The 286,431-nt window shown below is 45.7% G+C and overlaps 9 protein-coding genes across 15 annotated transcripts in view; 4 read left to right on the top strand and 5 right to left on the bottom strand.

The window, feature by feature from the left end:
* Positions 1-43,469, bottom strand: part of GSE1 (Gse1 coiled-coil protein) — a 391,224-nt gene extending 347,755 nt beyond the window's left edge. The window contains exon 1 of one of the 2 annotated variants that reach the window (XM_035120003.2): positions 40,735-43,469. In XM_035120003.2, coding sequence (XP_034975894.1) covers positions 40,735-43,074 — 2,340 coding nt within the window. In that variant the 5' untranslated portion in view covers positions 43,075-43,469. The remainder of the gene's footprint in view (positions 1-40,734) is intronic. The other variant, XM_035120004.2, reaches the window with a different exon arrangement.
* Positions 43,470-84,785: 41,316 nt separating this feature from the next.
* Positions 84,786-107,613, top strand: CIBAR2 (CBY1 interacting BAR domain containing 2). The gene is made up of 9 exons (XM_035119485.2): positions 84,786-84,920; positions 93,040-93,274; positions 93,696-93,764; positions 94,463-94,564; positions 98,562-98,567; positions 101,014-101,118; positions 103,838-103,951; positions 105,109-105,210; positions 105,829-107,613. The coding sequence occupies exons 1-9, from the start codon at positions 84,901-84,903 to the stop codon at positions 105,955-105,957; spliced, it is 882 nt and encodes a 293-aa protein (XP_034975376.2). The 5' UTR covers positions 84,786-84,900; the 3' UTR covers positions 105,958-107,613.
* A 1,061-nt stretch (positions 107,614-108,674) lies between these two features.
* LOC118087972 (meckelin-like) lies at positions 108,675-135,655 on the bottom strand. Of its 2 annotated transcripts, XM_060276049.1 has the most exons (24): positions 135,311-135,655; positions 135,017-135,090; positions 134,853-134,918; positions 133,345-133,445; positions 132,568-132,646; positions 131,902-131,979; positions 131,267-131,332; positions 129,782-129,923; positions 128,099-128,204; positions 126,090-126,183; positions 123,929-123,985; positions 123,440-123,538; positions 123,103-123,201; positions 122,571-122,669; positions 120,964-121,066; positions 119,332-119,462; positions 117,464-117,604; positions 116,807-116,887; positions 115,596-115,712; positions 114,642-114,758; positions 114,047-114,142; positions 112,112-112,214; positions 110,812-110,954; positions 108,675-110,186 (listed from the first exon to the last, which is right to left on the bottom strand). In XM_060276049.1, exons 1-24 carry the CDS (start codon positions 135,630-135,632, stop codon positions 110,106-110,108), a joined length of 2,595 nt encoding a protein of 864 aa, XP_060132032.1. In that variant the 5' UTR covers positions 135,633-135,655; the 3' UTR covers positions 108,675-110,105. The 2 variants fall into 2 exon arrangements, with proteins under 2 accessions (XP_060132032.1, XP_034976972.2); XM_035121081.2 differs by lacking the exons at positions 135,017-135,090; positions 135,311-135,655 and having other exon boundaries at positions 133,345-133,461.
* Positions 135,656-135,778: 123 nt separating this feature from the next.
* On the bottom strand, positions 135,779-202,063 carry KIAA0513 (KIAA0513 ortholog). 3 transcript variants are annotated; one of them, XM_035119005.2, is made up of 12 exons: positions 201,970-202,063; positions 158,732-159,246; positions 153,263-153,362; positions 152,545-152,618; positions 151,796-151,866; positions 150,702-150,909; positions 150,112-150,152; positions 149,839-149,923; positions 149,125-149,202; positions 144,142-144,222; positions 143,204-143,298; positions 135,779-142,649 (listed from the first exon to the last, which is right to left on the bottom strand). In XM_035119005.2, the coding sequence occupies exons 2-12, from the start codon at positions 159,082-159,084 to the stop codon at positions 142,600-142,602; spliced, it is 1,236 nt and encodes a 411-aa protein (XP_034974896.1). In that variant the 5' UTR covers positions 159,085-159,246; positions 201,970-202,063; the 3' UTR covers positions 135,779-142,599. The 3 variants fall into 3 exon arrangements, with proteins under 3 accessions (XP_034974896.1, XP_060132033.1, XP_060132034.1); XM_060276050.1 differs by having other exon boundaries at positions 201,981-202,063; XM_060276051.1 differs by lacking the exon at positions 201,970-202,063 and adding an exon at positions 201,819-201,962.
* Positions 202,064-206,667: 4,604 nt separating this feature from the next.
* On the top strand, positions 206,668-221,073 carry SPATA2L (spermatogenesis associated 2 like). Of its 2 annotated transcripts, XR_009557792.1 has the most exons (4): positions 206,668-206,753; positions 209,906-210,218; positions 211,184-212,589; positions 214,178-221,073. XR_009557792.1 is itself a non-coding variant. In XM_035119703.2 (3 exons), the coding sequence occupies exons 2-3, from the start codon at positions 209,907-209,909 to the stop codon at positions 212,258-212,260; spliced, it is 1,389 nt and encodes a 462-aa protein (XP_034975594.2). In that variant the 5' UTR covers positions 206,668-206,753; position 209,906; the 3' UTR covers positions 212,261-213,230. The 2 variants fall into 2 exon arrangements, 1 of the variants encoding a protein (XP_034975594.2); XM_035119703.2 differs by lacking the exon at positions 214,178-221,073 and having other exon boundaries at positions 211,184-213,230.
* Positions 216,091-223,471, bottom strand: CDK10 (cyclin dependent kinase 10). 2 transcript variants are annotated; one of them, XM_060276048.1, is made up of 13 exons: positions 223,330-223,471; positions 222,389-222,461; positions 221,826-221,897; positions 221,611-221,713; positions 220,721-220,802; positions 220,177-220,244; positions 219,947-219,999; positions 219,754-219,823; positions 218,172-218,231; positions 217,856-217,979; positions 217,053-217,192; positions 216,281-216,333; positions 216,091-216,202 (listed from the first exon to the last, which is right to left on the bottom strand). In XM_060276048.1, the coding sequence occupies exons 1-13, from the start codon at positions 223,435-223,437 to the stop codon at positions 216,108-216,110; spliced, it is 1,101 nt and encodes a 366-aa protein (XP_060132031.1). In that variant the 5' UTR covers positions 223,438-223,471; the 3' UTR covers positions 216,091-216,107. The 2 variants fall into 2 exon arrangements, with proteins under 2 accessions (XP_060132031.1, XP_060132030.1); XM_060276047.1 differs by having other exon boundaries at positions 216,108-216,333.
* Positions 223,472-234,833: 11,362 nt separating this feature from the next.
* On the top strand, positions 234,834-246,839 carry CHMP1A (charged multivesicular body protein 1A). The gene is made up of 7 exons (XM_060276046.1): positions 234,834-234,962; positions 237,148-237,167; positions 240,251-240,328; positions 241,182-241,328; positions 243,047-243,175; positions 244,526-244,713; positions 245,221-246,839. The coding sequence occupies exons 1-7, from the start codon at positions 234,956-234,958 to the stop codon at positions 245,240-245,242; spliced, it is 591 nt and encodes a 196-aa protein (XP_060132029.1). The 5' UTR covers positions 234,834-234,955; the 3' UTR covers positions 245,243-246,839.
* Positions 246,840-251,182: 4,343 nt separating this feature from the next.
* On the bottom strand, positions 251,183-264,525 carry DPEP1 (dipeptidase 1). The gene is made up of 10 exons (XM_060276045.1): positions 264,246-264,525; positions 260,020-260,152; positions 258,959-259,091; positions 257,217-257,367; positions 256,483-256,552; positions 255,023-255,199; positions 254,143-254,227; positions 253,959-254,034; positions 253,036-253,171; positions 251,183-252,331 (listed from the first exon to the last, which is right to left on the bottom strand). The coding sequence occupies exons 1-10, from the start codon at positions 264,353-264,355 to the stop codon at positions 252,161-252,163; spliced, it is 1,242 nt and encodes a 413-aa protein (XP_060132028.1). The 5' UTR covers positions 264,356-264,525; the 3' UTR covers positions 251,183-252,160.
* Positions 264,526-274,979: 10,454 nt separating this feature from the next.
* Positions 274,980-285,857, top strand: LOC118087707 (sulfotransferase 2B1). Its single transcript, XM_035120633.2, has 6 exons — positions 274,980-275,118; positions 279,098-279,306; positions 280,786-280,912; positions 283,418-283,512; positions 284,832-285,012; positions 285,374-285,857. The coding sequence occupies exons 1-6, from the start codon at positions 274,980-274,982 to the stop codon at positions 285,478-285,480; spliced, it is 858 nt and encodes a 285-aa protein (XP_034976524.2). The 3' UTR covers positions 285,481-285,857.
* Positions 285,858-286,431: the final 574 nt, after the last annotated feature.

Here is a 286,431-nt window from a genome sequence, read left to right as displayed (position 1 = left end):
CCAGGGTCTGAGGACAGGCAGAGAAAACAAATGAAGCTTTGGAGTCATACATTTGTCCAATACCTGACACCAGATCACAGCCACACCGTATATTAAAAGTACATTTAAACCGTATATTAAAAGCACATGGCTTCCTCCAAAGAACCCTGGGAAATGTAGTTCAGAGAGTTACAATTCCCAGCACCCTTAATAAACTATAGCTCCCAAGAGGCTGCAGTCAATCCAGGGTGCCTGACATGTGAAGCTGCCTGAAACATATGTTTGCAAGCACTTTATTTCGTAAATAAGGATTGGCAGACATTTGCTTTGTTAAAACCATCTCCTTAACACCTGGGGCAGCTTTGACTTCTCCATCTAACCATGAAGTCTTATATCCCTCTGCATACCCACCCTGGTTATGCTCAGCTCAGTTTATCTACAACAGCATAAGCAATGGCATTCACATCTGGGCAAGTTGACTAGGAACCCTAATTTTGCAGGGTGGGATGGAGGGGGTGTTTCACTGTACCCAGTAGCAGCCAGTGTGGTAGGTGGGGCACTGCTGCTCTCCTGGCATCCAAAACAGTGTGTCACTGGTGCTTACTGGAGGGACAGTGCTAGGTGCAGGGAGCAAAGGTTGGCTCCACTGCAACTCACCACACCAAATGCACCACACCTCGTCCCTCTCCCTCCAGTAAGCGCAAGAAAAATTTTGTGTTTGGAAACTGGGTTAAAGGGATGCCCCACCTACACCACCACACCAGCCATTACTGATTATACCATGTGGCAGAGGGCACTTATATTAAATTGTTCCTGCTTATTTTACCAGCTATCTTGGGATGGCAACTCATGAACTCCCTTCAGCTTTGCCTTTTTTTGCTCAAGATGCCAGAAACATGAGGTTCCTGGGCCTAAATCTGGCTCAATGAAAGATGTCACCTCTTTACCCTCCAGACAGAGGCAAGGAAGGCAGGAGAAAATAAGCATCTGTTGCAAAAAAAAAAACACCTCAAGATTCTGTGCATCAGCATCAATACCCTAAGTCATCCTCAAAGTCCAACTGCAGCTCCTTTGAAGAGCCAGTAACTTGAACTTGTATCACCAGGCACCAAAGATAAGAAGTGGAAGGTACAGCAGCTGGTATTCAATGGTACACTGCCTCTGTACCTAGAGGTTTAATACAGTAAACATGACCCATAGCCATTGACAGACTTCTCCTTATCCTGCATGAATTTCACCAATCTAAGGTACTTTTAAAGGCATCAAAACTACGTTTCGCCAAACTTACTGGAAAAATAAGAAATCAAGATTACAAACTTTTTATAAAAGAATGGAAATAGTTTATTGAATATTTATAAATTGTAAACAGATAAGAACATTGGCAGGATTATTGTAATAACCTCCAGTTTCATAAGAGTATATATTTAAAGTAGATGAATAAATGAACAAATTAAGTTAATTTGGATATGCAGAAGATATTAAAAATAAATTTAAGGAAATGCAGAAAGAGGGGAAAGAAAGACAAATTTTGAAATGTTAAAATGAATGTAAAATGATTGAAATGTATAAACCTGAAAATCATAAATAAAATTTAAAAAATTAAAATTAAAAGCATCAAAACTAGGGGTCAACGTTACAGCATGACCAATTCAATGGGGAGTAAAGGTCAGATAGGGTGAAGATGTGGGGAGGGAAATCCTCTATACAGAACCTGTCCCCTCCCCACACCCCAATTCTGAGGTTGGGAGTGTAAGGTCAGAATTGAGAGTTTCTGGGGGCAATTCAAAGAGTGCAGGACAACTAAACCTGCCTCAAGAATTGAAACTTGAGACCATCTGCATTGTCCCAAATATGCAAGAGAACACACACAAAGTGCAGGGGCAGACACACATGTTTAAAGGGGACTTCTCCTAGGTGTTGATTCCCATCAGGCATCGGGGATAGCAAATGAAGGGAGGCACCTGAACCAATGACACTGCCGCCCGCCCCGCCCCCCCGCCCCTGCTCAAAGCCTGCCTGACAGGGTGCTTTTCTTTGGCTGTCCTACTTTCATCTATAGAAGAGCACCTCTGTGGCAGAAGGAAGGTGGTCACCTCAGCAGCAGCTCCAATTTGTGACTGAAGATGCAGTTAACAATATCAGAAATGTCCTGACACACTTTACCTCTACCCCACTAAACAGCAGCACAGAATAATTTGGGGAAGAAGAAAGAGATCAGAGTAAGGCAGTCTCTTCATCTTATCCCAGAGAAATGTCAATGTGCAAGGGATGGGTTTCCCCCCCTGACAACTCTACAGTTATGTCACCCCAGACCTCTGTCTTTCATCTGCAAAATAGCATAGGCCTATCTTCAGAAGGCAAATAAATCTGCTACCATGGTAGAGGAAAACTGGCGACACGGGAGAGGGGAAGCGTAGCCCAAAAAGGAGAAAGAGGTGGACTAACTTTTTTTCCAGAAAGGCAATTGCTGGAATAAGAAGAGTTTCAAATACATATATTAAAGACCAGGAAATTGGGGGGGAGAGGGAGAGGGAGAGGGAGAGGGAGAGGGAGAGGGAGAGGGAGAGGGAGAGGGAGAGGGAGAGGGAGAGGGAGGGAGGGAGAGAGAGAGAGAGAGAGAGAGAGAGAGAGAGAGAGAGAGAGAGAGAGAGAGAGAGAGAGAGAACACAGTTCAGCAGGGGAGGGGAAAAGGTGGTTTGTTGATGACCCAAGTCATTGAACATTTTTTGGCACGCCTGTCCCAGGAACACTGGCCGCTGGCCCAGCACAGAGCTGAACTTAAACAAACTCCTGTTGCAGCCATCTGCTTGATTTTAAAATAAGTCAAACAATCTGTTGAGCCGTGGGTGATCAAATTTCCATCTGTGCGGACGCCTGCTCGCCTGCCTGGAGCCTCCGCTTGCCTCTACCAGCCAAACGCTCCCAGCAGCATGTGGCTGCCCTAATTCCTCCAGGAAAAGAAGAAACCGGACCTCCCCACCACCACCACCGCCATCCCCGCCCGGACTCCTAACTCAAACCAATTGCTATTTTTACAGCCACCCACCAAAAGCAGTGTTTGGATGGGAGTAGCAGGGAATACGGGATTGCCCGAAGGTGTCTCCCAGCCACATGGCCTTGCTGCATGGGAGGGAGGGTCCATTCCATTCTGCTTTTAAGCAGCAAGACAGGTGTGAGCCCTTAAGCAGTCAACAGAGAGGTTTGTAAACAGGAACACAGAGAGTAGCTAATCTACCAAGGATGAGCAGAAGCTAGTTGGGGAATTTTGAAGAGATCTCTGGGTAATTTGCAGTGGGTTGACAAAGGTTCTCAGCTAATAGTTGTTTTAACAACAGCAAGTCCTCCATAACCACACCCTGGGGCCCTCCATACATTCTTTTTATTGTACATTCCTGATTATTTCTGTTCATATTGGCATTGGCATGGTTATACATATTCACACTTTTAATACTGTTCACGCATGCTAAAGCGCTGGGTCAGATATAGTGCTTCATTTCCAATCAGTGCACATCCTGTAACTTCCTGCTGGATTTCTGTAACCTTTCATACGACAAACATTCCTGGGGGGGGGGTGTCCCCATAGTGCAAAAGTGCCCCTCCCGATGGAAATAACACAGTAACACTGAGGAAGCATTGCAGAACAACTTATAAAGCAGAATGATGGGCGAACCATCCAGTATTAATTTACCACTATTATTGCATCACTATTATTGCATGCCTGGTGTGCTATGGTCCATGGGGTCACGAAGAGTTGGACACGACTAAACGACTAAACAACAACAATTATTGCATCAATGCCATGTTGCAGAATATAACTGCAAAAATAACCAGCCCTCCTTAGTCCTTCTCCTCAGGCCACACCCCTCAATGAATGTTTTTGCCTGGTTGGAATGTGTCCTTAAGATCTCTGATCATGCCTCCTGCTTGACAGAGAGGCAGATGCGAGCATCTGTATAAACTTGCTAACTGCACAAAAGTAACATTTATAGTCACTGTTCTGCCCATTTTTTGCTTCTGGCCCCACACAAATCTCGCATGTGGCCCTCAGAAGGTTGTCCAGAAGAGAATGTGGTCCTTGGGCTGAAAAAGGCTCCCCAGCCCAATGCAAAGAAATGACAAGAACCAGCAGAATAAGCAACTGAGGAGAATTTGTATAAAGTTCATTGGAAAAACTATTGCCCCCAGATGCATACAAACCTGGCACCAAGTTCTGCCCACACCAATAAACAATTAAAAAAGAAAACAGCAGGCAGCAGCAATTGCAGACTGCTGAGTGCACAGTGGCTGACCCAACGCTTTAGAGACTGCACAAGAGAAAGCTAGCCAAAATAGCATCCGGGATTCCCATGCGGTAAAAACTGACCCAAGAATATGCCGCCTCTGTATTTTGCAGCCAGATGTAAAAGGAAAGCATGGAACAGAGAGACACGGAGCCTTGACTTTGGGTGCAGGGTGAGGAAGGGGAGGAAAAGTTGCATGCACTTTCCTAGCAGTTGACTCCTTACTGAGTCAAATGCCCAGGGACTAAACAAGTGTCAATCCAGGAAGATAAAAGAGGAGAGGAAAGAGGTTACTGGAGGCCATGGAAAGAGAAAAAACCCACTGGGACTGCAAGCTTTCATTACTCATACACTCAACCTCAATGTATCTCTCTAAGTCTTTCTCTCTGACCCTCAGGATTCTCCCCAGGTCACACCTACTCACCCCCATCCCATGCCAGATGCCCACTCCCTAGGCTTCCCTAGCCCTGCACACACACACCAAATATATTGAACTGTGGTGCCTCTAGCCTGCTGTCCTGCAAACAACTCTGATTTTGGTCTGGCTGGAATGCTGTACAAATGCAAGCGTTAATTCCATTGTTCTGCCTGTTTTTTTCCCTGGCCCCACCCACTGGCATGCAGTCTTCAGAAGGTCACCCATGAGAGAATGAATTCCTTGGGCTGAAAAGGGTTCCCCATTCCTGTTTTACTGCTGCAGCTGGTCCGAGCATTACTCACTCTAGTGCCCCACACCCTGAACTTGCCCTTGTGCTTCTGACTCGCCCTGCCAGCAGACCTGAGCTCATATGAAGACCCTGAGCACCAGTCAGCCACCTTCTGAGTGAAGCTCTCTAGTCAGCTTCGTTTGGTCTACTGCACATTTATGAATAAACAGGAGCACAGGAGTGGGCAATGTCCTGCTGGAAACTGGTGTTCGGCCCCGTAGGCCAGATTTTTATTCAAATAAAAGTGGCCAGTTGTTAACACATTCTTTTTGTTAATAGAAGAGGAGTGCATTAATGTGCAGCTTGGCCCTGTGAGTGACACAGCCCCCAATAAAGCACCTGTTCCAAGGCTAGACTGAAGGACATAAGGGAGCTTATGCAGCAGCAGGTGTGGTTCCAGCTGCCTGCCAAGCATAGAACTCCATCATGGGCAGAAACAATGAGCCAGGGCTGAGAGGCAGGACTGGACAAAGATTCGCCTGAGCATCACTCTGATTGTCAGCTTGGCAGAAGCAATGAGGATGAGATGGGGGAAGGGAGAGTCTACAAGCGACTGGCCACACTAGGCAATGGTCCCTGAGTTCAACACCTGGAAGAGGATAAAAGCTTCTCAATTTTGGGAAGGTTGTCAGCTCTAGTTGAAAGAAAGCAGGGGGGAATAACTCTATTCACACTTTAAATCAGCCTTTCCCCAGCCTGGTAGTCTCCAGATATTTTGGATTACAAGTCCCATTGGGATGAAGACAGTTGTGGTTCAAAACATCTGGAGGGCACCCAGTTAAGGAAGGCACTACCCTGGGACCTCTCACCATTTCAAATTACTCCAATGGGGATTTACCCAAAACAGGCTCTTTGAATGGTAGCACCAGAACATGGGGTGTTTCTGCTGAAGAAAGTTCATTCTACCCTTTTCCTGCTGGCATTCTGATACCAAACACGGGCTGCATTTTTCTAGATAGTTTCTGAGCTCTCTAAGTTTCAGAGGAAACTTTGTTTTGCTGCTGTGTGGCGTTTTCTTGGTGGTTTCTTGGCTTTGCTCACTGGCTGGTGAACTTAGTTGGCTCATGTAATGTACATCACATTGTACAAACCTAAGAAGAGCATGTTAGATCAGGACAATGGCCCATCTAGTCCTGCATTCTATTCTCCTGGTGGCTGACTAGATGCCTTTGGAAAGCTCACAAGCTGGATCTGAAAGCAACAGCATCCCCCCACCTATGTATTCAGAGGCATCATGGCTAATAGCAACTGGTAGCCTACTCCTCCATGAATTTAGATATCATAATGACTAAGGCTATCACCTGAACAGAAAAATCTTGTCCATTAAGCATATGAGTTGGTTAGTCAAATAATCAATTATTTCAATTTGCTTAAATGTGCAAAAGCGATACTTCAAAGCAAGAAGAATGCACAGTGTCCAACAGGCATAATATTAGATGAGAGATTCCTCCCTAAATGAGAGAAAAGGAGAAATGTATCTTTTAAAACAGTGTTTGCCACCTGTAGTTTTATAAGTGTGTGTGTGTGTGTGTGTGTCCTGATGCCTGATTACTTAAACTTGTTTCACTGTCTTGTCCTATTTTATACAATTTGTTTCAGTTTCTGAGGCTTGAAAATGTAGTACACAAAGTGCCTGCAGCATGTATGTCCTACTACTTGCCCTCTTGATCCCTGGCCATCAAGTTAGCCATATGGGGTTTACCAGGCAGATCCAGGAAGTAAGAAACACTTTGCTGCATGATGGAGTAGTGTCCATGGCTTTGAAAGAAATGGTGCTCCTGAAAAAACCCTCCCTGCATCCGGAGGTTTCTTCCAAGTATCACCCAGTTGCAAACACCCCTTCTAGAGACAAGGTGCTTGAGAGAGTGCTGGAAGTTCCAGACAGTAGCATAAAGTGCCTGTGCCTCATCCTCCTGACAGATGAACTATGAAGTGCTGCTCAGAACTATGATGGCTGCTCAGAGCAGTTATTTCAAGATTTGGAGCACAGTGCCACCAATGTGTGGGACATAGGGTATGAGTGAGTAGGCCAGCAGAGTGAGGCAAGTGGCCAAGGCAGACCTTCTCATGCCCACCCCACCCCACCCTGATTTCCAGTTCACATACAAGCGCTGTCCCCAACAGAATTTAAAAATGTGTGCTTCCTTCTGCTGACAACAATGGCACAGGGGAAGGGGAAGGAGACAAATACTTTTTCCTATTCATTCAATTCCCCATTGCTAGTGGCAGCAGCAACAGGGGGATATTGGATTGGGGCGAAGTGCAAAAGAAGTGGGGAGTTTAAAGGAGAACTGTGAGGGGCTGGCAACTGGAAATGGGGAGGGGTGGCTGACAGAGAGGCTGGGGGAAGTGAAGGAGCTGTGAGGAGAGATGTGAAGGGAGCTGTGAGGGGATCACAACTGAACAAAGCTGTGCGGAGTGGGGGGGGGGGTTGAAGAGGCTGTGAGGGGGTAGTAGGTTGGCAAGCAATGTGAGCAGGGATAACAGCCCCCAGTAAATCAATAACATGCAGGAAGAAGGAATGGAGAAGAGCCCATGCCGGTGGACAGAGTCATGGGGATCATGCACTTTTATTTATTTATTTATTTTAAAAACCCAACAACAACACAATGTGCAGGCACAGACTCTGTACCACAACAGAATGGAATGCAAAAAAGGAAAGATGATGAAAGATGTGCCTTTGGCAGGAGTGAGCATTCTTGGAAGGAAAGGGAGGGAGGGAGGCTGTGGGGGAGGGAAGGGGCCTCTGGACAAGGAAACCTCCTCTCTGGCTTTTCACTTTAATTTCCCTGGAGCAGACAAAAGGCCTGGGTCCTGCCGCCAGCCAGTCCCAGGCACCAAAAAGCCTTGGCTCCATGCAGCTAAGAGCCTAGCCCAGAAGCAGCTCTGGAGAATAAACATCTCACAGTGCGGCTGCAGAGATGGGGCAGGAGCCAGGAGCCACCCGGCTCCTGTAAACAGCCTCTCCTTGGCCAATCATTGGGCAGGCTGGGAATTAGCACTTTACTAGTAATAAAGGCAGGGGGGCTTAGTGAGGCAGTTGGATGGGGGGAGGTTAGGAAGGGAGAGCTGTGCCAGGAGCTGGAGGAGTTGTGCAAAAGTTATCAATGGAGAAGCCAGATGTGTTATGAATGGCAGGCACCAGCCAGAGGCCTGGAGCGCCTCTGCAAGTGAGCCTAGTGTGAAGCCACAAGCCAGGCTGGTGCTGAATGCAACTGAAGAGAGAGGAAATAGGGGCAGGGTTTAACCCTTCACATCCCACACTGCTCTTTATCTCTGGGCAATTACAGACTTCGGAAACCCATTTCCAGGAGCTGCAGATGAAACCAGGGCACCCAATGCACTTGGCAACATCAACTATCAAAAACTTGTTTGCACAGCCCCTTATAGTAACAGTATCAGGACCTCCATCATCTAATATATAAAAAACCAGGTTGAAATTCAAGACTGAAGTGAGTCAAGATATGGAGCAATTCTCCCTCAATCAGTCTGCCCATGACCTAAGATTAGCTGGGCAGACCCAGCCACTGTACATTCTTCTTCTTCTTCTTCTTTGGCGATCACCTGTAGCCAAGAAAGATCATCTTCCATAAACACAGTTTTAACAATGAGTACGTAAAGTGACTGTGGAGGCCAATTCTGGATCCACACGTTCTTCCACAGTAGGTACATTGGTTTCCGGGCGGGAGTTGATCACAGTGTGGATTTGCCAAGTGTGCCTGCCTTCTAGCACATTTCTCCCTATACAGAGATGTGGGGAAAGGGTCTTGTCTGCAGAGGCCCCATCTATGGAATGCCCTCCACCCTGGAAGTACATATGGCACTGACACCTTTTCCATGTTATCGCCAAGTAAATAGCCATTTGTTTGCCTGAGTTGCAGAATAATATGTGGAAATAAAGTTATTCTTTATTTCCTCTGAAGATTTATGATCTTTATGAATGTTGCGATTTTAGATTTGTAATGCTGTTTTGTTTTGTTTTATCTGCTTGTTTTGGTCTGATTTGGGGGAATTGTTTCATGTATTCTGGGAATGGTAGTTTGTTCTATATCCCGCTCTGCAATTTTAGGATGAAGGGTGGGAATTTAAAAGCTCTGTTCATTTATTTAGTAAGAAGTACAGCAAAGGGATCCTGAATAATCATGGGATTCTGCATGGTTACAGTTCATATTCATAAACAGAGGCACCATTGTAGTGCTTGTTTTCCAAAAGAAGAGGCGCTGGGGCTGAAGCCTGCTGGAAATCACAAATGATACAAACCAGGAAAAAAGCCCAGTATAATTAATGAACCCCTTGCCCTCCAAAGCTAAAGAATAAATGCTAAAACAATAGCAGCTCTTGAGTTCTGAAACATGAACTTCAAAAATTAGGCCAAGCCCAGTATAACATGACTAACCAAGGCAGTGGCGAGTGAGTGTGTTTGTGTAAGCATATGTGTGTGTTTCTGTGTGTGTATGCAGACACATACCATCCCCATCTTGCACGCCCAAGAGGAAACACCACTCCAGCACCACGCTTGCGGCATGAGGGAGAGGCTGACAAGCAGATGAAAAAGATGGAGAAAAGCCAGAGCCTCCTTGTTACTTTGCAGATGTTCTGGAACTGAAAAAACAGAAGTGCAGAGAGCCTTTCCTCTCTACCCCCCTCCCCACTGCACCACAACCTCCCTCAGCTGACACCGCAGCCAGGATGTCTGGAGTACATCTCCCAGTTGGATCAGAATGTCCTTCCTCCAAACACTTCTTCCCTCCCAAGGCAGGCAATAAAAAGGAATACCGGCACACTTGTGATTTCCCTCCAACTTGGAATGATAAAACTTACAGTGTCACAAAGTCGAAAGGGGACAAAAAGGCCAAGGAGCACATGACATGCCCTGCATGTCTTGCAGATTAACACACACAATCCAGGGCAGCAGGGCATGCCACAAAGGGAGAGCAGGTGCAACTCCAGGGTGTGGAGCTTGTGGCGCAAAGGGCTGCCGATGACTCAAGCGAGCAAGCCAAACTTGCCAGCTAGAGAGAAAGCCAAAGGTCCTTCTCAACTGCTCAGTGGATGAAATAAAAAAGCTAAGCATATGCCCTCCTGGCTCCTCACCACTTTGCAAGGTCAGCAAGGGTCCCTTAGGTTCATGGGTGAAACACTATTTGGTGGAGGGGTGAAGTGCTGAGTCTGTTCTGTAGATCGAGAGATAATTTCAGCCCTGAGAAAGAGAGAGGGACTGCAGCTAGCTGCAGAGTCTGAGAGTTAGATGTATTTACATAATGACAGTCATTGCAAGAACATCATTTTAAACCACTAGCCCAGAGAGACACGTCAATAGTTTATTGGCATGATCAGTCAAGAAACACAATCAATCTTATCACTGCAGCACCCCACCAACACACACGCTGCTGTCCAGGTAATCTGCACAAAAGTGGGAAAGGAACATTGTCACTGTTTCCTCCTAAGCAAGCTGCTTACAGTCCAAGGAGGCAGCAAAAGTCTATTGATCCAGTAACTTCACTTCCCATGCAGCATTTCAATTTTGAGGGGTCAAAGGGAGCCCCAAAGCCTAGCAAGCTACACATTGGCCTAGACTGGCAGGTCAAAAATGGAAACAAGGGCAGCCCTGATATGGTGGATCAGAACAAGCATTTGTGAGTCCGCAGCCATGCATGCATTTACCTGGCTGTAAGCCTCTCTAAGCTCAGACTTACCAGCAAGCAAATACATATAGAGGATTGGACGGAACAACTTGCATCTAATGCCAAGCACTAGATAAGACATTGATACTTTATTAATATTATTAATATTAAAAGAGCCTTCACATGTTGGCTGGAGCTGATGGGAGTTATAGTCCAAAACATCCAGAGGGCACCAGGTTGTTGTTTTTAATTAAATTTCTGAAGATCACAGGATGGTTTATAATATAAAAATACAACTTACATACTTACTTACTTACTTACTTACCTACCACCACCACAAGCAAAAACAATACCCCCCCCCCCAGTTTAAAAGGCCATAGATTGTTTAAATAACCAAAGGCCTAGGAGAAAAGGGATGTTTTTGCCTGGCACCTAAAGATATGTAACAAAGGCACAAGCCAAGCCTTCCTGAGGAAAGCATTCCACAAGTGGAGAATCACCACAGAAAAGGTCCATTCTCGTCTTGCTGCCTCTGGACTGCTCACAGAGGAGGCACATGAATAAAGGTCTCGGATGATGATAGCAGGGTCTGGGTAGGTTCATATGGAGAGTGGCGGTCCTTGAAGTATTGCGGCCCTGAGCCATTTAAAGCTTTATAGGTCAAGACCAGCACTTTGAATTGGGCCCAGAAACTAATTGGCTTTTAGTACAATTAGACCAGGATTGGTATTATATGCTCAAACCATCTTGCCCCAATAAGCAACCTGGCTGCTGAATTTTCCACATATAATGTGCTGCAGTGATCTAACCTAGAGATTACCAGACCATGGACAACAGAAGTTAGGCTATCCCTGTCCAGAAAAGGGTGCAACTACCGGTATGTCACTATGAAAGGTCCTGTGTGCTACCGGGGCCACCTGAGCCTCAAGTGGCAGCAAAAGATCCAGCAGTATTCCTAAGCTGCATACTCATTCCTTCACAGGGAATGTAACCTCGTCAAGAGCAGGCCACCTCCCATCCATCCGATCTAGGGAATTGCCTGCTAACAGTGCTTCAGTTTTTTTGCTCTCATCCAGTCCATTACTGAAGCAAGACAATGGTTCAGCACATCCACTGCCACACCTGCAGATGGAAAGGAGATACAGTAGAGCTGTGTGTCATCAGTATATTGCTGACAACGTACTCCAAAACTCTGGATGACTCCACTCAGTGGTTTCATGTAGATGTTAAACAACATAGGGGATAAAACTGAACCCTGAGGAGCCCCACATTGAAGGCTCCATGGAGCCAAAGAGCACATACCTCAAGCATCACCCTCTGGAAATCACCATCCAAGCAGGACTGCAGCCACTGCAAAGAAATGCCACCCACCCCTAACTTTGACCGCCACTCCAGAAGCATACCATGGTCAATGGTACTGAAAGTCGCTGGGATGGGTGAAGGATGCTAAAAGTGAGCTCTTTCGGATGTGCAGTGGCATATTGTGGGTGAGTGGGTAGGCTATGCACTAAAATTAATTCCAGATTCTTCATCAAAAATTGGGGGTCTGTAGTCTGAATTATGGAAATCAATGAAATCTATATGGATTTGTTTATTTCACAAAACTTAATTTGCTTCTGTAGGGCTTTAGGGAAGGATCTAGTAGATGCATGGGCGCACTGAAGCCCCTCATCCATAGAAGTTCTGCTCTGCCCTCCCTGCTTCTTAGATTTCACCAGATAATGTCACAGCTTCCGCAGTCTGAGAATCAAAGGTCTCGTGTTATTTTGCTTACACTTACACACCATCTATAGATGTAATTAAAGAGAACAATAACTCAATCAATCCCAACATCATATTGCAGAAGGGACTGATACAAATTATACAATCAACTCAACCCTGTACTGAAAAACCTGGCCTCACCTATGTTACTCAATATCATTTCACTTTTAGATTTCCTTATTCAGATTTAATTCTAAATTGGTCTGCATTAAAACAGCAAACAATAGCACCAAATGCAATAAAGATAATATGAATATAATGAAGTTCAATACAGTCAAGGATTATAAATGCAGTCATTAACCAAACGTTAAGACTGCAAAGCATAGGCTTGAAAGGGTGTGGGTGATAGAAGGTAAAAGCAGGGGCTAGTAAATAAAAGAATTACAGTATCAGCAAGGGGAGGAAAAATCTGCGATGCTCTGCCCAGCTCCTTCTCCCTCATGAAGATGAGCATAAGAATGCACGAACAAAATACACAAATTGGGGGGGGCATGCAACTGTGCTTCTATTTGCGTAATGTAGTTCCTTTGGGTGCCGATTTTTCTCTCCATACACTATGCCAGCCATCAACATTACCAAGGCTCTTAGTACCCCACACTAAAAATTACTGAAATCTTGTGAAAATAAAAACAAGTTATGTAACTTGTATATATTGTTCCAGTGAAGTAAATTTGCAAATCCTCTCTTATTTTGTATGATATTTCAATCCTTTTTACTGTTTCTTTGCTTGGAGAAGGGGTGAAAAATGAAAGCAGGGAGCAACACAGGAGGGCGGAAAACTAAGTATGTGCCTGCCATCCACTTACTCCCTGTCACCTCTCTGGTACTTGAGATTTCACTCCTCAAAAACTCACAAGCCTGAGGTCTAGAAACTTGTAAGATTCACAGGAAGCTGAATTCTGCACCCACTGCCACATGATGTGGGTATTCTGCCTGCCACCACCAGAACACACAAATAATACCCCAGAGATAATACACACACACACACACACACACACACACACACACACACACACACACACACACACACGTGACTAGCCCCTGCCAGGTCCCATCAACTGCAGACTTCAACCCAATCCAAATCCTTTCAGCTGCCCAGCAGCTTTTGGAACATCTCCCATTTCCAGCTGTTGAAGAAGGAAACCCCAGCCCACTGAATTCATAACACTGTTTTTCTTGAGCCAAAAAGTGTCAGGCCGACAAAGAGGCCCTGTCCCACACTGCAGCGGCTGCCATGCACGGCTCAACTTGACAATGACATCACTGGGGAAGGTCAATTTCTCCGTTCAGCTCCATATGAATGGGGAATCTGTCTCCTTGCTCCTGCATCAGCTGTTCATGTCCCAAGCTCTTAAGAGTCCACACAGGGGTAACCTCGTCCTGACAGCTGAGAAAGGCTGAGAGTCCTGGATTGGTGATAGATTCAGAGATGGTCAACACTGCTAAGATCCACAGGATGCTCCCGGGAAGGTGGGAGGGGGCAGCTATCCTGGGATAAGAATCCCCATTTGCACACAAATATTCCAGTCGTGTGATTTGGCCACACACTCACAAATGGATATCTTAGAGCAGGAATGCATGAATTCTATTTACAGGTATCCAAAACCTTGAGTCATATCCAATGCCAGTCCTACTCAGAGAAGATGCACTGAACTTAATAAGCATGGCTAACTCAGGTTCATTAATTTCAATTGGTCTACTATGAGTAAAATTTAGTTGGACACACTTTGCCACTGTTTGTACTTCTTTATTACTATGATACTAATAATACAGCACCATCAGCATAACACAAATAGCATAAGCCAGAAGTTTTCAACCTTTTTGAGTCCATGGCTCGAATGACCAACTACATTCTTTCTGCGGCACCCCTGTGGGGCTCAGGAGTCCATTTATGTCACCCTTTGCCTGCAGAACTGGCAGCCTCTCACTCTTTTTCACACACCCTCCCTAGTGGAGTCTTCCCTCAGCTTCCTCTCCTCTCCTCTCTCCTTGGGAGTCCTCTGGGCAGCTGCAGCTGTCTCTGAGCTGCCCCCCCCGTCCCAAAAAGAGGTGCCTCTTCACACTGCCCCACAGGGGCCTGGGAAGCACCCCCTGGCCAGCTCCAGAGGCAACATTCACCTAGGGAGCTTGGAGCCAGGGCTGCTGCACAAACAGCTATGCAAGCCTTTGGGAGGCAAAGAAGTGAGAGGGCATCCAAGGAGGGAGGGTAGAAAAGTGGGAGAGAGGCCAGTGTTGCCCGCGGCACCCCTGACCATCATTCAAGGAACCCTAGGGTGCTATGGCACACTGGTTGAAAACCACTGGTGTAAACAAAAGGTGGGTCCCTGCAACCTAATTTACACAGGCAGCAAAATGAGGTGCTCAAAGGGACTACACCACTTCAGACTACTGGTACATATGGAGTATATGTCACATTTTGACGGCTCACCTACTTTTTTTTAAAGCTACCTCTCTGCAAGTTGAAAACTAGCACAGGAGAAAGTAAACTAAGGGTTTGTCCACACTTCTGTTTACCCCACCACTTTCTCTCAAGAAAACAGACCGTTTAGGGCTGAATGGGAACAAAAAGCAGTTGGGGTTTCTGCATATTGCCATTTGTTCTGATTTAGTGCTAAAGAGCTGTTTTTCTGGGGGAAAGTGGCACAGCAAAGGCAAAACCACTCAAACCCATGCCTAGAACGCATGGGACAAGTGGAAAACTGCTCAGACCCACGCTCGCTAGGCACAGGCACAAACGGACGTGTGGAGGAAGAACCCACCTGTGCAGGGAGCTCTTTTTAAAAGGGAGAGCATTCAAAAGTGAATCTTTCACTTGCAATCTCTGGATTACATTTGCATACGTGCAGACAAGGGTGGGGTGGGGGAGTACAGAGGATGCAAGAGAAAGTGGCAAGAGAAACAGACCTTTGGAAAGAGACAGGAGATGCAATCACTACTACTCATTAGCAGTAAGCAAACTGGGTCAAAAAGTCCTGATCTTGGCAAGCCTTTTAATGCATTTAATTTCAGATTCATCCCCTGGTGTAGGATAGGAAAGGATTGTTATCATGTAAATAAGTGTGCCTCACTTTGTTTTGTTGCATGGCTCTGGGTTATTGCAGGGGCTGCTGGTTCTCAGCATAACTTGAGCAAAGAGAATTCTATTCAGTTAAGGGAAGGGTGGATAGGAGATTTGAAATCAGATATAGCCTGATTCTACCATCACAATCCCATCAAAATGCCTAAGCTTCCTATGAAGTCAGCCCATTGGTCCATCTGTGTACTGCATCCCTAACTTCCGAGGTAGGGTATTTTCCCAGCTCTGCCATTTCTTGTGCTCATTTGAGAACCTTGGACTTTTTGTACACAAAGCAGTTTGATCTTCCAATGAGCTGCAATACTCCTAATTTTGTATTTGCATACACACTATCCATTTAAAGCGCATTTATTTACTTAAGGTTGCACGAAACTGTAGTTCTGCGAGGGGTAAATTACTGCTGCCAGGATTCTTTGGTGGCGCAGAGAACTGATGAAATTATTCTTGCTGTTATTATCATATTCCAGACCCAAACCTTCATTATTTCAACATCATTTTTTAGAGTACCAACTACTGTACAGTTCTAACCTTACAGCAACCCTGTTATGTAGCTGGGGGTGCTTCATGCATCCTGGAGATTTCGCCCAAGAGCTGGAGAAGCAGAACTCTTTTTTGTCATTGGAATCCACCACAGCATGAGAGGTCAGGTAAGGGGGTTCCGCCCGGGCTGCTCAGCTTCCCCAGATCCATCTGCAAGGCTGGGTGGCCTAATGTGCTTGATGGGCATGCATGCAATGCCAGAGAACAGAGCAGATGGGCTTTACTGGGCTGTGAAATGCAGCAATTAGCTTGCCTGCCAACAAGCAGAGATCCACACAGACAGGCTTGGGTCTCCCCACACATACCTTTAGCTTTCCTTTGTATTCTCCCCTCCTTTAATTACTTTGGTTTCCCACAAAAGATCTACAAAGAGGCAGGAGCTGCACCCCAAGCTTCAACCCCTGTAGGGACTCTTTTTTGAAATCAATGCACTACTTGCTGCAAGAGAAGGGCTGCTGGCAGGGCCGTCTTAAGCATATCGGGCACCCGGGCGCTGTGGTGCGAAGATCGCTCCGGCGTCCCCCCCCCCCACGTTTCCCACCGTGGCTGTCTGGCAGGCACAGCGTGCAGCACCGCTGCAGCGGGCGCAGCCACGCGGCGCCCCCCTGGCGGCCCAGCACCCTGCGTCACCCAGCCTTGCCTTAGAGACGGCCCTGGCTGCTGCATCAAGAGTGTCTGTGACACCAGAACTTCAGCTCTAGAAATCATCTAGTTCCTATCCCCTTGACACCAATACTCTGACCATAAATCCAGGTGAGTCATCACATGCATTAACATGGATCTGAAATGGGCAACTTGAAGCTCTAGTGTCAAATGACACCTTTGACCCAACTTCATGTGGGTGGCGGCAGGAGGGATCAGGGGGGAAAGAGGTGACAAAAAGAGAAAAAAGTGGGGCTCACCCATCTTTGTTCTTTCCTCACCCACTTTTGGCCCCACCTACCATCAGCATTTTGGGACATGGGTGTCACTGTGGGTTAAACCACAGAGCCTAGGGCTTGTTGATCAGCAGGTCGGCGGTTCGAATCCCTGCTACGGGGTGAGCTCCCGTTGCTCGGTCCCTGCTCCTGCCAACCTAGCAGTTCAAAAGCACATCAAAGTACAAGTAGATAAATAGGGATCGCTACAGTGGGAAGGTAAATGGCGTTTCTGTGTGCTGCTCTGGTTCGCCAGAAGTGACTTAGTCATGCTGGCCACATGACCTAGAAGCTGTATGCCGGCTCCCTCGGCCAATAACGCGAGATGAGCGCCACAACCCCAGAGTCAGTCACGACTGGACCTAATGGTCAGGGGTCCCTTTAACTTTACCCTTTACCATGAGCTTGCAGCCCCACCCCCCACAGATTACCCCAAATGGAATATGGCCCTTGACAGGAAAAGAGGATGGTCACCCCTAATTTGGATCATATTTTTCAATCTATGCTAAAATCAAAGAACATTTGGATCCTCCTAACTTCACACTTTATCACCTTCTTGTGAAACCTATCACTTTTCTTGACAGAATGAGACAATCTCATCAATTTGATCTCAGCTTTGGGTCAGGTTGCTTTCATGCTAGGGTCCTTTAGTGCTGCTGAGGTACTGTATTGCTTTTCTACAATTAGCTACAGACAGAATTAAAATTTTGGAGCCACATGACATTTAATATAGCTCTGTATTATCTGACATGGCCTGTCCCATAGACAAGGTCCTTCTACAAGGTCTATTCAGATATTAAGTCCCATTCAGCAGAGATCCCCTGTAACTTTGATAAGTAGCTTCTCTCTTCTTATTACTTCCTATTCAGCAAGGTGCGGATTTAATGACTGAATTACTCCTTAATTAGCCAGTTGCTGTTCCCTACAGGGAGATGATGATGATTTAATTTCTATACTATCTCTAAGCAGTGTACAGAAAACTGAAGCAACAACAGACAAAACAAACAAAATATTGCAAAAATACACAGTTACATGTAAAAATAATACATTAATACAAAGTTACTAATATATATCTATAGATATGAATTCAATGTCCTTCTGACACACCCTACCTATCAGCCTCACTTATGAGTCCAAACAAACTCTCAGCACACCCACAAAAGTCTGATAATGGGAAGAATTCCTGGAAACAGCAGACATCACCCTAGTCTTTCTCTTTAGACTTGTTCTTTAGGACAGGCTTAAGGTGTTATTGTTTAGTCGTTTAGTCGTGTCCAACTCTTCGTGACCCCATGGACCATAGCATGCCAGGCACTCCTGTCTTCCACTGCCTCCCACAGTTTGGTCAGACTCATGTTCGTAGCTTCGAGAACACTGTCCAACCATCTCGTCCTCTGTCGTCCCCTTCTCCTAGTGCCCTCAATCTTTCCCAACATCAGGGTCTTTTCCAGGGAGTATTCTCTTCTCATGAGGTGGTCAAAGTATTGGAGCCTCAGCTTCAGGATCTGTCCTTCCAGTGAGCCCTCAGGGCTGATTTCCATTCTGAAGGAAATCAGCCCTGAGGCTTAAGGTAGTACTTGCTCAAAGTACTTCCTCATGCTGCTCACAGCTGTGTTCCATTCAGCTGCACTCTCCACACCCAGCTCTAAGTACAGCAGGTTTGTTGAGTTTCCCAGGGGATTCAGAGGATGGGGAAAACGCCACCCTCCACACACAGCTCTTTCTTCACCCTCTGTCCTCTCCAGCTCATACAACTCTAGAGAGAGAGAAGATGGTCTCTGCTGCTATTGCTGCCAATTCTGCCAATGATGGTTCATGGCAGACAGCAGCTGTGGAAGCTCTGGTTCAATGACTTGGGTCTTGGAAGAATATCAAGCACATAGAGAAAACTCCAGGTCCTAGGGTAAGAAACAACACCCTGTCTGCCTACTCTCGTAAAGGGTTGGAATGGAGGGCTCATCAAAATCATGTCAAAAAACAACTTGTTGACATCCTTCAGTGATACTCCCTCAATTGCCTTAGTCCACAGTGGTGTGGTAGGGAAGCTGTGAAAATAAACATCATTAGCCACTGTGTTCACATCAACAAGGAGAGATGTGCAAGTAAGTACAGTATATACCTGCAAAAGAGCGCTATTTCACAATTAAAAAATCAAAAGGAAATAACCTGAGAGGAAACAAGCAATTGGGACACACACAGGAAACAGGACCTCACTAGGGTCACTTCATCACTAAAACCAGAATCTACAAGGATGAAACTTCTAACTATAGAAACAATAGTAATGAAAACCTCAGTCTTTCTTTGCCAGTCCATACTGCCAGACTGACACTATAATTACATGTTAAGTGAAAAAAAAACACCTTAAATCAGTTCTGACAAAACAAGAGAGGACAATACAGAAACAACAAATGCAAGAGGTTGGCAATGATGTTGCCCAGATTCTCCATAAAAATTCAGGAAAGAAATGGATGGAAGGCAAGTTCAGACTAAATGGCTCTACCATTTATCAAAAAAGCAGTGAAGTGGTATAAATGCTAATATAGTGAATGGAATATTGAACCATTATTCTAAAGTGTTCATTCTAATTTATAAAACTTCTGCATGGGAAAGAAGCTAATAAGAAGCCATTTCAGAATCTTTGCTGACATTAAAACACTGATTCAAAGTGATACAAAATTTTGAGATATTCATGGAGGTCTCAATGGCTACTAGACACGATGGAGGCAATGTTCTGCCTCCACAGTTGGAGGCTGTAGTGCACAGGTGTCAAACACAAGGCCCGGGGGCCAAATCTGGCCCGCCAGACCTCGTCATGTGGCCCGCCGAGCGGGACCCAGCAGCGGGACCTTGCTGCTGAAGCGCCGCGCCGACAAAGCGCCGACAAACAGCTGGGGCCTGGGGGGGTAGAAAGGCGGCCGGAGCAGCGCGGCGTGCAGCACCCCGAGCCACAGCAGGAGGAGGAGGAGGCAGCTTGCCGGGTCAGCACCCAGCAGCGCCGCACGGAGAGTCCTGAGCCTCTGCGACGCAGCAGTGCTCTGTAGCACTTTGAATCCTCCTCCTCCTGCTGCCACTGCTCGGCGCCTGGAAACGGCTGCTGCTGCTGCTGTAGCACAGACAAAGCACCCAGCAGCGCCGCGTGGAGGAGGAGGAGGATTCAAAGTGCTACAGAGCACTGCTGCGTCCCAGAGGCTCGGGACTCTCCGTACGGCGTTGCCGGGCACCGACCCAGCAAGCCGCCTCCTCCTCCTCCTCCTCTTGCCTCACCTCCTCCTCCTCCTGCCGCGGCTCAGCCTCACGAACGTGAGCTCAGCAGTGGCTCAGCCTCACGAACGTGCAACTCTGAGGCTTTACACACGTCTCCTAAAACGGACACCCGCTGCCTCATGCTGCACGGGAAATGCTTTTTGCCCCTGGGTCCCTTCGCGCTCTTTTCTGGCGCTGAATCAAGGCGGCGACCCCCCCCTTCCCTTTCTTTCTTCCTCTCTCTCGTTCTTATTCTTTCTTTTCCTCTCCTTCCTTCCTTCTTTATCTCTGTCTTCTCTCCCTCTTTCTTTTTCTTTCCTTCTTTATTCCCTTCTTTCCTACTCTTCTTTCTCTCCCCTCTTTCTTTCCTTCCTCTCTCTCTCTTGCTCCCTCTTTTCTTTCTTTCTTTCTTTCTTTCTTCCTTTCTTCCTTCCGTCCTTCCCATCTTTCTTCCTCTCCCTCATTCCTTTTCTTTCTTTCCCTCTCCTTCCTTCCTTCTTTATCTCTGTCTTCTCTCCCTCTTTCTTTTTCTTTCCTTCTTTATTCCCTTTCTGATTTCCTACTCTTCTTTCTCTCCCCTCTTTCCTTCCTTAATCTCCCCCCCCACTCCCTCTTTTCTTCCTTCCTCCCTCCCTCCCCTCCCCTCCCCTCCCTCTCCCTCTCCTCAGAAACATAGGATGCTGCTTTATACTTCTGGCCCTTAAACCCTGGAACCAGGAGAACAGCTCCAGTGAGTCAACCTCAGCCAGTCCCTTTGGTGAAGGGTGGTGGCTCACTGGCAGAACATCTGTCCTGCATGCAGAAGGACCCCAGCATCTCCAGGTACCAGTAGCTCTGCAAAGCTCCTGTATGAAACCCTAGCGAGCCTCCACCACCCAGTGCAGTTACCAAAAATCATTTTTCAATAAATTGTACAATAATTGTACATTTGAATATCTACTTGCCATTATTCTGACTATGTTAGTTATTACTTACATTATTACAAAAAAACAGTAATAATTGAATGCAGTGACAATAATTTATGATAATAAAGAGTGGACACATAGTCCTACAGATACAACTGGCCCTTTGAGGGTGACCAAACTGCTGATGCGGCCCCCGATGAATTTGAGTTTGACACCCCTGCTGTAGTGCTTCTGAATATCAGCTGCTGAAAACAACAGGAGGGGAAGTGTTCTTGTGCTCAGATCCTGGTTGCAGGTTTCCCATAGGGATCTGGTTGGCACTGTGAGAACACAAATTGTGTGGACAAAAAAGCTCTCAAATCATCTACAATAGCCAACTGAGTGCAGAATTACTTCTCAACCCCCAAAATGTTAACAAACCAGGCACTGAGCATGAGCAAAATTTCAAGCTCATCCTCTAAACCAAACTTTGCCAACTTGGCTCCTTATATATGCTTTGGACAATGCCCATGAGCTCTTGCTGGCACGTGCTGGGTGGGACTGATGGGAGTTGTAGTCCAAAACATTTGGAAGGAACCAGGTTAGCCAAGGCTGCTGCAAACCAATTACACTGAGTGCAATTCCATACAGAATGCTTTTTTGTGTACACCGTCCGGGCAAGAACAAACTTTTAATGCTATCACATTGCTACTCAATTCTTATTACATGCTGCCCATACAATGATGTGCTGCACACATGTGTCCACCAGTCCAAGATTCCTCTGTATTTTAAAAGGCCGCTAAACCCAGCCAAGCCTGACACCCACCCCTCCAGGCACCAGCTAAAGAACAGCAAAGCCCCGGCTGCTCTGCAGGAACATAAAGAACACCCAGCTGCAGCAAACCTGCCACTGTTATCCCCAGATGCTCTCCCCACCCAATGGCTTCCTAGGCGCTTCATGACCTTCATGGCTGCCCTTCCCCAGCTGTTCCACATCGACATATTTGCTCCTGCAGCCACTCAGGCCTGCAAGCTGCCATCAATCACATCCAAGAGCAGAGATGCCTTTAAATGCCACACCAGGTCTCTGCTATGGAGGTTCACATGGACTGTCACTCACCTTGTCCCTCAGCATCAGGCCTGGAAAAGAACAGATGCACACATCTTCACTCTGCCTGCCTTTCCCCCAGGCACACCGTCAACTTTGCAACTACCTGATCTTGTGAATTAACTGCAGCGAATGCCAAGGATGACGATGACGCATTCTAGGTTCCAAATACTGATGCCTCTGACCTTATCTATGGTGGGTCACACCAGCAGCATCTTTGGAGGAGTGGGGGGGGGGGAGAGAGAGAAAGAGAAAGAAGGAAGCTGCATAGAGAAGGGAAGGTAAATAAAAACATAAAAGAAAAAAATCTTTCAAATGTAGTCTGCTGTTATAGGTTGGGATTACAGATAGTTTCTGGGTCTGGCAACTGGGACTTTCAAGCAAGGTGCTCTATAACTTAAACAGTCACATACTGCATTATGACCATTTGAAGGGATGCTCTTTTTACTATAGTGCAACAAAAGCAGGACAACATAAACTGGAATGTTTGTTACAGGACTTCAGCAGGAAGCAAAGGGACATGCACTGATTGGAAATGAAGATGTTATGTTGCAGGTGCTAACCATGTTGAAAGCAGCATTGCATATACTGGTAACCACCCCAATGCTATGAGTACAAATTGTCATGAATACCCAATAAAAAAGACTCTACCTGGAGAGGCTCCCTAAGCCTAGGAATGATAATGGAGATAGAATCTCCTTCCTTGCTAACTGTTCCACTCCGCTCCCCAAACAGAGGCTCCTGCCCCCCTAAAAATTTGACAGCACTGCCTGAGAATCTAAAATATGAATTCAGCCTTGCAAAAACATGATGCTGGCATGGATTTTCCTGAAATACGTTCCCACTACTGATGTTTTTCTCTCTTTCACTTGCCATTTCCCTTGACACAGAGGTTGCTGGGGAGCACCCTGTCTAAATGGGCACCCCATTTCTTTGCTAGGAAAATTATGGAAAAGGAACTTTTGTGCTAAGGATGGCCCATTGAACTAGGAAAGGAGATTAATCTTTACAAAAAAGCAGGCTTTGACTCGGGATTTGTTGAGGCGTACTGGCCTTTTAAAAGAAAAGAAAATTTCTATCAAGCGACCTTTACTCCCAACCCGAACCCTTGAGGTGTGCTTGGAATTTTTAAGTGTTAACAAAGCACAGACAAAAAAATTAAAAAGGGGCAAACTTACAAAAGAAGTGGGAGACTTATTGGTCTTCATGAATCAGTCAATACAGCATTATCCAGTCTTTTGCCCTCTTCCAGACAGAAAGAGGACTTGGGAGCAACCTTTTTAGAGGCACTGTCTGATTTGTGTGGAACCAAAAGGCCTTTTTACATGATTACAAGAGACAAGAACCATCAAAAGAATATCAGCCAAAAGAGGAGAATAGACTTGCCCAATTAGCCGAAAATGCACTCCAAAAGAGCCCCAGCTGTCTCCTAAATAAAAACTAGCATCTCCAACAATCCAGCTAGTAAACACAAATAAAAAATAGTTTTATAAAGAAACAGTCCTGGGGTTTCTGGATATGAGTTTGGGGCTGGAAAAACTGGCAGGGGCTTCACTGGTTTCCCAACTCTATTGTTATACAGCACGTTGCCTCTGCTTGGCCCTTCTATGATGTTTCCCACTATGACCCATGCTCTTCATCTTTCACTCACTTCCTTGCGTGAAAGGTACTTGGGAGAGTTGCAAGTTCAGAACTGTGAGTCAGCCGACAGAGCCAAAGTGGAAGTTTTTCCATGTGCCTTTCTTGAAGCAGATGCTCTTCTCATTGCCAAAACAAGCAGGAACTGCTGTTCGGCAGCACTACAGCATGCCAAAGAGAAGAGGAGGGTGGAGAAATTACAGCGCTGTGACACATGACAACCCATTTCCCACCCACCCACATTTCACATACGCACCCCAAGGGCCAAGAAATGATGCCTGCATTTGATAAGTGGAAAACGTTGAGGACAGAAGACCACCTGAAGTCCTGAACAAATACTCTGGTGGCAAAGTGCCACTGCTTTGCTTAAGTGGCATGCTGAGCTCTTCTCTCTCTCCCCACCCTCCCTTCCTCCCCACAATCCCTTCCTTCTTGATAACAAATGCTACAGGGAAACAGATGTGAGTGTCTCCTGCTGACATTCATGTGATGACAGATGTACTCTGCAATACTTCATGTGTGGGTAAAAGACTCCAGCAGCACCTGTTCCCGTTCCTGGTAGAAATATATATGTTCTGCATATAAGCCCTCCATGAACTCATGACATTAGCCAGAGCAAGAAAGGAAAGCCCAGTTTAAGAAAAACAGCAAGTGAAAAGGCAGCAGGAAAAGGAACCCAAACATCTTAGCTGCTTCAGGGGCATCAGGAGATACAGAAAATTCCTGAATGAAGAGGAGCAGGGACTGACTTTCACCACTGGGTCTATTACAGAGCACAAAAGCAGCTCACTCCATTCTACAACAGACTTGCAAGTAGACTCCCAGTCAACAAACTCTTTTTCATAACCCAAATTAGCCCAAATTAAGCTTCTTGGTTTCCTATGTTGATTAGAACTTGCTACAAGCCAGTAGGAAGGTGGCTTTTTACATGTCTGTACTATAGTACTGTTACACGTTTGAACAGGGTAAGGTTCCCCTAAAAGCTCTGGATTCAGTAAAGGAGTTAGAATTTAAGAAACTTCATAATTCCTAGCTTTAGTAAGTGTTGGAGTTTACAGGGTAATCAATGGGTTTAGCAGTACAAAAATACAGGATGGACATGTTTTCCTGACTAAGAAACTGCCTGGGGATGGGCCATTATGAAACAAACACTGAGCCATTAACCCATCAAGAAAGCCATCAACAAGGCAGAAGACTCTCTGCCGGACACAGAGTTGGGAGACTCCGCCTTGAGATCTGGGTAATTAGCAAAAGACAATCCCAGAATTGGGAGGGGAAAGTTTCCAGAATTGCTGTGAGCAATGAGGTAAGCAAAAAGGAAAAAGTGTCTATTTTGCAAGCTGGAGGTCAGACATGATATCTGGAGTTCCTTAGAATCTGAGGCTGCAGCAATAATGGGAACAGGACCATCTTGGGATGCACTCTCTCCATCTGGACACCGGTTGTAAATATGTGTAAATAAACCATATGTCATAAAGACACCACTGACTCTGCTGTCTCATTGTCCCCAAAGAAAACACAGACTCTGGTAAGTGCATCAGCAAACCCTGGAATCTCACACCACTCATGGAGACTGGGGTGGGGTGTAACAGTCTTAAATTCAAGGGCCTGATTTGAACATAACGCTAAGCTGAAGCCAACAACAAACCATTATTTAACCATGGTTGCCCCACATGACCGAACAAATCATAACCTATGCCAGAGGAATATACAAAGCAGCCTTACACAGAGTCAAAACATTCTAGCTCAGTATTGCCTACACTGCCTGGCAGCAGCTGTCTAGAATTTTTCTCAATCCTACTTGAAGATGGCCCACGGACCTTAGGCACTGATGTTTTCTATGGACTCCAACAATGTGCGGTGTTCCCCCTCAATACGATGAAGATTATTTCATATCTGTCTAATTAAATGTACAGCCCCAATTCTGGCATTTGAAGCCACCAGCATTTTAAACATTTATTCTCATCAAGCTTTAAATTTTAAAAGGATCACAAAACTTCCAAAGGCAGCACTCTAAAGAAAGTACTACTTGAAGCAGAACCTCTTAAGGTGCATTAAATTATTATTTATTTAGCTCAACACATGCATGCCCTGTTTCCCATGTGATAGAGGAATAACTTTGTAACAGAGCATATATAAAAACTTAAGTGTGCTGTTCTGCTTCTTCTTCTTCTTCTTCTTCTTCTTCTTCTTCTTCTTCTTCTTCTTCTTCTTCTTCTTCTTCTTCTTCTTCTTCTTTGGCGATCACTCATAGCTGAGTACCATAAGATTGTTCTGCTCTACACAGTCCTTGATGACGACTGAAAAGTGACTGCAGGAAAAAATAGCTGCACCTGGATGCGGGAGGATGGTTCTGTGTGCCCAACTATAGGAGCCCCAAACGGAAGAGACGGCACTGTCATCAAACTGCAGCAGAACAGGGAGGGAATAGAGAGCCGTCACCAGCGCTGCTGCAAAGCTAGGATCCTCCCTACATCAATTGTAATATGGCAGCAGCCATTTCACCAGGCTATAACAGAGGAGGGAAGAAAAGGATTGAAACACCACTCCATCAACATGGCTGAGAGATCAGTAGGTTTTGGATCCTCCTTTTCTTGACCTTCTCCACCCCAGCTGCGTATTAAAAGAATTTGTAACAAAGAACTGGTACCTGAGTTGGTCTATTTTTCCTCCCTCCCAATTCATTTTCCTTTTGTGTTGTGTTTTTTTTAGATTGTAAACTTCACATCTGGAACTGTTTTATTTTTAGTAATCTGCAAACTGCTCTGGTAGGCTTTGGGGACTGAAGAGTGGGATAAAAATTCTTTAATTAAATAAGAGGTAAACTGATAAAGCCCATAGGCCCAAGGAGAAGGAAATCAGAATGTTGCTTCCTTTTCTGACATTCCTTTAACACAATTAAAGTAAGGATGCAAATTCAGCAGCACATGTTTTCTTTCCCCAGCATGGAGATGAAATGATAAGTTTGCCTGCCGGATTCCTGACTGTCTTGACACAGAGGAAATTTGACAAAAGGCTAGAAAAATGTTGGCAATGTTAAAGAAAGAGATTTTGAAAACTTGGTTTGTTTTCCAGCTGATCTTGCAATTTGCTTTTGTGGCTTAATTAGCTATCATTAAGGAATCATGCTGGATTCACACTTAATAGGATGTCAAAGTTAAAACAAACCAAGGTTCACAATCCAACAATAAACCATGGTTTCAGAATAAAAATAAAAATAAATAAAAAATTGTCCAGTAGCACCTTAATATAGATCAACTAATTTTGTTCCAGTATAAGCTTTTGTTTGCATGCACACTTCTACAGATACACGAAAGCTTATATACCAGAACAAACTTTAAAAATCTTTAAAAATCATATTTGGACCTGGCCATTATGGCCAACTATCGCCCAGTCTCAAATCTTCCATTCTTGGGCAAGGTGATTGAGCATGTGGTCACTGAACAGCTCCAGGCGCACCTGAAGGATGTGGACCATTTGGATCCCTTCCAATCGGGATTCAGGCCTCATCATGGGACTGAAACTGCCCTGGTCATAGAATCATAGAATCATAGAATCATAGAATCATAGAGTTGGAAGAGACCACAAGGGCCATCCAGTCCAACCCCCTGCCAAGCAGGAAACACCATCAAAGCATTCCTGACAGATGGCTGTCAAGCCTCTGCTTAAAGACCTCCAAAGAAGGAGACTCCACCACACTCCTTGGCAGCAAATTCCACTGCCGAACAGCTCTTACTGTCAGGAAGTTCTTCCTAATGTTTAGGTGGAATTTTCTTTCTTGTAGTTTGAATCCGTTGCTCCGTGTCCGCTTCTCTGGAGCAGCAGAAAACAACCTTTCTCCCTCCTCTATATGACATCCTTTTATATATTTGAACATGGTTATCATATCACCCCTTAACCTTCTCTTCTCCAGGCTAAACATACCCAGCTCTCTAAGCCGTTCCTCATAAGGCATCGTTTCCAGGCCTTTGACCATTTTGGTTGCCCTCTTCTGGACACGTTCCAGCTTATCAGTATCCTTCTTGAACTGTGGTGCCCAGAACTGGACACAGTACTCCAGGTGAGGTCTGACCAGAGCAGAATACAGTGGTACTATTACTTCCCTTGATCTAGATGCTATACTCCTATTGATGCAGCCCAGAATTGCATTGGCTTTTTTAGCTGCTGCATCACACTGCTGACTCATGTCAAGTTTGTGGTCTACCAAGACTCCTAGATCCTTTTCACATGTACTGCTCTCAAGCCAGGTGTCTCCCATCCTGTATTTGTGCCTTTCATTTTTTTTGCCCAAGTGTAGTACTTTACATTTCTCCTTGTTAAAATTCATCTTGTTTGCTTTGGCCCAGTTGTCTAATCTGTTAAGGTCATTCTGAAGTGTGATCCTGTCCTCTGGGGTGTTAGCCACCCCTCCCAATTTTGTGTCATCTGCAAACTTGCTCAGGATGCCCTCAAGCCCATCATCCAAGTCATTGATAAAGATGTTGAACAAGACTGGGCCCAAGACAGAACCCTGTGGCACCCCACTAGTCACTACTCTCCAGGATGAGGAGGAGCCATTGATGAGCACCCTTTGGGTTCGGTCAGTAAGCCAGTTACAAATCCACTGAATGGTAGCATTGTCTAGCCCACATTTTACCAGCTTCTTTACAAGAATATCATGGGGCACCTTGTCAAAGGCCTTGCTGAAATCAAGATAGGCTACATCCACAGCGTTCCCTTCATCTACCAGGCTTGTAATTCTGTCAAAAAATGAGATCAGATTAGTCTGACATGACTTATTTTTCAGGAACCCATGCTGACTTTTAGTGATCACAGAGTTTCTTTCTAGGTGCTCACAGACTGTTTGCTTAATGATCTGCTCTAGAATCTTTCCTGGTATTGATGTCAGGCTGACTGGGCGGTAATTGTTTGGGTCCTCTCTTTTCCCCTTTTTGAAAATAGGGACAACATTTGCCCTCCTCCAGTCTGCTGGAACTTCGCCTGTTCTCCAGGAATTTTCAAAGATTATTGCCAGTGGTTCTGAAATCACCTCTGCCAGTTCTTTTAATACTCTTGGATGTAGTTCATCTGGCCCTGGAGACTTGAATACATCTAAACTAGCCAAGTATTCTTGTACTACCTCCTTACTTATTCTGGGCTGTGTTTCCCCTGCTGAATCATCTGCTCCATATTCTTCAGGTCGGGCGTTGTTTTCTTTCTTGGAGAAGACTGAGGCAAAGAAGGCATTGAGGAGTTCTGCCCTTTCTCTGTCCCCTGTTTGCATTTCACCATCTTCTCCTCTGAGTGACCCCACTGTTTCCTTGTTTTTCCTTTTGCTACGGACATACCCATAAAAGCCCTTTTTGTTGCTTTTAACCTCTCTAGCGAGCCTGAGTTCATTCTGTGCTTTAGCTTTTCTGACTTTGTCTCTACACGTGCTGGCTATATGTTTGAATTCCTCTCTGGAGATTTCCCCCCTTTTCCATTTTTTGTACATATCCCTTTTAAATCTTAACTCAGTCAAAAGTTCTTTAGATAGCCAGCCTGGCTTCTTTAGGCACCTTCCATGTTTCCGTCTCATTGGTATTGCCTGAAGTTGTGCTTTTAATATCTCCCTTTTAACAAACTCCCAACCATCATGAACTCCCTTCCCTTTTAGTATTACTGTCCATGGGATTTCACCCAGCGTTTCCCTAAGTTTTCTGAAGTCGGCTTTCTTAAAGTCTAGAATTTGGACCTTAGAATGCTTGGTTGCTCCTTTCCGCTGGATAATAAACTCCAGAAGAGCATGGTCACTCCCACCTAATGATCCTGCCACTTCTACCCCACTAACCAAGTCATCACTATTGGTTAGGACCAGATCTAAAATGGCTGATCCTCTTGTTGCTTCTCCCACTTTCTGGACAATGAAGTTGTCTGCAAGGCCAGTGAGGAATCTGTTCGACCTTATGCTCTTGGCTGAGTTTGACATCCAACAAATATCAGGATAGTTGAAATCCCCCATTACTACTATCTCACTTCCTTTGGAATGCTTGGCCATCTGTTCCAGGAAGGCATCATCTGTGTCCTCAGTTTGGCTTGGGGATCTATAGTAAACTCCCACAATGAGATCACTGTTGTTTTTCTCTCCCTTAATTTTGACCCAGATACTCTCAATTTGGCTTTGAAGTTTTAATTCCTGGATCTCTTCACAGGTATACATATCCCTAACATATAAAGCTACTCCTCCTCCTTTCCTGTTTGGTCTATTTCTCTTAAATAGATTGTATCCCTCTATTACTACATTCCAGTCATGAGACTCATCCCACCAGGTTTCAGTGATGCCTATTATGTCATATTTAGTTTGCTGTACCAAGAGCTCAAGTTCATCTTGTTTATTTCCCATGCTCTGTGCATTAGTATACAGACATTGAAGACCGTTGATCATTCCCCCATGTCTCTTATTTAAGGATATTTTCGTCCCACCACTAGGTCTGCATGCTGCTTGCTCCATTTGGTCCTTGACATTTGGATGATCATCTTCAGCATTTGATAGACTCCTACCTTCAGGACCACTGTCTCCCTCCCCCCCATAAGTCAGTTTAAAGCCCTCCTGATGAGGTTTTTGAGTTTTGTGGCAAAAACATTCCTCCCAACTTTTGTGAGGTGCAGTCCATCACTTGCCAGAAGTCCATCTTCAAGAAACTGCAGACCGTGATCTAGGAATCCAAACCGTTCCTGTTTGCACCATTTGCGAAGCCAGTTGTTCACTTCCCCTATTTTTCCCTCTCTCCCTGGGCCATGTCGTTCAACTGGAAGGACAGAAGAGATGACAATTTGTGCATCTAATTGCTTCAACTTCCTGCCCAGAGCCTCATAATCATTTTTGATCTTCTGTAAGCTATGGCTTGCAGTGTCATTGGTTCCCACATGCACCAAAAGGAAGGGGTATTTGTCGGTGGGTTTTATGATTCCTTGCAGCCGTTCTGTTACATCTTTGATCTTGGCCCCAGGTAGACAGCACACCTCTCGAGACACCTTGTCAGGCCCACAGATCACTGCTTCTGTACCCCTCAGTAGGGAATCCCCTATCACCACTACACGCCTCTTCATAGGCTTGGTTGGGATTCTTCCATGTGCTGTCCCTTCCAAGGTTACCTGCATATTCCCGGAGGACTGACTTTGCTGCTCGTCTTCATATTCCTCATCAACTGTGATGAGGGAGAGATCCTCAGGTGGAGTCTGTTCCTCGTCTTCCATGAGCACTTCAAAACGGTTGTGTAATTCTAAGCACTCAGAGCGATCCCTGGGCCTCCTACTTCTATGAGTCACGTTCCTCCATACATCTGGCTGCTGTGTTGGGGAACTGACCTCCTCCTCAGGGAGATCCCCTGTCTCCTCCTTGGTGCAGACAGTGTGCTCTGCTGCATCCAAGAAAAGCTCCAGCTCTTTAATTCTCTGGAGCGTAGATACACGCCCCTGAAGCTGCTGCACCTTCTCTTCCAGAAGGGCAACCTTGTTTTCTAGTAGGGCAACCAACTTGCAATTGTTGCACGTGTAGCTACCCACATCCTTTGGCAAGAAAACAAACATTGCACAGGAATTGCAGGTGACAACGGTTGTTCCCTCCACCTCCATCTTGAAAACCTTGAAGTCAAGGGGGAAAGAGGAAGAGGCCTAGGTTTCCCCTAACAAACGTGTGAGACTTGCTGCCCTAGATCAAAAAGATGGGACAAACTGCGCGCGCCGCTAGGCGCGCGTCGCTGCACTCCAAGCTCTGACTAGCTCCGCCCACAGCTAATCACCTGTCCCTCCTGACTCACACTTCTAGGTGAAAGGTCACAGCCAGAAACAAACAAGGTCACAGCCAGAAACAAACACCCACACAAGCCTGGACAGTCACCCAAATCCAAGAGGCAGCAGCCCTAGAAAACCAGCACAAGCACACAAACAAGTAAGAAAACAAAAAAGCACACAAACTTACTAACACACAGCCCCAAAAGACAAAGCCACAAAACCTACAGAGTGTCTCCCAAGCTCAGCTCACCTTCTGCTCCTTCCTCAGTCTCTGCACTCCAAGCTCTGACTAGCTCCGCCCACAGCTGGTCGTGCTGGTCGATGATCTCTGGCAGGCTAGGGACAGAGGTGAAAGTTGTTTCCTAGTTCTGCCGGATCTCTCAGCGGCTTTTGATACCATTGACTATGGTATCATTATGGACCATCTAGGGAGTTGGGAGCTGGGGGCACTGTTACGCAGTGGTTCCACTCCTTCCTCCTAGGCCATGTCCAGAAAGTGGTGCTGGGGAATGAGTGTTCGGACCCCTGGGCTCTCACTTGTGGGGTGCCTCAGGGCTCTGTCGTCTCCCCCATGCTTTTCAACATCTATATGAAGGTGCTGGGAGAGATTGTCTGAGGGTTTGAGCTGGGTGTTCACCAGTATGAGGATGATACCCAGTTCTAACTCTTGTTTAAATCAGAAACAGTAAAGGCAGTGAATGTCCTGTCTGAGTGTCTAGAGGCGGTTGGATGGCGGCTAATGGATTGAGGTTGTATCCTGACAAGACAGAAGTACTGTTTTGGGGGGACAGGGGGTGGGTGGGGGTGGGGGACTCTTTGGTCCTGAATGGGTTAAATGTACCCCTGAAGGACGAGGTGTGAAGCCTGGGAGTCATTTTGAACTCACAGCTGTCCATGGAGGTGCATGTTAATTCTGCATCCAGGGCAGCTGTCTACCAGCTCCATCTGGTATGCCAGCTGAGACCCTACCTGCCTGCAGATTGTCTCGCTGGGGTGGTACATGCTCTTAGACTACAGCAATGTGCTCTACGTGGGGCTACCTTTGAAGGTGACTTGAAAACTACAACTAATACAGAATAAGGCAGCTAGGCTGGTGACTGGGAGCAGCTGCCGGGACCATGTACGTTTCTGAGCACAATTCAAAGTGTTGGTGCTGACCTTTAATGCTCTAAACAGTCTTGGTCCAGTACACCTGGAGTGTCTCCATTGCTCAGCCCAGACACTGAGGTTCTCCTGCAAGTGTCTTCTGGCGGTACCCTCACTATGAGAAGTAAAGTTTAAGGGAACCAGGCAGAGGGCCTTCTCAGCAGTGGCACCCTCCCTGTGCAGCACCTTCCCTGTGCAGTGCCCTCCCATCCTGCCCGCGGACAGTCCGGGAACCAGCATGTTTTTACATGAGTAAAATGTGTCCTTTTATTAAAAATGCACCTCTGGGTTATTTGTGGGGCATAGGAATTCGTTCATATTTTTCCCCAAAAATATAGTCCGGCCCCCCACACATCTGAGGGACAGTGGACCGGCCCCCTGCTGAAAAAGTTTGCTGACCCCTGTTTTAGAAGATATCTGAAAGCAGCCCTGTATCAGGACGTTTGTAATGTTTGACGTTTTACTATGTTTTTATATGTGCTGTAAGCCACCCAGAGTGGCTGGGGAAACCCAGCCAGATGGGCAGGGTATGAGTAATAATAATAATAATAATAATAATAATAATAATAATAATAATAATAAACCAGGCCAGTGTTTCTCAAACTAGGCAGGCCAATCCCATTTTCAGACTGAGGCTGAGAATCAGCTACCTGCCCAAAGCCAGATGGCATGCACATGTAACTTAAATTTAAGTTTATGAAGCAACACTGACTCAAATGTAAAAACAAAAAACACATACGTTTTTATGTTAGTTTTACTCAGAGTAGACCCAGTCAAATGAATAGGAATGAATAACTTGGGTTTATACATTTCAATGGTTCTACTCTAAGTAGAACTTAGCTGATACTACCCTTAGTTCTTTGTCTTACCCAGGGTATGGATTAGGTGCCTACCCCATGTAAAGGAGCTGCAAAACTCACTTACCGGTAAGTAAAATCTTCTTACATGGCACAGGACAATGTATTGGGCATATCTACATTGTTTTAATCAGTTTGTCATAATTTCTCCCAAAGAATCTGAAATGGGAACTTTAATTAGGGGAAGACACTGAGAATTTGCCCCCCTGCACAGTAATAGAGTCTCTAAAATTCAGGAGTGGGGTTCCTAAAGTGGGGAATGCATTAAATGCAGCCCAGATTTACCCAGGACTTTCTGCAGCTTCACTTTCAGCTTCTCTACACTAATGGTAACACAGGAAGCTGCCCTATACCAAATCAGACTATTGGCCCATCTTGTTCAGTATTGCCTACACAGATTGGCAGCAGCTCTCTAGGAATTCAGAATGGTGACATTCCCAGCCCTATCTGGAGGTATCAGGGATTGAACCTGGCACCATGTACATGCAAAGCAGATGCTCTGCCACTGAGCTAAAGCCCCATCGTGCATTTTGCTGCAGTTATAAGAGGGGCTGTTTCCAGAGGATTCCTATGCAGCACACATCAATCACATTTGTTTCTCTGTTTCAGCCTTCTCAAGGCAGGCAGTGTGTGCTGATCCTGTGACTCCTTCAGCAGCTGCCCCAGCAAATTGAAAGAGAAATGCTTGCAAATGCTAGAAGCTTGCCAAGCATAAAGGAACAGCAAAGTACATTCCTAGGCCACACCAGATAGAAGAGAACTCTTAGTACCGGTATAAAGCAAGCAAGACTGCTACTGTGAGCAGAACATAGGAAGCTGCCTTTCCCCAGGTCAGATTTTCTGCCCAACTGACCCAGTGTTACCTGCTCTGACTGACAGTAACTCTCCAGGATCTTAGGCAGAGGAAGGTCATTCTAGTCACCTGCTCTTTTTACTGGCAACTGACTCTAGTAGCTTTGGCATGCAGCATATTGTGGTCCGTCCCCAATAACTTTAAAATCCTACGTCCAGAGATTGTAAGTAAGGTATTGTATATTTGTATGTACTTTTTGAACTTTCAATAAAGATTTTTTAAGATGAAAGGGAAAAAAAGTCCTACCTCTATGGTAGAGAACCAACAGGTATTTGTTGACTCCACTCCCAGCAACACTAGCTGGCATGGCCAACGGTTGGGGATTACTAGAGTTGTAGTATGACAATGTCTGGTGACACACACATTCCCTGGGACACACCTGGGACCCAGGTGGCGCTGTGGGTTAAATCACAGAGTCTAGGGCTTGCTGATCAGAAGGTCGGCGGTTCGAATCCCTGTGACGGGGTGAGCTCCCGTTGCTTGGTCCCAGCTCCTGCCCACCTAGCAGTTCAAAAGCACATCAAAGTGCAAGTAGATAAATAGGGACCGCTCCGGCGGGAAGGTAAACGGCGTTTCCGTGCACTGCTCTGGTTCGCCAGAAGCAGCTTTGTCATGCTGGCCACATGACCCGGAAGCTGTCTGCGGACAAACGCCGGCTCCCTTGGCCTATAGAGCGAGATGAGCGCCGCAACCCCAGAGTCGGACACGACTGGACCTGATGGTCAGGGGCCCCTTTACCTTTTTAGTATGACAATGTCTGGTGACACACACATTCCCTATCTAGGCTGTATACAACATGGGACTCATATATCTTCAAGCAGGCATAGGAAAACATTTTGGCCCAGTGGGTCAGAGCTTTATCTCCTCCAACCCCCACAAGCCAACTTTGACCAGTGGCCACCCCCTGTTAGTCATCTGATGTCGTGATAACTCTTTGCAGGGGTCATGATTACTCTCTACAGAGAACAAACTGGAGCTGGAGAAACAACACCAAACAAGACTGAACTCTCTGCTCATCAGCAAGGGAACTGACATTTGCAGCCAAACTGAGCAGGGTTTAATACCCCCACCACCACACACACACAGGTTCATCAGCTGGCTTTGCTTGTTTACCCAGATATGTAAGGCTAACAAGCATTTTAATAGGTAATTTTCATATATGTGCATGAGTGCACACGTGTGTGTGTGTGTGAGAGAGAGAGAGAGAGTGTGTGTGTGTTGTATGTATACTTAGATTTTTTTAGGTCAACTTGTTTTAACTTCTGACTTTTTATTGAACATTTATTGAACATAAGGTTCTGTGTAAACCGTTTTGGCAATTAAATGATATACAAATTTTACAAATAAAATTATCTACCCCTGCTCCTCCTACACTGAAAAGCGAAAACTGTCACAACCAGGATTAGGGTAATCACACCCATTGCTTCAAGGCTGCAAAGCCAACTTCCCCACAAGATATACCGTAAATGGATTCCCTCACCCTGCCCAATGTAATCTTTTAAGCATTGAGGAGGGTGTTGCAAGGCACAAGTTTTCCACTTGGCTGTTTGTTTTGCTGGCTAGTTTATCAGTTTCCCTGTTGGATAGCAGCTTTACTTTCATATTTTAATTGCACTGTATGAGGAAGTACTTTATGTCCTTTGGAGCAGAAATAGTAAGACACAGTAGTCTCTCCAAAACACCATCTCCTTTGGGGGAGCCTGACCCACAAGCAACCCCAGCTGGTTAGTCTCTGAAATAAAATCCAGCAAGGTGCTCAGTCAAAGCAACCCTAGCAATGGCAAAACAAGAAACAGATTAATAGTTTAGATAAAAAGCTCTTTTTGCCTGAACACCACTAAGCATTCAAACACTTACAAAACACACCAGCTAGATACAGAGTACAGATACATTCCCATTTCACAGATATCTGTACTGTATTGAGTTTGCGGCAGTGATGCATCTGACAGCAACTGTTTGAGCCAGAGAGCTGGCATGGAACATTCCAATTACTTGGGGAACAAAGCAACAAAAGGTTCACAGTCCAATTTCTGGGATAGAAGAGATAGCTGTCTGTTTGACTGGGATTAAAGCTCCATACGGTACTTAGGGAAGGGGGAGCTGCATGGGGGCTGGTTCAGGCCTAGATGGCTGACTGGGAGGAGGTCCTAGAAGCAGAGATGACTGGTGATCACAAAGACTGGTAAAGCAGAATGCAAGGGAGATCAAAAGTTAGCCAAACCAGAGCCCAGGACAGCCAGAGCCAACTAATTCCAGTTTTGCCCCCAACCTCCTCCCTGCTGACTTCTACAAGGGCAGCACTGGGACTAAAGAGGAGTAAGCCAATGCCACCCCCTGGACTGGATACAAGTAAGAGGCAGGCAGGTGGGGGCTGGCTGAGGACAGGCTGAGGTTGTTTGGGCAGTGCCCTATTTGGTCTAATGAAGCAGCCTCCAGTGCCTAAGGGGCAGAGAACCTAAGAGACAGAGGGCCTACTGGGGAAGATAAAAGAAAAGGGAACAAGAAACACATTGTGAACCACTGAGAGAAACAGAGGGATTTACAGAGAAGTTTTAGGAACAGTGGGATTAGGGAACCAAAGGTATGTATTGGTGCCTTATGAGTGACGGCTTAGGGAGCTGGGTATGTTTAGCCTGGAGAAGAGAAGGTTAAGGGGTGATATGATAGCCATGTTCAATTCAAATATTTAAAAGGATGTTCTTTGGGGGTCTTTAAGCAGAGGCTTGACAGGCATATGTCAAGAATGCTTTGATGGTGTTTCCTGCTTGGCAGGGGGTTGGACTAGATGGCCTTGTGGTCTCTTCCAACTCTATGATTCTATGATATTTTTGGGCTACAACTCCCATTTCCACAGCCAGTGCACAAGGTTGGGGAACACTAGTTCCTGAAAGGGTTCTTACATCTTGTACAAAAAGGGAGAATTCTGACAGTCATTACATCTACCATCACTACAGCACTTGTAAGCTATCAATTCTTAAGGAAGTAGTACCGTAAGCGTAAAGAAAAGGCAGAGCAGGGTACTGAACTTCACATATATTGATTTGAAGCAACCACAGGCTTTGCTTAAGTCTGGAGCTGCAAAGTTCCCCAGAGCTGATTTGAAGAACCATGCTAAACACCAATTCTTGTTCAAAAGAAGACTGATAGCCCCACCAGCTCAAGGCAAAATGATTTTCAGACAAACAAAAGAATTTGGATATACCGTTAAATGTCTCAAAACAGCCTATCTCCTCCCAGTACTACAGCAGCCTCTGTACAGTGGGGCTGACTCAAATGGTGAGCCCAGGGTTAGGAAGGCAGCTCAAATATTAGATCACATTTTATTACAGTCCTGCAATGTCGTTCGTTAAGGCTTGTCGTGAGTTTATTATCAGCAGCTGTCCTCTCTAGCCAAGGGGATGGAAGCTCAGATGAAAAGCAAACAGCCCTCTGGAAGTCATAGGAGCATGAAAATCTCTCTCCTCCACTTACACAGCTGACTTTCAGATTTAAAAGACACATTCCCACAGGGAGGGAAAGAAGCCAATCAGCTTGGAAACACCTCCTTCAAGGATCCTGGGGCTTTTTTCCATTTGCTGGCAGAATGGGAGTTCCTATCTTAGGGAGCATGCTTATTTGGGCTCTCTCAAAAGCTTGGCTCTGAGGCCAAGAAATATGTCACCATTGATAGTCCAATCCTTTAAGGTTCCACAAGCAAGCACTAAATAGCATTCAGGCCACTTCATCGTCTGCCTGCATGACTTGGAAATCAACACTCTACAAGTGGCTTAAGCTGAACAACTGTGATTGTTGCTAAAGCAATGCTACTGATGCCATATTTCAGAAATCTGGTTACAGAAACACTCTTGAAACCAGCTTTACTCATTATCAAGATTCCTCCTCCCCCCCTAATAAATTCTGCTTTCACTTTCTTTAGTTTGGGATTAACATGTTAGTGCAAACTATCTCACGCATAAGGAGATAATGTATTTCACTGCATTTATACAGTATCCTGCAATTCTCTTATGATGGCATTCAAGGTGACAGACATAAAGTTCCCAAGCAGGCTCCCGCTTGGACCTAGATCTGGACCTACAGTAGATCTCCTTAGCTTCATCAAGGTTGCTGAATCACATACCTTTAGACTCTGCCCTGGGAGCTAGATACGAGAGTCTGATATGTGGGGGTCACTCTCACACATCTTACCAGGTAGTCAACACAAGACTTCCTCCATGGCAAATTTTCCTAAACATACACGAATAGGAAGTGTGATTTATCCATGTGTTCTCTTCCCTGTCCCCCTTGCAACGTGCAAAACCACAGAAATGACAGTGGCTATTCCTGCAGAAAATCATTGCCACATGCTGGTCTACTTGTATGCAATGGGAAGAAGTTGCATCATAGTCAGAGATGACCACACACTCATGAGGATTTTGAATGCCAAGAGATAAGACTATGCATGAAGGGAATACTGTACCTCCAATCAGAAAAGGAAATTTCTATGGTGTGTTTATGGCAAGGAAGGAAATTTGTTATGCATAGAAATGACAGTTCTTTGCACATCAAAATTTCTTTTTCTCTCTCCCATATTCAATGAGAAGTGCATTTGCATGTCAACCCTGGTCTTCTGCATACTCCTGTATGAAGGCAAGTTTCACTTTTTGGCTTAAAAAGGACTGCAAATTGCTCACCCCACACACAAAACCCTACTGCGTAATTTGCCACATTTTCAACAACATGCAGCTGATATGGCAGACATTTAGCAAGTGAAGCTTTTCCTGGCATGCAGACAAAACAGAAAAACTTCATTTGCTGGATCTGGGCATGTTAGGCTGGTGTTAAAGAGGCACAGGGGCAGCATAGCTGCCAAGTTTTCACTTTTCTCGCGAGGAAGCCTATTCAGCATAAGGGAAAATCCCTGTAAAAAAGGGATAACTTGGCAGCTATGAGGGGCAGGCCAATAAGAATGGTCTCTTCCCACAGCCCCGGACCCAGTGATCACCACCCAAGGTCCTTAGTGTGCCTCCTCCACAAGAGGTCAGGAGGGTGGCAGCATGAGAATGGGCCTTTTCTGTGATGGCTCCCTGCTTGTGTAATGCTCTGCCTTGGGAGGGTTGCCTGACACCTTCGTTGCACATCTTTAGGCACCAAGCAAAAACATTCCTCTTTTCTCAGACCTTTAGCTAATTAAACAATCTATGACCCTTTAATTATTGTTTTTGTTACTATGTCATGTATTGTTTTTATATGGTAAACCACCCTGTGATCCTCGGATTAAGGACGGTATGGAAATATATCTGCTGGCATTCCTGGTTGCTCACAGGTTAATTCGGAAGCCTGACTCCCATTACTTTCCCACCTTCCACACTGAACTGACTGGCAGGGATTAGACCCTCCCCCTTACCCATAATGCTTTGGAACCTGCTGCTAGACGAGCATCAGGACATCTGCACACTGTGTAGCTGAACTGCACACCTGGAAGACTAAGCAACTAGAGAAATGTAAATAGCTAGTATATAAAATAAAAAGCACTAAAAGCACTATAATCAGCTTTCTAACAGCCACTCAGCCACCTGAGGACCTGCCTTCAGGCAACTAGGCAAGTATGATTTACAAATGTTTGCTTGTTAAGAATTCCTAGCATAAGTGACAGAACTGGACAATAACATTTAAATGTTGAGCAAAACAGCCATGGAGGAGAGGGGACGGCTTTTAGCCCACATTTGGTGGACTACTAACTTCTGTAGATTCACTTGCAAGGCTTTACTTTTAAGGCACCTAAACCACAAGTGGGCATGGGAGTGCCCTCCAGAAAGTCCTGTGCACTACTAATTAGTTTATTGTGACATGGAACACTGCATAGCGCTGCCACAACCTACCATGGCTCTGCTTCTGGGATTCTTTCCAGCCCTTTTACCTGTATTCTGAAGATACATGAATTAGCACTGGGGGGACGGGACCCGATATGCCCATTAACATAAAAACACCTCAGGAAAAAAGCACTCTGCATCATAGTTGGAAAACTGTGGAGTTCTCTTACGGCTCTAAAAAGCTAATGTTGAAGCTAATCCCTAATAGGATTTTGTAGCAGGAGTAGAATGGCACCAGCGTTAGAATTCTTCTTAACTTCTGGTCTTGAGTGAGTCACCTAAGAGAAAGCCTTCCAGCAGCCACTGCTTGCTTAAAAAAAGGAGAAACATGCTTACAGTTCTCCCACGCACCTTGACAGAGATCCATGGTGGGTTTTTTTAGAGTCATGAGGTCAATGACTCTGGAGCGGCTGGTTTACTAGAAAGCAACAGTTTGGCACCTGTCTCCAGCCAAAGCTTGCAGAAGAGCAACAGCAGATAATTCCAGTTCCACCCGAAGGTCAACCAGACAGCTTACCTTTTGGAGAGAAGCTGGTGCCATTGCAGGTGCAGCAAAGAGATCTCTGGACACTGTGTTTTTGCCAGCCAGCACCAGTACGGAACACTCAGCGCATGCTCCGATGGTGAGCTGCTTACCGTCATCCACCAGCAAGCTGCTAGGCACCCGTAAAGAGCACAGGAACACTGGCAGCCTGGCAACTTGCACCGCTTTTAATCCAAGGCATCGTTTCTTCTCTTGCCTGCAGAAGAAGCAGACAAAAGTCTCCACTTTGTACTGCCTGGACCAGGCGCTGCTTGGATGGGGGGAATGGCTGCTTTCATGCTGCATCCACTGCCCCAAGAGATCATGGTAACAGAGCACACATGTGGCCACTATTCCAGTTGAATCAACAGGCCTAGCCCGAGGAGCTGGTGGATAAACTGTGAGGAATGGGAAGAATGGCTCCTTCTCGCCAAAGCGGCCTGGAGGGTTGACACTGATGTGAAACTCCCTCCCTGCTCCCAGTTCAGCTCCACAGATGTAGCAAATGGACACCAAGCCCACTTTGGCCAAACTAGGATGCTGGGCAATGCTGTTGGACTCCCCAGCTGAAAAGACCTGGTGATACCTGCCCAGGAAGCTCTGCACCGAAGTGATGAACTCCTCATTGTGACAAGCCCGGTACATGGCCCATAGGTCCTGCAGCACACCATAACATTTCCGACAGCTATGGACCTCCCAGTGCTTGTTGAGACCTTTGGCATTGGGAGGGCAAGGAAGGAGGCTGAGGAAGGGAAAGTGCATGGTTGTTTTGGCATTGCCGTTGGTGATCTTGGCAGAGACTGACCGACCATCCTTGGTGCAATCCTCCCCACAGAGGTAACATGCTTCCTGGAGAAGCTGCAGGGGTGCAGGCAGTGCCTCCTCTCTTGGAAGAGTCTCCCTCTTAGCCTTGGGGGCTACAGCGTTCAGAGGTACTACATAGAGCCGCTGCAGGACAGGCACGTTGGCCAACTCAAAGCTTTGCCACTGCTGCATGAGGGAAGCGAAGCAGCAAGAACATACTAAGGTGCTACCAGCGGTGCTGATGGGTAAAGCCCCCGGAGGAGGGCTGTGCAACCACAGGAAGGGGAAGAAAGGCGCCTTAGAGGCTTTCTCCTGCTTCTGCACGTGAATCCTGTGCTGGGAAGTAGGCGTCAAGAGGGAGCCGCAAACGTAGCAGACGAATTCTCCTACCGATGGCGGCTCTGCCCCCCAGAGAGGTCTGGGCGCTAGGAGGGCGCTGCCATTCTCTTTTTGCTCCTCGTCGCTGGTTATATTGATCTCGCTCTCTTCGGAGGAGCAGTAACTGGAAAGCTCTCGGCCACTTTCCCCCGGATGTCGCTTGCCCACCAACCCGTCGCCTCTTCCCGATGTATGGAAGGCCCCCGGTGCGCTCCCGCCGCTGCCCCCTGGCGCGCCATGAGCAGCTCTCCAAATCGGCGCCTCGGCTCCCCAGAGTCTTGCCCGCCGCTGCCTCTTCCTCCGAGGCTTCTCTGCCGGTGGCAGCCCGTTCCCCGGGCGCAAGGGGGCCGCCGCCATCGCCTCCTCCTCTGGGGGTGGCGGCGGCGGCTGGTTCCACTCGCGGTAACTGGCGCGGCTCCCCATGTGCGCGCTTGGCACCGCGCGCTCTTTGACGCGCCAGTAACCCGGACTGCCTTTGGCGCCGCTGTTCCGGCTGGGGGAACGCAGGTCAGGCTCCGAGAGGTTACCGGCGTCAGAGAGAGAGGAAAGCTCAGAGTCTTCGCCCCCGGCGCCGCAACCTTCTTCCTCGTCGTCGTCGGCTGGCTGGCTCCGGCCGCTGCTGCTACTAGGACGCCGCTCGTCGTCGGCGCCCAGCACGTAGGAGAGGTTCCACTCTTGGGGGCCCCTGCGCAGCCCGCCGGGCCCCCCCGCCGGCCCGTCGCACTGGTAGGGCCGCTTCAACCAATACATGCGCTTCTCCACCGGCGTGCGCGTCCTCTCGAAGGAGTCCCACTGCTCCGCCAGAAAGCAGCGGCAGACGGCGCACACCACGGCGCAGCCCTCCGGAGTCACCTCCTGCGCCCCGGGCGCCGGCTCCTGGTGCTGCAGGAAAGGGAAAAAAGGCTGGTTGTCGCGGGGATACTTCACTTGCAGCTTCAGCTCCTTGCCCCGGCTGATCCCGCCGCCGCAGATGAAGCAGCAGAGCGCCGCGTCGGAGGAGGCGGAGGCAGCCGCCGCCAACGCCGCCGGGGACTCGGCACGACAGCAGCTGCCACTCGCCGCTGCTCCTGCACGCTCGTCCCCGGACGCGATCGCGGCCATCAAGCGCTGCTTGCGCGAGATCGGCGCCTCCTTCTCCGGATAATCGCTCATTTTGCCCTCGGGTAGTCCCCGCCCGGGCGGGAGCGGCGGCTGCGGGAGGCTCCCCAGGGCTGATCGCTCATCCTGCAGGCGCCGGGTGGCCGGACACGCTCTGGGAGACGGACTGCCGGAGTTGGCTGCGATTAGTTGGTTCCCATCTGCAGACTTGCTGCTGCTGCTGCTGCCGCCGCCGCCGTCACTTTAGGAATGGGTGGGAAGGGACTGGGATCCGGGCTGCTGCTGGCGGAGGGGGGTTGTTTTTTGGCGTGGGGCTCTCCTGCGGGCAAAGGCTGGAGACGGTTGCCAGTCGCGTCCCGCTCCAGAGCTAACTTCGGCCGGGTGGAGGAGCAGCAGCCGCCTCTTGTGCAAAGTTTGGCTGCGAACTCGGCAGCGCCATCTCCCTCCCTCCCTGGAGGTGGGTCTCCTCCGCGCCACCAGCAGCGGCGGCTTCCACAATAAACCAGCCCCCTCGCCTGTCTCTCCCCCACCCCGCGCGCCAAAATCTGCATGGGGGGGAGGAGGGAGGGCTTCTTCTCCCTCCTTGCTCAGGCTCGCGGCCAACGATCACACAAGGAAAGCCCCGCTTCGGAGGAGCTTCGCGGCAGTCGCCTGCCCAGCGTCGCAAGACCTTTCTGAAGCCGAAAGAATATAAAGAGGTTCGTGCGGCTGTAGAAAGATTCTTGTTTGCGTTTGGACCTGCAACATTCAAGTTCTCACTAAAGACTTGGACTGGTTTGTTGGACTGTACAGCTGTACGACTGGACCTAATGGTCAGGGGTCCCTTTACCTTTACAGCTGCTTCAGCCTCTGCTTTTCTCATCTGTCACTGTCAAAAGGGAGCAAAGACTAGTTATCTCTTAAGTTCTTTCTATTACACATTAATAATAATATTTGTGCTCATGATGCTATGATCCCACTTTCAATACCATTTGAGCCTGCAAAATTTTGGGGGTGGCTGCACAGCTTCATATCCAATCGGTGCACCACTTCCTGCTGAATTCCCCAAACTTTTTATACCACAAATGTTCTTGTTTATAGCCCCCCAATAATGTTGTAACATTGCTGAACATTGCTGAAGAAACAAGGTGTCCTCCAGATACATTTGGACTACAACTCCTATCAGCCCCAGCTGGCATGGCCAGTGATCAGGAATGATGGAAGCTGTAGTCCCATCTGGAGAGCTCTGTCCAACTGTTATTGCAAATTAAGGGCTCGTTTTTATTTCTACATATTCATTATTCTGCTTTAAAATGAAAAGCAATGGAGGAACATCCAGCCAACACAGACAAAAATCCTGCCACCACCCCCAATCAGATGTTTGGGAACCAAATTTAATTCCCTGCCTCCTCTGTCAGCTGATCCGCAAAACTCTGGCCTGTGGGAAAGGGTTTAATGGGCATCAACAAAAAATAGTGATGGTGCAAAGGGAAACTGTACAGGCAAGATGCAGAACAGCCAGTCTCTCTAAATGGCTCTTGAGACTCTTGACAGGTCACAACCCCTCTCCCTAAGCCACACCCATCACCAGCCCTGCTCCAATGCCCTCATTTAGTGCTCTTGCATAACTGAAATATGTCCTCAAACTGTGATCATGCCTCTTCCTTGCCTTCTTGGAGCATAGAGAGGGGTGTGTGACTGTATAAACCTCTGACTTTGGCATGGCTGGAATGCAGTCTGCTATACAAAGAGTCATATGCATTGCTCTACTTGCGTTTGCCTCTGGCCGCACCCACCCCAGCATGTGGCCCCCAGAAGCTTGCCCAGGAGGCAATTCAGCCCTTGGGTTAAAAAAATAAGGCTTCCCATCCCAGTTGTAAAGCAAGGAAAGCAGAGGTCCAGGTTTCAGCAATGCCATCACAAACTGTGTCATGGTCATTGACCTCACTTCCACGCTAGATGAGTCAACAGCACTACGTCAAAGGGTGGCATGGCAATTGCACTTAAAGTCAGTGAAATTGCTGCAAACCATGTCATACAATAGGACAAGCAACCTATTGAGTAGCTTATATCTGGAAACAATGCCATCTGGATTCTCTGTAAAAACTAAGTGAATGGCTGAGATCAGTTCCAGGAAAAAAAGGCTGATGTGGAAGCACCCCAGCAGCATTTGTCTCTGGACTAGTTCTTCCTGTGCCAAATAAAAGAATGTAGAGGGTGTCATTTTTTAAAAAAAAGCCACTAAGCACAATTCTTTCCTGCTCAGAACAGGAGTAATTTCATTCCAGAGCCTATCTGTACTATAACTTTCCAAGATGTCCAAAAGTTGCTAGTTTCCCCATCATTCTAGAGCTGTGTAGACTGAAAGGAAAAGGTTATAACAAAGCATAGTGGGGCCATGGGAAATTGCTTTAGGGTTTTAAAAGAAATAGTTTCATGAAGGACATGGTTTATCAGTGGCTACTGCCTCTATATACCAAGGTAGTATATAAGCAGCTCCTGCCAACCTAGCAGTTCGTAGATAAAAGTGCAAGTAGATAAATAGGTACTGCTCCAGCAGGAAGGTATATGGTGTTTCCGTGCGCTGCTCTGGTTTTGGTGTTCTGTTGCGCCAGAACCAGCTTAGTCATGCTTGCCACATGACCCGGAAAAACTGTCAGCGGACAAACGCCAGCTCCCTCGGCCTAAAAGCGAGATGAGCGCCGCAACCCCAAAGTCGTCTGCGACTGGACTTAACTGTCAGGGGTCCTTTGCCTTTTTTATATAACTCTAGGGGCAGGTTCTTACTCTGATACCTTCCATGTGAGCTTTAAAGGGCAACTGGCTGGTCGCTATTAGACACAGAATGCAGAACTAGATGGGCCATGGCCTGACCCAGCAAAATAGTTATTACAGTACTTTCCAGTGTTTACACTTTGGAAAACTTTAACCAACTTTTACTTTCTCATCTTTTAAAACTGAACCACATTGATCACAATTCCTTTACAACTAGCTCTCTTCTGCCTTAGCAAAGCCTCATTTTGGCACCAGTAAGGTGGCCTCTTATGCATTGTCTTGGGGCTTGTCCACATTTCTGCTTGCCCCATCACTTACTTCTCAGAAAACTCACTCTTTACCATTAAATTGGAGGAAACGTCAATTGTGTTTTATGTGGATTGCTTAGGTAAAGAAGGGGTTTTCCTAGGGAAAACAGCAGGGCAAACAGAAAACCACTTGGACCCATGCTTTCTAGGAATGGGACAAGCAAAGTGTGGACGAGCCCTAAAAGGAGGTGTTGCATCATTTAAAAAAGAGATTTGCATAAAATTTACATGTCCTAATTTATAAGTATAGCTGGAAATTTAGAAATAATGACTACCATTTAAATAGGAATACAATAAGTCTCATCATTGTAGGGAAGACTGGGGCCAGACGACCTGTGTGCCTTCTGTCCAGGGTTGGTAGGCAAATTCAGGGCCCACCTGTTCTCCCTTCATAGAGTTCTTCATTTTTAAATCAGATTTGAACCTGGCAGTCCTTCAAATAGAGGGCTGTATTCTGACAACCCTTGAGATAGGGAACTATCCTCTGTAAAATACAAAACATGGTCACCCTACACACCAGAATGCTCTCTGTACTACCAGTACCAATGCTCAAGAAAGAGATGCAGGGTGATATAATGGACATAGCTGCCAAGTATTCACTTTTCTCGCGAGGAAGCCTATTCAGCATAAGGGAAAATCCCTTAAAAAAGGGATAACTTGGCAGCTATGATAATGGATAAGAGTGTCAGAGCAAAATTCAAACAACTGCTTCACAGCTCACAGGGCAACCATATTCAGTAACTCTTGGGCTGCATACTCATGACCTTTTATTCTAGAATCAATGGCTCCTTAGCACCGTTTTTAATGCAGTTCACACACAATATAGATCTGTTGCATAATCCCACCCTGAAAAGCACTTATTGAGAAGCTGATTTCAATCCAAAAATAAAAGCTCAAGGCAGATGGATTATACAGTGTGTTCATTTGAAAACAAGTAGGTTGTCCCTGCAAAGGGTAGGACCAATGATGGTGTGGGTGGACATATACCAAGATCACAGTCACCATTTCCTTCTTCATTCACATGGAACATGCATAGGGCAAATAAGGCTTGGATAACCTAATCAAGGGGAGGGTTTTCAAATATGCACAATGCAACCACAATCACTCTCGTGGATTGCAGGATCTAGAAACAATACACAGTAGATTGAAAAGCAGCATTTTGAACTTAATAACAGCCCTGCTGGATGAGGCCAGTGGCCCATCTAGTCTAGTTTTCTCACAATGACTAACCAGATGCCCATGGGAAGTCTGCAAGCAGGAGATAAGCACAACAGTACTCTCCCCTCCTGTAGTTTCCAGAAATTGGTATTCTGACCATGGAGGGAGAACACAGCCATTGTGGTTGGTAGCCATGATAGCCTTGAGTAAAAGTATGAACAATTCCATTTTGAGAAATTCTAAAATTTTGTGCTACAAATGCATTAATGTGCATGTAGCCATAATCTTCCTCAATAGGCACTTCTGAGGCTAAAATGTGGGACGGGGGACCCTGTACACCTCCATGAAGTTTTTAAAGGAAGAACAGGATCAAAACAACCACCTAAAATGGGAGATGGTGAAAGAGAAGCTATGGCCTTCTATGTCTACTGTGCCAGACCTTCACCCAAAGAAGACTGAGGACCCGGGGTCCAGCATATCCACTAATCATATGGGAAAAAATGGCAATTAGCCATAGGTGGTACAAAACTGTCCTGGATAGTTAAGTCTACAGTTCATTGTGAAGTTAGAAAGGTTAGACTACAAGCACTTCAAGGAAAGCCTAGACCTGGAAGTCCTAAACTTTAAGAAAGCCCGTCCATCTGGTCCAGCACCCTGTTCTCACAATGACCAACCATATGCCTATGGGAAGCCTTCAGGTATGGAGACTGACCTTACAGACAAGCTACATATTCTTCTTAGAATATCATCAGTTTCAAATTTGAGCTCATTAAGAACATATTGGGTAGATACTATCTGGACGTGGTGATTTGTTCATTTTTAATTTGTCAATAAGGCCTAGAAATTTGTCGCTTGTTACTGCTGCTTGCTTCAGTTCCACAGACTCCCTTCCTGAGAAAATTAGTTCAGGTACAGGAATCTGCTCTGCAATCTGTAGTGAATACAACTGTCCACTTACAGTACATACCATATATTCCGGCGTATAAGATGACTGGGCGTATAAGACGACCCCCAGCTTTTCCAGTTAAAATATAGAGTTTGGGATATACTCGCCATATAAGAAATACGACCCGGCGTATAAGACGACCCCCGACTTTGGAGAAGATTTTCCTGGGCTAAAAAGTAGTCTTATACGCAGGAATATACAATATATGTTGAACTGTACAGCAACACATCACACACTAGGTCCTGGGCACCATTTAAGTCCAGGGTTGCCTCCCCGCTGGCCAGTTTAACAATCAACTGTTCTAGGACATACTGTAGTCATTTTAACTACTCTATCTACATACTACTCTATCATGACAGGAACATGCATTTACCCAGTCTATGTAACAGTTGCTGATGTCACCTATTACCACAACATTTATTCCTTTGGATGCCTCATTGATTTAATTCTATATCTCAACATTACCATGGAAATTTTGATCATTGGGGGGAAACAGTACATCACCAATTGTAAGTTAGACTTTGTGCCTAGTATTGCCACCCAGTCAGTGGAGGCTGGTCCTTTAGGGAAAATGGAGCACTGCCCCCGTTCATCTCAGCCTGCCCTCAAACAGCCCCCGCCTGCCCTGCCTGCCTTTTTACTTACAACCAGTCCAGGAAGCACCAACCACTACTGCTCACAGTGATTCTATGGAGAGGTCTGCCTCTTTGGCAGATGGTGGTTTCAAACTAACTTTGCCCCAGTAAATTTCCCTTAGTAAAAACAAACAAACAAACAAACAATTAGAGCTTCAGAAAATAGAACAGGGATTTTTGCTTGTGGCATTCACTTTTGAGCTCAGTTTCAGAGAAATGAATAAAAAGAAAAATGAACAACGCTCCCATAAATTGCCATGGAACCCCATGAACTCCATTACTACCAAGACATACAATGTCATCTTATACTAAGGCAGATTATTGGTCAGCAGCACCAAACATTGTCCACTGTCATAGAGTGACAGCTGCTCTCCAGGTCTCAGGTAAGTCTTTGGGTTCATCCAGGCTTCCTTTTGTGCCACGTTTCTAGACACAGGTCTGGGCTTTATAGCTCCATGTCCAAGCACGGTTTTTGTTTTTGTTTTTTGTCCTCAGGAAAACCTGTATTTTACCACTGATTTGGAGCAAACAGCAATCAAGTTTTCCATGAATTGCCATTTGCTCCAATTCAGTGGTGAAACACAGGTTTCCCCAGAGAAAGCACAGGGATAAATAAAAAGCAGCTTGGAAAGAGAGAGCTTTAAAGCATGGACCTGTGACTGGAAAGCTCAGTGCAAAAGAAAGTCTGGATGAGCCCTTTCCCAGCCTTGCTACCTGTGTTCCTTTTTTTTTGAAAAAACTGAATAGTTGAGATTGAACTTTCAGCATGCAAATTGTGTGCCTATGGCTCCTCACCAGTACTCCATGGAAGAGGTACATGGCCAAGGCAACTGAAGATGAGAAGTACAAGAGCAAAGCAAAAGATCCCCAGGAGACCCCTGGAATAGCCTGTCATTCATTAGTAGAGTGCAAGAACAACTGGGCCAGAGGAGTCCTCAGTTGCAGTAAACTCTAAATGGGTGATTGACTTACTACTTTCCCACACAGAAAGCATCCGCCCATGTCTTAACTAGTTGGCCTCCCTGATGCAGCCTTTGCTCCTCTAACAACAGCTGCATTGCATTTTGCACATGGGGAAAATGTCATCGCTCATGGTGCTGAAAGCGTGATGTTCCCCATAACAACTGGCTGCAAAATCAAACAGATTGTATGACATCAGCTCAGAAAACACTCAAGAGAAGAGAGTCTACTGCTCCTCCTGGGATAAATTTCGGCTTTCTTCGCAGGTGGCCCTGGTATTCAAGGGTGGGTTGGGAACAGAGAAGGGCAAAGGAACAAATGTTTAGTCGCAAACAGAGAGTGGCAAAGGGAAGGGAGAGGTCTTTCAAAACACATTGTTACATTGGGGGGGGGGTTGTCAGATTTCACTTTACAGCAGGGATGGGAAACCCATGGCTCTCCAGATGTTGTTGGATCAGACAGCATGGACAATGCTCAGGAAATATAGGAGCTGTAGTCCAACAACACCTGAATGACTGCAGGTTCCCCAGGTATCCAAAGGTAACCGAAAGCAATGGAAGGTTTGCAAGGTGATCTAAGGGCAGCTTATATAGTTATTGTCCCTTTAAGTAAGGTCTAGTTGCTATAAGAAGATCATGGCAGGATTTAGGACCACCTCAATATCGTGTTCTCTGATCTGAATGCCCCAATGCTAGATATACAAGGGATGAGTGTAATTTCTTGAGAAAAATGAAAAGCATTCTGTATTTTATCTGATGCCCTTTGTCTCTATTTTTATTAATACACATGTCACATTACTTCACCTCGGAACTAAAAAAAAGGTTATTGGACCTAATAAACTTTGTTGAACCCTGGCTCAAAATGCCCATATTATAGAGATACTTGGAGTATAGGTATTTCTGAGCATGTATCTCTAGCTAAGGAACTACACTGATTCCTGGTATTTTTCCAATGGAGCTCTAAATGGTCTGGGGTCAGGGTAGCCTAAAGGATCACCTTCTTCCATACAAACATGGCTATTTGCAAATTAGACAGGTGGCAACTGGACACAGGGGTTTTATTATTATTATTTGCAGTGCTGCATCTGCAAAACGCCCTCCTTATAGAGATGCACCTGGCTCCTCTGCTGTTCAGCTTTAAAATCTGGTAACTTCCTTCTGCCTTCCTATATTGAGATTTGCTAATTGGTTTTAATGCTTTTTATTGCTTTGGCCTCACTGTTGCTGATTTTATTGTTGTTCTGATGGTTTTTATGGATGCTACACTTTTGATGTAAGCCACCTAATACAAGTAACTGGAAAGCTGGGATACAAATTCATTAATTCAATAAATGAAAGAAAAAAACCAGTCTCCAGCTCCATTATTTCAGTAGGGATGGGGAGCAAGTTTTTATTTATTAAAAAAAAACACATACTGTACACAATTTGGCTGGTTTTCAAATGCTGCAGCTTTGCTTGGAAAGATAAGGCTTTGGAAAGTGGGGTCAGGGGACGGAGCTGGCGATTAACTGCACAGTCTCTGAATGTCAGGTTTGTTTCCCCATGACTGTCCCAAGACTGGAAGTCAGTTGAATGTTGTGCCCGTTTCAGCCAAGTACTGCAGAGCACTCCTTTGCTCTGTTAATTCACTTGGGTGATTTCATTAGCTAAATGCCTTTCACTTCTGTCAAATCCCAGGCATGGCTCCACTGCTCTTCTGTTTTTCTGTCCTTGCCTTTAAGAATACAGTAAAAGCAACTAGGAGTGGAGAGGCAATGCCACAGACTGACCACCAGGGTGCTCCAAGGCATCTTTAATTCAATTTGTCACTATATTTTATTATTAAGAAGGCCATCTAACCTGGCTCAGAAACACAGTTGTAATTCCAATATTTAAAGTTATAAGTAAAAAAACAACAACTATTACAGTCTATGGTTATAATATTACCTATATTTTAAACAAACTCTGAAGTGATATGTCCTAAATACAGGCTGAAATTAGCTGTAACTTTTCAATTAATCAGCTAACTGGAAACTATGTATGGCATGCCAGAGAGCAACAGCAAAAGGGACCTGGGGATCTCCCCTGAAGAGATATGGAATACCTCTGCTTATTTAAGAAACAGCATCTATATAAATTGAACCTTCATTGTTTTCTGCATAAGAGTTACCATTGGTCCTTATTCATGAGAATGCAACCCCAGCAAGACAAAATCTGGGCTGTGCACAAACTGAACAAGGTAGAGAGTTGATGGGGGGAGAGGGAGAGGGAGGTAACTCCCAGGAATCTGATACACAAAGCCCACATATCATGTTCACAGGGAGTTCAGCCAGAATGGCTGTGTCCCGAAGTAAGGATGAGAGGCACAGAAAGGACATCTTTCGTTAGTCCAAAAAGTCATGCTGAGGTTTCCCCTTAATATTTATAAGGGAAGAAAGCTGAGATCCGACGGAGGTGAAAAATAGCGGCAAACAGGTGCTGCCATTTGCTGGCCTGTCAGCTTGCCAGAGAAGAACATACTGTTAATAAACAAAAACAAGCACAGGTGGTTTGGTTTGCAAATCAAAGGTGGTTGCTTTGCTCCTCCTTCAAATGGTTTCCTATTTTTTATGCCCACAGCAGCGAGAATACACATTCCCCTGGACACAGTCAGAGTCTAATTTTATCACAAGCAAAGCTGTAGGCAAGCTTGCTAGGTACATCTCCCAAAGAGCAGTCTGTTTCCAAGCTGACATATAGCCTCTTGGGTTGCAGGGGTGGGAAACGTGTCTGCTTGAGATCATGGAGCACTGCAGCCAGGCAGGATAACAGTGACTCTGCTAGATGGACCATTAATCTCCTAGTGGCAGAACCCCAAGTATTTGGGAGAGCTCAGTGCATAGTTCAGTGGTAGAGCACATGCTATGAATGACGAAGGTCCAAGGCTGGGTCTCTGGTTAAAAGACCTTAGCAGGGCCAGGAAAGGCGTTTCTCTAGGACCTTGGAGAGTTGGTTACAAAGTAATCAGTACTCAACTACATAGAACGATGGTCAGACTCTGCCCAAAGCAGCTTGTATCATTTTTGTGTTACACAAAAAAGAAAGGCTGTGGCTTGAAAGTGTTATTTATATAATAATAATAATAATAATAATAATAATAATAATAATAATAATAATAATTTATTTATACCCCGCCCATCTGGCTGGGTTTCCCCAGCCACTCTGGGCGGCCTCCAACAGAAGTATTAAAATACAATAATCTATTAAACATTAAAAGCTTCCCTAAACAGGGCTGCCTTCAGATGTCCTCTAAAAGTCTTGTAGCTGTTTTTCTCTTTGACATCTGGTGGGAGGATGTTCCACAGGGCGGGTGCCACTACCGAGAAAGCCCTCTTCCTGGTTCCCTGTAACTTGGTTTCTCGCAGCGAGGGAACTGCCAGAAGGCCCTTGGCACTGGACCTCAGTGTCCGGGCAGAACGATGGGGGTGGAGACGCTCCTTCAGGAGAACACTCCCTCCCCTAGCTTCTCTGTAACAGTGGTGTCTGCCTTCGCAATAACAGCTGTCAACAGCAGCATTCTTCTCCCCCTCCACACAAGCCACCCAGAAACACTCAGCAAAGATGGGTCAGGGTATGCACAAAACCCACTGGATAAATTTATTCCATTGTTTTTGCTGAGCATGAGCAAATAAGTTTCACAGGAAACTTGGCTGTCAGTTCAAATTTCAGTAATTTCTAGTTGCAGATCAATCAATTCAGTTATTTCTAATCTTTACGTCAAATTAAAGCTCTGCATGTGTTCACACACAAATCCTTTCACTACATTATGAATTTTGCAGTTGTGATGAATTATGAGCAGTCATTCTTGTCCATGCCGGTTTACATTATTTTGGCACTGAAAGGTTGACATAAAAACATAGGAAGAGCCCTGCTGAAGCAGGCCAAAGTCCCATCTAGTTCAGGACAGTTTTCACAGTGGCCAAATAGATGCTCTGGGACATCTGGAAGCAGAACCTGAGCACAACAGCACTCTCCACACTTGTGATTTCCAGCAGCTGGCATTCAGGAATATACTGCAACAGTAGAGGTAAAACACAACCATCTTGGCTAGTAGCCATTGTTAACCTAATCCCCAATTAATTTGTCTAATCCTCTTTTAAAGCCATCCAATTTGGCATCTCATTCACCTTGTGGGAATGAAGTCCATAGTTTATACACGGCATGAAGAAGTACTTTCTTTTGTCGGTCTTGATTCTCCCACCCCCTTTTCTGAACCTTTTCTAGCTCTCTAATAGATTTGCATAATGGGTCAACATCTTCCGCAAGCTATCCACCATCTTTTCCCTGCTCAGTCACCAACAGTTCACTTTGCTAGAACATAAAATGCTGTCATGTAAGTATGATTGTATTCGTATCATAAATTAAATGAATGCATGGACAGATTTCAGAATGGCAACTGAGTTTTTTCAGTTCAGGATTTAGAAGGAACTGTACAAGTGATATTCAACCCCCATTCCAGGTTTTTGGGTGCATTTCAACAGTAATTCTAGATGAAAATCCACCTGGACTAAAGAGTTCATCTCTGGACACTAGAATTCAAGAAGGATGAAGTGTTTTGATGCTAAATTGCCTTTTTAAAATCTCCAGGGAGAAACCTTGTGTGGAAGAACAGGCTGGGGAAGACACTGCCCGTTCAAAAACAACAACAACTGAGAGATGGTTCAAAACTAGTTTACATTTGTTATGGTGGTGCTCTCATGCAAGGAGAACCCACAGCTTCAACATTGGAGTATCTTTTTTGAAAGCCCTTCCTACGCTTTCCTTTTTCATTATGCTAAAAAAAAAAGTACCTGTCCAGTTGCATCCCAGACAGCTGGTGTGATACTGCAGTGCTCCCTTGTGCCATCATTGGTGCCAGGATGCTGCCGTGAGCACTGTTGTCAGCATCCTGGCTCTGAGAAGAATGTTGCTGAGCACAGATTGTCACAGTCTCTTTGCTCCGCAAAGCACTTTTGTGGCGACTGCATCAAAAAATGCTACCCTCTCATCATCTAGAGGACAAATCTCCTCTGGAAGGCAACACACCAAAAGAAAGTATCTACCTGAAGGAAGGGCAGTTTGGGGGAGGCTGAGAACTGGAGTCACTTCACCTTTCAATTTCTTGGCCTCCCAAGTTATCACAGAAGCTTTCTTTGTGTGAACAAAATAAAAAAAATCCTTCCAGCAGCACCTTAAAGACCAACTAAGTTTTTATTTTGGTATGAGCTTTTGTGTGCATGCACACTTCTTCAGATACACTGAAATAGAAGTCCCCAGACGCTATATGTAGAGAAAGGGTGGGGACGGGGTATCACTCAGAAGGGTGGTGGAAATGGGTGATTGACTGACTGATAGCTGTTGACGACTGTAAACAACTGCAAATGGTCTTGCATGAAAAAGCAATGGGTGAGATGGCTGAAGATCGCTTTATCATGTATAATGAGATAAGAATCCAACGTCTCTGTTCAAACCAGGTCTCTCTATGGTTTTAAGCTTGGTGATAAGTTGCAATTCATGATAAAGCAATCTTCAGCCATCTCACCCCTTGCTTTTTCATGCAAGACCATTCGCAGTCATTTACAGTCGTCAACAGCTATCAGTCAGTCAATCACCCATTTCCACCACCCTTCTGAGTGAGACCCCCTCCCCACCCTTTCTCTACATAAGTGTCTGGGGACTTCTATTTCAGTGTATCTGAAGAAGTGTGCATGCACACAAAAGCTCATACCAAAATAAAAACTTAGCTGGTCTTTAAGGTGCTGCTGGAAGGATTTTTTTTTATTTTGTTTCAACTACGTCAGACCAACATGGCTACCTCTTTGTGTGAACGTTTTCTTTATGTGGTTTTCATTCTTTTCAAACTGGATCAGACTTCTAGAACTACTTCTGCAGACTGGATACGTGGTGACAGTGGAGCAGAAAACTGATTTTTTCACATTGATCCTAGCTAAGTGAATCATTTGTTACTTGCTGGTTAATTGTAGCATGAAAAGCAGCAGAAAAATATTAAATGCATTATTTTGAAAACACTGGTTGCAGTCTCCATTATTATTATTATTATTATTATTATTATTATTATTATTATTATTATTAAAAACAGCTGGTTTTCTTTCAGTAGATTGAAATAGGGTGAAATAGCAGAAAATATAAAGATGTAAAACACTAGTTTCCTCAAATGCTTCCAAGAGCATACACCTTGAATTGCAGAGCCACCAGGAGATAACAGCACCAGCAAATGCAGATACTTTCAGAGGAAGTACTGGTGAAGGGCTCAAAATGAGCCCATCTAGATAAAAGGCCTACAAGGGGGAGATGTTTGCCCTCTCCTGTAAAAAAAACGGTCCAAAGGTCAACATGCAGCTGTGACTCAGAGTGGCATCCCGCCTGCAAAGGCTGAAGCCAGCCAAGTGCCTCCGTATGGTGTGAGGTTTTTAAAGCATTCTCTTTTCATCTCCACTGTGCCAAGTTCATATGCCAAAGTGCTCTGTCAACGCAGAAGAATGACTGCGATGCTTTCGAAAACAAAAAAACTATCCAAATTCTCCCAAACTGTAATTGAAAAATGAAGAAGTTTAGAAAACTATGAGCAGTTCCATTAAGGCAAATCAGCTTTTAATTCCAAGGATATGGATGTGAACACTGTTGTCAGAAAGCCTTTGTCAGCATGCTTGTGCACTACACGGTCATAAACAGCAAGTGCCAATCCCTGGTAAAAGAATCTTCACACAGAAGCTACAATCACATGGAGAAATAGGCAGGCAGTGTTAAGTAATTAATCAAGGGTTGCTTTTTTTTTAAAGGGATTATTCAATTTACCTTGAATGGCCACTAGACATGATGGCTATTTTCTACCTCCACTGTCAGAGGCAGTATGCTTCTGGATGCCAGTTGCAGGAATCACAAGTGGTGAGAGGGCAGTAGCACTGAGGTTCTGCTTGCCACTGTGAGGACAGAGTGCTGGATAATGGGCCTTTGGTCTGATCTAGTAGGCTCTTCTTATGTTCTTACTATACCTTGCTCTGCACAGTTCTGATACTTTTTATGCAAAAATGTAGGCCCATCCTTTTCCCCACAAGGAGTATTTTTGTCCCACAATGAAGGTCTTACTAAGCTATCCAGAGTTCTTTCTTGATCTGAATAGAAGTAGCCTGACCTTGAGTGGTCCACAGAGGCATTCTGAAAAGTGATGGAGTGAGCCCTCATTTCCACATAAGTCTAGCCATGTGCAGGGCCAGCCCAGCAATCAAAGCAAACTCGGTAACTGCCTGGAGTACCAAAATGCATGGGCTGCAAGCCTCAGCTGTGTAAATGTATTGGAGAGAAAAAGCCACTGCCTGCACTTTTAAAGGAGGTACAAATGAACCATCTAGCTAGCAACTCATCATCTGGACTTACACCCCCTGCATTCTAGGCAAGAGCACTGAAAGCCTTCTGGTCTCTTATCAGATGCCTAGTGTGTAAATGTCATCCCAAAGGGGAGAAAGCAAAGAAGAGGTAAAGATATTAAACATTAAAATGAGAAAATGGTATCTTGGGCAGTCTGTGATAATCTAATGCACTGTTTATCATTATGCTCTAAGAGGATACAATAAGGCACAAGGGGGGAACAACAGCAAGATTTTGATTAACTGAAGGGCAACAAAAAATATGGTACCATCCTTAAACCAGTGAGAGTAACTGCGTATCATGAGCATGGTCTCAGGTATTCTCCATAGAGGAACACTATTAACTGGGACAGAGTTTTGCTGTGTTCCAAAGACTCTATCAAAACTCAGTGAGAAGGGTCAGCAACTGCACACAAATTTTGACAGAATTACTACTACAGTCTTCCTAGGGAGAAACAGCCAGACTAGTGGGTTTTCAAAGGCAACTTTTCTCTTTTACTCAATACATGAGGAAATTGGTTAGCCATTATTTTATGTGGGACAAAGCTGTAAAGAAATGCTTTAAAGCTCTCCATTCTCCAATCTGTTTTCCTGGAGCATGCCAAACTTCACACACTATTAACACGCACAATTTTTGACACCTAGTTTAATCCCCTGTTGGAAATAACATGACGAAGTGGCCCCACCCTTTAGAGCCTTCTCAAAGTGGCACAGGGACACTTTGCAAAGTTTATTATCTGTCCTTACATTGCTCATGCAGAAATGGTTCAAACAGTGTAAAGCTGCATGCCCAAGCACAGAGGGCTGCGCACTTCCAAATGAGTAATACATGGAAGGCTTCTCAGGAATAAAATAGCAAGTGCAGCTTGCAGTGACTCGATCCAATGACACTATCAGCAGCAGGCGGAAGTTAGTGATTTTAAGGGAGGAAATTAGAAGGCCAAAAAATCTTCCATTCCTAGCAGGTTCTCTGAATGCCTGAAGTCTGGGATCAAGGGTCATGTCTAAGAGGTTTTTCAGTGCGCTCCTGAAAAGAATTGGTGGAAGTCTTTGTTTGTAAAGCTCAAGCCAAGGGACCTCAAAGGCAGCCAAGCTTACACATACAGGATGCCCTTGTTCAGAACAAGACCAGGTATGCATTCATTGTACAGTGAGAGGCAGAGCGAAGGAAGTACATTTCCTTGGAAAAGATGTAATTCAAGAACAATACACTGGAGGAAAAGGTGCACACTGTTCCAGGCAAGTTCTCTAGTCTTAGGCAGTGTACACACAACCATTCGTCCTAGAATCAGTGAAGACTTTAGTGTACTGTTTATTTCTACCTAATCCAAACATAATCTAGATCTATTGCATATTTGTTGCCCCTAAAAAGTATTTCTTGGGAAACTGGTTTCATTCTGAAAATAAAAGCTCATGGCAGATTGATTCTGCATTACTTTCCAGGGTCTCCATTTGAAAACAAATATAGGTTGTCACAACAATGGGTGCTGCATCCACCAAGAGCTCGTCCAGACTTCCTTTCATGCTGTGTTTCTAAACACAGGTCCACACTTTAAAGCACTGTGTCTGAAGAGCCCCCCCCCATGCTTTCCCTGCAAAAACCCAGTCTTTACCACTGAATCAGAGCAAACACGGAAAACCCAAATCACCAGTCACTCTGATTCAATATTAAAGAACGAGTTCTTCTGAGGAAAGTGGGGAAGTAAGTAATCGGACATGGAGCTTTAAAGCATGGACCTGTGTCTACGGTAGAACATGCAAAGGAAAAGGTAAGTGTGGGCATGGGCGAATCCAGGATTTTTGTTAGGGGGAGGCAGGACTTTGTTGGGGGGGGGCAGGGCTTTTGTTAGAGGCGGCAGAACCAACGTGATTGTTCAGTTAAGTTTTTCTATTGTTTTACTTGGTCTAGGGGGGCAGCTGCCTTGCCCCCCCCCCCGCTACACCCATGAGTGTGGATAAGCCCCAAGTGTATAGTACGACTGCAATCACCTCTTCCTTCTTCATGTACCTAGGCCATGTACAAGGAAGAAAAGGCATGGACAACCTAATAGAGAGGAGGGTTTTCAGATGTGTTGCAAGTAACAAGACCAACCCTTGTGGACAGCAGAATCTAAAATAAAAGTAGACTGAACACAGCATGTCGAGGACAAGCACGAACTATTTCAGGCTGATAAAAACTGCAATTTTTGCACTACAAATGGGTTAGTGTGTACACAGCCTTAGAAATGGCATGGCTTTCAGAAGCCACAGTTCCCCATCCCATTACTGGATGACAGGACAGTGGCATGAGATTTGATGGGCTCCCCTACTCCATCCCATAGCCAGTTGCTTGTACTCAGTAAGTCTTTGGAAACCAGCAGGATGGAAGAGAAAGTAGACCATGGAACTTTCCTGTCTCCTGCTTTGTCCAAATTATATGTCAGTTCATCAGATTGCTTTGTTCTTCACACACATCAGTGACATGAACACAAACATCTAAGACTAGCTTATTGAAAGGTCCCCCCTTCTTTTTAGAATGGATTTGGCAAACTTCCACTGGGAAGAGGGGGATGGAGGAGAAATTAGAGGGAGGTTTATGCATCTCTGAAGGTCTCTTCCATAAAAATGCATTCTGGCTCTCCAAAGCTCCTGCTACAAATCAGCTCCCAGCTTTTCCCTTCCTGTGCCGACCTGCTGGAGTCTGCTGTTATTCTTGGCAGGGTGCCCCAAGGAAGAAAAATCACCTCCCCCCACAACACACACACACCCTACCCCCATCTCCCAGCGACTGCGGAAATGCTGATGAGATGACACCTTCCAACATCCTTCAAGGTCAGGAAAGGAAAGTTAGAGAACAGTTGAGAGGGTTCTTTTTCCTTTTTAAAAATGCTTGTTATTGCTATACTCAGGCGTTTCTCCCTTGCAACGCTGCAGGCTCCCATTTAACAAAGCAAAGTGCCAGGGTAACAAACTCATCCCATCTCTCTCTCTGCCCCCCCCTCTCCACATCTGCAAGATGGAGCAGATATGACTTTTGTTCCCCCATTGGCTAACCCATCTGCATAAACAGTGGTCTGCCAGCCAATCCAGGAATGGCTCAAACTTGTCTCTACCTTGATTTCAGATACCAAGTCATTAGAGTCCCTGTTGTTTCAGCTTACTGACCTAGCCAGCAAAAGGAAAACCCCATCTGTATATCATTAGATATTAAGTTGTAAAGGCTTTGCAGTGTTAATAAAAATGTATTGCCCCCCACCCTCTCAAAGACCAATATCCAGGGTCATGTTGCAATGATCTCAAATTTCACTTTTAAAAATATTTATAGCCCTTGAGGCAGCAGAGGAGAAGAGATAAATGTGAAATAAGCTAAAATGCAGACCTAGAAAGGCAATGGAAAGAGCCTGCATTTTAAACATTTTGGAATTATTAAAGCAATCTCATGATTCTATAAATGCAAAAGATGAACATGTGAAGCTGCCTTACACTGAGTCAGACCATTGGCTCATCTTGGACAATATTGTTTACTCCGACAGTTAGCAGCTCTCCAGGTTCACAGGCAAATGGTTTCTTTCCTATCCCTGCTGAGTAGCTTTAACTGCTCTGCCCGTAAGCTACACAGTGGAAGTGCAACAGCAATGGTCATACAGTGTGTAACTTAAGGGGGAATTCTGTTGGTGTTGAAGGTGATATTGCTACTACCAGGCTGAGTGGCTACTGCGCCCTGATTAGCTGTGTAGTTATAAATGAGTTTTTCCTCTGTATGTTTCCCCGCTATGTACAAGATCTGAAGTAAGAAAGGCAAAACATCCCTGTTTATACTTCTCCTTAAATTATACACTATGTTTTGTTCAGTTTTCCTCAGTAAAGTATTACTGGTGTTTCTTTTCTCTCTGGAGTCCATCTGCATAGTTCAAGTTTCCTAATTTTCTAGTTCTGCTGGATCTCCCAGCAGCTTTTGTTATCAACCATAACATCCTTTTGGTCTGTCTAGAGGGGCTGGGAGTTGGAGGCACTGTTATATAGTGGTTTCGCCCCTTCCTCCTGGGCCGTGTTCAGAAATTGGTGGGGGGGGATGAGTGTTCAGACCCCTGGGCTCTCACTTGTGGGGTGCTTCAGGGTTCTGTCCTCTCCCCCATGCTTTTCAACATCTACATGCAGCCGCTGGGAGAGATCATCATGGGGTTTGGGCTGGGTGTTCATCAGTATGCGGATGATACCCAGCTCTATTTCTAATCAGAACCAGTGAAGGTGGTGAAGGTCCTGTGTGAGTGTCTGGAGGCGGTTGGAGGATGGATGGCAGCTAACAGATTGAGGTTGAATCCTGACAAGATAGAAGTACTGTTTTGGGGGGACAGGAGGCGGGCAGGTGTCAAGGACTCCCTGGTCCTGAATGGGGTAACTGTGCCCCTGAAGGACCGGGTGCGCAGCCTGGGAGTCATTTTGGACTCGCAGCTGTCCATGGAAGCGCAGGTCAATTCTGTGTTCAGGGCATGTTTACCAGATCCATCTGGTACGCAGGCTGAGACTCTACCTGCCCGTGGACTGTCTCGCCAGAGTGGTGCATACTCTAGTTATCTCTTGTTTGGACTACTGCAATGCGCTCTATGTGGGGCTACCTTTGAAGGTGACCCGTAAACTACAATTAATCCAGAATGTGGGAGCTAGACTGGTGACTGGGAGCGGGGGCTTAGACTACATAACACCTGTCTTGAAAGACCTACATTGGCTCCCAGTACATTTCTGAGCATAATTCAAAGTGTTGGTACTGACCTTTAAAGCCCTACCATATATTCCGGCGTAGAAGACGCCTTTCCAACCCCCCAAAATCTTCTCCAAAGTTGGGGGTCGTCTTATACGCCAGGTACTGCCCCGCTGGTCCGTGAACCGAGCTGCCCGCTCAGCAAGTCCCCCGCACGCTGCGCTAAACTGGCGCGGGGACTCGCCAAGCAGCGCCAGAATTGCGTCCATGGCTCCGCAGAAGCGATTTCTAGTGCCGAGCTGCCCATATCCAACATGTCCACAGCGCCGGAAATTGCTTCTGCGGAGCCACGGACGCGATTCCGGCGCTGCTCGGCGAGTCCCCGAAATTGCAGAGGAAAGGGAGATCGAGACACAGCGAGGTTTGACAGCGAGCCGGGGAGGAGGGAGAGGAGCAGCTTTGCTAGTGCTGTTGCTCACGAGCCGCTGGCTTGCCAGTCAGCCGGGGCTTGTCCGTGGCTGCAAGTACATAAAATATAGAGTATGTCCCAAACTATATTTTAACTTGAAAAGTGGGGGGCCGTCTTATACGCCCAGTCGCCTTATATGCCGGAATATACGGCAAATGGCCTCGGTCCAGTATACCTGAAGAAGCGTCTCCACCTCCATTGTTCTGCCCAGACACTGAGGCCCAGTGCCCAGGGCCTTCTGGCAGTTCCCGCCCTATGAGAAGCCAAGTTACAGGGAATCAGGCAGAGGGCCTTCTCGGTAGTGGCACCCACCCTGTGGAACACCCTCCCACCAGGTGTCAAAGAGAAAAACAACTACCAGACTTTTAGAAGACATATGAAGGCAGCACTGTTTAGGGAAGCTTTTAATGTTTGACAGACTATTGTATTTTAATATTCTGTTGGAAGCCGCCCAGAGTGGCTGGGGAAACCCAGCCAGATGGGAGGGGTATACATAATATGTTGTTGTTTTTGTTGTTGTTGTTGTTGTTGTTGTTTAACACTAAGACCTCCTCTTACAGAAGAGGCAGTGTTCCTGGTGTGACAAACAAAAAAGAGGGAGGTAGTTTAGGGTTCTAGCAGCAACTTCAGATTTTGTTGGCAACTAGCAGGGACTTGTGTCCTACATAGCGCACCTCTACAGGATATCCACAAGACCTGCATTAAAATACATTGCTTCCTCTTCAGTTTCCAGGTTCAAAAAGAAGGACTCTGGCAGGAGCTTTAGGGAAGCAGCAATTACCGGTACAGTACATGGCACTAGAAGAGCTGCCTAATGCTCACCCAGCATCTCAGAGACCCAGCCAGAGTAAGAAACTAAGTTCTGAGACTTAACACCATAACCACACTGCGTTAGTGCGTTAATTAAAGGATGGAACCGACCTACCTACCAACAGACCTGCACCACCGTGGGTAACCATCAGCTCTCCTGTGTGATGGCTGCCCCCAGTATATGACAGCAACCTCATCTTGTACGTGATGTTTCCTTATGATGTCGTTACGTGTGCTCACACTTGTACAATTTGCATGACAAAATCCCTTTGAAAGTTCATTGATCTGCAACCCACTCTGACACCTGTTTCTTCAAGAAAAATAGTATTATGAGTTTGTTGGGCGCCTGGAACCTCATTCTAATTCCTCAGTGCCAAGACACTGGATTTAGCATGTTAAAATACAAGCCAGGAACATGGCTGGTAATAGCCCACTAAAAGTAAGTCATTAGAAGGACTAAGGGATTGGCACTGTGCCAAAGGACAAATGGGAGAGGCCTCTCCCTCAACTCAGAATTAATTAGAATGAAAAGAGACTTTGAACACCTTCTTCAATCTAGCGGCCAAAATATTTGCAAATATTTTATAATCCACATTCAACAAGGATATTGGGCGATAATTCATCAACTGCATTCTATCCGTATCTGGTTTTGGAATCAGAGTTACATAGGCATCTCTCCAGGTCTTGGGTGCTTTGTCCCCTCTTAAAATTTTGTTGCAGACATCCACCAATGGTTCTATTAACCAATCTTTCAATGTTTTATAATATTTTGATGTCAATCCATCTGGTCCTGGTGCCTTGCCGATTTTCAATTCGTTTATAGCAAAGTCCACTTCTTGATTTGTTATTCTATAATTGAGTAGAGTTCTCTTTTCATTCGGAATCTTTTGCAATCCATTTCTGCCCAGGAATTGTTCTATTTTATCCAATTGTTCTTTTACCTTTTTATAAAGCTATTTATAATTTTTTGTTTTTCTTTCTCTTTGTTATTTTTGTATTTTGTATCTTTTGTATTTCTTGTATTTTGTATTCGGTATTTTTTGTATTTTGTATTTTTTGTATGTTTACGCTTTTGTGTCTTTGTTTGTTACAAAATAATAAATATATTTTTTGGGGGGGGGAGAAAAGAGACTTTGAACTAGAGTTGGAAGAAGAGGAGTTGAATTTAGGATTGCAGTGGCAGTGATGCGACCTAGGAATGCTGCTGGGCATTTTGGGTGCTGCAGGGAGGCAGAGCCACTTCCTGTCCCTGAAATTGGCAGCTCAACAACTTTTATTTCCCCCAAAAAGCTCTACAGCTCCACAACTTTGGTCTGTCCCAGGTGCCGGCAGGGGTTGCTATGCCGCTATTTCTTGGAGTGTAATGCTGTGAATTCCTCCAGCATAGGCTCAGGTTGTATATATATGTAAATAAACAATATATCATAAAGAAACCACAGTCTCCACTGTGCCTCATTTTAAAAGGAAACACAGACTCTGGGTAAAGCACACATGGAACTTGCACTGCTGTGGAGACTGAGAGTGAAGCGTAACAATACCATCAAGCTTAATAGGATTTACTCCTCCCGATAATTTCATGACTGTAGCCTTAATGGTTATGATTTCTAGCCCCCTTCCTTAGGTAAGCAGGCTGGAAGATTAAAACAACACACACAATAAAGTATCTGATTAAAAATCAAACTAAATAAAGCACATCCCCAAAAGAAATAACTCCCAGTTAAAGGTTTAAAAAACTGAACTTTAGAAACCAGCCCAAACAGGAAGATCTTAAAGCTAGAGGCATCAACCTTTTAAAGATTTTTTTTAATCAATCAGCTGTCAGGCTTTTTAAGTAATCTGAGAGGTAATCAATGAAATGTAAATAAAGGTGCCTATTGCATCTTGTGGACACCCCTATGTAACATATAATTTTGTTTGTAATGGATGTCTTTACACTGCTAACCTAGGAAAGTGATTGAATAAAATAAATAATGTACAGTATGTTTAGATTTCCCAGTATGGGGGCCACATAGAGAAGAGATAGAAAAGAACAGGCAAAGATTAAGGTCGTGTGAAATGAAACGTTGCCAAGGGAGAGGAAAGGAAACATGTCTATAGGCACTAAAGACTATGCCAAATGATTTGTGCAGGAAGGGCAAACATATGAATGTTATCTTTTCCCTTCGATCCATAACAAACTTGATGGACTTCCAGAGGGGTGGCCATGTTTTTTTGCAGCAAAGACAACAAAGGCTCTCTGGCACTCAAAATCACATTTATAGTAGTAAAGCTTACAGTCAGCTCCATTGGATGCACAAAATTACGTTGAGTTGCGAGTGTGTGTCACACACACAGTAAAAGGTAAAGATAAGGGACCCCTGACCATTGGTCCAGTCGCGAACAATTCTGGGGTTGCGACGCTCATCTCGCTTTACTAGCCGAGGGAGCTGGCGTACAGCTTCCGCGTCATGTGGCTAGCTTGACTAAGACGCTTCTGGAGAACCAGAGCAGTGCACGGAAACACCGTTTACCTTCCCACCGGAGCGGTACCTATTTATCTACTTGCACTTTGACGTGCTTTCGAACTGCTAGGTTGGCAGGAGCTGGGACCGAACAACGGGAGCTCACCCCTCACACACAGTATTAGTCAACTAAGGCACACTCAGAATAGACCCACTGAAAATAATAAATCTTAGTAAGTAATGTCCATCAACTTTAATGAGTCTACTCTGAGTAGGATTAGCACTGAATATCACTCATGGTTGAATGTGTATGTGGGGATTTTAAACAGGTCAGGAGGAAATGAAAAGCACAAAAGTACAGATGTTAATGATTTTGTTATTAGCAATGGCCATTCACAAAAAACTGCTGTTAACATGGACATCCTGGGATCAATCAGCTAATTAACACATAGAGTGTGATGAACATTCATTTGTCCTGATTTAGTTCAAGTTAGAGCACTTAACCTCAGCGATTTCACCTTGCAGTCTCCAAAGTTCCTTTGTTCCACCTTAAGGTCAGTTGCACAGTGTCCTATGAGGTATTAAAGGTAAAGGGGCCCCTGACCATCAGGTCCAGTCGTGTCCGACTCTGGGGTTGCGGCGCTCATCTCACTCTATAGGCCGAGGGAGCCAGCGTTTGTCCGCATGACAAAGCCACTTCTGGCGAACCAGAGCAGCACACGGAAACGCCGTTTACCTTCCCGCCAGAGTGGTCCCTATTTATCTACTTGCACTTTGATGTGCTTTCGAACTGCTAGGTGGGCAGGAGCTGGGACCGAGCAACAGGAGCTCACCCCATTGCAGGGATTCGAACCGCCAACCTTCTGATCAGCAAGCCCTAGGCTCTGTGGTTTAACCCACAGCGCCACCTGGGTCCCATTGAGGTATTATCAAGTGCATATCAGAACTTTAGGATTGTGCATTTAAAGTGGATTAAAGCACTCTGTCACCATAGCACAACAAACAGACCCTGCAGTTAGAAAAGTGACAGGGAAGTGCACTGAAAAGTGTGGGATGAAAAACTGATTAATGGAAGCAGGTAGGTAGCCGTGTTGGTCTGCCATAGTCGAAACAAAATTAATTTTTTTAAATTAAAAAAATTAAATTAAAAAAATTAAAAATTTCATTTTTTTATTTAGTTTTGATTAATGGAAAGATATTGAAATACCCTTCAAGGAAATCAGGTTGCATGCAGAATTATGGCCACTGTCATATAACATCCCCACAAACAAATGCTCAATAAAGACCAGACATAGTCATAGTCTAACTCAGTGTTTCTCAACCAGTGTGCCTCCAGATGTTTTGGGACTACAACTCCCATCATTCCTGACCACTGGTCTTGCTAGCTAGGGATGATGGGAGTTGTAGTCCCAAAACATCTGGAGGCACACTGGTTGAGAAACACTGGTCTAACCCAAGCATCCCCAAACTTCAGCCCTCCAGATGTTTTGGACTACAATTCCCATGACCACTGGTCCTGTTAGCTAGGGACCATGGGAGTTGTAGGCCAAAACATCTGGAGGGCCGCAGTTTGGGGATGCCTGGTCTAACCTCTATATAAGCTTTGTGTAAGCAAATCAGCATGAATGCTCAAAAAACAGATGGGTGGGAGGAGCCCTTTTTCTGCAAAAAGGACAAACACAGATCAAATTAATCAGTTGCTGTATGCCTGTAGAAAAGGTTAAGAAGGGCATTGGCAAATTTTGCACTGCACTAAAGATGGACAAATTGATGCAGAACTGCACACATATTTCACTGGCTACCATAGCTGCCAAGTTTTATCTTTTCTCACGAGGAAGCCTATTCAGCATAAGGGGATTTCCCTTTAAAAAGGGATAACTTGGCAGCTATGCTGGCTACATATAACAGCTTTATATGCTTTAGACTGAAAAGCATTTTGGAAAAATCCATCCCCATGACTGATTGATGCCATTTCCAGAGTCCCTGAGTCTATTTCTGTTATAGCCCAGCCCTAAAGAAGCCATCTGCAATCTGTCAAAATTAGGGAACCTTTAAAGAAAAGACAAAAAGAAAAAAGAAAACTTCTGAGAGGGAAATATCTGAGGGCAGACGTGTTTTTCATGTTGAACTGTGAAAATATTACTTTCATGTTTGCAAAATGAGCAAAAGCAACAGCTCTGGTTTATACCAACCCCGTCCCCAAACAGGTGCTTTCTTGCTAATGAGTCTAAAGCTTAAATGCTTAGAAAGTTGAATTAATATTACAGGCCTGACCTCAATTCTTACACAACTTCACCAGTCAAGAAGAGTTCAAGAGAACCAACTTCACAATTCATCCTTACAATACGCAGAATAGGAACTGTTCCTTAATGGGAACTCAATAATCGACCAATTAGCTGTATAAGGAAGTTTTTACAATTTGTTTGCCTGTCTAAAACGAGTTTTTCAGCAAGCCAAGATGGACAAACTGGAGTGCTTGGTCTTAAAGAAGCCTAGATACAGTGGGCACAATGCATACAAACATGGTGGAATGTAGGGGGGGGCACACGATTATCACTGGATACATTCTCTATAGGAAACAGAGGTAAGGATAAAAAAAAATTCTTCCAGTAGCACCTTAGAGACCAACTAAGTTTGTCATTGGTATGGGCTTTCGTGTGCATGCACACTTCTTCAGATATGTGCATGCACACGAAAAGATCTGTGCATCTTCAGATCTGTGTATGCACACGAAAGCTCATACCAATGACAAACTTAGTTGGTCTCTAAGGTGCTACTGGAAGAAAAAATATATATTTTTCGTTTCGACTACGTCAGACCAACACGGCTACCTACCATACCTGTAACTAGAGGTAAGGATGTACTAGAGGTGGTAGACAGTTCTCTCAATGGAAGGACCAAGAAAATTGAGTCTCCCAAGGATCAGTATTGGGACCTGTGCTTTTAAACGTGTTCATAAATGATCTAGAGTTTGGAGTGAGCAAAATCTTCCTCACCAAAGCCAACCATTGCAGATGAAATTCTTAGTATGTTTGCCCTGGCAAACAGTGCAGTCACTTGACTGTCAGTATTTTCAGGAATCCCAAAGGAGAAGTGTGTAGTCCAAAAGGTGCCCCTCAAATGATTTTGGGGATACAACTCTTGGATTGAGCATAGCTAGGTGCAGTCCAAGAGTTTGCACACCGCCATTCTCTGTCTGAAGCACTGCAAAGGATCCTTGAAGGGCTTCAACTCTTCAGTTATATAATGAAGCTGTTTGGGATGGGAACATGTCATGAGCCAGCAATCCTAGCAACCCATTTCCAATTTTATGCAATATGCCACAGCTTCCTAGCTTGAGTGACCCTGGAATTCCCCTACTCAGACCTCTCCTCCAACACCCTTTGGCACTGCCCACACTCAAGCTATCTGGCCATATGAAACCAGGTGCCTGGTTCAATACATCCAGAAGGAAGTCACCTTGTTGCAGTGAATTTTGGCATTTGAAAAACAGCCACTTTTCTTAAAGGAGTGTGGTGAAGGAGCCCTTCCAGCTCATTCCTTTTGGGCCCTGGGTTGAATTGTCATAACCAGCCCTGCTTTTTAAAATGTATTCACAGATGTTGAGAGCTGTAAAAATATATCCCTCACCATGGAAAGATCACCTGGGTCTTATTGGCATGGTCTCTTATGGCAGGTGTGTAGGCTACCCCATGTAGTGTTTGGCAGAGGGTTCTGATGAAAAGTCTGTGCTGAACTTTGTAGTTGCAGCTTGTGCTGCTGTCAGACAGAAAAGGCACCAAAAAGCACAGGGGTAGAGTGCAGGAGAATAAACAGAACCCACATCAATTCTTTCTTCAAAAGTACCACCCCTCTATGTTCCATTAATGTTCCCTTTGCAGAGCCTGGAACTGATAGACAAAACATTGGTTATGACAATAACGGCTATCGGTCACTTAATAATAATAATCTTGGTCAATTAATAATACACAATTTAATCTATAATCAATCTATTAAATCGGCATGTTTTTGGACAGTAGCTCTGATGGAAAGAAGCAACCTTTTTATTGCTAGACAACAGAATGCAAATATTACAGCAGGCAAAATCTTGGAAGATGCAACATCTTGTTTGCATTCTCTCCTACGCAAAAGTGAAGGAAGAATGCCTATAAGCAAATAGTAAAATGAGAAATAATTTTACATCAGTAATGTCTACAATGACAGGCAGCACCTGTCCAGGATTTCTGAGAACTCTCTCCCAGCCCTACCTTGAGATGCTAAGGATTGAATTTGGGACCTCCTGCATTCAAAGAAGACCATAGCTGCTATAGAGCTACAGCCCTTCCTCAAAGGAACTTCCTTGAACAGGCACGTGACTACTTTCAAAATAGCCTATTTGGTTTTATATTTGCACACATTTAAGAGAATTAGCACATGCAAATGAGCATCAGCCACCACCACCACCCCTCTTCCCATCTCTCTTCCATATGCTATTGGTGTCAGTATGCTGGGAGGGACTAGGAGAAGAGGACAATCATCTGAGGGCCATGAACAGCTGAGGAAAGTGCAGCATCAAATATACAACAGCTCTTACTCTCTCATCTAGCTCCTGGGTCAGCAGCTATTACCATTTTGCACAGATGCTGGGGTGGCACTATGCCCATTACACATTCTCTAGGACTGGCAGGGAAATTATGGTGATTTCTGGAGCTTTGGGCCAGTTTAGATCCTCTGGAGTCAGCAGGGTAACACAAGCTGTCATGCCCCTGCTCTTTGGGGGAGAACTTGGAGCTTCCCAAAGCAAGTGCTACAAAGGAGCAGGTCATTTCAGTGGGGCAAAGCAGGAGGATGAAGGGCCTTCAGAAGTCATGGCACCCTAACCAAAAGGCCCTGTAGGGCCCCAGGGGATACCTGCACAGAATCAAAAATGGAGGCTGAGAGCAGCCAGAGTGTGGGTGAGATGGCAACCACAACCAGACACAAGTGCCTGCCTGAGGAACAAGACCAACTCTTCTGGGCATTCCAGATGGCCTGCAGCTTTGCTTTGGGTGGGGTACTGAAGGATCAGAGTAAAATTCCTTCAATTATTGGCATAGAGTGCTGGAACAGTATCCATGTAGTAGCTCCTTGACTTTCCTTGTAACCTAGTTCTTAACTGGACCATGTATTCATCACCACCTCCATGTTTTGACCCTGGACTGCTTCAGGATCTTGCCTCTCACATTGCCACTGTGTTTTGACTTTGGACTACTACAAGACCTTGTTTTTTTTAATAAATAAAAATATTGATCCTGTGAGCAGACTTTGGGAACTGCGTGGTTTCAGTTTCACCTGAAACAAGACACAAGCTCAAAGACAAGGGTCCTGACATAAGGACCTTTTCTCTTTCTTTCTTTCTTTCTTTCTTCCTTCCTTTCTTCCTTTCATTCACTCATTTAATTTTTTATAAACCGCACCAGACAAGGTGGGGTACAACCTAAGAAGCACAACTGGGGTTTTTTGGAGGGGGGGGTCATACTCTAAAGGTATGTCTGAACAGTAGTTCATTAAACAAATGCAGAGACAACTCCTGCTTGACTTCTATTGGCAAGTGGTTCCACAGAGCAGGGCCTGCCACATTAAAGGCTCAGTCCCTAGTGAAGGCTATCTAAATCTCAGGGGCATGGGGGACCCCCAAAAGAACCCCAGCTGGAATATCTTATTGACCAAGGTGGAACATAAAGAATCCGATGGTTTGTCCAGGAAAGCTAAGCCACAAGTCAGGTTCCAGAGGCACGTTAAGCCGAATTATAGCATAACAAAAGGAATGTACTTGTCAGGACTATTAAGGAAGTCTCTCTAGCTATACTTCTGGCTCCATTACCTCTATCCTGTCTACCCATAAAGCAACCTATTGGAGTAAGTTTCTGGCTTTGACAGATTTAAAACACTCGGCACCTCAGCTTTTGCAAGATTTCTAAATGTCCACACACATTTCCAATTTCAGAATTATGAGGCTCCAAGATCAATTACACAAAAGTATAAGCATAGAAGACCAGCCCTCTGAACTCCAGCTGGGGTGTTTGCTTGTTTGTTTTTCCTGCTGACACAGTCATAGGCTGAAGGGCAAAGTCCCAGCATAGGAGAAACCCAACAGCCCAACTCTGCTTTAAAAATAAAATAAAATCAGCTTTCTATTATTTAACCAGACTCTTCTTGTAAAAATATTGCAGCTAATATATTCCCCTTCCAGTCTCTGCCTTAAAACATCTCAAGGCACTTTCTCTCTCAGAGAATCATGTTCCATGATTCTCTAAGGGCTTCTAAACCTTCCATTCCCCAATTTCACATACTGTATACATAACTGTGGAGCCAAAGCTGATTTAACCAGAAGACGCTGTGTTATACTCAATATTGTCTAATTACTGTACTTAAAAAAAAAATCTTACCTATTCTATCCTGGCACAGTGAGCTGGAAAGCAGGTGGGCCCAGCCTAACTAGTTACAGGTAGGTAGCTGTTTTGGTCTGATGTAGTCAAAACAAAATTTTAAAATTCCTTCCAGGTATCTGAAGATGTGTGCATGCACACGAAAGCTCATACCAATGACAAACTTAGTTGGTCTCTAAGGTGCTGCTGGAAGGAATTTTTTTATTTTGTTCGAGCCTAACTGGTTATTTTTAAACAAGGGAAGGTGACCTACCTAAAGGTAAAGGGACCCCTGACCATTAGGTCCAGTCGTGACCGACTCTGAGGTTGCGCGCTCATCTCACATTATTGGCCGAGGGAGCTAGCATACAGCTTCCAGGTCATGTGGCCAGCATGACAAAGCCGCTTCTGGCAAACCAGAGCAGCACATGGAAACGCCGTTTACCTTCCCGCTGTAGCGGTTCCTATTTATCTACTTGCATTTTGACGTGCTTTCGAACTGCTAGGTTGGCAGGAGCTGGGACCGAGCTACGGGAGCTCACCCCGTCACAGGGATTCGAACCGCCGACCTTCTGATCAGCAAGCCCTAGGCTCAGTGGTTTAACCACAGCACCACCTATTATTGGGTGATATCCTAGTAAGGGCTTATCCGCACTTCCTCTTGTCCTGCTGCTTTTTCCAGGGGATAACCACTCTTTAGTGCTCAACTAGAGCAACCAGAAATTCAGGTTTTCCCCAGATTGATGTTTTCCTCTGATATAGCACAGAAGAGCAGGTTTTCACTGGGAAAGGAGCCAGGCAAGGGGATATCCACTTGGACCCATGTCTAGAAAGCAGGCATGCTTTCTAGGCATGGGACAAACAGAATTGTGGATGAGCCCTCAGTCATGCTCGGAGCAGATCCACTGAGTTAGATGGGTTTGCATTGAATATAACATTGGCTATCACCCATTATTTGGGAGGTCGCAGCATTTAAGCTTTTGTGTGCTAACTTAACAGAAAACAATAGAAGAAAATTAACTAACAATTAACTAATTGTTTGCAGGGAGGTTAGATGATACTACATACATCAATGAAAGTGTCACTCCACACTTTCCAGTGCATTTGTCTGTCACATTTATTATCATAAAATGTCTGACCTTTCGAAAAAGCAGGTGTCTTTCTCTCAAACAACTATAATTGCACAAACTGAATTTGCCAACATGTGATTGAATCCTACCTGAACATAGTGAATCCCATCCAAAGAATTGCTCTTTCAAATTTAGATAAGGAATTTTGAGGAAGCCCCATTAACAAGCATGCTATCTTGTACACGAAGCTTTAATCTAGTGCCAGATTAATGGATTGCTTTCTGCCTTTTTCATATAAAAAAACCCAACACGGTTATGCTGGCCCCCACCACAGGCTTTTGCCTATCACAGCACATTATTTCCTCCTAAAGAATCCTGGAACCATAGTTTGTTAGGGATGCTAGGAATTACAGCTCTGTGAAGTCTATGTGCTTGAAATGTATCATGTGTATGCAGCCTAAGCATATAACCAGTTATTACTATTGTATTTCCTATAAATATCCTGCTTTACAAAGCCTTCTAAGCAAGAGGGACATGAAATTGCTTAGCTCTACAGTTATTCCTTTCCTATCCTCCTCCCCCCCCCCCCCCCCCGCCCGCTTTACCATCTCTGAGGAGACAACACAGAATACATAATTTGTCAGCCAGCATCTCCTGAACTACAAGAAACAGCTGGTTCTCAACCCAGAAAAAAACAGAGAGGAGAGGGGAGGGGTTAGAGAAAGAAGAGTGAAGAGTGTTTTGCTCTGTCTTCTCAGCTGGATCGATTTCACCTTGGACGAACGGACACACACACACACACACACACACGAGTCTGTTATGTGCTGAGTGTCACAAAAGGATCTGTATCTGCTGAGGTTTCACTGTAAGTTTGGTTCCTTAGCTGGACAATTAAATAAGCCTGCATCAAAGCATTGCTTCAAGGCAGGAACTGTCAGTGAAAATTTGGAATTCTGCAGAAGTATCGGATTTTCTGGCCTGAGTGGACATTACAGTCACCTGGTTTAATCTCAAATTTCATTCTCTATCAACCAAGTTATACAAATGCAAATCATGCATTTGTGTCATCCAAGTTTTTCTGTAGGTTTTAGTATGGTCTGGTCATTGATGGGGTCACATTGGTACTAATGGGGAGTTGACAGGGCAGGTGTCAGCCCTTGGGATCCTTGGACAGCTGCCAGGCATCCAGAGCTTGGGCAGCATTATTGCTAATACCTATCCTGAGGTTCACATTAAAACAAATTTCTGGACCATCATTCCAAGCAGCACCAAATAGACACACTTTTCATTTCCCACAAGACCATTGACCTAGCAGGAATGTAAAAGAGTGACTATACCACATCAGACAGCATTGCTCAGCCACAATAAATCCATTTACAATGCCAGCAGACTATTTGAAATACTATTATGTGTGGCTCCTCCTATCCCAGAGGTTGCCAATGTAGCACCCCCAATTGTTGCTGGACTCGAATTCGCAATAACCCCAGGCAGAATGGCTAATGATAAGAGATGGTGGGAGTTGGACTCCAGCAATGACAGGAAGGAACAGGTTCCCCACCCCTGCTCTAAGAATTTTCACTGCTTCCGTGTGTTTTGGTTTGGGAAATATGCCACCATAGATCAAAAAGTTTACCCCACAAAGCACACACATGCACACATTCCACAAGGCTTATCCTTTGGAGTCATAGTGGCTGGAGAATTCCAGCTATTCCAGAATGATTCCCTCCCTCTCTCTTGGATACAACTCTTGTCAGATGAACTATAAATTATGCTGCTCTCTTCCCTTCCACCTTCAATAGAAGTGGAGCTTTTGACCCCTTTTATGACCTAAGGGCTGGCACGCTAGCTGCGCTGATGGTCAAGGATGTATCCCTAGTCTAAAGGTTCTACCAACCACAAGGAATTTCTCATCCTGTTCTTTGATTATCAAGGCACTCATAACCTGATGGGATCTTGGAACCTAGGGGGACCATAGCTGCCAAGTTTTCCCTTTTCTCACGAGGAAGCCTATTCAGCATAAGGGAAAATCCCTTAAAAAAAGGGATAACTTGGCAGCTATGAGGGGGACTTCCAGATTGGTGTTTAATCTGGGATTGGTGCTCATCATACATGCAAGGGTTGTTGTTGTTGGTTGTTGCAGTGTCAACAGGATGTCGTTGGCATCAAACTGACAGCATGTCTCCCCCACACCTCCCCATTTAATCCAAATTCATCCTTTCTGCAGAAAATCCAATAAATTGGGGTGGGGGGACCTCACAGACATTGACCCATTTGCAGTATCTGATCGACCCACATGCAATATTAAGCTTCAGTCTGGAAACACCCTTAAAAGCTACAAGCAGCTTCAGGGACCATGGCTGTCCACCAATTAACATTTTTAAAGCACCAAAATGTACTATGTTTTTTAAAAAAACTGGTCAGTGACCCTTTACTATATTTCATAAATGAACATCACAAAAATATGTCTCTGTGAATTTTGAAGAACTTTTACTCTTAAATTGCTATTTAACAACAACAAATTCCTTGTTAAAAGAAAAGGCCACCTTTAATATTTTATCTTTCCCATCAAATTTGGGATTATGCATGTTGCAGGAACACACACACACAAAATGCATCCAAGAACTGTAGAGTTGGAAGGGACCCTGAGGGTCATCTAGTCCAATCCCCTGCAATGCAGGAATCTCAACACAATTCCTGCCAATTTGAAACCATACAGGACTATGCTTAACTTGGCAAATGTGCTAGCAGTTTTATTGCTGCACCAGTAGTGTCATACCCTGTGCAGTTCAAAAAAGGCACATTTGTCCTCTGAGATACTAGATCCCCACCACTATCTTAACACATTCAAAAGCTTTATGTAATTCCACTTTGGACAGAAAGCAGAACTAGTTCTGACCCTAAAAAAAAAGTCCATCCAAACTTTTTATTTGAAATTTATTTTCTTCCCTATTCTCAATTATAACAACGGACAAGACACTCAGTCACTCTCTTTCTCAACAGGGGATCTGCCTTTTGTTTTCTAAAAAACTGCACATTTGTTTCTTTTAAATGCTGCAGTTGGAATGATTTAAAAAAAATTAAAAAAAGAATAAATGGATCTGCTTTTTTCTAGAGGATTACCTGCTGCATGGACAGTCAGGGCTTTGTTAGCACTTAATTCTGTGAAGCAGGCCTCTCATGGAGAGGAAGTCTCCCCAAAGACAGCTCAGTCTCCGAGCTTCACAGTGCACAGCGTGAGGTTATCGTGGCGTTAAAGCCTGATGGGCAAAACAGATGGCAAAACAGAGCACATGGGAAAGCCATCGGGAGACACAAAAACAGATCTGTAGCATTCCAGAGAGCAAGAGGCGATTTGGCAGTAGCAGCAGGCAGGGTGCAATGGGAGTTGCTGGGAGAGAGGAGATAAGGATCCAGGCTCTTTCTTGGACAGAAGACAAATATATTGTCCAGTAATTCTGTGTCTGATGGAAAACAAAATTGGGGTGGGGATGATTGCAGAAATAAAGAGAGTGACAAATTCCCAATTAAAATCACTCCCCCCACACCACACCAGCTTTTAGGCCTTGGAGGCAAAGCCTGAATTGGTGCCAACAGAGTCTTCCCTTCCAAAGCTAATAGCAGGTGTGGAAAGGCATTTTTTGTCAGGACCACAGCTGGAGAGAAAAGGGTGAACCCTCCCCTGCCCTGCACACTGTGGTCCCCAATGACCCCCCTCCCCAAAGCATCTGCTATTCCTTTTTGACTGACACAATTTAAAGGATATAGCAGAGTTGAAAAACAGTTCAGAAAAGAGCAACCAAAATGATCAAAGGTATAGATTAACTCCCCTAAGAAAAAGTTTACAGCATTTGAGGCTTTTTGGTTTAGAAAAAAGTGTGGGTAAGAGGTGACATGATATGCATGGTATGGATAAAATAGATGAAGAAAGGTTTTTATACCCCTCATAATACTAGAACTCAGGGTCATCCAATGAAGATGAATATTCATTGGGCAGAAGATAAATGGGCAAGCATCCTTCCTCATTTTTAAAAGCATGTTACAGGCAAAGGAATGGCTGGGAAGTGTACAGTATGTGGTCATAGATGCTCATATTGTGCTGTTATTTTTTACTTTTTTACATGTATTATCCTTTTCTGCAAAAAAAATGCTGCTTTTTCCCTAGTTTAGCATCAGCGCAGCAAAAACTCACACAATTTTATTCCGGTAGTGTTAACATGTACATGGTCTGAGTAATTCTTTTTTAAAAACCAGGGTTAGTATTTTGTTGTTTGCTGCTCAGTAATACAGAATGGCAGGTAGCAGGAAAAAGAGAAATATTAATTATGCTCACAACTAAATAACAGTCACACAGTCATACAAAGCCCACATCTTCATTGCTGGATAAAACCATTAAGTCCTGGGTCTAAAATTACCTAGTCATACCTCTGCTTGCTGTTAAAGGCTCCACGGCGCTTCTGTCTTATGACTTAGCAACACAGTGTACAGCAATGACAACCAGGCTCTTCACGGAATTTAACTTTTAGGAGGTTTAGCCAATCTGGATAGATGGTGGTGCTCCGTCATCAAAGAGCCAATCCTAGGGCTTGCCGATCAGAAGGTCAGTGGTTCGAAGCCCCGCGGCGGGGTGAGCTCCTGTTGCTCGGTCCCAGCTTCTGCCAACCTCGCAGAACCCATCTTTGTTTTTTCCTCACCCACTTTTGGCCCCACCTACCACGAGCTTCTTGGGACACAGGTGGCGCTGTGGGTTAAACCACAGAGCCTAGGGCTTGCCGATCAGAAGGTAGGCGGTTCTAATCCCTGCGACGGGGTGAGCTCCCATTGCTCGGTCCCAGCTCCTGCCAACCTAGCAGTTCGAAAGCACGTCAAAGTGCAAGTAGATAAATAGGTACCACTACAGCAGGAAGGTAAATGGCATTTCCGTGTGCTGCTCTGGTTCGCCAGAAGCGGCTTTGTCATGCTGGCCACATGACCTGGAAGCTGTACACCGGCTCCCTCGGCCAATAACGCGAGATGAGCACCGCAACCCCAGAGTCGGTCACGACTGCACCTAATGGTCAGGGGTCCCTTTACCTTTACCTCTGCTTAGGGAGGCAATTATTATCAAGAAATCTGCATGGGCCCAGCACTGCTGCTCAGAACCAATTTGGAGCCTCTGTGGCTACTTCTGACTAAAATATCTGGGGAGCGTCTGTCCATTTCATTCGCCATTCATCCTTTAAAATTTAAATTTATTGGGGGAAAGCAAGACCCTACTGTTTTGCTTATTTTTGTTCCACAAAATATGCCTACCATGTCCTTCAGCTCTATTTAACAGAAGCCCCAAGGCAGTTCACAACTTTGATGGAATAAAAAATTACTGAATAAAACAAACAAGCATAAAATAAGCAAAGGAATGACTATCAAGATAACAAGAGACATGGTCACTTGCATATCTCAAAATTTCAGCCACTTATCAATTTGAGAGGTTTCTTTGCCCCTCCCCCCACTCCGAGATACTGGGAGAGAAAAAATATCCCCCCCCCAAATTCAATTAAATTCATGTATGTGGAGTTGGTTGGTTGAATTATTCTATCCAATGTAAAAGTGATTCAGGGAAGCCAATTGAAGTGCCCATACAAAGCTCTGTTTCTGATTTTTTTAAAAAAAAATCCCAATAAATTCCCCACTGATTCCTGTACAGGGGTTCTTTTTTACCTCAGCCAATGGAAAGCACTGGAGTCCTAAATGTTCAGCAGGGGTTTTCAAACAAAAACTGATCCAGGAAAGGATTTCCCTTTCTACTATCATATGGATAGTTGTGGGGTATTTTACTTATCCCAAGATACATTGAAATTAGATTTGCTGAAATAAAATGGCTTTTTAAAAAAGGGCTGCAGGAAGGTCCACATGAGTAGAGGTGTTGTCTAATTTGGAAGTACTGTAAGTAAGGCAAACCACCTGAAAAAGTCACAGTATGGCACACCAACCAAAGTTGTGCAAAAGCTGTCCTGGCCACAGCCTCTTCCTGTTTATTTAACAGTAGGGCCAAATCATGGATCCTTTCCAAATTACAAACTTGCTTCTAAGGAGGAGTGTGTACACATCCAGAAGAGGCTGAATGCCTGTTTCCAGGTTGGTCATCTATCCAAGCAATGTTAACACCCAGTAATGTCTGGATTAAGTTGCAGACCCCCAATGATCACAAATATTGCTGGCCATAAATCTCTAAATCACCACTAAGGAAAGCCTTTTTCAGCCTTCATCCTCACATTATTGCAAAACTGTATTTCCCATTGCAAACACATATCATAGATGCTGATTAGATTTTATTACTGTAATATAATTGATGAAGAGCAATCATTTTGTAAACTCTAAAGGTTTTTTTCTTTTACTACTTTGAGTATTGTGACATGCATGTATGCACTCTTGTATAATACAGTGTGTGTGTGTGTGTGTGTGTGTGTGTGTGTGTGTGTTTGTAGCTCTAAACTGCAGAAGTGCAACTCAGCATATAACAAACAGGTGGCTCACCATTTAGGCAGATAGTCAATACCTAATCTGAGGTTTGCCCTTTAGGCAGTTTCTCATTCATTTGGGAACATGGGTTTGATAAAGAGAAGAGTGAGGAAGATTGTGTTCGCTCCCTTTCCTATTCCCCAGCAATTTGGAGAGATGCTGGCTATAGAGAGAGACAGCCAGACAGCCACTGGGACTCCCCGAACAGGTCAATCGCAATAACAAGACCTCAGTCAAGCAACACAGCCCTAAAGCTGATAAGCTTCCAAGAGGCCAGGTTGTGTCCCTTAATAGTAGTTCTTACAGAAGAAATGCTTGCACAACTTAGGATACTGAGTTACTGGTCAAGAGGATAAAATGTTGAACCAATGGGGATTTGACCCAAAGGTTATGTGGGTCAAAGGCATCTCAGGACAGTGGCTTTTCCATGCCAGTTTATGTCTGTATGCAGATGATTACACCATATGGAAGCTAACAAGTGAGTTGCAAACCACCAAGACCTTCATTCAAATCTTGCCTCAACTGTGAACTCATTATGGGTCTTGGTTTAGGGCCTTAGGCAATGTAGCTGTTCTCTCAATCATCTGCATTATGAGAATAATATACCGGTGAAAGGGCTGCTGTGCAGTGGTAGAACATATGCTTTGCATGTAGAAATTCCCAGGTGCAATCCCTGGCCTCTCCAGGCAGGGAATATCCCCTGTCTGAAATCATGGAGAGCCTCTGCCAGTCAGACAACACTGAGCTAGATGGCTTATGAGCCTGATTCCAAATAAGGCAGCTTCCTTTGTTTCTAGTACAGTAAGTGGGATCTACAACAAAATGTTGCAGTATAGTCTCCTCAACATGAGCAGGATTCCTGTTGGCCATGTTCTCCTCCATGAGTCTCTAAGTAGCTAGAGCAGGCATCCCCAAACTGCAGCCCTCCAAGTGTTTTGGCTTATAACTCCCATGATCCCTCGCTAACAGGACCAGTGGTCGGGGAAGATGGGAATAGTAGTCCAAAACATCTGAAGGAAAAGGTTTGGGGATGCCTGAGCTAGAGGCTCAAGTCACTGGCAGAGGAAGAGGAGTGCGGGGGGAGCACACCGCCCCCGGCAGCACAATCCCGGTAGGGTGCCATTGTGGCTGTCCCCCAGCCCGTGCTGGGCACCACACCCCTGCAGGCGGCATGCCACACCCCCAGGACACGCACCACTCCCCTGCGGGCAGCGCATCCCACCCCGGGACACGTGCCAGCCCCAGCCCCCGCCTGCTCTCCCCCCCCAATGCCGGAGCATGAAGCTCCACCACTGGCTCAAGTAGGGCATTCCACTCCCCAACTCCCCATTTCAATTTTCTTAACCTGAGGTACTATTTCTAGGTTAGCAGAGACAGAGTCTGTAACCTGAAGCGTCTGTAACCTGAAGCGTCTGTAACCCGAGGTACCACTGTACAGGGAAAAGTACGGCAGTCTAAAATTTGACACAAGGGAAACAAAGCAGGAATGGAAGGGGAAGGGGAAGAATGGGTGCAGTTACTTAGGCTTCATTATGGGATGGGGAGTAAGAAGTTGTATGAAAGGTAAGGATAATCAAACCTGTCAATTTCAGTTTCTCTCAGTTTCTAATTTTTTCAATCTTCAGTTCTCCACTTTTTCACATCAGTTTTTTGTTTAAGGAAAAGTCCTAATGAACATTCATCACCATTTTAGTGTGAAATTTCTCCTAATATGCACATTTTTAGTGTCATTCTGAAGAATGGTTCTTTGCATATTGTTTCAGAAAGCGACTAAACTGAATTAGCGGTGGACATATACTGGAGCAGCCATACATTATTCTGCTTTGTTAGTTTTTCTGTGGCAATTCCCTGATAATACTGCATTATTGCTTCTGGAGGGGCACACATGTACTGAAGCCACAAAAAAACAGGACCAAAAACAACAACCCTGAAACATTTGTCATATGAAAAGTTAAAGGATTTCAGTAAGGAGCTATAGGACATGCACTGATTGGAAACAATGCAATATGTTCACCCCAAAACTTTTGCAGGCAGAAACAGTATTGAATGTGGGATCACATATAACAGTCCTGACACCATCCTGAACACAAATAATCATGAAGCACAAAAGGACATCTGGAAAAGCTCTTAATTTCTCTCTTTGTTTTCTCCTCCCTATTTTTTTCAACATACAGTACATTTCTTATACAGATAGCATTTTATTTTGGGTAGGGGAACATGCGCAGGTGATTAGCATTCTGTTTGTGATGCCCTTTGGTTTCCTGCTATTACCAGTAAGTGTCTCTCAAAATAGCCCTGCTTTTATATCCCAAACACTGGTGTGTATTTTTCTTTATGACATACTCCTAATTTAATAGCCAGGATCCATCGTGCTCCAAAAGCACGATGGATCCTGATCATTCCTGATCATTAGTTGTGCTGGCTGGGGCTGAAGGGATTTGTAGTTCAAAACGTCTGCACAGTACCAGGTTTGAAAGGCTGTGTTAAAATCTTTTATTTTTACATAAGATGCTTCCCTTTTATAGGAGCAGAAATAGACATCTGTAAATATTCTCACTGTAGTATAGAGTTTAGAAGACAATCTGAATCCACACTTTAGCTTCTAAGTTTTGTAGCTGCTCTAGAGCTTAATTTAAAGCACAACCAATTCAAGGCTCACATATGCAAACACCCTCAGTAATATAGCATCCCATGAGAAATCAAAATGCTTGCAGAGAATTTTACCATTCTCAGTCACAGTGCCTCCCTGGAATTGCTGTTATTCAACAAGTCCAGAGCACAGGGCTGGAAAGATTATCCTGAATATAAAGCTTTTGGCTGCCCTCTTCTGGCTGCAAAACTATATGCATAGAAAGGACATAATTTTGATTTCTCCACATTTTCTTAGAGTGCGTACACCTGGCACACTATCCCACATTCAGATCTTTATTGATGCAGAACCACAAAGGCAGGAAGGATCCTAGTAAAGGCTAATTCACACTTTCACAACCATCATTCAATGAGTGAAATATTAAGAACGAACTTTTATGTATGAAACCATCCTCATAGATCAAGCACCACAAACGAAGTTTTTATACACCCTTGGAGCCTGCATGCAGTTGGGCCATCTGTAATAGGCTGCTTGGTTTGAGGTTTTGATGGAGTGTTGTAAAAATGTTTATCATTTGCCATCAACTGCCAGGCTTTATGAGCCTAGAAAGAGATTCCCCATCTCTTTGCTTGGCACAAGAGAACAGTGTGACTCAGCACTATGTTCTCAGCTTGCTGGCCTCTGGGGCATGCAGAATCTCCTTTGGGAATTGTGCACTGGCTATGAGCTTGCAGTTGCATCCCTATCTTCGCAATCTATAAATAGCGTTTCTGAAAGACACAGTAAATTTTGAGCACTAAGGAGGGATTTTGCAGGAGGGATTCAAGCATACATCAGAACTTTAGGATTGCAAAATTGAAGTGAATTAAAACATTCTGTCACCCTAGCACAACAAATCCCCTTTTTTTAAAAAATGACTTTATAGCGTTGTGACAGGAAACTACATTGAAAAGTGGGATGAACAAATGATTAACCAGAAGATATGTAAACAGCCTGCAAGGAAATAAGCATGGATGCAGAATGAATGTTCATTGTCATACAATCACCCCATTAACAATAAAAAGGCCAGACATAATCTAATCACTGCATAAGTGCTGTGCAAGCAAATCTGGATAAATGCTCAATAAACAGGTTGTCTGGAGAAGCCCATTGTCTTCCGCAAACAGCCATGCACAGACTAGCTTACCCACTTTAGAAAACCTGCCTGTGTGTAAAAACAGCATATACGTGTGCATATATATAGGTCTTCCATTCAGTCTCCCTTCTTATCTTGCTACAGAATATATTGAATTTCGATTACACTTAATCCTCAGACATCCACTGAGCCAAACCCTGGGGCACATCAACAGGCATTGCCTGCCCAGCTGCAACACAATGAAAACAAGACTTCCTGCTGACCTATCACATCTGGACAGATAGAAGAGATTCTTTATCCTCTTAACAGCTTTCTCCATGCCCTCAGGAAGCACCCTCTAATTCCAGACTATGAAAAGGCTGGAAGAAAAGAAAGCAATATCTAAAAGCAAGGAAAGCAAGTCATGGTAGTCTGAGCGTTAATGATATTCTTTCAACAATGCAGACCCAATACATTTTTGGCCCCTCCACTCATCTTTTTATTGGACATTCATGATTATTTGTATTCATGATGGTACGTATCAGGGTGGTTATTGTTGCATCAGGGTGCTTCCAGATGACTTGTTTGTTGACCATTCATCCTGATTTGTTTGCAGGGAGATTAGAGGAGGCTGGCTATTTAATGTGCATTCACCCTGATTTGTTTGTGGGAAGGTTAGATGATGTTGTGTCAAAGCAATTGTCATCCCACACTTTCCACTGCACTTTCCCGCTATCTTCTTTATCACAAAAACATCCAATCTGCTGGGAAGCGGGTATCTTGCACAAGACCTCCCAGTCAGTCAATTGGTCTGAAAAGTTAAAGGACTTCAGCAGGAAGGTGCAAGACACGCACTGAATAGAAACAAAGCAGTATGTCTGTCCCAATGGTTTTCCAGGTAGAAGCTGTATTGAAAGTGGAATCACATATAAGCACTCTGGTGCCATCATGAGCATAAATCATTGTGAAAGCACAATAAAAAGGATGCTTGGAAGGGCCCTCCAACAGGCAGGGCCTTTTCAGTTGTAGCTCCAACTGTGGGGAATGCCTTCTCCATGGAAGCCTGCCCGGCAAAAGCACATTGCTTTTCAAGAAGCCCTTTCTGGAAAGCACAGGTACTGAATGCCAGTTACTGGGTTTTTTCTCTGAAGAAAAGCAGGGTATAGATTTAAAAAACACAAACAAATACCGTTTAGTGGGTTTGTGCAACAAATTCAACTGAATTATAGAACTAATCCAACCATGCTCTTGGAGATGCATGGAAATCTGGTCCAAACCATTCATTTCCCCAATAATCTCATTATCTGGGGGGGGGGAGTCTCATCTGAACTGAATCAGAACCAAACCAGAACAATATTTGCCATAATTAATAAAACAAATGAAAATAATGGAACCAAAACAAACAAGTAATTTGATTCCCTAGGCAGTGTTACATTGAGCATGTTAGTCTAAACAAATACTCAGCTGGGCTGGGCTCCAGAAATAACCCTGCTCCAAGAAACAGTTACCCTTGGAAACCATCACCCATCCTGTTCCCCTGGGCAATGCCTTTGTTGGTAGGGTTACTATACCAACTAGGCCTGGAGTGCCACCTGAGCAGAGCTCAGAGTACAGCTGCTCCTTCAATTCCACTAGAGCCCTGTTATTGCTGTAAATATTCTGAAGACCAGCTGATTCCTGCAAACATGAATATCATCCTCTCTCGGTAAGAAAGACTAGCTTGCTCTTTTTAAAAATGTTCCCATTTGCAGACTGATTTTAAACCTGCTCTTTGAGGTGCAGAACGTTCAGGAAATGATGAGTCAGGGTGGCAGTGGAACTGACTGGAGTTTTTGTGATTAACATCAGCATTATTATTAACACAGCAGCAACAACAGCACATATGACACAATACAGAAAAACATAAATCAGAAAGACAAGCCTTGGCCCCAAGATTACAAGCTAATTTTTGACAAAGAGGGAGGCAACAGAAAAGGGATGAATAGGACAAGCAACAGTTGCAAGGTATGAATGCTGTTGTACTTTGGCTTAATTTCACAGAAAGAGGGGAAATAATCATGTTCAGGAGTATATGAAGAAAAGCAAGAGTGCAGAAAGATTTTTGAGGCTGATTTAGAAGAAAGGTAGAGGGTAGAAAAAATGCAAAGCACTCCCCTCCACCAGCAAGACATGCACAGTGGATACATAGATTGGTAAGTATGAGGGGTATAAGAAGATACACATGAGATAATGTACAAGGCTTAAGTAAATACCGGTATGTATGGGAGATATAAGCTTATAAAGGGGGGGGATAAGCTACATAGGCACAGTGACCCAAGACAATATGTAAAGAAGTATATGAAATATGCATGAGAGGTATCGCTAAGTATGCACTGGGGTAGGAAGATATACATCAGAGGGGTAGCTACAGGTTCATGGATAGTAGTAACTACACCCTTGTGCAAATTAATTGAAACAAACAATGTAGTTTATTGTACGAAACTCACATATACGTGTACAAAACTCACATATACGTACATTAGTAAGAGCTATGACCTCCGCTATTTTTAAGCAGCATATGAACACGGTTTGGCATGGAGTCTACTAGTTTCGAACAATCACTGTTGATTTTCAAATCCCTGTACCACACTTGAATCAGCGCCTGAATGAGCTTCTCCATAGTTGTACAGTCTACAGCATGGAGGTGACTTTTGCATATAGCCCATAAATTCTCAATGGGATTTACATCCAGGGAATTCCCTGGCCAATCGAGTACCTGTATTGCTGCTCTGCCATGAATTTCTTCACCACTTTCAATGTGTAACAGGGGGCTAGGTCCTGTTGCAATATCCCAGTACCATCAGGATACCTCTTTTCCAGCTCAGGAATAACTCTCTTTCTTAGAACCTCAATATATTGTGGCAACTAAAGAAGAGACAAAAAGAGAAAATTATTAATAAGATTGAATCTAATGATAGAATTCTTGAAAAATTAAGTGAGATTGTGAAAGCTTTTCAGAAACATTATGAATTGGTTTATCAGAAAGATGGTACGAATTTACAGAGAATAGAAGAATTTATTAAAAAGCATAATATGCCATCAATACCAGCGGATAAGCTAAGAACGTTAAATAGGGAAATAACAGTAGAGGAAATAAAGGAGACCCTTAAAAAGATGAAAAATGGCAAGGCCCCAGGCCCAGATGGCCTCCCGACGGAACTATATAAGACTCTGGATGAAGTAATGTTGGCTCCTTTGAAAGATTTATTTAATTTAATTTTGGAAAAAGGTACTATCCCGCATTCATGGGAAGAAGCGCAAATAATCTTAATCCCAAAATCAAAGCTAGAAATCCCAACTCCGAACGACTTTAGACCAATCTCGCTTCTGAATAGCGACTACAAGATATTTGCTAAATTGTTGGCGAATAGATTATCCCCCATTTTAGAAGATATAATACAAAAAGATCAGGTTGGCTTTGTGAAAGGCAGATTCGCCAAAGACAACATAAGAAACATTATAAATATTATAGAACTTTTAGAAAACAGAAGAGACAAACAAGCCGCAATTCTGTCCGTGGACGCGGAAAAGGCCTTTGACAGGGTGGCCTGGGACTTTATGCTAAGATTGTTAGAAGAGGTAAAAATGGGGGACAAATTAGAAAGGGCAATAAAGGCCATTTACAATTCCCAAAATGCTAAATTAATTATAAATGGAAAGTTCACTAACAAAATTAACATCACAAGGGGGACAAGACAAGGGTGTCCTCTGTCCCCCATCTTATTTATTATTACGCTCGAAATTTTATTAAACACAATTAGGAAAAGCGATGAAATTAAAGGAATTGTGGTGGGCAATAAAAGTTATAAAGTAAAGGCCTTTGCCGACGATATTATAATAACATCAGAGGACCCAATTACAAGCATTCCCAGCGCCATCCGCTTGATAGAAGAATACGGGGAATTGGCCGGCTTGAAAATAAATTACAATAAGACAAAATTGTTAGTCAAAAATCTTGAGGTAAATGAGGAAAAATTGCTGCAAGAAATCACAAAACTCAAAATTAGTAAAAAAATGAAATATTTAGGAATTGAGATGACAACAAAAGCAATCGACCTGATTCAGGATAACTATTCGGAAACTTGGAAGCAAATTAGGAAGAAATTTGACGTTTGGAGTAAATTAAAATTATCATTTATGGGTAGAATCTCAGCCATTAAGATGTGCGTGGTGCCCAAGATGAATTTCCTTTTTCAAAACCTTCCATTGTTGGGGATGGAGAAATATTTTAGGGATTGGAAAAGGGACATTGCGGAGTTCATATGGAACGGGAAAAAACCCCGTATAAAATACAAGATCCTGATAGATCAGAAGGACAGAGGGGGATACGGCCTCCCAGATTTGGAAATTTTTCATGATTCAGCGGCACTAGTCTGGATTAAAGAATGGGTAGTTTTAAAAAATTCGGATCTATTAGACTTAGAAGGCGACGGGCTAGGACACGGCTGGCACTATTACATGATGAAAGATAGGATAGACAAGAAGAATTTTTTCATGTTCCATATGATTAGAAAATCTTTATTTAAAGTTTGGTTAAAATATAGGAGATTTTTTGAACCTAAAACCCCCTGGTGGCTCTCTCCAGCCGAACTATTGGCGGTGAGGAGACGTAATATGAATAACACATGGCCCACATACCGTATGCTCCTGGAAGAAAAGGAAGGTACGCTGAAATTAAGAGAATATAAAGAAATAAAACACCATTTAAACACGTGGTTAGATTACTTCCAAATCAATCAGAGATTACAATTGGATAAGAAAGTGGGATTTGAAAAGAATAAATCGTACCTGGAGGAAATTTTAATTGACAAGGAGGGCAAATATATTTCGAATTTATATCAGATATTATTAAAATGGGAAACAGAAGAGGAGCTAACAAAAAATTATATGATCAAATGGAGCCAGGATTTGGGAAAAACAATAAGTATGCAAAAATGGGAACAATTATGGAAAAGAGATTCGAGATTTACGCCAAATTATGATTTGATAGAGAATATTTTCAAAATGCAAAATCAATGGCACTTAACGCCGGCCAAACTGGCTAAAATGTACCCAAATGTAAGCAATATCTGCTGGAGATGCCGTAAAGAAGTTGGGACATACGTTCATATCTGGTGGAGCTGTGACCTCATTAAAGACTTTTGGGAACTAGTCTATAAAGAGTTAAAGAAAATTGTGAAATACTCTTTCAAGAAACAACCAGAAATTTTTTTATTAGGGATGTTAGGAGAGGACATAAAACCGAATGATAGATGTGTAGTGAGCTACGCAACAGCCTCAGCAAGACTCTTAATGGCAAAAGCATGGAAATCACAGGAGATTCCAAAGAAGGAGGATTGGTTACAAAAATTAATATTATATTATAATTTAGCAAGAAAACACGAATTATTGAAAGAAACAAATGTGAAGGATAATTTAAAGAAATGGGAATCACTTACCATTTATCTTAGTACACACATAGATAAACCGTCTCTTCTTTCCGACGTAGTAGGATTCTAGAAATAAGAAGGAAAATGATTAATTTTATGGATATTACATTTCTCGTTTCAAGGTATATGTGGACTATATTTATTCTCTTTCCGAGATAGTAAGACTCAAGGATTAAGAAGATAAGATAGAATTTGATTATTTGGATATTAATTGTATTGTAATACTTTGCATCACTATTTTCAATTTGGATTTCGTTTCTAACTGACCAAAATTGTAATATTGTGTGTGTGATGAAAATATTTACAATTTAGATAAGTCTAATTTAGGTTGTGAAGGAATAGGGTTGGGGGTAAGAGCAGGGGAGGGAAGGGGGGATTTTGGAGGTAGGGGGGAAGGGGGGATTTTGTCTCTATGCTTGTCCTGTTTAGTTGGGTTTATTTTAATTATTGTACATGTTCAAATTTATAATAAACTTTATTTTAATATAAATATATATATATATATATTGTGGCGAGCGCATCATTCCTTCTATTGGTTGCAGGCTTCCAACACCATAATGATCAACTGACTTTTTGTGTTTGTTTTGAGTACAGGATTACGAGTAAGATAGAAAACATGCTTTGTTTCAATTAATTTGCACAAGGCTGTAAGCACAGGGGGCATAGGAAAATATGTACCAGAGGAAGTAGCCAAGCATGCTTGGAAGAGGGGAGGTAGCTAAGGAAACATGGAGTAGCTAAGCATAGAAGGCACAGGAAGGCACACATCAGAAGAGGTAGCTATGAACGCACAGGAGAGGACAGCTTGTACAGGGGGAGACAGGAAGCTGTCATTTACTGTCAGGTCAACAGTCCATGTAGCTCAGTGTTTTCTGTAGTGACTGGTAGCAGTTGTCTAGGGTTTCAGACAGATTTACTACCTGGAGATGCCAGGGATTGAACCTGAAACCTGCATGAGAAGCAGATGCTCTACCCACTGAACTATGACTCTTCCCCAAATTTTTCATGCAACACTTGTACACCAGCAGCAAGTACTACTTTTGGTAAATTCTGCAGTATCTGGAATCATTTGCCCTGATGACAAAGATCCACCAATGGTAGACTGAATAGATGCTTTACAGAAGTTCTTCAATTAAAGCCAGTCAGCTTTCCTGAGACCTTTGGAAGAATGATAGCGAAGTGGGGATGTGGGGGAGAGAAAGAATGTCTAGGGGAGAAGTATTTAAGAATAAAAGGTCAGAGCAGGAGGAACTTACCTCTAATCTACTTCAATGCCCCCCTGCTTTTGCAGCTCTAACTCCAGCATGCAGCTGCAGTGCTGAGGAAAACCTCACCTACTTAAGATTTTTTTGTGCCATGTTAGAAGAGGGATAGAAGACAACAAACCTAGAACTAGGGAATCAACAGAAGGAAACAATTTTTTTAAAAAGAGGCCTGGGAATATATATATATATATTTTAAAAAATGCTGTTAGAAGAAGATGTGAGTGTCAGTGCCAAACAAGCCTCACCCTTGGGAAAGAAGTCCATAGATATGATACCACAACACAAAAAGGTCTTTGCCTGCTCTGGCTGTTACTCAGCTCACCTGAAGAGGGCCTGCTGCAAATAATAATCTCTGCACATGGGTAGGTAAATGTGAGAGGGGATAGTCCTTGACATCACCAGAAGAAGAAAAAATGAAGGGAGAAGAGAAACACAATGTCTACAGCTTACAGCACAACAAATTCATTTTCCCACACTGCACTTTAAGTCTCACTGCACTTGCTGTGCACACCAGAGAGGGGGCGGTGACATTTTTACCTGATGCACAATTTGTTTTTGGGGGCCTGCAACTTCCTCACACCCAAACATTTAATGAAGCTGTCGTCTTTGCAAGGGCTGTTCTGGCTTGAGCCCAGGTTACTGAAAGATCATATCTTCCTGTCTGAGTGCCAGGCATGGGCATAGGCGGGGGGCAGCTGCCCCCCAGAAGCAAAACATTAATGTATTTTACAGACCATAACCAGCACTTTTCCCCTCCAAAAACTGAAGTGGAAAGGGCTTTGCTTTAGCGAGAGCAGCTCGGTCACCGCTTGCTGGGGGGCGGGCGGGCGGGTGGGAACAGACACAGCTGTAACAAAAACACATCAAATAAATAAAGCAAAGTGGCTACCGGTAGTTAAGCAGTTAAGACAATGGAGCAGATATCCCCAGGCAAGATTTGATATCTCACCACTTCACCCTATTGTTCTTCAGTGGGAGTTGTTAATGAGCATTCAGGGATCGCATTAAGAGTTCTATTGGCTATTTAATGAGGGTGCAGAGGATTCAATTTGACTAAGGTGGCTCTGCAAGGCTAAAAGGAAGTGAATAAGAAAAAGGGGGGCTGTAGCTTTGATAGACACAGTGATGTTTATAAAAAAGCAGTGGTGTTTCAGTCTGCCCCTCCTCCTGCATCTGTATACTGTAAATCAGGGGTGGCCACCTCCCAAGAGACTCTGATCTACTCACAGAGTTAAAAACTGGGAGTGATCTACCCCCTTTTGGGGGGTTCAGGTCAAAGCTGTTGAGTTTTTTAAAGGAAGGGAAGCCCTGTTTTGGGGGGTTTAGGTCAAACTTGTTGAGCTTCTTTTAGGAGGGAGGGAGTCCCATTTTTGTTTAGGGCTTCAGGTCATAGTTCAGCTTTTTTTAGGGAGGAGGAAAATTTTGGGTGAGCTTTTTTAAGGGTGCCAGTGATCTAGCAGTGATCTACCACAGACATCCAGTGATCTACTGGTAGATCACAATCTACCTGTTGGACGTGCCTGCTAGAGAAAGCAGAGAGAAAGCTGCTTACAAGGCTCCTGTACAGGTGTACTAGTATCTTCCTCTTGCTGCAGAGTTCCAGCATCACAGCGTCACCCAGAGGCACCCACAAATATGAGTTATCCCTCTCTCTCTCTTTATTTATTTATTTATTTATTTATTCCTTCCTTCCTTCCCTCCCTCTTCCATCCTTAATAAAATACTGGGGGGGGGGCAGATAAGCCCCACATAGAAAGCCCATCAACATGGGGGGATGACTCTTTCAAATACGGTATTTACCAGTAACGGGGGCGGGGGGAGAGGCACCTAGGCCTCTAGGAGTTGGCTGCTATGCCTAGGAGTAGGACAATTCAAGAAAGCAGAATGATGCATATGCTATGGTAATATATCAATAGAATCATATAATTGTAGTCGGAAGGGACCACAAGGGTCATCTAGTCCAACCCCCTGCAATGCAGGAATTTTTTCCTAAGGTGGGGCTTGAACCCACGACATGGTTGAAATATTATGCTGATATGCAGCAACGCCTCAGAGCCGTCGTGACTGCGGCCGTGCCTTGCCTTGCTCTCGCCCGCCCTGCCACCCCCTCTCGCCTGCCCAACCCTCCTGTCCTCTCTAGCCAAGCAGGGTAGCCGCCGCCGCTGCCAGCCCCAGAAGCACAAGGTGGCCGCCGCTGCCACAATGTCGCCGGGCCCGCTGGCCCTGTAGCCCCGCCCACGTTCCCACTTCGTGCCCCCCCCTCCCATGTCTTGGCCCCGCCCCTGAACGACCATGGCTCCCCCCCCCCTAGTTTTGATCCTGGCTACGCCCCTGGTGCCAGGGGTTCCAACTTGAATAGAATATTGGGTGGAGGCAGGTGAGCCCAACACTGCATATATGATCATATGGCATGGCACACACACACACCATTTGAATAGCAATGCCCATCAACTTTGGGGGGCTCTATCCTGGGTGCTAATATCCTCAGGGGAGTGAGTACCTTTTTTTGGTCCAACTAACATCAGAGGCAGAGCTGGTGGTGACATGAGAGAGAGCCTTTTCTGCAGCTGCTCCTGTACTGTGGAATTGCCTCCCAAGAGAGGTTAGACTGGTTCCCTCTTTGTTATCTTTCCACATACAGGCAAATACTGCCCTTTTCAGATGATGTTGACAACTGGACCGTTATCAGGGCAATTGGTATTTTAATGTTGGTTACAAATGTGTTTTTATTGTATTTTAACTATTTTTAAAACTGGTAGGGTTTTTTTTTTAGTTTGTATTTTAAAATGATGTTTTTAGAAGGCCATAAGCTCTTGAACCCCAATTTGGGAGAAATACAGGATATATATTAAATAAAATGAATCTGCACATGTACAACAGCTGTCTCTCAAATGTACACATGCCAGCTTAACTGTAGCTTACATTTTCAAACTGGATGGAAGCTGCAGGATACATGTGGATTATAGCTAACATCATGTTTACTCAGCTTCAAACACCAGCAGTGGGAGCACACTGAAGATGAAGTAAACAGGGTAATTGTGTGCATAGTCTTAAATAAATAAAAAAGCAGGAACTTGTTTCCCTTTTCCAGAGACACCCAAGTGAAGAAAATGGAGAATATAGTCACCAATGCAGAGAAATATTTTGGGAAATTCTGCATTCTGATGGCTGCTTACACACGCAAGACTGCAAAGCTTCGAGACAAGTCAGACTTGCTGGTCAAGCAGCTCATTGACTATGGAAACACAGAGAATCCTGAGCTGCGGACCACTGTGAAAAACTTTGCTGAGGAACTGGCAAAGGTGCAGGATTACAGACAGGCAGAGGTAAAAAGCTGACCTTGACAACCTAAATCCACAGCAATGGATGTGCGTAGAATAAGAGTAAGAGTAATATCCATTCTGTGGTAAGATCAGAGAAAAGATTCTTGTAGACCTTAAAGACTCTTCGCTACAACAGACAAACACAGACATCCTCTCGAACTAAGATTTTACTTTAAGTGACAGAAGAACTGTGTTTTCATTAACTGCATAACTGGCAGGGATCAAACAGGTGCAACCTGTTTATTATTATTGTTATTATTAATTTATATACCACCCCTCATGTGAACAACACAAGGTGATATACAGCATAAAATACATAACATAATAAAAACAAATAAAAAAACCCCAAAGGTGTACCATGGTTGCCACTGTAGCAATGCTTAAAATGTGCATTTCCTTATGCTTGTCCTGCTTTCTACATTAGGTGGAGAGACTGGAGGTGAAGGTTATTGCACCTCTGAAGATGTATGGGATGCTCATCAAGCAAACTAGGGTAAGCAAATAATTTATTTTAAAAGACAACCCCACACCAAGTTCACTGTGAAACTGCAACGACTTTCTAAACTGGGACACAAGCTCATTCAGAAGCAGGTGTAGGAACAGAGGAAGCTGCTTCTATTAGCTTTGACTGGTAAATGCTGCTGTGAGGTTGCTGCCTGGAGCTAACAGTCATCAACATGTTACACCTTTGTCGAAGCAGCTGCACTGACTGCCATAAGCTACCAAGCCAGGTTCAAGGTGTCTACTTGTTTACAAAGCCCTAAACAAATTGAGAGATACTGTAGCTATTTTAGACAATATCTCACCCCTTATACCCCATGGCACAGAACCACCCCTGGTGGTACCAAGGACTCCTATATTTGCCTTCTGTCCAGCAATTGTAGGGTTTCCAGAGTTGTGGCCTATTTAACATTAAATACATTAACACATGAGATGAGACAAGCTCCCACAATCAGTTCTTTCGGATGCATACTTAAGACCTTATATTTCCCTAAGCTTTATCTTAATGAAATTTTTAATTATGGTCAACTGAGCATTCTCTGGTTTTGAACTGTTAACTGTATTATTTTTGTTGTATATTTCATACTTAGTTTTGCTTTTTTGAACAATGCTCTGATATTTTATAATGTGAGGGCTTTTTAAAATTTAAAACATACTAATAAAATTGTTGTATTTTGCTACATTAAACAGGCCGAGATTAAGAAATTCAACAATGCCCGAAACAATGAAATAAAGCAGCTAGAGAAGTTGGAGAAGATCCGACAGAAGTCACCATCCGACCGACAGATGATTGTATCCTTGTCAGCATGTTGCTGCTTAAATCTCTTCCCTACTCCTGCAAAAGCAGTACTGGCTCCCCAGTACTGCAGAGTTCCGGCCTTCTTAATGCAGCTAGATCAGGAAGGCATGGGTGGCTTTTATTACAGCGAGGTTTCCTTCAGAGCGTTCCACAAAGCAGTGGAATTCAATGAAACCTATTGGAAACAGACATACACAGGGAAAACCATCTCCTTGAATAAGGAAAAGCAAAATAGATTGTTGCAGGCTCACAATCGGCTCTCTGGAGAGGGAACTGGGGCCCCGATGAGATGAAAATAGTATGAATAATGCTCAGATAACAAGCATAGGTTTTGAAAGCACACACACCCTGCACTGCCCGCTTACTTCCTTGTCACAGAGCTGCAAACATGAAATTGGAGATAAAAACACATGACCCCTGGACATACCTTTTAGTAAGGGCATGGAAAAATTTGTGCCTTGAGTCTGTTGCTATGCTAGGCTGCACCCTGGAATTTATTTACTTCACAAAGATGAGAAAGCCCCCGCACATGTGCAGAGGGCCTGTCACCACTGAGTAATCAGTGCCATCTTAAGAGGGCTAGAGCATCAGCACCTTAGATTCTCCCCAAGGACCTTTTGATTTAGGCTATGTACACATCATACTTATAAAGCACATTACTTCCCCCAAAGGATCCTGGGAACTGTCATTTGTTACCTTGCTTTGTTGTTGGCATCCATCTGTCTCAAGAGACCATGCAGTGAGGATCTGGGGGTCAAATCCTGCTTGGCAGGGGGTTGGACTGGATGGCCCTTGTGGTCTCTTCCAACTCTATGATTCTATGAAATCGCTATGCTGGCAGCACTGAAGTGACCACTCTGATGCAAGCCTGGGCACTGTGTATGGAGGACTTGGGCTGCCCAGACTACTGATGTAGTCCAAAGGAAAGCAGAGCAATATATTTGACACCAGCTTGGCTGCTGGAGTTGCAGGAAGGAGACGTACAAGGCGCCATCCAACCATCTTAGAGACTCTGGTCTGGATTTGTGTAAGATTTACTCCTTAGCCTTTTCTTCTCCAGAAGATATCCCACAAGGAAGCAGAGGTTTAGGATCAGAGTTTTCCTTCTTCTAGAAGAGCCACATTCCCAGTTTAACAAGCCCCTTCTGTCCCTCACTTCCCTCTACAGCTTGTGCAGAAACTGCCTTCTTGACCATTGGACCCACCATTGGTCTCGTCCACAATCAGCTGGAGCCTGTCTTTGCATGCAGGAAGAAGTCTCTAACTCACAGAGGGTTTGAGACCCATTGGCTACCCTCAACTGGTTTAACAGGCCAGTTAAAGCTGTTTCCTTGGATGTGGCCACTGTTGCATGCTGACAGCTTCTAGGAGCCACAGGAGAAAGCTTAGTGCAGAGTGGGAACCAAAGGTGGACAAAAAAACCCTAGAAGGAGCATGACGTGTCTCCCACCACAGGTACAACCCCTCCCCCATCACCGCACCCACCCACCATTTGTTAAGAAATTTTAGAATTGTAGCTCTATGAGGAACAAACAAGAGTTCCCAGGTTTCTTTGTGGAAAGCCATGTACTTTAAATGTGTTTTAAATGTATGGTGTGTATGCAGCCTTAGATCTGTCTGAGTGCAGGCACACTGCAGCAAACCCAATTCACTAGTCTTCATTATTCCCAGGGGCCCAGATTTGCCACCTAATTCCTTAAGGGTCTGGTATTCTAATCTAAATATCCAAATAGCTTCCTAGCATTAGTATGTTTAAAATATCAGAGATAAATGTGAGTCCTCTTATTTCATGAAACATTCACCCAAAGGGGAAATAAGTCCTGTGTTGGTGAAAGAAGCTAAACACCATAATCCAGACAGCTCAAAAAAAGATTTCCCTCCTTTTTTTCCTCCTTCCCTTGGCAAAAGATATTTTAATCAGGAACTTCTTCAAAAACTATCCCTTTTCTTCCAAAGGGAGAAGCTCTCAGCAGCAAAATCCTCAGGAAGATTCTCAAGGGGAGGAGAGGAGACTTGACATTCTCTTAATCCCTGCTGTGCTAAACTCAACTGCTGAGAGAGCAGCCATAAAACAAGGGAAAGACAGAAAGATGCCAGAGGCAGCTGTGGAGCAATATTGCAGGGAGGTAGAAGAGCTCTCCCTCCAGGAGGCACACAGAAGATTGTGTGGGGCAATAAGCTGTTTCTTCCAGGAGACAATCCTGCACATTTAAACTGAAAAGATTAAACTGCATCCTCCTTCCTACCCTATTACCAAATTCTCAAACTTATGGACTCAAGGCCCACAGCCATTTAGCAGAGTCCAGCAGCTTGTTGAACATTTGGCAGAATCTCTTTATTTGAAGCATTTTATCCCATTATTCGACTTAAAAGGGTCTCATCTCTTCCTTTGTTAGAGCTTGATAGAAGGCAGAGCTACCAGGTGACAGTTGAGGAAAGAGCCAAATGGTGCTGGTGTCTCAGAAGAGCTGATGGAATAGCCCTGTTTCCCATCTCTCTGATAACAGCTTGATGGAATGTCTGACACCAGAAGAAGGGAAGACACAAAGGAGCTTGCATGTCCCCCCACCTGCCATATGTTGAGCTCCTAGACTTACTTTGCCTATCCTGCCCCTCAGAGAGCTCTTTAGAAGGTTATATAGAAACACACCAACTAGTTGTCTCTTGCCAGCAGAGATCTTCCAGAAAATGGGTGTGAACAACTATAATGCCTGATCCCCTGGGTCATGCCAAGAGTGTCATGTGTGCAATATAGAGGTAGCATAGTCTGTATACATCGGAGAGGAAGCAGGAGTATCTTCACTTGATGCACATTACCTGATTTATTTCCTCATGCCTGTAACCCTGCCAAACTCCTATTCAGTAAAGCTGTCATCTGTGCATGCACTATAAACTGTGCATGCTCAATGGCTGTCTCTCAAACGTACACACTCAGCTTACCTCTAGCATGTTTTGAAACTGGATGGAAGCTGGATTGAGGGGGGGAAACACCAAACAGTAATATTCTCAAGAGACTACAGGATGCATACGCATTGTGGCTAATGCTATGCTACATATGTTCAGCTTCAAACACTGGAGCCAGAGTAAATTATAATACATGCACAGTAGGAGATATTGATGTCTCACTCCCCATACCCCTTCCTTTCCCTCCTCAATGCCACAGTTTCTGTGATCTACTAATGGATCTGACTGCCCTCTGGTGCTGAAACTGAACATGGGCCTCTCTCAACACAAACCACTAGCAAAACCTGCCTGTACATGGACAAAGAGTCTTGTGGCACATTAAAGACTAAAAATTTAAGTGGGAAGTCTTTAGGGTGCCATAAGACACTTCTGCTTTTGCTGCAACAGGCAAACAGGACTACCACTCCAGAAACCACTTTTATAACAAGTATTATGATGGCTTAAAGAGGGACCAGAGGGTATCCAGGCAAGTCATGTGTATCCAGCTTGTAAAGATTGACGCACGACCGCACACATGCTCATCACCCCAGATCCAGAAGTGGCCCAAACATAGGGGCAGGGCGGGGGCAGAACCATGTGGGCTTATGCACACTCCACCAACACATGGGGGTGGGGCAGGAACGCAAACACCCTGCAATTGGAGAGTTGCCTGTATGTGAAATTTATCCTCTTCAATAGCCTCTAGCTTGAGATCCTGCTCAGGATCCTGCCTCCTGTGTCCCATATGTCACAAAGTCTTGTCCTTTCTGATGAACAGTCTGGGAATACTGTAACTGTGTTTCTAAAAACAGTCTGGTTTGTTTTTTTGAAGACTGAAGAAAGTGTCTGCTTACAGGCTTCCCATTGGGGTATGCGGTTGGTCAATGTGAGAACAAAGTGCTGAAATAGATGAGCCTCTGGCCTGATCCAACAGCCAGACTCTTCTTGTGTTCTTTTAGCAGTGGCTCAGTCAAGAAGGCACCAACAACCCAAACTGGTATTTCTTTGCTCCCCTTTTGATTTTTTCCCCTTGACTCTTATACTCAGTCACAGGTAAGGGAGTAGATCACCACTGTGTGAACGTTAACATGCAAGTTGAAGTGAAGGCATAAGTACCGGTATGAACACTGGCACCCACAGCGGCCATTCCCCAGTTGCTCTAGAAAAGTTGGCCACAAGTGCAACATTAAGAGCATTCACACCATCAGTTTAAGCACTGGCATTCTGCTGGAACTACTTCTGGGTAAGTTCTTACACTATAGCATTTGCTCTTGACTTCAGTCTGCTTTGAGAAGCACACTAGAGCAGAGTTTTACATTTCAGACTTCACATGTATTTGTAAATAGTTCCCCTGATTTCACAGGGATTAGGGACTGACACACACACAAGATATATATTGTGACTCTCAGCTCAATGCCTGCAGCACCACCAACAAAAAGCATGGATCTTGATCCAGCTTCATTTGCTCACAACTTATCGTGCACAAATAACAGAAGACAGAGAAATGAATCTCCATCCATATCAAGAAATGCACCCAGCCAGTTCAAAGGACTCAGGCCCAGCCCATACATGAAGCAGAATTACATTGACCAGAAATAACAGAGTGCACTGGACAGCTTCAGACTTCACAATGGTAAATCACACTTTTAATCCTCTCCAATAAACAAAAAGCATTGTTGGGTTCTTCCCTGAAAAACTGGCTTTTCCCTGCCCCATACATGTGTGTATGTACATTTCCCCAATAATCTTTACAAAAGCCTAATAAAGTAGGTACCATATTGTAGGTAGGGTGGTAAACATGCTTAAGGGCCCCTAGTGAATTCATGGCTGCTGAAGTAATTTTGAAGGGACATCCTATTTTACATTTTACAGTGGTATCTATGACGTGTACTAATTCTCATAGGCCAGGACTCGGAAATATTTATGCCACTGCAATCTTAAAATGTTGGTGGAGCAGATTTCAGTTGTACTCCAACAGTAAATGAAATGCATTTAAGATGACATGCGCAGATTCTCATGACCCATGCAACACAAATTATTTCCCTATATTTATATTATGCTGCAATCAGTGAGACAGGGCCCTATAATTATGCTCTGCCAAATCTGGCAAAACTCCAAAGCATTCACAGTAGGATATTTTATACACAAAGGTCAAGCTTCTATTCTCCCTGAATCAGGGGGGGGAGGTCGCTTAAAAAGAGAGTGAATAAAAATTACTTAAGCCCTTGCAAAACTTTGGCAGAATTGTCACCTTGCAAATAAATATACATCAGTGTCCATGGAGAGTGATACATTTATCCTGTCAGGCGTCGCTCATCTGAGTGAATGCCTTCCTGATAAGCAAGAGTGACTCACTGTGCTCTGCTGGTCCAGAAGTCACACACCACTTGTTTACAACTGTATCTTAAATAGCACTTCTTGTCGTAAATCTACTTTGAATACTTTGGGAAAGAGGAGTTGGTGCTACCAAAATCTGTTGGGACTGATCTTACCATGAAGCAACTTGAAGCAGATGCTTCCGGAAACAGATTCCACAGGAGACGTATGTTCCTCAGGATAAGGCCGAAGGCTTGTTTTCCTACATTGGGAACAGTTCAGCATTAATTCTTTTTACTTTCTTTTGCCCTACAAATCAACCTCTCCCTGCAATGCAAAGCTAAGCCCCTTATCTATTCACTGCCTTCCAGTGTTACCTGCTAGAGGGATCTTTCACACTGCAATCACAGGTAGGTAGCCATGTTGGTCTGAGTCGAAGCAAAATAAAAAAAATTCCTTCAGTAGCACCTTAAAGACCAACTAAAAATAAAAATAAAAATAAAAACTTAGTTGGTCTTTAAGGTGCTACTGAAGGAATTTTTTTATTTTACTGCAATCACACACATTCACACACCTTGGTGCAGCAATGTAAGTTTTGGATTTCCTAAAGCATAGCCCAATGCGCATATAAATGAAGAATTAATTTACATCCTTAATAAGTGAATGCCACCCTGGGCTCATCTGGGAGGAAGGTTAGGGTATAAATTTAAATAATAATAATGTGCTTCAAAGTTATTAACAGTGATGACCATAAGGTTTGCAGAAAGCAACTTTTCCTTGGCAATTCCCACAACAGAACGCATGGCCATGATTCCCCGTTTCACTAGCAGGGCAGATCACACAATACATTTAAAGTATATCCAATGCACATTTAAAGCATTAGCTAAACTGATGGAAGCTGCCAAGACCAACTACAACAAAAGATACAATGAAATTCAGCATCACTGGGGCAGTGTCCTGGGGCCAAAGAATCTGAGGAACTGTAGTTTGTTAGAGTGCTGGGAATTGTAGATCAGGGGAAACTATAGTTCACAGGATTGAGGGAAGTCATGTTTGTTGGATATGCTTTAAATGTATGGTGTGCATCTGCCTAAAGATCCTCTGTCTGTGAGACACGGATTAAAAGGTAGGATACTTAAACCACAGCCTCATAGCTTAACATTACGCTCCTGTCTTCGCCTAGGCAGAGTCTCAAGTACATAAAGCCTCTGTCGATGCGAACCGAACTACACAACAGCTTGAAGAGACCATGGATGAGTTTCAGAAGCAAAAGCTAAAAGATATTCAGGTAATAAGGACTTCTTAGTGGGTAATCATAACATGAGAGGCTTAAGGTTGCAATTCTATGTCCATATACTTGGGAGGAAGCCCAGCCAGATGGGCGGGGTATAAACAAATTATTATTATTATTATTATCATTATTATTATTATCATTATCATCATCATTATTCTTTTAGATTCAGGTGGTAGCCATGGTGGTCTGACGCAGTCGAAATAAAAAATTAAAAAATTAAAAGTGTATCTGAAGAAGTGTGCATGCATAGGAAAGCTTATACCTAGAACAAACTTAGTTGGTCTCTAAGGTGCTACTGGACAATTTTTTAATTTTAAATCATCATTATTATTATTATCATCAAACTTAGTGGGAAATCTGCATAAGTCAGAGATGAACTTTAACATGTCAGTACCACAGTTGTTGAGAGCAACAAAGATGATTATTTGGGGGAAATGGGTTTTCTTTCAGAAAAGCCCTCCTAATCTTTCAACTCCTTTTCTCAAAAGCTCATAGGATTGTGACCACCACCTTTATCACCCAGGCTGGGAAGAACTATTTATTTCTACTCTATTTCAATCACATTCTGGAATTAATATAAGAATGAAACATAATATAGTGATGTGGAATGCAAATTACTCTGGTGTCACAGAAAAGGAGGGAAATCTATGATAACACTTATTAATTTAAATGGAAAGTTTAAATCAGGAATAGAGCACCTGTGGACTCCCAACTCCCAGTCAGCATGGTCAGTGATTATTATGGGAATTGTTCTCCTGGAACATCTGGAGGGCCAAAGGTTTGTCATCCTGGTTTAAAGGTAATGACAATGTTTTGAGTATGGTTAAATTTTTGATCTGGCAAAATAAGGTTTGAAAACATAGAAGTGTGGCACAACCTCTTTCACTCCCATTTTATAATCTATCCCCAGGGGTTGCCAATAGCAAACCAGAGGTTTGCCCTGTTGCCCACTAAATTCCTGAGCTGAACACAGACACACCCATTGCCACCTCTGACATAAGGTGACAAGTATGGTTACCCCTTTCCCTCCTTGAACAATATATAGAGCTGAAGAAGAAAGTTGAAAAAGTGACAGCTCTATGAACTTTTCAAGGCTCAGGTCAGCACCTGAGCAGATGATTAGAAAGCAGTGCAACTGAGAGGGTTGGAAGGAAAGGTAAGTGATCTGGGGAATAGCTGGAGGGAGGAAGAAAAATAAGAAGCCAGAGGGAAGAAGGTGGGGTGCCACAGAAATCAGGAAAGCGTGTCAGAGACAGACAGGGAGGAGAGAGAGAGAGAGAGAGAGAGAGAGAGAGAGAGAGAGAGAGAGAGAGAGGGAGAGGGAGAGAGAGATGGTGCACATATGCATACAAAAAACATGCATGTTCGGTCCAGTAAAATGGATTCACTTGAAACTGCATACGGTACTTTTTCCACACACTTCCCATCCACCAACAAATCACATCTGTCTACATTGACAGAACCATAAAAATCACAGAACTGATGTTTTCCAGCATTGCCGTGGCACAAAAACTTGGATCCTCATAATTATTTAAGGAATCCCTTCAAAACCACAATTAAATAACAAGAGCCTTTGTTGTCTATGTAGCTACTGTAAATTGTTAGTGGTTTTGCTGTGTCATCCTATGTAAAAAATCATGAAGATCTATGAGGACCTGTGCCATAGATAAATATTTCAATAGTGCTAGTAAACACCCTATCTGAGAGTTTTACCGTAAAACTTGATGTTTTACTTTGATAGTGCAAATTCAAGAGGATCCATTTTAAGTCTGCTTGATCCAACTTTTACCCAGACTCCATGGAAGAGCAAATATGGTAAACTTTCCCAAGGAGTCTCAGTAATAATCAGATCCAGTAGAATCAATGCATGTGCACGCATACACTTTCTCACTTCCTGTCTCCCTAGGAGAGGGTAAACCTGGCACTGGGAGAAGATAAGCAACTGGAGTGGGTGGTGCCCACAACAGACTCTCAAATTTCCAAATGTGCCCATGGGGTCCAAAAACCTTGGCAACCAAAATCAAGTCTGTTATTTTCACAGACAAAGGATTAGTGGGCTGCTAATTACCTTTCCCCTTTGCCAGAAATGAAGTTTTAAATCTTGCCAATGTTCAAGTTACACAAATTGAAAATGAATTGAAAAGCTAAACTGAAAATGGAATATGCATTATTCTCTCCAGAGAGTATTAGATCTATTAGATTGTTCCAGTAAGCTTGCAAAAAATGCATGAAACGGATATAAACAGTGCTTTTTTTTCAGGTGCTGGTACAGTACTCACCTTAAGGTTGTTACCGTAAATGCCACTTTTAACAATTGGAGGGGAAAGTGCCAGTACTGCATACCCTTGAGTACCCCCATTAAAAAAGCACTGGATAGAAGCTCTTACATCTTTTGCCATTTATTTACTTTACCTTCCATACTTCTGAAGTGGCTGTATCAACCCAAATAATATGACTACTTTAAGCAAGAATTCCATTGTGATTAATTTTTTTACTTCCAATTTTCTGTTAAACAACGAGACTCAAACGCCTTAAGAGGAGGGGAAAGTGCATTTATAAAATGGCTTACCCCAGCCTGTTCAAAAGAAGAGAAAACCAGCACTTTCTGTAGTTGAGGTCTCAAGATTCCTCACCCAGCAAGGTCACTTTGTGGGGGGGCTTCACAAACCAAGTTGAGGATAACGTCAAAATGTGCTGTCTCCTTTCATTACAGAAGATCTTCTTGGACTTTGTCACCATTGAGATGACCTTCCATGCAAAAGCCCTAGAGGTCTATTCCAATGCCTTCCAAACCCTTGAAAGCTATGATGCAGAGAAAGATCTGGAGGTAGCTGAACCTGTGAAATAATACAAAAATGAAATTCACTCATAACAGAGTAAATTAAAAATTGCTAGCTATCTTTTGATTTAGAATCCTATAATCTAGGAGGGCCGATCTAGGAGGCCATAGGCCCTGCTCCCTCTGAAGAGGAACTGCTAGGCCTCTCTGAGAAGGCCTCACCCCTCTTCCTCCCCACCACTGTGAATATGCTCAGTGTCATAAGGAAGCAGGAGAAGCCTAGTTTTCACTGAGGGAAATAAATAAACAAACATATACCTGGCCTATATATATATATACCTCTTCAGACTGCAAATTGGGGTTTTGTGACTGAAAGTTCATTCCTCAAGCTTTGGCAAACAGAAAGCTAAACTGTTACGAAAAGTTTGTACACACATGCCATACTTTTAAAACACATTACTGTAAAAGCACATTCCCACAAGCAAGAAAATTCTAGGAACTATCAATTGTTAGGGATTCTGCGACTTGTATGTTGCGACTTGTAGCTTTGTGAGGAGTAAACTACAATTTGTGAGGAGTAAACTACAATTCCCATAATCCCATAATCCTTTGCTTTGTGTGCAGGGGGTGGTGCTTTGCAAAGGTATTATCACAGTGTGCAAGCAGCCTAAAAACAAAATAAATTGCATGTATGCATTGCCTGGCGTATTCAGACATCAGCACTAATTGTGTGCACAGGATTAGCCCCTCAGTGGCAAGTAGGCCACACCACCTAGGACTGGAGTGACAGCCATCTTGTTACTGACACGTTGCAGCAGCATTCACCAGCCTGTTGCCCTCCAGATGTTTTGGTCCCATCAACCGAAGCCTGCATGGCAGGTGGGAATAATAGTTCAAAACAGTTTGGGTGGGGGTACCTGGTTGATGAAAGCTGCATTACAGTTGTTCTCCTTACTAGGAAGGCAAAACAGGCAGGCTCCAAGCAGCTAACTGTGAAGAGATACTGTATCACCTTGGTTACCCAGTCACACCATTTTACTTTAATTAGTCAGTGTATTGGCAGAGGCCAGATCACTAATGCCTATTGATCATTGTAGCACCTTTGTTATATCACACATGCATCATTTTCAGGCCTCCGGGTAGGGATTGCTAACAAAATTTGGCTGTGTGATAATTGCCCTAAATAGGATTTCTTGCCTTGCTAGGATTTCAGAACAAAAATACACATCGCTTCTGGAACCTTCCATGAGGCAAGACCAGACACTACGACAACAAGTCAATCTGCTGCGCTCCCATGGTCCACACAGGTGATAAAGCAGAGTTATTACTGTAATAAGTGAGCTTTGATTCAAAAACCAGTTACTTTGCTGAGTAAACATGGTTAAGATTGCACAGGAAGTGAAGAATTGAACTTGGGTCTCACCAGTCCTTGTACAGCACTCTGTCCACTATAACACACTGGTGGTAAACTACTTCATACTGCTGGTAGATGACTCCACATTCCCTGTATTGCCAGTAATTTGCAGAAGGAAGTCCTGAAGCTTGGTCTATCGCTTCAGTCGTCTACTAAGGAAATGGCAGACATGCAGCCATCACTTGGCACTATAGTCCAGGGGTGGCTAACCGCCAGCCGGGGGGGGGGGGGGAATTGTATCCAGACCCTGAAGCAATTTTTTTTGTCCCCACCCCACAAGACTACATGAGTTTGGTGCAGCTAAAATAATTTATTCTGAAAGTAGGTGACAGTGGAGTGGGCAGAGAGGTTTGAAGCTTTACTACCAACCCAGTTCTCTGACATGGGTCGCACCATGCAAAAAATAACCTATCAGCTCCTTAACAAGGGCACAAGGGACCCTAGGGATGCCTCTGTAATCATCCTTAGACTGGCTGGAAAGATAACCATTGCCACACCTTTCCATTTCCAGAGCATCCAAAGCACTCTTCAGAAGCTGGAGCTAGTGGAGAGTGATAAGGAATCTGAAGGGGACCAGCTGCAAGATTTAAGGGATGCTGAATACACCCAGATTCGGTGGGTAACCAGCAGAACCCCATGAGACCAACTATCTTGATTAATGAAGCTGTGCTGGATTTATTTCTCTACTCCCTGGTTATGCTTTACATTTTCATGCAGGTTTCCTCTAGATCAGAAGTGGACACTGAGTCCAACAGCATCTGGCAGGTCCTACAAGCTCCCATCAGCCCCAACCATCACAGCCAATGATCAGGGATGATGGGAGCTGCAGTTCAGCAATATGCTTAAGTCACCATGCTGATTACCCAGATCAACACCTACCACCCCTTCAAACCTGAGATTTAAAATACTGTACAGTCATACCTCGGGTTAAGTACGCTTCAGGTTGAGTACTTTCAAGTTAAGTACTCCGCAGAGCCGTCTGGAACGGATTAATTCACTTTCCATTACTTTCAATGGGAAAGTTCGCTTCAGGTTAAGTACACTTCAGGTTAAGTATGGACTTCTGGAACCAATTAAGTACTTAACCTGAGGTACCACTGTACAATAGAACATTAACTTTCAATATCTCATTCAATTGTTAAATGGCTTAGGCAGAAGAAGATGGAAGCATAGTACAATCCCACTTGCAGTTTCCTGTTCATTCAGGAGGACTAGAAACTTACGATTATCACAAACCCACAAATCATTTGTACATCAGATGTACATAGACTGCTCAGCAGACAAGTACATTTGCAGTTCAGGTGTCATTATTAGGAGTGGCCACCCCATACTGCATTGCCCCTGCTTGAAGATGGACAGCCCATTTCGTCTTTGAATTTTTGCCACCTCAAATCACTGGGCTATTTCAAAGCAAATAATTTAGCAGTTAAGAGTTAATCAAATGTACAAATATAGAACAAGTCAGTTAATCTGTGACTATCTGTAGTGTATCATCTGTAGAAATAGAAAAGAGGTTTAAACTCTCTCCTCCACAAGTTTATCTTCCATATCATAGTGACCATCACAACATCCTGCAACAGTGAATTCCATAGTTTAATTGGTAGCTGTGCACTTTCCATTTCCAATCAGTTTCCCTGACCTTGCCTTCCACAATTTTTAGTGTTTTGGAGAAAAATGATAATTTATTCTTATTCACTCTCCCCATGGTCTGTCATTCATACTTGATGCCATACTTTCTCTGAGCAAAATAAAATGTGCCACATTGAATTGTGATTTAGTGATTTGTCAGAATAAAGAGAGCCCAGTGTCTCAGATGAGCCATTAAGTGTCATTGAGTGGGTAGAGGATGCTGATGATTGCCTGTTATTGGGCACATTGTTAAGATGTTTTAGTAGAAGAGCTACGGTATATATTTTCAGTGCAAGTAAGAGAGAGCTCAGATAGAACAAAGAGTACTGCTGTTTTCTTTCTTTTTGTGGTAACTTGTTTTTCTTCTGAACTTTCTTTTTGAACAAAGAAAAAGTTAAAAAGGACCAAAGTAGATATGGTAAGTCGTAAGTGCATTATCATAGAACACACCAGAGTTTGTTTGTTGTTTCAATAAAAGGGGGAATTTCTATCAGGACCGCAATACAGCATTCAAAAAGAGGAGGTTTCCACATCTAGAGATGCTGGTGAGATATGACCCCTCCAATCCTACCGGTATTTGCTTATACAAAGCTTAAGCAAAGATTAGACCATATCCAATCTTCATTGAGCATTCATTCTGATTTGTTTGTGGGGCTGAAATGACCATGAGCATTCATCCTGAGTTGCTTGTGGGGTGTTTACATGTCTTTGTGTTAATTATTCCTTCACCCCACACTTTTCAATGCATTTCCCTGACACTTTCCAAACTGCAAAAAGTTCTCCCCACCCCAAAGTGGATTTACGGTGCTAGGGCAGCAGATCAATTTAACCCACTTTAAATGCACAAACCTACAGTTCTGCTCCTGCAAAATGCTGACAAGCCCAGAGGTGCACTAAATCATATGGCCAAACTCAAAGACAACCACTCAGCAGTGTTCTTTTACTCTGTTCCAAGTTTGGGGTAAAGGCAGATTTTAAAGCTATTTTTCCCGCAAAGCTCAGCAGCAAACTCTGTTCGCGAGATTCCCCGCCCCCCATAACAGCCATTAAAACCGGCCCATTCATTCTGTGGGCTGTTGTGGTCAATAGTGCCATACCGTAATTTAGAATCACTCTCAAGACAAAAGGAGATTAATTTTGTCTTTAGCAAATACTAACCTGTGATGTGCCGTGAAGCACACACAGGGCCATAATATACAGGTACACAGCAGTCCAAAAAGTTATCATCATTATTCATTTATATGACTGAATCAAAGTAGCGGTCTTCCCCACCTCCTCTGGGAAATAAGACCCCAAACTTGCTATGCTGCACACCAGTAGCAAATGGGCTGTGACTCAACGAGGATTTCGTGTTCATTATTCCTTTTAAGGAGTGTCAAGGACACTGGGACTTGAACCAAGAACCTCAGGTCAGAGTTGTACTAAGTCAGACTATTTACCTATGTAGCCTGGTATTCTGTGGTTCTCCAGTGTCTCAGGCAGAGAGTTATTTCCCCATCATTTGCTATGTGATTATTTTAACTGGAGATGCAAAGGGCAAAATCTAGGACCTTCTGTGTGCAATCCCCACCATGAGTTATGCTCCTTCCTACATTAGTATGTGCTCAGGTCCTATCCAGCAAAGGTAGATTCAGTAGCAAGTGACCCAAACAAGCACCTGAACTTGTGTGTGTGTGTGTGTGTGTGTGTGTGTGTGTGTGTGTGTGTAAGGCTGAGAAGCTATTACTCTAATGTATCCAACAACTATCCAGCAGCTGAAACAAATAACACAAAAAGTTCACATTCACTTGTAAAGCTGATGCCAGCATTACATCATAATCTTTTTAATTTTTAAGAAAATGTACAACATCAATGCCCAGTAAACAAATGGTACGTGTGCCAGAGTGTTTGTAAGGGACTGTGATCAGATCCATGTGCACAAATCAGCTCATAAATCGTGAAATGCACTACAAACGTGATTTTAAAAACTCAATGTGTTGTTGGCATCCATCTATCTCAGGATACAATGGAGGAGTGTGCCTTTGAGGGTGAAGTCAAACCATTGGAAGGTTACACAGTCTGCTTTGGCTGTAGAGACTGATGTGGGAGAGAGATGTTTTGTTGCAGCCGGGACAACTCAATGTATTAAAACACTGAATTAATTGGAGGGGGGAAAGCTGAAGATATTCCTTGTCTGGGACACCATTTTAGACACTGCCCTTTAGACACAGAAGAGAATGGTGTTGTGTAAAACTGGGCACCTGTGATTGGCTGGTAGGAGGCGGCCTTTAGACTTGCCAGACATATGTGCTTAGAAGTGGCTCTCTCACACAATAGAACAGTACCTCTTCCAGTTGTGGCTAAACTTTTTCATGCCAAGGGCTACATCGACACATAGTCAATCCTTCAGGGGCTGCATGCCAGAATGTATGACTAAAGTGTAAAAGTCAATATACTTCTAATGCTACTAATAAGATGAAGAAGGAAAACACTGCAAAAACATTGCAGGGCGAATAAGAGAAAAACAACAACTGTTAGCCTCATATAATCAGAGCAAGGGATCCATGGGAGCAGTCATTTTTTAAAAAAATTGTTTTAAAATAATCAATGTTGGGTGTGTTGAGCCACAAAAAACTTATATGCAGCCCATGAGTCATGTTTAAGCCACTCTGCTGCAGTTCAACCACTACATTCTGTTCAGCAACTGACTGCAGAGCCCATGGTCTGTGATTGTTTTTGTTCTGTTGGAACACGCAGGAGCGCAGTATTGGTGTTTTGTTTTGCTTTGCTTTTTTTACCAATTCACACCCACTAGTGCTGACAATTTCAAGCCATGAAGTGCTAAGGCCCTTGTGTGCTGGGAAGCCATGCAACTTAAAATAGGTATGTGAAGATTTGCTGTCCCTTCATGGCTACTTTGGGAAAGATGCATGGCCAATGCTCAAAGGCTTCACATGCTTCACATGCTTCACATGCTGCTTCACATGCTTTGCACTGAACTTTGACAGCAAGAACAGATTTCCTGGGCAGAGTTCTGTAATTCATATGAAAGATGTGCACGCCACAGCTCTGGGGCTAAACAGATAAGGTGTCCTAAATGTTTCACTACATCTTCAATTAGGAGCTGCAACCCCACAGCCAGGGTATGTAGATTCAAGAATCACAGCTTGTTGTTCAGTTCTAGATTAGGAATTGCTTCTCCACCAAGGTTTTCTCAGCCAGGTTCCTCCTTCCAAGTGTGTTGCGAAGCATCTTCACAAACTGAAAGTCAAAGTGATGCAATAAAGACACATGTCTATTGTGAAGGTACCCAAACTGTGGCACATGGAGCACATTCAGGTGGCTTATGGTGTGTCTGTGGATTTTTGCTTAAAATGGGAGGCAACACACCCATCACATTAAACATGTCCTTGGTTTTCTCTTGCGTCTACTGCCTGACAATTCCATTCCATAACCCTCAGTTTTCACCCACTCTCACAATAAATAAAGGGGCAGAACCTTCAACTGCTTTCTCCATTCCAAGCATATTTTTAAGAGAGTAAAATTAACATCCCATCCTCTAAGGACAAAGCTGTAAATTTCGTATTCTCTCACTTTCTCCAAACTTTAGTTCTGCATCAATTGGCATTTTTTTCTTTTTAAGGCCTCATGAAAATCTGTCACCATTTTAGTGGGTATTTCTCCCAATATATGTATTCTTTTATGCATTGATTGGAGAAGTCCATCACTAAATTGGGAGAACTGTGAATTTCAAAGCATAGCAGCATTTCAGTTTGTGTATTGTTTTGCGAAGTGAGAATATGAAAATGTGAACTGACCTAAATCCCCACCCCAATCCCTACTCTTTAGAGATATGTCATGCACCTGGTGTCACAAAGCCATTTACCTTTTGCACAACAAAGGTCACAATTGTTGACAATACAAAATCCTGTGCTGCCAAATCCACAGCAGAGAAGACAAGGATTTCAAAGAGCAGCAGCACCAGTTCGTGACTGTAGAAAAGTGTTCTGCTAAATAACGCACGGTCATCTAGAGGAAGAGGAAAATAATATCTTTTTCAGATTTCCACCCTTTTTACTCTCACAGCAATTACTCCATTTCTGGGGAAAAATGCACCCTAAAATAAGGTCTGTATTGCCACATCCAGACCACACATTTGAAACATACAGTGGAGACTGGACCATTTGGGCAAATGGGTCACTGACCCACTAGGGTTGCCATATGTCCAGAATTTCCCCAATATAGCTGGGTTTCGGCCATGTAGATTTTGGTGGATTTTGACATTGTGTGTATGGATTTTCACTTTTTGAAATATGGCAACCCTATAACCCTTACTTACAGTCAGCCAGGGGGTGGCTCTGCCTGTCTTTTGCTCTGGCTCCACCTACTACTGGTCTTAACAGACACCAGCCATCATTTAAAGCACTTTTATGCCACTTTAACAGTCATGGAGAATCCTGGGAACTGTTATTTGCTAAGGGTGCTGACCTCAGAGAGCTACAATTTTAAACACCCTGAACAAACTACAGTTCCCAGGATTATCCATGATGGTTAAAGTGACGTAAGTGTGCCTTAAATGTATGGTGTGCATGTGATCTAAGCCTCTTTATAACCATAAGGTCTTGCAGGGTCCACTTTTGTTGTCCATCTGTTAGTCTCCATACCACAGGAAAATAATTTAAGAGTGTGTGAACATCAACAAATATCAAGGAGCAGTATCCTAAATGTGGGCACGTATCACAGACTGGTATAATGGTTAGTGACATACTTCAACCATCAATGGTACAGTAAATGGCACATATCCATTCCTTGCATTTGGGCTCATTCATCTCATTATGGAGTTCAACATCTCCCAGGATTGTTAAGAACTGGTACCGTAGGACCAGAAGACCAGGCTGAAATCCCCACTTAGACATGAATTTCAATGGATGACTTTGGGCACTCACTGTCTCTCACCCTAACCTTCCTCGCAGGGTTGTTCTGGGAATTAAATGAGGACAGGGAGAACCAACTATACTAACTTGAACTCCTTGGAGAAATCAGTGAGATATAAATGAAATAAACAATTAAATATATTGTTAAAGTACCACAATAATTCTCTAAATGTACAGTATGGTGTGGTTGTGAGCTAATAAAAGGCAATACCCAGTGCAAAACCAATTCCCACTGGTAAGTGTTTGGAATACCATTATAGAGAGTGGAAATGTCCCCTGGTTCCTGGAATTCCATGTCCATGATCCGCTCCAGGAAAAATTTGTCCTTCACCATGTAGTCCATATCTTTGTACCTCTAAAGGGTGGAGAGAGTGAAGAGACAAAAGAGTGAGGAGACAAAACATGTCAGTACAGGATGACTCACTTATAATTCATTTCCAGCACAGCTGGGCCTGCAAGATGATACTAAATGCACAAAAACGGGGGGGGGGGCATTAACTAAGGGTACTTCCACATGGCAGTTTACTGTGGACTCAAGTGTTGCTGCTCAGGTAAAGAAGCTGTGGACTGCATCCACATGACATCACCATCAAAATGCTTTCCTATACAGGTATTATGTTACGAAAGCCCGGTGCCTGCCCCCTCTCTCTGCCAAGCAGTGGCCAGAGCGCATGGGATCACAGGCACCCACACAGGGTCTGTGCCCCTTTGGAGAACAGAAGACCGGCCGGGTGTCTCAACCCTCCGGTGCAGCCAGGAGACATCAACCTAGACTCTGAGGGCCTAGGTACACTGTTGCAGAATCCACATAGCTTGAGCGACCACAGAGAGCATGGGGCATGGGACGGAGCTTCAGAGCACTTCTCCCCCCCCCCCCCGCCTCGCCGCGCACCTCCCGCATGAGACGGGGCTTCGGAGACCTTCTCTGAAACTCCATCCCATGCCGGTGCTGCGTGCCGAGGCGGCGGGGGGGGGGGAGGAGCACTTCTTCCCCCCCCCCCGCCTCGCCTCGCACCTCCTGCATGAGACGGGGCTTCGGAGAAGGTCTCCGAAGCTCCGTCCCATGCGAGCGCAGAGAGGGAGGGAAGTCTGCGGCCCCGCCGCTCCTCTCACGGGCCAGGGAGCGTTGTGAGGAGGAGGTGGCGGCGGACAAAGATGGCGGCATCGGGCTCTGGGGACGCGGCGGCGGCTGCGGGAGCCGGACCGGGCTCCTCAAAGGCGCCCTTCCTCCCCCCCCCCATTCACCTCCACTGGCCTCCACACTCGCTTCCCCGACGCGCTGTCTGGCTGGGAATGGCAGTTGGAGGAGACAGGGGGGGAGGGCGTGTGTGTGTGTGTTCTAAGTCTCTGGTCCAATCCCTGTGTTCCTGGGCCACATGCGCAGTAGCCCAGGGACACACGGGACAACTTGGACGCAGGGACACTTGCATTTTATATGTATAGAAGATATCTCGGGAGAGAGAAAAACATGTCCTCTCCTTCTTCATCAGCACAGCAGAGCGAAAACAAAAGCAATATACAACGGAAGTGCACAGACATGTGACATACAACAGCTACACGTCTGAACCTTAAGGTGGAACTGAATTCCCAACAAGCATTTACCCTGGCAACCATCCAAATCTTCAGTCTCTGATCACACCTGGTGCAAGATGTTCCATTGTCTTGTTAATGACCCCCAATGGCTCTCTTAACAGCCCTGGTTTGGCCAGGCTACCCTCCTATTTAAGAAGACCTGATAGACCACCCAGGCAGTGGTCCAGCTCTACCTTCCTCATCTGAAGAAGTGTGCATGCATACGAAAGCTCATACCAATGACAAACTTAGTTGGTCTCTAAGGTGCTGCTGGAAGGAATTTTTTTATTTTGTTTCTTCCTCATCTGAGTTATCATTGGCTTGCTTGGAAGAAAGAGCGCCAATGAGTAAGCAAGCAGTGACATCTTCTGCTCCACCCTCACCATTGTCTGGGCCAGAATAAAAGGTGAGTGAGCAAGCCGATTGCAATGGTGGAAGAGCAGCTCCAAGAGGTTCTTGCCAGTGGTCCCTTGGTAGATGCCTGACTATGTTGGTCCTTGATGCCGGCCCCCATTATTTGCATATAAAGCAAAACACTCTGTGTAGAACAAACCATGGATACAAATTCCCAGTACAAGAAAGTTTAATAGTAGACAGAGGTAGCCAAAGACTCACATGTTCAAAAAAGGAGACCAGAAAGCGGTTCAAGGCAAAGTAGCCATTCAATCTCTGTTTGTGAAGGTCAGGTCGGATGTGGGCTCCTCTGGGAACCTGTCACAGAAAAAGTGCAGAGACTTTTAAAGTTTGTGCCAGTTACTTGGCATTCCCAATTGAAGAGGATTTTAAAAAATACATCTATTTGTTTTCGCTCAGATCTTGGCTTTGGCAGCAGGGATCTTGGCTCAATTTTCACCTGCTGTTCTGGAGCGCTGGCTTCCATGCACAGACAGAGTTTTCAATTAAAAGGTGGAGGGGAAAGCGGGAGGGTTGCCTGTAGCCTAGCAGGCTGCTGTTCCTTGAAGGAGCTCAATAAAAGAAAGCTCAACTAAGGTTAGCTTTTGATCAAGAAGTGAAAACAACAAAGTTCTGTGGCACCCTGAAGACTGTGGGGGAAATCCAAAGGCCAGACAAAGAGTCCCAGAGTCTGCATGTGGCCCCTGGGTCTGATAGTTCCACCCTCAAAGGCATCATCATTTCTAAGTAATATTTTACACAGCTGACCAATATCTCCGTCTAACAATTACTGAGAAAAAAGGATTAGGTACTGTACCTCCATGAAAGATAGAGTTATTCTGTCATAGAATGCTCGAGTCCTGTCAGTAAGAAGCACCTCAAATGTTTGCACATCAGAGTAGGCCTCCAGGCCTCTCAGAGCACAGAGGTTCTCCTGTGGAGAGAACCAATGGAAGGGGTGGAAAGAATAATAATTGGATAGTACAAAGAATAAATATCAGAGATCTGACATCAGAAATCTCTTCTGGAGAGGGAGGGAGAGACGTGCCAGCCAAGGCTCAAACCATATTGGGGTTCACATTCCTTTGACTAAGGGTGTGTTCACATTACCATCTTATTAAAGCACAGTGAAGTTGATCCCTGCCCCCTGCACATTTCACAGCTATTTACCCCCTAGTTGTTCACATCAACAGGGCTTCATTTATGTCAGATTTGTTTCTGTAGACATTAGGCAGAATTGACTGGGCAGGGGATGTGTTGACCCTCTGCCAAGATGTTCATACAAACATCTTAAGGACTAGGCCTAAAGCAGATTTGAAAAACAACTCATCTAGCATTTTATAACAAAGTACAGGGACGCAGGTGGCTGTGTTGGTCTAAACCACAGAGCCTAGGGCTCGCCGATCAGAAGGATGGTGGTTTGAATCCCCGCAACAGGGTGAGCTCCCGTTGCTCAGTCCCTGCTCCTGCTAACCTACCGGCAGCAGTTCGAAAGCATGTCAAAGTGCAAGTAGATAAATAGGTACCGCTACAGTGGGAAGGTAAATGGTGTTTCCATGTGCTGCTCTGGTTCACCAGGAGTGGCTTTGTCATGCTGGTCACATGATCTGGAAGCTGTCTGCGGACAAACGGCAGCTTCCTTGGCCAGTAAAGCGAGATGAGCGCCACAACCCCAGAGTCGTCCGCGACTGGACTTAATGGTCAGGGGTCCCTGACAAAGTAATTGTCAGAAAGAGAAAGGACAGGTGGATGGACCAGTAGACATTATTACCTCCTCCTTCCTGATATAGGTGAGCATGGTGTCCATGCCCACATCTGCCTGTCCATGGACACTTCTCCCATGGATGTAGAAACCATAACATCTGTGTGTCAAAATGAACACTGACACCTAGGAGAGGTAAATGAAACACACAACCATTTATCAAATGGGCAAATACAGTTTCAGAACATGTTTGAACATGATTGTAATCAAAGCTTGTTTACAGATTAACAATGACACAATTAAGTCTCTACTCCAGAGCAATTCAACCACACCCAATGTATCCGGGCCTTTTGGGGGTGGGTGTCCTAGCTAAGGAATGTCCTCTCCCCAAGCAGACTCACCTGGCACATTCACTAAATGCCTGATGAAGACTTTTAAAAATGACCACTCAGTCATTTTAGTATGGTTTTAATTTACCAGTGATCAGATGGCTTTCATACTGAATGCATTTCATCTGCTGATTTTACCTGGTGTTGGTTTTTACTTTGCCCCAGTGCTTTAATGTTGTTGTTTTCAGAATTTTAAAATTTTAAAATTTGTTTTCCTATTATTACTACTACAACAGCAGCTTTGGAAATTTTATTCAAATTGAACAGCAGATTGTAAATACACTGAATAAACTAATCAGTTATGAGTCACTAGAAGGCCTATATACATAATTTGTTCTGATAATACCCTGCTTGCCCATCTTGGAGCAGGATAGCGAACAAACTGGTGCTGTGGTGACTTTGGCTAATGGCACATGGCTAAACTTTTATCTCTATGCAGCTCAGCCAATTGCTGCTCTGCACTGTTTTGTTATTGATTTGTCTTTTTGATTGTAATTTTCATATTATTTATTTATTACGTTTGTATGGTTCTCTTCCCCTGACATTTTATCCTCACAACAACCCTGTGAGGTAGGTTAGGTTGAGAGATGGTGACTAGCCCAAGGTCACCCAGTGAGCTTCATGGCCAAGTGAGGATTTGAACCCTGGTCTCCCAGGTCCTCTTCTAACCACTATGCCACATGGGCTCTCATATCATTCAAATAATAAAATAATAAATTTTTATTATTTTAATGGTGTATTATTTAAATTTGTGATATTTTTGTAATCCACACTGGGACCATTTGGTGAAGGAATATAGTCAATAAGCACATGAACATAAACTGCTTAGCAGTTTGAATGATTAAGCGGTACCGTATAGAAATTCTGTTAAATAAATATAATTTGACTCACATTGCTCAGGGAACAAAGATCAACAAACTGGTGAATCTTGTCCTCAACAAACCGTTCATATAACCCAACAGAAAACAGCACCTGTTAAAAAAAAGCTGTGATTATGGTACCAGTAGGCAAGAGCACACAGTAGGTTCCTCAGCAGCAGCAATACTCAAAAGGTGCCCCATTTTACAGGAGGGGTTCAAGCGCATACTGGAACTTACCGTAGATTTGCACAATTAAAGTGCTCTGTTAAGCTGCCTCTCTCATTCTTGTGTTATGCCATGCTCCCCATGGCAACCATTTTGTGTTTTGCCACAACCTCTCCATGGCAGCCATTTTGTGACTGACACCCCAAGCCAGCAGCACTCTTTCAAAATCCAAAATGTATCCACTAGTCCGAAAGGTTGGCAACCTTGGCCTTATTTCTTAATATAGCAAATGAGGTCTTTGAGAGTGTCCCACAACATGCACACAATAACATTGCTCACTTCTGTTGTCATGTTGCCTACCTAAGCACCTTTCAAAAATGGTTAGCTATTGCTCTTGATTTTGCATTTGTTACATTTTTCACACTAGCACTAAAGAAAGGAGATGTGCTTCAAATACGGTATGTTTTAAAGCTATAGTGTGTACGCAGCTTTAATTAAACCAAACTCAAGAGAGAAAGATCACCTGTACAATCCCCACTGCCAGCCAAACAGAAGCAGCAATCCCAAACCGAAGAATTGGGCTCCAAGGAGCATGATAGGCATTTGGTCCCAGGTGCAGATTCACATTCAGGTCTCTTGATGTGAGGTTCTTAAGCCCCACCACCTAGAAATTGAAAGAAGCCTGTTTGGTCCCCACTTCAACAGAACATAGTAGGATTTGGGCCTAAGTCTCTTCTCAACCTCACTGGGTAGGCCCTGGGGTATGGCTCCCCCACCCCCCATAAAACTGGATTGACTACATAGTCATAAGAGTTGAGAGAGCTGCTGAGTCAACCACACTAATCTGGAGAATTAAGAAGCTTTAGAAATGCCCAATTTATAAATTACATGAAGACACTGTAAGGTCATGGGTTAGACCCAGGGCTTATTTTATTTTCCTTTCTTTAAATATTTCTAAACTGCACTGTCATATTAAAAACACTGCAAGGTCTTATAAAAACTAGAAGTACAGTAATTATTTTAAATTGTCTTTTACTGTGTCAAACACTTCAGTAAAAACTGGTTGGCAAAGGGTGATGTGGTGTTGGCCAATAGCTTAAACATCTTTAAAAAGGGGATCAGACAAATTAATGTAGGCAGAAGGGCCTACCAAGGATTATTAGTCATGATTGCCCTATGTGGTGTAATGTTGGAAAATGTCGATCACTTCTCCTACCTAGGCAGTTATCTTTCCACAAGGGCCAACACTGATGCCGAAATCCAGCATCACCTGAGCTCTGCGAGCGCGTCTTTCTCTCGATTGAAGTGCAGAGTGTTTGAGGACTGGGATATTCGCAGGGAAACCAAAATGCTTGTTTACAAAGCTATTGTACTACCAACCTTACTATATGCCTGTGAAACATGGACCACTTACAAATGCCATCTCCAACTTCTTGAAAGATTCCATCAACGGTGTCTCCGAAAAATCTTACACATCACTTGGGAAGACAGGCAAACTATTATCAGTGTACTGGATGAAGCAAAGATCACCAGTGTTGAAGCAATGATTCTTCAACATCAACTTTGTTGGACTGGTCATGTTGTGCAGATGCCTAATTATCGTCTTCCAAAGCAACTACTCTATTCCAAACTTAAAAATGGAAAGTGTAATGTTGGTGGTCAACAAAAGAGATTTAAAGACTGTCTCAAGGCAAATCTAAAAATATGTAGTATAAACACCAACAACTGGGAAACACTGGCCTGCGAGCGCTCCAGTTGGAGAACAGCCTTCACCAAAGGTGTCATGGACTTTGAAGATACTCGAACTCAGAACGCAAGGCAGAAACGTGCTAAGAGGAAGGCACGCTTGGCAAATCCACACTGTGGTCAACTCCCGCCCGGGAACCAATGTCCCCACTGTGGAAGGACACGTGGGTCCAGAATTGGCCTCCACAGTCACTTACGGACTCACTGTTAAAACCATGTTTATGGAAGACAATCTTACTCGGCGACACGTGATCACCAAAGAAGAAAGAAGAAGATGATGGCAACCTCCATGTCCTGCCTGCTAGCTTCCTCTTCCATTAGTCTCAGTGTTGCCCTTGTGGAATTTAGCATGTTACCTCTGCCTGTCCTGGCTCTGGCTCCACTTACTGCTCATCTCCCTGCCTTCTACCCTACCAGTCCAAATGGGCACTTCCTCTCCTCCTGCCTCTGAGCTGGCCCTTAGAAAATCTGACTGTCTTCCAAGTTTGGCAGAAGTTTTTGCACCCCTGATGATCTGTGCAGAAGGTTGTGCCCGCTGTGGTCCTAAGTATATTATATCAGTGACCTTGAGAAAGAGGAAAGTTATCAGTTGCAGAGCACAGAGACTGCACAGCAGATACTTTCTTTCCTTAATCTCTCTCTCACCTCCAGTAGCAGCAAGACGGCAAACAACTGGAGTGAAGGGTTCACTTTTCTGTGGGTTTGGATCTCGTTCCATTCATTAGCTATCAGAAAAGTTCTCCAGGCGCTCACAGAGGAAGTAGCCTTCTGATATCCTGAAGCAGGGGAGGGAGGTTAAAACACACATACAATGAAGCTGAAACAATTGGCTTTATTTGAAGACTCCACACGAGCTTATCGGATTTTTGGCAAAGTGCAAAGCTCAACGCCCCTGGGTTTCCTTGAGCCCTTGCTTATGTTAATTTACCTCTCCTGATATGAAATCGTTACAATCTGAAGCAAGCTTGCTTCCTGGAACAGGCTCCTGCTGATTTCCCAGAAGAACCGAGGGCCTCAAAGTGATTTGCCAACACTAATTAAACAAGCAAGTATCACAGAACAGCTGTGCGAATGTGCTGTAGGTAACATTGCCCTCATTTTCCGGGGAGTCAAAGCTTTAGATCTTCAAGAACATCCTCTGGTAGCAAGCACACAGTGTCAAACGTTCCATGCTCCATCCCACAAAATGCTAGGAAGCCCCATGGCCACCCCTTTTTGCCTGAATACAATGGTAGGTGGCAGAATGAAAGGGCATGTGAAGGGATGCAACATAAGATGGGGTTTGCTTCTGGCTGTGTTTTAAACTAAAATGGCTGAGCACGACCCTGGAACTAGAAGCAGTCACAGGAGACTGGGAGGGAAAGCCATCGGATGATTCTTCCTAGCTAATCAGAGATTTGTAGATGGAGCACTGATTGGCATGCTGCCGTAGTAGCTATCTTCCTTGGCTAGCCCTAGATCATGGGTAGCCAATGAGGTGCTCTCCAAATGGAACCACCCCTACACAAACATCCTCAACCTTTCTAGAGCCAGTACTGCAAACAAGTCTTACCCGTCAAATGAGGCAGAGCTCTCTTAAGCGCTCTGCCTTGCTTACATGGCTCTAGGAGGCTATTGAGAGATCTCTCAAGGCGCCCGACTTCCCGCGAGATCTCCAAGAGCCCAGTGAACAAGGCAGGCAGCTTAAGAGCTCTTTCCACACCAGTAAAACCCTGCACAAAAAGGCTTTTAAGCTCTCCGCCCCCTGTATGTTTAATTTGTGTGATTTCAGCTGGCTGGCCACCAAGTGCATAAAGCCAAAACCATACAAGTTAAACATATGCAAGATGTGAGTTGACTGTACAACCATGTCTGGAGAGCACCACTTTGTCTATACATGCCCTGCACAGAGATGGAATGGAGAAAGTGGGCAGAGACAAGTTTTGTACCCTCACTCCTAACATGACAATGAAGTTGAATGTTGGAGGATTCAGAACAGACAAAATAAAGTACCGGTACTTCTTCACACAGCGTATAGTTTAACTGTGGAATCCACTCCCACAGGAGGCACTGATGGCCACAAACGTGGGTGGCTATTAAAAATGGATTAGACAAATGTACAGTATGGAGGAAAAGGCTATCAATGGCTACTAGCCACGATTAGCTATGTTCTGCTTCCATGGTTGGGTGCTTTCTTTTGTCTACTTTGGAATTTCAAACATTCAGTTGCTGCCTTCAAATCACTGCCTTCTTACCGCCCTATACACAACCTATCAGAAAACGAAGGCAAACTTTTACCCATAGATGTTTTTGCCGTTCCTCTCTCCTTTGGCTTCTCCCAGTCTATCAGGAAGATGGAAACTGTTAACTGGGTTATCAGAATATGTATGAGGTCCAAGCTCTGGAACAAAATCATCCACAGAGGGTTATTTCTCAGTGATGCAAATATAGGTTGTCCAGAGGTTTAGAGTGTGACATTCCCAATAGCAGCTCTCAGACCACTGGCCCCAGTGCCTTAGGCAGAGGCGTACTCCAAGCCTGAATGCCAACGGTCCTTTAAATTCAGTACCCTATGGCAGGGTTTACAGCAGAATCAGACCTTTGTATCTGGCCCTTGGAACTCTCCCCAGAGTGTCTCCTAAAAACGTACCCCTCAAGTGTCAAAGGCCACGGTAAAGAGGTGCCTCTATACCCTGGAAACACGTGGCCCTCCATATGCTGTTGGGCTAAACCTCCCACTATGCCCAGCCTGCATGGCCAATGGTCCGGAAGGATGGGAGTTGTAGTCCAGTAACATTTGGAGTGAGTCAGGTTTCCCTACTCAAAATTACAACAAAATCTAAACACTAACATGGTATATACCGTGTTTTTCCATGTATAACACGCCCCCATGTATTAGACGACCCCAATTTTGGGGGGCCGCAACAACAACAAAAATGGGGGGAGATTGTCCAAAGTTGTTGAGCTTTTTTGGGAAGCGGGCACAGCCGCCAATCGTTCTACAGCCTGCCCGCAAATGCAAATCGCATGCATCAATGCGGCAAACAATCGTCTGCACACTCGCCGAAAAAAACCCAACAGCACACTCAACACAACCACAGCCGATTGCACGCACGCCTCGACGCTACTGTTAATAGCCCACCCAATTGTCAAAGCCACAGTCAATCATCAGCATGCCTTGCCACAGCAACCTATCACACGCACAATCACCACAGATAATCTCCTGGCTACTGCCACCAGTCGCTAGTCCCCACTCTGATATCCGTGTATAAAACAACCCACAATTTTAGCTGATTATTTCTAAGGAAAATATATTGCCTTAAGCACAGAAAGATATGGTATTTGCAAGTGAGCTACAGACATCTTTTGGAAAAAAAAGCATTAAGTGAAATAACAATAATAATATTGCAGGACTAGATGACTCTTGGGGTCCCTTCCAACTCGACCATTCTATAAATAAGCAGCAGTGGCAGAATGAAAACAACAGCAGCCTCAATTAAGAGGCTGGGGTAATTAAAAACTGCTGTTACCCAGCACCTAAGGTTTGTTTTCTTTTGAAACCTATCAATTTTTACCTGCTAGCAAAAGACTCACAGAGGTACAATTCCCAGGACCACTTGGAGGAAAGTGATGCCAGTTGAACTAAATAAGGTCTACAGCCTAGACATGCTCTCCAGGGAGCTGTGCCAGTCTGTCTCAGTCTTGCTAAAGCATCTGATGTTCTTCAAGTCCCTTGAATTACAGAGCAGCATGATATTTCCATCCAGGTTAGGGCAGCCCAAACAACCTTTCCCGTCAGTGTTTTTCGTTGTGGTTACATATGCCATCTTTTAAAACTTTGACATTTCTCTGTGAGATGCAATGCCAGAGACATCTCAAACATCCAGCTCTCCCAATGTTCTTACCTTTAACACAAGAGCAGACAACACGTAGATGATAAAGTTGGTCTCTATTTGGCTCCCAGCAGTGGGAAGTGTCCTCTCAACTGCAGAAAATTGCTGACCCTGGGGAGAAGGACTGGAAATGAGGATGGAACAGAAAAGGCCTTTACGTACTGACAATTCTTCAGAGCTTAGAACTCATTATCGCTTTGTAATTAAGTAAAGGCTGTTCCAACACAGAACCTGCAACCTCATTAGGGGCACAAACTGAGAACCAAATTCAGTGGCAAAGTGCATGCTTTGCATACCAAAAGGCCCCCAGACCAATCCCTGCCATCGCCTGTAAGGCTGGGAGAGACTGGGGAACTGCTGAAAGCCAATCTTGATAGTATTGAGCCGCTAGATGGACCAGCATAGGCATAGCCAGGATTTTTGCTGGGGGAGGGGGCAGCTATGCCCATGTGGACCAGTAGTCTGACTCTTTAAAAGGTAGCCTCCTATGTTTCAAGTACACTGGCTATTCCTTATTTGGCTGGAAAGAACACAGGAAACTTACCTTGAAAACTATGAGCCAATAAATGCCAATTCCAAGGCTGACCATGAAAAAGACATTTGCTAGAGATCCGCTGAAGTTGGCAAAGAATTTCACTATGACCTGCAGGAAAATATTTTTTTTTTCCAAGAGAGAAGAAAATATTGAAGGGAGAGACTGCACTGCAAATGGAGCAAAATGGAACCTGCACTATCATCTGTAGCCAGGTTTCTGCTAGCAAAGTTTAAACAGGCAGAAAAATACCTGCCATGTCTGCCCAACAAAGGAAGAGGAAATCGAGCAACACACCATTCTTGGGACTGCAAGAATTTCCAGCAGCTCACCCAGAAGGAAAACTTACCATGAAGCTTATGTTTGGAAGTCGAGATCGCCGGGTCCAAGTGCTGGTCTCCAGCAAGGCATAGATGATTGCAAGGAATCCCAGGGCTCCAAATGCAATCTGTCAAGAGAGAGGGCAGGGATGGAGGACAGAAGCAGGTGTGTCATCCATAGGGATGAGTGAACCAGTATTGTTTTGGGTTTTTTCTGTCTCTTATTTTTCCATTCTTCAGTTATCCTATCCACATTTGTTTGCAAATTCTTTCTTTTTTTAAGTGCTCAATAAAATGCACCACCATTTTAGTGTGAATTTCTCCAAATATACACATTTTTGCTAAGCACTTTTTCCTAATATAATGCAATTTTTGTATGTTATTTTCACTAGTCTGTCTGTGGGCCCATGAAAGCTTAAGCCACCCTAAACTATGAGTCTGCATACCAAACCCAGGAAGAGAGTCTTAAAGACTAAAGACAGCTACCGTTCTGGAATCCTGCCATGAGAGTTACTCACATCTGTAGCTTGCTGAGCCGTTCCAGGATCCTGAATATAAGATACTGAAAATGACACCTGAAAAGAAATAGCACAACAGAGAAGTAATAATAGGAAGAAATCAGTTAGCTACAGGCTGACGTCATTATTGTCAGAAGCTTTGGAAAACATTGTGCAAAGTTTGGGTAAGCTGACAGAAGGCATAATCTGAATTGCTTTGGGATCTTCACACTCTTGAAACCCTGGAAGTTCTTGTAACCCATTTAGAAATGTTATTAAGCAACCTGTCTGATTCTGCATGCATTTTTCTTTTTGCAACATGCATGTGAGAACTGTGTGGAGTGCTACTGTTCAGGGTTCCAGCCAGCAAGGCCCTTGCCCTGGATACTCCATTCCATTTCCCCATCCCAGTTTTCTTTCCCCTTGCCCCCAACAGCCAATCACAATTCCATGTCCCCGGAGCGTGCCCAGTTTTTCATTGGACTGTTAACTTTTTGGGGTCATCCCTCTTAAGCATTCCTCCCTCTCCCCCACCACCCCAACAAGCTTAAAGTTCTTCTAAGCCTGCTAATACCTCTGGCTTGAGCATGAATGGTGCCATTTTGGCTAGGGAAGTATCCACACTCAGCATTAGTATATTTATACAGGATTTTTCTCTTCTGCATATGCAAGCAACAGCATCCCTGGCATGCTACGTTAACAGAAATAATGGCGGGCTCATTTCTCAGTAACTTTGTCCGTCAGTGTTTCCCCTTGTTCAGCAAACCACACTGTCAGAGACAGCATTTCTCTCCTCTTGCTGAAAACCCATCACACCAAGTAAATCAATGAGACTGCAGAGTCGAAGCCAAGTAGCAAAGGGAATCCTCCTGTGCTGTGCATAACCAACTTGAGTTGTAGGGGAACAGCAGAGGGTGCAAAAAGGAGTGAGAGCACTGATTGAAGACGGGCAGGCAGGCAAGGGAAGGAGGGAGACTCAAGGGACAGAGAACTGCATGATGGATGAAGCTTAAAGGTTTTGGGTCTGATGGTGCTTTCAGACAACCAGTTTACTGGAATGCATTCTGATTTTTTTCTGCAGGGAGATTAGACAACATTGGCTTTTTATGACCATTCATTCTAATTTTGTTGCAGGGGGTTGGATGGCATCAAAGCAAGTGTTATCCCACACTTGCGAGTGCATTTCCCCTCACACTCCTTATTGCACGAAGCCTGACATTTTGGAGGAAGCAGGTTTGTTGCACATGACTCCCAATCAACTTTAGTTCGGACTATAGGAAGTTGTTTTATACTGAGTCACACCACTGGTCCATGTAGCTCAGTTTTGTCTACGTTGACTGGTAGGGTCTCAGGCAGGGAGGAGGAGTTAAGAGTTATCCTCTGGAGTAATTGTGGGCCTCCCCAGTGTGGATCTGATCTTAGCTTGCCCATTAGGATCACAAGAAGACATAAGAAGTGCTCTGGGGGATAGTCCAGCCTCCTGTTCTCACAGTAACCAACCAAGTGCCTGTGGGAAGCCCACAAGCAGTATCTGAAGGCAACAGCTCTCCCCCCACTTGTGAGTCTCATGCTGCCTCTAACTGTGAAGGCAGAACATGGCCATCACAGCTAGTATCCATTAAGTCTTATTTATCCTCCACAAATTTGTCTAACCCTCTTTTAAAACATTATCACCTGCACACTCTTAATCTACTATGAAGTGGCTCTTTGGGGTCCTGGGCAGAGAACAGTCTTTCCCATCACCTGCCAGCTTTCCCTGCCCCAAACTGAAGATCCCAGGGATTGAACCTGGGACCTTCTGCATGCAAAGCAGCTGGTCTACTGCTGAGCTACTACGGCAGACATGGCCTTGCTTAGCCAGCCTGCCTCCATTGGTGCTGCCTGTCTCCTGGGTGACTTCTCATCTGACTGGCAGAGGCAGATTCCTTGCAGGGGGAGGAGCAGGCCAGCATCCAGGCAGGTGGGCGCCTTTGCTTTCAGGCCTGACAATCTTCCAGCACAAACCTGGTTCTAATTAACACCTGCTGAAGCAACAGCTGCTGGAGGGAAGGGGGAAATGGAAGGGGGTGGGGAGTGGAGCCAGCTTATTGTTTCAGCTGCTGGCGCACACATGTATTTCTCTCCCTCCTGGAAGAGCAGCTGTGGGTGAAGGGGAAAACTTGAGCCCCCCTGCCCCCCTTGCCTGAGCGACTCCGGTGCTGCTCCGCGTTGCATATTTCACTGTCAGCAGGAAAGGGGGGTTGTCTCCTCCAGGAGTCCCGGTTGGCAGGTATACACTGTGTAAGCCAGGAGAAAGGAAGAGGGGAAAGAAGGTTAACCGGAGGACAAAGCCAGCAATTAGAGGAAGGAGTGATGAATCGCTCTGTCTCTGCAGAGAAAACGAGTTGCAGCAGAGGAAAAAGGTGCTAATTGGGCAGAAGGGAGCCAAGGTCAACGTACTTAAAAAGTGCAGAATTGGAGGGTGCTGGTGGGTCCAGCACAGATGCCTTAGGGCAGCAGGGGTGGGGGAGCTTATCCAGCCCAAAGGGCCATAGCTCAGGGGCAGAGCATCTGCTTTGCATGCAGAAGGTCCCAGGTTCAATCCCTACCATATCCAGGCAGGGAAAGACTGTCTGCCTGAAACACTGCAGGACTGCTGCCAGTCAGTGTAGACAATACGGAGATAGATGGAGCAGTGGGTCTGACTCAGCAAGCAGCTTCCTATGTTCTGATGAAGGCCCCATTCCCTCTCTCATCGGCAGCCTTCCAAGGCCCCCTTGCTAGCGGTAGGTGTGGCAAAAGTCAGTACTCTCAGACACTTACACCTTGACTGTCCATCAAAACAAAGCAAGAGGTATTGTCCTGGCTCCCATTCGTGGATGTGGTATGCAGACTGTCAGCTCAATTATTGCCAAGGCTTTATTGCAACAGCCACCACAATGCCCCCAAATAGATTGGTTCAGAAGTTCACAGCAGAGTTGTGGAGTACATAGCTAGGCATAAGATTTGTCCCAGCAGTTGACACACTCCCCTGAGCTTCCTTTCTGAAGAGTGGAGTGGGCACAATCATTTGCAGAGTTGCATGGGGCTGGGCAAGCAAGCAGGCACTCCTGTACGAAGGTTGTGTGTGCTTGGGCCAGCACAGTCATCACCATGTCCTTGGTGATGAAAGCAGAGATGTCACAGCTGGCTCCCTATCCAATCTGGTCTCAGGCGCCTCCTGGGTGGTGGGGAACGCTTCCTTGATGACAGGCAGTGTTGGAGTCACGCCAGGCAACTCAGCCCCCACATTAGAGGCATCCTATGACGCTGAGGTGGGACTCTCTCCAGACAACCTGCTCCCCCCCAAACATCCAGATCAGCACCTCCCAGACCTCCTGGCCTTTCCCCAGGGTGCAACTCCACCCTCTTGTCCCAATCCGCCTCCCCTTGTAATTATCAGTAGAGGAAGGCGTAAAGGAGGTCCAGTGAGGATGCCTGTAGGGCTGCATTTTGCCTGTGTGGGGGGGGGGGCGGACCTGATTTCCCCACCTCTGCCTCAGAGCGATATGAGAAGTCAAATTAATTGCGTAAATGCAGCTGATCTGCATGTTTCTTGCTATGTAAATAGCATCCTTGAGGCTGGGGGTAGTGGGGAGGGGAAATTTAACACAAACTCCCCACCCCACCTGGGTGCCAACAAAAATAATCTCTCTGAAGCAGCTGATTGCATTTCAAGGGAAACTCTTGGGAGCCAGTGGGCTATGTCCTCCAAAGACAGGATTTCCTCAAAGGAAAGGTAATCATCAGGACTACAGCAGAGTGGAAAGGGTTAAACTCTCCCTGATAATGACCACGCACACATCTAAACAAGCAAGCAAGCAAGCAAGCAAGCAAACAAACGTGCTTGTTACATTTAGCCAAGACATAAGCCTTGTTTGTCCCAGATATGCCAAAACTAACTGCTTATTCCCCTCTATTTTAATGCAAGAATCAGGAATTTTTGCAGCAGTTAAAATCCACACAATTTCCTGATTAACCTACCCATCAAGACAAGACCTTCAATGAAGATTAAAATGGCTAGGAGATTTGATTATTGAACTAACTGCAGGAATACTCATTCTCCAAATCCCTGCCCCCCCCCCGCACCCGCAATTGCAGCATACGCCTACGCTTTACTACTACTACTACTACTACTACCACCACCACTACTACTACTACTACTACTATTACCTGAGGATCAATTCTGCTGCAAATGTAACAGTTGCTGGGACATTTGTCAGGTTTACTTTTCTGCCAGAGAGCCCGTCAACCAGAAAGAATCTTCGGAGGTAGGATGCTGGAAAAATCATTGGGGGTGGGGGAGGGGGAGAGCAAAACCCTTTATATGCTGAAGACTCAGTCCTTTGTGCCATTGAGAGGAAAATAATGAAACACGGCATCTGACAAAGATGCACTGTATATTGTCTTCTATGTATTATATGATGCAGTACACTGTATACTGAATAGTCAATTCTATGTATTCTTTGTAATGAAAGAAAGCATTAAGCCAACACATAGTTGAAATAGGGAAATGGCTCCCACAGGAGACAGTCATGGCCAACAGCTTAGCTGGCTTTAAAAGTGGTTTGCACACATTCATGGAGAGTAGGGCTATTGATGGCTAGGCTACTTATCATTATGTTTATGCTCTTCCTCCATAGCTGGAAGCAGTAATGCTTCCAAATACCAGTTGCTGGAGATCACACAACGGGACAGTGTTCACGTGCTTGGATCCTGCTTGAGGATTTCCCATAGGCATCTGGCTGGCCACAGTGAAAACAAGATGCTGCACTAGATGGGCCATCGGCCTTCTAACATTACACATTTCCAGCTCTGCCATACCCACTTCACCATGAAGAGCTGACCATGAGTCAATGAGGCCCTTAGCCCGAAGAAAAGATTAGCTACCACTGTGGCAGTTTGCAAATGTTAAGCCAAATAGGATGTGTACACATTGCCAGCTTAGGATGCAGCTAGGTTGTTATTTTCCCCAATTTGGATTAAAGTTGGGGGGAGGTTCTTTTGGGGCGAGGGGAACATAATCTAAACTCAGTATTTCATAACAACCAACAGGATAAATAAAGGATCAACATGGATTGGTGGCTAATGTTGTGTGATGGTAGCATGTATACAGTCATGGCTTTAGGGAAAACTGTTGTAATGTTACTGGATTCAACTTTGGTGAGTGGGTGTTGAAAAGCTGCGGCTGCAAGGTATGCATCAAGTATCAGTCTTGTAAACAACCCCACAAAGTGTTACTAGCCTGCACAACTGTTTACTAGTCTTTTGGGGTTCTGCCCTGTGTAATGGGTACAGAAAAGGGGTCTTTCCCTCATTTGGCAGCCAGCTTGCTTTCACAGAGCGGGAGAGCACTTCATTCCTCCTCCTCCTCCACCATCCTACTCGCTCACCTGCATGCAATGCTTCATCACTCTTATGTACAGCCTGCAGCAAATACATTGCCAGAGGATGTGTGTTCGAAAAGGTCACTAAAGGTCATAAAGACGGCGCTAAAAACTTTCCGCAATTTGGAAAAGTGGGGTAAACGAACTAAAGAAATTAGTTATGCATCCAAAAGTCAGGAGCACAAAGGCTAAGGGAAGAGAAGGGGGGAAGAGACTGAGGAGAGAGAGATGATGGAGAGGCTAAAGGCTTGTATGGGTGATAATACCCAAAGTTCCTCTCTAACCCCATCCCTAACCTCCTGAAACATCGTCCTTCAAAGAATCCTGGGAACTCTAGTTTCTTAAGGGTGCTGGGAACAGCCACTCTATGATGGGCAAGCTACAATTCCCAGGATTATTGGGAGGAAGCTGAGTGCTTGAAATGTGCTCTAAATGTATGGTGTGTGTACACAGCCAAGGAAAGGCTCACCTTGGTTGTTTGTAAGTATTGCTGGATTCTCTACAGGGACTGGCCACAGTCGGACATGTCCTTCATCCTCAAACTGTAAGAATATCTCATAAAAGACAGGTTCAGGGACACCTTGCAGTAGGGCTGAGACGTCGAGGGTGCACTATAACAATGGAGAATTATTAGATACTACCACATATCTCTTCACTGTGCAAAAAAAAAGAGTCTGCAGGGATTGAATCCATTTCCTCTTTTGAGTTGTCCTTATTTACTCAGTTAAAAAGAGAACAACATAGATTAGAACACGAGCCGCCCCATGCAAAAATGAATTAAGCCTGCAGTTCTATACACATCAGTCATCTTTACTGAAAAGGGTGTGATTTAGCTTTAAGGAGAGGGGATGCCACAACAGTCAGGGTTCTCTCCCATAACATATACATAAGTGAGATGAGTGTTGTAAAAACACTTTGCACAGACTCTGATTCAAATGAATTATTACAGCAATGGCTCAAGGCTGCAACAGATGCCAGTTTTATCACCCACTCATATCCTTATGTTAAGATGCCATTTTTCTCCCATATTGCAGAATAGTGTTAAACCTATCTTTGCCAAGGGTAGGGAATCTCAGGCCCTGGGGCCAGGCTTCTCTCTCCGGCCCTCAGAACTTTCCTGGGCCACACACCCTGCCCCAGGCCCTTCGTCACACCCTCCTTTAGTATTTTTGCGTGGCTAAAATGTGTCCTTGAATTCTGATCATGTCCCTTATTTGTCTGGATGGAGGACAGAGAGGTGTGTGGCTGTTGAAACTAGCCTACTGTACAAAGATAATATTTACATCATCTGTTGCCCTGCCCACTTTTGCCTCTGACTCCTCCCACCACTGGTACCTGGCCCTTGAAATGCTTTCCAGAGTGGAATGAAGCCATTGGGCTGAAAAGGTGCCCAGGGCTTTCCAAAGTGTGTGTTAGTGTGTCGATTGCAATGAGTTGATGTGTTGCACCAACGCTTCCCGCACTTCTCCCAGGGCTGGAAAGGGATTAGTTTAATCTCCGGTTTGCTAGCAAAACTGAATTACTGTGTCGCGAAATGATGCATGTCTAAAAAGTGTCTCAAGTGCTCAAGGCAGTCGCTTTACCTTGCCTCATGGGTGGGCCAGTCCTGGTGGGGGCCACACCCACTACAGTGGAACCTCGGTTTACAAACGCAATCCGTTCCACGGAGGCGTTCGTAAACGGAGGCATTCGCTCCCCTAAGGCACGCTTCTGCGCATGCGTGAGCTGCGCATCCGACGCTGCGGAACCCAGATGTAAACACTTCCGGGTCCGCGGCGTTCGTAAATGGAGGCGTTCATAAACAGAGGTAGTTGTAAACCGAGGTTCCACTGTGCTGGCATTCAGCCTCCAGAGAGGTTCCAATGGGGCAATGCAAACCTCAGGCTGAAAAGGGTTAGCCACCCTCTGGGATCTTAGAGGGGGGAAGCTGCCTTCCACTAAAGCCAATACTTACAGACTGGCTGTATGATGTTCCAAACACAAAGGCAGCATCCAGGACATTCTGTCTGTCTGGGCAGAGCTAAGGGGATGGAAAAAGAAGAGGCAGAAATTGCACACAGCCATCATTTCCTACTTTTTATTCCCGAATGCCCATGAAACAAACATGCAAATCCTGCTAATTACACATGTTAAACTATGCTGCACTCAGATAAGCTGAGACCTACAGTATAGTAAATTATATTATCCAGTGCTTCCTTCAAGGAGGTCAGAGAATACACACAGTATCATTTTATTCTCAGAACCATCCTGTGCAAGGAGGTTAGTTGCTGAGGAGCTGCCCCAGGGAACTTGCTGGCCAAGATGTGAAGGTGGCCGTTGGCTTAGACCTCTTTCAAGCAGGGTTAGAGACATTGATGAAAGGGGGAAGGAAGAGGAAGAGGGTAAGAGGTCTATCAGTGGCTGCTGGGCATGGTGGTTATATGGAACCTCCAGTTTCAGGGCACTCTACTAATGAATAACAGTAGCTGAGGGATAAACAGTGGGGGTGGCTATATAATCTTTTTCTCCAACCTCTCTTCTAAGCTGACATTCCATTGGAACTGCAGCAAAAACAGCAATGTTACCGAGAACAGAAAGAAACTGACTCACTTGCAATGTCGCTCCTCTCACATCTTCCCAGCCTAAGAACTTTCCAAGCACATTGTACTTTATGACCTTAAAGTCAATCTGTAGAGATGAGGGGAAATACAGTAACCGGAGGCCAATGTTCTCAGCCAGCTTCTGTACATCTTAAAAAGGCCCTTCTGCAAAGACAGTCCTGCAGTCTATTCAGCTCAATTTTAAAAAAAAAGCTAATAATGACTGGCAGCAGGCTGGACAACAATACTGTAGTTAATATCTACAATGAGAGTAAGACCTCAAGCTTGCCTGAGGTAACACACATCATCCTGGAATGTTTGAGTCATAATCTTGGGTGCTTGGAAATGGGCTGAAGTTGTTCAGAAGTCAATGGCACTCTGCACATGCTTAGAGACACCCCATATTGCTTCCAGTTTACTATTGCTGAGTCCCAGAGTTGAGAACAGGTTGCAGAGCTGAGCTTTAGCGGCAATTAATCCCCCAACAATTCTTCCATCCAGGCCCTTTAAACTAAGCCATGTTTTCTCTTGTCACTCTAGTTACCCCATGTGTTACTGTAATGTGTACACAACCTTAATTTATTTTCTCTTTCTCTCTCTCTCTCTCTCTCTCTCACACACACACACACACACACACACACTGCAAATGCCAGTGTTTGTGCCTGCTTGGACTTGCCTTCGAAGTCTTCCCAAAAACCATCCTAGGGGAAGTTCCTCCAAGACTATCGTACCACAGCTTCGGAAGATCTTGGCTTCTGAGAAGAAAATGCAGTAAGGATTTATCTGAGAAGCAGCAATGCTCTCATATGAATAGAAACTTTTAAGGTCAGACTAAATGTGATGACATTTCAAACACTACAGTCGTACCTCAGCTCATAGCTGTCAAGTTCTCCCCCTTTTTAAGGGAAATTCCCTTATGCTGAATAGGCTTCCTCGCGAGAAACGGAAAAATTTGACAGCTATGTCTCGGCTCCCGAATGCCTTGGGAGTTGAACATTTCGGCTCCTGAACGATCGAAAACCAGAAGTGAGTGTTCCGGGTTTTGAATGTTCTTTCGGAAGCTGAACGTCCGATGGAGCTTCCATGGCTTCCGATTGACTGCAAGAGCTTCCTGCAGCCAATCAGAAGCCGCACTTTGGAACTCAAATATTTTGGAAGTCGAATGGAATGGATTCTGTTCGACTTCTGAGGTACGACTGTATAGCCTTACAGCTGGTACGGTATATTTGCATTAGGAAAGAAGGTCCCACAAAATCACCAGCCATGGGGCTCCTCCAGACCGAGACTGCAGCACAGAAGGGGTGGGATTAAGGCCCCACGTGCCAACTCCCTATGTGGATCAGGCCCTCCAGATATGCAGTTTACTTAAAAAAAAAAAAATAAAAGCCACACACGCAATATATTACGAGTGGGGTATAAATACCTCCTTGCACCAAGATTGATGGATACTCACTTGGTCTTCATATAGAGATCATAGGCCCGGTTTTGTAAAGAGAAGGCTTCCAAAATGACCATGTTTGTGAGAATTTGGCAGGCTGTCACATTGCAGGTGTTCTAGAGAAAAGTAAAACTGAAAAAAGGTGAAGACTTTCCTGTGCAAGATTGAAGGAGAGCTGGAGATAGAGGAGCACCTAAATCCAGAGAAAAGGCCTTTGCAAGGCCTCCCGGGTCTTTCTGTTTGGCATTAAACATTAACGCAGATGTCAGATGCAGGAGGAATCTCACAGTACTGTATGCACACGACAGCTGGGACAGCAGCTTGCGGAAGATGACGTGTGTCAGTTGTGGGGTCGCCAACAGAGAATGGAAAGCAGGGAGTGTGGAACCTGAGACCCAAATCCAGGCCTCAGGAGTCTTTGTAGGCCACACTCCCTACAGGCCCTGCCTTGCCTGCCTCCAGTCAGTAGAGGTCATGGCTGAGACTAACAGATAACTGTTAAACTCCACCCACTTTCTCTCCTGCAAAAAGCAGCCATGAGGACTAGTTCCCAGGCAGCTTAGACTCCAAAGCCATCCTTGTTAGTACAGTATGAAGAAACTGTAAGCAAAGAACCCTTCTTTATTTACCAACGGGACCTCTGTGTGTTTTATTTGCTCTCTTGTGATGTGGGCATGTGATGAGAACAGGTGGTGATGTCACTGGGTAGTTCCAGCTTCCAAGCTTTTTAACTGCTATAAACCTATTTCTTTATTATTTTTTAAAAAGCCCAGACTTTGTACCCTCGATGAGTGTTTTTGGCCCGGCTGAAAAGTCCCCTTCAACTCAGGGTACAGTCCTCAGCATCATCCGTTCAAAGGATCAGCTGGCAGAAAAGGGAAAATATTTTATCTGCCAGAAAACCCTTCCATTACATTTTATAACCTGCCTTTCCTATAAGTAGCTCAAGGTGGCATACATTATTCTCCCATCCTCTCCAGTCCTCATAATTCTGTAAGCTAGGTTTAGGCGGCAAATTGGTGACTGGCCCAAGGTCACCCAGTGGGCCAGTCGGAGCGGGGATTTGAACCCTGATCTCCCAGATCCTAGTCTGACTCTCTAACCCCGGCATCCCCAAACTTCAGCCCTCCAGATGTTTTGCACTACAATTCCCATCATTCCTGACCACTGGTGCTGTTAGCTTGGGATCATGGGAGTTGTAGGCCAAAAGATCTGGAGGGCCGCAGTTTGGGGATGCCTGCTCTAACCACTGCTCTACACTGGCTAGATTGCTTCCAGGCTAAACAGACAGACAGCCTGACCTGCTTTATAACAGCTTCATGCGATCTGGCTAGTGAGTGCAGAGGCATTGTGAGAAGGCAGCAGAGCTCTGATCCTGCCCAGAAGCTTGTGGGAGGGAGTAGGGGAGAGTGTTCTTTGTTCTGGGGACATTCCCAGGGTACTCAACCAAAGCCACAAAATAGCATAAATTGGCAATGCGAGGAGGAGGAAGTAGAGCAAAACAAAAAACCAACCCCACTTACGTTGCAACTCAGGAAACTGTTGTCAAGGAACATGGATTCCCAGAGTGTGTTGGGTGGCAGGTTACTCTGAAGGAGAGGAAGGGGTGGGGGGGAGAGGGGGGTCAACATCCAAAGAGCCTGCCTGCATATGAGAAAAAAGGAATGGTGAAGGAATGTGTTCTTACACAGCCACGGCAGTTGAGAGGCGATGGCTGCTCATTTGTCCCATTCAGTTCAGCTACACAAACGCACTCCAAGCCTAGAATGAGGAGGAACACTCAAAAACCTTGCATTTATTTCTTTAAGGTTTCTTACTTTCTTCCTTAAAATCCTGATACTGTACATCAAGTGCTTGCAGTTCAAAGCTATTTTTAAAAAAATCTTAATCTTCCTCTTGCTTGGCTTCTTAGTTACGGGGATTCTTTCCACTGCCACCCTGCTCCCTGCAACTTCTATTATTGCATCCATTTCGCACTCACCGTCAGGGCTCTGCATCTGTTTCTGGGCACAAGAGCCACACTGGCCTGTCTCAATATTGAAGAATTCTTCGGTCCCACATTTCCTTGGTGGGCCTGACAAAACAGGAACACCCCCGATAATTTGAGGCATGGAGCAGTGAGGGAGGTGAAGCAAGCAGAGACAGAGGAGGAGGCAGGCCAAGTGAAGTGGCATTCTCAACTCAGGCTCATTCTTCACCAAGTTAGGTGTTAGTTTCTCTCCCATATTTATTCCCTGTGGAGAAAGGAGTTGTGGACTGGATAAGCCTGGCTGGCCAGAGTGTATACAGACAAGGGCATCCATGGTAACCAAAGCCAGGTGTGGCTTCTTCCATACAAAAGGGAAGCGGCTGCGATTCCTGGGGTTGAATGTAAGAAGGGCCCTATGGCCCATCTAGTCCAGCATCCTGTTCTCACAGTGGCCAACCACATGCCCGTGGGAAAACCACAGGCAGGACCCAACCACAAGAACACTCTCCCCTCCCGTGGCTTCCAGCAACTGTTATTTGCCTGTTTATTGAGTATTCATTCTGGCTTATTTGCAGAGTTTGGAGGATATTGCAGCAAAGGGTGAGTCCATACTTTTCAGTTCAATTCTGCATCACTTTCCTTATCACAAAAAGATTTTTTTCCAGAGCAGGGGGGAAATAGGCTTTTGCACAAGAGTGCCAAATTATTGTTAATTACACATTAATTTGCCAGTATGTGATTGTTTCCAGATTATCACTATTTTGGGGTGGGATCCAATGTCTTTAAGGCTTTCTTAGGATGCTTCCAGACAGCTATTTAATGTGTGTTGGGTGCTTCTCATGTCGTTGTTGTAGTTTAGCAATCCCTGCAATCTAAAACCATACTACCAAAATGCCACTGAAAATTGGCATGAAAATGCCAGCCCACTCTCCCCTCCCCCAAAATTTAATCTGGATTTACTCTTTCCCTAGAAAATCAAGTAAGTAAAAACAAACTTAACAAACCACCTATTTCCATTTACTTACTTGCAATATCTCTGTGATCTTTTTGCACTCTCCATCTGGAAGTACTCTAGGCTGGGGAAAATAGCACTAAATAAAGAGGTGTACAATGCCTAAATTACGATTCCCATTTCAAACATTGCCAACTGTTTATTTTAAAAATGACTAAAAAATTTATTTTACTGTCTCTGTTAGCAGTTGTTCCAACTTGATAGAATGCAGGGAAAGGTTTGACAGAGCAATCCTGGTAACTCAATTGCATCTGTTGAACCAATGGTGATTTGGCACCTCTTCTCCTAGATCCTTTCTTGTTCAGTGGCCACTCCCACCTGCTTATGATGTCAATTAGGTCATGGTATGCCGGCTCCCTCAGCCAGTAAAATGAGATGAGCGCCGCAGCCCCAGAGTTGTCCGTGACTGGACCTAATGGTCAGGGGTCCCTTTACCTTTAGGGCAGAAATTAGATCAGGGTGGTAGATCTCTGGGTGATTTGCAGCAGATTGGTCACGTTGGTTGGTGCTGATGGGAGTTGCAGGGTCCAAACAAAATCAGGGTGTGTGTGTGATTTTGGCTAGTGTGGTGTAAGCACTCAGCTAGATACAGCTCCTGTAGAAGGTACTAATGCCACCCGCAATTAAGTCATAATAAAACACACACCCCTTTTCTACAAAAAATGAGATTCTTAAAGAGATTGAAGAGAAATCCAATTGTTCATATTTTAATGTGAACTTACCTGCTTCACATTTCCCAAACCAAAATGCACAGCAAAACACAACTGTCCTTTGAAACACACATCTTTGAATTTTATGATGCAGTTCTCCCGCAAAAAAGAAAAAGTATGTACGGTATATTATGGGGAAATGCATACACTAGCAGAGATAGCGTACAAAGCAGCATTACACAAGAGGGAATTGCTTGGGGAAATGTGCAGATTAGGTAAAACCGTGTAAAGAAATGTGTTTATTGGGAGAAACAGACATGAAAATGCATACAATTTTTTGTGTGGTTTTTTTAAATAAAAAAATGCAAACAGAAGACAGGAATGGTGTAAACTGAATTCAAGACTGAAGAAATGAAAGACAGAGAGAAGTAAAATTGACCTATTCCTCCTTTCCCAGCAAGCCAAAATAGATCTGGAATACAATGCATGTGCTGATTATGAAAAAGACAGAATTCAGTGTAGGGGTTAACAAAAAAGAGAGTTTTATTTCACTTCCCCAATCCATTCATAACCAGGACTTGAAATGCTTTCAGTACATGAGTTTAAAAACAACAGTATTCCACAAAGGATACTAAATTGCACAATCGCAGTACAACATGTCAGTCAGTACAACAGTTGCACCCAACACATCAGAACATGGCAGCACTTTGTATACAAAACAAGAGAACTTGGGTGAATATATCTCAACATATATATATATGTATCTATATATATGTCAAACAAGTCAAATACAGAACTTTGAACTCCCAATGAATCTCACAATTAGATATATGGAAATGAGACACTGAAATGGTCTGTTTACACTGATATTATATGAGGCTTCTAGAGATCGCTTAACAAAAAGAGCCTACACAGCTAGATATTTCTAGTGTTGGATGAGAATCAGAGCTGTACTCAGGGGTGGGAGCTGACAAGGCAAGAGACATACAAAGAGAGGAAAGACACCCCCCTTGGAGTTACACATTATTAACGAAACTTCAGCAGCGGGAAAAGGACAACAGGTCTGTTGTAGCTGAGATGTCCCTCTTTCAATTCCACACAATAAAATCACTTCTCACTGGAAGTACAAGGGGGGGGAAAACCCTCGAGCCCTATTCCTTCACTTCCATAACAGCCAAAGCTATTTTGACTCAGCTATCATCTCTAATCTGGAGGTCCATGAAGAAAACACCCCAGCTTCATATACACAGCTTTCACACCTTGGAACAAAGGTTGTGGTTCCAGTTTCCATTTAGCTCAGTGCTTCTCTCCCCTACATCCACAGAGTCCAAATTCAACAGCATAATGTGGGTGGGTCTAAGATTCACAGTAGCACTTTTGTACAAGAGCCCTGAAGGATTGAAGTATAAACGCCACATGACGATATGCATAGAAAAAGATTACCATGGTTCTGCAGTCTTCACTAGGTGGACAGATGAATAGTGTTTCCCTCAATGTGGCCTTAATGTCCATTTAGGAGTCAGGAGGAAACCCAGGCAAAAGCCACCGTAAAACACAGGCCGATTGTCCAAGAGAGTCGATTCTCACTTGTCCTATCCGCAAAGGGAGACAATTACACTACTGCGGGGTTTTGCTCATTGGGAAGCAACCAGGGTGAAGAAACGGGCAGCCACACCTGGAATGTTATTGCTCAACACGCTTCTTGAATGCTTTCAACTGTATCCACCAATCAGAAGCCAGCTTGTGGTAGAAGATCCACACCAACTTTTCACCATAGGCAAAACGGAGGAAAACTTTTTAACAAGCAAAAGGAGGAGGAGAAGGAAACAGCCTCACCGCAGGCATTGTGGACATTCAAGTCAGCAAAGGCCCTTCCAGATGCGGGAGTCTTTACTCACTGGATCAATACATTCAAAAACTAAGATGTGGCAGACGTAGCCACTGAGGAGCCCTGCAGGTGTTGGGCTGCAACTCCCATCATTCTGGACCACTTGCCGTGGTGACAGCTGACGTGGATGAGATGTGGAGTCCAACATTAGCAAGGCATCATGTTGGCTACCCATTATACAGAGCCTAAACTCAAGGTGCATTTTTAGCTTTGAAGCCTACTTTTTATATAAAAAAACACACCAAAGTTACTTAGGATGATATGGCAAAATGATTGAATGCAGTTGGAATGTGATAATGTGGTATTTGCTAAATTTAGGTCATGTATCACTTACTGGATGCCTTCAAATACTATTGCATTAGAGAAAGCCCATCTGAGATATAGCAAGTGCAGGGTCAAAGCATAGTCCAACCCATTAGGCACTGGCATCAAAAGTCTTGTTTGGAACCCAAAAATGTTGGTTGCATCATGGGCCGGATGGCAGCAAAAGAGGCAGGAGGTGGACCACAGAAAATTTTGTCCTCTCTGCCAAACAATGCTTTCTTCTTTTCAATGTTGCGAGTTAGAAAACACCACAATCCAAAAGGAAGAAAATAGTATATTTTCCTTTTTTGGATGTCAAATCTTTTAAATCTCATGTTTGATAGGAACGAAAACATTGCAGACATAATAAACTGCAGTGTTAAGAAAGGTACACACGGAGTGGTTATACAGCTACATTTAATATGGCATTCTAGAAGTTCTGTTATCTGCCCTGCCCTTTAAGGTTCCATCAAGGGTAGCCAGCATGGGACTACAACTCCCATCAGCCCCAGGGAACATGGCCAATGGTAGAGGATGATGAGTGCTTAAGTCCAAAATATCAGGGTAAGCCATGTAGGCTAACCTTGACTTAGGAGATGACATTTAAAAAGAACTACTGGCAGTTACTTTCACATGGCACAAAGAGTCATGGCACACTCTGGTGGTTAGCAAGTGATAGTTCCTAGGCCAAACTGAGCCTCTTTCAGAGGGTACCACCTCCCCTCCCCAAATGTCAACTCTGCCATGTCTTGGAAATTCCCAGAGTGGCTTGAAATGATGGGGTGGCCTCCCAGTGAGACCAAATAACCCACCCAATAAGCTTTGAGTGGGAATTCGAACTCAGATGTCCCTGGTCTAAGGCCAACCCAACCTCCCCCTTACCCCTCTGCATATTGCTGGACTACAACGCCCAACATCTCTGACCGTTGGCAATACTGGCTGGGGCTGTTGGGAGTTGTAGTCCCACAGAAGGCTGGCAGGGATAGACTTGAGAGTCTCATAACCTGAAGTGGAGAGATGCCGTGGCTCAGATAAAATATTTGCACCTGACTCTAGAACACATTAAGGGTCTGAGGACACCCAGTCATTTTAAAGCTCACTCAACCCAAAAGGGCTGCATGTTATGCAAAAATATGACCAGCTAAGATGTGAGAATTAAATAAACTTTGCTTTGCAACAGAAAAAAAAGGTGGCTCCCTGAGGCAGCATTAATCTTATTCTCTTGTATAATGGCTTTTCTAGAGAGAAGTTCCGGACAAGTTCTCTTAAAGGTCCTGAGATGGGGACGAAGGGATTTCCCCTTCTTTGTCAAATATAGAATGGCTGGTGCTTATCCTGGAAAGGTGCTTATGTGCCTTCAACAACAGCACAATGGGGAGAAATGTTGAGAAGCTGCTTCTCTCATAACTTCAAGGTGTGACAAGCAGTTTTGCTTCAGAACCACTGGCAATGCGGTGGGGCAAGATCCCTATATCGGTTTTCATTTTTCTTTGCAGAAACTCACTTTGGCTAATCAAAGCTCATTGATTCAATCACACCTACTAACCAGAATCAAGCAAATGGCAAAGAATGAAACAAAACGAAACTCGAAAAAGAAATCTATCCCAAAAACTGCTCCCTGGCACCCTCTCCTGGACTCAAAGGAAACTGCAGGGACTTGAAAACCAAATCTGCAGAAGTTTAGTTACGTGACTTTTAGCTGCTGGAAAACACTGAAGCAATGCACTGCAATTTTCAACAAGGCAACCGAGGATGTATTGACACCAGAAACGCAAACCAATACAGGACTGTAGTCCTGTAAAAGGTGGTAGAAGTCTATTAACAGAAAAGACTAAACTCTCTCAATAGACCTACAACTCCCAAACTTCTTCACTGCAAGCCAAAAGAGCAGAAATGGTTTACAAGTGAATGGTGTGGCTGCACCTCAGTAGTCATATAGAAACAACAGATTTACCACGGAATAATAAGCTACTGTTAGTTCAGGATTCTTACACTTTGGTGCACCAGTGCCCATAGCTGACTCTTGGAAAACATCGGAAGAGTGCATCTGATGGCATGTCCACACAACCTAGCCACATCTGGGCTCATTCAACACCACAAACTGGTGTCAAAGCAACCTTGTGAATGTTGGTCAAGTACTGAAAATGCAACTCGCTGAATCCTCTGAACAATCGTTGCAACCCGGATAGTTTGGTGAGATACAGAATCACAACTCCCAAGACCACATCACTGGCAAGAATCACACAAAGACATTGACTCATGGTTGGTGTTGCTTTAAAAAACGGCGAACAGGTTGTTGGAGTTCCATAAACGCTGCAACAGCTGGCTCTGAGTGATCTTCTCAAAATCAGAAGCTGAAGAGGCTTGCTATCATGAAGATTTACCACCTGTGCTGACAAACTTTCATTTAACAAAAACTTGAGCAGCTGGAGAGAGTCTGCATTGGCTTGGCATCTCCCTGCTGTGGGCTTCGCTTTGATCACACCTAGACTCCAAAAGGCTCATGCTCAAAGCCCAGCCAGATATGCTGCTGCATACACCAGGATGTTCCCTCCCCTTGACCGTTCAGGAAAGCAGATCTATCAGACCATTTGAAAGTAGTGGGCACCCCCATCAATTGCTTTCAGATGGAGCAGCTACCAGGGAAACAGAAAACACCTAGCAAAACATTACTTGCTGGATGAGAGCAACCTGCATCAAAAGATACTGCAGGAAAGAACTTGTAAGAACTGTAAAGGTGGTGGTGGTGGTGGTGGGGATCTAGGCCTTCTGTTCCAGCCTAACACAGAATCACTGACCCAACCACCCATTTCCTGCCCATCTTCTTAAATATAACCCCCATCAGGAAGATTTGCATCTGGCCTCCCGGCCTACAGAACTCCTGGTATTCACTTTAGGGGTCTTCTAGAGTAATAATTGGAACTAGGGTGCCTATCTTCCCTTCCACCCACCCCTTCCTGCATCCCTTGCACACGCACACACCTATTTTCTATGCTCTGCAAACCTTTGATGCTAAAAGAAAAAATTCAGCAGCAGAAAGCAGAGAGAGGAGAGGCTATCCCAACAGCTCAGCCTTCCTCTTTTACGAACACGCTAGACTCTCCCATGCTGAATTGCACTCTGCCTCATACCCAGAAGATTCCCCCCAGAAGTCTCCATTCAGTCACAGTCCGGGTGGAAAAGGCATATGGGGAGGTGGCAGCAGAAGAGGGCGGGCAGCTTTGATTGCTGAGCTCCTACGTCTATAACGGGCTGCGCGACGCAGCTCTACGTGGTTAGAAGACGATCATGCAGGTTTAACGCAGAGTCAGTTGGGTATAGTTTTTGCTTTTTTGAAAAGCCCATCTTTTATGTTGCAGGTAGTCTCAGAGACAGGCTTTTTTCTACCCTTGCATCCCCACTGGCTTCCTCTTTATTAGTTCCTGAATGCAGGAAGCAGGTCGCGGTGCTATTCTGCAGCCATTTGTTCGATGTGATCGCTAAGCAGCTTGTACTGCTCTGTAAGTAAGAGAAACAAATTATGCAATATACACACGCAGATATCACACATGTACATGTGTGCAAAATTAGCATGGCATATAATCAAAATATAAAAGACAAACAACTACGGTATATGCAAACATCTTTTTGCAGAGCATCCCCAAGAAACATACACTCTTCATTTTCCTTGTGGGTTTAAGACCCATGTGCAACTGAAGCAAATAACAATGAAGGTGTGATTCAGGTGGCATTCACAAGGCAGCTTATTCCATTTCCCCAGCATTTCCCTTGTTTGTTAATTTCCGCATTATATTTTAGCTTTCACACAACGTAAAACCTACTTCTGGAAATGTAGCACAAATTTAGAGTTCATTTCTGTGTTATTTGCAAAATGATGTTTTGGGGTGATGTCTATAGCCTATTTCTGTTTTGCAAAGAATCTATGTCTAAGGCAGAGCAAGTGACCTGAAGTTGGAGTTGCCCTCATTTTCTTCCACCACCACCCATTTGACCCCTGGGAGGCGATCCTTGCAGAAGGAACCCCACCAGCAACCTCACACCCATGATCCTACCTTCATCCAGGTTGCCAATCACTGCCTGCTTCTTTAAGAAGTCGTTGCAAAGCTTCTTGTTCAGCCCAAAAGCCAACATGTTGTGAGTGAAAGTACTGCAGCAGGGAGAGAAAATTGGGGGGGGGGGGGAGAAAGGGGTATGGCCTTTTGTTAGGACACGTGCTTTGTCCACAGAAAGTCCCTGTTGCAATTCCTGGCAGTATTTCCAGTTACAAAGTTCAGGTCACAGAAGGTGATGGAAAAGACTCTCTCTCTGAGGCCCCTGCAGAGCTGCTGCTGCCAATCAGAGACTTGATGGACAAATAGCTCGACTTTGTATGAAGCAGCTTCCTATGTGTCTACTAAGTTTCCTTGGGCATAAGCTGCCTATTCCCTTCAAAACTGATTAAACAACAACAACAACAACAACACTACTGAAGCCCCCTTCATGCACACTTTGCATGCAGGTAAGGCCATCACAAGCGAAAAGCAGCTGTGGGGGTGTGCTGTCCCCCCCCCCCCCGCAAAAGCTGCATGGCTCCTTCCCTGCCTCCCCCCACCATCCCGATATCCTCCCCCCACCATCCCGACATTAGGCTTGTGGTTTGTTTTGCTGCTTCCTTGTTTGTATGATAGAGTTTTCCATGACTGCTAATTATGCTTTGAAGTTTTCTATAAATCCTGCCCTAGGACTCTCAGGTGAAGAGGTTGCAAATTACTGGATATAAATAAATGTAATTGATATGTTATACAAAATTCTCTCTCTCTCATGCATCATGCAGTATAGATTTCTAAAGATCATCTATTGTGATCATTATTGTGATTTACATTTTTATTTTAAGCATAGTAAGTAGTAAAAGCTTTTATCATCTGTTGTTTGCTGCTCTGAACTCCTTTGGGAGAAAGGCAAACAAACAGAAGCTCTTTTGCAGGAGCAGGCCAGTTTCATTCTTGCTTACCCCAACTGTCCGAAGGTGATATTCTCATTAAACCGCAGACTATCGTCTCGCTCCTCTTGGGTCATGTGACACCATTTCTCCCTGCAAACATATGGACAGATCCTGTAACCAGGAAAATGAACACACACACACTCACATACACACACACAACCTGCCAAAACCTTAGAGATTGATGGGAGCAGGGAAGGATGCAGGGAATGTCAGTAACACACTCTTGACACACTCCCTTGTTCCATATTGGTTAGTGTGATGAAGCGAAGGAGTGGGCCATGTGCCACATGTTGGTATGCCGGTTTTGTTATATGGGCTGCCTGTTGCCAACTTCAGATTATATATTAGAGCAGCTTTTATCACAGAAGCTGGGCCAAAGCTGGAATCATTCTGAAGTTTCCATTTTGCTTATGTGCTTGCATCTCTGTTCCATTTAGGTTCTTCTTCTTCCAAAGGGTTATATGTAACATCCATCTTACTCAGAGTACAGTAGATCCACTGAAATTAATGGACATTACTAACTTATACTATCAATTTCAATGGGTCTGTTCTTAGTAGAACGTACTTGGATACAACCTAAAATCTCCGAATGCACGCCTTTCTCTTGGTCGTTAAATCTGTGACCATCATTGCCACTCTACATCCAACCTTAGAATCTACATTCAATTTGGTCAGTATCTCCAAAGGAGGTAGGCAAACATATAGCAAGGGATGTGAAGGAGGCGGGGGCAGAAGGTAAATATGTAAAACCTGAATGTTTTCCTAAAAGCCTGTTCAAACGCCACCTGTTTTTCTAATAACCTGACCAAGATTTTTTTAAAAATAATAATAATTGAGCTATCATCTAAGTTTCGCACCCTTCTTATGGGTTACTGTTCATTACAGACCTACAAGGCAAACTACCCCAACTCCATTTCACAGATGAGACAACTGAGGCTTTGAAAAAGCATCAAAGGCCGCAAAACAGCAGCAGAGCAGGGATTCAGAAAAAGGTCACCCAGGCTTAAATTCCGCCACACTGGTTTACCATTTTCAGACAAGAATAAAATTGTTTAGAGGCAGAGAAACATGGAACAGCCACACAACACAATACTAAGGTGTTCTGTGCCAATTTCATTATATTCACAAAGCAAGCAATTTTGCTTAACACGGGTGTACTGTTTGGTGAACTTTCCAATAATGCAGTAACAGAGGGTTCTTAACTTTGCAATCATCTGCTTCCCAGCCTCTACAATGTACTGTATCGTTATCAGTAATATGCTAAAGGAAGTGCTGGAGACGTACCTAGCAACACATTTACAATGATCCATGTGAGAAGGTAAGGGCCTGGGTTTGTTTTATACATGTGAATGTCTCATTTTTAGGGTATGACCCTCCCTGCCCAGTTCAGTAAAGGTACACAGATGACTCCTCTCCTGCCTACCATCTGCTTGCAATGCTAAATTAGTGCAATTATAGTCAGGCAGTCCTCATGGCACCTTCTCTGATCTTTTCCCTTCTTCTGTCAATACTTTGCTTTGGAGATGCAGCAGTCAGAACTCTATGTGTCCTTAATTTATTTGCTTTTATTGCATTTCTATCCCACCTTTAAGGCTGCAAAGCAGTCACCTTCATGGCCGAGTGGGGATTTGAACCCTGGTCCCCCAGGTCCTAGTCCAACATGCTAACCAATATGCCACACTGGCTCTCTTGCATGTCTCTCCCTTAATGAAAGTTTCCTGCTGGTTTGTAGGTCTATTCATGCACACTTAAACCAATGTGGCTCCTTAAGCTCTGGGTGCACAGCTCATGTGGGAGTTTCAAACACGGCAATCTCTCCCATGCAACTGCTGACCTTCCATTCTAGATTTTCACTTATGCATCCTTAAAAAGAATCAAGGGAATGCATGCCTCCAGGTTAATGCATGCCTCCAGGTTAAAATTCTCACTGAACCCTATGGGGTAATCAAAACAAAATAAACTGTAGCACCTTAAGTTTGTCATTGGTATGTGCTTTCGTGTGCATGCACACTTCTTCAGATACGTGCATTTCGTGCATGCACATGAAAGCTCATACCAATGACAAACTTAGTTGGTCTCTAAGGTGCTACTGGAAGGAATTTTTTATTTTTTATTTTGTTTCGACTACGTCAGACCAACACGGCTACCTACCTGTAACTAGACCTATGGGGTAAGTATGTGTTAAGAGTGATCAAGAATGGGAGATGCTGAAAGTTGAGCTACTACATTTTCAGCAAAATCACATGGTAAACTTTTTAGGGGGTGTTGGGGGGGGGAAGGAGTGGCATTTCTTAACACCCCCATTCAAAACAGAAATTAAAAAGAGGTCTGGAGAAAACTAGTCCATCAAGCCTATTCTGGTCTAGAATTGCATTCTAAATGCAGGGATTCTTTTTGAGCACCTCCCCCACCTGACAAGGGCACAATGTAAGGAGGATTCTGCCACTTGATTTCATCACAGATCAGCCCTCAGATGCTTGTCCTTTTAGGGAAAATAGGATGTTGGCTGAAGCCGAACATATGTCAAGAGGAGGAAAAGGGGAGGCAGGGAAATACAGGAAGAAGGAAGTCAATGGGAGGAGAAGGAGAAGCAGCAGCAGCAGTAGCAGCAGGAAATAAAAGGAACACAAGAGAAATTAAAAATGTGGATACATGCTAGATATGAAGACAGAGTGGCAGAGTGATTTCTTGATAGGCGATTCAAGAGTGTATCCCTGAATCAATCCACACAGGAAACAGATGTGCCAAGGCAAATGCAGAGAACATTCTTTGGCTTAGCCAAGGTAAGTCTCCATTCACAGGGGTCAAGAAGGAGTATCAGCTGACTCACATGGGCCTTTCAGTGCACAGTGTCTTCTTTGGTTGCTCCCTCGCCTTGCAATTCCCCAGATTGTTTGCCAGAGGGAGGCAGAGGTGCACAGGAGAAATGCCTGCCTGTCATCCCTCAGGCCAACAGGTCAAGGACTACTTTCAGATGACCCATTGACTGAGCATTTGTCCTAATTTGCTTGCAGGGTGCTTACATGTCTTCCTTTTAATCGTTTTTTTTAAAGTGGATTTGTCATGCTCGGGCATGTCTAAGGACCCTTTGGCCTTCCAAATGTTTCTGAACTCCAACTGGCCACTCTTGCTGGGGCTGATGGGAGTCGTTGTTCAGCAACATCTGGAGGGCTGTAGGTTCCCCACACCTGTGCTAGGGAGGCAGAGTATTTTAATCCACTTTAATTGCACAAACCTACATTTCCTGAATGCTCTTGAGTCCCTCCCCCAAAATAGGGACAGCCTAGAGGCACCCAAGAGGTCCACATCTAGAACAAATCCGGTGGCACTGTCCTCTGAGACCATGGCAAGTGTGCATATGCACAGTGGCCATTTACCATTTGGAACAGCTGCTCCAGATGCATGTAAAGCAACACACACACCCCAATCTCAATCAGGCTCCGCACAAAAAACCACCAACTGGTATGGCATGAAAGGGGCAAAATTAAGCACGACAATAACAAGTGAGAGAGGGGCGGAAACAGCACAGAGAGCAGGTACAGTATTTAAATCCAGATGATCACAGAGCAATGGACAGGGAAGGAAAGAGAAGAGATTCTCAAGCAGCAGCAGCATTCCACAGAGGCATCGAAAGCAGGAGAAAATCAAAGCAAGGGGGAAGGGCAAAGTAGAACGTTTACATCTAGAACTCCTTAGAGACTGGAAGGGGCCCCCGTGTCCAAAAACTTACCACAGCTGCTGACACAGAAAAATGGCGAGGGAAAAACAGACTCACTTAAGCAGTTCACCGTGCCCAGAGGCTTTTCTCAGGCTGCTTTATACAGCATTGATACAGAAGCTGTGCATCATAATCAAGCAATGTATAAGATATTGGCAGCTTGGCAAACTCTGGCTGGGAGACAGAATGTAGACTGATTTTTTAAAAGTAAATTTAAAGAGACTCAAAAAGTGGTTTGTGGTAGGCTCCCACTGCTTCTGAATCGGTTCAGCATCCATATTATATTTTGTCCTGCTGTTTCCAACAGAATTTCAACAGGTCTCTAAAACACTTGCAAAACCTGTGCGCTGGTGCAGGCACTGAAACGAACAAAGAACACTCCTTTCAAAACTGCTTTGATGTGCTTAGAGATATACCTTGGAAAACAGGCTTTCCTCAACCTGTGGCCCTCCAGATGTGGCTGAACTACAACTCCCAGCAAGCCCAGCAGGGATGGTCAGTGGTGAAGGCGGATGAAAGCAATAGTCCAACAATATCTGGAGGGCACCGGGTTGGAGAAGGGTACACTAGTGGGATTTGCAGCGCTGGGCCAAATACTGTGCAACCAGGGTGGCAGGTTTTGGACCCAAAATGAGCCTTTGGCATAAAAAGGTAAGAAAGTAAATGCAGACAGACACACCTCGTTTCCTCTTCCTCTCCAGCATTCCCTCTGGAGTGGCAGCAGAAAGGGTCAACAGAAGGTTACATGTTAAGATCATGCAAGAAGTATGGATGGAGAGAGAGAGGAAGTGTGAAAGAACTGACCAGAAAAAGAAAAGAAAGGATTAAAGACGTCAAGAAAGAGAAAGAGAAATTAGTTCTTTTCAACCTCCCCAACCCAACAAAGCAACATGAGAGCAGGAAGGGGGGAAAGGGGGTACTCTGCCCCTTCCTTAAGCTCTTGCCTGGCAGACTCCCCCTTGGATGTTGTTATCAAAATGCATTTGCTAGGTGGTTTCTGCTTCTCTAAAACCCTGGGGAAGACTTCCAAGGGCTGGGGAAGAAAGAAATTCCTCCCTGCAAAGTATAAACCCAGTCCTACATCAAATTAGCAGAACTTAAAAAGCTCCATTGGCCTGCTTGACAAGTAGGAGAATAGGAGGAAAATAAAACATTTGCATACGAAAAAAGGCAGTCCATTTCAGCATTGTGACCTATTCTCCTCCACCCCTTGTGTCCCCCACTTCCTTTCTCCTGCGAAAAAAGGAAAAGAAGCAGCAGCTGTGAAGTCCTACCTAGTGGTGGGAGACCGTTTCCGCCTCTCACAGTGAACCGCGTCGAAGAAAGCCGCATTCCAAAACCGCAGGGTATGCCTAGGGAACAGGGGAGGCAATGATGTGCGTGCGTGTGTTGAGCCTGTATCAACTGCACTGCATTTTTTGTGTGAATGTGGCTAGGAAGTGGGAAGGAATGGGGTGGTTTCTGCCAGAGAGGACTGTGGCCTTGCCCACTAGATGGCTCCCCTGCTTCAATGCCCTTTCTCAGGAGTGCAGCTGGCTCAGAATAATAGGCTTATACCAGTGGTGGCTGGGGCTAACTGAGACAGGTAAGGTGGAAGGCAGGGAGGCCAAGAGTAGGTGGTGCCAGAGCCAGTGAAAGGCAGAGACAACTCATTCTAGTTTAGGCCCCATCCTCCTCCTCCTCCTCCTCCCTGCTGCGTTCTACAACTCCTGGGGGTTGAGGTCCCATTGCCCCCCATAAAATATTTGAGGGTGCCAGGGCCCCCAAAATCCATGGGCATTGCTATTGTCTTGTGATTGATTATGTGGGACGGGGCTTACCCAATATTTTATTCAAATTGACATCCCTAACTAAGACTAACAAATGGGGGAGCTGACAGGCTGCACCAGGCTGGCTGTAAGTAAGAAGGCAGGCAGGTGGGGGTTGGCTGAGTACAGGCGGGGCAGTGTCCCAGTCACCCTATTGAACTGGCCTCCACTCGCTCTTACCAGATGGGCTGTTGCTTCAGGTGCATGTACAGGTAGATCTTCTCTCCTGATTTTTCTTCCTCCTCCTCAGGAATGTACAGGGAAACTGCAAAGGGGAGATATTTGATATTTGTGCATACACAGATACACAATCTTCAGATAAAGACCAGACAGTGCCTTAAGATTCCTGCCAAGTATCCCAGCTCTCCAGAAGCTGAAACGCCTGTTTTCTATGAGCATTATAAACAGATTTTTAAATAACAACAGCCTAGACATATTATTACTGCTGCTTACCTGATTTGTGGATTCTCTCTCTTGGTTTATCTTCATCATCCCTAGAAGCAAACACATGGGTACTATTCGGTTAAATGTAACATCATTTTGGGAGGGGAGTTTGGAAACACTGCAAGTAGTTTGTTCTATGAATTGCTTAGAAGTATAATCTTCCTACTACACAGATGAAGCCGAGTTAGCCTGCTCTGCAAGCCTTGCCCTAAAAGGGGGTGTGGTGGGGGACTTTAAATCAACCAGTTAATTAATAAAGTGGGAAAGGGCTGTAGCTCAGTGGCAGAGCATCTGCTCTGCGTGCACAAGGACACAGGTTCAATCCCCAGTCTCTCCAGGGAGGGCTAAGGGAGACATACAAATGCTGCAGTCTAAAATCCTGGACAGCCACTGCCAATCCGGCACAAGGCAGCTTCCTATGTTCCTGGTACCACCAAGACTGATAGCGGCGTATAAATGAGATTATCTTGGGTAGAGCAGAGGCGGTGGTGCTTAGGGGTACCTAAGCCCAGGTCTGGTGTTGTGCCTCCACTAAAGGCGCTGTGGATGTTCTCAACACAGTGCAGGGGAAATCCGGCTGCCCCTAGAACTGGACTCACTCAGCTTTCTTGGGCCCGGGCCCCTTCAGCTTGCTTTCAAAGCTCCCAAAGAAGCCTTTCACGTTCTCCGTCTTTGCCGACGTGTTCTTCAGGAGCCGCTCTGCAATGTCCTTCTTCTCGGCCAGCCAGCTGTTTGCAGACTTCAGGTAGGAGTCGATGCTGCCAGTGGGCTTCTCCTTGGACTCGATGGGCAGCGCTTGGGGCTTACCTACCAAAATGCAACCAGGGAGCAGGAAAGAGAAACAGAGGGAGTAAGGCAGGGGACCTGAGGCCCGCGGGTCAAATGTGGCCCTTTGGCCCTCTCGATCTGGCTCTCAGAATTAACCGCTCCTGGGCCCTGCTCCGTGCTCTCCTCAAGAGCATTTTCCTGACTGGAATGTGTTCTTGAATTGTAACAATGCCCATTGCTTGCCCAGATGGAAGACAGGTGTGTGGGTTTATGCAGAAACCTCAGACTTTTCAATGCAGCAAGGTAAGAATCATACCTGATGCTCCACCCACTTTAGCCTCTGGCCCCACACACCTCTGGCATAGGGCCCCTTTAAGGTTGCTCATAAGTGAATGTGGCCCTTGGGCTAAAAAAAGTGGTCCCCCACCCCTGACTTAAGGGAGCTCCACTACTCCTAAAGATCAATGCTCGATGCTGGTTTGTTCTCTTTCCCCCACCCTAGGTTTTTGCTTCTTAACTAAAAAGCAAGGTACTAGCCCTCAGTGATTAGTGTCACACTTAAAAATGGATGTTGAAAACGAGGACAAATGGTTGGTAACATGGAAGCAACCAACAAGAAGCTACAAATCATTAGACTTCCTGGCTCTCATCTATTTCTGAAACCTTATAGTAAGCCTGCAACTTATGCAGGCATTACGTTCTGGGGATTGTGCCCAAAGCCAAAATTGTGTGTAGTCAAAACACATTGGGTGCAATGGCGGGTCAAATGCAAAGGCTAAGTTCACCATTCCAAGGTTCTCCCAGGATGCTATTCCTATAGAGATGCTTTTTGCAAGGTACTCTTGCTGCTTTGCTGAAGACGAACAAATTGCCCCAGCACATTTTCTCACTCAACAAATTTCAGCAAGAAGGAACTGCCCCTTACCAATATAGTAATAGGTAAAGCACATGGTCATCAGGTTCTTAGCAGGGCTGAAATCATCCATCTGGTAACACCTGAAAAAAAGAAAAGAATAAAGTTGCTGAAATATGAAGAAGAAACAGAACAACACTCAGTGGTGATTAGTTTCCATTGGGACTGATGGGGCCGAATGTAGGGAGTGCAACAGTGGGCAGAGCCAACTAATTCCAGTTTTTCCCCATTCTCTTCCGTGCTGCGTTCTACAAGGGCAACACTGAGACTAAGGAGGAGGAAGCAGACTGCCAGGGCCACCCCATGGATATATTGTAAACAGGAAGGCAGGCCAGTGGATGCTGGCTGAGGGCAGATTGAATTCAGTGGGGCTGTGCCCGTTCTCCCTAATATTTATTCATTTCATTTATATACCACCTTTATCTTCCAAGGTTCTCAAGGTGGGGGTACATAGACCAGCCTTTGAACAGCCAGGTGGGTCTATGCATGGCTTTTTCGGAGAGCTGCATGGATTACATCCATGTGCAATTCATCTCCAGTTGCCCAAGTGGTGCAGTGGTTAGTGCAAGCATCACCACCATGATGCCTTCCAGATGTTTTGAGCTACACCTCTCATTAGCCCCACCCAACTGTCCAAGGTGGCTTGCAGGGATAGGTGGAGGAAGGAAGAATCCCACCTGCCAGCTGGATTCAGTTTCCCACCCCCTGCTGTAAAGGCTGAAGACCCTGTGGCCTCCATGCAGACACCTGCTGTTACTCACTCAAAGAGGACCACAGCAAAGGACTGGACCAGTCGATAGAAAGTCTGCTCCGAGACACACTTGGAATTGCAGCGCTGTGAGGAAACAGGGAAAGTCAAGAGTGTTAAGACTGGGTACAGATGTACTGTACCTAGAAACAGATGTAGGGCTGCTGTTCTACTTTTTTTGGCTGCGGAGGAAACGGCTCTGCACATACAGCCTCTGGATCAACAGCCATCTCCAACCTAAGCTTTAAGGCAGGCCATCTGCTTTGCTTTCCATTTTCTCCCCTCTGAGTGCTTGTCATGTTTCAAAAGCTGCTCTCAGAAGGTGGCTTTGCAGCTAAGACAAGGGCTGGCCAATCAGCCCCGTGGCACAGCCTTGCTCTGAGAAGGGAGGAGGTAGCTTTGCCATGGATATAAGGTCTAGCCAATCAGGAAGTTGTGCAAATCTGGCTTCTGTTTGACCTGGAAAATGTTTCACCCTACGCAGGGTTTAAAAAATGATGGTATGCAGAGGTGAGCAGATGAGACTCTTCCATGTAGGAATACAGCAATGCAATAAAACAAAATATGACTCTGAAATGGCCTGGAATGCCCTGTGCATTCCACTAGGAATAAGGCCCACTATTTTGATTGTGTGAACAGGTGTCAAGAGGCACATGCAAGCACAAAAAGCAAAGGGCCTCAAGAGCACACAATCCACACCAGCCAGAGTTGCACCCTGAACGTCTCCTTACCTGAGCACTCACGTATCTGGCAAACCATTCCCTGCCTTTTGCATTCTCCCCACTGCAGAGTTCTCCGAACTTGGCTTTCTCCTCTTGGTCAAATTCCTCTCTAGAATCACAAAACAAAGAAAAAAACAAAAAGTTGGCACTAAGTGTGAGGCAGAGGGCTGAGACTATAAGCTGGCAAGTCCCCAAAGCAAATCTCACTGCAGGCAAGAATTGCCAGGGGGCAGTAGGCAAATCCCTGCCTCCTCTCAAGTGTCACCACTCTGCAATGTAGTAATAATAGTAATAAACATAAAAACTAGGTGTTGTACTATAAGCCTTGACCAATGAGCTTACTTTCTAATTTAGGGGCTTAGTGTCATTACTAGCCTACCTTGCAAGGTTGTCACAAGGAATACAGAAATAAGATTCATGAAGCACTTTCATTTAAAAGCACAATAGTTTCTACACCTTCAAATACATAAGTAGCCGCCTCTACTGAGTCAGGCGATTGATCCCTCTAGCTCAGTTCTGTCGACACTGACTGGCAGCAGTGGCATTCCCAGTCCTACCTGGAGATGCTAGGGATTGAAGCAGGGATGTTGTGTATGCAAAAAAGATGCTTAGGTGTGCCTCACAATGATGGCAGATCAGCATGCACAAGAGAAAGGACCGTTGGATTCTTTGTGCATGTAAATCTGCCATTGTGCCTCACTCTTGATTGGGTTGGGCCTATGAAATCCATCCTCCACACAAATTTTATCTCATTTTGTCCTCTTTTATTTTGCTGTTGCTGTTTGCTCTTTTTCTTTTGGTTCCTCCTATATGTTACGACTTGCAACAAAACTGAGATAAATGTGATGGTTTCCTGTTGAATTGTGGTTTTGCCTTCAGCCACCAGGTGGCAGTAAACTCCTTGTTTGGCTCAATGTACTACCGGTAAGTGGAGGGGGAGGCAGAACTTTAAAGGAGGAAGAAAAAAGTAATGAAAAGTTAACTTGGGGTAGGGGAAATAAGTTCAAGTAAACTGCTTCAGCTCTTACCAGTCCGAAAGTGCACCAATATTCTTTATCAGGAGCCAACGTCAGTAAATAACCCGTTTGAGCAGGAGTAGGATACCCCTCAGAAGTCTCCCCAGGCCACACCACTTCTCCCCTCACTGGCTCACCACTTCTCCCCTCACTTTGCACCGTCCCCGAGTGCTTTTGCCTGGCTGGATTTTGTCCTTGAACTCTGCTGGTGCCTCTTGCTTCCACAGATGGAGGGTAGGGAGGGGTGCATGAATTTGTGCAGAGGCTAACCTAGTACACAAAAGTGACTTTGACTTTCATTGCCCTGCCCATTTTTAGCCTTCACTCATGCCTGCCACTGGCACGTGGACCCCAGAAGATTGCCCAGAAGGGAATATGGCCCTCGAGTTGAAAAGGGTTATGCGCCCCCCCCCAAGTTTGTTTGTTTATTTATTTATTTTTATTAAACGTGCAGCAAGACTAAAAAAGAATTTGAGGCTTTTGATTTCAAGCATTGCCATTCTTCTATTTTTGCATGCAGGGGGCAAGCCACCTCGCCAATTGGCAACATTCAACTGTGGACGGAGATTATGCAAGCTGCCAATGTCAGTTTTGCACAAGAACATTCCTTCTGTTTTTTTTTTAAATATATTTTATTAATTTTCCAATTAAAACCAATTATATCACATTCATTATTTCAAATTATACACATATATATATCAATCAAACCGAATGTTATGCCAAATCGTCTAAAGAATTTTTTATTTGGGTTCCCATGCTTCAAGAAATTGGGGATTCCTCGCAACCGTCCACTGCCGTCTTTTTTCTAAAGTTCAAATCGTCCTCCAAGTTCATAATAATCCAGATCTTCCCCTTACAGTCACATAGATGTTTTCCACTTTCAACCGATTGTTTCCTAGCTGCTGAGATAAATATCAAACAAGGTTTCACAAATGTTCTTTCTCCTGTGTGGGTTAATCAGTCCAGCCTCCCCATAAATCTTCTTAGTCTGGAGCTCCCTGTTGCGTCGAAGCAGCGCCATCTTAAAAAGCTCAAATCACTTTCGTTTTCTCTCATAGCCATGAAGATTAACGATCTTTATGAAATTTACAGCCTTTCCAGGCAGAAGACCCAAACATCAAACCATAAACTCTTGGTAAATTAATGGATCTCCTTGCCCTATAGCTGAACTTAGCTTCAGGTCGCTGCTCCAATTCAAAGTGCGTCACAGCTCATAAATCCTCCGAACGCGTCCAGGACTCCTTCCGTCCGACTAGGGGGGGGGCTTTTCTCATCGGCAACTCCACATCTTTAAAAAATATGCTCAGTAACAACAGTTTATAAAGTTCAACTCACACAGTCTTTTGCTTCTCTTTCACTCCAAACAAGCCAGGACATCGCGTCTGGGAAGGTATGAAGTCACTCATATGAATAAAAATAAAAAAAAACTCAATTCCCTTATCGCTCCGTCCCCATCAATCCTTCTTCCAGATGATATACAGCCTTTAACTCCTCTCCCTCAGCAGCATAGATTTCTCAGCAGTAAACAGCGCTTCTTCCCCTCCTTCTGAAGTATGTCCATAGATTTAAGCCTAATTATCTTCTTTAACCATGGAAATCCCCGCCATGCAGATTAGCGTCCGGGAGTCCTGGCCCTCGTAAGTGCTTTTCAGCCCAAGCTCCCCCCACTCCATAAACAGTCGGAGTGGGTCTGGGGGCATCGCGGGCCAGCGGCCCCTCTCCGTAACCCCCGGAGAGGGTAGGGGGTTGCCATTTACTCCCCTAGCAACCGCCAAATTCCTTACGAAGGTCAGAGGGATGGAAAACAAGTCCGCCATTCCTGCCGGCGGAAACCGGAACCCCAAGAACATTCCTTCTGGGGTCTGGTCCCCAAACTGGCCACGCAGCAGAGCAGGGAGGGAGTAAACAGAAAGGCACTTCCCCCCGGTGTTGACATTCAAATCGTTTTAATTTGGGCCACGGTGAATCACGGCATATTTGCTAAATTGCTTAAATAAAGTGGAATTGTTCAAAAGCACACGCACGCACACAGCCAACATCAGCTGCAGCAGCTCAAGCCTCCACTCTGCATCTGGGTGATGCAGTCCCAAAGTCCCCAGGCAGCAATTGTTAAGTTGAGAGAGAAGCATGACTCAGTGGGAGAGATGTGTCACAGCCAGCCAACATTTCTTTTCAACGGGAACACACGGGGGGGGGGGAGAGGGGTCTTGCTGCACCCCGGGGAGGGGAGTGAAGGATCCAGCAGCAAGCTGTCTTCCCCCCTCTTTCTGCAAAGTGGATGCAAAGAAAGAAATTCAGGTCCTTGGCCTCACTACAAAACATCTGCCCAGCAGCACCCTCTGGGGTGCACTGGATTGTACCCTGAGTTAGTCCTACACAGAGGAGAGCCATTAAAAACATAAGAGACACAACTAACATTGATTGATTAATTTAAGTAGGTCTACTCTGACTGGTTATAATACTGGCTGTTTATTTCCATCTTACAAGTTGGAACTGGATATGGAACAACTGATTGGTTCAAAATTGGGAAAGGAGTACGACAAGGTTTATATTGTCTCCCTGCTTATTTAACTTATATGCAGAATTCATCATGCGAAAGGCTGGACTAGATGAATCCCAAGCAGGAATTAAGATTGCCGGAAGAAATATCAACAACCTCAGATATGCAGATGACACAACCTTGATGGCAGAAAGCGAGGAGGAATTAAAGAACCTTTTAATGAGGGTGAAAGAGGAGAGCGCAAAATATGGTCTGAAGCTCAACATCAAAAAAACCAAGATCATGGCCACTGGTCCCATCACCTCCTGGCAAATGGAAGGGGAAGAAATGGAGGCAGTGAGAGATTTTACTTTCTTGGGCTCCTTGATCACTGCAGATGGTGACAGCAGTCACGAAATTAAAAGACGCCTGCTTCTTGGGAGAAAAGCAATGACAAACCTAGACAGCATCTTAAAAAGCAGAGACATCACCTTGCCGACAAAGGTCCGTATAGTTAAAGCTATGGTTTTCCCAGTAGTGATGTATGGAAGTGAGAGCTGGACCATAAAGAAGGCTGATCGCCGAAGAATTGATGCTTTTGAATTATGGTGCTGGAGGAGACTCTTGAGAGTCCCATGGACTGCAAGAAGATCAAACCTATCCATTCTTAAGGAAATCAGCCCTGAGTGCTCCCTGGAAGGACAGATCGTGAAGCTGAGGCTCCAATACTTTGGCCACCTCATGAGAAGAGAAGAATCCTTGGAAAAGACCCTGATGTTGGGAAAGATTGAGGGCACTAGGAGAAGGGGACGACAGAGGACGAGATGGTTGGACAGTGTTCTCGAAGCTACGAACATGAGTTTGACCAAACTGCGGGAGGCAGTGCAAGACAGGAGTGCCTGGCGTGCTATGGTCCATGGGGTCACGAAGAGTCGGACACGACTAAACGACTAAACAACAACAACAAGTTGGAAACTGGCGCCATGGTAGAAAAACCTAGTACTTTAGCCAGCCCTTGAAGTCTTTGAGGGAGTGAATCTGGGGAAATGGGGAATGGTTGCCTTGTTGTTGTTTAGTCGTTTAGTCGTGTCCGACTCTTCGTGACCCCATGGACTAGAGCATGCCAGGCACTCCTGTCTTGCACTGCCTCCCGCAGTTTGGTCAAACTCATGTTGGTACCTTCGAGAACACTGTCCAACCATTTCGTCCTCTGTCGTCCCCTTCTTCTTGTGCCCTCCATCTTTCCCAACATCAGGGTCTTTTCCAGGGAGTCTTCTCTTCTCATGAGGTGGCCAAAGTATTGGAGCCTCAGCTTCAGGATCTGTCCTTCCAGTGAGCACTCAGGGCTGATTTCCTTCAGAATGGATAGGTTTGATCTTCTAGCAGTCCATGGGAATGGTTGCCTAGATTACATTTAATGTTGCTCTGGATTGGTCTGAGCAACGTAAAGCCATCTCAAAGAAGCTCTGTGGCAGCCTTCCCCCAGCGGCGCAGGAAGCCGCTCGGGCGCCTGGGGCGGCACACCCTGCTCATACAGACAGGGGGCACCGCAGGGCCTCCATAGTCTGCCTGCCTCCTCCCACTCAGCTGTCCTACAGCTGGGGGAGAGGCAGCGGGCAGACCATTTGGGCAGGGCAGAGCTTGCCTGCGCCCAAGCCACCACATCTCTTCCAGGAGAGACACGTGGCTTGGGCATGCTGCAGGCCCCACGGTGAGTGCCACCCGGGATTTTGTCACCCCCCTCAGTGGTGACACTCAGGGCGGACCACACCCGCCTTCCTCTGCCTTCCCCAACATGGTACCTCTCAAGATGTTTTGGACTGCAGTTCCCAGCATCCCTGAACAATGGTCACTCTGGCTGGGGGTGATGGGAGTTGCAGTGTAAAAAAAGAACTGGGGACCTTCTGCAGGGAGGGAGTTGGCTGATGATCCCACAATCCCAGCATGCGCCTGCCCACAGCATCCTGCTGCTCAAACACTCACCCTCCTGTGAAGATCTTCTCCACGTACTGCCTGATGAACTCCCGGTGCTCTGCTGTCACTTCGTCCTTGGCGGACTCTGTGCTCTGGTTAGATGAGTAGGACTCCGAGGAAGAGCGGCGGTGGTTGTTCCAGCTGTGATGGGTGGGCGAGTCCGTTGTGTCGTTCTCGCTGTCGGCAGATTCCGTCGCGTCACTCTCTTCCGCCACTGCGGCCGTGTCGCCCGCCAGGTGGTCCAGCAGCCCATTGCCATTGGTGGAGGGAGGAGCGGCAGGGACGGATTCGGAGGTGTCGGTGGTGGAAGGTTCAGAGTCAAAGTCAATGAGGTTCCCCACAGGGACATCAATGGCCTCCATGGCTCAAGGGGCCTAATATCATGGATCGGGTGCAGAGGGTGTGGCTCAATTTCCCTATCAGGGAAATGTGAAGGCCATTGGGAGACGAGCAGAAAAACGGAGCCTGTGATTGGTCCACTTCCAACCAAAGCCTACTCCTTCTCCTAGGCTCTTTCAAGGCATCTGGAAAAAAGCAAACACAGAGCAACTCATTATAAATAATTAATTATTAATCACTGCTTATCAACAATAATCTCAGCAGCAAGAGCCATGCGTCATAATTGCACAGCAAAATTTGGCAACCCCTGCCACTTATTTCGACTTACTATTCCAGGCAAGGACTTCCAAGGCGGCCCAGGAAAAGCATGAATAGGCCATTTGGCCACTTGGTGAACACTTAAATTATGAGTTAAGTTTAATGCAGATTGAAACTTCCCTCCCAGGGCTGGCAAATGTCATTTGTTTAATGCAATTAAGTATGGAGACAGAGCGAACTTTTATGGAGTGCTTAGGAGCAAAGCAGCCTCTTTAAAACAATCTCTCTTGATTAGAATCCATTGAACCACTTATAGGCATGTGTTTTTTGAAAAAGGGGGGAGGGATGACTGCAATTATACAGAAATACTTTTTTTTGTTTGTTTCTGAAGGCACGCATCCAAGATTGCGTTGCACTTACTAAAACAGCATTTCCCCGCATAAGCTGCAGTCTGAGCTTGCAAAAGCTTTCCCATCTCCCCAGACCCAACTGTCTTGATCAATAGGCTCCTGAGTAGATCCCGTTTCCCAAACCATGTAAAATTTTGCAGGCTTTAAAGTCCTGCACATGCTTTCCTTTGTCAAAAATTCTGAAGGCCAAGCCTTGCAGCCAGGGTGGATTTGATTTAAATCAAACTGATTTAAATCACGATTTAAATCACGATTTAAATCACTAGTCAGTAAGGCTTGATTTAAATCATAGTTGATTTAAATCATAAAGACTAATTCTTGCTGGTATAACTTTATTATGCAAGTAGATGAAGATTTTTAGAATAACAACTTTTCATATTAGTTTTTTTATCCCCAGTTTAATAGGTTAATCATTCATATTTGGACAACTTTACTGTTGTACTTAGGAAGGAGAAAAATAATCATTACCTTAATAATAACAATTTAAATAGATTTATTCAACTGAAACAATAACATTTCAGCAAATGTTATTTGCTTAAACAAACATCCATGTTTGTTAACTAATTTGGCTAAACAAAAACAAAATATATATATTTTAAGAAACTTAGACTGTCAGCCCAGCCTACACATGAAAAACTTAAATACTGTCCAAACAATCAGAAAAATATTGTTTCTATTCTATTCACTGAACTTCTTGAAACTTAGCACTGAAGGGGTTGCTTCTGTATTCATAGGTTTGTAGTACAATAGGATTAAGGTCTTTTTCCCAACTCTGTTCATGTTATAACATTTTTGCTGTGAAGAAGAGGCATGTGATCTCTGTTGAGTCAAATTCAGTTTTGAGAACTGCAAAAGTAAACCAAGCACCTGTGATAATATCTTGTAGGCAGAGAAACTGCCCAATAATCTTACAAAAACCTCTGGAAGAGGTGAATGGATTAATGGAATTTATTTACCCCATAAATTAAACATATACAACCTTATACTACATAATTAAAAAAACTAATCTTTATTTCATGATGGAATAACCTTTGGATGGTAATATTCTTTCCTCAAAAAGCATTTTATTTAAAAAAATCCAATTTAAAGCAAAAAAATCGATTTAAATCAAAAAATCCGATTTAAATCAAAAAAATCCGATTTAAATCAAAAAAATCCGATTTTTTTGATTTTTTTTAAAAAAATCATTGATTTTTATCCACCCTGCTTGCAGCAATTCAAGGCCTGAGACTATTTTTGTGTGGAGCTCTGCGTGATTAAAAATGCAGAGGTTGTAGACAGTCTTCTGAGTCAGGGTCAAAACACTAGGGTTGTGATGGTGATCCTCTGGCCTGAGGCCCAGCCTTGGCCAAGCTGGGTGTCACAGTGGCCGGAGTGGACTACTTCAGAGTAACGACGCTACGCAGCTCTGCATTTTATTCTTTTATTGGTGCTGCGTATTTACAGTGCTCAAGTCATTGCTATTTACACGGAGCGATGTTGTCAGTCGGTTTCAGAACCTCCTAATGGCTTTTGGCGCGTCTTTCTCCAACACAAAAGCTTTGGCAGACCCATCCTCTTGCCCCTCCTCTTCCTGCGTAATTCTGGAGTTGGGGGGATGGGTCTTCCCCCCTTACTTGCCCCTTCCTGTCCCACCTGGGACCCTGGCTCCTCTACCTTGCCTGAGCCTCGGACACGACTTCCTGCTTCCCCACTGGAATCGGAACTCTCCCTGCTTTCCCCTTTGCTCGGGGACGGGCTTGAACTCAGGAGGGGAGGGACTTCGCGATATCCCCTGTCCCTCACATCCACCCCCCTCCCAAGCTCTCCTTCACCCCTCCCCAGGCCCCCCCCATGTGTCGGTGACGACTGGAAGCCTAAAAACTCGGTGCTCTCCGAGCCCGTTGGTGTGAACACCTCCCCCCAGTCCTGCGAGCCCCCCCCTTCCGCCTGGGAGGACGGGAATCCCAAAAAGTCCGTGGCGTCAGAGCTGGTGGGGGTAAAAATGTTTTGCCAATCTGCTCCTTCCTCTGACTGGGTGGATCTTGGCGACACCCATACCTCATCCTCTGGTTCCTCAAACTCCGCTTCCCAGCGCCATGGTGAGCTGTTCTCCCGTGCCTCCTCCTCCTCCCCCTCCCTTTCCATGTGCCAGGGCTTGGGTCTGTGGGGAAAGAGGGCGTGAAATTCTTCCACCAAGAATTCCTCCTGTATCTGAGTGGCGGGGACCCATTCATTCTGGGACGGTGGAGCATCCTCCCATGCCATGAGGTACTCCAGGCCCCCCACCCCCCACCTTGAATCCAGGATGGCCGTGGCCTCATTGAGTTGCTCCCTGCTTTCCCTCTCCCCCCCTCCCTCGGGGGTTTGTTCGCTGTCTCTGAGCCTGCTGCTTTCCCTGTACGGCGACAGCAGCGATCTATGAAACACTGGATGCACCCTCATGTCCTCTGGCAGTGCCAGCCTGTATGCCACCGGGTTGACCTGTTGCGTGACCGTGAAGGGGCCCAGCCATTTGGGTGCCAGCTTTTTGCACCTCCCTCTGGTGGGAAGGCCCTCCGAGGACAACCACACCTTGTCCCCCACCCTGATGACCTCCCCTTGTCGCCTGTGGCGATCTGCCCCCTTTTTGTACGCTTCCTTGGCCCTCTCCAAGTGTTCTCTGAGCTGCTGGTGCACCGTCTCCAGTTCCTCTGCCCAATCCTCAGCCTGTGGGCCCTCCTCCTCCTCCTCCCTCTCCCTCTCTGGGAAAGATCTGAGGTCGCGCCCGTAATTGGCCTTAAAGGGCGACACCCCTGTGGAGACGTGCACTGCATTGTTGTAGGCAAATTCTGCTAGTGGCAAGCGATCCACCCAGTCCGTTTGCCGCTGGCTGACGTAGCATCTCAGGTACTGCTGCAGAATGGCGTTGACCCTCTCCGCTTGTCCGTTGGTCTGCGGGTGTCTAGCCGTCGACAAGCTGACCTCCACCTGCAGGAGGTTCATGAGCCGCCGCCAGAACCTGGAAACAAATTGGCGGCCACGATCCGAAATAACCCTTAAAGGTAATCCATGCAGTCTGAAAATGTGATCAACAAACAGTTTGGCTGTCTCTTCTGCCGAGACTGCCCTGGCACACGGTATAAAGTGACACATTTTGGACATGAGGTCCACCACCACCAACACTGCAGTCTTACCCCTGGACGAAGGCAGATCTGTGATGAAGTCCATGGACACCACTTCCCACGGCCTGTGTGGTGTGGCTAAGGGCTCCAGCAACCCTGGTGGCGCTGCTCTGACCACCTTCGCCCGCTGGCAGGTGGTACAGCCCCTTACATAGTCTCGAACATCTTCCCTCACCCCTGGCCACCAGAAGTGTCTCATGACTAGGTGAGTGGTCTTGTCCCTTCCAAAATGCCCCGCTGTAGGGTTGTCGTGCATCTGCTTGAGGACCGTACGTCGAAGCTGGGTGGTGGGTAGGTACAGCGCACCCTTGTAGAAAAGCAGCCCTCTGCGTTCTGCAAAGTCTTTTGCCTGCTCCCTCCCCCCTCTCAGTTCTCTGAAGATGCGGTTGGCAAATTCATCCGCTGCCGTCAGTGCTGTGAGTTCTGCCTCGCTCACCACTGCTGCTCCGCAGGACCATGCCGACGGGGGGAAAATGTGCCTTGGGGCTGGTGGCGCCTCCTCCTCCATGTACTCTGGCTTGCGGGAGAGGGCATCCGCCCTGACATTCTGCTCTCCTGGGATGTAGTGTATGGAGAAGTTGAAGTTCGAGAAGAACTCCGCCCACCGTATCTGCCGCTGGTTGAGCACCCTGGCAGTTCTCCAGAACTCCAGGTTCTTGTGGTCTGTGCACACCTGGATGGGGTGCTTGGCGCCCACCAGGAAGTGTCTCCAGTGCTGGAACGCCGCGTGGATCGCAAGAAGTTCCCGATCAAAAACTGTGTAGTTTCGCTCGGGCTGGGTCAACTTCCTGGAGAAGAAGGCACAGGGTCTCCACTCTCTGTTGGCGTCCAGTTGCAACAAAATGGCGCCCACAGCCTTATCAGAAGCATCTGTTTCAATGCGTAGGGGCGCGTCCTGAACCACGTGGAACAGGTTCTGGTCTGAGGCGAACACCCTCTTGAGGCTTTCGAACGCTGCTTGCGCCTCTGGTGTCCACCTGAACTTCTGCTTGCCTCTCAGGCAGTCAGTGATGGGAGCCGTAACTCGAGAGAAGTTCTTGATGAACTTCCTGTAGAAGTTGGCAAAGCCTAGTAGGCGTTGGGCATCTTTGCGCGTCCTGGGGCTGTGCCAGTCCAGGATGGTCTGCACCTTGTCCTTGTCCATTGCCAGCCCCTTGTCTGACAGCTTGTAGCCCAGGAAGTCCACCTCCTTGGTGTGAAACTTGCACTTCTCCAGCTTCACATACAGGTGGTTCTCCTTCAGGCGCTGTAACACCTCCCTGACGTCCTTCACGTGCTGCACTGGGTCGTTGGAGTAAATAAGGATGTCATCCAGAAAGACCAAGCATTTCCTGAAGAGTAGGGACCCCAGGACGTGGTGCATGAAGGCCTGGAAGCATGCTGAGCCCCCTTGCAACCCGAAGGGCATCACCAGATATTCAAAAGAGCCCAGAGGCGTGAACATCGTGGTTTTCCACTCATCGCCTTCCCGGATCCTGATCAAGTTGTACGCCCCCCTCAGGTCTAGCTTGGTGAAAATCTTGCCTCTGCGTGCCGCTGTCAGGAGATCATCCACTCTGGGCATGGGGAAAGCCACTGGCTCTGTCACCGAATTCAGCCGTCTAAAATCCACCACAAGACGGCGCTGTTGCGTGTCTTTCTTGTCCACCCAGAAGACCGGGCTGCCCCCTGCTGCCTTGCTTTCTCTGATGAACCCCCGCTTGAGGTTCTTGTCGATAAAAGCGCGCAGATCCTCCAGTTCCTGGTCTGACATGGCGTACAGCTTGGCTGGGGGTATAGTTGCCCCAGGCACCAGGTTGATCTGGCAGTCAAAAGGCCTGTGTGGGGGCAGGTGGTCGGACTCCGCTTCACTGAAGACCTCCTGCAGGTCCCAGTATGGTTTGGGTATCGCCTCACCCCCTTTGACGTGCATGGTGGCCACCGTGGCTATCGGAGGCCCCTCCCCTGGTTGGTGCTGCATGCAATGTTCCAGGCAAAAGTCCGATCCAAAAGTGATGCATCTCTGATGCCAACTTATGGAGGGGTCGTGGCGCGCCAGCCAGCTCATGCCCAAAACGATTGGGGGGTCTGAGATGGTGGTGACGTTGAATGCCAGTGTCTCTGAGTGCCTTCCAACCGTCATTCTCATGGGGGGGGGTTTGATGAGTGATGGCCCCTCCCAGCAGCTCTCTGCCGTCAATGGTTGCCACGTGCAGAGGAAAATCCAGCTGCAGAAGCTGGATCTGGTGCTCTTCTGCAAAGTTTCTCGAGAAGAAGTTGGCTGAGGCACCACTGTCAATTAGGGCGAGGACCGTCAATGGATAGCCATTTGGGAGCGTGAGCGTCACTTCTAGAACCACTCCTGCTCTGGGAGGGGTGGGCTGGCTCTGCTCCTCTCTGTGCGGGTGGGTGGGCTGGGGCTGTTGTCTGCTGACTGTGCCTGGCTGCCGCCCCTTGTCTCCTGCAGCCAGGCTTTCCCGTTTCCCTGCTGTGGTGCTGCGTCAGTGGGGGAGGGCACAACCGTTCCCGCCTTTCCTTGCCACTCCCTGCGATGTGGGCAGTCTCTGACGAGATGCTGGGGGGAGTTGCAGAGAAAGCAATTCCCACCCCTTCCCTCCTTGCGTCTTGGCGCCGCTGGGGTTTGAAAAGCCCGCGCGCGCGCGCGCTATCAATCTGCATGGGTTCCTGGTCCTGACTGGCCCCAGGCGTGGCTTGAAAGGGTTGTTGAGGGAGTGGCTTCTCCTGCGACCGTGGGAACCAAGCCCGCTTTGCGCGCGTTGCTTGCTTGTCGCTCCATCTGGATTCCTGCCTCACCCCCACCGCCAGAGCCGCTTTGCTCAGTTGATCCATATTACTGGGCTTTGGACCTCTCGAGAGCTCATCCTTCACCTCCTCATGCAACCCCAAGTAAAACGCCGCTTGCATTGGGGCAGACTCCAGATCCCACCCCAATCTGTGCACCAGCATGGTGAATTTCGCCCAATACGCGCGAACTGTCATATTTCCTTGGCGTAAATTATGAAGTTCCTCCTTAGTCTGGTCCATATGACTATCGGACGAATACATCGTTTTCAAACCTTCTAGAAATAGTTTGACATTCTTCATGCAAGGATTCCTTGTTGCAATTAACGGTCTTAGCCACTCCCTGGCCGCCCCTGTAAGGTGCTCCACAATAAACGCTACTCTGTGCTCATCATCAGGGAACTCATCGTGGTGCAGCTCAAGAGCATACACAATCTCAGTCTCAAAGCCCTGAAACTCCTTCGGGTCTCCATTGAACTTGCTTACTAGGGTCCCGGCTCTCCTTCCTGGCAGCACTTGGACTTGGGGTGCCCCTCCCGCCTTGTTTTTCTCTGCATCCAGCTTGTTTTGGAGGTCTACCGCCACCGCCCTTAAATGCTGCTCTTTTTCCTGGAGCTCTCTCACCTGTTCCGCAAGTTGTAGCCGGTCGTCCTGGACCTTCTTAGTCTCCTCTTTAGCTGCCTTCAATTCTCCCTGCGCCTGCAGCGACAGCTGTTGCAGTTCTAGCTGGGCTTGCTCAGCGATCTGCCGCCACTTCTCCGCCTCTGACACGCTCATCCCGGCAACTCCAAAGTAGCCCAAAAATGATTAGGAGGTTGCTGTCACAGTGGCCGGAGTGGACTACTTCAGAGTAACGACGCTACGCAGCTCTGCATTTTATTCTTTTATTGGTGCTGCGTATTTACAGTGCTCAAGTCATTGCTATTTACACGGAGCGATGTTGTCAGTCGGTTTCAGAACCTCCTAATGGCTTTTGGCGCGTCTTTCTCCAACACAAAAGCTTTGGCAGACCCATCCTCTTGCCCCTCCTCTTCCTGCGTAATTCTGGAGTTGGGGGGATGGGTCTTCCCCCCTTACTTGCCCCTTCCTGTCCCACCTGGGACCCTGGCTCCTCTACCTTGCCTGAGCCTCGGACACGACTTCCTGCTTCCCCACTGGAATCGGAACTCTCCCTGCTTTCCCCTTTGCTCGGGGACGGGCTTGAACTCAGGAGGGGAGGGACTTCGCGATATCCCCTGTCCCTCACACTGGGGTTACAACTTAGCCCATGAGTTCTTTTTCTTAAAACCATGCCCACCTCTGAATCAGCTGATGCCACTCCAATGGGCATGTGGCAACAGTTCCCTATAGCAGGTTAAATCCCCCATTAGCTAATGTTTAAGGTTTGTGTGATTTTAAGGTTAATTCCTGCTCAGTTTGGCAGGATTCAGAGCAAATCCCTTCCTGATGAGGAAGGGCTTTTGCAAGCTTAAAAAAGGGGTTTTCCTCTGTTTTAGCAAGCACTCTAGGACTCAAAGTGGCAAATCACCTGACGCCCTTGTGACGGCAGGTAAATGACATATGAGCAACCCCACCCTCCTGTCAAATTAGGCCCCTGAGGTCCATCCTAATAAGGAACTGCTTCATGGAGCCAAAATGTCCCCCATCCCAACACCACTACATCATGCTGGCTCTATACATAAATAAAATACTGCCATATTATTTTCATCAAATGACTAGAAGATGCAAAAATGAAACCGTCTTACTTAATAAATCCCGTTTCAAGGTATCCTTCACAGCTGCTCCCCCTCCTCCGCTTGCAAACTGCACTTAGTTAATTAGGGTGCAACTGAATCAGTTCAGTGGTTATAAGAATGTTTAAAGAATGAGTCTGCAAGACTGCAGGAGAAGTGCCAAGTTTAGTTTCAGGATCTATGAAAGACAAAGTTCTGCTCTGGGTGCATCCAAATTGTAGCACAGCGAGCCTTCTGTCTTTCGGCACTCAGGCCAGATAGCTGAGAGGGGTTCTTGGTGGCTCCTCCAGCAGATTGGCCAGACCTTAAGCTTCAACACCTCGAGCTAAGCAAAGAGTTGACAGGTTGGACTGCACTTTAAATGGAGTCAACTTTATCCCTATGCTAAGGGGGATTGAGTGAGAGAGAGAGTCCTTTTACTTGTTACTTAGACTTTGTTATGCTTGGAACAAACGCTGCCAAAAAAAAAAAAACTGCAGGAGCTGTCCAGAGTGCTGTTAAGGCTCTCCACTTCTCCAATTACAGTATTTTAATATACTCTGGCTTTCCACTCTTGTGCCAAGGATCTCAGAGCAGATGTGGGGAACTGGGTGGAAAACAAAGAGACGAGCGTGTACATTTGTGTGTGGTGTGTGTGTGTGTGTGTGTGTGTGTGTGTGTGTGTGTGTGTAAACTCTGGCTTTTGCATGGCAAGAATGTAGCCTGCTTTAGTTTATTTTTACATTTACATCCCACCTTTGTTCCAAGGAGCTCAAGGCAGCATACATGGTTCTCCTCCATCTCCATTTCATCCTCTCAACAACCCTGTGAGGTAGGTTAGAGACTGTGATTGGCCCAAGGCACATTTCACTGCTGAGTGGGGATTTGAGCCCTGGTCACCCAGTTCCTAGTCCAACATACAGTGGTACCTCTGGTTAAGAACTTAATTCGTTCTGGAGGTCCGTTCTTAACCTGAAACTGTTCTTAGCCTGAAGCATCACTTTAGCTAATGGGGCCTCCCGCTGCCGCTGCGCCGCTGAAACACGATTTCTGTTCTCATCCTGAAGCAAAGTTCTTAACCCGAGGTACTATTTCTGGGTTAGTGGAGTTTGTAACTTGAAGTGTTTGTAACCTGAAGTGTTTGTAACCTGAGGTACCACTATACTAACCACTACACCGCGCTGGCCTTCTGTACCGAGGTTAGTGTCACACCCATTGCTCTGCTCATATATACCTCTGGGCCCTGCCCACCCCTGGCATATGTCCCCACTCCCCCAAAAGGAAGCCCCCAAGGGAATGTGTCCCTCTTCATCCCTGTTCTATTGGCTCAGCAGCAATCCTGGCCCACATCCAGTGCAAAACCAACCCCCTGTATGCCTGCTCTACCAAACTGCATCAGCTGATCCCAAAACTTCAAACAATGGCGAGATGTTTCCACATTCTTCTGACAAATGGTCTGATTTATTTTATTTCACAAAATTTATATGCTGCTTGACTGTTAACCCCCCCTAAAAAAACCTCAAAGTAGACTACAAAAAGAATAAAACAAAGAAATTATCAGTAAAAACAAATAAAAAACAACTATTTTAAACATGCAAAAGTAATTAAAACAAATAATAAGCTAAGAACTTGATTAAAACACATGTCAACATCTTACATATCTGGATAGACTTGCCTAAAAGGAGGCACTAAAAAGGGCATAGTTAAGATGCCTGCCTGATATCAATAGGCAGGGAGTTCCAAAGTGTGGGTGCAGCCACATTAAAACATTGATTTTTTTTACAAATGAGGAACAAGTATTATGTGGCACTGCGCTAGTTCTGCAGTTCAAAGAGGTTCAGGAGGGCATATCTATGGGGTTAGATGACCTGGCAGGCGAGTCTTAAAATGTACCTTATACCTAAGGTAGCAAAGCAATTTACAACAAAATCCAGAGTCACACATTTCTTCATTACAGCAGCAGCTTTCCAAAATGGTAACCAGAAGACAGCTTTGAGCAGCAAGGCGGCCCTTGAAATAATCAGCTAATTTGACTGCATATCTGGGGTTAAGGACACAGAGCCCAACCAAGACTGACACCAAATTAGCCCAGATAGTTAAGGAAAATACCAGCTGATGCTTTGGACGTTTTCCAGGAAAGGGCAGAAGCTGGAGTCACCCCCATCTAGTAGTAAACCTGATCAATGCCTGCAAGGAAGCTGCGCCTTCCTAACAGAGCAATGAGAACCTGCCACCCTGTCAGAGTTTCTTAAAATCAAACACAATGTGAAAAAACCCGCAATGGCTCCAACCCACTAACAGCTTCTGTACTAAGGATCTGAAAACTTGCTGACCCAGCTGCAGAGTTCCAGAGTGATAAGCCATCGCATTAAGCATGGCGCCAAACCAGCAGAAACACAATCTTTATGGAGACTTCAAGGGATTACTAAAGGAATTCAATAAACCTTTTTAAACCAGGGCTTAAAACACAAAATCCTCCTCTCAAGTCTAAATTCTGCAATCTGCAAAAAATATTCAAATTAACAAGCAAGCATGTTTTGCATAATGTCTTTTTCATCAGGCCGTGGCAGCTGCCTCCTTCTTCCCTCTTACAAGATTCCAGAAAACTTTGCTCATAAACTTTGAAGCTGGATTCTGCAGCCTTGAGAACTATTTCCTTGATTTGTTTTTGTGTGCAGGGGTGTTAAAAGGCTGTACATCTTTGAATGATGAATTCATGGGTCCAGTTCAGAATCCCATTTTTCACAGGGTAACCCCAAAATGAACACAGCTTTGTCAATGTCACATCACAGCCTCACCAGTTTGCAAAAAATATGCATGTCAGAGGGACAGGGATATTCTAGAACCTTTCCTCCCTGATGAGTTACCTTTCTACGTGCAGGAAATATTTATTTATGAAGATTAGCATTAAACCAAATGCGATCCTGCCTGCAGTCTGAAGTAGCATGGTCCAAGCCCAACCATTCATACACTGCCTGGAGGCCTGACATAGCATAGCGCCTGTTTACATAGCTGACACATGGGGACCACACCTTGTCAAAATGATTGTGTTCAGTTTGGCCTGTAACAACCATTCTGTGTTGCATTAGATTCTTGGAGAGACCCAGATCCCAAACCTTGCTGCTCCCATAAGGGGCAGAGCAAGATTTGAGTTCAGTGCCTAACCAATATTAGAGATAACACCAAAAGGCTTTTCCAAAACCCAGTAACCCAACCTGCAGAGCTGGTGGGGGCTGATGGGAGTTCTAGTTCAGAACTCCTGGAGGGTCTGAGGTTGGGAAGGGTTCTTTAGAGGCTCCCCATCTTGGGCAATGACTCTTGTCTCGATCCTCCTGGCTGCAGGATTTCCCCCCTCTCTTTCTCCACTTCCCAGCTTTGTTAAACCTTGAGTTACAGAAGACCCTGCTGCAAGAAGGGAAGACGACAGGGCAGAAAAGAGTGAGATGGGACTTTGTATCACAAGCACAACAGCTGCATTTTAAGTTGTCTCTCTTCCTTCACAACCTGTATTTAAATGGGTCTTTTCTCCCATCCTCTTTCCCCAAGATGGCAACTTCATAAAGAATGTCAGGCATTCTAAACAGAACGAATGGCCTCCGTTCAGCTCAGGCTGTGTGTGCAATGTGCATAATTATGCTGTCAAAAAATCCGGAAGCACATTTGTGCCCTAAATGGCGATAAAAAGGGAGCCCAAGCTAACTGACTAGTGCATGCAGGCAGAAGTGGGAACCTCAGTGTTGGAAGATTCAGGACCGCCAACAGAAAGTACACAGTTGCATGGTAAAAGTATGGAATTCACTCCCAGAAGATCTAGTTACTGGTAGGTAGCTGTGTTGGTCTGCCGTAGTCAAAACAAAATAAAAAAATTCCTTCCAATGGCACCTTAGAAAAAAAATTCCTTCCAATGGCACCTTAGAGACCAACTAAGTTTGTTATTGGTATGAGCTTTCATGTGCATGCACACTTCTTCAGATACACTGAAACAGAAGTCACCAGACCCTTATATATAGTGAGAGGGTGGGGAGGGGTATTACTCAGAAGGGTGGTGGGAATGGGTGATTGGTTGATAGGTGTGGATAAACCTGTTGACTACTGTTAACAACTGCAATTGGTCTTACAGGAAAAAGCAAGGGGCATAGACACCACCTTATACCGTAAACCAACTGACCGACAAACATATCTACAGTACATGCTTCTAGCTACCATCCCAAACATACCAAACAATCCATTGTATATAGCCAGGTCCTACGTTACAGCCGCATCTGTTCTGACTCTACAGACAGACTCTCACCTAAGAGATCTACAGCAAACATTTTTAGAACTAAAATATCCGCCCGATGAAGTTAAACAACAGATTAACAGAGCCAGACTGATACCCAGAGAGAACTTGCTGCAAGGCAGACCCAAAAAAGAAAATAACAGACCACCACTAGTAATCACATACAGCTCCCAAGTTAAAACAGTACAACACATCATCAGAGATCTACAACCTCTCCTAGACAATGACTTCTCTTTCTCAAACTCTGGGAGGAAGACCTTTCATTGCCTACAGACAGGCACCCAATCTTAAACAACTCCTCACCCACAATAATAAAACCACCAGACTTGACATGGACACTGGTACCAGAGCCTGCAATAAACCCAGATGCCAACTTTGCTGCCACATACACCCAAACAACACAATTACTGGCCCCAACAACATCAAACATACCATCTCAGGACTATTTAATTGCTCATCTTCTAACATTGTGTATGGCATGCCATCAAATGCCAACAGTGCCCTTCAGCTCTCTATATTGGACAAACAGGCTAAACCCTACGCCAAAGGATAAATGGGCATGAATCTGACATCAGGAATCACAAGACAGAGAAACCAGTAGGAGAACACTTCAGTCTCCCAGAACATTCTATACAAGATCTCAAAGTAGCTGTCTTATTACAAAAGAATTTCAGAAATAGACTGGAAAGAGTAATTGCTGAATTGCAACTTATTACCAAACATGAAACCATGGAGAGACCTGGTCTGAATAGAGACATTGGATTCTTATCTCATTATACATGATAAAGCTATTTTTACCCATCTCACCCCTTGCTTTTTCCTGTAAGACCAACTGCAGTCATTAACAGTCGTCAACAGGTTTACCACACCTAAGAGACTTAGTTGGTCTCTAAGGTGCTACTGGAAGCATTTTATTTATTTATTTTGCTCCCAGAAGAGGTAGTGATGTCCACCAACTTGGGTGACTTTAAAAGAGGATTAGAACAATTCAAAGAGGAGGAGGAGGCTTTAATGGCTACTGGCATGATGGCTATGTTCTATCTACAATCATACCTCGACATCCGAATGCTTTGACTTCCGAAGGTTTTGACTTCCGAAGTTGACAACCCCCGGAAGTATTTTCTCTGTGCGTGCCCGGCGTGCGCGTTCTGTGCCTGTGCAGAGCGGCGCATGCGCCAAAGTGGCGCTTCGAGAACTGAAAACCTCGACTTCGTCGAGAACCGAAAACCGATCGTCTTCGTAAGTCGAGGTACCACTGTACCTCCATTGTTGAAAGCAGCTGTTAGGAATCACAAGTTGTAAGAATGCTGTTGCACAATTGAGTCCTGCTTGGAGGCTTCCTGCTGGTTGACCACTATGAGAACAGGATGCTGGACTAGATGGGGCTTTGACCTGATCCAGCTGCCAGGCTCTTCTTAGCATTCTTCAGAATGAGCTGGTTGATTGGCCGACACTGGACAGAGGGACCTCTGCAAGAAAAGGTGTCCCCAAATAATCCTTGCTATGACTTTATCCACCCTGTTACACCCTGCTAAGTTCTGGGATGGGGGACGGGGACGACTTTGCCCTGGAAAGCTTCTAACTTTAAACTTCTCACGTTCACAGCTTTGTCATCAGCAGATGCTCAATATAGACGAGTGCCAAATGAAAGCTGAAACACTGCAGGATGAAGAGCAGCTTTAAGAATGATCTAATCCAAAAGCGGCTGATGTGCCCAAATTGGAAATGTACATAATGTGCAGCTGAGAGGCTTGGATATGGGTCTCGCCTCTCCAACAGGCCAATTTACTCACTATGGCTGCTTACACACCATATATTTCACATTCTCTACCACACCCCTAGAATCTAGGGAACTGTAGTTTTAAGGGTGCTGGGAACTGTAGCTCCATGAGGGGCAAACTATAATTCCCATGATTCTGGGTGGGTTTGGGGAATGTGCCTTATACATATGGTGTGTGCACAACCTATGACCCAAAGACAGGGAACCTGTAGCTCTGAAGATGCTATTGGACTGCAGCTCCCATCGTCCCTGACCATCACCCATGCTGGACAAGGCATGATGAGAGTTGTAGTCCAACGACATCTGGGAAGGTCACAGATTCTTAATGTCAGCCCAGGAGGGGAATGGAGAAACAGCATTTGTTTCTAGAATTCAGGAGTGAAAAGCAAGATCTGATTTCCACAAGGCCTAACAAGCCTGCACTTCACCGTCTCTTACATATATGGAGAAGTGCCCAAAGACCCAAACTATTCCCTTCCTAATGTCCACCCTTCCCTTCTACCTAATTTTTTTGCTGCTCACCAGTGGTTTTGCCGCAGATGCTCCTGCTCCTGTGGCATTTGCAGCTGCTTGCTGTAAAAAGAGCAAGCCTGCCTTAAGAACCGAAAATTATTCCCTCCCAAGTCAACTGCAATATATTATTTTCCCAGCTGGGCTCCGGCCTCTCACCTCCCTCCACTTGGCAGGCCCCATATTACCAACAGCACCCTCCCTTTCTCTGTGATGTGTCCTCATTAGATATAATTGCACCCCTTCCTGTGGAATGAGGGGCCGAGCAGCAGCAGCAGCACTGCAAAGACTCAACACAGCAGCTGCTAGCTCCGGGGAACCTGTTATTTGCTTCTGACAAGATGTGAGCCCCCCTTCAACTTGCAAAGCCATGAAGATGAATCCAGCAATTTCAGCAGGTGATGAACCCAGCATCTCAAAACGGCACTTTTCCCCATAGCCCTGAGAAGCACCCCATGCAAAGCACTTGCACCCTGAAACTCCATTCTCTCGTACAGCCAGTGTGTTTTTGTTTAACTGGTATTAATAGCTTTTGTGGCATCTTCCAAAAAGAAACAAAAACAAATATATTCAAATGATAATACAGCCAGCATGCTTGACTGAACAGGGCGTGGAGGAAAAGGAGAATGAAGTGCAATTAAGACACATCTGTCAAGGAATTTCAGTTCCTAAAAAACCCCCAAAGAGCATCCCAGCCCCCCCACAATTCTCCAGAAAACACAGAACATCTCAAAGACCCTGGAAAGTGAACCGGCCAGTGGAAATCAATCCCCGTACCATGAATTACGGTGGCCAAATAGACAATAAACTCAAATAAAAACACATTACGGTAAGTATTTGCAAAGAAGGTAAAAGTGAGGGTGATATATAATACAGAAGAACTGGGGAAGAAAGAAAGGGAAGAATAATAAAAGGGTAAATATAAAACCCAAAGCAGATTTGGGAGAAGGAGTTCACACAAATTCTGTACATCATCAATGGAATACTTTAGTTTGCATAAAACACTTTCATTTGGTCTATAATCCCGGAGGCTTTAGATAGCAAGGTGCTGATAAGGAATGCAAAAGTTACTGAGGCGTAATTTCTTCAATTGGCAAAAACAGGACGAAGCCTGTGAAGACCTCTGCATACAGAGCACTGCAAGTATTGCAGAAAGCTAGTCATCTTCCATTTAATCAGCTTTCCATAATAACTGCAGGCACGGCCGCCCTGCGTATCTCTGAAATCTCCCAACACCTACGAAAGGCAGGAGGAATGAAATTCACACAGCCTGAAGCCCAAGACATGTGTCCTGAATTAAGCCCCCCTTGCAGCTTTATGAGAACTTAAAAGCAAAGCACAAACCTCCCGTTATCTTGCACAACAGCCCTACGCAGTAAAGACGGACAAGATTACCTGCTCATCCACTCGCTGTCAGAAAAAGATATGTGTTCATGCACACACACAAATAAAAGTCACTTGGACTTCAGCTGAGACAAGGAAGGAGGGAAAGAGGAGGAGAAGTTCAGTGTAGCTCACTGAGAAACTCAACTATCACCATCCAGCTGGAGTGTGGCACACATCGCAGTCCTTGTGCACCTTATTGCCAAGGGAGCCACACCCACACCCACACACGCCCTCCCCAGTCCCAATAGGTCAGCTGTTTTCCCCGCCTCTTATGATCTCCAACGAGCCAGCAGTGCACAGCCAATGTACTGCCTGAGGATGGCAGGAGGCAGTGCTCAGCCTCTCTTTAGTGGCAAGATCAATGCTCAGGGGCTTCTCTCACCCACTACCTTCACAATCTTTTTTTCCTTTTTTGCAGGAGATGCTTTACAACAGTTCCTCTGAATGCACTAAGTTGTGTTGCCGGCGAATACATCTCTATCCTCCTTTGGAGCAAAGGACCACTTTGCAAGAGTCTCCAGGCAGTTTGCTCCCGCACAGATCAATGGAGCGAGGCAGATGCATTGCTAACTCTAAAATAAGCCAGTGGGTGAGCTGCCTTTCCATCCAAGCATTTGGCTCCACGGCCCATTTCTGCCATATAACTCTACAACATAAAAGGGCTATCCTCAAGAGCCAAGTCTTTTTATGGTGGGGGGAAAGGGGGAGTAATATAAACACTTATGTTCCTGCAATATGGTGAACAAATTCAGATATGGGAGACCTCGACCAGTCTTCACTGTGGCCAAGGACTCAACATGTGAGGTTGGGCAAGTCTCAGCCTCAGTTTCCCATCCGCAAAATGGATGAATCGGTCCAATTTTAATTCCTCACAGTTTTTCATTTTCCCCAGTCTTAGGTTAAACCCAACACATTTCCACATCAATTTGCAATTTTTCTGGGGAGGGCGGGGGGTAGTCCTCAAAAATAAAAATAAAAAATGCCAGCATTTTAGTGCTCATTTGTTCTAATAACTGTCAGGGGCCCTTTACGTTTACCTTTTTAAGACATTTGTTTATGCAATTCTTCCCAATAGACACAATATTGCAAGTAATTTCCACTAATACAGTACAATACATTTTTGTACATTTTTAAAAATGTGTATCATATTCTATTTAGACTTTGCCCATAAATACACATTTCTTTAGACACTTGTTTGGCTGGAAAACTGCATGCACTGCAAAATTTGGAGGAGAAGAAGAAGAGTTTGGATTTGATATCCCACTTTATCACTACCCGAAGGAGTCTGAAAGCGGCTAACATTCTCCTTTCCCTTCCTCCCCCACAACAAACACTCTGTGAGGTGAGTGGGGCTGAGATACTTCAAAGAAGTGTGACTAGCCCAAGGTCACCCGGCAGCTGCATGTGGAGGAGCTGAGACGCGAACCCGGTTCACCAGATTACGAGTCTACCGCTCTTAACCACCACACCACACTGGAAAGTTTGACGGACAGGTGCCTTTCGGTTCACATATTATTGTTGGAAATGCAAATTAGGTAGGCAAAATGTGAACTGTTCTGAATTTCTCCCTATTCCCTAGAGAATAGTGGCCTACCATGCAGGAATGTTATGAGCGGAACATGAGAAATACAGGGTGAGTCTTTTAAAAGAGGCCCTGTGGAACATGTGTACTCTGTATCCACGGGGCCTCTTTTAAAGGACTCACCCTGTATTAATGTGTACGCCAGAACATATGACCACATGTGCAATACTGAAAGGCCAGCCAAGATAGAAAGCTCTCCTACCCTTAGTGATTTCTGTCCTGTCCTGTCTTTGCTGCAACCAGTGGTGTTTCCATTCCACTACAGTTCAGCTTCTGCCAAAACCTATGTGATCCCCTTTGCTATCTGCTACGGTTGAAATGAAAGTAGTTAATTACGTAATTCGTTACAACTGAATTTCATGAAAGTGAAACGTCCAAAACAATGCAGAAAACATTGTTTATGGAATGCTAATCAAATTAGCAGTAGGGATACTGTAGCTAGGATAGCAAACTGGCAGCTGGAGGAAAGTCAGTAGAGCATGAGGCTCTTAATCTCAGGGCCATGGGTTTGAGCATCATGTTGGGCAAAAGATTCCTGCATTGCAGGGGGTTGGACTAGATGAGCCTTGTGGTCCCTTCCAACACTACCATTCTATGAAATACCACTCATACTCACTTGCAAGATTGTCATTCCTGACCTTGGATGAACATGCAAACTTCAGCAATGTCTGCCAACGTTTCCATTTCTGACAGAATATTCTGACATTCCTACCACCTTACACAATTGCTTAGGGAACAAGGAGGGCAACAATTGGATTCTCTGCTCTGCAAGACTTATGTGATTTTTTGTGAACTGAAGTCTCCACCTTTGATGCCTTTATAGGAAGCTGATCCAATTGCTGGAAAACCACCACAGGCTGGGAGTGGGGGGGGGGAACCACAGCTGCTGTAATTGTGGGAATGAGGAAATCTGAACACACACACACACACAGTTGGTGAGCTTGGAAAGGGCAGGTGCTCACCAGTAGACCTGCCCCCTCATGAGATAAGCAGGTTGGGGGCAGCCCCTACGTACAAAGCAGGCTGCAAGCACTGTTGATCCTCCTGCAGTCTGTTGGCCCAGCTGGCCCAAAATTACACACACACACACACACACACACACCAGCTTTCAACTTATAAGGAGGAAAGGCATCTCCATGCTAAGCCCAGGGGATCAACACAGCATGAGCATACAGCTTTGAATGCAAACACAGCAGCCTCTCGTTTTGCAGGAGGGAGACTCTGCAGAGAAATCTGCTGCATCTACGTCAGAAAAGGAAAATTATACTCCTGGTGACTCATATTCAGTGACATTTAACAAAGGCCGGGGGGGGGGGAGAAGAATAAAATCCTATCAGTACCTGCTTCCTTCTTCCGGGTGAAATTCAAGAGCTGGCTTGATTTATCTCGCCTACAGCCTTGCAACTAGAGAGAGACCCCTTTCTCCCCTCCGTGCTTCCAGAGTTGGGGGTGAGGGGAAAGCCATGAGTGTTAAAGTGGTATAACAGTGCTTTAAACATATGATGTGAAGGTAGAAAGTGGGAAGGAGAAGAATAGGAGCGGAGGAATCTTAAAACAAACAAACAAACAAACAAACACCGAAGGAGACTTAAGTCACACCTGCAATTTACATTAAAGGCTGAGAGTTGTTAAGCGAACCCCTATTCCCCTCACAGAGCTACAATTCCAGAGTGATTTAACTGTCAACCCTCTTCCCAGGGAATTCTGGGGCTTGTCCCAGGTTGGGTGGGCCACAACAATTTAAAATACAACATTAAAACAAATTACAAGAATAGGGTGGGTCCTGAAAATATACCTCTCAAGTGTCAAATGCATTTGGAGAAAACTGCACAGTGAAGGTGCCAGGCGCATCCCAGTGGAGCAAGAGTTCCACAACTTTGGGGCAAAATGCCTGGGCCATCACCACCACCCAGCTTCACAGGAACTACCAAGAGGGCCCCCTCTGCCGATCTTAGCGCCTGAGAGGGTGAGAAGGGAGATATTTGGGTCAGCCACTGTGGGAACAGGTTGCTGGCCTAAGATGGGCCACTGGCCAGATCCAGCAAGCTCTTCCTATGTTCATCTCTGTCTTCTACATGGAATCTTAAGTACCTCTGAGCCCCAATTTATCCAGCACTTACTCCCGATATCCCTCAACCTAAACAGAAGAATCCGCCTTCCTCATTTTTATTTATTCTGTGATGCTCCGCTAGCTGCCTTCTATCCTCACACGCATCATAACTTTTCCTCCTCTGGGAAATTAATAAAAGCTGCAGCTGTGGAAGAAGAAAAGCGAGGCAGGCAGCCCGCTTCCCATTTCTATCTGGCCATGGAACTTTATAGGCTAATAAAAATAATTAGTTGCCATCAGGGCAGGAAATGAAGAGGCAGCCGGTCAATTCTTAACTTCATTTGGGCATGGCATGATGCAATCTAACACGGTCCCCCGAACACACTGGGAAATGAAGCTTGACATTTTCCCCACAAAGATCCAGGCTCTGGGCTGAAGGCAAAATGCCCCCTGCCCTAAATCCAAGAGGCAGCTGTACCCCCAAACCCAGAAACTGAGGCATGGCTCTGTTTTGCTGCTCTCTGCTGGAATACTCCCTTCCTTTATGAATTCCTTTGTTCCCCAACATTTTAGCTGTCAAGTGCACAAATATTCCATTTTATCTTTGGAAAGTTTTCTCGTGTGCCTTAGATATATGTGGGTCAGGTTCCAGGTTTCCAAGTAGCCTGGAAGTACTTTATTCATTTATTAATCATACTTATAGTGTGCCTTTACATAAAGGGCTCAAGTTGGCTGGCATATATGAATTCTTCCTTCCGTGTCCCCCCCCCCCAATAGATTCATAGAACAAACCTGAAGGGAAGGTTAGGCTCTGAGATAATGACTAACCCAAAGTCACACAGCGAGCTTCATGGGTAAATAAAGGGGGAAATTATCTTTCAGAAACCTTAGATTCGGCCAGGCTAATAGTTCATCAAGCCTCCTCCAAACTGCAGCATCTTCCCAGGCTCTCAGGAAGAGAAGGGTGTTTTCCAACACCAGATCCTTCAGATGGGAGAGGCCATGGATTGAACCTGGGTCCTTCTGCATGCAAAGCAAGTACTCTACCACTGAGCTGTGGAAGCCATGATAGAAGCATCCCATCCCTACTAGGCTTGGATGCTGAGCAAAGATCTGCCCAGCTCTACAGGTGAAACTCGGAAAATTAGAATATCGTTGAAAAGCGCATTTATTTCAGTAACGCAATTTAAAAGGTGAAACCAATATATGAGATAGATGCATGACATACAAAGCAAGATATGTCAAGCCTTTATTTGTTGTAATTGTAATTCTTTGTTGTTAGGCGGGTCAATTATAAATGGAATGTAATTAATGAAATGTAATAGCGATGTTTATTTTTTATTGTAAATTTGTTTTATTACTGTGGAATTTCCAAAAGAAAGCATTTGTAAAAAAGAAAAGAAAAAGAAAAAATAGTAAGTTGCATTACTGAAATAAATGCACTTTTAAACGATATTCTAATTTTCCAAGTTTCACCTGTATAAGAGAGTCAGACCTCCAAAGAGGCCACTCACTAACTGGCAGCCAAAATGGATTATTTGACATTTAACACTAAGGCAGTTTAACTTCACCAGGGAAAGATTAGATTTCTGATTTTATATTTGCTGTCATTCAGTTTCTCTCTCTCTCTCTCTCTCTCTCTCTCTCACACACACACACACACACCCCTATACAGTGGTGCCTCGCTAGACGAATGCCCTGTTAGACGAATTTTCCGCTATACGAATAGGTTTTGCGATCGGAGGTTGCCTCGCAATACGAGGTTTTTTTCTATGGCCGCGGCTTCGTCTTGCGAAGCGTGGCCATAAAAACCTCTGATCACAAAACCTGCAGGGCATTCCTTTAGCAAAAGGGGAACGAGCTGAAGCACAGGAAGAAGGCAAAGGAAGATCAGCTGAAAGGAGGGTGCAACCGGCAGAGACCAGCGGAACACAAAGGCTGTAGCGCGGGGGAGAAGTGGATTATTCCCCCCTCCACTGGGGGGGGGGGAAGCGGAGGATCCTCCGCTCCCCCCCCCACCGCCCGACACTGCGAGGATGGGACGAGGCTTCTCCAGCCTCGTCCGATCCCCGGGCACGGGGGGGGGAAGCGGAGGATCCTGCGCTTTCCCCCCCGCCCAACAGGGGCTTGCTAGGCCGCCCGACAGAGCCAAAGGCCGGATCTGCGGGCGGGGGGAGGGAAGAATGGAGGATCCGATGGTCCTCCGTTCTTCCCTCCCGCTGCCCGACAGATCCGGCAATCCTGGGATCTGTGCTTTCTGTCGGTGATGGGGGGGAGAGGAACGAATGGGAAGGGTTGCTTTCTTCCCGTTCGTTCCTCTCCCCTCACCGCAGACAGCAAGGAGAGCTGCGGGGCTGTTGCCGCCTGTCTCCCTGCCTTCCAGGGAGCCAAGCGAGCAAGCGCCACCACTGCAGCCAGTCCCCGGAGCCCATGGGAACGCATTAATTAACTTTTAATGCGTTCCTATGGGAAACGGTGCCTCTCAAGACGAAGTTTTCGTTGGACGAATTGACCGTCGGAACGAATTAATTTCGTCTAGCGAGGCACCACTGTACTGAAGTGGCCTTGGAAATCAAAAGATAGCCCATAGCTAACATGATGAAGAAGATCAAACCTATCCATTCTGAAGGAAATCAGCCCTGAGTGCTCCCTGGAAGGACAGATCGTGAAGCTGAGGCTCCAATACTTTGGCCACCTCATGAGAAGAGAAGAATCCTTGGAAAAGACCTTGATGTTGGGAAAGATTGAGGGCACTAGGAGAAGGGGATGACAGAGGACGAGATGGTTGGACAGTGTTCTCAAAGCTACAAACATGAGTCTTACCAAACTGCGGGAGGCAGTGGAAGACAGGAGTGCCTGGCGTGCTCTGGTCCATGGGGTCACGAAGAGTCGGACACGGCGAAACGACTAAACGACAACATCATGATGAAAGACTCTGGAAGTGTTTTCAACCCCTCCCCCTCCAACGTGCCAAAATAAAGAGCCAGGTAGATGTGCGTCAGCCTCCTAGTAGAAGCCCTTGGAGAGGGATAAAGACTCAAGGAGAGGTGAAGGATTTTCTGCTGAAGAGAGAATGCATCTGTGTTTGCCTATTTCCCTTCAGAGAAAGAAGCAGAGCAGTTGCTGGGCCGCCAACAAGGCCTACCACTGAGGGGCCCTTTAAAATTAATTATGCTCTAGGGCCACTATTTCCCATAATGCCCTGCAGTGCCACCATGCTGGGAACCATTATGGGAAATGAAAACGAAGGCTAGACTCAGCTGCTTGGTACTGCTCAAAGTGCTACCTCACTGCTGCTACCAAGTAAAACCAACAAATACAGTTCATTGACTGAAGAAACACATCAGAGGGGTCCTTGTTTACAGAACCTTCAAACCTGAAGCCACCCATGAAAGAAAGGTACGCTTCTCAGTGTTCGGAGCATAGGGTGTAAGATTTTAAAATCTACTTTGTAAAGGAGGTACTAAATGGCTTGATTTAATTATTTCTAACCTTCATAGCCTCGCATTCCTTGAGAAGCTCAATGAGAACTATACAGTGTTTCCTGGCAGCCCTGCTAAGTACGGTAGGGACCCACTTAGATTCAGCAAAGCTTCCACATTCGCTGCTTCAGGCCATGGTAGTTGAAGAGGATGCAAGCTATATATAAAAAATTGTTTCCTTTTTTTCTTTTGCATGTGGTGGAAATATCCATTTATTGTGAAAGCTATCAAATTACCCAAATTAGGACACAATGCTTTGCTTTGCTTTTATTATTGTGTTGCTCATTCAGTTTGCAAGGAGAAATATGAGCCAGCAATTTTAGTAATGCTGTTTCTAGACTTTGGAGATGTAAAAAAGTACTGTGACTCCTGAACAACTGAAACCACGTACTGCTTCCTCTCTGGCTTCTACTTCACCATAATTTTTCCCACATACTGTGAATCCCTTCCAGGGATTTTTCTCAACAGCTGGAAGCTCAGGGCAGTATCTAGGGGATCCATCCTGTCAGTGCAATGATTTCTGTTTTGCACAATAGGACTCCATCTTCCCCACGTCTCCTCCCTCTACTACTTCCCCAATCTAGTCCGGAGGGTTGGGGGAACCACAAGAACAAAATTAGGGGGTGAAGGGGGAAGAAGCCAAAACCCTTGCTCTGATGTTACTTAGTGTTAGTTTGGATACCACTCTTACTCTTTAAATGCAATAACCTAGGGTGGGTGTATTTGTTTTTTTTAGGGGGAAGCCAAATCTGTAAAGCAAAACTAAATCCTGCCCTTCTTTCTGTATCTGTGTAGAATTATGAACACCATATAGTAGGGATGGCTAACCTGTGACCCTCCAGGTGTTGCTGAACTACATGTCCCAGGTTAGCCACCCTTGCCCTACAGACCTCTACCAAAGACAGCAACTGCACCTTACCTAGGGCTGCTTGCCTCCAGCACAGCCAGTTATGCAGAGTACAGATGCTAAGTGGGCACTTTGCCAGATTATACTAGTGTCCACAAAAAAACAAGAATACGTGGGAAGCCCTTTCCCTAACATAACATAGATTAAGCCATGCTGGATCAGGCCAGCATCCTGCTCTCACAGTAGCCAACCAGGTACTTGTGAGAAACCCACAAGCAGAATCCAAGCACAAAAGCACTCTTCCCCTCCTGTAGTTTCCAGCCACTGGCATTCAGAAGCATTGTTGCCTCCAACCTTGGAGGCAGAGCATAGCCATCTTTGCTAGCAGCCATCATTTATAGCCTTATCCTTCATGAATTTGCCCACTTCTCTTTCATCTAGGTTGATGGCCATCACTGCCATGTGTGGGAGCAAGTTCCCTATCGCACCACGACTCTTAGAATTGTCTCCAGATCCAAAGAAAGGGGGGGGGAGTAATCTTGCAGTATCTCTGTAAGAAAAATATCTTGTCTTCTTTTGACATCTGCCAGGAATGGGGATGCCATGGCTTGTGGTCTTGGGTGTGTCAGGCATATTTGTTTTGCAAGCATTAAGTGGAAAACACTTAAAACCTCAGACCAGGAAGGGTGTCATGACCGTCACACTAGAGGCTCTGAAGCATTAAAACATTTTCGCAACCAGTGCATCACCAGAGATTATTGCAATGCCACTTGGGGCATGCAAGTGTCAGTGGCTGTGGGAGCAACCAAAGGACATGATTTTCATCCCTTTGGCTTTTCTGGGATGAGGAGGCATAGAAGTTACCAGGACATTTTGTTTGTTTACTTTTGCTTGCCCCATGAATAGAAACAACTGTGGTTGCACTGCTGGACTAGAACCAGGGAGATCAGGGCTATGTGCACATTAGTGGCTTAAAACAACAAGGTCGTTCCCCCCTGCTGCATTTCAAGTAGGCGTTTTTTTATGCTGCTGTACACACAAGAGAAGGTGTGGGCTTGTCTTCGCCTGATGTGCATAACCTGGTTTGCTTCCTGCACCAATAGCCCTTCCCCAATTCCTAGCCAATGAAGCTAGTCATCTGGGCATGTGCTGTCATCTGCCCAGCACTTTGACTGATGGGAGAGATACAACACTCACTGAGCAAAAAGGAAGTGGATGTCTGCTAGAAGGCACAATACTGAAGATACTCTCCATCCACAGCGAGGTGTGTTTTGCCTCCGGTGTGGCATGCATGACACAGGCCAGAGGCAGAACGGCCTTGGGATATGTGCAGGTTGCAAGATTCCAGAATAGCAGCAAACACTGGCAAAGGTGGAGGCACAGTCTCTCTCTCTCTCTCTCTCTCTCTCTCTCTCTCTCTCTCTCTCTCTCTCTCTCTCTGTGTGTGTGTGTGTGTGTGTGTGTTTTTCCCCCGGAATAGGAAGGAGCCTTATTTTTTCTGGCCATGGAAACAACGTTGAATGCAGAGCAAGGAAAGCAGGGCAGGAGAGCAAACAGACAGTAAACACTATACTTTAGGGATCTTGCACAACAACAGGCCAGGAAATGATATTTACGCAAGAGCAATCAGATAAGAGCAGCGGTTCTCATGAAAATATGAAGGACAGGTCTATTGACAGGAAGTAGCTGCAAGAGCTAAATAAAAACTTCCTGGTTAATACTAACTCCTGGGGAAAACCAACTGAAAGAAAGGATGGTCTACTGCAGGCACGTCCAACTCCCAAGAGACTGCGATCTACTCACATTATAAAAATACACCAGTGTGGTGTAGTGGTTAAGAGCTGTAGACTCCTAATCTGGGGAACGGGGTTCGTGTCTCCGCTCCTCCACATGCAGCTGCTGGGTGACCTTGGGCTAGTCACACTTCTCTGAAGTCTCTCAGCCCCACCCACCTCACAGGGTGTCTGTTGTGGGGGAGGAGGGGAAAGGAGATTGTTAGCCGCTTTGAGACTCCTTCGGGTAGTGATAAAGCGGGATATCAAATCCAAACTACTACTACTCCTCCTCCTCCTCTTCTTCTTCTTCTTCTTCTTCTTCTTCTTCTTCTTCTTCTTCTTCTTCTTCTTCTTCTTCTTCTTCTTCTTCTTCTTCTTCTTCCCATTGTCATTGCCAGGCAAATTTGTTGAGCTTTTTTTGGGGGGGGGATCTTGGGGGCACCTGACGGGCCAATCATCGGATACAAGAGACTGGATTAGATGGAACCAGCTTGGTCTGATCCAGCAGTGCTTTTCTGACTTGCAAATGTATGGCTTCATTTGTTCAGAAAACAGAAAAGTGTGAGTTGATAATCCTTCAGTTTGGGACTAGGCAACACCTTAAACACAGTGCCCTCCAGATGTTGCTTCATTGTGTGTCTTATATTTAACTTGCTCCCATCAGCTCCAACTCCCATCAGTCCAGCCAGAGTGGCCAGAAAGGGCACAACATTGGCTACCACTGGCCTAGAGGAGAACAAAGGGTGAAAGAGGACTGGTTTCCAGAAAGCACTCGCTGAAGAAATCGCCCTGGACATGCTGTCAGAGAAGCAGGAACCACATTGCACACGTGTGCGTAATCAATGAAAGCTCTGCATACCCAGGTGCACACGGTTCCAAGAGATAAGCTGCAACACCCTCAGAGAGGCATGCCAACTTATCTTTTATTGCTTAGATGTCACAAAGACACAGCAGTAAAAACGTGGCAGTAAATCATTCCTATCTCGGGACACCCTGCCAAATGCTTTCCATACAGATATTCCTGCCTGCCTCCATGTGATCGCCTAGCTACAGCAACTCATCAGCACAGTGGGTGGTATATTTCAAGCAAGTGAAATCCTTTGAACGCTTGTGCCTTCACATGGTGATTCCCAAGCTATGTACTGGAGCACAGAACTGGGTATAGAAAAAGAGTTGTCCTTGGGGGGGGGGACTCAATCCCTCGCTCTTCCATTATATATTTGTATTTGCACCCCATCTTTCCACCAAATGATTCTCTGAAACAGAGAGGGCCTGTCATCAGAATGCAAGAGCAGCTCTGCATGGCCAGTCCAGCATCCTGTTCTCACAGTGGCCGACCAGAAGCCTGTGAGAAGCCCTCTGCATTTGTGAATCTCACCAGCTGACACTCCAAATACATTCCACCCCTGACAGTGGAGGCAAAATACAGCCATTAGGGTTAGCAGCTGTTGATAGCCTTACTCCCCCATGATTTTTTTTACTCCTTCTTTAAAGTCGTGCAAGTTGCTGGCCATCAGTACACCTTGGAGGAGAGAATGTCAATGTGCTGCATGAAGCAGTACTTTCTTTTATCTTGTCTTGAATTTCCTAAGACTTGGCTTCATTGGATGTCCCTCTTCTCTCTGCCAACCAGCACCCCACCCCCCGGAGTTAACATACTGTACAAAAGAATTAGACTGAACAGAGACAGGTGAGTCTCACTGGTAAAGCAACAACTTCCTCCACCGTACTAAGGGCACAAGGCTAAGCTAGGAAAGCCAGAGAAAACTAGCTTACCTCACTCTGCCCAATGGTAGGGCTGGCACTGCAGCCAGCCCATGGAAAACCTCATAATCCCAGGCAAAGGACAGAGTGAGAGTGACATTAAGGCTTCTAGATGAATTCAGCTGAGAGGGGGATCCAGAAAGCACCACTGTTACCCAGAACACAGAGTGGCTAGGCTCACTTGTGCTACCAGAGTACTGCTACCCTGAACCCCAAGTTGCTAGGCTCATCTTTTGTTAAAGAAGCTTACTGAGAAAACAGGAAAGTGTACCATAAGACACTGAACTTGGAGTGAGCATAGTTTGTGATTTAAAATGCTGCCCCCCCCCAAGTCTCGGGCAATAAACTAAAAAAAACCTATTAAGCAGGTTGAAGGCTACATCCCAAAGCTTTTCCTTTTCAAATTCAAAACCATTGCAAAATCTGTATATGAATAATTCACCCAGAATATAAAAGGATCTATCACTGTCTCTCTTACTGTTCCAAGAGTCGACATAGGAAGTCCCGTGTTACCTAAGAGTGCTTTGCAACATTTACTTGTGTGCTTTCAAATGACATGAATTATTAAGACTACAGCTGTCAAAATGACAGACCAACAGAGGGAACCTGGGGCATTCTCTCTATCACATCTCCCATTCACCTTGCTTGTTCGCTTCTAAATCAGGACCCACACCTGGCAGTCAACTCCTTACCCAGGCTACATGTTAGGCAATTTGTAAGAGCAAAAGAAGAGAGGACAGTAATTTAATCCAGCTGGGCAAACACATTTAAGTTCTGCATTGACTGATACAAGATGGGGAAGCTGTGGCCCTCCAGCTGTTGTTGGACTCCAGTGCCCATCAGCCTCAGGGAACATAACCAATGGCTAGGGATGATGGAAGCTGTAGTCCAGCAGCATCTGCAAGTCCACAGGTTCCCCATCCCTACTTTAAACCAAAGTCAAATCCTACCATTCTGTCCTCTCATCCTTCCTCTCTCCTTCAATAGCTTATTTTAAGCCAAGAAGTATAATATATTTATTTAGTGTGGTCAGGGGCTGTAATTAGCAATATGCAAAAGAGGCTGGGATAGCACCCAACTGATTAGCAAGGTGTGAAATAAACAGAAGAATCTCCAACAGTGCCAAACATCATGAAGCAAACAAAGGAAAACACCTGTGTACATGTGATGAAAAGCAAGCATGTGCAGTTTTGAAATACATTACTTAGGGATCACCTAATCACACAGGACAAGTCCAAACAGTCCACCAGGAGGTATTATTTTTAAAGACGCGAAACAATTTATAGGAATAAGAGCGCATTCATTGTGTAAATAACCTACACCTGTGCAATAACCGCACACTCATGTCACCATCAACAATAAGGAACCAGCTATATCAGCTGCCTGGCCTGCAACTGTCCCATGCTGGCACATAGAAGCAGCTGTGTGCTTGATCCTGTAAGCACACCTCTGAGGCCAAAGCTTGTGTATTTTGGCTCTTGAGCCTATCCTGGTTCTGAGCTCTCCCGCAGGTGTAACGAACAAGAGGGGAATCAATCAAAATATGAGTTGCAAATTTATCATCAAAAGACACAGGTGGCAATGCATCTCTAAAAACCAGAAACATCAGTTGTGTCCAGAGCGGATGCAGACCACAGCACATTATAGTCTGCCAGGAGGCCCCTCCAGAAGTCCTTTTTATTGTGCATTCATGACAATTTGTGTTCATTAGGGTATTGGGGCAGCTATACACAATCCCACTTTCAGTATAATTTACGCCTCCAAAGGTTTCAGTGAGGACATACTGCTTCGTTTCCAATCAGTACATATCTTGTAACTTCCTGCTGAAATCCTGGAACCATGCCACAAATGTTCCACATTTGTTTTTGTTTTTGTCCCGCTTTTGTTATTCTACAGCGCAAGTGTGCCCCTCCGCAGGGCAACGATGTGTTAACATTGGGGAAGCACTACCGAGTAACTAATAAAGCTGAATGATGTGTGTGTGGATGGTCCGCTATAAATCCACCACTAACTCACTATTGCAGAAGATACGTACTTGCAAATATCCAGAGCTGCCCATGCTCCATACATTGTCCACCACTGCCATATTCAAGCAGCTTCTCGTACAGGATAGACTCAAATCACTTACAGAACCGCAAGCTAGCAAGAAAATTTTATTTCATCATCTGCTTACTGCCTCAGGCAGGATCCCATGCAAAGATATTTTGAAAGAGCTTATCTAATGAAACAGCCAGGGACTTTTACTTCCCCCTGACTTTCAGTGACCTTAGTGAACAAACTGCAGCTTGGCATTCCAGACTGCCAGAAGAAACACAGGAAGCTGCCTTGTACTAAGTCAGACTGTCCATCCATCTAACTCAGTATGTACTGAATGGCAGTGGCTCTCCAAGGGATCCCCCTCCCCAGGCAGCCAGGAAATGGCCCTGGGACATTTTGGGTGCAAAGCAGATGCTCCAACAATGACCCATGAGCAAAACAGCATTAGCAACAACAGCAATAGCAACGGAGAATTAAGACTTAGGTAGAGCCTTCTAATTTGTGTTGGGTTTTGATGCTAAGGATGAAAGGTGCTGGACGAGTGGGCAGTTCTGGTGGCAGTTATGCTCTGTCTTCTCTTAATGATTTTCTTGGCTGTATGCTTCTATGCTAAGCTTGTTAGATAGTCCTAACATGGGCCAGTGTCACAATTTAAACAGTATTTCTAAAGGGAAAGAAAAGCAACAAAAACCACAGCAATGCAGTTATCTAGCATGCGCTATCCCAGTCCTGGAGCACACTGCCAAAGCCGCTGGCATCAAGTCCACGCTGTGCACCGGCTGTTAACACTGCCCTCCAGCGCCCCATGTGCTGCCCCAGTTTTCTCCAATCCTGCAACACACGCTCAGCTCAAGCTTAAATGATGAGAAGCTGCAGCAACGCATTCTGTAACCATTGGACAGTTCAGTTACTAGGCTAGCATCTGAACCAGTGGCAGCAGAGCAAAGAGAAAAAAAATTTTTAAGAGAAGGGTGATGCTATCCCAACAACCTCCCTCGTTTTAAAAAGCAAAGATGGAAATTTAATTAATTCATGCATCTTGGCCCTAGAGTTTAATATAATAATTGGCTAGATGGAAGATGCATAAGAGCTCGTCAAAATAGTCCCCCCACCCCTTCTCCTTGCAGTGAAAGAGAATTAAGCAGATGGAAAAGCTTTTGTCAGCTGCGCCGCCGTCACAGGACAGAGAAGGAAAACAACACACGCAGAAAGGGCACAGCACAGTACAGTTGGAAGGACGGCAAAGACAATCCTGGCAGCATCATTGCAAATTGCAGACCGTGTTAACAAGCTTAGCCAGTGCTCTAAGTATCATAATGCCATTATACAAATCTATGGTTAGACCGCACTTAGAATATACTGTGTCCAGCTCTGGTTGCCTCACCTCAAAAAGGGATATTGTAGATCTGGGGAAAGGTTCAGAAAAGGGGGGGGGGAATGATCAAGGGGGGAAACAGAGAAACTCCCCTATGAGGAAAGGTTATAACTTTTGGAGCTTTTTAGTTTAGAGAAATGGCAAGTAAGGGTGGGGAGAGATGACAGAGGTGAACAAAATGATGCATGGTGCAGAGAAAGTTAATACGGTAGATAGAAGTTTCTTTTCCTCTCTCATAATTCTAGAACTCGGGGACATACAGTGGAGCTGAATGTTCCAAGATTCAGGAGAGACAACAGCGCACAGCTAAAATGTGTAATGTGCTCCTACAGGAGATAGTGATGGTCACCAACGTAGATGGGTGTAAAAGAGGATTGGACAAATCCTGTTCTATGATGGGCTTTTGGCCTGATGTAGCAGGACTCTTCTTAAATTGTTATGTTCCAAGCCCACCAGCATGGAATACTTGCGAGTAGCAAATAACTCCTCAGCAAGTCCTTCCATTGCTCACAGGCCCCAAGTGATGATTTGTACAGCTCAGAGCAAAGTCATATTGCAGCTATATCCTACACAATGATTCAGGTATAACAAGCATTTTAAAACAAAGGGGGAAAGGATGTAATGCATTGAAATTAATTAACTTTTTTATTTAAAAAACCCTACAAAATGAATCTGTAGCTTTATACAGAATTGATATTGTGTGTATCTCTCGCATTTAAATGCTTTCAGTTTTTGTCTCCATATCCATGTGTAAAAAAGGATATACTTAAAATGCATTAAATACATGGGCTTCCCATAGTTATCTGGTTGGACAATGCGAGAACAGGATGCTGGAACTAGATGGGCCTTTGGCCTGATCTAGCAGGGCTACACTTACCGTACATTTTTATTAGGGAAATGTGTATTATTTAACTCTTTACTCACATACTTCAACAATGCACTGTATGTCATTCCTGCAAAGCAGCTCTCTTTTGCAACCTCAAAGCATAGATAGCATACATACAAGAATTAGGACGGGAAATTTATGGCTGATAGCCTTCGAAATGCTGCTGGACTTCAACTTACATCAGGGGTTCAGTGAAATCCAGGAGGGCCAAAGAATTCCCCAGCCATTTGGTAAATGAGATACATCAAACCCATTCATTATGAGAACAGGAGAGACAAAACAGCATTCCTTCAGCGTGGTCCCCTGACCTTAATATCTCAAATTCCCTTCCTCCTCCTGCTGAGTAACATAAATAACAAAAGCAGAATAAGGCCTTGTTTGCTCACTGATATACTGCACTGTGTGTTTTACAACTTCCCCTTTCTTTCCTGATTGCTTTACAAATACATAAAAGTTGTTTTAAAGATGTTACTTAACTCTTTGTTTATATGGTGGGCAAGCATGCTAGCCCTTGAAATTCTCTCTCAGATTCAGAGCAGCTGATACTATTAAATCTGCACCCAGATGTGGAACTGGCACCATTACACATATACTGTATACTCATTGTACATTTGTAAAAAAATGATCTTTTAGTGTGGCAGCACTATCAAGCAGGCCCCTATACAGTACTGTTTTTGGCCCCTGCTAAAAACATTTTTGTTTAGGCAAGCCTACCTAGACATGTAGAATGTTGACGTGTTTTAATCTGGTTTTTAGATTACTGTTTAATTATTTCTGAATGTTTTAAATAGGTTTCTTTTCTTACCAATAATTTTATCATTTTATTATTTTTGTAAACCGCTGTGAGGTTTTATTACAATCAATTTCATGCTCGTGGTATTATCATCAGCCGCTTTGAGCTCAACATTTGCTGTTGGAAAAGCAGAACAAGAATATCAAATAAACCCACAACAGATGCTTAAAAAGGATTGGGCAGGAGGTAAATCACACCGGCAAAACAAAGGAAAAAAATATTTTTATTCCAACACCTAAGAAACTGTCTGCTTTATTGGGATATCTGAAGCACACAGTAAACAAGAAAGACCTGGAACCTGCAACAGCTGAGATCACTGCAGACAGACTAGTCACAGCAAGAAACTGGATATCAGATAAACCAGTTAACATTTTGCAATGGTATATATATATATATATATATATATATATATATATATATATATATATATATATATGTGTGTGTGTGTGTGTGTGTGAGAGAGAGAGAGAGAGAGATATGATATAGCATTGTCGCAACACTTATGCATTATAAAAGAGATATTGAAAGATGTGCACCAAAATAATTTATTGAAGAATGGAGTTTGTTAATTATGAGGAATATAAAATTCCAATACAATGTTCAACCTCCTACATTATTTTCACTCATATAATTTAACACTCTTCTCGTATAATTTGACATTCTGCTTAAAATATCACAGTAACCAAGGACACGGACACACACAGACACACACACACACCTGTATAATGTTCCTTAAACCATAATTGACTTTTTGTATATGGATAAAAGATTATGAAATTGTGGGTTGTATCCCTCCAACAGAAGACAGAGTCATCCATAGGAAAGTACAGATACCCTTGGGGAGTTGAAAAACAGGACATAAGAAGAGCTAGATCAGGCTCGTCAAACCCAACACTCTCTTATCATAGGGGCCAACAAGATGGCTATGGGGCACCTGCAAGCATGATGCAAGTGCAACAGAACTCTTTCCCACCTGTGATTCCCAGCAACTGGTAGCCAGCAGCACACTGCCTCTGACAGTGGAGGGAGAACATAGCCATTGTGGCTAGAAGCCACTGATAGGCTTGCCCTCCATGAATTTCTCTAATAAATACCTGTTGTTACTATTTTAACTTTTTGTTCATTTTAAACTGCTGTTGCGATTTTTTCTTGATAATTTTATTATTTTATCTTTTTGTAAACCGCTCTTGAGGTTTTTCTTCTACAACCAATTAGTGTATAAATGTTATGAAATAAAATAAAAATAACCCTCTTTTAAAGCCATACGAGTTGGTGGCACTCACTACCTCTTGTGGGAACGAATCCCATAGTTTGTAACCATGCGCTGAGTGAAGGAGGAACTGCTTTTGTCTGTTCTGAATCTTCCTTGGTTTTCCCTGAGTTCTAGTATTATGAGGGACAGAGAAAAACTTACCCATTTTCTGAGCACCATACATCATTTTTATACACCTCTATCGCGTCTCCTCTTACTCACTTTTTTTGCTGAACTAAAAGGCCCCCGGTAATCTTTCTTCATAGGGGAGCTGCTCTACCCCCATGATCATTTTGTATCTGTTCCCAACACCTGGCCTGCACAGGTGTGCCACCTCTGATCTCTGAACTGTAGAGCTCCCACTTTTAGCTGTACAGTTTAAAAGCTGCTGGCAAGAACAATTCACACCACACCTGCCTGACGTATTGTATTGGACTGTTGTTTCTTCAGCTTGTAAACGGCCTTGTGTATAGTAATATAGTAAGGCAACATACAAATTAAAAGGGAAATGAAATGAAATGTCCAATCCATTTAACTTCAACCTTTTCAGACCCAAGTTACACTTTTAAGTTTTAACCCAAACATGCCTAGGGGACCCATTTCTTAATCTCTTATCATATATTTGCATGGTGGTAGTGCTCCTGCTGTGAGCCACCTTGGATCAGGCCAAATCCCCCAAGCTGAAGAACAGTGGTCTTATCCATTTACACCGTTAGGACCTTCAGCATGTCATGTGCAACTAAATTCATTATGCATTGCATAAAGACACCTACTTTTTTGTCTGTCCTGAACATCAACTTAGCACCCCAAACCAAATCTGACACTAGCTCCTGAAATAAATGGAAGAAAGAATCGCCTGGCACTTTAAATATTGGAAATATTTCTCCTGGGCATGGAAGGAAATTATTCAGCTTCAACTCGGAGGCCTCTCAAAGGTCCCCACAGCCTTCCAACAGTTAAATGTGCTTCTTCCTATCCTATCAGGTCCCAGAATACTGCAGCCCCTTGGGTTTCACACTTGTAAATGATTTGGCTCAAGAACAAAAAAGCAGTGGTGGCAGGAGGCTCCTCCAGGCCTTTTCCCAAAGTACACTTCCTTCCAGATTTATAACCAGGACTTGACAGGGTGAATTGCGTTATCATTTTGATCTAACCTGGGCTTTTTGCTAAATTTGTGGGGAGAGTGCCAGCTGTTTTGTGATCAGAGAGGAACCTCAGAACACGCTGTCTCTTGGAAAATGCCACCTTGAAAAATGAAGCCAGTTGTCCAAGACGTGGCCAAGAGGATACTGGCCAAGGCTGGCTTGAAAAAAAAAGAAAGGAAGAAAGGAAGAAAAAAGCAAAAGCAAAGGGAACACTCAGGACCACAGGCACAGTAGAAGTACTGGCACAAGTCCCATTTGCAAGGTATTCATATTCCTAGCTTTAATTTAATGCCAGGATGGAGAACCTATGGTCCTCCAGGTTTCACTGGACTGGGACTCCCATCATTCCTGACATGCTGCCAGGGGCTTATCTGAAGGGCCACAGGTTCCCCCACCCCTACTCCAACCTAACCCCTATCTAATGGATCAATTTTAACGAAGGTGAAGTTGGACCCTTAGCTATTCTCTACAGTGAGCACCTGCTCCATCCCACTCCATAGTAAATGATGAATTCCCTTTGGCACCAGCTTAAAACCTTTCATTTGCCCAGACATCTTAAGTTATTGTATTTTTAGCTGGTAAGGTATTTTCGTTCCTCTCAGATTTATTATACTGCTGTTTAACACTTTCTGTTGTTTTAATTTTGCACTGGAGATGGCTCAGTTGGTTAAAGTGTGGTGCTGATGACACAAAGGTTGCAGGTTCAATCCCCATAAGGGACAGCTGCATATTCCTGCATTGCAGGAGGTTGTACCAGATGATCCTCGGAGTCCCTTCCAAATCTACAATTCTGTGGCTTCAGATTCTTATTGCCCTGAAATCTATTTTTGGATGAAGGTCCAGTTTATATATATTTAATATACACCTGCTCATCCAGCGGCGGAGAAAGCTGCTTGGGCGCCCAGGGCAGTGCGCCCAGGGGCGGGGCTGCAGGCCCCGCAGTGAGTGCCACCCGGCAATTTGTCACCCCCCCTCAGTGGTGACACCCAGGGCGGCCCGCACCAACCGCCCCCCTTCCTCCACTCATCCCGTTTTAAAGGTTTGCCTCCAACTGGCCTGAAGATTATAATCTTATGAAAAATTTCAATGATGCAGGGTCTACTTTTAAAAAGGGAGGAGAAGGAAGAGTCATGCAGGACTCATATGAAGGAACTAGATATAGGTACTGTAGTGGGGGTGTTCTGTGCTTTGCCTCAAGCATCAATGGGCGTTGGAAGCAAGAGATCATTAACAGAACCCAGAGGAGTAGATTAATGTTTGCGCTGATAGACTGCATCCATGTGAGCAAATACAATTGTACATACGGTAGTTGCCCCTACTCATGCAGTACAGTACACAAATCATGCTGCATCTATTCTAGACAGACCCAGTGAACAGTTCGGAAGAAAGGGCCTGATGTTGCGCTGTTGTATAAAGTGGGCAGGTGTTGACCTCTGAGCAGACTTTTCCTTGGAAGTTTATTTTCTTGTTTTTGAGTTTTCCAGAAGCACCTGATTGGCCACTGGGTAGAACAAGATGCTGGACTAAACAGGACTTTGGTCAGATCCAGCAAAGAACTTTTTATACCCCTATGTTCTACTGTAAAAACTTATATATGTTTTAAAATGTATTGTCTCAATGCAGGTATCAACCCCCCCCCCCCGCCTTTTTATACCTTGGCAAAAGAGCCCCCATTTCCCAGAAATCTGTAACTTCATGCTGTTTCATTTAAGAATACAAGAAGAGCCCTTCTGGATCAGGCTAAAGGACCATCATCCTGTTCTCACAGTGGCCAACCAGGTTCCCCAATGGAAACCCGCCCCCCTGAGTGCAATAGCAAGTCTCCCTGCTTGGGATTCCCAGCAACTGGCATTCAAAAGCAGGCTGCTTCTGAGAGTGCAAGTAATACATATCCATCATGACTAGCCATTGATAGCCTTATCCTCCAGAAATCTGTGTAATCCTCTTTTAAAGCCATCCAAGTTGGCAGCCATCACTGCCTCTTCTGGGAGCAAATTCCACAGTTTAATTACGTGCTGCATGACAAAGTACTTTTTGTCTATCCTGAATCTTCCAACTTGCAACTTGATCAGATGGCCCCAGGTTCTAGCACTAAGCAAGGGGGGGACACTTCTCTCTGACCATTTTCACTCATCCCATCTTACCTCGGCACTGTGCAGCAAAGCATCCTCTGCTCCATGAGACCATAGCCTACTGCAGGCATCCCCAAACTTCGGCCCTCCAGATGTTTTGGACTACAATTCCCATCATCCCTGACCACTGGTCCTGTTAGCTAGGAATCATGGGAGTTGTAGGCCAAAACATCTGGAGGGCCGCAGTTTGGGGATGCCTGGCCTACTGCAAAAGGACTTTTGCCCGGCTTTCTCTCTCCTCCAGGAAATATATTGCAAACAACATTTCTCTTCCCTTAGCAGGAATATCTTAGCCTCAGAACCATCCTGAAGCTTTTAATTAACTATTGTATAGAAACAGCACCTTGTTTGCCAAAGCTTTGCCAAAACTCAAAGAAAGTTTCTTCTTGCTTTGTTGTTTTTAAAATGGTTTTTCAAGGATCTTTCTACGCACCAGCTGTCACAACTGGGATCCCTCCCCACACTCCTTTCCCAAAAAACCTACTGCCTAGCCAAGGCAAACACCAGCCATAGCAGATAAAAGATCTTGCAAGGATCAAAGGCAATTTGCACCTATTAAGAGTAATCAGGAGTGAAAGGTGAAGAAGGGAACAAAGCCACAGTCAGCCAGTGGAAACCATTTTAATCCAAGAGACTTCACAGAAGGGAGTCATATTCCAGAATCGGTTGAACCTGAAATTCTATTGAATCAATGCTGAGGATATAGGCCAGGCACGTCCAACAGGTAGATCGTGATCTACCGGTAGATCACTGGACATCTGTAGTAGATCACTGGCTCCCCCCAAAGAAGCTCAACAACTATGGCTCCCCTTAAAAAAGCTCAACATTTTCACCCTGCAGCCCATCAAAACGGCACTTTCCTCCTCCCTGAAAAAAGCTCAACAACTTTGACCTGAACCCCAAAAAAGGGGGTAGATCATTGCCAGTTTTTAACTCTGTGAGTAGATCGCAGTCTCTTGGGAGTTGGCCACCCCTGATATCGGCCAATCACAATAAACAAAGCCTCCATGTTCAGAGGCAGCCTATCTCAAAAGTACTGAATGCTGAATCCAGGGAATCCAGGGAAATAAGGTACAGTACCTTAATGCTCCCCTAATGAGCTCTCCAGAGGCCTAACTGGCTTAACATAATAACAGCATAATAAGAGCTCTGCAGTTGGATCAGGCCACTGGCCCATCTAGACCACATCCTGTTCTCATAGTGGCCAGCCAGACGCCTAAGGAGGCCCACAAGCCAGAATAGCAATAATTCAACACCTGAAGCCAACGGTTTAAGCACCCCCAGACTATTTCTATGCCTGGAGAAGACTCACAATTATACACACAGAGAGAATAAGCATTTAGGGAGGCTTAGTAATAACTGGACTGTCTAGGGTGATAGCTACTGCAATTCAAAGTTCTCACAGCTCAGATAGACTGCTCCTGTTCAAGAATTAGTGTGCAGAAAACTTGCTGACAGAGGCTGTCTAATGTCACGCGCCTCCAATTCAACGCCCCCCATCCCCACCAATCGCCTCATGCCCTCAGACCTTTTACTTAGCAAGGATGAAGGCACAGGCTAGCTACACACCATACATTGCTTCCCCCAAGAATCCTGGGAACTGTAGTTTACCCCTCCAGCACCCTTAAACTACAGTGCCTACAATTCTTTGGGTGGGTGGAGACGTGCTTTACACATATAGTGCACACACAGCTGGCTAGTGAGAATCTGCAGTCATGCTATTATTATTATTATTATTAAAGGTAAAGGTAAAGGGACCCCTGACCATTAGGTCCAGTCGTGACCGACTCTGGGGTTGCGCGCTCATCTCGCATTATTGGCCGAGGGAGCCGGCGTATAGCTTCCAGGTCATGTGGCCAGCATGACAAAGCCGCTTCTGGCAAACCAGAGCAGCACATGGAAACGCCGTTTACCTTCCCGCTGTAGCGATTCCTATTTATCTACTTGCATTTTGGCGTGCTTTCAAACTGCTAGGTTAGCAGGAGCTGGGACCAAGCAACGGGAGCTCACCCCGTCACAGGGATTCGAACCGCCAACCTTCTGATCAGCAAGCCCTAGGCTCAGTGGTTTAACCACAGCGCCACCTGGGTCCCAATATTATTATTATTACGTATTATTATTATTAATTTATTATTTATACCCTGCCCATCTGGCTGGGTTTCCACCACCACTCTGGGTGGCTTCCAACAAAGATTAAAATACATTAAAATATCACAGATTTAAAACTTCCCTAAACAGGGCTGCCTTTATGTGTTTTCTAAATGTCAGGTAGTTGTTTATCTCCTTGACCTCCGATGGGAGGGCGTTCCACAGGGCAGGCGCCACTACCAAGAAGGCCCTCTGCCTGGTTCCCTGTAGCTTTGCTTCTCGCAGTGAGGGAACCGCCAGAAGGCCCTCGGCGCTGGATCTCAGTGTCCGGGCTAAACGATGGGGGTGGAGACACTCCTTCAGGTATACAAGACCGAGGCCGTTTAGGACTTTAAAGGTCAGCACCAACACTTTGAATTGTGCTCGGAAACGTACTGGGAGCCAATGTAGGTCTCTTAGGACCGGTGTTATGTAGTCTCAGCGGCCACTCCCAGCCACCAGTCTAGTTACCGCATTCTGGATTAATTGCAGTTTCCGGGTCACCTTCAAAGGTAGCCCCACGTAGACCGCATTGCAGTAGTCCAAGCGGGAGATAACTAGAGCATGCACCACTTTGGTGAGACAGTCTGCGGGCAGGTAGGGTCTCAACCTGTGTACCAGATGGAGCTGATAAACAGCTGCCCTGGACACAGAGTTGACCTGCGCCTCCATGGACAGCTGTGAGTCCAAAATGACTCCCAGGCTGTGCACCTGGTCCTTCAGGGGCACAGTGACCCCATTCAGGACCAGGGAGTACCCCACACCCGTCCGCCCCCTGTCCCCCCAAAACAGTACTTCTGTCTTGTCAGGATTCAACCTCAATCTGTTAGCCGCCATCCATCCTCCAACCGCCTCCAGGTACTCACACAGGGCCTTCACTGCCTTCACTGGTTCTGATTTGAAAGAGAGCTAGAGCTGGGTATCATCCGCATACTGATGAACACCCAGCCCAAACCCCCTGATGATCTCTCCCAGCGACTTCATATAGATGTTAAAAAGCATGGGGGAGAGGACAGAACCGTGAGGCACCCCACAAGTGAGAGCCCAGGGGTCTGAACACTCACACCCCACCACCACTTTCTGAACACGGCCCAGGAGGAAGGAGCGGAAGCACTGTATGACAGTCTACCAGCCGTATGATGCCTACCGGCCACATTAAGCCTGTCAGCAGGTGAATAGGATACCTGGCTTGTCTGCTGCCATCTTGAAAATTATACCAAGTGGAGAGGAAAGCAGTGTTTTAATAGCCGTCAGTGGATTTTACACATTTGTGCTGCCAGGGAACACCATTTGTTGTTGTTTAGTCGTTTAGTCGTGTCCGACTCTTCATGACCCCATGGACCATAGCACGCCAGGCACTCCTGTCTTCCACTGCCTCCCGCAGTTTGGTCAAACTCATGTTCGTATTTTACACGTTTGTGCTGCCAGGAAACACCATATCCCACCCTCAATTAGTTATGCCCCAAAATGACCCCTCAGGAGGGGGGTTCGGAGAAATCTTTTTAAAAGGAAAGGTCAGGGCTGATTCTGACTCAAGATTTCAATCAAACCTATTTAAAGAGGTAACCAAAGAAACATATTTGCTTTACCTGTATAGACCAAGAAAGCCAATACAGTGTTACAAACGCTTCAGGTTACAAACACTTCAGGTTACAAACTCCGCTTCCCCAGAAATAATAATAATAATAAATTTTTATTTATACCCCGCCCTCCCCAGTCAAAACCAGGCTCAGGGCAGCTAACACCAACAAAATCACAATAAGACATAAAAGAAAAGAAAACAATTAATTAAAATACAGATTAAAATACGATATTAAAATTTAAAATGCAGCCTCATTTTAAGCAGTCCATAAATCCAAACCATGAGGGAGGAAAACACAGGGGTCAGACTAAATCCAATCCAGGCGGAATAGCTCTGTCTTGCAGGCCCTGCGGAAAGATGACAAATCCCGCAGGGCCCTGGTCTCCTGTGAAAGAGCGTTCCACCAAGTTGGGGCCAATACTGAAAAGGCCCTGGCCCTAGTTGAGGCCAATCTAGCCACCTATGGTTCGGGATCTCCGGAATAGTACCTCAGGTTAAGAACTTTGCTTCAGGATGAGAACAGAAATCGTGCTCTGGCGGTGCAGCGGCAGCAGGAGGCCCCATTAGCTAAAGTGGTGCTTCAGGTGAAGAACAGTTTCAGGTTAAGAACGGACCTCCGGAACAAATTAAGTTCTTAACCAGAGGTACCACTGTATGGTGTGTCAAATCTCCACTTGGCTGTGAAGCTCATTGGGGGATCTTGGGTCAATCACCAACTCTCGGCCTAACCTACCTCACAGGACTGCCATGATACGGAGGGAGTGGGGAAGCCATCTATAATACCTTGAGCTCGCTGGAGGAAAGGTGAAATATAAACACAATCCACTATATATTTTGGAAAGTGGTTTGTCTGTCCCTTTGGTCTCTATAGGATTAGATGCCTCTGGGGATATCACCACCAAACTTGGTTGCAAGGGTTCCCAAGGTGGGGGAGGGGTTTTTGTTGACGTTTGGAAGCCAGGCGCCATTTTGAATCAAGACTTCACCCCATTTCTGGTGTGATGGATCCAAATTCACAAATGACACTACCCATTCCAAAAAACAAAACAAAAACACACACACAATATTTTTCAGTTTCTAAAAAATCTCGGGCAGCGCCAGTTATTCCCTGCTGTTAATAAATAATAAAAATAAATAAACTGCACTTACAGGGAATCTGAGGCACTCTTTACATGATTAGAAGCGCTCGCTTGCCCAGCCAGCTAGCCAATGCAATTTGAAGGGTTGGATCAATGGATCAAACAAATAAAAAACACAGCGATGGAATAAGATGCCTCAGACCACTGGTCCACCTAGCTCTGTACTGGCTACACTGCTGAGTGGCAGCGGCTCTACAGAATTTCACACAAGAAACAAGAACCTAAGAAGAGGCTGCTGGGTCAGGCCAAAGGCAAATCCAGGCCAGCATCCTCTTCTCCCAGGATATATCTGGAAAGCCCAACACTGGAGGAAGACAAACATACACCAGAGGGCTGACAGCCATCTCCAGAAACTAAGCAGAAGGGAATCCGTGGAACGCGTTACCAATAATGGATCTCGAACGGTAGGCAGGGGGGCTAGACTTTTCCAGAAGCGCGCCCCGCCTCTCTGTGGAGCCCCCAACCCCCAGGCCCTTCAGCTTTACCCACTCCCCTGTTTAAATCGTAGAGGGGACCACGACGCCTCTCACCTCTCTACTCCACGGTATGCAATCAAAGGCACTCTGCATATGCCCCGTAGTGGTCTGTACGCTGCAGCGCCCGATTTGCAAAGGGAGTTCTCCCAGCGCGAATCCCTGTATCAGTTTGCGCCCCACCCCCCAGAAAGTCGGTTGCGCCCACCTGCGCTTCACCTCCTGCTACAGCGCCCTCCGTGCGTCCGGCTGCTCGTCTTCTCCCTCCTCTTGCGAACTGAGCGAGCGGAAGGGCGCAGACTCGGAGCCGCGGCCGGGAAAGGAGGCGGCACAGTGGCTGCCACGTGAGAAGGTTCAGAGGAGGGGCCGGGGAAGCCTGTGCAGGAGGCGGGCGGGCAGCTCGGCAAAGGTTGCAGCCGCGCCACCGGGGGAGGTGAGCGGACTGCTGCAGTCCCTCCCGCGTTAATTAGGTCTTAGCCACAATAATTCAGGTAGAACACTTTCAAAGCACATGGTCCCCCGGAAAAAAGAACCATGGGAATTGTAGTTTGCCTCTCGCTGCGCTACAGTTCGCAGCACTCTCAACAAACTACAGTTCCCAGGATTCTTTGGGCGGAAACAACGTGCTTTAAAGGGCATTAAATGCATAGTGTGGGACAGCCTTAGACCTCTGGAGGTCAGAGAGGCTTGTTTTGGGGTCACTCTGCAGTGGACTGGGCTGCAATTCCCAAGCACATATCCTTGAGTCCAGTTGTCCCCACCTGAACATAAAACGGGTCTGCTGGTTCAGGCCATCTAGCCCCGCATCTTATTCTCGCAGTAGCCGGCGGGATGCCTGTGGGAAACCCTCAAGCAGAACCCCAACAGCTGGTATTCAGAAGCATTACTGCCTCTGACATTGGAGGTGGAGCATACCCCTTATGGCTAGTAGTCATTGATAGCCTTGTCCATGTAATTGTCCAATCCTCTTTTAAAGCCATCAAAGTCAGTGGCCATCACTGGCTCTTGTGGCTGCGAGTTCCATAGCTTAATTGCATGAAGAAGTCTTTTATCCTTCCTGAATCTGCCAACACTCAGCTTCAATGGATGTACGCAGGTTCTAGTAGGAACAAAAATTTCCTCTATTCACTTTCTTCATGCCATGCATAGTTGCATAAACCTGCCTGTCTTCTTTCGTACAACATCCTGAGGATGGCCCTGTCTGTCAGCTTCCTCATCCTCCTCGTGTTGCCTCCTCCCTGTCTTCCACCTTATCAGTTCCAATGAGCCACCTTGGACACTCCAACAGGGATTACTTTTGGAGACATCTGCATACACTTTCTCCACACTGGCTGCAGCCCTGTACACACACCTACTTAGCACCATTGAACTCTGTACTTCTGAGAAAACATGCACCAGATTTATTCATTCGATTTTTGTTTATCCTGACTGACTGACTGACCTACTTACTTACTTACTTACTTACTTACTTACAAACACACACACACACACACACACACACTCCGCTTTCTCCCCGTTTTATTTGTGAAGTATGTTTAGACTGGCCCAGGGTGACCCAGTGACTTTAATGGCTGAGCAGGAATTTGAACCCTGGCAGCCCAGGTCCTAGTCCTACACTTGAACCATTATACCACACTAGCTCTCACAACAAGGCCTGCAAGACACCTCATGACAATTTTTGTTTTAAGCACTGTACAATAAAATAATATCAATTGAATACAAATCAGGCTTAGCAATTCTAAAATCCATTTACCTAGGAAATAAATAATTGTAATAAAAATACTGTAAAGGTAATAAAGGCAGGATTTCTAGAAGAACCCTGTAAGGAAAGACAGAACTGTCTGTCCTGTTCCTCAGCATTGCTTTCCCTCACTCTTTCACAGCTTGGAGGTTTCCAGTTGCATCAGGAAAAAGAGCTTATTTCTCAATGCAAATGCGCCCTCTGCTGCAGGTCTTTTCATTTACAAACAGAAGCTGTCTTTTGCTACCATAGGACCCAGTGATGGAAAGGCAGGCAGGAACATAGGAAGCTGCCTTTATACAGAGTCCAGACCCATTGGTCCGTCTAGCTCAATACTGCCTACACTGACTGGCAGCAACTCCCCAAGATTCCAGACTGGGGAACCTTTCCCTGCCCTACCTGGAGATGCTGGGGATGGAACTTGGGACCTTTGGCATGCAAGGCAGGTGTTCTACCAAGGGGTTGAGGTTTTATTGGGAACTGTTGCTGGATTTCTAGAACTGGATGGGTTTAAATGCACACTTTTTAGGTAACTACCCTGCCTAACCAAACACAGCAGGCTTTTCTTCCAAGTAAGTGTGCCTAGGATCAGGCTGCACCATGCCAGCCACTATGTTTTGTTATGATCTTAGCTATGATATTCTTCAAGACTGAAGAAGCCTTGGGGCATGCATTAGCCTCTATCAGTGGTTTTCAACCGGTGTGCCATGGCACCCTTGGATGCCTTGAATGATGGTCAGGGGTGCCGCGGGCAACACTGGCCCTTTCCTCTGATTCCCTCTCACGTCTCTGCCTCCTAAATGCTTGCACAACTGTTTGTTGCAGCAGCTCTGGCTCCAAGCTCCCCAGGTGAATGTTGCCTCTGGAGTTCGCCAGGGGGTGCTTCCCAGGCCCCTGTGGGTTATTGTGAGGGGGCACCTCTCTTTGGGGCGGGGGGCGGGGCAGCTCAGAGACCGGGGTGGCAGCTGCAGCTGTGCAGATGACTCCCAAGGACAGGGGAGAAGAGAGGAGGCTGAGGGAACCTTCCACAAGGCAGGGGTGTGGGGCTGCCAGCTCAGGCAAGGGGTGACATAATTGGTCTCCTGAGCCCCACAGGGGTGCCACTGATAGAATGTAGTTGGTCAAGGGAGCAGTGGACCCAAAAAGGTTGAAAAGTCCCTCCTTGCAGGGGCCTGCTCCATGTTTTCATGCCATGGCATAGTGGCATCATGAAGTATGGGATTTATGACATCTGTGGTTCAGATCACGGGCTACCAATGTTATGTGCATTTTAATAGTGACTTTAGGAAGATTTAATGTAGAAATCATGAGGATCCCCACTTTGGATCTATGCCTGATTTTTACAGCTTAGTCTGTGTGGTAGATGTAATCTGCGATTTGATAGCTGTTTGGGGTGTATCCCATGGAACAATCATGCTAAGTTACCGGGATCTGTTTTTAATTCCCTAGATGTGACTGTTACCCAGACATGGTCTGATCATGCAACACTTCTGCACCAATTGCTCTGGCTACCAGTGTGTTTCTAGGTCCAGTTCAAAATGCTGGTTTTAATCTTTGGGTCCCTAAACTGTTTGGGGTGGGTTACCTAAATGCACCTTTCCACCTTTGTGTCATGCCTTCTTAGATTGTAAACCTGAAGGTAATGAGCTCTCTTTAAAAAAAACCGATTTAGCCCTCCTCTAGAAATGGATAGAGTTTGGTCAAACTCATGTTCGTAGCTTCGAGAACACTGTCCAACCATCTTGTCCTCTGTCGTCCCCTTCTCCTAGTGCCCTCAATCTTTCCCAACATCAGGGTCTTTTCCAAGGATTCTTCTCTTCTCATGAGGTGGCCAAAGTATTGGAGCCTCAGCTTCACGATCTGTCCTTCCAGGGAGCACTCAGGGCTGATTTCCTTAAGAATGGATAGGTTTGATCTTCTAGCAGTCCATGGGACTCTCAAGAGTCTCCTCCAGCACCACAATTCAAAAGCATCAATTCTTCGGTGATCAGCCTTCTTTATGGTCCAGCTCTCACTTCCATACATCACTACTGGGAAAACCATAGCTTTAACTATACGGACCTTTGTCGGCAAAGTGATGTCTCTGCTTTTTAAGATGCTGTCTAGGTTTGTCATTGCTTTTCTCCCAAGAAGCAGGCGTCTTTTAATTTCGTGACTGCTGTCACCATCTGCAGTGATCAAGGAGCCCAAGAAAGTAAAATCTCTCACTGCCTCCATTTCTTCCCCTTCTATTTGCCAGGAGGTGATGGGACCAGTGGCCATGATCTTGGTTTTTTTGATGTTGAGCTTCAGACCATATTTTGCGCTCTCCTCTTTCACCCTCATTAAAAGGTTCTTTAATTCCTCCTCGCTTTCTGCCATCAAGGTTGTGTCATCTGCATATCTGAGGTTGTTGATATTTCTTCCGGCAATCTTAATTCCGGCTTGGGATTCATCTAGTCCAGCCTTTCGCATGATGAATTCTGCATATAAGTTAAATAAGCAGGGAGACAATATACAACCTTGTCGTACTCCTTTCCCAATTTTGAACCAATCAGTTGTTCCATATCCAGTTCTAACTGTAGCTTCTTGTCCCACATAGAGATTTCTCAGGAGACAGATGAGGTGATCAGGCACTCCCATTTCTTTAAGAACTTGCCATAGTTTGCTGTGGTCGACACAGTCAAAGGCTTTTGCATAGTCAATGAAGCAGAAGTAGACGTTTTTCTGGAACTCTCTAGCTTTCTCCATAATCCAGCGCATGTTTGCTATTTGGTCTCTGGTTCCTCTGCCCTTTCGAAATCCAGCTTGCACTTCTGGGAGTTCTCGGTCCACATACTGCCTAAGCCTGCCTTGTAGAATTTTAAGCATAACCTTGCTAGCGTGTGAAATGAGCGCAATTGTGCGGTAGAAATGGATAACAATAAACAAATTAAATATACGGTAATTGGGACATTTGTCTGAAATACTGTACACAAACATTTATTTGCAATACCTGCCAATGATATTATAAGATTCTTTTTGTGTGCTATTATAATTATGATTTTAAAAACTTTTTTTAAAAAAACCCGTTCCTTTAAGATTAAACAAAAAACAAATCCTTCAGTGCAGCAAGGAAAAGGTTAACGGCCGGCTCCTGAGACTTGACGTAATCTCCTCTCGGGAAGGGCGGGGCAAAGAAGAACCGGAAGTGATAGGAGCGAGCCCAAAAGAGAAAGAGAGCGAGAGACCGAGAGAAGGGGGCCAAGGAGCTAGCGAGCGAGCGCTGGCAGGTGAGCGGGACGCGAGTTCGAATCCCAACCGGCCAGATTTGCGGGGGCGTGCGGGGGAGACTTGCGAGGCGGGCGTGTTTGACTCAGCACCCAATGACGTTCCAGCGGGACGAAAAGGCGCTCCCTTCCTCGCCTTGCGAGCAGGGAGAGGGGGCTCTTTCAGGCTCTGCAGACCCCCACCCTCCAAATACGAGCCCTTTGGATCCCCCAAGTGGTAGGCATACTGCCGCCCCCGCTCCAAATCTCCTTGTCTAGTGCAGCAGCAGCAGCGACCAACAGCCCTGTGGCACCCGAAAGTCTGCCAGGGTGATGGTGGCAGCTTCTGAGCCAGCGGGTCCCTTCTGGTGCCGGTCCCTTTTTTAGACTGGACCTGCTGGTGGAGCGATGTGTGTCTTTATTTTCTGTGCAGCACCTACTAGGCATGAACGAGAAGCGCCTTGTGGCACCTTAAAGGCTGGCACACTTTATGTTGGCATACTGTCCAAAGAAGCTACCCCGGGGCTTTTGGAGCAGACCAACAGGGAATTAGTGTGGATGAGGCACTTTTTGAAATAATGATTCATGATCTACAGGGTTTTCATGTGGGTTACTCCAACCGTCTCCCACTGATTTATGTATTGGGCACCCACGCCGCTGATGCCCCGTTGTTTTGCCCTATGATTCTGTCCCTTTCCCTATTTCTCTGCAAAGCCACAGTACCCACATAATCATTCCAGCACTTCTCCCCCCCCCTTCATTGGAAGCACTTACGGTGTGCCCCACTACCACCTTGAGGCTGTGGCACTGACAGGACTCTCTCCCAAGGACTTGCCTTCCTGCACCCCCCCTCCCCCACGCGCAAAAGCAAAGCTATCCCCCTCAAGTCTCTCATTCTCAGCACTTGGTGATCTGGTGGGTGGGTCTGTTATCTCAGGCAAACAGGTATATGTTAACTCTCCGAGAGTCTCCCTCTGTTGGGCTTAGATCTTTTCACATTGTTATTTTTAAGAGCTATTTGTGGGCTTTTGATTCTAAAGTGCTCCCATAGCAACTTACCTTTTTATTTCAGGAACTGGGTTGACAACTATGTATTGTTGTCTGTGGTGTTATGCACTAACAGCAGTTCTTTCAGAGAAGACAGCCACATACTCAGAAGCCATGAACGTAGCAAGTGTTGGCAAAGAAGTCCCAACAACTTTTCTTGGGGCAGGGGCTGTCCCTGCCTGGCTCATGTGCTCTAGTCCCCTGGGTGGCTCGCTTCCACCCTCTCTCCCTGAGCTGTGGCTGTGGTGATTGGCTGCCTTTTTGGCTCCCAGACATGTGGAGGGAAGGAGGCAGAAGCCACAGAGTGGCAACCAAAGGGCAGGGAGCTCAGGGTGGCAGGCAGAGTCCCACAGTATTCAGCAGTTCTCCAGGGTTTCAAGCAGGGGTCTCTCCCATCCCTACCTGGAGATGTTGAACCTTGGAACTTCTGCATGCAAAGCTGATTCTCTACCAATGAACCGGATGTGACTGAAGAGAGGAAGCAAATATCTCCTAACTCTATTCCAAATCGGAATAGTCTTGGCATACTAAACAGTGTGTATATTTTGATATAGATATTCTCACAAGGACTTACTTTCACTTTAGTGGTGGAGAATGTAGAGACATATTTAAAAGGCAATGTGGTGAAATTGGCAAAACTACCCCCCCCAGCCATGCACCTTGTTAGTTTCTCCAAAGAGTAGCACCGTCTGGAGGACAGGAGATCTTGTGGACCACAGCTCCCATCAGCCTCAGCCAACATGGTCAGTGGTAAGGCATATGGGGAGTCAGTCGCAAAAATATGGAGGGCACCAGGTTGCAGGAGGCTGGCGTACAGATGGTGGAGAGAGTGAAGATAATAATTGAACAAGTAATGCAGAAGATGGGGCGAGTTCCATTGTCAGTGGCACTTGTCATTCCACTGCAATACCAGCTGTCAGTTTGTACACAAGAGCTCTGTGCAGCAACTCTGCTGGAAACTTAATCAGTGCTTGAAAAAAGCAAGAGGACAATCGGGGAAGTGTGTGAGTGCCAACGGTTTGGGATGGATGAGAGAAAGGGAATAGCCAAATTCTCACTGATGAGCCAGTAATGATCTTGAGAACACTTTTTTCCTGCCAAAATCTCCAGCAGTCAGGCCAGACAGTAGCATTCCTCTGTACACCAGGGCAACATCCTTTAAAAGCCATGAGGGTTTATCCTCTAAAAGGCAGGGTAGAAATGGCTGAAATGAATCAATACACTTCAATTCCCTTTCCTATCACTTGGCCATTATCACCTACCTTCTGATTGCGGTTACATTACGCTTTGCATGCGCATATATATATACATTCTGTACATACATACTGTTACCCAGACATGGTCTGATCATGCAACACTTCTGCACCAATTGCTCTGGCTACCAGTGCGTTTCCAGGTCCAGTTCAAAATGCTGGTTTTAATCTTTGGGTCCCTAAACTGTTTAGGGTGGGTTACCTAAATGCACCTTTCCACCTTTGTGTCATGCCTTCTTAGATTGTAAACCTGAAGGTAATGAGCTCTCTTTTAAAAAACGATTTAGCCCTCCTCTAGAAAGGGATAGCAATAAACAAATTAAATATAATTGGGACATTTGTCTGAAATATAGAAACATTTACTTGCAATACCTGCCAATGATATTATAAGATTCTTTTTTTGTGTGCTATTATAATTATGATTTTTAAAACTTTTTAAAAAACCTGTTCCTTTAAGATTAAAACAAAAACAAAAAAACAAATCCTTCAGTGCTGCAAGGAAAAGGTTCTTTTCAATGCAATACACACACACACACACACACTGGAAAAAAACATGAGAAGTGAGAATACACATGCAAATGAAGAATATCTGCCCATACTGCATCAGTCTATTTATGGACTGCAGCTTATGTTAAAGGGCTTCTGGGGGCGGAATTTTATATATATTTGGCATGGGTATTTTCTTTGCAGCGGGAAAACTCATCTATGGGTTTTGTAAATCAATACAACCACCCTGTGCAGTATACAAGGCTGTGTTTTATGGGCTTGATGGCTGAATTCATTCACTTGGCAATCCCACTCGTAGCCATAGGCTGATTTGACTGACGGAATTTCAAATGGGACCAGGTTCAGGGCTTTGCTCTCATCACGCTGCAGGATGTTGTCTCCTGGAGCGGCACTGCAGGAGAAGTATCGCCAGTGCTTGGAGAACAATTTCCACCAGGGCCACACTGGCATCTGCACTGACTCGTCCCTGAAGGAGCGGATGTGGCGGCAACTGCTGGAGGATCCAGAAGTTCACAGTGCTCTGAGAGGGGAGGACACCTTCGCCATGCTTGCCGCGGCCCTGAGAGGACAGCTGGATCTGGGACTGGCGCTCCAGAATCTTGGCCGGGCCTTTGAGGTGCTGGAGCTGGCAGCCATCAATCTTTACTTCTTCCCCTGGCGCAAGGAATTTGGAACCATAAAAGTGAGCATTGTGGGGGGAAGTCAGGCATTGTGGGGGCAGAGGGAGGAGGCCGCACAGGACTCTGCTATATTGCAGACAGAAACAGTTGTTTATTTTACTTATTTGAATTCCTTCCTTACTTCCAAATCATGCAAAGAGCAGCTCACCTCAAATATAGACGTGCAACATATAAAAAATAAAGCCAACCACCTTCCATTCATTGGTGTGCAGAGGTTTACTTAGCTTCTCAGCCCCTTTTCCTCCATTTCCTGATAGTTTCCTGTCCCGGTCAGAGTAGTAATATTCACTGCTGAAATCCTGCTTCTCTTCCAGAGAACTGAAGGAATCATTATTCTGTATTAAATTTCTGTCCTGCCTTTCTTCCTAAAGGAGCGCAGGGCAGCAAACAGCAAAATGGAAGTGCTTAATACAATTAAACCTAAAATAAAAACAAATTTAAAACTTCCTTTTAATTAAAAAAAACAAAAACCAGTCACATACTCCTACAGCTGCTAATTTCATGGCATGGATAAATTTCATACTCATTTTCAGTAAATGTACAGTAGTACCTCTGGTTAAGAACTTAATTTGTTCCGGAGGTCCGGTCTTAACCTGAAACTGTTCTTAACCTGAAACACTACTTTATCTAATGGTTACCGGTCAATGACAGCTGGGCAGCATGTATAATCCCATGCATAATACGAAGATAATATTGTTGCTTTGTACCATGCCTAGTCACTGAATGAACAAACAAACTTGTGGTATCCAAAGTTGTATCCAAAACTGGTCATATTCACAGAAGAGCTACTGAAATTAATGAACCTAAGGTAGCCATGTTCATTTACTTCAGTGGGAAAACTCCTGGCATGGCAATTAAAGAAAAGAAAATAGATTGTTTTATCGATGGCTGTGTAAATTGCTTTGTAACAGTATTAAATTTGTGTGTCGAGCAATGCAGGGCACTAAGTCTGTGTCTTTCTCTGCAGACTTTCTCAGGTGTTTACGTGCACGTCCTCCAGGGAGTCCTGCCTGAGGCCGAAATCACCAGGAGTTTCCGCCGGCTGGGCTACATCCCGAGAGACAGCCTCCACCTGGTCATTGCCCAGCTGCCCCCGAGTGCCAGCCTCCTCACTGCAGCCTGCTGCTTTTTTGCAGCCAGGGTCGAGTGCGAGATCCTGGGGAAGATCGTGCAGGAGCTGGAGCCGTACACCGCTTCACCTGAAGATCTTCTCCAGGCCCGCAGGGAAGCCAAAGGCAGCCTGGAGAACTGTGTGGCCAAATTGCAGAGCCTGGTGCGATGGCCTAGGGGCAGAGATTTCCGTGTGGAGCCAGCTGATGCGATAGACCTGTACAGGGAGGGTCCGGAAGGGCAGGGCCCGTATGGTGACCCTTTGGGACCTAGGTTGCCATTGTCATCGCAGCAGCAGCAGCCCATCCCCCTCTGCGAGCGCAGCAGCCCCCGGTTGCGGAGCAGAGAGCAGCACTTCCAGAGTCCGCAGGGGCTTGCGGAGAACAGGAGCAAGATGTGGGTGCTGGGCCCGGAGGAGCCACCATACGGCAACGGGATCCCAGCCTCGGAGGGCCCCGATCTGGAGACCTCCTTCTCCTTTATCTCCCTGCGGCGGGAGCTTAGCAGAACTTCGGAAGCGGACTACCCCACGCCTCCGGGAAGCCGCTTCTTGTCTCCCAGCCCTCACTACGACAGCCCTGGCGGCCCCCAGCTCCACCGGGGCAGCAGCCCAGCCTCTCCCTCAGCAAGGCAGCCAAGGAGCCCCCAGCTGAGCCCCACGGGGATGCGCCGAGCTCCGGTGCCAGGTCCAGGGATGTCCCCGACAGAGCCGCCGCGCTATCACCTGCATTCGTGCATGCACCCGGGCACCCTCCCGGCCTCCTGCTGCAACACCTGCAGGCTGCTGCACGGCGGCAGCTGCGACGGAGCGCAGGTCTGCCGGAGCAGCCACCACATGGAAGAGCTGCAAAGCGAGAAGCAGCAGCGCCTCTGGCTGCAGAGGACAGAGGTGGACAAGCTGCTGCACGAGGGGGTGCCAGGAGTCTGGCAATAGCGCACGCTGGGAAAACCCACCAGGGCATCAACCGGACCTTGGACAGAAAAGCTGCTTCCTCTGCAGTTCTGAGGCTTCATCTAGAACTGCACACACAGCCTGCTTTTTGTCTCCCCTCTCCCAGGTCTTCCCTCTCCCAATTTTCTGAAAAACACTTATTTTTGTTTCAGAGGAAAAAACAGCCAGACACTCTTTTCAGCATACATTCTTTTCCCGACCAACAGGACTTTTCTCAAATCCTAAATATTTTGAGGATTTAGGTGAACAAATTTGTGGGGGTGGGAGGATCCAGTCCTAAACAGTCTCCCGCAGTAGTGTTTGCTGGACAGGTGAGTTTCTCCCCCCTTCGCTTCCCTCATCCTTTCCACTGAGCATTTGGGGGGGCATGGTTTAATCTGAAAGTGGTTCCAGCTGGCTGACAAGAAATGGCGAATCAATTGACATGTTAGAAGGACACGCACACTCCTCTGCCAGAATCCCATCTTTTGTAATATCAGGGCACAATGAAGTTTTACATGATGTTCATCTGCTCTGTGTGTATTCCAAAGGATGTAGGGCAGCCTTTCCCCAACTGGGTGCCCTCCAGTTGTTTTGCACTACAGTTGCCACCTTCTGCAGCCAGCAGAGCATTAGAATGCTGGGGCTGATGGGAACTGTAGTGGAAGACATCTGGAGGGCACCAAGGTTTGGGGGGAAGCTACCAAAGGGAGCTGCCATGGGAGAAGATGGGCTGAGATTACAGGAGGGGGTGGAGGTTGCCTCTCCTTGTTTATATCCTTGTTTATACCTTTTCCTGAATCCTTGTGGCTCTCCTATGGAGGCTGAGACAGCGCAGGAAAAGCCTTAATGCTGGGTTTGAGTCACCTGCTACTAGGCAGGGGCAGAGCTGTTCCCAAGCCCTCAGAGGCACTCAGCATCTCCCTGGTGGTTTACAGAAGCAGAGGTGCAAAATAAACAGAAGTGTAATCTCCTTTCTTCTCTGGATTTCTTTTCTCTCACCCCCCCCCCCAGTAGTGTGGGTAGTTGAGTTCCAGAGTTTGAATCCTCACTGGAAGGAACCCAGTTGGGGACTACATAGCTCAGGGGTAGAGCTGCTGTGTTGCACGCAGGGGGTCTCAGCAGCACTGATTTAAAAGGACTGGGTAGCAACTTCTCTCTGCCAGAGACCCTGGCAAATAGACAATATTAGGCTAGATCATTGGTCTTTAGCTGGTAGGCTGGGATCCACTAGCATAGGGCTTTGGAACCTCTGGCTCTTTGGTCAAATTTGGCCTGCACTAGGTCTCCATTTGGCCCAGGGTTTCTATTTTTCTCAAACCACGCCTACCTGCCTCCCACCTGATGTCATATGTGATGTCATATATGGAGCAGGGAGAGATACTGCTGCACAACCAAATTTTCTGTGGGCAACTGGATTGAGCAGCTACTCCCTGCTGAAAGCATAATGACATTAGATGATTGACATGTGATTTGTCCCATGGGGGTGGGGATATCATGTACCATCATAGAAATATATGGTAAAAAATTAAGAATTCCGTCTCCAAAAGCATGCTTAGGTGAAAGCAGGCTCCCAGATCTGGAAAAGTTGAAACTACTGCTAGCTGTTTGGCTTAGTATAAAGCAGCTTCATACGTATCATGGAGTTAACCCATCAGAATTTTCTGATCATTAAGGACAAGCACTTCCAGAAGTAAGACACACTTGTCTATTACAGTAGTTCTTTTCAAGGCTGTTCTGGAAACTTCCCTCCCACACTTTCCCCCTTGGCCACCTAGTCTTCCCAGTGTCACTTTGGCCCATGCACAAAAGTCAGGAGACAGGTGTAACTGGTCAGTTCTCTTTTTTGATGCTTGTGGCATAACGTTTCAGCCTCCTAAAGGTGCTTCAGACACCTATTTTCTGTTTCCCTACACAAAGCAAAGCAATATCACAGATCTAGCAAAAGGATTCTGCTTGAGCCTTCATTTGAAGCTGCTGCTGCTGCTTGACTGTCCATAACAAGTGGGTGAATTTTCAGCAGTGGAGAAGAGCAAGAACTTGAATACGCTGCTGTGCTCCAGAGACACTCCCATTTTCACCTCTGAATCAGAAAGGAAGGCCTTCAAAAGCTCACTGGACCAAGAAGGGATATATGCTTATGTGTTTGCTACAATAGAGATGCGAAGAGGTTGAAGTCCCTGATCTTCCAACCCTCACCCACGGTAAGTTGCTAAGCAGAGCTTGACGCACAGAACAAGCAGTGCATGCAGGTAGGGATGCAAAACAGTGTGGGAGTTAAAGGTGCCTGAGCATCTCTAAATGCAGAGGTGCTGCTGTTGCTGCCTAGGAACTTCCCTCCACTATATATAAGGCTGCCTCCTAGGGATCTGGCATCTCCCTCCCCACCCTCCCAGTCCTTCTGCTAAGGCTCACAGCAGCTTTAGTATTCACCCTCCAGGTACACTACTGGTACTCAAAGACGGCAGTGGTAAAAGACTTTATTGAGACACAGTCCTGGTTCAGTCTTGGGTTTTGCCCGCAAAGAAGAGACCTGGAAGCTGTATGCCGGCTCCCTCAGCCAATAAAACGAGATGAGCGCCGCAACCCCAGAGTCATCTGCAACTGGACCTAATGGTCGGGGTCCCTTTACCTTTAAGGGGCTACTATTTGGGCCCTGCTCTTTCCATCAGGGAAGAGTTGAGCTGATAATTCAGGAGCTTCGGTGCAGCTTGGCAAGCTAGCTCCCAGTTGGTAATCAGTGTCTCCCAGCAGGGGCAGCTGATTCCTATGAAGAACATGGGAGCTGTCACGACACCCTCTGTAGGCTCCTGGCTCTCTGTCCCGACGTGCCTGGCAGCAGCCAGCACTGCCTCTCTTCAAGCTCTGCCCTTTCAAAGAGAAACAGAAGTACCACAATTGTTTCAGATTTGTTTCTTTGCATTCAGGCGACAGCACTCCTGCAACCATGGAGTTGGGAGGGGCTGGAAAGGTTATCCAGTCCCAAACCCTGCCAGTGCAGGAAACCCCCTTCTAGGGCATCGGTGGTCTCTGCTTAAAAACCTCCCTGAACATTCCCTAAGCATCATTTGCTTTCAGTCCAGTATTTCAAAGGTGTTTTCAAAGACTTCATGCTATTCGTATGCCCCTTTTGTTTTAGCAAGGGCTTCAGTGCAACCTGCTTCCTGATCCCAGAGCATGCCATACTCCTACCATTCATCAGCTAATGGGTGGCTTGAACACACTTTGCTTCAGCAAAGGAACAATCGGTAGCTTCCTTTAACAGCCTATCGTTCCTTTGAAGCCACATTGGTAGCTGCTTCAGGTGTGGAGCAGGTGGGCATGGTTTGCTAGGAGCAGCATGGTAGGCCAAAGTTGGCCCATGGGCCACAAATTCCGTGCCCTGCTTTCAGCTTCCTGTGGTCACAGCTGTTTGAAAGCACATGGGAGACATAAACAGCAGAGAATAGTGGAGCAGCTACAGCTTCATAAGACTCCTAGCTGGCTATATTTCTAGGTTAGTGGTGGGGAACCCACAGTCCACAGGTCTAATTAGGCCAAGCCTCCACACCTGATGAAGCCACATTCTCCTGCATTGCACCTGAGAACATATATTGCATCTGGTGTCAGGTACGTACAGACATGGCCAGGCTGAAATGGGGTTTGATGTCCCAGGTTCAATTCCTGGTGTCTGGAGGTAGAGCTGGGAGACAGCTCTGCTTGAAATCCCTGGAAAGCTGCTGCCAATCAGTGTAGAGTAGACAATACAATAGATGGACCAATGGTGTGGCTCGGTATAAGGCAGCTTCCACTGTTGTTAAGTACACTTTACTCCAGCCCACGCCTGTCCTTACCGGGAGCAGTGTCATCCTCAGGGCCGACTGCGCTTGCCTGTGCACTCTACACTGGGGGCGGCCCTCTTGTTGCGATGGTGTGGGAAGGTTGGCATGAGCTCTGGCTCGCAGGCTGGAAAAAGAGGGAGAAGATGAATCAGGTTGTGGCAGCAGCCCTGAGTGTGGGGAAAGGAAGCTACAAGAGACTTACGTAAAGGCTTCTCCTTGAAGTAGGAGCTCTCCAGGCAGTCGCCAGCTGTCGCTCTGAAGAGGAAGAGACACGTGAAAGCGAGGGGTGAATTCACCTGCCACTTGCTTATCCCTCTATTCCACCCACAAATTTCTGGCTTAGGAAGGCTGTTCTCCTGCAGCAGCTCCACTCTTCCTTCCTGAATGTGCCTCTGCCAAGCCAAGGGCTCTGGCCAGAGGAGATCACAGGAGCAATCGAAGACAAGCGAGCAGGCGCCCACCTTACAGCTAGCTCATTTATTCAGGGATGCAGCTAGTCTCTCCCGGGCAAGGAAGGGCTCACATCCAAGAACCTGTGCCTTGTACAGTTGCACTAATATTACATGCGGGATCCAATCCATCCTGCTCACGATTCTGATTTCCTGTTGTGACTACCTGCTGTAGCTCATCCCCGTATGCTGTCTCTGAACCTGCTTTCAACTGCTCTGTCCTCCAAGTTAATTCATTCCTTTGGAAAGCTGCAGGAGCACTCCACAGGTTAACTGTGCCAGCACATAAAGCTGCTGCTTTTGTGTCTCTCATAACCTTGCTGCTGATTGGTTTAGGTGCATGACCCTAACAGCTTCTGTATTTTGACCGGGGGATGGAGAAAACACTTCTGCCCTGGCTAAATTCTAGTTGCCCTTTTCTAACTCTACCTGTCGGGAGGGGTCAATCAGAATGGCGAAACAGAAGCCCCAAAGGCAGGCACATCGCAACAACGTTGGCCTCTTTCCCAGCCTGGGCCCGGTTACCTTTTCTTGGGATCGTACATGAAGAGAAAGTTGAGGAGGCGAAGGCCAGCCTCCGACAGCCACGGGAACTTGTGCTTCAGGTTATTGTACGGCTGCTTGCGCAGGGTGTACTGGCTCACCAGTGGCAGCTTGGAGAAGCCCTGGAGGTGAGAGGGACACAAAGGAAGGCACTAAATAAATCATTTGCCTCTAACATATGGCTTAACTTGCTTGCAGGAGCCATCTAAAGAAGGGATAACCGGGGATGGGGAGGGAGGATGGAGAGGCACATGCTAAGACCAACAAATCTTGATTTTACCATTATATTGTACTGTAAGCTAGTTCCTACATACACTCACACTACTTTCTATCCATCCAGGCATGAAGGCATCAGAGTTCAAGGACCCATTTCAGCCAGCTAAAATTCAAGGAAGGTGCAAAGCAGAGCTGGTGAAGGGTGTGACCTGGGAAAAGTGGGTGTGACCTGGGGAAAGTCTTAAGGGCCAGATAGAGAGACTTGGAGGAGCACATTTGATCCTCGAAGCCTGATGTCCCCCATCCCTGATCTAATGCTACAGCCTCTCAACAGTGCACCTGATCTCCTCGTATCTTACTGCAGCCTGCATTGCATGGGTTGATGGGGGTCAGGCTGCGGATAAGCAGCCATGCCTTTGCATATGATATTGGGCCAGAGGACCTTTCCACCACCTGCTGTGCTGCAACACTAAGGAAAGGCCACATAAGAAGAGGCACAAAGGGGCAAAACCCAAGCAGGAGGAGGGAGCAACAAAGCAGAGGTGGGATGAGGTCTGGGGAGTACTCACTGGCCAGATGGTCTCGTTGGGCGTGCCCAGAAGCTGCACAATCATGTCTATCTGCTGGATCTCAGAGCTCCCAGGTAGCAACGGCTTATGAGCCAGCAGCTCTGCCAGGATGCAACCCACTGCCCTGCAGGGAAGACTCACAGTTAACACGGAGAGGCTAGCAGCTATTCCCTCCACCCTCTCAGGCCTAGGAAAAACCAATTTGTCCACAGAGCCATGAATCCAGGCCCTCAACAGATGCATTTTTCCTTTCTGTCCTCCTAATCCCCACATTAGGTGTGGGGGATGGAGGAAAGGAGACGTCTTCTTCCCTCACCACATATCTATGGCGGTGGTCTGTGTTATTGTCCCCAGAAGCAGCTCAGGGGCTCGGTACCTGGAAAAGAGGGGAGAAAGTGTCCCAGGGAAGGTCAATGTCAGCTTGCATTGTGATGCTAGAATTCTGTAATTTGAATTCAGCAGACAACGGGCATTTCCTTAATCGGAAAAAGAGGAGTCTTCCTGTTGCAATAGCCCCACACCTTTTTTGTCCCTGAGGGCTGCACTTGGTATTGGGGTGGCAGCGGGGGGGAGGGGAAATCTCACATACACACCTTCCTCTTTCTCACACAAGAGGCAGAAGATGCACAAACAGAATCTCAATGATCCCCTTTGCACATGTTCCTCCTCCCTGCTCCCAGGCCTAAGGGCAGCTAATCTCCCTTCAGCCTGTCACAGGTAGCCAAGTGATAATGAGGGCCCCGAGTGACCAACAGTGGGACACAGGGAAAGACTGCACATCTTGCAGGTTGCCCACCTGCTTCCCTCGTCACATTAAAACTTAGCTAAAAGAAACCTCTTGTTAAATGTGCTGCTGCTCTAAAGTCCAATTTTGTTCCTCGTCTGCTGCTGGCAGCTCTAGGAGCAACAAACCCTAAGCCTTGGCTTGCTCTTGTCTGAACCAAGGCTTGTGGTTTGTTTCTCTCCAAATAAACCACAAGTGTCAAGTGGAAGCCAAAGTTTGTGCCTGACCCATGAGTCCAGGTCTGCACATAAAGGCAAGCCAGATGCTGTTTTTGCCCTCCCCAGTGCTGTGGGAGATGGGGAGGAGGAAACTGCATAATTCTCATAATTCTTAGCAGTGGGCACCAGCACACTGCTTGATCACCTTAAACCATTGCTTATTTTTAAGCAGGGTTTTAATGCTTTCTGAATCAGGCCCCTATATGTGTCAAGAGCAGAAACTCTTGTCCTGCTTTGACTCTGATCTCAATCACATTTCCTAAGTACATATGCCAGGAAGGTGTGGAGTCTTCTTTCTATGAGCTCCATTGCCATGCCTTCCCCAGGCAATTATTTTGAGTTGGTTGCTGTCAAGGTTTATTGTGACTACTCTTGAGTAACGACCATCCACATGCTTGTCTTTCAGACGTTTTTATTGGTGCACATTATTTACAGTGTAACGGATTGCTCATTTCATGTCTACACGCTCGAGTCAGATTCCTGCACTAATTCCTTCCGTGTTCGCGACCAGCATAAAAGCCTCGGAACTGAGAAGCGCCTCCCTTTCCTCCTCTTTCTCAATTCCGGCATAGGAGGGACGGGTCTTCTATCTGACCTATTCCTGTCCTCTCTTCCTGCCTATGGAGCAGGGGCTCTTTAGTGTTGCCAGAGCCCTGGCACTCCCTTTCCGTTTCCTGACTCACCCCTTCAGACCCCTTGCTCTCATGACTGCTTGGAGACGGGCTGCTTCTGATGGGGGGGTTCTCTATAATCCCTCCCCCTCACAGTTGGGTATCAAAACCATAAAGAAGCAGCCTATCAGTGAAAGCAAAGCCCCTTTCCTCTTTAACCCTCGCGCAAAGGTAGTGATTGTGCAGGAGTGTTGATTAGTCAAGGGATGCTCAGAGTCTACTCACCAGAGTGTGACAACTTTGGGAGTCATTGGCTTCAGGGGGACCCTGTAAGCACGAGCCAACCCAAAGTCCGCTGCAAGAAAAGAGGAGACACTCAAGGTCAAAGGGCAGGTCCAACTGCATTACAAACCAATTGGGTATGTGTCTGTGATGGTGGAAGTCATCAAGGGAAGCCAGATGTTGGCCAAACGCTCACCCGTTTTTACACAACCTTTGTCAGTCATGAGCAAGTTGGATACCTTCAGGTCCCTGTTGTTGGAGGAAAGAGAGGTTCACCAGGGGACAGACAAAACCAAGTGCAGCCCTTCCCCAAATCCTGCTCCCTTAAGCAGCCTCTCTCCCACACTGACATGGATAGTAGCAGGCCTGCAAGCTACATACTGATCCTAGCTCCAGCCAAATGCCCAGTCCCTGCTCTTCTCTCACCTGTGGATTATGAAGTTTTCATGCAGGTACTGAAGGCCCTTGAGAACCTGGAGAACGATACACTTCACCTGCAATGGGATGGATCAAATGAACAGGGCATTGTTAAGGAGCCATCTCTCTTGTGTAAAACACACACTACTTTGTCTTGTGCCAAATTCTGCTCTGGGGTTCAAAGATCCACAGAAAGGCAGCACAAGAATTGAAAGGATTAGTCCTACTGAACTGACCTAAAGCATACTTTACCTTATGGGCCAATGGTCAGTCTCAATTTACAGCAGCTTCCTATGATATGGATGATGCCCAAACACCTCAGCCCAAATTAACCAACCAGGCTACTCCCTCTCTATTTGAACACCTACATACTTTGATTCTTTTGTTCATGCTTTGCTTTTAAAAAGTGCCTTCTTGCCTATCTTCCGTCTCAAATTTGGTTACAACCATGCCTTGGGTTCAACTTTCTGCAGCTTTTTATGACATCTCTTTCATTCTGATGAAGACAGTGATCCGAACAATCAACATAAGGCTGCTACTTTCCCCATCTCACCTGAGCTTCAGAGAAGGGAGCCTGCATGTTCTCCAGGAGGCTGGCGAGGTCCTGCTCACAGTAACCCATCACAAGGAAAATGCTGCAGGACAAACACACGTTTTATTTTCTGTAGTTGGAGATATATCTACCCAAGAGGCCAGAGCTGAATAGAAAGAAGTGGCTTAAAATACAGGCTCTTGAGTGCTTGAGTCATATTCTGGAGGTCACAATGCCTTGGAAACTATGCTTTGCTTTCAGAAACAAAGCAAACCTCACCCCCTATCCACAGCTTCTTTTATTCCTGCTAACCTCCATCCTGCTTTGTCTGCAAAGGTTTGTGTTTTTAAAGTTTGTATTTTTGTATTTTTAAAGTTTGTCATTTTTTTTTATTTTTTTTTAAAAGGTTATATAAGCCAGCCTTAGCATTCACGAATAGCTGATATAACTCCAGTGGGGAACCTCTGACATGCAGGTTGAATAAGACTCGCCCCTACGACCGCAGGGTAGGTAAAAATACAATTTGCACCAAAGTCCTGTGCCTTTGCAACTTCTGCTAATCATCTTATGGTCAGTGCCTACAAAGTCCTGTGTTTTTCAAGTGCCACCTGTCAGCTGATTGCCAGAACTTGCAAAATGCTGAGCCTTTGCCTGTGCAGTTTTAATTTCAAACAGCATGAGCAAAGGAAGATGGGTCATCCAATGCCATTACAGTGTGAGGTGTTTTGACAGGTCTACTTGTCAAACTTGGCCCATGGGAGCAGTGAGGGAGGTAAAACTCTTGCCCGCTGACAAGATCCAGCTCCCCACCCTTGGGTGACATAAAGTGGCAGCTTTGGGGGACAGGAATGACAGGTCTCCTGCTTGAGGTAGAGGAAAGGTTATGGGGACAGGAACGGCCCGGTCAGTACCTCTCCAGGTGATTCCCCACCACCACTTCTTTCAGCTCCACAATGTTGGGGTGCTGGAGCTTCAGCAACAAGGTGATCTCTCGCAGGCTGCTGATGGGAATCCCTACAGGGAGAAATAGCACATTAAGACGACAGTGGGCAAGACTAAACACAAAAGTATGTTTCATTGAGCCAAGACCAGCAGGGATACCTCAGAGCTCTCCCATTCTACTCACCATCTTTCTCTTTGTCCATCCGCACCTTCTTCAGTGCAACAATCTCATCTGTTTGGGTGTCCCGGGCACGATCTGGAATGGCAATGCAATCAGAGTTCTGTGCCTGGGGAAGCCACTCTCCACCCTTCACTCCTCCAGACAAGCTAACGTAGAGTTGGGAGCACTCCTGGACTCAAGTGCCAACTCAAAAGTTGCCTCTCATCAAAGTGGCTTTACACAAGCCACTTTCCCACCTCTTTTCTTGCTTTTCCACCTGGGATTACCATTGCCCTCATACGGTGTGAAAATGTCATCAATGATATTTACACCTGAAAAATATACATCTATTATCACTGGAGAGATTTCAAAGGGAGTTGGAGAGGGTGTGTGCATGGCCAAGACCAGGGAGCTGAGATTTTTGAATTTCAATTACACCTTGCTGTTCATAACATCAAGGAACAGACAGGACCTTAACCAGGTCAGGGGCCAACCCGTGTTCCAGATCTCAAGGCACTGATATGTACGTCTTGGGTCACACATAGCACCATTTCTTGACCAGTTCATGTGGCAGGAGCAGCACTCACACACAATGCCGTAGGTCCCTTCTCCAATACGATTGAGTTTCTCGAACTCCTTCACACTTCGACATCTTCCCAGCTGAAACAACAGATGGGTCACAGAACTAAATCCCTGCTTGATTCCTGAAGAAATGCTGCTGAGGATCCTAGTCATATAAACAAAGATCATTACATCATTCCGAGGCATCTCCTTACAACTGGAAGATGGTGGGTATTATTTCTGCTTCTTTGCACAACATTTTATTGTTAAATACTGTAACGTTAAAATGGTAGAAATTTTTAAACCTGCTTTTCAATTTAAAAATTCCCAAGAGTGAGAAGAAAATAACAGTAATAGCATAACTGATTAATACTTTTCAGTCTTATGCAGTAACTGCACATATAACTGATATATATATATATATAGCCATGCAGAGCAACCTCATACACATCTACTTGGAAATAAGCCCCTTGGGATTAAATTGGAATCACACCTTACTCACTTACCCCTCCTGGGTAAGTACGCATAGGATTTAGCAATGTCTTCAATGCCAAGGTTGCAGGTTCTATCCCTGTATGGGACAGCTGCATATTCCAGCATTGCATTGGACTAGATGATCCTCAGGGTCCCTTCCAACTCTACAATTCTATGAAAATTATGTCTACGTGGAATTAAAGTCGCACATGGTTTCTGCATCGATAAAATACGCACGGGGCAAATAATCTCACCACCCACAGTCAGTCCCATCAGCATGTGCCAAGGCCACATTTGCACAAGCAATATTTGTACATTCAGAGCTTAATACAGGCACAATCCGCAGCTCTTCTGCGCATGTTTCAATGTAGGATTTGCAAGCGCCGGAGAATAAAAACCCTGCATACCCCCTCCCCCGTCCGCCTTGCAAACACGCAAGAAGCGGGGCAACTCATCCGCCGCAAAGTCTCCTGGGAGTTGTAGTCCCACTTACCCTGTGTCCTTGAGGTACCGTGAAGAATCCGCCGCTGCCGCCCCCGCCTCGGAGCCGCTTCAGCCGCAAAGTCTCTGACTCCAGCTCAGCCGAAGCCGCCTCCGTCATGGCCGAAGCAGAGCGCACGTCTACTTCCCCCACAGCCACTGCGCATTCTCAAGCCACTTCCGCACAGTTACAGTATGAACTTCCGCACAGAGCCCCTAGCAGCGGTTGCTGTGCGAGCCCTTTGCTCCGAGCGGGAGAAACTGTGGTACTAAAATTAGGCGGGAGGGAGAGAGAGGAAGGATTCAGTCATCCTAGATTAGATTGAAGAGGGGGGAACACACCTTTTCTAAATTATCATTTTTTCCTGCATAGCGTTCTAAGTGGCTTACAGAACATAAATAACAAGTTCCAAAATTGTTGTTGTTGTTGTTGTTGTTGTTGTTGTTGTTGTTGTTGTTAGCCTTCTAAAAAACACCCCAAAACTTTAATACTAAAGCTGTACATAAGGTAATATACAGCAAAATATAGAGCCTGAGTTTAGATGCTTTGCAATTGGTAGAGGGAGTTTGGAGGAATGTGATGCTTTAGCCCACCTGGGCTTTCATTCTCCTCCAACCATCCAATGTCTACATTGAGAGATGCACCTGTCAGAAAGATGCACCTGCCAGGATCGAGACTACAGTCACTGTGGCAATAGTCATCTAGGCCATGCAAGGAGTTGCAGTGGAACATTGTGTGTTGCAATCTTAAATGGCTATTCTCTGCTCTATTTGACCAAGCCTGTGATCCTGGCAAGGCAAGAGGGGCCATGAAGCATTTCACCAAAAACAACAATGGCTGAAGTGGAGTAGCTGCCATTCACAGAGTGTACTCCCCATTGTTGCCTTCACTGGTGCAACTTTGCTGCGTGTTGGGTTTCATAGCCACACCCACAGTGCATGCTTACTCTGTATGATGTTGGCCTGAATATATTTTGTAGCATTTAATCTAATATTTTAAATTGCAAACTGTCTTGGCCGAAAGATTGTACATAAAAGTGATAAAATAAATAAACGAATAGTTCTGTCCCTCCCTACATGTAGGGTGCCTTACTCTTGCATCTCCAGTTAGAGGTTCCTTTTGCACCATTGTGTCTTCCAGACATAATGTGTTCCCTTTTTGTGCCAAATGCACCTTCATCAAAGCTCTGCCTTCTGTGCTTCATCTTCACACGAGAGCAGGGTGATGCTGCTCACACTTTATCTGATGAGTTGTGGCCGGGTGCGATGATAGAGTTTCATATTGTTGTGTATTGAGTCAAAGGATTTTATATCTGTATTATTATTGTCTGTATTTGCATTAGGATAAAGTAACTGCCTTTTGGTTCCAGAGGGTACAGCTACTATTGGTTCATTTAAGCTGCTGTATTTGGATCCTCTGTCTTATTGGTTTCCTCCAAAAGGCAGCACTGTGATTGCTTGATATTGTTCCCTCCAAAATGTATCCCTTCCTAGCTAGTCCCCTGTCCCTATAAATGTAGCTTTCCTCTCCTCAGTCTTCAGTCTTGTTCACTTTAATAAAGAGCTGTTACTAGAGAACTGTCTCCAGCATGTTTTGTCAAGAGAGCTGAAATCACAAACCCCACGTCACAACAACTGGCGACGAAGGTGGGATCCGGAATGCCGAGGAGCGGTTAAACACAACCCTGCCTCAGAGTCCGGATTGCAGCTGAGAACAAGACTCACTGGCCAGCTGAGAAGACGACCCTGCCCGCTAGGACAATGGAGAGTCCAAGGGTATTGGAGCCCTTCCAGCCATCAGAGCCCCACACCTGGGAAGACTACGTCGAACGCTTCGAGTTCTTTGCAGTGGCTCAAGGGATCACCGATGCCAGCAAAAGAAGGGCCACATTCCTGAGCTACTGTGGGCCCGAGACCTTCAAGCTGGCCAAGGCATTACTTGCTCCAGCGAAGCTGAGTGAGACATCTCTCAAAGATATTCTTGCCTGCCTAACAAGCCACTTGGCGCCTACTGAGACCAAGATGGCCCGGCGGATGGAGTTCCATAAGAGGCAGCAGCATGCTGGGGAGTCTGTATCCACATTTCTGGCTGAACTCCGGAAGCTCGCTCAGCACTGCGGCTTCCAAAATCTGGAAGAGACTCTCCTGGATCGGTTTATTGGTGGTCTGAGCAGCAAGAAAGCCAGAAGACGCATCGTGGCTAAAGAAGAGGTTACCCTTGCTTCAGCCTTGAAAGAGGCCACCGCCACGGAGAATTATGAAAGAGAGGAGCTTGATGCCAGTCGCAAGGCCACTAAGCCACAGATAGAAGTTGCGCATGCCATGGACGAGCTAGAGGCTACTCCGAGCCAGAGCCCAGTCCGTGGGGTCGAGTCGGTGCGTCAGGCCTGCACAGTGCACAGAGATCGCCGAGGCAGTTGCCCAGGTTGTGGCGGAAACCATGAAAGGAAGAGTTGTCGTTTCAGGGATGCTATCTGCCGGACGTGCGGAAAGACGGGTCACATCGCCAGGGTCTGTAGATCGGCGGCGTCGGGAGCGACAGGAGCACCTAGACTGGAGCATCGCAGACCGCCCACAGCAACTCGTTTTCTAAAGGACTGCCACTACGTAACGGAGATCAACGGGAGGGCCGTGCAGTTTCCAGCGCAAGGCAAGGCACACGTCAAGGTGAAGATTGAGGGTCAGCAGTGCGACATGGAGGTGGACTCCGGATCCGCATTCACCATCGTGTCGGACCAGACCGCGAAGACATTCTTCCCCAGGGGTAAGTTGCCCCCTCTGGAGCCCTTTCCGGCAACCTTGCAGTCGTACTCAGCAGGCCGCATCCATGTTATGGGAATGTGTGCCGTGAGAGTACAGTTCCGGGACAAACAGGCTGTACTCAAACTGGTGATTGCGAAGGGCAGTCGCCCCAGTCTCCTGGGCACTGACTGGTTCCCTGCCCTGGGACTGAGTATCTCAGGGCTTAATTCAATCCAAACCTGCCCTGAGATGAGTGAGGTATTATGCAAGGAATTTGCTGATCTCTTTAATGGAAAACTGGGTTGTTATAAAGGGCCCCCAGTTGACTTCGAGTTGGACCCCGGGGTGGCTCCAATCCGACTCAAACCAAGGCGAGTGCCATTTGCACTGCAACCCAAGATCGAGGCAGAGCTGGATAAATTGGTCAAGCAGGGAGTTCTCTCACCCGTGGACTCTGCTAAGTGGGAGACTCCAATCGTCACACCCCTTAAAGCAAATGGGGAAGTCAGGATATGTGCAGATTACAAATGTACTATCAATAAGGCGCTCAGGGGAAACTCATACCCCATTCCAGTCGTATCACATCTGTTGGCTAAACTGGCTGGGGGCAAGGTGTTCGCCAAAATTGACCTGGCACAAGCTTACCCACAGCTGCCCGTAACCCCACAATCAGCGGAAGCACAGACTATTGTCACACATAAAGGGGCGTTCAGAGTTAACAGATTACAGTTCGGAGTTTGTGTGGCCCCAGGGATTTTTCAAGGGCTCATGGAACGCCTGTTAAGAGGTCTGCCGGGGGTCTTGCCATTTTTGATGATGTTTTGATTGCTGGAAAAGACCCACAGGAACTGGTTGCGCGTGTCCGTGCAGTGTTGCTCAAGTTCAAGGAGGTGGGGTTGCAACTGAAAAAAGAAAAATGCAGTTTTGGGGTGCCAACTGTGGATTTCTTGGGGTTTAAAATTGATGCATCAGGCATCCACCCCACAGATGCTAAGATTAAGGCCATCATCGAGGCACCACGACCACAGAACAAGACGGAGTTGCAGTCATTCCTGGGACTTATTAACTTTTATCATTCGTTCTTACCCCAGAAAGCTTCGGTAGCTGAACCATTACATAGACTATTGCAGAAAAAGAATGTGTGGCGATGGGGGCGGGAGCAGCAGAAGGCTTTTGACTCCTTGCGAGGAATGCTGAGTAGCAGGAGCGTCCTTGCTCATTATGATGAGTCAAAGCCGCTGGTCCTGGCATGTGATGCCTCTCAATACGGTCTGGGGGCTGTGCTGAGTCATAGGGAACCGGATGGGTCGGAAAAGCCCATCTCTTTCTATTCCCGTACGTTGTCGCCCACAGAGCGCAACTATGCTCAAATTGATAAAGAGGCACTGGCTATTGTGTCCGGAATCAAAAGGTTCTATGATTATTTGTACGGTCGCCATTTCTCCATTGAAACGGACCACAAACCACTGTTAGGGTTGTTCAACCCAAACAAACAAACGCCACAAATTCTCTCCCCCAGAATGTTGCGTTGGTCAATATTCCTGAATGGGTTCCAGTACACCTTGACCCATGTGCCGGGGAAACAGTTGTGCCATGCTGATGCGCTGAGTCGATTGCCCCTTCCTGGCGGGAGCAATGAGGATCCTGCTCCGGCGGAGCACATTATGATGCTAGAAACACTTCCGGGGGCTCCTGTAACAGCTACGGATATAGCTGAGAAAACTAGGAAAGATGCTGTTCTCTCCCGTGTGTTGTCAGTGTGCAGTGTGAAGGTTCTATCACAGATACAATTTTCATAGTAGTTTAACATAAGAATTTAAGAGCCTTCTGGATCAGGCCAATGGCCCCTCTAGTCCAGCATCCTGCTCCCACAGTGGCCACCCACCTGGTTGTGGGGAAACCCAACAGCCAATCCCTCTTTCCAGAGAACTATTGTAGCTTTGGGAGGGAAATAGGGATCTCCTAATGATTCTCAGTACCCTTAACAAACTACAGTTTTCAGGATTATTTGGAGGAAGCCATAACAGTTTAAAGTGATATGATACTGTGTTTAATATATAGTACATGTGGAGCCAGTTGGGACGCGGGTGGCACTGTGGTCTAAACCACTGAGCCTAGGGCTTGCCGATCAGAAGGTCGGTGGTTTGAATCCCCGCGACAAGGTGAGCTCCTGTTGTTCGGTCCCTGCTCCTGCCAACCTAGCAGTTCAAAAGCACGTCAAAGTGCAAATAGATAAATAGGTACATGCTCCGGCGGGAAGGTAAATAGTGTTTCCGTGTGCTGCTCTGGTTCGCAAGAAGTGGCTTTGTCATGCTGGCCACATGACCCGGAAGCTGTATGCTGGCGCCCCCGGCCAGTAAAGCAAGATGAGCGCCGCAACCCCAGAGTCGTCTGCGACTGGACCCAACGGTCAGGGGTCTCTTTACCTTTACCTTTACATGTGGAGCCTATATGATTATAGCAGTTACAAGTACTTAGGCTTGTTGCAGGAGGATGTGGGGGATTTAACAAAGGCTTCAGCAACTTCCACAGAATGTGCTCAGGGTGGATTGCGCCTTATACCTACACCACACCCTCTCTAGGTGCAATCCAATGAATCTCCCAAACCCTTCGCAACATATTTTGCCTGGACCTTCCTTTCTAGGAGTGCAGGTATGGCTAAGATGTTCCCCCTGCTCCAACAATACTAATCACCCATGCAGATACTGGTCCATTATTGACTGGGAATCTTAAAACATTTACCAAACATATTTATTTGGAAGTGAATATCCATCATCAACCTCATTTATATGTGGCTAAGCTTTGCCCTTCCTCCTCCTCCTCTTCCTCCACTTCCAAATGTGGGAGGTGGGAAAAGTGAAACCATGAAAGGATTCATTGTGGTGGGATTCCCATTTATTGACAGGGGGGTCCAGGACTGGGCTGCTAGCTTTCCTTGATGGTATCCATCACACTGAGTGCTGTTGACTCTCCACTGTGCACTCACTGATCTTTGCTGGTTCTATAAGCGTCTACAGTGCTGGGCTTCGTGTGTACACTGTATGCGCCAAAGTCTTCAGTGTCCCGGATGGTTTTTGTTTCGGGGATTTCATCAGTATAACTGTTCAACAGCACTTCCTCAGAGGGCCCAGTCACAATGATCTTAGGAATAAGCCTTTTCTTCTTGGCAAGTTTATCAGTAGATACTGCAAGGAAGGAAGGAAATATCAAAGTGCTGCATACTGGGCTGGGGAATGGACATTAATAATATCAAAGGGAAACAGCAATTGTCTAAGACGGAACTTAGTATTTCATTTTCAAAAAAGAGCTGCCAAGGCCGAAATCTGCAGGAAAACTGCTTCTGACATGAAACCTTCTCTCGGATCCTAAGTGTGAGGAGGCTAGTTGTGGACACTCAAGAGCTGCTATGTTTGTTCCCTCCAAGGCAGGAGCAGGTTAACTTGGGGTGATCCCACTCTCACCTGGCTTACTCCTGATCACTCTCAATGTAGGTCAATGAGGAAGTCAGAGAATGAGGAATATAATCAAGAGGCTGTAAACACATTTCTTTGATGTTGTTCTGACTTCATGCTAACAGTTTAAACAGTATGACTTCTTGGCCCTTCCTTGGATACAGGGGACTGCCATGATGACCTGTAGTTCTTCAAAATGTACCACTGCACCACTGTTACCAAGGCCTCAGGCAATTTAGTTTGCTTCAGTTCCAGCTGAAGAGTGACAATGACAACCCATATAAGTGGAAGTGAGGTGATGCCCTAGTGATGGAGAATAATAGTTGCACCAGGACTGCAGAGCTGAAGGGAAATATGCTCTTGTCTCTGCTATCAGCCAGGGAACAAAGGGGGAAGTGGCAGGCTGCACCTCTGTCCTCCAAGGAAGATTGCCCCAGTAAGGTGAAGACTGGGCCAGAGAAGGAGCAGCTGCAGAGTGTCTTTGTGCTTCACCCCTCCCTCCTTCCCAGGAGGCTCCAACTGCACTTGGAATTAAGTGGGTCGCACTCTGGCCAAGGGACAAAGCGCTGCTGGGTTGATGGAGGGAGGGCTGGGTATTATTATACTCTACTGCAAACCGCCTTGAGAATCTTTCAATAAAAAGCAGGGTATAAATCTTTTAAAGAAATAGTAACCATTTCTCTTGGTTTTGTTTTTTAAATACTGTTGAAGACTCCGAACCCTCAAGATAAGGTGGGTTAGAAAAAAATACCCTTATAGCCTATGTTGGCTTCACTAAGTATATGTATATCTACAAAGGACTACTGAGAACATGCAAATGAGATATGCTATTGCTGTCACTATGACCCACTGTTCTCCCTTTCTCACCATCTACTTGCATAGGATGTGTCACAGGCTTCTTCGTTGCTTTACCCGATGTTGAAGGCTGAGTGTTTCCATACATATGCTGGCTCTGTTCTTGGAAGCTGGGCTTGGGTTCTTTGACCTTGCTACCATCTATATTTTTATGAACATGAGCTGGTAAGGAAAAATACAAATATTAAGAATGGAAAAGGAGACAGGTGTAGCTCAATGGTAGAGCATATGCTTTGCATGCAGAAGGTCCCAGGTTCGGTTCCTGGCATCGCTAGGGAAATGTCCCCCGCCTGAAATCTTGGATTGTTGCTGACAGTTATAGACAATGCTGAGATATGTGGACCAATGGTCTGACTTGGGATAAGACACGTTCCTATGAAATAAAAAAAAAACTAAATAGAACAAGCAATCTTTTATCTCACCATTTGCTAGCTCTTTGCCAAAGACCAGCAGCCAATCAGAACATGAACACCTTACAAGATCAGACTGATGGCCATCAGTGATGATGGGAGTTGTAGTCCAGCAGCATCTAATTCTAAAGGGTCACAGGTTCCCTGCTCTAACAATTGCACTCCCAGGCACTGGCTTAGATACTTCAAGGAACCCATAAGCAAGCCATGAAGGGAATAGCCTTCCTCCCTTATTGCTTCCCCTTGGAAGGACTCTCTCTGAATGCTCTGAACACTTCATTTAGCTGTTGTGACTAACAGCCATTGATTGACTTCTCTTCCCCCACAGATTTGTCTATTTTAAATCTAATTGTCATTCATTTCCAGCAGATCTGCTCTGAAATCAAAGTAAGTTGTACACTTATTCCCCCCCTACAGTCTTTCAAGAGGGTTCTTTGTGCCACTGATATCATAGAGGGCTTACCTATTTTATGAACAAGACAGAGAGAGGTTAAGGATCAATAATAATAATAATAATAATAATAATAATAATAATAATAAATCTTTAATATGGTCAAAGACCAGCAAGTTAAGGATCAATAACATGGGTGCTTCCAGGCTAAAACCTCCCCCAAATACAGTAACTGTGGTGCTTAACAGGCACAGAGGCATGCTACATAGATACTTAAAAAGAAGAGGGGCACAGGCACTAGGACACAAATCTGTATATGCTGATTTATGCATATATATGCAAATATAGGAATTACTAGAATTTTAGTTTCACAGAAGCCATGCTAATTAGTTTCCCACTCAGAAAACAAACATATCAAGCAAGACCTGCTGATCTGGTTCTACGAACATGACATTCTAATTGTCCTCATTGAACTTTAGCTTTGTTTTATGATAGTGCTGTTAATTTGTTTCCTATTTATTAGACTTGTTTTTATGGATTCTGTAATTTATGTATATTGATATCTTTTTTCTGTAGATTTGAATTATTAGCTATTTAATTGACTCCCACTCTGAGACTGAAATATCCAATGAAAAACGCAATGTAAATGCTTAGGTCACGTCCACACCATACATTTAAAGCAGCCTCCCGCAACAAATCCTGGGAAATGTAGTGTTTCCCTCACAGAGCAAGAATTCCTAGCAACCTTAACAAACTACAGTTCCCATGATTATTGGAGGAAAAGCTTGTGCTGTAAATGTAGGGTGTGTTAGAAATAAAAAATAAAAATGAGAACTTGTGGGATGTTGGAAGAGGCAGGCATTAACTGACTGACTGTTCTTTTAAATTAAGTGCTGTGGTACCCTGATTCTTGGCATATTTACTGAGAAGAAAGTTCCACCATTTTCTGCAGTACTTGCTTCCAGGACCGAAGCCTGAAGAGGATTGTACATGTGCAGCAGAATGAAGTGGTAATGGGGTAATAGAATGGAATGTGCTACTTTTTGCTGCAGGGGGGAATCGCATTTCTGAATGGTCCCTGACATTAAAAAACAAAACAAAAAACTGTCCCTGCATATAAAAAATTGGCAGATCAGGAAGGAGGCTGGGATAGAACCTTTCCCCTTGATGTGTTTGTGTTTTTACTTGCCGAGGGGTTTTCACAAATGTTATCTCCTACTTGCAGCCTGAAGTGGTACCATTCATTCTACCACCTCAGGATCCTACCACCACATCCTGCTGCCTGTGTAGTGACCAGGCTGCCTCCATCTCTCACCCAAAATGGCATGCTCTCAAAAGGATGAGCAACTCTCCTCCCCCAACCCACTTCATTTACAAGCCATAGCCATTAGGCTGGCTTGACCTCATTCTGCTCATGCCAACTGTTACCTGGCACTAACCTGAACCCTTCTTGGACATCATTCTGTAAAGAGGAACAAGAACATTTTACCTCCTCCCACATCTTCATGCTTGCTGTGAGACCCCCCCATAGATGAGCCTACAGTCCTTCCTCCCCTGACATTGGCACTACTCCATCCTTGATTGCATTGTCTGGGCCCTTTTGTGACTCAGCACCAACCAGCGCCATCATCATCAAAGAAGCAGCACACCAGATGCACAGCAGGAGGGGGCTGATTCAGCTCAGGAAAAGACTCCTGTGATATCCTCCGCAGGACCCTTTATCCATGGCAATGTCTGGGGTGCTGAAAGAAAGTACGGGTTTCCCTCCTTTCTTCCACACTTTTTTCTCTTGGGCTTATTAGTGTTTGGCATGTTTTCTCCCACCACCATTTTATATTTATTATATCCCTCTCACCATATCCAAATGATTTTTTTTCTTACATCCTCAGACAAAACCATCTCAGGAGAGAGAAGTTAGAGTGAAGAGTAATAGATCTTGAGCCACTCCCATCATGGTTGGGAGGCATTTCCCATAGGCAAATCCTAAATCCCCTTCACTGCACTACACTGGATCTAACTTTTCTAAAGTGCACTGACCTTTTTGGAACTTGCACTAGGATGGTTTGGATGTTGCAAGACTCTTGGTGATGACAGGTAAGTGATATTGGGACAGAGTAAGGGGACTCCCCTATTTTCCCATTGTGGGTGACCCTGAAGAACCCTCCAAAACTGTTTGTACCATCAAACATTTCATTCTGCCATGAAGCTTTTTCTAATATTTAGCTAGAGTGATGGAAAACAAAGATGCTCCATCATCTATGTGCTAGCCCATGGGTAGGCAAACTATCTGTGATATTTTAATGTCTTTTTATATTTGTTGGAAGCCGCCCAGAGTGGCCGGGGAAACCCAGCCAGATGGGCGGGGTATAAATAATAATAAATAATAATAATAATAACTAAGGCCCAGGGGCCGGATTCGGCCTAATTGCTTTCTCAATCCGGCCCGCGGATGATCCAGGAATCAGCGTGTTTTTACATGAGTAGAATGTGTCCTTTTATTTAAAATGCATCTCTGAGTTATTTGTGGGGCATAGGAATTTGTTCACCCACCCCCCATATAGTCCACCCCCCGACAAGGTCTGAGGGACACCCTGCTGAAAAAGTTTGCTGACCCCTGGAAATTTGAAGATGGCCTCTGAATATTGCCTCTTAATCATCTCTTCTCCAAGTTAAACATAACCAACTCAACCTTTTCTCATCAGACTGGTTCTCCAGACACCTTACCATCTTTATCTCCTTCTCTGGAAATGTACCAGTTTATCAATATCCTTCCTCCAAGTGAAAGTTGGCCATATTCTTCTTGAAAAGAAAGGTGGTCTTTAAATTCTAATATTATTATTATTATTAGTAGTAGTAGTAGTAAATTTGCATGGTGGTAGACAGCCCTGCAGTTTGGGTCAAGCTGTCACACAGTAGAGGATCCCACCCAACCTCACCTGTTGAAGACCAGTGCTCTAGTCAACACAACCTCATCTTCACCAGTCAGTAGAATGGGGATAATTTTGCTGCCGCTCAATTATGCTCCAAAGTTATGCTGCAACCATTAAAGTATCATACAACCAGCAGAAACATTCTCAAGAGGCAGTCCAAGCACAATGTGCATGGTGCTGTGCTATGAACTATCCATGGCCAATGTCTATTTATTTGGAAAGCAATAGTGCCTGAACACTAAATTCGCTTCCTTTCTTCTCCCCTTCATTGTTTCTTCCTTTTCTATGTGTCAAAGATTTGTTAGTTTGAAAGCCATTCTGGAGTAGGAACCCGTCTATTTTTTGTCCAGCCCTAAATACACTATTTTTATCCTAATTCTTCTATATGCAGCCCTAAATACACGATGATGATGGAAATCATCACCACCGCCAAATAATACGCAATAATAACAACAGCAATATGTAAAAAACAATCATATCGATATGCAAATAAGATTTATATCTGCTTCGTGCTTCAATTATTCCCAAGCTGTGCACAAGCGCTTTTCCCGCATCTCATCAACTTCGTTTTCTTTCTCCCTCGTTGCCATAGGAACCGCCACCTACGAGCCTTGTCTTGCTGGGCGTGCCCGCGAGTGACTTCTTTTTAAGTCTACGCATGCGCCAGCACGGATCCGGTGAGCGAGACTGCGGCGCGGTAAGAAAGATGACGGCGGTCGTGATAGACCGTCATCTCGCGAGGCGTGGCTGAGATCGCGTTCGAGACGACGCGGAAGAGGCTGGAGAGAGAACCCGGAAGTGGGCGAGGAGGGAGCCCGGAAGTTTTGGTCAGCGGAGTAGACAGAGGACTCAAGTCAGAATGGACGGTAAGGCAGCTCTTTCCCCTTCCTCCTCGGGTGGGTGGGTGGGTGGGGATGGAGCGACCTCACATTCAACCTTGATCCAGGGTGTGGGGACTTTGGGACTGGAGCCTTGCCTACAATGGGGTGGGGATAACGGGGAAGGTGAAAGCGGGGTGGGGTTCCGGGGGGGGGGGAGTGTGTAACAATGAAGCCATCAAGACATGACTTTAGCATTCTCCCACCCAGCTCCCTGCCTTGACTCCCATAAAGTGTTTGTGTGTGCATATATATTTATACATATAAGCACACACCCCTTGTGCAGGTGAGCTCTAGGTAAATTCTCTCGAGTTGTCTAGAAGGGATTTGGGGCGGGGATCTCTCTCCAGGCTGCCTTCCTGCCTGCCTGTTAGAGTTGTTGACCTTTTCTCTCCCCTCCGCCCCCAGGCTCCTGCTTCACACACATTTGTCAGGGGATGGTTCACCTGTTCAGTTTCTGACACCTGATACAAGTGCCTTCCTAGAAAAGGAAGTTGACAACCTTGTTGCCCCCCCCCCCCAGACAAGGCAGTCAAGAAGCACACATGGGAGGAGGAGGGGAGGTTCTTTTTCTTCTTCCTTCAACTAAAGGCGAGTTGCTACTTGACACACAGACAGAAATCTAGCTGCTGTGCTTGGTATTTTGAAGGAATGCTTCCCCTTCCCCATCAAATTGTTCTGATTAAATGTCTGGGGTGTTCGTTTTGCCTGCAGAGTGTGTTTAGGCTAACTTAATTTTAGTCATTTAGTACAACTTGGTACAATTCATGGATTGCATAGGTTGCCGAGTCTGACCACCCTGTCGTATGTCACAGGGTTGGACTAAATAGTGTATTGGATATGCCTTGTGATTTTGTGGGAGGCAGCTTCAGATGTTTGGCTTATGATCTTTGATATAGCCCACTTTCATTACTCCTGCACTTCACTCACAAATGACTATGTAACTAGATTGTGTGTTTTGTTTTTAATATGTGGCACAGAGGTTTCTGCCTAAGGGCAGGGGGTCAGTCAGTGGTTTTCTAACCCATACTAGAAAATATCTATTGGTATTATGATATGCCCTGTGGAGCCCTGCGGACAGAAATGTATGCCTGTGAGAGGCATAGTTACATGTAGGTAGCCGTGTTGGTTTGGCGTAGTCGAAACAAAATTAAAAAATTCCTTCCAATAGCACCTTAGAGACCAACTAAGTTTGTCATTGGTATGAGCTTTCATGTGCATGCACACTTCTTCAGATACACATCTGATACATATCTGAAGAAGTGTGCATGCACATGAAAGCTCATACCAATGACAAACTTAGTTGGTCTCTAAGGTGCTACTGGAAGGATTTTTTTATTTTGTGAGAGACATGTTTGCATTGGCCAGAAACTGATCTTTTCATAATAATAATTTTAATAATATTTTTATTATATGTACCCTGCCCATCTGACTGGGTTTTTCTAGCCACTCGTCTGGCTGGCAGTCCTTTCAAGAGAATCATTTTTGTGAGCCAGATAAGACTCATGTTTAGAGTCTTCAAAAGGGGATCCTTTAACAAGCAGTAATGTATTTTCCTCATTTCTTGTATGCCACTTCCTGTTCCTGGATGCCAGGCAGGTGACACAGTGTATGAGCCAGTTACCTGGGTGACATAGTGTTTGATCGATTTACCTTCACCACAGAGGTAGAACAGGAGTCTCCAGCTAGGAGTTATCCTCCAGGCAGCTTGAGAGGCCAGAGTACAGAGGAAAATGATTGCCGTAGTTAAGGTTGAGTGTTGAATTCTGGAGAGAGAAAGTGCTGTGGCACTTTGAAAGACTGGCTTACTAGTATATTGTCACATGATTAGTATATAGGCTATAAATGCATGACAGGTCAAGAAGTTGAGCTCCAAGATGCAGTGATTCCTCCTGTGGGACTGGAAAAATGTAATGATTTTTAGCAGCAAATGTAAAAAATGTAGGAGCTAGTTCATTGTATAGATATAAATGTATTTCATATTCCTCATGTAAAGTTGCTATACACAAAGGATTTTTGTTGCTCTATGGAAAGGGTTTATTTAATGTACCCAGTTTGGACCTCTTTGAGCTAGAAGGAATGTTTGGGTTAGTGGAAATTTCAGTCAGTACCCTTCATTCTGAGACCTCCTTTTTCCCCTGAAACCCAACTATTGTCATCTTTCTCTTCACAGATACACTCTTCCAGTTAAAGGTGAGTGCTGGACACTATGAAATGCTGTTTCTTCTTGCTAACTATTCTGCAGCAAAGTATAGAAAAGGATGTAAAAATTTAAATATATATATATATATATACTGTACACCAGGCATCCCCAAACTGCGGCCCTCCAGATGTTTTGGCCTACAACTCCCATGATCCCCAGCTAAAAGGACCAGTGGTTAGGGATGATGGGAATTGTAGTCCAAAACATCTGGAGGGCCGAAGTTTGGGGATGCCTGCTGTACACAGTGCAAATGCTGAATTATGGAGAGAGAATTTATTTATTTTAAAGATTAGTGCCCTGCCTTTCAAATGGATGGTCTGCAAGGAGGCTAACAGTCCTCAAGGCAGCTGTATGTGCAATTTTTAAAATAAAAAATCACTATTTAAAAACACACTTTTTCATGGTGAACTTATGTAGGTGTCACCTAGGTTTCTGTCAGGAAGTATTGTCTTCCTTGGACAGAGAAAGCATCTACTTTCTGGACTGGCAGGTTACTAGTTTGTACAGTAGTTGTGTATGAGACTCTGGGATGGGCAGCTTCTGGGGACCACATTAAGTACAGTGGTACCTCGGTTTACGAACACCTCGGTTTACGAACTTTCGGTTTACGAACTATCCTAACCCGGAAGTTAGTAAACCGAGGTGCCGGAGGTCTACTGAGCGTCCGATGCCTTCGGGGAGGCCGGGCCTTCGCTCCGATGCCTCCTGGAGGCCCGCAGCGAAGGCCCAGCCTCCCCGAAGGCATCGGAGCGAAGGCCAAACCTCCCCAAAGGCATCGGAGCGTCGGATACCTTCGGGGAGGCTGGGCTTCGCTCCGATGCCTCTGCGGAGGCCGGGAGCGTTTCCGCGACTGGGCTGCAGCCGCGAAAGCGGTCCCCGGCCTCCGCAAAGGCATCAGAGCAAAGCCCCAGCCTCCGGAAGGCATTGGAGCCGGGACTTCGCTCCGATGCCTTTGCGGAGGCCGGTGACCGCTTTCGCGGCTCCCCAGCCTCCGCAAAGGCATCGGAGCGAAATCCCGGCTCCGATGCCTTCCGGAGGCCGGGGAGCGTTTCCGCGACTGGGCTGTACAGCCGCGAAAGCAGTCCCCGGCTACCGGAAGCTGGGGACCGCTTTCGCAGCTGCACAGCCCAGTCGCGGAAACGCTCCCCGGTCTCTGGAAGGCATCGGAGCGGCTTCGCTACGATGCCTTTGCGGAGGCCGGGGAGCACTTTCGCGACTCTCCCCGGCCTCCGCAAAGGCATCGGAGCGAAGTCCCGGCTCTGATGCCTTCCGGAGGCCGGGGAGCGTTTCCGCGACTGGGCTGTGCAGCCGCGAAAGCGGTCCCCGGCAACCAGAAGCCAGGGACCGCTTTCGCAGCTGCACAGCCCAGTCGCGAAAGTGCTCCCCGGCCTCCGCAAAGGCATCGGAGCGACTTCGCTCCGATGTCTTTGCGGAGGCCGGGGAGCACTTTCGCGACGCTCCCCAGCCTCCGGAAGGCATCGGAGCCGGGACTTCGCTCCGATGCCTTCCAGAGGCCGGGGAGCGTTTCCGCGACTGGGCTGTGCAGCCGCGAAAGCGGTCCCCGGCTTCCGGTAGCCGGGGACTGCTTTCGCGGCTGCACAGCCCAGTCGCGGAAATGCTCCCCGGCCTCCGGAAGGCATCGGAGCCGGGACTTCGCTCAGATGCCTTTGTGGAGGCCGGGGACCGCCTCCGCAAAGGCATCGGAGCGAAGTCCCAGCTCCGATGCCTTCCGGAGGCTGGGGCTTTGTTCCGATATCTTTGCGGAGGCCGGGGACCGCTTTCGCGGCTGCAGCCCAGTCGCGGAAACGCTCCCCAGCCTCCGCGAAGGCATCGGAGCAAAGCGGTTAATCCGTTCTAGAGGGTGTTTTTCCTCGTCTAGAACGGATTAATCAACTTCCCATTACTTTCAATGGGAAAGTTCACTTCGGTTTACGAACACTTCGGTTTATGAACAGACTTCTGGAACCAATTGTGTTCGTAAACCGAGGTTCCACTGTAGTGGGAAGTTTCACTGACTCAGACTAGCTTTTCCCACAGCTCTCCATTGTGTATTCAATGCAGGTGGCTTCTATTCTGTCTTGTAAAATTTATTGATATTCTACAGCAGGCATCCCCAAACTGCGGCCCTCCAGATTTTTGGCCTACAACTCCCATGATCCCTAGCTAACAGGACCAGTGGTCGGGGATGATGGGAATTGTAGTCTAAAACATCTGGAGGGACGAAGTTTGGGGATGCCTGTTCTACAGTATGCCAACCCCTTGGTATTGCATCTTTGTGGGCCTCAGATTTGTGTACTCTGAATATGCACACAACTTAAAAATTACTCAGGATGTATTGGTCTAAAGTAGGGAGATAATGGCCATTTCTACCTCTTGTTTCTGTACAAGAGCCCTCCTGAACCAGACCAGAGGCCTGTCTCACAGCAGCCAACCAGATGCCTCTGGGAAGCCCCCAAGTAGGACATGAACACAATGACACTCTCATGTTCATGATCCCCAGTAATAGTTATTCACTGGAAGTGATATAACCCTCATGACTAGTAACCATTGTTATCCGTTTCTCCGTGAATTTGTCATATCATCTTTTAAAGTCATCCAAGTTGGTGGCCAGTACAATCTCTTGTGGTAGCCAGTTCTATAGATGAACTATGTGATGTGTGAATATTCCCTCCCTTTCATCCGCTTTAAATTTTCCACTTTTCAGATTCCTTGGATGACCCTGGGTCTAGTATTATGAGAGGAACAGGAGAAAAACATGATCTTCTTTTCCCACCTCTTAACATACATAATTTTACAAGCCTTTGCCCTATTTTCCCCATAGCCCTTTACTGGTCCTTTTTGTAAACTAGAACACCCCAAATATTATAACCTTTCATCACAGGGGAGTTTAGCCACATATGGCTTGTCTTTTCTTCATCTTTTGAGGTCTTGCACATACTTTTTGAGATACGGTGACTAGAAATGTACAAATAGCAAGTTCTTCCCTGTGGATATCTCCTCCTCTGGAGATGTCTTCCTGCCTGCCTACCTACCTACCTACCTACCTACCTACTGAGCATCTCATTCTCTCTAGTTTACAGCCAAGCAGCTGGAGAAGCTTGCCAAGAAGGCAGAAAAGGACTCCAAAACCGAGCAAGCCAAAGTCAAGAAGGTAATGGAAACAAATGCTGGTGATGAGAGGAACTGCCAGATGTCCCTGGAAGGCTGACTGCCTCTCCAATCAGGAACTCCGATAGCAGCATTGCTGCTCTCTCTAAGCCTCCTTGCTTACACACTGTGGCTCCCCATTTGAACACCAGGAACCAGTGCCCCTCCAGATCTTGTTCAATTATAACTCTTATCAGCCCCAGTCAGTATGACAAGCGGTTCGGGATGATGAGAGTTGGGTCCAACAACACCTGGAGTGCCACAGATTCCGTATCCTTGTTTTAATTGTTTTTGTTTTAAGGCTCTGTGTTTCCTGTGTCTCCCTGCTCAGTGCAAAGTTTTGGCTCCCTTAGTTTCTCCTTTCTATGCCCATCCTCTCTGTCTTTTGCTGCGTTCCATTTCTGGCAGAGCCTCACCTTTCCCCATAACTGATCTACTTGGCTGTCTCTGTCTTTAGTAGCTCCACTCCTGAACATGTTTGTCCATTTTCTTGTTCTCTTCCTTCACTCCTGATTTCTCTGTCTAGTGCAGATTGTCAGTAAGGACCTTTCGAAATTGTGGGCACTACATTGTTGCACCACTAAAAATGGAGAGGCATGGGGCAGTCCTTATATAGGGAAAAGGTGGGCCTAGCAAGTCTGCACCATGTATAGAATTCTTGACGTTGGGAGACACTGTTTGAAGGCCACCTTGTTTTGGCCAAGCCATGCATATATGTTGTCAGGTGTGGGGCAGGTAAAGATGCAGCTGGGTTGAAAGGTTTGCCGGTTGATTGGCAGCATGTTTAGAGCCCCATGCAAGTGTTCTGATTCTGGTGAATTCACCCTGAGCATCTCCCCATTTTTCTTCTGCTCCAGGCCCTTCAACAGAAGAATGTGGAATGTGCCCGTGTCTATGCAGAGAATGCCATTCGGAAGAAGAACGAAGGCTTGAACTGGCTCCGTATGGCTTCCCGAGTGGATGCGGTGGCCTCTAAGGTCCAGACGGCAGTGACTATGAAGGGGGTAAGAAGATGCACTTTGGCACTGGTGTTGGGTATCCACAGTCTAACCTGGTGGATGCTTCCTCTTCCCTGCTGCTTAAGGCTACAAGGACTTGCCTTTCACATTGGCCATGTTTGCACATAATGTTTAGCAGCATGGTGTACAGCTTCATGACACCCAGTGGCAATCCCCTACTTTGTGCTCACCAAGGTCTCCTGCCCCTCTCATTGCTTTTTAAAAAATCACATCTTTTACCGTAGGCATTGCTGGGCAAGGTGGGTTGATTTACATCAAGATGATTTAAATCACAGCCATTTTGTGGTGGTGCCCATGCCAGTTTCTCATATTTCCATAACCTTGCCCCACTCCAGTCCATCTGAAAAAGTCCACACTTCACCATTGGTCAATAACAAACCATGGCTTACTGGGAACGAGCAACAGACTGATGCACTCTCTCAGCTGCACCTGCTTCACTCCTCCCTAGCAAGAAACAACACTAATGGTTTAACGTTCAAGCCAGTGCTTGTGTCTTGTTTCTCTCCAAACACACCATGACTGGTAAGCCAAGAGCAAACCTTGGCTTCCACATGTGATTTATCTGGCGAGAAACAAATCACCAGCACCGCTTAGCATGTAACACTAAGCCAGCTGCTCCATGGTTCTGTAAAGGGGGCACAGGGAAGGAACTGGGCAGGATGATTGAGCAGCACGCAGAGTACTTTATTATTTCAGGCTATGGTGTACCATTACATGAAAACTGAGCTACAGTTGGACTGACAGCCACCCATCCAGCCAGCTGTCTTGGTTAGCAACAGATTTCTAAGATCTCTGGAAGGAGTACTTTTCCAGCCCTACTGCCCAAGATCCAATCTGCAATTTAATCCATAATATTAAGCATGTTGTTATTGGCAAACATGCTCATTTGACCCCTGGGTTGCTGACTCTTCCTTATCCTATATTGGTATGTGAGCAGAACTGGCCAGTCTGGTTTGCTGCATTGAAGCCCTGTGGGCTACTTTGGGGCCAAAAAACATTCCTCTTACCCACTCTGCCCCTTTCCACTCTGCCCATTTTTTCTCTGCTTCTCTCTGTTGCCCCCAGCATCTCAATCCTGGCCCCTCTTGACTTTTAGACATTGAGTCTGGGCTTCCAAGACTGAAAATGATGAAACAGCCATTAAGGTCTTGTCAGCTGAGGACTACCTTGGTTGTGACTTGTGCTTCTGAAACCCTCATTCCCTGTTCATTTGAAACTTTCTGCCCCTGGCCTTTCCTGCCATTGTTGCTCTGGGGGACATAACTCTTAAATCAGTGGTGGAGAACCTCCAGCCTGTGAATCTAATTAGACCTACCAGCCCTGCCCATTTGGCTAATGGAGGTCACTTCAGCCAAGCCATGCCCATCTGCTCTGGAGGAGGTAAAGAGGCAGGGCAGCTGAAATGAAAGCGGGTTTGCAGGCACTGCTGGTTGGTCACTTGCAAAATACAGGGCTGTGCTTTGACCTGCGCAGTTTGGTTTTAAACTGTGCAGGCAGAACAGGGCACCTGATGTCATTGCGATGCCAGCCCACGTGTCAAATTTGGCTCAGGGGATGGGGGAGAATGCAGCTTGTGGACCAGATTCAGTTTCCCCCCACTTCATTTAAGTCCTCTTCATGTCCTGGCTCCAGCTCTCTGGGCAATTCCCTGGTGGGCTTCTGCTTTCTAAATGCATGATACATTTTCTGACTCTCTACTGCAGGTGACTAAGAACATGGCCCAGGTGACGAAGGCCTTGGACAAAGCACTCAGCTCTATGGACTTGCAGAAGGTCTCCGCTGTGATGGACAAGTTTGAGCAGCAGGTCCAGAACTTGGATGTTCACACTTCGGTAAGGGCTGCTTGCTGTCCAGGGAGAACAAGGCATCTGTGCTGTAATGCTATGGGTGGTGGGATGCAAGACACCTTAAAACTCCTTCCAGTAAACCTGTTCTGTCCCCATCCCCCCCCTTTGCCTATGACTCCTTCTCCTTCCATCTACCCCCTCACTGCCCGATATGGTGAAGTTCTTTTGAAGTTCAGACTTCAGTGTAGGAAGTGTGCAAAACACTCTTTTTTGGCAGTATGTATGCTCTGGTCTGGAGTTTGGAACGTAGGAAGCTGTCTTATACTGAGTCAGACCACTGGTCCATCTATCTCAGTATTGTCTACCCTGACTAGCAGCAGCTCTCCAGGGGTTTCAGACAGGGAGTCTCTCCCAGCCCTACCTGGAGATGTTGGGGATTGAACCTGGGCCCTTCTACATGCAAATCAGATGTTTTACTGATGAGCTATGGCCCTTGGATGTGGGCTAGGGCAGGAAGGCGCAGAATGTAAATGAACAGCCTTTTTCATGTATGCAGTGTGTTGGGTCTGCTAGCCCACTGTTTTGTTGTGTGAAATGTGGATCAGTCGAGTGAAGGTGTTCTAAGGTGGTCCAGTTTAGCAATGTGATTGTTCATATTAATTTTATAAACACTACAGTTGTGCACAACTCTTCCCTGCCTGTGTAGAGGAAGTGATTGTGTGTGTGTGTTTTCCCTGCTCTCAATGCAAGCTTCTTGTAGAAGGGCCTTGCTACTGCTGATTGATCTCGAGAAAACAAAATAGAGAAACTTCAAGTAAGCATCATGGAATCCAGCTGCAGACACAGATTATAGAATACTTAGTCCCTACTAGCTCACAGCAAATAATTAAATTATATTGAAAGAGTCGTTAACAGTTTTGTGTGATAACTAGGCACCAGCAGAACCCTTCCAAAGCGAGGTGTGGATATTGGGAGGGCCTGAGGATTTTATGTCCTTATTGATAAAGAGGAAAATATAAGAACCACAATTTTTCAAACTGATCTTTCTTCACTTCACTTCTTGCCACTTGTTCAGACAGGACTGTATCCCAGACAATGCTGAACCATGCCTCTGTCGTTATTCATTACTTCCAATGTTGAGCAATGAACATCTGAACCACCACCAGATGTTCATCAGTGGTGGGACAGCAGTAGCACTTTCCTGTTGCAGGGAGATCTGGAAGAAGGGCGTGTTTTGTGCTGGACACTTGTGTGGGACAGCAGGAGGAATAATTGCCACTGAGAAGCAGGCCCGTTTGTTGGGACTGCACCCATTTGCTTCTGTAGCTTTGGGGACCTATTCTTGTGTTCTGTTTCCTCCCTCCTTGCTAAGGCTCTGTTTTGTGACCCCCACAGGTGATGGAAGACTCCATGAGCTCAGCCACTACACTGACTACGCCCCAGGAGCAAGTCGACAGTCTGATAGTACAAATTGCTGAGGAGAACGGCCTGGAAGTCATGGATCAGCTGAGCCAGCTCCCTGAGGGGGCCTCGGCAGTGGGAGAGAGCTCTGTGCGTTCCCAGGAGGACCAGCTATCGCGAAGGTTCGTTGCCACCCAAACATGCCCATAATCATTTCATAGGATTCAAATTCCTGCTTCTCGGCCAACAACAGAGACCTAGGCCTGGCAGCTGTTAAAATATCTATAAGTTGCCATATTCTGGTAGCAAGTAGCATCACTCTTCTCTCCCCAAAACAGCACCACCCATCCACAGTATCAGCTGGTTTTGGGGAGCCAAGAGGTTTTCAAAAGTATTGTTTAAAATCTTAATAAAATCAATTTTAAATACAAAATTAAAGAAAGAAAGCTTAAGGGCGAACAACCCTAGGGGACAGTCTCCAGAGATACCCTGACAAGCGCTGAGCATGCTCTGTGGCTGCAGAATCTTCTCTGATGTGGCAGGAGGGGAAAGAAGGCAAAACTGAACGAGAGTTGTAATATTCTGTTGCAATTCCCCACCCCATGGTCAAAACTAAAAAGCCAGCTCTTTTCTGTACCTTAAAAAAAAGCCTTTTTTTCATTTTCTGTTTCTCCCATGTTCCTTTCCAGGTTGGCTGCCCTGCGGAATTAACCCTCTCTACTCTCCCTAATGGACTGTTGCTTCTGCCTTGTTCAACTATGATTTGTGGACTTCCTGCGGGAGGCCCCTGGCCACCCCATCCTACGGTGATCGGAAGCAAGACTGGTCCCTCGACTCCTCCAGGCCTGCTATGTTCAGCAATGGACTTTAAATCCTTTCACGGTGATGGCAATTGACTCCCTAAAGACAGTGACAGCAGCAAGCATCTGTGCATGAACTTGCCTAGACTTGGCTGGGATGGCGTGATTGGGAGGCAAATTTATTGGAATGGTTCTCCGCCCCCCCCCCCAAACAACAACAACAACTTCTTTTTCAGCCCACACTTTCCTCATCCTCTTGTGCCTGAAAGTCATTGGATGAAAGGAACAGGAGCATATAGCTCTTAGAAATGATTCAGGCAGAGCCTTTGCAAGACTTAAAACCTTTATATCTGGAGCCTGTGTCTGGTGTGTGGAGGCAGGTGTGCTGTTTGTTTCTCCTAATATCAATCACTTACTTGGCTAAGGGCAGCCTCCCTGACCTGGTGCCCTCCAGATCCTTGGACTACAACTCCCACAAACCCCAGCTTCTATAGCTGATGGGAGTTGTGGTCAACAGCATCTGGAGAGCACTAGGTCAGGGAAGGCTGTTTTAGGGGATGGCTTGTGGAAATCAGACTATTGGAATTGTGCTACAAAGTGAGCTTGTTGAGAGAATGACTGTGCACCTTTCTCCCCTCCCCTGCCTGTCTGTTTACACACCATTTTGGATTTACACACCATTAAGTGACCTTTGAAACTAATGTTCCTTTATTCTCTCCCTCCATTTTACACACACACACACACACACACACACACACACACAGAGAGAGAGAGAGAGAGAGAGAGAGAGAGAGAGAGATTCATTTGCTGATTCTATACCCTCTGATTCTTCTGCTAGCCCTCCTAAGAACTCTTTGCTCATGTTCTGCATTTCAGTTCACCCTTGTCCAGCATGTACCTTTCCTCAAACTTCTGGAAGGGGAACTCTCATGCACAGAGATGCTTGGGTCTTTCCCCCTGATTTGTCATATTGGAGAAGTTTGCCTCTTGGTTCCAGAGCAGCTCTTCCCCCTGCTCTCTCTCTCTCCCCCCCCCCTTTCAATAAGACTTGGGACCTCCTAATACTCTGGGTGGAAACTTACTCTGGGTGGAAACTGGGTGGGGCTTAACAGGATTAGGTTCTCGTCTTCAATGGTGTTGCTTTGACCTTTCTGCCAGAGCCAGTGTCAAGAGAGCAAGAACCTCTTTGGTCTTAGAGCTCACCTCTCCTGTAAGAAACCACACTGTTCCACTTTGCTGCTCGTATTCAAAATGAGGTCTCTCTCCTCCCACCATTCTGTCTCCGAAGGGCCTGGCCTTTATGCTTGTGCTGTTCCTGTTCTTCTAAGCCGCACTTTGTGGGGTGGGGTGTGGGAACAGAGGGTGTGTTTTCATTGTGAAAGGCTTGTTGGAAAGGGGTTATGGAGTGCCACATCCTCCCAGCTCTTTTTTTGGGAAAAACACTACTCTGTTTTGCCTTCCTCCACCTCTAGTTAAAAAAAAATTAAAGCGAATGCTATTGTTTCTTTCATGCTGTTTTAAATAAATTACTCTCTGGAAATCGGGGCGTATGGGGTTTTAGGAGAGGGGTAGTACCACTAGGGGAACACACACATCATGCTCCTTTTGGTCCCCATTCTGCACTCAACTCTCACCTGGGGCTCTTAAAAGCTGTCAACATGCAACAGCAGTCATGCCAGGAGAACAGCTTCAACTGGGCAGCTAAGCCAGGCGAGGGTATCCAATGAGTCTCAAACACTCAGTAAGTTAGGAACTTCCTCTGCATGCAAAGGCAGGCTCCAGTGGATTGGGAGGATGAGATCAATAGTGGGTCCAATGATCAAGAAGGTGGTTTCTGTGTGTGTTGTAGAGGGAAGTGAGGCAGATGAGGTTTGTCAACCTGGGAAGGTACCCAATCTAGGAGAAGGAGAACTCTGCTGCCTTGCAAGGTATCTTCGAGGGAAGAAAAGGCTACCCTACACAAATCTGGAGTGGAGACTCTATAAGACGGTTAGATGATGCTTTGTACACCAACTTTTGGAAACTCCTGCAGTCAAGCTGGTGCCAAAGGTATTGCTCTGCTTTCCTTTGGACCACATCAGCGAGGCCGAGAGGGGGGTCTTATGGGCAGCCCAGTACCTCCATACACACTGGCCAGGCCTGCATCCCAAGGAGGTCACTTCAGTACTGATAAGGTAGTGATTTTAATTAACCGCCGGAGGTACACTCCATTGTCTCTAAGTCTCAAGGCAGGCAGATGCCAACTATCTCTGAAAATTAGTAGGTGGTTAGGTTTACATAGGTTTCTTCACTCTTGGAGCAGGCTGGGAGAATGAGTGGATAATCCTGCCCTTGGGGATCCTACATAGAGGAAAGGAGGGTTACAAAAACTAAGGTCAGTGCCAACGGTCAGCCAGATTAGGCACTGACAGAGCCCCGGGGGCTCAGAAGGGTTTCCTGCCCTGTCGCCATCCCTGCCTTCCCTGCCGTGGCCCCAAAGCTGCTCCTTTTGAATGAGATCCAAGTTTGATTTCTATCCACAGTGTCCGCATACCATGTTCAATTACTCAGAAGGCCCAATCCTTCCTATTTCATTTTGTAAGAAAAATTGTCGCCACAGGGCAGTTTACAGTGTCCAATAGGTGGTCATGCCATCTGCAACATGATGAAAGAGCAACTGCTGTTCTAGCTCTTATGTCTGAGAATTGGTGTCTGAGTTGAGGGCAGGGAATTGAATTTGCAGCTCCCGATACACAGCATGGCTCCTGACAGTTCTTTCTGGTGTTACGTCCCTCCCCCGATCCAAAAAGGTTGGTAAACTCTGTACAGCAGGCATCCCCAAACTGCGGCCCTCCAGATGTTTTGGCCTACAACTCCCATGATCCCTAGCTAACAGGACTAGTGGTTGGGGAAGATGGCAATTGTAGTCCAAATCATCTGGAGGGCCGAAGTTTGGGGATGCCTGCTGTACAGCAGTGTTTCTCAACCTTTTTTGGACCAAGGCACACTTGTTCCATGGAAAAAATCACGAGGCACACCACCATTAAAAAAGTTAAAAAATTTAACTCTGTGCCGCCCTATATTGACTATATAATTATGACTGTAAGAAACACTTGCCAATTGCTGTGTTGGTTGCGATCTCCTGTAATAAGGCTTCACAAGCCGCTGATTTCTCTGCCAGCACAATCCTTTGCTCGGCAAGTTTCAGGTTGAGCTCATCCAGCCAGCTTCTTTAAGTTTGTCTAAAACCACCCTCCCGTGGTGGTGGCTGTTGAGAGCTGCGCTCGCTCCGCGTTGTGACCCGGCCGGCTTCCTTTCCGGCGGGTTATTGTTGGGAATTGGCGGCCGCCAGGCACGTGACAATGCAAATCGCCCTTCTTGTCGCCGCACGTTGCGGCACACCAGCCAGCGTCTCGCGGCACACTAGTGTGCCGCGGAACAGCGGTTGAGAAACGCTGCTGTACAGTATCGCTCCCTCAAATTCTCTGTGTGGTTCTGCATTAAACAGGTTTTCCACAAGAGGGCTCCCTTCCCCAGGAATGGCGCTGCTTTTTGCCTAGTCCAGCTTTAGATGTGCTTTAGCTCCAGCAGAGGCAATTTGGGGGGGGGGGGCTTCCAGGGTGATTGGCCCAGGCACATTCTCCTTGGGGCAGGGGACTACTCACATCACCCTCCCCAAGCCAGCCTTGTGCCACTTTGTGAAGCTGGTATCTGATCAGATTCCATTCTTGGGCACTGCCTGGTCAGACTGCCAAAGCAGTGGCTCAGAATTGGGGCAAATAAGAGACCAACCTGACCCCATCCATTGGCCAGAGAACGAGCCGATACAAGAAGCTGGCCTCCCTGCTCTCCACTCCCATTGCCTGTCACTCTGGGACTGTAGAAGCAAGGAGAGAGGATGCTGTGGCCCCATCTGTCATCTGCTAATGGAACAAGCGCTAGCAATTGCTATTCAGGCAAGAGAACCAGCAAGGGGAGATTAGCCTGGCCCTTTTCATACCACAAATGCCATCTCATGCAGCTTACTTCTTTGGCTTTAAAAGAACTGATCCCCATCATCTACCTTTCCCCTACACTCCTCTCATTTTTTTTTAGTCTGCTTTGGGAAATGGCAACTCTGAAAAGTGGAATAAAAATAGCAATAATAATCACAGTTGTAGTCTGCATCAAACCCACAATTCATTCCTTACTCATTTTAAAAAAGAAACTTTCGCTTCTCGCTCCCCACCCCCCCTGCTTGTCTGCAGAATTGTGATCCCACAATTCAGCTCCTTTTTAAGCAATTGGCTGTTCTTCTTCAGCACACAGAGGGCCCTTCATTTAAAAGTGAGTCTCAGGTTAACCCCTACGTGGAGTCCTAGGGAACTGCTTCATACCATCGGTCCATCTAGCTCAGTATTGTCCACACCCGTGGTCTTCAACTGGTCCAGACCCAAGTCCTACCTCTGACTCAGAACCTGCAACATGGGACCCACTGTCAAATGTCCACATTTGATTTATACTTAATGCACATTATTAATCCTAAAATAGTAATTCACAGAGCAGTATGCTTTAGCATTGCTACCAAATGAAAAGCAGTGGTTGTTACACTTATGTTTAGTCAAAAGGCTGAGAAGCTGTTTGAAAAAAACCCCTAATTTTTGCATTCTGGGAGAAGTCCAGATAGCCATAGAAGTAGACTCGAAAGTGAACAGAGTGCCCCTGCTCCATACAGAGCTTCCTCTCTAGAAGCATAGATGTAGGGTGGTGGGGCATGTGCTTGGCCAGAAATATGTACGTTCTTAAAAATGGCTTGTGCCTTTCTCCTGCCATGTTGCAGCACGCGTGGAAATCGATAAAAGGTGTGTGTCATCAGACGAATGTGCCCTAATGTGCCCTAGACACCACATGTAGTGTTCTTTTGGCCTAGTCAGCCTTATCTGGAATCCAGCATGGCAGACATGCTGCAAGCCACCTGGTATAGCCTCTTGATCCACCTGTGGGACCTGACCGACTGCTTAAAGAGCTGTGGCCTTCACTGATTGGCTGTGGCTCTCCAGGGTTTCAGGCAGGCGTTTTCCCTAGCCATACCTGGATTGAACCTGGGACCTTCTGTGTGCAAGGCAGAGGCTCTACAGCTTAGCTATGGTCCTCCCTCTCGTGCTGTTGTGCCCTCAGCAACTGGTATTCAGTGGCGTACCAAGGTTATAACAGTGGTCATTAAAAATATATATATTAGTGACTGTTGGAGCTGTGGTCTAAAGTGCAGAGGCTTACAGGCGGATGCCAGGCTCTACAGGGCAGCTTTGGGCTAGTTTCAGTATCTTTTCTGCACTGTAAGGCAGACCGGGGTCTCGTGTGCATGTGTGTGCCTGCCTGTGTCTTCCTAGCTTGCCCCCTCTCTGCTGGGTAGCAGGCAGGGCTACGCAGGGGCCACGAAAAGCAGGAAACGGCCTCCACCTGCTACCCTGGTGCTGATCCTCTCCTACACAGAGCCCCTGTGCCGCAGCCAGCCAGCAAACGCAAGCAGGCAGGCTGAATCCCTTCCCAGGTCTGTTTGTGCAGGTGCCCATCACCGCCTCCGCGTCCAAAGACAGGCTGTTCTTGAAATGCCACCGGAAGCTGCTAATGAGCTGCTTGATTAGCTAATTAATTGGCTAATGAGGAATGCTTGGGCGGAGGCTGAGAGACGGCAGCACCTGCCCGGGTGGCACTTGGCAGCTCTGTTGGGGCCCTTGTGCAAGCTGAGAGGCTGGCAAGAAGGGGAAGGTGGTCACCCGGGCCTCTCGGCCTCATTGTCAGAGGTGACCATTACCTTTCCGGCCTTGCCTGGAGCTCCCCAGCAACAGATTTCAAAAAGGATCCTCTCCTCCGCTGGGGGAAGCTCAGGCGCCTCTTGCATGTTCATGCGTTCGACTCCAAAAAAGAAAGGCAACTGGTCTCCTTTGAACAGCAGTTAAACTTTTACTTAGAGACAGGAGTGTACTTGGCACTTCGGCAGTACAGAACATGTGATGGGGTCCCCTACCAGTGCTTAAACCCAGTGAGGGCGAAAGGGGAAAGAGCAGGAGAGTACTGGAGTAAAGGTTACTCATGAATGACTCCAGAAAGGAGGAAGCGTCTTGCTGGACTGTTGGGAGAGGATGCAAGAATGTCAGAAGAGCTCTGCTGGATCAGGCCAAAGGACCGTCCAGTCCAGCAGCCTGTTTGCTCAGTGGCCAGCCATAGGACATACGGTAGGAAGCTGTCAAACCACTGGCCCATCTAGCTCAGTATTGGCCACACTGACTGGCAGCAGCTTTCCAGGATCTCAGACAGAGTTCTCTCCCAGCCCTACCTGGAGATGTTGGGGATTGAACCTGGGACCTTCCGCATGCAAAGGAAGATGTCCTACCATTGAACTACAGCTCCAGATGCCTAAGGGAAGCCTGCAAGCAGGACCTGTGTCCTAGAAAGGGCCTCCAAAGGCAGGGTAGCTGTTGTGATGGCCTCTTGTTTATTTGCTGGACTGCAGCTCCTACCAACTCTGGCCATTGACCAGGTTGGCTGGGACTGATAGGTAACTCAGTCCTCAGTGTTCTTGGAAGCCACACTCTGGCTGATGAGTCCAGCTTGGTTGCCATAGGTTTGATGAGCATGGTGCCCTTTGCTTTATAGTTATTGGGAGTGGAGCAACGGGCCAAAGCTACCAGACAGGGGGGAACAGCTGGAAACGTGTTCATTGATAGTTCCGTTGAATTTCCTAAAGCGTTTGGGCAAGGGTGAAGCCTAGTTTGTGGTAGAAGGGATGCAGCAAGAGCCTGATCTCTGGTGTGACTTTCAACCAATCGGATTCCATGAGGTCACCAAGACAGGGGAGGTGCTGGAGCTTCTACCAGAGCAACACGAGGAGGACAGGGAGTGTGAGCACAGCAGGCGGCAGTCTGGGGTGGTCCCCATTGCTACGGTACCCATAGTCTGTTCGGCATGTCCCCTCCAATTTCTCAAAGTCGATGGGTCCATCGTCAGGAGCTATTTTTTCAAGGGCCATTACGTCCCGCACCTAGTGGAAAAGAAAGTCCAGTTAGGGTGGCAGTTGATGCTTGCCCTACTCAGAAAATCAATAAACCTGAGCTATTCATATTCATTACCTTCAGTGGGTCTACTCTCAGCTAGACTACCGGTAGCATTATATTCATCCCGTTGCACGGTGCCTTATACTGAGTCAGACCATTAGTCCATTTGATCTAGGATTGTCTACACTGGCTGGCAGCACTTTTCAGGGTTTCAGGCAGGGAGTCCTTCCCAATCCCAGCCCTACTAGGGATTGAACCCTGAATCTTCTGCCTGCCAGGCAGATGCTGTACCACTTTTTTTTTAAAAAAAGCGATTCTGAAATGGGATGGCCTTGCATGCAAAGGAAGGAGCCTTATACTGCGTCAGATCCATTGGTCCATCTAGCTCAGTATTGCCAACACTGACTCTCAGTGGCTTTCCAAGATTCCAGGTCTTTCTCCCCTCACTTGCAGTGTCTCCCTGCTAGTGTTGAAGATCCAGCTGCCATTCTGGTTGACTGCTGCCTGTGGAGTTGATGGGGTGTGAGCCATCTTCAGATAACAAAATGTCTTGGGCAGGGAGGAGACAGGGCCAAGAAGTAGTGAGGGGAAGGGGAGCGGTCCTAGCAGTGCAAAGCATTATCTGAGGCTCTCTGTGTCTCCCTCCCAACCCTTCTGCAGACAGAGCCTTGTTGGTCTAGGGCAGTCTCACCTGCTCCACACTCTTCAAGACCCGCAGCAGGTTGTTGGTCAGGGCGTCTCTCACTTCCTTCTCTGTCCAGTTCCTCCTCAGCAGCTCTGCAACTAAGTCTGGGTATTTGGAGACATTTTCCAAACCATCTGGGACACTGTGTGGGCCAAAGAATGCCGGAACAAATCCAAGAAATGAGAGTCAAGAGTCCCCCGCACCTGGCAAAATCTCCTCATTTTGCCTCAACAGGAGGGAAGCATCTGGAAGAGTCAGCTCAGTAGCTTCTCTTTGGTGGCTCACACACCTTGATCAGCTGTATACCCTTGGTCAGGGTTCAAGAAGCCAACAAGAGACACCTCTGGGAATCCCTTGCCTCTTGGGTTGTACCTCTGAGATAGTTTTGGTGGAGTCACGTATGCATATAATAGACATGCAACCATTGCAGCCTTCATGCTCCCAAGCGCCCTTATTTTATTCTCTCTATTTATAAATCATCTCACAGCCAAAGTGGTGTACAATACAAGAAAATGAGATGAAATACAAAAGAGACAGAGTTGAAAAATAATAAATGCATAACTACAATTGTACAATTAATAAAATGAGCGGATCACTGATGGGATTGGGCTACATGATCTTTGAGAGACCTTCCAATTCTGTGATCTATAATTATGCAAAATGTGGACTTTCAATATCTGGGACCAAGCATCTCTGTAACAAAAAGGGGGCTGAGTACATTTTAAAATTAACTTGCGGGGGGCGGGGGTCACTAGTCAGTTACTTATGGTCTCCAGGTAGTCAAGTGAACTCTGATGGGTGAGGCATGAATATCTACTATGGCCAGGCTTTGGATTGATTGGGCCCAGGCCAGCCTGACAGACTCAAGAACTGACATATCTGGGGTATCTGATATACCCTTCTATCTCCTCCCCAATTTCCTCTGGTACCTGGGAACACCATCATAGTCTCCTCCAAAGCCAACTGCCTCTGGTCCAGCAACACGCTTTACGTAGTCCATGTGGTCTGTGGGCAAGAAGTCTGGGAGGTCAACACCCTGACTGCTTTTGTGTGCTTTGATCCCTCCCAGCCCACCTCCTCAGGTGCGCCCTCACCCCACCCGCTCTGCCTCACCTGCAACCTGTGTAAGGTTGGCTTTGGAACTGCAGGACACGTAGGCGCTGTAGAAGTTCACCATCACAAGGCCACGGGTCTTGTTCTGTAGAAGGGAGGCAGGGCAGCCATTTCAGAGAAAGCATGTTCCTGGCAAGAAGCTGGCGCTCTAAGACAGGACTGGGCAGGCTTCTGGTTTGTGGGATCCACTTGGGTGGTGATGTTTTTATGAGAACCCCCAACGCCCACCAAGCAGAGACATGTGCAAAATACAGGCCACTTAGAATTAAGGAAGCCCAGGCCCAGGAATTACTTCTCGTATGCAAAAAAACCAAATTCCTGGGCTTGGAATTCATTCATTCTAACCAAATGGAACAAAAATCCACTCCTAATTGCACCAAGGTTGCCCCCCCCCTCATTTCAGCAGTATTATGTGTGTAGGTTTCCTGCTGCTATTATTTAACCCAGGGACTGCTAACCTATTTGGACCAGTGGGTACATTTGGAATTGTGAGAGAAAGTTGGGTGCGCCAAGTCACAAAATGGCTGCCATTGAATGGTGTGGCATAACGCAAAATGGCTGCCATGGGACCTTGGTGTTCCCTCATATCCTTAAGTCTTGCCCTACTCACATCTCTGGTACAAGGTCACTTTATAGCAGTCTGCAACACCCTGGTACCCTCCAGATATTTAGGACTACAACGACCATCAGCCCCATTTTGTGCTGACTAAGAGTCATGACACAAAAGGAAAAGGCACTGTGGGGGGAGGAGGAAAAAGGCAAGCTCAGGCATTAGTTCTTTGGGCAGGAGCTGATGGGAATTGTAACTATACCCCAAAACAGTTGGAGGGAACCAGGATGACACAGGTTACCTTGCAACACACATCGTAATCTTTCTCACCACTTCGCGGAGGACATCGTCTGGCACATTGCGCCGGTGTTCACAGATGGCATAGGCTGAGGAGTGGCTGAATATCATAGGTGCTCTGGAGACACTCAAAGCATCTTTCATTGTCTTCACAGAGACGTGAGCCAAATCCACCATCATTCCCAGACGGTTCATCTCCCTGACCAAGCGCTTTGAGGGAGGAAAAACAGGGCAAGGGGAGGAGAAAGAGAGAAATTGGGTGCAGAGTAACCAGTGAGTCTCTTTGTATTTCCTAAAGTTTTATGATCAAGAGGAGAAGAGAGGGCAGCTATGTGAGGACAAACCCTTCAAACTGTCCCTTACCAAGAGATAGGCAGTCACTCAGTAGACTGTTAAGCTTAAAATCACTATATATATGGTTTTTTTGGGGGGGGGGAGGTTTCCCAAAAAAAGCTTAACAATTTTGGTTGCTTTCTGAAAAGAAAGGTGAATAACTTTGCAGGTGTCAGGAATTTTACTTTTCGAAATATGGCAACCCTACCTAAAATCCTTTGCTTATTAGGGGCCACCTCACATTTTCTTCAAAAAAATTGCTTTGCACAGGTAACTACCATACAGTTATCAAAAATTTCAAAAGTAGAGGGTCCGTGGCTTTTGAAAAATAGGGGGTCCTAAGTAATTAGCTAATTGGGAACGACTGCCCTAAGTTGCAGAATTCCTTCTCCACAGAGATGTGTCTGGCTTACTCACTATGCAGCTTTCAGCAAATGCTGAAGACATACCTCTTGACAACTGAGGTGCGCATTTTCAGGGCCCACTCTATTCTTGTTAATGTAGCCTGTTTTAACTTTTTAATTCTGAATTTTAAATTGTTGCACCCCACCCTGGGATCTGATGGTGAAGGACAGGTGACGAAGAAGAAGAAGAAGAAGAAGAAGAAGAAGAAGAAGAAGAAGAAGAAGAAGAAGAAGAAGAAGAGGAGGAGGAGGAGGAGGAGGAGGAGGAGGAGGAGGAGGAGGAGGAGCCACTGCCCAACAGGGGAGTAGATTGCCTCAGAAGAAATTTTCAAACAGAGATTGGGTGGTCAGGGATTTTTGAGCTCCGATTCCTGAATTGGCCTTGATTATTGTTGGCATCCTTTACAACTCTCCAGTTCTGTGGTTCTATGATGATGATGATGATGATGATGATGATGATGATGATATCACTCAAAGCATATCCACTTTCTTCCTATCCTTAGCTAAATCAGGCTATTGGGGGGGGGGGGTAGCTGCTTGCTAAAGTGTGACAGGAGCTCATGCAATTGTGACATTGGGAGTTGAACCTCAGCAAACAGGAAGGACCACAGCTCAGTGGCAGAGCATCTGCTTTGAATGCAGAAGGTCCAATCCCTAGCATCTCCCAGCAAGGCTGAGAAAACAGACTCAGACCGAGAGTCAGACTGAGGAATGTCATATATTTCCTTCAAAACTTGCTAGAGAGCTTCCACTCACCTTCCCAAATTCAGTCAAGCCATTGTGAACTGGTTTCTCCTCCGGGGTGTCCACCAGCCAGTTATCAGCCCTGCCGAATGTTATAAAAGTTCTGGTTAATACACACTATCTTTTACGCATGCGCATAAATAGGTGCATAATCCCAGATATCCCCTTTCTGTCTTCAAATAAAATTACATTCACCCAAAACATCTCCTCTAAACCACAAGACTAAAAGAGAAACACAGAGCAGGAAAAAGGCTATGTTTAGCCTTTAGTCCAATAATTACAATTATTTTATTGCTTTACAATGTAATGTAAATCGCTTTGATATACAGTCGTACCTCGGAAGTCCAACAGAATCCATTCTGGAAGCCCTTTCGACTTCTGGAACATTCGGAAACCAAAGCGCGGCTTCTGATCTGCAGCCAATTGGAAGCTGTGGAAGCCCCATTGGACATGATTTGGCTTCCAAAAGAATGCTCAAAAACTGGAACACTCACCTCAGGAGCCAGAATGTTCGACTCCCAAGGTGTTCAGGAGCCTAGGTACAACTGTATTTCTATGAATAGTGGTATATAAATATTCTGATTGATAGATAGATAAATAAATAAATAAATAAATAAAGGAACTGCATTCTGTGTTTGCTCTGACACACTTGCCCAGTGCTCTGGGGCTGGGCCCTGATATTGAAAGCAGACTACGCTCTGGTGAGACCAGGGCACAAAGCAAGCCTCTAGCAAAGGCAGCCTTACCAGGGTGTGTTGCAGCTGTGGGTGAGGGTCATGTAGCGCACCCCCAGCTGGTAGAAGGTGCGCAGGACAGCCATGCTGCTGTCGATCGAGTGCCCACCCTCCACGCCAATCAGACTGGCCACCCGTCCATTCTTGAAAGCATTCTGGATACCTGCAAGGAAAACATCTGTGGGCTTCGAACACCAAGCAAAATATGAAGAATCTGCAGAGGATGGGGACAGGACAGGTGTGGGAGGCGGAGGCATTCTAAATCAGCCCCTTATCACCAAGTAACCCGTTGTGGGATTCAATGGGAATATAGTCTCTTCAATAGTAGGGAAGATTTTGGCAGGGGCTGCTTCTGTGTCTCATCTGGAGCAGCACAGTTTAAGAAGGACATTGACAAGCTGGAATGTGTGCAGAGAAGGGTGACCAAGATGATCAAGGGCAGGGGTTCCCAAACTAAGGCCCGGGTGCCGGATGCGGCCCAACTGCCTTCTAAACCCGGCCCGCGGACGGTCTCGGAATCAGCATGTTTTTACATGAGTAGAATGTGTCCTTTTATTTAAAATGCATCTCTGGGTGATTTGTGGGGCCTGCCTGGTGTTTTTACCAGAGTAGAATGTGTGCTTTTATTGAAAATGCATCTCTGGGTTATTTGTGGGGCATAGAAATTTATTCATATTTTTTTTCAAAATATAGTCCGGCCCCCCACAAGGTCTGAGGGACAGTGGACCGGCCCCCTGCTGAAAAAGTTTGCTGACCCCTGATCAAGGGGCTGGAAAGCAAGTCAAATGAGGAATGGCTGAAGGAGCTGGGTATGTTTACCCTGGAAAAAATGAGACTAAGAGGTGATATGAAAGACATCTTCAAATACCTGAAAGGCTATCACATGGAAGATGGAGCAATCTTGTTTTCTGCTGCTCCAGAGGGTAGGATCCAAACCAATGGATCCAAAGTACAAGAAAGGAGATTCTGATGAAACATGAGGAAGACTCTTTTGATGGTGAGAGCTATTTGACAGGTGAATGGGCTACCTTGGAAGGTGGTGGACTCTCCTTTGCAGGAGGTTTTTAAACAGAGGTTGGATAGCCATCTGTCAGAAATTCTTAAGCTATGATTCTTGCTTTATTATTTATTTAATTTTAAAAATTATATACGGCTGTATCATTAAAATATATCACAGCAGTATACAACAATATAAAAACATAAAACCAATCAATAACATCACAAAAAGTTAAAAGCAAGTTAAAAGCAAAAATAGAAATAGAAAAAAATATCAATAGGCCATTGTTGGGAATGTACGGTTAATTGCCTGCATAGTTTTCAGCAGCCATTTAAAAGTTGGTACATAGCACACCTGCTGAATCTCTATTGGCAGGAGGTTCCTCAGGGGGAAACCTTTGCAGAGGTTGGACTAGATGACCGTATGGATCCCTTCCAACCCTGCAATTCTGTGATTCTATGATTCTCCCACCACCAAAGCACAACCATGGGGAATGTGGCACCTGTTGAAATTGTCCCTACTATGAATGGTAGCCTGTATTCAATTGAATCCAGCAGCCCCCACTGGCCTTCCTGCTCCATCACAGATAGGAATGGGGCAGCAGCCAACCTCCCTGCCCTGGGACTTCTCACTTTTGTCAAGGTCTTGCCCTGTGTTGAATTGTTGCAGGTCAGGCTTAATGAATGTGTTCCCAACCTGGGCTACCCGTCTCCAGCCTGGGAGAATCTCTCCTGTCTAGGTTGTTTTCCTCTCTTACCTGTACTGCTAGTGACACACTCAAAGTCATCCGGGTAGTGGTGACACATGCGATGGATGACGTCAATCTGCTCTAAGGTTCTCTTGACAGCATCTTTGTTCTGGGTTTCACAGGGCACATAGGCAGACCAGAACTGAGCAAGGAGAGGAAAGCAAAAAGGAAGGTTTCCAAGGGCTAGGAAAACTGCCTCTTTCATGCACCCACCCACCCACCCATGGAATGAGCTGCTGGGGTGCCATGGAACACCAGCAAACATTCTAACTTCTGGTGAGGGAGAGCCAGTCTGTAGAATCTTGACAAGACAACGCTTGCTCCAATCACTTAGTCCAAGTACAGTTTTGCACTGAGTGTAGGGACAGGAAGTTCTGTGTGTTGTTTGTGGTAAGAAAGTGAGCATATAGTGGAGTTTCATCTTCCACTGAATGGGTCTCTCATACACTAAAGGTAAAGGACCCCTGGGTGGTTAAGTCCAGTCAAAGGTGACTATGGGGTTGTGGTGCTCATTTGCTTCAGGCTGAGGGAGCTGGCATTTGTCCACAGACAGCTTTCCAGGTCATGTGGCCAGCATGACTAAACCGCTACTGATGCACGGAGGACCATGATGAGTGCCAGAGTGCACGGAAATGCTGTTTACTTTCCCACCATAGGAGTAACTATTTATCTACTTGCACCGGTATGCTTTCAAATTGCTAGGTTGGCAGAAGCTGGGACAAAGCAATGGGAGCTCACCCCGTTGGGCGGATTCGAACCACTGACCTTCTGATCAGCAAGCCCAAGAGACTCAGTGGTTTAGACCACAACACCACCTGTGCCACCTGGCAGCTGGGAAAGAACTGTAACACAACCAACGTAGCATTAAGTTAGCCACTTAGTGGTATACTTGCTACACTGATGTGATATTGTTGCACATGGGAAAACACAAATGCATTACCAAATATTTTCCTCTGAAAAATAACCTGTAGGGGTTGGAAACTTGCAAAAACGTCCAAATAACCAAATGGTTTGACAGAAGTGCACATTCCACCTGTTCTATTTTTCTGTCTCTTCCCCACTGCTTGTACCTGTGCTCCCACATGTCCAAGACGCAGCTTCTGGGTGTTCGTGTGAGTGTCATTCAGCGTGGTCAGATTTGCAGACTCCAGAGACAGCTGGTTGTTGAATTTCTTCAGCAACTGCCAAGGTAAGTCATTGTGCCTAGAACAGGAGAGGGTAAAATAACAATAAGTCAACAGGCCCAGCACTGCACAACTTAGGCTGCTTTTGTCCAGAGAAGGGCACAGCTAGGTTACCAGCCAAAGCTGATAGAAGGCACCATCAAGGCCACTTGAGCCTCAAATGATAGGAGTGGATCCAATGCATACCCCAAAACTATGCACCTGCTCGCCCAGAGAGAGGGTAACCCCACCCAGTGTAAGTAACATTCTACCCATCTGGTCCAGGTAACCACCTACTAAAGATGCCTTAGTTTTATCTGCCTTAATTTTTCATGTATTGGCTCTCATCCAGTCCATTACTGAGGCCGGACATAAAACAAGCACATCTGCTGCCACACCTGCAGATGTAAAGGAGAAACAGAGCTGTGTGATACCTGCATATTGCTGTCAACACAATCCTAAACTTTGGATTATTCCACTTTAAGGATGGTTTGGCCAAGAAATGTATTCTAGAGTGAATTCCATAACTTAGGAAGACATTTGCTTACTCTGGCCCCTATCTACACCTTGGAATGGTGCGGCTGCTGAGTCTTATTTCTGCTCTGGTGACTGGATAGTGTTCACCTGAAGACAGCAGGCTAGTTGGAGGCATATACAGGGAGAGAGACAGGCTGTGTAGCATACAAAACTCTATCCTCCAATAGTGGGAATAGAGCGGCAAGGGTGGGAGGCTTAGGCGGAACAGCCAGGGAACTGCTACCCTTGTACCTCAACACCTGCTGCTGCCTGAGGCAGTTGCTTCACTTTGCCTAGTGGTAGGGCGAAGTTTATATAAAACCGAACTTCTGAAACTTTTCAACTTTGGAAACAGTCCTATGCTCACCTTCCTAGGAAGGAATAAAAAAGAAAAGAGCTTGTGAATCATTGTATATGACTTTTATTTTCCCGTGACCATCTACCCTCAAAAAGGAAAATAAGTGACTAAGATGGACATTTCCACCTTCCAGTCTGTTACTCTGTCCAGCCCTTTGCAAAAACAGGACTTGCTATTAACTTTCCAGCTGTGTTTTGTGTTCTGAAAAGGATATTCACAGCATAATCCTGTGCAAGCTGATTTGGAAGAAGGGATGGGCAGATATGTCAATTTCGGTTTCTTTCAGTTTCCCACTTTTCCAAAGTTAAGTTCAGTTTGCTACATTTCCACATGAGTTAGAAACTTTTTTCTGATCTCTTTAAGTTCTTTTGAAAATTCCTCAGCATTTTTGTGTGAATTTCTCCCTGCTCCCTACACATTTTAACATGCCATTTTGCCTTACATAATTTTCTGTAACACAATGCATTTTGGAATGTGATTTTCACTATTATTTGCGCTTATACGCATATATATATATATATATATATATATGCAATTTTTGTACACATTATGTGGCTGTTGACTGTGTAGCAAAATTTGGATAAAGGTAAATTTTGAAGGGTGAGTTTTAGTTCTCATATGGCTTCCAAAAGTGCAAATAAGGTGAGTTTGCCTGTGAATGCAAATTGAATCAAGCTTGCTCACCGTTACTACATGGAAGTAAGTCCTACTGTGTTTAATGGAGCTTACTCTCTAGTAAATATTTGTAGGACAGCAGCCTTACATCTTCTGGTGGTTTTAAAAGGGCACACAGAGAAAGAGAACATGCTAAAACTCAATTTCTACAAGAGGAGGAAAAGAAAGACAGTAACTCTAAGTCAATCATTCATGGGATTCCTTTGAACAAGGTCATGGGAATCGTACCTACAAGCCTTAATGGAAATACTTCGGCAAAGGGAATGGAAAGAGCAACAGAATTCAGTTTCCATGGAGTGGATGGGGCAGGGGTAAGCAAGCGTCTTGATAAGCTATGGAATTCACTCCCTAGAATATATAGCGATGGCCACCAACTTGGGATGCTTTAGAAGAGGATTAGATCAATTCATGGCGGATAAGGCTTGCAATGGCTATTGACCCTGAAAGCTGTGTTTTGCCTCCACTGTCAGAGGCACAATGCCTCTGAATACCACATAGCTGCCAAGTTCTCCCTTTTTTAAGGGAAATTCCCTTATGCTGAATAGGCTTCCTCGCGAGAAAAGGGAAAACTTGGCAGCTATGGAATACCAGGTTCTGGGAATCACAAATGGGGAGAGTGCTTTTGTACTCAGGTCCTGCTTGCAGCCTTCTTAAAGGCATTTGATTGGCAACTGTGAGAATAGTAGGACTTAAACGGGCCTTTGATCTCATTCAGTTTTATGGCTCTTATCATGTTCTTGGTTTGTTTTGACTTTTGCAGCAAATTGTCAATGGGCCAACCCGGTTTTTACAGGCATCATGATTAGGTCATAATAATGACATAAATGGCCATGGAAATTAAATGCAGGGCCAAAGTCTAGTCAAATTTCCTTTATGATTCAGAGTAACTGTAAAGGATTCCTGCATTCCCTTCCAACTCTAGAATTCTAGGATTCTTTCCCAAGTGAAGCCCCTAGTGCTCTTAATGCATTTCTCTTTCCACAAACAGGCGTAATGTCTCTGACAATGGAAGCAGAATTTAACCATCATGGCTAGTAGCCATTGCTAGAATTGTCCTCCATTAATTTGCCTCATTCTCTTTTAAGCCCATCCCAGTTGGTGACCATCATTGCATCTTCTGGAAGGGAATTCTTCCATTTACTGTAACTATGCACTGGGTGAAGTAGTCCTTACTTTTGTCTTCCCTGAATAAGAAGATAAGAAAAGTCTTGCTGGGAAGCCCTAAAGAAGGACCAGGGCTTGGGATAAAAGTCTGGGCTACTTTTGATGGGAGAGCAAGCTATACTTCCTCCTCCTCATAGGGTGTGCAAAGAATATTTTTTATGTACACCACTTAGAAATTTTGGTAATTAAGTGGCATATAAATACCTTAAACAAACACCATCAGGGGCCTCAGCTGGATCAAGCCAAGGGCCCATCTAGTCCAGCTTCCTGTTCTCACAGTGGCCAACCAGATGCCTTGAGGGCAAGCTGGCAAACAGGACCCAGGTGTAGCAGGACTCTCCCCACTTGTGAACCCTAACAACTGGTTGACAGAGGCATATTGCTCTGACATTGGAAGAAGACCAAAAACCATTGTGTCTAGTAGCCATTGAGAACTTACTCTCAGTAAACATGGTAGCACCCAAACTGGATATTCCCAAGATGGGAGAGTTGCTCTGCATATGCTCAGATGCCCCTTTGCCACTAAGTCAATTTTAAACAGCAACAGCACCAGCACCACCACATTCCCTGGTGCTGTTGTCCTATATAGCAGAATTTTTGGAATCAGAAAGCAGCAGGCTAAGGCCTCTGAGATGTGCCAATATCTCAGAGGGCTTGGCCTGGCAGGGAGGCAAGCGCTCTTAATTTCACAGTTGCAAGGCCACCTAGCTGTACTTATTGTTCATATTCCAGAGAGAATGACAGGTTTGAATGGCACCAAAGGGCAGTAATTTACCCACTTGCCTACTAATGATTAACTTGGAGAACAGCTTCTACAGCTGCTATTAAGCCCAAACCTCCAGGTCAGTGCCCTAAAAGCCTGGGAGTCATTCCCTTCTGGACCTTCCCAGTTCAGGCACCTTCTGCATCCTTCCTTCTGCAGGATTACTGCTTTTGCAACAAGGTATTTCTGGAGGACAATGTGTGAACCAGCCCTTCTGTGATGCTTCAAAGGGCCCTTGAAAATGCAAAGAGGGTTGGTGACAGTATCCCATCTGATCCAGACTCTGGGAAGACCTCTTTGGAGTAAGTGGGTTTGGGACCCCATGGAGAACCTCCCCACAACTGAAGATCTGGAGGAACCCACCATTGTCCAAAGGGCAACCTGAAGTGTCTCACCTCAGGGGTGCACCTTTCCTGTGGCCTAGATGACCCCTCTGGCCACATCCTGAGCCTGCCTTGAACTCTAATTAGGAACATAGGAAGCTACCTTCTCCTGAATCAGGCCATTGGTCCATTTAGCTCAGTACTGTCCACCCTGACTGGCAACAGTTCCCCCAGGGTTTCAGGCAGGATCCTTCCCCAGCCCTACTTGGATTGACCATGAGATCTTCTGTATGACCCTTCCCCCAGAAGGCATAGGAAGGAAGTGTGGTCTTACCCATCTATCACAGGTGATGTCGTCATGATTCTCTCTGCCTCCTGCAGATTCTGATCTGCTGAGCAGAGCAAGAGGCAGGAGAGGAGCAGGCAAGCGGCTTTCAGGAGCATCCTGGTGTGTGGCAGGCTGGACTACACCTCCCTTTGCTGAAGTTTCTCTTGTAGCCCTGAAGCTTTTCCTGCAGCAGGTGATGTAAAAGAGGAATTCCGGGGAACCTCTACTTGCTGCAAAGAGTGATCAGTTTCTCGGATTGACGCACCAGGAATAGATAAGCAGGTGCAAACTCTGGGGTGTACTTGCCACCCTACAGTCAATAAGTAACAGCTTGGGAGGAGCCACAAAACAATAGCAGCTGCTTTGGTTCACTGTATCTCTTAGGGCACTGTGCCCATTAGAGTTATGGTTGCCTTGCCTCAAAAAGAATGCTGTAGAACTGGAGAAGCTTCAGAAACAGGCAACCAAAATGATCAAAGAAGATGTAAGAAGAAAGGTTGCAACATTTTGGGCAGCTGAGTTTAGCGGAAAGGCAAACATAGAGGTGTGGGACATGATATTGACATGTACGTAATTATAGATGTGTCATGTGACAAAGACACATGAGAGCAGGAACAGCAAAGCAGGCTATAACTATTGAAGCCTAACTGTCTTAACTGTTGTTCTAGGCATAACTTCCATTCCAGGCTGTGTGACTTACCTTAATAGTCATGAACATCTTTGTCTCAGAGTGTGTGCCAGTATAGAGCTGAATCTGTATTCTGTAACTGATTTATTTAAAAGTTTCTGGAACTATTTTATGAAGAACTTTATTTTAAACTTAATAAAGCTTTTATTACAATGAAGAGTTCTGCTTAAAGAATTCCCGCTGCGCTTCGGGATGGTGGAGCCGAATGTTGACATGTTCAGGACAGACAAAACAAAGTGCTTCTTCACACAATGCAGAGCTAAATTATGGCATTTTCTCCCATAAGAGATAGGGCTGGTACTGCCATGAGCTTTGTTGAGGCAAGTCTCCTCAAGCAGCACTCGGGTGTGTGCAGAAGACTTGGATTTGGGTGCCCCGCCCAAATCTTGTCTCCTACTTGCTTGGACATTGTGGTGATGCCTCCTCTTCCTCCTGGCCTGGGCACAATGTCAATGGCAAATGTGAGGGACGGTGTGTGTGTGTGTGTGTGTGTGTGTGCGCGCACACAGAGTGTTGTAATCCCACCTGGTGGCAACTCACCTGGTAGCTTTCTTCTCCCAGAAAGCAGCCCCGCTTGGTGGTGGCTCCAGGCAGGTAGGAGCAGGTCCATGCCACTGGCTGCTGGTGGAGGGCAGGGCTGGTAGAGACAGGCTTCCTCCTTGATCTTGTGGTTGCATTTCCAGTGGGTGGCCTATGCCTCACAGAGCCCAGTGAGGGGCCTGCCTGCCTGCCTGCCATGGCTGTTTCTGCTCCTACTGCTGCTGATTGCTGGTGGGGCTGCAGAGAAGGAAGAGAAGGAAGGCAAGAGTGAAAGGAGAGGAACAACTCTTCTATGTGTCCTTTTTCTCATTTTTCTCCAAACCTTGTTTCCTTTCTGCTGCCCTCATCCTGTTGATCAGGTCTAGTGTGAGAGGATTGACGGGAGGCGAGAGAGTCTTGTTGGTCCTGTTGTGGTGTGTATGTGGGTATTATAGCAGCTTGGCAGTTAGATTTTGGTGTTTTTTCCTTGCCATTTTGTGCCCCTTGGAGCAGCAGCTCTTCAGCAGCATCTTCGCTTCCTACTGGATGCTCCAGAAAAGTGGCAGCCATTTTGCGGCTAATCTCATGGTGCACCCCCTTAGCAGCAGTACTTGCCTGTTACCATAGCTGCTTTTCACCCAGCTGTGTGGCTGCCTCTGTCTCATGGCACTCCCACCCCACCCCCTTACCCCCCCTAGCCAGAAGAGTTCTAGTGGTCTAGTCCTGGCAGACAATTACCCCTCACAGAGCGATGGTTTCCAGCCCCTTTAACAAATTCATTTATCACTGCCTCTGAAGGGTGTTCAGAAACACCAGCTAACTCATAATGTTGCAGCAAGGTTCTTAACTGGTACCGAATTTGGGGGATATAAATCTCCACTTTTATACTATCTTCACTGGCTTCCCCTTCATTCCTGACAACAATTCGAAGTTCTCATTTTTTACCTTTAAAGCCATGAAAGATCTGGCACCTGGATATCTGAAGGACCAGGAGACCCGAAGACAGGGCTCCCCCCCAGCCAGTGCTCAGCAGAACTCAGCTCCGGCACCTCTCAGGTGGGCACCATTGTCAGTCTAAGACAGGGGTTCCCAACAAAATTTTCTCGAGGACCCCTCATCTAGCTGCTATTGTGACAAGGACCCCCATTAATTCCTAATCCTAAAATTAAAAAGTGAGAGCTTAAGTAAGCTTAACACTGATCTTGGAAGGGTTAGGTTCAATGGATGCCGACAATTTAGGTTCAATGGACACTGACAAGATCGGTTCGAGAGTCACTGACTTACTTGCTTGAACATCAAATGCATTATCTTCCTCTTCATCTGTAGGCTTTTGTCGTTTTAACGAACCACTTTTTAACCAACGGTCCATTTTTAACTACGCGAACTGTAGCTTCCGCGAAAAACAACGCTTTGTTTACAAACACTACTGTTTTGCAAAGAGGCAGCGCGCGCCAGGGAGGAGGGAGGGGAATGGAGAAGACAGGGTACCTGCGCAGTAGCACACAAATGAAGCCGACGCGCGCAAAGCATCTTGGGGAAGTGAGCGTTAGTAGAATGCGTGCGCTGCCTCTTTGCAAAACAGTAGTGTTCGTAAAGCGCCACCTAACGGCATACAGCAGAACTACTGCCTCATCTAATTCTAGTTTTGCGCTAGACTCTGCTCATGCAGGAAGCAGCCAAAACAAAAAATCTGTTATCATACGAAATATATTTAATATATTTCTTATTCTAATAGCATCTTGCGGACCCCTCTGGCATAGCTCGCGGACCCCTGGGGGTCCTCGGACCACCTGTTGGGAACCACTGGTCTAAGAGAACAATGGTGAGCAATCTGGTTCCTCTTTCTCTAAAAAAATACCACTGCCTGAATGACATTAATTGACCTATACACTTTGATCAGTAGGCGATGCCTCTTTTTATTTTGAAGTGTTCTTTCCTCCTGGCACCCCGGTGATGGTTTGTTGAGCAGCCACACCTAGCCTGTGTCAGTACCTGCAGATAAGTAACTTTGATAGCAGCTGTCAATCTAATTGCTATCTTTTGAGAGTTGTGGTGGTAGTGCATACCAGAGCACTAAGGCACATGTTGTTTGCAAATACCCGATTTTGGCTGCCTTCACACGACAGTATACAGTATTTCATTTTCAGGACTTTCCCCTGACTGTTAAGTTCCACATTATATTTGAGCTTTCACAAGGCATAAAGGGCACATCTGGAACTATAGTGGAATATAATGCAAGTTTCTAGTGCACATGCAGAAAGAAATAGCAAAACATAGATAATACAAAAATAGCAACAGTAATAATGACCCGCCCCTGTTCTGCTGACAGCAATGTGCACACAGAAGCATAAAATACAGAAATATTGTTTGTTGGATTCCAGAATCAAGTACAGCATGAAGTTTGGAGCTCCAGATGCTGCTTCTATATCCACATGGGATGCACTGAATCCACTTTAAACTGCTGTGTGTGCACAGCCTGAGTTGGAAGCAAAAGGGACCCATAGCTAAAAAAGTGTTTCTGCTTTACTCTTGAGCACAGTCATTTATGGCAGCCCGGTGCCCTCCAGATGTTTTGGACTGTGTTGGCTGGGGCTGATGGGAGTTGTAGTTCAAAACATTTGCAGGGAATGTTGGTTTGTGGAATTTGTACTCCCAGGGCTGACTCTATAATGAGCCAAGGTGAGGCGGGCAATTCAGTGGCAGAATGGGAGGGGTGGCAGATTTGAATCAGGGTCCTAGCTCGCTTCCATTCCTCCTGTCCTGACTGGGCTGATTGGCATCTCAAGACTGAGCACATGGAGGCAGTTCTTTGATGCTCCACCTTATTGTGCATGGGACAGACGTGGCTCAAAGAGATCTGGGCTCATTTGACATCTCCTGCCCTTCCTCCCAGTTCACTCCTCCTGATGCAGAACCCCTCTCTCCATTCTCTTTTCCTTCCCCCAATCCTTGAAGAACGTGGGTGGCCTGAACTGTGGGGACTTGAAGAAGCGCAGAGTGGGTGGGCAGGGCGGAAATTTATAGTCTATATATCATTGCTGGCTCCATATCCTGGGGCTGTAATGAATGGGTCTCTTTGACAAAGCCGAGCCAGCGAAGGCTCTTCCCGCCCAGGCTTCCATGTATGCTGGCTGCTGGCATACTCCTGTCTGGTCCTTAATCTGCCTGGCAGACCATAATCTTTCCAGGTTTAAAAGTGCAGCATGATAACAGGCCACTTTCATGGATAGTGAGGGGGGCGGAGCAGTCCAGTTCCCACCACTCTTTTTATGAGACACCCCCCCCCCCCGATGAGTTTGCTCACTTGCCTCCGCCCAGCAGCAGTCTTTATGGCAAATTTTAACATTTTACTGTCTATAAACTGTGATCCTGTCTGGCCATAGAGCTTGAGTGGGTGGAAAACACATAAGCCTCCCTCCCTCACAAAAACCCCTAGAATATGGTGGTGCAGGGTGGGAGGAAGCCTCACTTTCTCCAGGATGCTTGGAAATACGTTTTTGCCAAGTAGATTTTTCTTTTCTTCTCTTTCTTCTTTTCCTTCCTTCCTTCCTCCTCCTTTCTTTTCTCGATCCCTCCCACCCTCTTTTCCCTCTTCTCTTTCTTCTTTCCCCCACTATTCCTCTTTTCCTTTTTTGTTTTTCTTTTCTCTTTCCTCCCTTTTCTTTCTTTCTCTTTTCGTATCCCCCTGTCTTTCCCCCTTCCTCTCTCTTCCTCTTCTTTGCTTCCTTCCTCACTAGTAAAAATGCCCCATTATTACTGGGAGTGGACTAACCCTGACTGAACTCAGTGGGACTCCCTTCAGACTTGCGCAGTGTTGCTGAGTGTGACCCAAGATGGAAGCAACGAGTGCCTTGCTCTGGCTGACAGCAGTGGTGGCTGCCATAGGCTAGCCAATGAAAGTTGGGTGGGCAGCGTGGAGGCTCAGAGGAGGCTGGGGATGGTGCTATGGCTGCCCTAGTGGCTGAGTGTAGGCCTCACAACGCCCCTCACACCCAGCCTAGCCCTGCAACCTGCAATCAGATTCAGTGAAGGCTCATAAGTGACATCCTATGTGTGAACTTTGTAATGTAGGTATAATGCCCAAGTTGTGGTTGATAGGGATACAGGGGTTATTCTGATTCTTGACCTGAATTTTGAAGGTTTATTGTGCTCTATAGCTAGGAATGGGACAAAGACTTGCTGTTCTTTTGGTGGAATGAGACATGAAAGGGGTGCTCCCTTTTATGATTCGTCCCAGGCGGCAAAACGTCTTGGGCTGGTCCTGTGTACATTCATAAATCACACCTTCTTGGAGCTAAATGTTTTTGAGTGCAATGGCAACCCTTGCAGTGCTTTCAGGACCAATGACAGATAGTCTCATACGGTAGCGCCACTTACTCACCTGGCAGCCACATTCTGCACTAGCTGCAGGCTCTGGACTGTTTTCAAGGGCAGCCCCATGTACAGCTCATTCCAGTAGTGCAGGTGGGAGGCCACTAGAGCATGAGCAACTGAGCTTAATATCCTGATCCAGGAACAGTTGTAGCTGGTGAACCAGCCTAAGCTGGACATAAGCAGAGAAGACACTCCAGTCACAAGCTGAAATCCAGGAGTCCTCTCAGGCTACAAACTTGTCCCCCCCCTCCTTTTTTTTTGTCAGATACCATTATTATGTTTTAACAATTCAATGGACAAAGGAATGCTTCAGATTAAGAATGACAGGTAAGTTCTGTCAGCACAAACCTGAAAGCACAAAAAGGAACAAAGACGTTGACTTCATGACCAGGAACCAGGCATTTTCTATTACATATTCACAGTTTCAAATTCCCCCTGAACAGAGAGGAATGAAGATGAGGTGGAGTGAGAGATTTGTTGACATAACTAATAAAGGGGAACCCAATCGTGTCAGACCTGTCTGACAGCTCCTTTTACAACCCTATGATGGTAAGTAAGGTTGCTCAGAGAGAGCCAGGTAGTCCCATACAGAAGTCCACCACCCCTCATTAGAAGGTCCTTGGGAAGTTTTCCAATGAGCTGCTATCTCTAGATGTGTCTTCAAGGAGAGGAAGTCTTTGTGATGCAGAAAAGGGTTGTCTTCACTTTCAGAGGCTAGCAATGCCACTGCAGGTCAAAGAGGCTGGTTTTTTGGGGGGTGATTATGTCAGAGGCCAAGGTGAACACCCAAGAAAACATCATCACTATCATCATTTATTTGTATGCTGCCTTTCCATAGTAACCTAGGCTCAAGGCAGCTAACAACATGAAAAAGAAAATGCATAACTGAATGAAAATATAACAAAAATTAGACAACAAGTTAATGAGAGCATCTCATTAAGAAATATTTGGTAAAGTTAAACAAACCCCTTATAATTCAACAGGCTATATAACAACAAATATAGCAACAAAATACAAAAACATAAACAGGAAAACAGCAAAAGTAATGGGCTAACAAAATTAAATCCTGACCCCACACTAAGCGCCAACCCACTCTGAATGAATCCTGTGAATTAAAGTACATTCCAACCACATGTGGAAAAGGGCAACATGACTTCCGCACACCCTCCAAAACTGTGGGAGCCATGCTTAGCATGTTTAAAAGCAGAGCCAGAGCCCAGTGCCAGTGGAGGAGCACCTTTAAGGGTGCTTCCTGAATTCTAGCAAAGACTTTTCAGTGGACGATGGGACCAGATTCTTTCCCACACCTCATCATCAAATCTGGTGTTTATGCCCCGCACCCCTGCCAGTTTCAGACTACTTCTGTCCCCCATCCTGTAACCAGTGGCAAATAAGAGAAGCCACACCTTTCAAGGAAGGAATAGATTGATTGCAACAATGTTCATTCGATGTCAAAGACTGCATACCAGATCACCTCTGCGTGCAACCTGGGCGGCCATTGCTTTTATTGGCGCAATTTGAAACCAATCAACTTTAAACCTTGCAATGTAGTTTAGAGCAAAAGCTTTGAAAGCCTCTACTATAAAAAAGTCGCAAAGTTAGAGTAACCCCTCCCCTAGTCCTCCTATCCCTGGAACTGCTTCTGTTTATCAAGATGACAAAACTGTTTATGATCCAGGAATAGAGCAAAGGGGGAACATTCCTCCCTGCTTGCCACCCCCCCCAAATTTGTAGAGAGTCACGCACAGGACGGAGTTAGAAATCTTGTGAATCATGACATTTTATCGCGGGCTGAAATGGGTGCGCTTTTGAGCTCTTTCAAGCTTGAGGAGTCACTGGATAGATACTGGGGCTACGCAAGGGCTATACGAACCCTAGAAAAAGCTCAGAGGGTGACTGTGAGCTAAGAAGAAACCTTCAGTGCTGGAAAAGAGGTCCTTGCATTCCCTCGCTGACAGCAGAGGAGAGGGGAAACTCAGGGCATGACGGATTTAGAAATGGCAGAAATTTAATTGTGGGTATAGGTGGGATTGTTTCAAGCTGGTAACCCAAGAAAGGCTCATGGAATCCTTAATAAAATGTACTAATCACTTCAGCTGAAAAGCAATATCTTAGATTGGGAGCCCCTAAACCTCCTTTTGCCGTAAGCTAGTAAAGGATTGAAGTGCCTACTTAGCTATGTTTTCTACCATTCCCAGAACAAATTTAAACGCTAATAGAAATTTTGGTAGAACTGACGTCTTCACAGCCATGATGCAGCCCAGCATTGCTCTAAGGAGCTCCTTTTGCTATAAAGCTGGCCATGATGGTTTTGCCTTTGAAGTTAACCTGCATATTTGGGCAGACACTTTCCCCCAATAATGGAACCCTTCTTAACCCATAGCAAAATCTGAGTGAGTGGAAATTCATTAAATCTCTGAGGTGGGAAGCTTTAAAGTCTGTGAACCTGTTCCTTCAGAAGAAGTGCTGACCTTCCCAGATGAGATCACACACCCAATTCTCAGACCTGGGAACCACCCACCCATGACACTTTTTCTTAACATGACTCAGTTTATTGGCCTTCATCCAGTCCATCACTACTTCCAGGCACCTGTACAGCACCCTCACTGCCTCTCCTGATTGTGATAGAGTGGGGAGAGCGTGAGAGCGAGAGCGCTTGTGTGTCATCAGCATACAGAAGACACCATGCTCCAAATACCTGGATGACAGCTCCCAAGGTTAATCCTCCCACCTCCTTGTTGTCACTCCAGAAGAACACAATGATCAACTGTGTCAAAAGCCTCTAAGAGGTCAAGGAGAACCAACAGGGTCACAGTCTCCCAGTTTCTCTCCTGAGAAAGGGTGACCAAGGCTGTTTAAGTGCCCAAACAGGGCCCGAAACCAGACTGGAATGGATCCAGATACCGGTAACCTGTTTTTCCCCCAGGTATACCTGCAGCTGCCAGGCCAGCACCCTCTTGATCATGTTACCCAGGGAGGAAATATTAGAGAGTGGATGGTCATTTTTTGAAAACTCTGGATCCAGGCAGGAGATCTTCATAATGAGGCATCAACCCATCCAGTCAGTCCCTTCCTGCTAAATTTTACCAGCTATAATGAGCAGGGATAAAGAGACAGTGGATTCAGCCTCATTGCTGCCTCCTGTCTAAATCCTCAGGCTATAAAAACTGAAACCAATTCCACAAGCTGTGAGTCAGTGGTGCTCCGGGGGCCTCCAACAAGCCCAAACCAATTGTGGCACCGAAAACAGTATTAATGTCACACATATAACCTCAGGCTTTCCTGTTTGCTTGCAGCAGGAGTCTTATTAGTCAAAATATTTTCTCTTCCCCAAAATAAGATAAAAGGTTTTATTCTTCTGTTTTCTTTATGGCTGCAAACATACGATTTTAATCACACACCTAAACAAAGTAGAGGTTTCTAGTTATAGGTAGGTAGCCATGTTGGTCTGCTGTAGTCGAAACAAAATGAAAAAATTCATTCCAGTAGCACCTTAGAGACCAACTAAGTTTGTTATTGGTATGAGCTTTCATGTGCATGCACACTTCTTCAGATACACTGAAACAGAAGTCACCAGAGCCTTATATTGATATAAATTATTAAGTTCCCTTAAAGGGAGATCAGCCTCATAAGGAGGGCTGAAATCCTCTAAGGAACAGATAGACCTAGGCTCCTTTTGGTCGGGATAAAATGACAAAGACCAAAACCCAGGGCTTGTAAAGCAAAGCGTGATCTTTATTTAAAAAAAGACAGAGGTCTGTTATAACAGAGGTTCCCCCCTCAAAAGCAGAGATGGCAAGAGGAACCCCGAACAAAAGAACATTTACCCTTATATACCTTTGGCTGTACATGTAAGTGGATGGAGAGAGAAAAAGTGGGAAGGGGAGATAAGCAGATACATTCTAAAGTTCAACAATTGAAAATCACCTAGAGCACAAACACATCTACTTTATAAACATAGATTTTATCTCAACAGGTGACACTTCTTTATTCCTCAAGGAAATGGAACGACCAGGGAAATGATCCCTCAAAGTAATGGGAAAAGTGTTTTGTAAAACAAAGGGAGTCTGAGAGGCTTTGCCTGGGAGGGAAGGAGAGTTTAAATGTGTTGTTTATGACCATATGGCTCAAGATTCTTCGGGGTTGTAGCAGGAAAAATGTAGAGCAAAGGTGAGATGTGCTTCCATTTTGGTTCAGGAGATTTAGTTACGTACATGTGGGTGTCAGTGAACCCTTCACAGTGAAAATTATGTAGTTTGTCCCCTCTCTGTTAATCGGTTTACTCTTATAACAAAATATAGTGAGAGGGTGGGGAGGGGTATTACTCAGAATGGGTGATTGGCTGATAGGTGTGGTAAACCTGTTGATGACTGTTAACGACTGCAATTGGTCACAGGGACTTCTGTTTCAGTGTATACGAAGGAGTGTCAAAGTGGGAGAGGTATGGAGAGCTTTGCAGGATGCTCCAGCAAAGGCTGGATGACCATATGCCAGGGGTACCAAGGAACTGGATTTCCCGCACTGATGGGTTTGGACCAGGTGACCTTTGAGGGCCTTTCCGGTTCTGTGATCTCTGTGATGCAAAAATTATTGCATCATTTGCAGGCATCATGTCGCCCTATGAGCTTCGCTGTACCAAAGAGCGGGCTGAGTACATTTTAAAATTAAGTTGCAGAGGCACACGCAGACATGAAAGACGCAATCACCCCCACCCCCACCCCCGCCTCATCCCCTGCCACTGGTTTCTGCGCTTACAGTATTTCAGGGGCACCCAGCTGTCTAAGCAACAAAAGAGTCTTGCTGCTTCTTTAAAGACTAGCAGATTTATTGCCATCATCCTCTCTCTCATGAAACAGTCAGACCACAGCAAGGCTTGCCAGCTGTTTAGCTGCACAATCACATTCACAACGAAAGTCATTAAAACACACACATACACAAAAACTAGCACGCTGGCTTTTTTTTGGGGGGGGGGTTAACTTAAGAGAGTAAAGAGTGTACTAGTCACAAAATGCGAGACTTAAACAGAAGCAGCCTCTCTGAAGCCCTCGCTCCTCCCCCCACCCCCCACTCCGGAGTCTGGGGCGGGAAGGAAGAAGGGAGGTCTCCTTTCCCCGCCTTCTGCTGCTTTTCTCCCCCCACACAGCTGCAACTTAGCAAATATGTACAGGCTGGACGTAACAGAGACCTTTGCTGGCATCAGCCTGCCTGGCCATCTCCACACCCAGGCGTCCCTGAACTTTGCCAGCACTTTCCAGTTCTGCAGCTCCGATGTCCTCCTGGTTACCTACCCCAAATCAGGTAAGGGCTGTGTGAGGCAGTGGAGGGAAAAGCCCCTCAGAGGCTCACGGACCTCCTGCCCTTCTTTCTGTCTGCAGCAGAAGCATTGCTTGGGCTGAAACAGTGACATAGGGAGTGGCTTTATTCTGTGTACAAATGGCCAGCTTGAAACATAGCTAGGTTACTTTTCTTCTTCCTTTTTATTTTAATTACCATATTTACTCACATCTAATGCGGGTGGCGCTGTGGGTTAAACCACAGAGCCTAGGGCTTGCCGATCAGAAGGTCAGCAGTTCGAATCCCCGCGACAGGGTGAGCTCCCATCGCTCGGTTCCAGCTCCTGTCAACCTAGCAGTTCGAAAGCACGTCAAAGTGCAAGTAGATAAATAGGTACCACTTCTGTGTGCTGCTCTGGTTCGCCAGAAGCGGCTTTGTCATGCTGGACATATGACCTGGAAGCTGTACACCGTCTCCCTTGGCTAATAACGCGAGATGAGCGCCGCAACCCCAGAGTCGGTCACAACTGGACCTAATGGTCAGGGGTTCCCTTTACCTTTTTAATGCTCACCTTTATTACGTTCCAAAAATCGAGGGGCGCATTAGATCCGATGGCGCATTAGACTCGAGTATATACGGCAGGGTTTATTTAGGGGACGATGCATCAGAATGCAGTGTTTTGCAAGAAACAACAGGTTAGGTACAGGCTAGATATGGGTTGCGGGTAACTGATTGCAGGGTAAATGAGTGTGTACATAGCCTTGGACAGACCACTGGTCCACTGAGCTGATGGGGCCCTCCAGGGTTTCAGGCAGAGGTCTCTCTTTCCCAGGTCTATCTGGAAATGCTCTGCTTGCAAAGCAGATGCGGTACCCCTGAGCCACAAATATCTCATAGCTGCATAGGAAGCTGCCTTACACTGTCAGACCTTGGTCTATCTAGTTCAGTGTTGTCTTCTGTGACTGGCAGCGGCCCTCTAGGATTTCAGAGGAGGTTCTGTCCCAGCCATACCTGGAGATGCTGGGGATTGAATCTGAGCCCTTCTGTTAAAGGACTCTTCTTCCTCTTCCAGAGCTACACTTCCCAGAGTGATTTAACAACCAATCCCTCTTCACAGGAAACTCCAGGAATTGTAGCTCTGTGAGGTGAACAATTGGGAGAATTGCCTCCTAACAACTTTTAGCACCATTAAGAAACTTAACGAAACAGGACTCTTGGGGGGAAGCCATGACTGTTTAAAGTGGCATGATTCTGTTTTAAATGTGTGTTGCAAATGTACTTAGTGTGCATTGCTCCTAATATATGTATGCAATTTTGCCTTACACAAAAACTTTTGCAAGCAATTTCCCCCTAATAGGCATCTTTCTATATTATTCTCATTAGTATATGGAGTTTTAGGCACACTTTCACTTATGTTACCAAGTAACTCAAAGCAACCTACATTAAAACCAATTAAAAACAACCATAAAAACCTAAAAACACAACAATTCAAATAAAAGACTAAAAACACAAAAAGACAGGACTACAAGTCCTATCCCACTAAAAGAGGCCATGGTATCCTTAAAATCAGAGGGCAAAAATCCAGGGGGGGGGAGTCTTTGTCCAGTGCCTAAAACACTATGAAGATGGCACCAGGTGTACCTCTCTGGGGAGAGCATTGCACAAGCAGGGGGCCTCCACTGAAATGGCCTGTTTGTGTGTTGTCACCCTCCAAGCCTCCTGTGATGGGGGCATGCAAAGAAGGGCCTCAGATAACAATCATAGGGTCCAGGTCAGTTCTTGTGGGGAGAGGAGGTTCTTGTGGTCATGAGCCACATCAGGCTCAGCATTTTGAACTGTACACTTTATTTGCTTAGAAAACTGCACTGCAAAATTGAGAAAAGGGCGGATTTCAAAAGATACCTCTGTTTTCATCTGCAGGCTGTTTGAGATGTGCAGATTAGAAAAGTTTGTGGTAAAATGCAAGCCAAACCAAATGTCTCACCCATCCTTAGATAGTGTGATAACTTTGAGTGTGGGAGATAGGTGGTGTCTAGTGAAAACCCAGGCAGTGCAAAGAGGAAGTCCATCTCGATTTTAATCATAGGACGTCACCTGGCACATTGGGTTGCTCCAGGTTCATAGCATTGGGCTGGTCCCAGCATCATACTTCGGCCTTCAAAGCTGCATGGAGCCAGTGGCCTAACCAGTGGCTCAGTTTTGCAACAGGATGGTGACTCAATCTGTAGTTCCCGATTACCACCACCACCCTCAACAAACTTTTTGATACTCATACCTGCAGTGAAGGATGTGGTGTCAGAATGTAGCCACACCACTGTATAATTCAGCTTTGCTAAAAGGCTCCAGCAAATTAAGCAAATTAATCCATTTCTGATTGGTGTGGGGAGAAACAGGACATGCTCAGCTCACCTGTTTTTTTCCTTTCTGGGATGCCTCTTGTTTTATCATGGAGACAAGATTAGGCAGTTTGTAAAGTGGAAGGCCAAGGTGCTCCTTAAACTAAGAGATCTTTCCCCCTAAATGGCAATCAAGTTAGAGGGGAGAAACTGGAAGATGCACTGAAAAATGTGTAGTTTAATTGCAGGGGTGGGTGGGTTGCACTTCATACCCAGCTTGAATACTGATAGACAGAGGTGTATGGAGTGTTAGGAGAGGGGTATTACTTGTGGTGGGAGACATGTCATACTCCTTTTGGGGTAGTTTGTCCACCTTTGGTACCCATCCTATACTCAGCGCTGAATTGTGGCTCCTACAACCTGTCAACATGTGACAGTGGCCACACCCCAGCAACTGCTTTGATGACCAGCTAAACCAGGTGAGGGTAGCCGATAGTCTCAAGCCCTTGGTGATCTAGGGACTTCCCCTGCATGCAAAGACAGGCTGCAGCTGATTGAGTGGACAAGACCAATATTGGGTCCAATGGTCAAGAAGGTGGTTTCTGTGTGTGATGTAGCGGGAAGTGAGGCCAGCTGGAGCTCATCAGCCTGGGAAAGTAGCCCATCTTGGAGAAGGAGATGAGGCAATGTTCTGATGACCAGAGGGTTGTAGTGGTGATGGCTGGAAGTTGAAGGGTCTGCATGGGGTTAAGGCCTTCAGATTCCTAAGCTGTCCCTTTGATTTCTGTGCTGACCTAAAGAATGCTCTAAAGAATGTCAAGAATGCTTTGATGGTGTTCCCTGCTTGGCAGGGGTTTGGACTGGATGGCCCTTGTGGTCTCTTCCAACTCTATGATTCTATGAATTCTGGAACTGTAATTTACCCCCCGCAGAGCTACAATTTCCAGCACCCATAACAAACTACAGGTCCCAGGATCCTTTGGTGGAAGTCATGTGCTTTGAATGTGCCTTAAATGTGTGGGGTGTGCACAGTCACAGTGTATCTCAATAGCTTTGTCCCAATAATATTGGGAAATGCAGTTTTTTCAGGGTGCTGGGAACTGTTATTCTGTGAGGGGTGAAACTACAGGTCCCAGGATCCTTTGGTGGAACTCATTGGCTTTAAATGTTTTTGTTGTTGTTTAGTCGTTTAGTCATGTCCGACTCTTCGTGACCCCATGGACCATAGCACGCCAGGCACTCCTGTCTTGCACTGCCTCCCGCAGTTTGGTCAAACTCATGTTCGAAGCTTTAAATGTACTTCAGATGTATAGTGTGGATGTGACCAAAGGTGGACCAAAGACTGCCTTCAGTAGTCTGTAACCTTATTACACCCTATATCAGGCATCCCCAAACTGCGGCCCTCCAGATGTTTTGGCCTACAACTCCCATGATCCCTAGCTAACATGACCAGTGGTCAGGGAAGATGGGAATTGTAGTTCAAAACCTCTGGAGGGCCGAAGTTTGGGGATGCCTGCCCTATATGAAGAAGCCTTCTTCCTTGCAACAAAAACAATTGCAATCCTTATTTTTAACAAGCCTGCCATTAATGAGGTTGTCCCTGGAGGTCCTGCAGTGGTTGGTGGTCAGAGGCCTTCCCCTGCCTATGTTCTTGGCCTCCCCTCTAGGCACCACCTGGATGCAGGAGATCCTGACCTTAATCTACAGCAAAGGAGACCCTCAGCCTGCCAAGAACATCCCCAACTGGACCCGGAACCCATGGTTGGAGCACACCTACTTCTCAGAGATTCTCCAGGCGACAGAAGGCCCTCGCCTCCTCACCACCCATTTGCCCTACTGCGTGTTATCAGCTTCTCTAAGGAAAGCTAAGCCCAAGGTATGTGCAAGGAGATCCCATACCTGGTCATATTTCTCATGGCATCAGGACAGGGCTGGCCCTACCGTTAGGTAACCGTCTCAGGTGGCAGATGTTCGAGGGTGGCAGCAGCAGCAGCCTTCATGACTGTTTCCTCCTGAGCCTCTTGGCCATTCCCTTCTGTTGGAACATAAGCAGCTGTCTTATTTCAAGGCAGACTATTGTTCCATCTGGCTCAGCATTGGATACATCAGGCATGGTGAAGCTCTGGCTTCTCTAACTGGCCCCTGGGTCCCTCCCCACAGCACACCAGCTCTCCCTAAGCCACACCTCCTCACTGGCCCTGCTGCACACCCTCGTTGTGTGTTTTTGCTCTGCGGGAATATATCCTTGAGCTCTTGCTTATAGAGAACAGAGAAGGGTGTGTGAATGTGTGTGGAAACTATGCTACTGTTCAAAGCTAAAACTTACACCCCTTTGCCCTGCTCACTTTTGACTCTGGTCACGCCCACCACTGGCATGTGGCCCCCCAGAAGTCTCCCCAGAAGGGATTCCCCACCCCTAATCATCAACACTTGACTGGCAGCAGCTCTCCAGGATTTCCCACCAGGCATTTTAACTTAAGGAAACTTACAACCAGCAGCACTCTCAAAAACATAAGAAGAAAGGTGGATTTGACTCTGTATGGTCTTGATTCATGTCGTTTATTAACAACAGTACAGCGAAATTCCTTCTGTCTTAGTCACAGCAGCCACTATGGAGAAATTATCTTAATACTTTAGATTGAAGAATACCCTGTGGATGTGAGTTTAATCTGTAATGTAAAACATTTCCCAAGTCTGTTTTGATGTCATGTGGATGACTGCATACAGTACAAGACTTCACATGCGTACGTGTACCGTATTTGTCCTGGAAGACGACACATTATGTTTTGTATTTTATTTTTTAAAAATTTCATTAAAGTTTGTAAAAGGGAGGGCGATAAGAATATAAGAAGAGCCTTGCCCACTTAGGTTGCATGCACCCCATACATTTAAAGGACACTTCCTCCAAATAATCCTGGGAGCTGTAGTTTGTTAAGAGTGCTGAGAATTTTAATTCTATGCAGGGTAAGCTACAGTTTATCCTGGAAATGTGCTTTAAATGTTGTGGTTTGTATGCAGCCTTAGATGGCTTTAAAATTTGGAGTTAGACAACTTCAGGGAGGATAAGGCTATCCGTAGCTACTATTAGTCATGATGACTCTATGCAGTCTCTAGATGCAGATATTGTATGCCTCTGGGCACCAGTTCCTGGAGAACAACCGCAGCAGGAGGGTCTTTTTTGTGGGCTTCCCAGAGGCACCGAGGTGGCCATTGTGGGGCTGGTTGCTTGCTTCCAGAAGGGCTCTTGTTATGGAGGGGAAGGAAAATGGAGGGGTGCTTTTCGTCCTTTCCACTTGGGCTGCGTCATGCTGACCTACATGGCGTGTGCCCTCTGCCTCTTCATTTGCTCCAGCAGGTGATCCATCTGACTAGAAACCCCAAAGATGTTGCTGTGTCCTTCTATCACTTCTGCAGGATGGCCAAATTCTTCCCTGACCCTGGCACCTTTGATGAGTTCCTCCTCAGCTTCTTGGATGGCACAGGTGTGTGAGTCAGGTCGGGCATCTCTGTGCCACAGTCATCATTTGGGCTGCCTGCCTAACAATGCCTTAACTATCATGGCTTCAATTACACACACACACAGAGCCACTTGGGAATATGTAATTTTGAGACGGTATAGATACTTCTACCTATTAGAGGAAGGGCCAAAGCTCAGTGGTGAAAGGTTCAATCCACAGCATCTCCAGAAGAGACGCGTGTCTCTGAAACCCTGGAGAGCCTGTCAGTGTTGCCCAGGGGTGGGGAACCTTTTTCATTCCTTTTGGGTAACCTTCCAGGGACCTGAGCACAAAGAGCCCTCTCCCTTCCTGCGTGCTTTCCAGCAACTGATATTCAGAAGCATTACTGCCTCTGAGTGTGGAGAGCCTTATTCTCTATGAAGGCATCTCTATGAAGGCGCTGCGTGAAGATGTTCTTTCTTTTATCTGTCCTGAATCTTCCAACATTCAGCTTCATTGGAAGTCCACGATTTCTAGCATTGAGGGGGGGAGACACATTTTCTCTATCCACTTTCTCTGGGCTGTGCATAATTTTATAAACTTCACATCTTGCTCATCTGTTCTCTAAACTAGTTGCTGGGTCATTTCTCTTGGCAGAAACACTGTGCTCAGGGTGTTTTCCTAGGGCTGCTGGGTGCGCTGCAAGACACAGAGTGTCATGGAGACCCCAGTCACCTTAAGTTGCAGAGGGCCCTATCCACAGTGTACTGGGCCCTGGAAAACCTGTTGGCATCCCATTCCTCAGAGTAAGCAAAAGGTAGAGTTTTTATTTCCCACCTCTGGAATCTGTCCTAATTTTGAATCTGTACCTCTAAATTAGCATATACAAATTTCATGTAAATTTGAACTGTGGGCCTGTGCCCTGGAGTCATTTAAATACCCAGCAGCACTGAGGGCTGGGCCCATAATGATGCTACCTGCAGCAACAGAAATTGAGTTCACTTCAATGTCATCATTGCTGCTAAAAAGCCACAAGGAAACTCATAAAAGCTGAAATTTAAGGTCACAATAACACAGTAAAAGAACATTTAAGCTCTCTCCCTGTGCTGTCTGGGATATTTGCTGCTACCAATAGTGCCTGTTTGTGCACCTTACATTTGCTCGCATTTTTATTTTACTCTGGGATCTATAGTGCTATCAGTACAATCTTAGTACTACTACAACTTACTGCTTCTATTTGGAATCTCAAGTACCACTAGAAGTGTCTTATTATTCCTACTATTTGGGATCCCTAGTGCTAACAGTAGTGTCTTTTTCTCTTTGAAATCCAGTTGTTGTTGTTTTGAAAAACAAACAAACAAACAAACATTTTGGGGCAGTCTGACCTCCCTTTTAAAACAATTTAAAATAGTAATTGAAATTCTTACACAAATATGAAAGCATAATAAGCAGCTGTTTGATTTCTGCTCTCTGAGGTTTGTACTGAGATTCCAGGAGGGTCACTCTAAGGGAGTGTGGCTTCTTAAATTGCCAGCTGTGTTAGCTTGGATGCCTTCCCGAACTTCTGCCCTTTTAATATGAGTTTACGAAACACTTTTATAGCAAACACCCACAGGACAGCAGAGGTCAGTTTTCCCTTTTGATCCTAGCAAAGTTCACTGCCGTTTGCAAAGCCTTGGAGCTGTGTGATTTTAGTCATTGCAAAGTGGCAGTTCTGAAAAGCAGAACCCCTAAATAAACCCAGCTTCTACCTTGCTTGAACTGGTAGTTATTGAGACCACCTTTGTTTAATCAGAAATCCAGTTGAGACAGCTTGCTGTTACAGAGAATGGGAAGGATCCTTGCACCTATTGAACTTCTGCCTGTCACACCACTAATGTTAAAGACACAGGACCCTTTCTTTTCTTCTTTTCTTTTTTTAAGAAGTGGCAACTCCAACTGTGCCAGATAACTGGTTTTGATTCTTCCTCTTTTAGATGGAGAGCCTGTTCCCTGCATTAGTAGGGGAAATTTGTTGATTCAGAGCGACATTGCTCACATTGCTATTTACCTTTGCTTAAATGAGCCAGAGCCACTGAATGGGTTAACCACATTCTGAAATCTCAGCAAAGGGCACGAGGGTGGAATGGACCCTGCCCTCCAGGGAGACCTGTAGACTGGCTGGCTGGCATTATTGCAGGGATGGAAAACATCAGACCCAGAGCCTCTCTATGTGGCCCTTGGAACTCTCCCCAGTCACACCCACCCACCCTCAGCACCAGTCCTGCATGACACCCAGAGTGCTTTTGCTGGGCTGGAATGTGTCCTTGAATTCTGATCATGCCACTTGCTTTTGTGGATGGGGGTTAGAGCGTTGTGTGTTGAAAGTAGCCTACTCCTTTATAAAGGTAACATTTACAGTCATTGGCTCAACTGCTTTTGCATCTGGTCCTGCCACTGCTACCATGTGGCCCTCAGAAGGTCGCCCCAGACTGAGAAAGATTATGAGTGTTGAAGGCAAAGGTGCTGCTTTCACCTTCTGACCCATCTCTTCTGCCTTGCCCCACACAGTGCACTACGGTTCCTGGTTTGAACACACCAAAGGCTGGCTCAGCTGCAAGGAAGAGTTGGATGTTTTCTACATCACCTATGAGGAACTGCACCAGGTGAGTTCCCCTAGCCCCCCACGCACATGATATGGGTGGTTAAGTTGATGCAGCCTTGTCTGTGGGCCTTTTGTTTGGAGAGCAGGTGGGAAGTCTTGCTTTGGGAGGGTGGGTGTGAGCCAGGCACCCCCAAACTTCGGCCCTCCAGATGTTTTGGAATACAATTCCCATCTTCCCTGACCACTGGTCCTGTTAGCTAGGGATCATGGGAGTTGTAGGCCAAAACATCTGGAGGGCCGCAGTTTGGGGATGCCTGCCCTAGAGTGACAGGTTCATGCAGGCAGCTCAGGTAACAGGTTGGATGGTGATGCTTGAGGAAGACCTGCAGATTAGCAGCAAAGACCCTGCTATGCATGGCAGATGGCTCCAGGTTAAATCCATGGCGTTTCCAGGTAGGGCTGGGGAAGGCCCGTCTGAAACTCTGGAGAGTCTCTGCTAATCAATGTATAGACAGTATCAGAGAGCTAGATGGACCAATACTCTGATGCAGCTTCAACATTCCCTGTATTGTTTTGCCATAGCTTAGCAGCAGAGCTCCTGCCTTTCATGCAGAAGGCCCCTGGTTCAATCCCCAGCCTCTCCAGGTAGGGTTGAGAGAGATCCTTGCCTGAAACCCTTGAGTGCTGTTTCCAGTAAGTGTAGACAATACTGAGCTAGGTGGGCCAATGGTCTAACTAGCTATAAGCTTCCTCTGTTTCCTTTTCTAGCTTTAATAAAACAACAACCAACTGTGCAGAGTAGCTGGACATGCTGCAAAGCGCAGTGCCAGTGAAACCCTAGGCACCTACCCATCTTGATTTGCCCAGGGGCAAATGAGTGTCCCGGGCCTGCGCCATGAGTGTTTTATGTGTCTCTCAACAGCTGGATGTAGCCTGTAAGGTCCAGCTTCTTCCATCTACTCACTTCTGTGATCCCAGGGTAGGGATAAGAGATAAATTCAATTCTGTTTGCACGTTCTGAAACAATACGCAAACTGAAGCAGCAATCTTTTGAAATCCGCACTTCTCTGAATTTTGCAGCGCAGTTCTCAAGACAAGTAAGGCCCACAGAAATGCACCAACATGAGTAAAGCTTACATTAAAATGATTACATTACTGAAAATTACATGCATTATATTAAGAGAAAGCCACTTTGCAAAAATGTTTATATTAGGCAAAATTGCATAAACGTGTGTGTATTGGGATTCACAGCTAAAATGCCGGTGAATTTTCATTCTTAAAAAAATAAATCTCACACTAATGCAGAAATGCACAGAACTGAATTTAATATTGGGGGAAATGAGAAACTGAAATGGACTTCCTTGCCTGCCCTTTCCCCAGGATCTGGAAGGCTCTGTGGAGCGACTGAGTGCCTTTCTTGACTGCCCTCTGCAACCAGGCCAGATGGCTTCCATCCAGAAGCATTGTAGTTTTGCTTCCATGAGAAACAACACCATGGTGAATGGTACACTCGTCCCTCATGAGATCATGGATCCAAGCAAGAGCCAGTTCATGAGGAAAGGTGGGTGGGGAGACAAGGAGGGCTGGGCGAGTGGGAACTTCTGCAGCAAAGCTGCTGCCCCCAGCTGGAGCTCTGTGCTCCTTCCAAACACACCCAGTATTAGTTTGCTGCAGTCTGTGGCAGAGTTTCTCCTGCATGTTCCATCTCAGAAGCCTGCTCTGCAGTAACTCAGAGCAGGGCTGCTAGTGTGGCTGCCCCTGTTCTGCAGAACAGCATTCCTGTCGAGATAAAACAGACACCCACTATCTGCATTTCCCACACTCCTCAGTCACTGTTTGCTGCCTCTGGGCAGATGTTGCTGGACAAGGTGATGTCTGCTGTGCTCTGATCCAGCCAGACAATGCCTTTGTGTTCTTCTTAGGTATTGTTGGAGACTGGAGGAACCACTTTTCCCCGCTGCAGATTGAGATGTTCAACAAGAAGTACCAGCAGGAAATGGGAGACTGCTGCCCGTGTTTCATGGACTGATGGCAACATGATCCAGGAGCCAAGGGATTATAGCTAGTTGGGGATTCCCACTGTGTTCAAAGAACCACTGGACAAAGGCTCTGCAGGGACCTTTCCCATGTCAGATAAAATATAAATGAGCTCAGAGTCGAGGTCGTCACCCACATAGACAGAAGCTGTCTACCTTCCATAACCTGGTGCCCTCCAGATGTTTTGGACCACAACTCCAATCAACATCAGCCAAGTTGACCATTGATGTTGATGAGAGTTGTAGTCTGAAACACCTGGAGGGCCCTCACCAGCAACGAAGATATTTTACCTGAAATTCCTGTTACCTAAGGTCCTGTAACCAGAGATGGATGAGACTGAAATGGGGATCTTCTTCAGAGAAGCCACATTCTCTGCCAATGAGCGGGGGGGGGGGGGTTTGGGAAGGCTCTGGGGGGAGTGAATTACCACTTACATAAAAATGTGCATAAAAATACAATAAAAATAAATAAACTGCTAACAACCTTTATATATATATATAAAGACAAACAACAACAGCACATCCGTTAAACACCCAAACCTAAAAATCCAGAATGGGTGTTGGCTGAGGCTGATGGAAGATGCCCATTTTTCTCTCTTTCACACACATGGACCAGACATAGTTCTGTGGTGCTCTGATACTCAAGTGGGGGCCCCATGTACACAGGAGTGAGTTATATTCTGACACACTGAATTAACTGCCTGTCAGTTTTATAATCGTTTTCCTGTACAGTATTGTATTTGCATTTTCTGCCACCACATTTTATAATTTGCCACCCTGTTGAGTGGGGGAGAAATCCATATGCCATTAATAGTTTTTATGAGGCTGTAGAAGACCTCACATGAGCTATAACGTCAGGAGACTGAGCGAACTCTGTTGCTCAGGGGCCAGGAAGGGGAAGGCTCAGTTGAGTTCTACAGAGTGTTCCAACACCCACACCCACC

Source organism: Zootoca vivipara, chromosome 6 (assembly GCF_963506605.1).
Source record: "Zootoca vivipara chromosome 6, rZooViv1.1, whole genome shotgun sequence".
NCBI classification, from domain to species: Eukaryota; Metazoa; Chordata; class Lepidosauria; order Squamata; family Lacertidae; genus Zootoca; species Zootoca vivipara.
Note: the sequence above shows the minus strand (reverse complement) of the source record. Positions and strands in the feature narration are given on the sequence as shown.

What these genes read in the sequence shown, in the direction of transcription:
- SPATA2L (XM_035119703.2), top strand. Translation starts at nt 209,907, where the DNA reads ATGTTGTCTCCTGGAGCGGCACTGCAGGAGAAGTATCGCCAGTGCTTG. An exon ending in AGGAATTTGGAACCATAAAA is followed by an intron (nt 210,219 to 211,183) that starts GTGAGCATTGTG and finishes CTTTCTCTGCAG; the next exon opens with ACTTTCTCAGGTGTTTACGT.
- KIAA0513 (XM_035119005.2), bottom strand. Translation starts at nt 159,084, where the DNA reads ATGGAGGCCATTGATGTCCCTGTGGGGAACCTCATTGACTTTGACTCT. An exon ending in TTTGCTGTGGTCCTCTTTGA is followed by an intron (nt 151,867 to 152,544) that starts GTGAGTAACAGC and finishes TCTTTTTTTCAG; the next exon opens with GTGTTACCAGATGGATGATT. An exon ending in CCCGGGCCCAAGAAAGCTGA is followed by an intron (nt 150,153 to 150,701) that starts GTGAGTCCAGTT and finishes GTTTGCTTCTAG; the next exon opens with GGATGATGAAGATAAACCAA.
- CIBAR2 (XM_035119485.2), top strand. Translation starts at nt 84,901, where the DNA reads ATGAATATCATCCTCTCTCG. An exon ending in ATGAATATCATCCTCTCTCG is followed by an intron (nt 84,921 to 93,039) that starts GTAAGAAAGACT and finishes TCCCTTTTCCAG; the next exon opens with AGACACCCAAGTGAAGAAAA. An exon ending in AGGATTACAGACAGGCAGAG is followed by an intron (nt 93,275 to 93,695) that starts GTAAAAAGCTGA and finishes TTTCTACATTAG; the next exon opens with GTGGAGAGACTGGAGGTGAA.
- CHMP1A (XM_060276046.1), top strand. An exon ending in ATACACTCTTCCAGTTAAAG is followed by an intron (nt 237,168 to 240,250) that starts GTGAGTGCTGGA and finishes CATTCTCTCTAG; the next exon opens with TTTACAGCCAAGCAGCTGGA. An exon ending in CGGCAGTGACTATGAAGGGG is followed by an intron (nt 241,329 to 243,046) that starts GTAAGAAGATGC and finishes TCTCTACTGCAG; the next exon opens with GTGACTAAGAACATGGCCCA.
- LOC118087707 (XM_035120633.2), top strand. Translation starts at nt 274,980, where the DNA reads ATGTACAGGCTGGACGTAACAGAGACCTTTGCTGGCATCAGCCTGCCT. An exon ending in TAAGGAAAGCTAAGCCCAAG is followed by an intron (nt 279,307 to 280,785) that starts GTATGTGCAAGG and finishes TTGCTCCAGCAG; the next exon opens with GTGATCCATCTGACTAGAAA. An exon ending in GAGCCAGTTCATGAGGAAAG is followed by an intron (nt 285,013 to 285,373) that starts GTGGGTGGGGAG and finishes TGTTCTTCTTAG; the next exon opens with GTATTGTTGGAGACTGGAGG.
- CDK10 (XM_060276047.1), bottom strand. Translation starts at nt 223,437, where the DNA reads ATGACGGAGGCGGCTTCGGCTGAGCTGGAGTCAGAGACTTTGCGGCTG. An exon ending in GATGGACAAAGAGAAAGATG is followed by an intron (nt 221,714 to 221,825) that starts GTGAGTAGAATG and finishes TTCTCCCTGTAG; the next exon opens with GGATTCCCATCAGCAGCCTG. An exon ending in ATGTACGATCCCAAGAAAAG is followed by an intron (nt 216,334 to 217,052) that starts GTAACCGGGCCC and finishes CTTCCTCTTCAG; the next exon opens with AGCGACAGCTGGCGACTGCC.
- DPEP1 (XM_060276045.1), bottom strand. Translation starts at nt 264,355, where the DNA reads ATGCTCCTGAAAGCCGCTTGCCTGCTCCTCTCCTGCCTCTTGCTCTGC. An exon ending in ACATCACCTGTGATAGATGG is followed by an intron (nt 260,153 to 264,245) that starts GTAAGACCACAC and finishes CTCCTGTTCTAG; the next exon opens with GCACAATGACTTACCTTGGC. An exon ending in GCTTGACTGAATTTGGGAAG is followed by an intron (nt 255,200 to 256,482) that starts GTGAGTGGAAGC and finishes CCTCCCTCAAAG; the next exon opens with CGCTTGGTCAGGGAGATGAA.
- LOC118087972 (XM_060276049.1), bottom strand. Translation starts at nt 135,632, where the DNA reads ATGGATGCCCTTGTCTGTATACACTCTGGCCAGCCAGGCTTATCCAGT. An exon ending in TTTTTGGGAAGACTTCGAAG is followed by an intron (nt 131,980 to 132,567) that starts GCAAGTCCAAGC and finishes TCATCTCTACAG; the next exon opens with ATTGACTTTAAGGTCATAAA. An exon ending in ATTGGCTCATAGTTTTCAAG is followed by an intron (nt 122,670 to 123,102) that starts GTAAGTTTCCTG and finishes CCTTCTCCCCAG; the next exon opens with GGTCAGCAATTTTCTGCAGT.